The sequence below is a fragment of the Diceros bicornis genome, chromosome 14, assembly GCF_020826845.1.
Source record: "Diceros bicornis minor isolate mBicDic1 chromosome 14, mDicBic1.mat.cur, whole genome shotgun sequence".
Classification (NCBI taxonomy): Eukaryota; Metazoa; Chordata; class Mammalia; order Perissodactyla; family Rhinocerotidae; genus Diceros; species Diceros bicornis.
In genome coordinates this window covers 28,045,920-28,329,293 of record NC_080753.1, presented here as the reverse complement: position 1 = coordinate 28,329,293, position 283,374 = coordinate 28,045,920, and the positions used below count along the sequence as shown (strand labels likewise).

General features: G+C 49.8%; 7 protein-coding genes and 1 pseudogene across 16 annotated transcripts in view; 6 read left to right on the top strand and 2 right to left on the bottom strand.

Moving 5' to 3' along the window:
* Positions 1 to 4,763, top strand: part of SRSF3 (serine and arginine rich splicing factor 3) — a 6,772-nt gene extending 2,009 nt beyond the window's left edge. Inside the window, exons 2-6 of the mRNA XM_058554488.1 lie at positions 1 to 80; positions 1,390 to 1,524; positions 3,692 to 3,730; positions 3,967 to 4,053; positions 4,225 to 4,763. The exon at positions 1 to 80 is cut by the window's left edge and continues 128 nt beyond it. Of these exons, the coding sequence (XP_058410471.1) occupies positions 1 to 80; positions 1,390 to 1,524; positions 3,692 to 3,730; positions 3,967 to 4,053; positions 4,225 to 4,252 (369 nt within the window). The 3' untranslated portion in view covers positions 4,253 to 4,763. The remainder of the gene's footprint in view (positions 81 to 1,389; positions 1,525 to 3,691; positions 3,731 to 3,966; positions 4,054 to 4,224) is intronic.
* Positions 4,764 to 39,432: 34,669 nt separating this feature from the next.
* On the top strand, positions 39,433 to 39,615 carry LOC131413435 (metallothionein-1-like; annotated as a pseudogene).
* Positions 39,616 to 61,294: 21,679 nt separating this feature from the next.
* Positions 61,295 to 68,780, top strand: CDKN1A (cyclin dependent kinase inhibitor 1A). Of its 2 annotated transcripts, none has more exons than XM_058554485.1 (3): positions 61,295 to 61,388; positions 66,029 to 66,484; positions 67,280 to 68,780. In XM_058554485.1, exons 2-3 carry the CDS (start codon positions 66,040 to 66,042, stop codon positions 67,327 to 67,329), a joined length of 495 nt encoding a protein of 164 aa, XP_058410468.1. In that variant the 5' UTR covers positions 61,295 to 61,388; positions 66,029 to 66,039; the 3' UTR covers positions 67,330 to 68,780. The 2 variants fall into 2 exon arrangements, with proteins under 2 accessions (XP_058410468.1, XP_058410470.1); XM_058554487.1 differs by having other exon boundaries at positions 61,307 to 61,454.
* Positions 68,781 to 75,503: 6,723 nt separating this feature from the next.
* Positions 75,504 to 106,458, top strand: RAB44 (RAB44, member RAS oncogene family). Its single transcript, XM_058553964.1, has 14 exons — positions 75,504 to 75,790; positions 80,248 to 80,465; positions 88,507 to 88,618; positions 90,231 to 90,405; positions 91,705 to 91,851; positions 92,520 to 92,610; positions 92,943 to 93,038; positions 95,026 to 95,213; positions 95,776 to 97,223; positions 100,521 to 100,602; positions 101,682 to 101,796; positions 102,864 to 102,965; positions 104,705 to 104,781; positions 106,261 to 106,458. The coding sequence occupies exons 2-14, from the start codon at positions 80,259 to 80,261 to the stop codon at positions 106,349 to 106,351; spliced, it is 2,931 nt and encodes a 976-aa protein (XP_058409947.1). The 5' UTR covers positions 75,504 to 75,790; positions 80,248 to 80,258; the 3' UTR covers positions 106,352 to 106,458.
* A 4,073-nt stretch (positions 106,459 to 110,531) lies between these two features.
* Positions 110,532 to 111,569, top strand: LOC131414260 (allatostatin-A receptor-like). Its single transcript, XM_058555476.1, has one exon. It carries the CDS (start codon positions 110,532 to 110,534, stop codon positions 111,567 to 111,569), a length of 1,038 nt encoding a protein of 345 aa, XP_058411459.1.
* A 2,708-nt stretch (positions 111,570 to 114,277) lies between these two features.
* On the bottom strand, positions 114,278 to 205,617 carry CPNE5 (copine 5). 3 transcript variants are annotated; one of them, XM_058554482.1, is made up of 22 exons: positions 204,977 to 205,617; positions 189,165 to 189,205; positions 188,313 to 188,359; positions 165,575 to 165,678; positions 163,865 to 163,904; positions 163,589 to 163,665; positions 162,359 to 162,418; positions 160,255 to 160,305; positions 159,895 to 159,958; positions 149,039 to 149,142; positions 144,489 to 144,593; positions 136,485 to 136,526; positions 134,432 to 134,507; positions 128,778 to 128,831; positions 125,542 to 125,603; positions 121,611 to 121,657; positions 119,803 to 119,984; positions 118,844 to 118,971; positions 118,501 to 118,603; positions 117,673 to 117,730; positions 117,144 to 117,217; positions 114,278 to 115,946 (listed from the first exon to the last, which is right to left on the bottom strand). In XM_058554482.1, the coding sequence occupies exons 1-22, from the start codon at positions 205,069 to 205,071 to the stop codon at positions 115,728 to 115,730; spliced, it is 1,833 nt and encodes a 610-aa protein (XP_058410465.1). In that variant the 5' UTR covers positions 205,072 to 205,617; the 3' UTR covers positions 114,278 to 115,727. The 3 variants fall into 3 exon arrangements, with proteins under 3 accessions (XP_058410465.1, XP_058410466.1, XP_058410467.1); XM_058554483.1 differs by lacking the exon at positions 160,255 to 160,305; XM_058554484.1 differs by lacking the exons at positions 149,039 to 149,142; positions 159,895 to 159,958; positions 160,255 to 160,305; ... (5 more) ...; positions 189,165 to 189,205; positions 204,977 to 205,617 and adding an exon at positions 147,722 to 147,794.
* A 13,051-nt stretch (positions 205,618 to 218,668) lies between these two features.
* On the bottom strand, positions 218,669 to 236,304 carry PPIL1 (peptidylprolyl isomerase like 1). Of its 2 annotated transcripts, none has more exons than XM_058554479.1 (4): positions 236,033 to 236,304; positions 232,882 to 233,036; positions 220,442 to 220,510; positions 218,669 to 219,868 (listed from the first exon to the last, which is right to left on the bottom strand). In XM_058554479.1, exons 1-4 carry the CDS (start codon positions 236,086 to 236,088, stop codon positions 219,648 to 219,650), a joined length of 501 nt encoding a protein of 166 aa, XP_058410462.1. In that variant the 5' UTR covers positions 236,089 to 236,304; the 3' UTR covers positions 218,669 to 219,647. The 2 variants fall into 2 exon arrangements, with proteins under 2 accessions (XP_058410462.1, XP_058410463.1); XM_058554480.1 differs by lacking the exon at positions 236,033 to 236,304 and adding an exon at positions 235,513 to 235,863.
* A 6,817-nt stretch (positions 236,305 to 243,121) lies between these two features.
* Positions 243,122 to 282,132, top strand: C14H6orf89 (chromosome 14 C6orf89 homolog). Of its 6 annotated transcripts, XM_058554474.1 has the most exons (10): positions 243,160 to 243,236; positions 248,513 to 248,604; positions 249,606 to 249,713; positions 253,424 to 253,631; positions 254,090 to 254,303; positions 273,216 to 273,370; positions 273,496 to 273,635; positions 274,787 to 274,916; positions 277,770 to 277,893; positions 280,882 to 282,132. In XM_058554474.1, exons 4-10 carry the CDS (start codon positions 253,443 to 253,445, stop codon positions 280,974 to 280,976), a joined length of 1,047 nt encoding a protein of 348 aa, XP_058410457.1. In that variant the 5' UTR covers positions 243,160 to 243,236; positions 248,513 to 248,604; positions 249,606 to 249,713; positions 253,424 to 253,442; the 3' UTR covers positions 280,977 to 282,132. The 6 variants fall into 6 exon arrangements, with proteins under 6 accessions (XP_058410456.1, XP_058410458.1, XP_058410457.1 ...); XM_058554475.1 differs by lacking the exon at positions 248,513 to 248,604 and having other exon boundaries at positions 243,149 to 243,236; XM_058554477.1 differs by lacking the exon at positions 249,606 to 249,713.
* Positions 282,133 to 283,374: the final 1,242 nt, after the last annotated feature.

Sequence of the window (283,374 nt, the reverse complement as noted above, 5' to 3'; positions counted from 1 at the left end):
AGAAACCCTCCCGGCTTTGCTTTTGTTGAATTTGAAGATCCCCGAGATGCAGCCGATGCTGTCCGAGAGCTAGATGGGAGGTAATTTAACGATCAATTTATGCTAATAGTAAATATGTTGCTAGTGTTTTTAGTATTTAAAATATCTAGGATACATGGCTTTGAGATGGCTTCTTGGCTATCTGAAATTGATGTTACTGGAGATATATATACATAAACATTTTGTGCAATCAAAAAAGGACTTAAACAGTTTTAGTGGAAATACGCAGGAAAAGTTTCTTTTTAGTCAGTTGGCTGTTCAAGAAAATAGTTAAGTTTAATAGTTTATTCACAGTGGGTGGATAGCTGCATCCAAAATATGGTTGAAACATTTTAATCTAAATCCCTCACAAAGCATTGTCAGCTTTGGAATTGTTTCTAAAACCATTGTGGAATAAAATATCCTCTTTTAAGTAAGAATGGCCACCAACTGATAATTGTAGCTGGAGGATGGTTACATGGCGGTTTATTGTACCATTATCTTGGATGTGTTTTGAAATATTTCATCTAGGAAGTGTGGATCATGTGGTTATTTCCCTTTGTATTTACAGGGTCCTGTTAGCTAGCTGGTTAGTAACACCTGAGTCTTAGAGCGAAAATGTGTTGGCCTTCTCCCCCTCCTTCCTCGCATTTGAAAACCATTGGATTTCATGAAACCAAAAAATTAAAAGACCTGAGGGTTGGCTGTAAAGCTGTGTGAAAGGTCATTTATCCAAGCAGATTCGGGAAACAAATTTTTCCAGGGCACTACCTCTTCCCAGTCACTGTCCAAATATAGTGGCTTGTCTAAACTTAATGGTTGTGGACCGCTGAAGAGGTGGGCGATAAATAACTGTCTTTTTCTCATCCTCTCAGCTGCAATTTCATGTTTATCACCTATTGTTGATGATTGAGGGGAGAGGGTGATGTCAAATGCCAAAATGCTTCTTCCCTGTTTCCTGCTCTGTTTACTTGGAGAGGGATGGGGGGAGGAGGGAGACCAGTGTAGTAACATCAGTAAACGATTGCTGGGATCTCTACTGAAGAAGTCACAACAGGATGTACAGATGAATTAGTTCTGTGAGGATGATTGCAGGGGTTTTCAGACTTAAATTGCACCTGTTAACAGATTAACACTGAGCCCCATGATCAGACTGACTCGAGCAGTGCAATAAAATGTAAGGAAGTTGGTTTCCTTTATTGGAAAAAGTAAGGGAATTGAAGCTTGTTTTGGTGTTAAGGATTCTACAGACATTCAGATGTGTTCTTTGCAAAGAAGCTAATTAAGAACGGCTCTTTTTTTTGCTTTAAGACATGTCTCTTAGAAAATCAGTTGGGGTGCTTTAAATTTAATAATTTCTCTCCCACCCAGAACACTGTGTGGCTGCCGGGTAAGAGTGGAACTGTCGAATGGTGAAAAGAGAAGTAGAAATCGTGGCCCACCTCCCTCTTGGGGTCGCCGCCCTCGAGATGATTATCGGAGAAGGAGTCCTCCACCTCGACGCAGGTACTTGAGAGAGAGCGTGTTTAGAGGTATTGGTGTAATGGAGTAGCTAATAGGAGCAGGTATTTCTCTTAAAGTTTGTTGGTGGGTTTTAAACGTAATTGTGAAGAATCGGAGGTTTATTATGCAACATTGGCTGGGTGTAGTTTGGGGTATGTGAGTTGTGCTGAGTGTTGGCTTTTGTCTTTAGGTCATTGTTCATGTTGGTAGTCAGTAACTTCTATCTTGGATCTGTCTTCTAGTTCATCTTCTAGTTGCATCTTTCCAAGTCTTCCTTTATACTTCAGTTTAGGCCTTTTTCCATTTCTTGACTCCATAATGACAAACATTACATTCAACTCTAGCTCTTCACAAAAATGTGTTTTTTTAGTGTTAGCTCGATTGTAATATTTATCAAACAGGCAGCTGTTTTAATGTTACAACTGGTAAAGTAGAAATTCTGAAACTAACTTAAGTCACTGACCAATAAAGGGGGCTAAAAAAGTAATCCCAGTCATCTGTTCTTCAAACCCAAGTAGGAGAGAATTCAGTTTTTTTATAATTGACAATGGCGTCATTCTTGGACCAGGCAGTATTGTCTGGATGCTAACTCCACATCTCCTCAAACCTCCAGAATAGTTTCTATAGGACTGAATTTACCTCTTACAGGTGAGTGAAGTCCTTCTAGGAGATAGGAGTTCAAAATCTTGCCCCTTTTGCTATTTTGAAAAACAAACACACTGTTGCCCACATAATAAAGAGTATTTGTTAGCTAATAGATGGTTGTACTGATGGCTTGTTTTTCATTTTTTTTTGTGCTTTTTGGTCCATCTATTAATAAAAATGAACCCCGTTACAGAGTCACCATCATGTCTCTTCTCACCACCCTCTGAGTCTGCATTAGCCAGTCAACTAGCCCTTTCAGCGTCATGTGACCAGCGCGCCCCATTCAGCTTGGCTGGTGTCGTTTCACATGACCCAGGCATGGCCAGTCGTCAGGTTGCACCGCCCTTTGGTTCCCGAGCATGCTGTTTTCTCTCAGCCTTCTCTCCAACCTTAACCAAATCGGCAGCAGCCACCTCGACCGCCCACACATTCCTGGCCAATCAGCTCAGCTGTTTATTTACCAAATGTCTTCACAACAACTACAGCAGCAGCCTTCGGCTAACAAAAAAGCAGGAAAAATCCACAACACCCCCTTCGCCAACCAACTAAATCCAACGCAACATCTGGCAAAACCTTTTCAGCAAATTCTTCCTGGCCGTCAGTCCGGCAGCCTCACCTCACCATTTCTAGCTTGTTGAAACCCAAAACTAGTAAGTTTTTCCTGCTTATACAGTTTACTGCTGGTTAAAATAAGGAGTAAGCGGCTTAAAGTAATTCTTTTTTCTGGATCAAAGGCTGGCTGTGCATAATTGAATGGTAACGTACATATATATTGCTTGAATAAAACTTTTAAGGGTGATAGGGAACTCATAATGTAACTAGACCTTCAAGTGAAACTTATTTGCATGTGTGAGATGCCAAACTAAAAATTTTAATAACTCTAACAGATTTAGCTTTCCTTTCTAGCAAAAATTTGTTGAATCCTATCACCTTTAAATGGTTTTACTAACAGTTTTCAAAAATTTAAAATTTTGGGGGTGAAGTGGGCCAAGCTAAGGTAATTTTGATAAGCCTAAACACACTCTTAAATGTGACGATCACAAATGCAGTTCTAATGTAGCACTTAATGGCATCAGTATTTACACCTATCGCGTTTTCACAAAATTACACTATCCACCTGGTACCTAAGTCTTGTCATGGACTTAATAGGTTTGCATGGGTTCCAAATACTGGTTTATGGTACTGTTTTTGGAACTACTTGTGGGACTACATTTTGGTGTGGTGTTTGGGTAGTGAAGTTAGTTTGACATGAAGTTTTGCATTGGACAGATCTGCTGTGAAGCATTCTTTATTAAAGTGAATCCATGGTTGGAATACCTGCTTTTCACTTGAGCTTTTGGTTCCTTAATCCTTCTGTGCCTTTTTTTTTTCTTTTCTTTTTTTTTTTTTTTTTTTTTTTTGGACGATGGGTGCCAGTTCTTCGGCACATTCACTGGGCCCAACAGTGAGATTGAAAAGTTGGGAAATGCCTCACGCCATAAATACTAATTGACAATTAGCCTGATTTTCCTGTTTCTGCTTTTAGATCTCCAAGACGGAGAAGCTTCTCCCGCAGCCGGAGCAGGTAAAAAACTCTTGTGGCCACGTTCTCAGAAGTGGCAGTGTTTCTACTATTCCTAAGCTATTTTCCAAATGACTTAGTCAATAGTTAATAGACCTTGATTTTAGTAATGAATCAAGTTGTATATAGAGCCAGTGTTAAGTTGTAAGAATGAGTCAGCTTTTAGTTTTCAAAGACTTGTTAGTGATATTTGTTGTTTATAATCCTGGATGGCCCTCTTCTTTTCCTTCTGATTTTAGGTCCCTTTCGAGAGATAGGAGGAGAGAGAGATCACTGTCCCGGGAGAGAAATCATAAGCCGTCCCGATCCTTCTCTAGGTCCCGTAGGTAAGATCTTTGATGACTTGAGCCATTTAAGACCTTGCATGCATAATATAATAAAAACAGAAATAGGTCGTCTCCTATGCCATTTTGGTATAATTTTTTAGCATAAAAATCTTTGAATGTTTTGTCGCTGAGTGTCACCAAGTTACATAACTTTTGTTTTTCTGTTTTTAGCCGATCTAGGTCAAATGAAAGGAAATAGAAGACCAGTTTGCAAGAGGAGGGGTGTACAGGAAATAACTTCATTTGACAGGAGTATGTACAGAAAATTCAAGTTTTGTTTGAGACTTCATAAGCTTGGTGCATTTTTAAGATGTTTTAGCTGTTCATTTTTTGTCTTTTGGAACAGTGACACATACATGTGTAATTCTCTATGGTTTGAAATGAGACATATGAGGCATGTAATACTAATTGTTACTTTACAATGTTCCCTTAAGCAAGATTGAATTTGCTTTGAACTTTATTTAGTCTTGCATAGACTGATAATAAACCTCTAATGCCAGCCCAGCTAAAGTGTGATGTTGAATATGATGGAAACAAAACTGGCAAAAATTGAACTAAGACTGACTTTTTCTGTAGCTGGGATATAGGATGCAGCTGTGGTTGAAAAAGCAGTCTTTAAAAGCTGCTGTGAACACAAGCCAGCAGGTAAAAATTAAAGCTGCACCAATAAACTAAATTGGAGGGGGGTTTTTTTTGTTTTCTGTTTTTTTTCTTTTTTTAAAAGAACCCAACTAGTCTTCACACTGGGCAGAGGTTGTCTAGTTGGTGTAGAATCTAAGAAGTTTCAAGAAAGTTTACTTTTGCTTTAAGTCATAAGTTCCTTATGTGATTGCTGTATATGAATACATAGCTCTTTGTGACATTGTTTATTTGGAAATTTGAGACTATTCAATTGGAAATTTGAGACTATTCAAGATAGCAGTGTCCTGCCAGTTTAAGGGTACATTGTAGAGCTGAACTTTGAGTTAACTGTGCAAGAATTCTTTTCATGCTGTCATTTGTAATATGTTTTGTGAGAATCCTTGGGATTAAAGTTTTGGTTACAAATTGTTGTTTAACCTGAAAGCCTGTTTTTCCTTGCAAAACTAAAATCTGTGAGCTTGGTAACAAGTCCAGGTATAACATTCCTATTGGAAGCCATACTTATATTTTCTTGTAAAGTGCTTTTGAATTAATAAAATATTGGCATAATTGTGTAATAGTCAAACCCACTATTAACATAGTTCTTGTCCCATGGAAAGTACTTGGTTACACATATGTTACTTTATAAGAAACACAATTGAGGCTTTTAAAGTGAAGGGAATTTTTGGTTGTCACCTTAAGTGATTGTTAGTACTTACCATTTTTTAGGAATAGAAGCCAGTTCAAAGTCCATGATGCTCAGTGACTGACGTTGTAAAGTATAGCAGCCTGGTTACATTATAACCCAAAGTTGCCCATAAAAAAGGGCTTTTAATCGTTAGCATGAGAACTTTCCACAAAGCTTTAAAAGTTGCTTCCATTTTATGTAATTTGAGGTGTTGCATGGGAATTCTAAATTGATCCGTCATGATGTAAAATTCACTCTATGGTTCAAATGTAACAGTGCAGCATTGAATATGGAGGCATGCATAATCTTCCTCTTAGAAATTCAGAGGAGTTGTAATTTCAAATTTTTGTGCAATTAGATTAAATCATAATGCAACAGTCTTGTGGCTTAGTTTCCTTAAATGTGCTATTTCAAGATAGTTTTGGATTATGCTGTACTGACTTTCTTTAATATTAAAGATAAGTCATTGCATTAAGAGTTCAACCTATAAGGATATTTTATAAGATGTAGGTCCTAAACAGAATATTTCCAGTGGTCCTTCTTAACCTTTCATGTGAATATCAATGAGGGAGGAGAGTCCTTGGTGTCACAAGGGAGAATGGTTCAGTATGAGCCATATTGCAGAATACACTTAAGACTGGCTGTTGATGTAATGGGAGCTCCAGCTTTGGGCCTTTTGGCATTTCCTCATAGCCTAAAAACAAGGCAAAATAACTAAAGTTACAGAAGTGTAATACAATATGGCACATCAATAATTAAAACACTTTCCTTATAACTGGACATTTATATAGGCATTTTTGGCAGTACACAACTTGCAGAATCTTAAATTGGAAGGGTTTCTGTAAAAAGGATAATAGATTATGAGTAGTATAATGTGGCTAATACAGAATCTGACATGTAGTTGACCTTAAGGAGTTCGCCTGACTTAGGGTCCAGTTTTTGCCATCATTTTAACCAGAAGCTCTAGCACAATTTTATGGCTTGTAAAAAATATGGAAGATAGAAATTATTAAAACCTTAGATTGCACAGATTGTGGCTGTTGAAAGTTCTGAAGTTATTGTAATTTCTAAAATTGCAAGTCCCATTAGCCGGTTTTGCCATGACTTCTCTGAGTTGAAGGTGATAACTGAAAGCAGTCACAAAAACTTTTGACTTGCAGTGTAATGACTACAGGTGCTCACTAGAGGTCACTTAATAATACTTGGTGATAATTTAAGGAAACATCTAAGGATTATAATTAGTTTTTATGTTTTCAGGAATATTTGATGAGCTGTGGTTCTCTGTTCATTGTGGGTTACTTTTGACCTCCATATCTTAAGCAGAAGGGTGAAGACAGATCAGCCAGAGAAATATTAATTGCATGAGATGTAAATAGTTTTTATCTACTGTTGATATACTTTTTTACAGTTCTTTCAAAGATCATTTTATTAGAGATGGCCTGTCTGCCCGTTTAGTTGGGCTCACCTGTACCTGCATGGAAGTTCCTCATGTTTATCAGGAATGGTGTTGATCATAGAAGTTTTTGAAAATATCACAGCCTGATTCCAGGCCCATTGACTCAGTTTTTTAGGGTGATGTAGCCGTGTGTTATTTGGGAGAATTCTCCCAGGTGATAAACATCCCTGGTTATATAAGAACCACTGGTTTAGCACTTCTTCTTAATGTGCTTTTATTTTCAGAATTCTGAACATGATTTAGTTATCAGATCTAGTTGGTGATAATGTCTTCCAGTTGTATATTTTTGTACTAGACTGTTGCCTTCTGGTTTCCATTTTTTTGAGAACATGAAAGATTTTTATAATTAAAGTAGCTGAAGAAAAACTGGGTTGGAGTATATTTTTATCAAAACAATCTGATAGTGTTGAATTCGATTTTATATGTCCACACAAATTATCTTCATCCTATTAAAGACTCATTGGATACTTCAGAAGAATTCAGCTGTAGCACACTGGTAAGGTTCTGAGAAGAGAGCACTGAAAATTTGTCTTTTGATAAGCATGGTATAATTGCCTAATTTTGTTCATGCAACTTTTCCCTTATTGGGATTTCAGAAATTCATATGGTATTTAGACTTGTCATTTAGTATCCCAGTTCTTTCTATTATCTGGAACATGTGACAACAGCCGAAATGTTTCCCAGATTAATACGTGAAGTACATGTGTAGAACATTACTCTTCTCATCTTTAGTTTTTCCTCAGTTCTTACGTACATAAAACATTGTATTAAAGTCCTAGAATCTGGCCATATAGTGTCTTTACTATAAGTACATGTGTGTACTTAGTCTTGAGGAAGTGAAAATAAATCTCTGGGAACATTGATACTTCACTTGCTTGCTAGTCATCATTTGGAGAGGTCTTGAGATGGAGAATATTTCACTTTTATTTCCAGAGCAAAATAGCCCGTCTTAGAAAAATAGTCTGTGGATGACTTTCCCTCTCTTTAAAGTTCTGTTTACTTGTGAATGTGCACCTTTGTTTCGGTTGAGACCTCGTTCAGATTTCGATTTGAGGCAAGTTAGCATCCTTCGGTGGTTGGTTTTTGCTTGTTGACAAGCCCCCAAACTGCAAATCAGAGCCAAGGGGGGAAGTTGCTGAATGCTTCTATAATGCTGCCCTTTTGAGGAGGGCAGGTTGCTATTTGTCTGGATCATCTGGAAAAGTAAATGATCAGTATAAAAAACACTTCGAAGTTTTGAGAGGCAAAAGTTTTTTTGAAAGAATAACTCCCTCAGGAAACAACTTGTAAATATTTTTAAGCTTAGGCAGCTGGCTTAAAACTTTGTTTTGAACACATTCCAGCTGGCTTTCTGTCACCAGTTTCTCTATGATGAGGAAATTTATTTTTAGTTTAGATAAAACCATTTTCTTTCGAAAAGTGTTTTACAAAATTAATACAAATTAGGATGTTGATTTATCATTTAATTGTTTTTTGTGTAACACCTTACCCACATGGCAGTCCATGACACGGGCCTTACTGGGGAATAGGGTCCAGCAATAAGGTACAACACTAGTGTCTGGAAGGAAAATATGTAATATTTGTGTTTCGCCTCAGTTCAACTTTAGGATGTAGAGACCTTGGACTAAGCAATTTATGTTCATCTCTCTCGCAGATTAGGATAATTTAAGAGGTGTTGGTTGTAGGGCTTTAGATCCCTTGGGAAAAAGGCTTTTGGACCTGGAGTGAGGTGGCAAGTAATCTTCAGTTGAGGGCTTTTTGAAAAGCCCATTAGCAGAGGAAAACTAGGGGATTGAGTCAGATGGCAAGGTGCTGGGGGCGCTAAAGGCAGAGCTCTCAGATAAGGAGAGGCTATGTCAAGAATCTGAGGTGGTGGTGAAATGAGTGAGTGCCATAAAGAAGTTTAGAGGACAGGAGCAATTGAGGGCACAGATGTGTTAGGGTTTGAAAGTAAAACTGAAAGGGTTCTAAAACCATAAATTTGAAGTGGTTCCAGTCTGATGATTTTAATTGTCTTCAGCCTTACTGCCGGATAAGCAGGTGTGGGATAGCTTGTCCAGCTTTAGTACTGGCAGGAAGGCCAAGAAGTTGGGAGGGTTGGGCTGCACTAAGGAAGTGCCTGGCTCATGTACCCCAGCTGTCTGGGATTTAACTGTGACAAGAAGTTTACTGAATTGGCAGTCTCTGGGACTTAAGTTGGCAATGTATAGCAGTCCATTTGATGTGAAATTGGCTTCCAGGAGTGAGATTGGGAGGTCACCCACTTTAAGTAACAAGTTGTAGGTGAACACACTGATAAATTTGGAGAAGGCTAAGAACTGAATTTTTGAAAGTAGCCACTTTGGGGTGCTGGAAGCTTCAGTGAAGACAGTTGGAGTGGTCAGGAAAGGAAGAGTTTTTTTTTGTTTTCTATTTCTTTTTCTTGCTTCTCCCTTGCCGCCCATGTCCACTCTTGGGGCACAGGCCAGCTATGGCGTCCAGGAATGGACATTTTCTCTGAGTACCACACTGCCAAACATTGTGCAGGGCCTTTTATGTGATGTGTAAGCACTTGAGAGGTGAGTATCACTGTTAAAAAAAAAAGTTCCTCGAACATTTCATTACTCATCCTACTAAACAAGTAGTATATTTAGAACCCAGGCGAGCCTTGACCCCAAAGCCCTTATTTTCTGTTCCATGACGTTTTTACTTTCTCAACCCAATTGTTAACATGCCATTTTATTGCCATTCAGTGATTCTCAGGAGTTAGGACGTGTCTTTAATTGTAAAACGTGCTCATGGTAAAAAATGGTAAATTGTACGTACATTGGAAAAGACCTCCTCCAGTCTTTCTAGAGGTAACTTGTTAAAATTTTTGTTTTTTTGTGGAAAGTTAGGCATATGTGGTAAGTATTTATACAGCTAGAAATGCTACCCATGTGACCTTCAGCTTTTTCCTTTTTACACATCTGAAGCATGCACATGTGAGGTGTATATACTATATAAATCTACAATATATGCTGTCACTTGGGCAGGTACCACAATTGCTAAGCAGTTAAGGTATTTGGTAAAGGCCTACCTGTCTTTGTCCTGATGCTTAGTGATGCTCAGTATGACTAAAATGTTGTCACTGTCAAGGATAAAGCTGTGCTAAACGGGATGGATTGGCATTGATTCCGTCTGTCCATGTTCAGTATTAACCTTGTCATGGGCATGCTTCAAACCTATGACCAGTTGCCACGGCTATTCTAATCTTCTGGTCTTGACACCACCCCTGTGGTGTTAACCCTTTGAGGAATGTGAGCAACGTTGGTGAGTATTGCATTTTAGAAGAGGACTGGGAAACAGCAAACTTGGGGGGCTTTTTAATGAGCTTTTTCAACATTGTAAAGTGTACAATTATCTCCCTCACCTTTTTTTTTTAATGGAATCTTATGGGGAACACAGCAGAATTCCATGGCTAGGTAAGGCTGTTGCCAAGATCCATGAGAGCACTTTCTCTGGTTTCAAAACCGGGTGGCGCAAGTTATCTATTGTGTGGCATTTCTTAGTTGCCAGTAAAGAAAATACTGATGTGGTTTAAGCAGGCACATTTGAGTGATCACTTAAAATTTGACGGCGAACTTGGCGATTAAAGCTGTTCAATTGTCCACGAGCAGCTGCAGCCTATTGACCTGGAAGAACGTTCCATTCCTTTCCTCAAATGATTTTGATTAATTCTCAAAGGTGGATGGAAGGAGAGGTTTTTTAAGTACTTATCATGTGCATCATCCAAGACTGGTTCTTGAACCAGGGCCAATTTTTGGACTTGACGGCAGTTGACAGGAAGAAAATGATCCAAAAGGGTGTTAGTAATAAGGCAGATGTGGGGCTGGCCTGGTGGTAATAGCGGTTAAGTGCATGCACTCCGCTTAGGCAGCCTGGGGTTCGCAGGTTCGGATCCTGGGCACGGACTGATGCACCGCTTGTCAAGCCATGTTGTGGCGGCGTCCCATGTAGAGTAGAGGAAGATGGGCACAGATCTTAGCCCAGGGCCAATCTTGCTCAGCAAAAAAAAAAAAAAAAAAAAAAAATGCAGGTGTTATTATTCTACTTTACTGAGGAAGAGATTTAAGTACAGAGGAAGCCTGACAAGTTGTCCAAGGTCACAGCCCAGCAGTGATTGGGCTGCAGGGGTGTAACCCAGGTTACTGGAAGGAGCCTTGGAGTCCATAGTCCCAGTCTTATGTATACAGATGAGAAGGTGGATTTGAGCAAGGTCACACAGGGACACAAGGACTGCCCCAACAGCTAATCCAGTGCTAGTTCCAGGGAGCAGTATCATGTTAAGGCCTTCAGGTTTTGAAGCCAGTAGCCAGGGTTTGAATCCGGGCTTCCTCGCTTAGAGGTCAATGACTTTGGACCAGCTACATAATCTCTGGAGTTTCATTTTTTTCAGTTGTAAAATGGGGATAACAACAGGAAACTAGCTCATTCTGTTAATATCTTGGGAATGTAGTGATGTGACACATATACGGCACTCGGCATGACACTGATCAGTAAACAATAGCTTATGTAGCAGGCTCACACTGACTGGTATGCAGTAAGCACTCAAGGAATGGCTTTGAAGCAAAATGGACTCCTTTTGATGCTGGGCAGGCAAGAGTGCCCCCAATACATTTTTGCATTCCCCAGTGCATACTGGGAGTGTGTTTCCACTGACCCTGTCCTTACCCACTTTTGAGTCTTCAGTTTGAGGGGACATCAATTTGAGGGGTCCAGGGTCAAAGGGACATTTGTGATTAAAGGAGTCTGGGCAGATTTCAAGAAAGGGCTTCTCAAGCCACAGGGGTAGGCAGGTGGGAAAGGTAGGATGAAGGATTAGAACAGTATTAGGTGGCTCTTTAAAAATGAGTTTTCAAATTAGGCCAGCCTGGAATCGGATATCCAGCTTTTGGCTGTGAGCTTGGGGCAAGTCACTTATTTTCCTTAATTTCTTATTTATTTGTAAAGTTGGGGATAACAAAAACGTACTTAACAGGGTATTTGCCCATCCCTGTTGTTGCCTTTTAACCTCACTGGGAGAGGCAGCCCTGGTTCTGTGTCTGTAGAGACTGTGGAGCTGGATTGAAAACTCCCAGCATCCCTTGGGTGCCTGCCTTGGTGTCACTTAGCAGCTGGATGAGATTGTTGTCATCAGAAAATGCTGCTTTCTTTGCTCCTTCATTGAGCGCGTTCACCGTGCTGGTGTTGAGGATACCCCTTGAGCAAGGTGTGGGAGACCAAAGGTAGACAAGCAGATGGGAGGGGAACTAAAACTGAATTACCATATGTTGAGCACACGTATCGTGCTTTTTCTCATTATCAACTGTGATGTTGGGGTTATTATCTCCCATTTACTCAAGAAGCTCAGACGGAGAGTGGTCTCAACCCTTGGACCCCCTTTATGTAAAAAAAGTGTTTTGTAATGACTTCTGACTATTCTGAAGTGAAATCCATTTTCTACATTCGTTATTTTTTAAAAAATGAAGCCTTAACTAAAATATAAAACAAAAGGAAAGCAGTTTATGAAATAGTATGTATTTCTGTATGTAAGTGTTAGGTATGACTGTACCTAAGTCAGATGCTTGAGCCCACCTGAAGCCATTCCATACCTGCCCTACAGGAAAATGAAGAGGGAAGACACACAGAGACACCAGAATAAGAGCTAGAGCCAGGAAGTCATGATAGACCAGACTTATTTGAATATGATGAGAGAGGGGGAAATAAGCTTAATTGAAGTAAAGATAACACGCCAAGACAAATAACAGACTGCTGAATTGGAGAAATGAGGAAGTGCAATATTCTCACAAATGAGCTGGGCATTAACACTGTAATGTCAAAAATAACTCATGGGACAGAGGGAAGTAAATGATGAAGTACCTATCCCATGGAGTTATGAGAGTTGAAGTGAATTAATACATGAAATGTGCTCAAAACGGTTCCTGGAACTTAAGTACCGTGTAAGTATTAAATAGTATATATCCTTTGATAGAAGGGGAGTAACTGGTTTAGGAAAAATTGAGTAGTCTGAATGCACAGGGTAATTATTCAGTATTTCTAGACAATGTCTTTTTTCCATTTATTCACTCTATAACGGCTTTTTGCAAGCACTTATAATAATAATATATACTTGTAGTTGGTTCAGTCCCGTGGGCATGGGCAGTTCTTTGTGTGCCAGACATTTAATATTTCCAACTTCTTCTCCTAAAGCCAGTTATGCTCCCTGGCCAGTGTGACAACCATAAAAAGAAAAACAAAATCAGATTACCAACCACCCACTAGGAGGCAGTACTGCCCCATTGAGAATATTGGGCCAAATTCTTTGCCTGAGGTCACACCTTTATCTGTTTAGTAGAATTGAGTCCCCGTTGACTCCAAAGCCTTTTCCACTTTGACAGTAACAAAGACAGTAGTAATAATTAGCATTCCTTAAACTCCTGTGCCAGCATTTTGCTGTGTATATGCATTTTGCATATACATACTGCCAGCTCACTTAACATCTCACCAATTGAGGGAGGTTCTGTTACCTCATTTTGCAGGTGAAGAAACTGAGGCTTAGGTCCAAGCCTCTTGTCAGGTGTTTTGTGTGGAAGAGATTGTATGTGAGCTAAGTGTTGTAGAATGGAATTTGGATAGAAAGCTGGCTGTATAAAGGCGAGCAATGTGCGTAAAAGCAAAGGCAGGAGACTTCAAGGTTTTATGTGGACTGACAAGTTTAAGACCCTTTGAATTTGTTCAGGATTTAGAATTGAAGATTAGAAAGTCAGAGCTAGAGGAGAACTTAGAGGTCATTGGGGATGTTGATTTTCAAACTTGAAAACAAGCCAAACCTTTTTTTTGGAATGAAATTTATAAAATATGTAAAACAATTTAAATGGTATTATTATAAAAAGTACACGTTCTAGTAGATAATATTGGGTTATAAAGACAGGGGAAATAATGTTGTTTTGATGAATGCAGTCTTAGATAGACCTCAGAAACCAATTTTTCCTGTATTTTGGTTGTACAGAGAAGTAAATGCAAATGGTAACATTTTTCAGCACCTCATTTGGCAGTCCCAGAAGTGACAGGATAGGAAAGTCTAGCCCAAAACAACCTAAAGCACAGCTTCACTTCAGCATGTTAATATGCATATGGTTGAATAGGTTTTATGTTTAAAAAAATACTTAAAAAAATCGTTAGACATACGTGTTTATATTTTAAACCCAGTCACATGTCGGTGAGCCTCCTGCATCGCAGTATGAGAATTCCTCATGCCGCCCACACCTCCCCTGCAGATGGAGAGCCCGAGGTGAAGGAACGGCGAGTGAGGCGCTCAGACTCATGGAGCCCAGCTGGGGCCATCTCCTGGTGTTCAGCCTCCTGACTCGTGGCCCCGTGCTCTGAGTGACCAGTCATGACATCTGGTGTGGCAGCATGCCGCAGCCGGGCTGTTCAACCCCTCACCTGAGAGGGCCCTGGCCGCTTGCCCATCTCCCTGGCAGATAAAGCCTCAGACGGAGGGCAAACAGTACGAGGCTCCAGGAGTCAGGGCAGGTCTGATTCACCCGGTGGTTTGTGCCTGTGCCAGCCCCCAAGGCTGCCCCCTGATCCTCTGCTTTTTTTTATCACTTCCCTTGCTGTGGCCAGATTGGGACTCTTGAGCAACAGGAGACACCTGTGAGCATGAGACTGGTGCTGGCTCTTTTAAGGAGAGTTTTCCAGGCTGCAGAGGGATTTTTCTGCCCCATTCCTTTGGGCGGCTCAGAGCCTTGCCCCGTCAGCCTCGGTTTCTATCAGGGCAGGGCAGGGCAGCGTCGTCGGGTGGGGTGCTGTATTACCAGGGTGCAGACACGTTGGCGACAGGTGGTGGCTCTGGAACATGGGAGAACAGGTGGGCAACCTACTCCTAGGATTTCAGAAATACCATTTATCAGCCTTGGCCTTTTCAAAGAAGCAATCTGCTTACAAATGGCAGGATGTTTAGAAATTTAACTTGCTCTTTGTTTTCTTTTTTCAGAAAGCTTTCATATTGAAACATTTTTAGGAGATGTTTATCACATAATTAGCATTTTTGTTTAGAGAATGCCTTGTGTTGCTGCTGAAGAGGAGAATACCATGTGCAAGCAATTTTTCTATACAGGAGCAAATGTTTTAAAAGTAAGTTCATACACTGAAACCTTTGGCTGGACACAAGGCTGTTCTTTAATCATAAATTAACCTGATCTTGACCCAGAGCAGGTCTCCCAGAAGTGGTTTCCTGGAGTATCGCTCTGATGGGGAAGGGTTTTCTCAGAGTCTCTGTGGTCATGTCGCAGGAGAGGGAGAAGGTTCTGCTTTCCCCAGGGCTGACCTTGATAATACCGCCCTGCATTTGTATACCCGCTCCTGGCACGTCACCGTGGCCTCTCATAATATTGAAGCTTTGACTTCTCTGGGAACTCAGTCTCTGCAGCAGCCGAGAAGTGGGAGCCACACTGCTTCCCTTTCCAGGCTTGTTGGGACAAAAACCTGAGGGAAGGCATGTAATGCGTCAACAACTGTGCCTGGCACAGGAGAGGCCCCAGAAGCTGCCGAGCTCAGCGTTTTCCTTCACATCTTCTCTACTCCATCCTCTTTAATTATCCGTGTTTAATTCAAAGGTAATCCATGACTATGGTAGAAAAATTGGGAAACACATATAAACAAAAAAGGAAAAAGATGACCCAATAGCTGCTGGTTTTCATAAGTAGTTTTTTCCATCCTGTTCTCTTCATTCTTGTGCTTGGAGTGGGAAGTTTCTTCATTGGTGTTTAGAGAGTGTTAGAGAGGTGATATCATGGCCCCACTTTGCAAATGAGGAAACTGAATTGCACAAAGAGGAAGTGCCTTTCCCAAGGTCATGCAGATAGTAGGAAGGTTAAGCCAGGTTTCAAACCCACAGCTTCTGAGTCCAAGCCCAGCACTCATGTCAGGACCAGGAGGGGCATCAGAGGTGCCCTGCATTGAGGTGCCCACAGGTGGATCTGAGACACCTGTCCCTGAACTCCCATGTGTGCCAGGAGCCTGTGCCCATACCGTATTTCTCTCATGACAACTTGAGGTCCTTACCATTCCCCACTGAAGAAAAACTCCTATTTCATGACCGGCCCAGTCCTGGAGTCCTGGAAGTGGGTGGGTTGTGAATAAAGAACCCATTTAGGTGGAGGTTTTTGGCCCTCAGTTTTGCTTTCCTGGGGATACTGGGTTAGCACATAAGTGCTGTCCTTCTGGGCTTTTCCCTCATTTTAAAGGGTGCTCTTTTTTTTTTTTTTGGTGAGGAAGATTGGCCCTGAGCTAACATCTGTGGCCGTCTTTCTCTATTTTATATGTGGGACGCCGCCACAGCATGGCTTGATAAGCAGTGCATAGGTCTGCGCCCGGGATCTGAACTGCGAACCCTGGGCTGCTGAAGTGGAGCGTGCAAACTTAACTACTATGCCGCCGGGCCAGCCCCTTAAAGAGTCCTTTTTACTCTATGTTTGCTTTCTTCTGGCCTTTCCTGTTTTCTAACTGACTGTCTTGGCAAATATTTCCATTGTTTTCTAAAGGAAACAAGCATGCACTGTTTTAATGCCTAAAGTAACAAATATGCACTGTTTCAATGGTTAAAATTATGCACCGAAGTGGAGGTCAAGTGGATTGTGGGCAAATTGTTCCCTGAAATCTACCATTAGTATAAGTCTAAAGAATGCCAAAAAGATAAAGACATCGGCCTATGAACCCTAATTGTGTGATGATTGTAAGTAATCACGTGTGACATAGTCCCTGCCCTATGCTGGTCCAGGTGGCCCACAAATCTCTCTGCTGTGTCAACACGGCAGTAGATCTGGTAGCCCTGAGGGTCAGGTGAAGGAAGAGGAGGGATCTTCACTGAGTCAGTTTGCCCATCTGGAGGAGGGGGCAGTTGGGCTAGAGGTGGCACGTGGCTGCGCCCTCTCCACACTGCACCCTGGAGCACATGGACCACAGTGTCGTTGCAGCCTAGCTCTGACTGCTTCAGGTAGAGGCGGCCCTTGACAGGAGACAAGGCTGCCACACTGGGACCAGATGGCTGCAAGATCCTTTCCAGCACTGACATTCTAGGATTTGGCAACTCCAGAGAAAGAATAAGGTTGTTTCTTTGTGAGGATGGCAGATCCAGATGGTCATCTTCCTGGAGGGGAAAGGAAAAATGTTAAATGCATACAGTGGGTGATAATTTTGTTCTGCAGGGGTCAGGCAAGTGTTAGTATTTGATCAAGATTGGAATAGTCTCTTAAAACTTCATTCTCACACCGCTCTGTTAAAAGTTACTGCCCCCACTGTACAGTTGTGGGAACTGAAGCTTAGAGAAGGAAGATAACTTACCCGGAGGGAGGAAATGCCACAGCCAGGACTACAACCAAGGCCTGCCGCCTCAGGCCCCGCTCTTCCACACGGCACGGCCGTGTGTATATGCTAGCAAGGGCCTGGCACTGGGATTCACAGTGCTTCAGAGGCTGCTCGGTGAACACGGATACCCGGGAAAGCCCTGAAAGAAGCAGGTTCCTTCTCAGAAAGCCCAGTGGGTGAAGGATGCTCACGAGGACTGAAGACCGCTGGGGCTAGGAGTTGTCTGCACAATGGCCCCTGGGTTACTTCTTGTCACTCAGATCAGCATCAAGAGGTTTTGCACAACATCTCCAGGTTGTACATTGGGATTGAGGTCCTATGGCTGTCTCTGGTGGGAAGAGCACAGCATTCAGAGTCTGGAGACCTGGCTTGGCTCCTGATAAAACTATTATGCAAGCCTGGGCAAGTTACTTTGCTCCTTGAGCCTTCGTCTTGTCATCTGTAAAATGGAACTAATTATACTACTTCATAGGGCTATTATAAGGTTTAAATGAGAAAAGCAATCACCTTTACCAAATGCTTGGTAGGTGCCAGGCACTGTTCACCTGTATTAAGTCCTTTAATCTTCAGAGCATCCTCAGAGAGTTGGTGTTACTACTGTCTCCATTTTAGGAAACAGAGGCACAGAAAGGTTAAGTAGGTTGCCCAGTGTCACATAGCAGCAAGTGAGGAAGCTGGGATTGGAACCTAGACAGTCTGGCTTTGGGGTAGGTGTTCAGTAAGAATCTGTTTGATGAATAAATGAATTCGACAGCTGGTGAATCCTAGACACCAGCTTTCTGGATGTCAAAGACTATTCAAAGTAGACCTTAGAAGAGCCTTAGTTTAACCTGCCGTTTAATGGCTGAGGACCCAGGGGCCAGAGGGTGAAAGACCTGCTGGAGGCCTTGGTGAATCTGTGGCAGAGCTGAGGGGAGGACCCCGGCCTCCGGACAGCCGTGCCCATTCGGACACCCCTGGTCCACTATCGTGAGGTTGTGTTCTAGGAAACAACTCAGTGAGCAAGTGCAGTCACTTCCATAATCATTAATGCAGAGTCTCAGTGAACTTTTAAGGCACTACCACTCCCAGACGTGTATCCATTAACTCTGTCCCCAAACACGTGAAATAACACTGGTACAAAAATGGTAATGAAAGAATAAGGCACTGTGCAGTGCTATGTGGCAATACATGCCTATAAAACCCTGCACTTTAGAACACATACAAATAAAAGGATATACTAGAACGGCTGCCCACTGGGCAGGGGGATGGGAGTGACCCACAGGGTGAAGGGGAATACATAAAACTACAGGGGACTAGCCAGGACCAGTGAGGACTGTGAGCCATCCCCTCGGGAGTTGGGTTAACGCATCCCACTTCACTGTGGGACCAAAAACAAAACAGTGAAAATAAGAGTCAGGGTGAAATCCCTCTGCCTGAAACACATGGGCTCTGGGCTCAAGGAGGAAAGGTGGGGACACCTCCTGGGCTGCCTCACCAAAGGCAGAGGCCTGCAAAAGTGACCTGGGTGGGCAACTGAGGTTAGGGGAGAGGCAGTCTCACCTGTCTCTGTGAGCTCAAGCTCCAGGCCAGAGGCCCCAGGTAGACCTTCCAAGGCCTTAGGGAAGGCTGAAGAGCAGCCCCCCAGGGTTAGTGTCAGAGGGCACACAGTCGCCTGCTGTTGCCACATTCTCACCAAAGATTAGCCCAATCCACTATTAGGATGATTCTAAGGATGTTAAGAGGACACGTATATAGGCGAATAATCCTGTGATTGTATGACGATTGTAGGCTCGGTGGCCATAGGGTCCTGCCACACGCAGGTCCAAGTGGCACACCCGCTCATCTCCCATACCAACGGAGTGTGCCTGTGAGGAGCAGATGGAGGAAGAGGGCGTCTTCATTTACTCAGCTTGCCCATCTGTAGGTGGGGGACAGTTGGGTATAGACCTCCCCTAACAGCCCACCTGGCTGCTGAAACCTCCCTGGGAGGTGGTTATCCCCTGGGCACAGAACCCGCAGTTCTGGGCTCAGGTCACAAGGTGGCAGCATGGGGAGGAAAGCTGGTTCCCAACTCCGTGCAAAGGACATCCAGGTTTGCCTGCGAGCCTGGGAAGGAGGGACCATGGTCCTTCCAGAGCGGCTCATTTATCCAACATGAAAATGAGGACGAAGCCTGTAACCCCAGTGGCTGGGGAAGAGCAGTAAGGAGAGGCAGGCATGATTTTCTAGAAAGTAAATCTCCAAGCCTTCAGTCCTCACCCATTAACGACCACAGAGGTGGGTGACGTGCATGTGTGTGTGTGTGTGTGTGTGTGTGTGTGAGTGTATGAGTGCTTCTGTGTCTATATGTGAATATGTGATTATGTATGTGTGGTACTGAGGGTGACGGGGAGACTGTGTACATGAGTCTGAGAGTGTGACTGTAAGTTGAGGGTTGAGGGAAGGGGGAAGCAGCAGGCTCAGGTGTCGCCAGAGAGGCTGGGAGGAAACTATAAACCTGGGCGATGTCCTCTTTATCAGTGAGCCCTTCTCCTGGGTCAACAGGGCAGAGCACAAAGTTCACGCAGATAGTAGCGACTGGGAGGCAGGAAGCATGGCGGCAGTATTGGAGAGGAGGAAGTGGCGCTCTAATGGGAGAGGAAGGGCCCACACTCAATTCCACTTAGCCCCAGACTCAGAGAGTAGACTCTGGGCCCAGCAGAGCCAGTTTCCATGCAGCCCAGCCTTTTTCAAGTGGTGCAGGTGGGATAGTTAATCTCCCTGGGCTTCACTTTCTCCACCTGTAAAATGGCAGAAATAATGGGGCCTGCCTTCCTGGCCCTGTGTGAGGATTAAAAGAGAGCTACTTACGTAGCACACTTAGAAGAAGGCCTAGCATGTGATCAGAGCGCGTCTGTTGGTTGTGGAGAAAACATGAATTCACACTATTTGAGGGGGCCCATGTCCAGCCTGGTCCATACCTGCCACTGGTAAGGTCAGCCTCCTGTTCTCTGCCTGCCCCCAGCCTTCCAGAGAACACCTTCCTAGTGGTGGAATGGGCCTTCTCAGGAAGTGGTGAGTGCCCTGTCTCTGGGGACAGGAGTTTGTAGGGGACAGGCCTGCCTGGAGGGGCCTATTAGGCTGACACCTTCTAGATCCAGCTCCAGCTCTGACGCTGAACCCTCCAGGCGTTTTGGAGGGCTGACTCACACACAGTCCTGCTCAAGTTTGGCCCTTGCTTTCCCTCTTCTTTTCATTAAGGACTGGGTGGAGAGCATTTGGTGTCATCAGGGATTCTTTTGAAACTACCGCCTCACATCGGGAGCTGGCTTGAGTCAGCTGGTCACCATGGAATTTCTTTTTTTAGTGCGTAAACAGCCAAGTTACAGGCAGCTGTCGCCCGTCCAGGGCGGAAGGCAGCCTGTTGATGTGGGGCCGCCTGGCTTGTCTTTCTCGGGCCAACAGATGCCATGTCTCTCAACTCACCAAGGAGGAAGCCCAGAAACTGTGGTTTGGAGACCACAGGCCTAGTGTGTCTAGTTATTCAGGTGGCTTCACCTGGGAAGCCCTCTCTGAATGTCAAAGTCACAAGATAAAGGGCATGTATAGTAGCAGGGGTGCTCCGCTGCTTAGGGGCCACCCCAGGAGGCAGGGAGCACTAAGTGCCAATTCAGTGGGGAAAATCTGCTTTGGAGCCAAAGCATAAAAAAAACCCAGCCACAAACCACCGAGCCTATACTGAGCGCTTGTTTTGTGCAGGTTCTGAGCCAGGAAGGGCCTCCGAGGGGAGGGGAGGCTGGGGCTGGAAATTCGAAGTAGTAGGAAGAATTAGGTTGGACGGGGTATGGCCCTTCAAGAGGCGGGAATGGCATGAGCAAAGGCATGGAGGCAGGAGTGTATGAAGTATGTTACAGGGAAGAGTTTGGTCAGAACAGAGAGTTTACAACAATAAATAAATTCAACACACATTCCTTAAGCCTCTACTATGTGCTAGAAACTGTTCCAGTCACTCGGATGAAGTTGGTGAACAAAACAAGAATCCTTCCTTGGTGGACAGTCCAGTGAATAACAAAAATATAAATTATAATAGCTCACTACCTGCCTGGCACTGTTTTAAGTACTTTATATTTATTTACTGATTAATCCTCAAAACACCCACATAAAGTAGATGTGGTTATTACCTCTAGTTCCTGGATGAGGAAGCATAGGCACTGAGTGGTGGAGGCACAATCTGAACCCAGCGCCTGTGCTCTGACCCGACCGGGACACTCCGCTCCTCCACTACCCTCAGGAGGACAGGGAGAGGCCAGGTCACCAGGTCACGTGGGCTTGGCTGGAGGCTGGTGAATGCCGGGCGCGGGGCGCGGGGAGTGGGGAGCCAGTGCTTTCGGAAGATTAACCTAGGGTGTGTGTGGAGTCAACTGGGGCGGCAGGTGGATCAAGGGACTTGGGGGTTCAGAGGGCAGTGCAGCCCCCTGCCTCACTGAGGAGGGGGAGAGGAGTGAAGACAGAAGAGTCAGTAGATAGGGCTTGGAACATTTCTCAGGCCAAACCTTGCCTGGAATTAATGAACTTGGCAGAAATTGTTCCTTCCCCATCAGAGAGAACTGACTACTAGTTTACTGTGGATTCTTCTTTTTATTATCATAAATTGCAATTCATGAGGGGTGAAGAGGCCTTTCTGGTGGATCAAGCCCTAAGCCCACAACGAGAGGCTCAGAGGGCCTCCCAGGCTCGGCCAGATGCCTGATGATTTGTACAATGTCCGGCCTCGGTCCGTCTCTCCAAATTCCATCAGCCAATCCCCAAACTCGGTGTTCAGGTGGGTCGCAGACCCACTCCCATTCCCCTCTGTCCCGCGTCCCCTCCTGCCAGCCCTGCACTGCAGGCCCCTTCACACGTCTTCATCGGCAATCCCGGCGCCAGCCCCTGTTGGTGGCCAGCCTGCAGGTCCCTGTGCAGGGCTGGAGCCATGCTGCCCTGCGGGCTGGTGCCACTGCTCTGGCCTCCCTGCCTGCCGCCAGCTGCTGTGCCTGCTCCAGACGCCCAGAAGCACAAGCCAGATCCCTGTTTCACCCTCTTCCAGTTTCCATCCACGGTTCCTGAACGGATGTAGGATCTCACTCTGGCTTAGGGAAGAGCAGCCAACTTTATTTTTTGGCTGCTGCCAGCGCAGCCTCTCAGAGTGCCCCTCCCTGCACCTGCACGCACGCCCTCTTGGCCACACGGCTCTGCCAAGCTTTCTCCTTGCCGTGTTCTGCCTCAGGGAAGGGCCTGTGCCCTGGAATCCCAGAAGGGCCTGGACCCTCAGGCACAGTTTGGCCCACCTACCAGGGTCCATGCCCACTCCCAGTACCTCCTTTAGTCCTACCATCTCCTTCCCACCCTAGCTCTGCTCTGACCCTCAGAACAACTCCAACTTCGTGCACATACCCGCTCTGGGGCGGGGTGGGGGCCAGGGGTCAGGTGCTCCCATGAGCTGGCAGCAAGGTTAAGAACGAATTTCAAGATTGCCCTTTAAGAACGTCCTCAGCCTGGCACAGCTCTTGAGGGCTGGGGATTCCTGCCCGGGAATTTTTCCAATATTCTGCCAGCTGTTTCTTCTCTTTCAGTGGTTTTATTATTTTTCTTTCTGTTCCAACTCCTCCTTTCGCTTTCAGTATGTGAGCTCCGGCCAAATGGCGGTGGAGGGTGGGGACCTGGCATTTGCTGAAGTAGGAGCTGTGGCCATGGCCAGCTGTGCCAAGGGAGGGGATGGGATGGTGGAGGAAACGGGAGTGGAGCAGAGGAAGTGCGACCAGCAGCAGGGCGGCCTCTTGTTTTTCTGGTGAGCCTCACGTCATTCAGCTCTGGGCATACGGCCGTGTCTCCTGGCCCCATCAAAAACGCACATCTGCTACTTGGGAGGGTGACACATTAACCCAGTAACACCAATCCACTTGCCAGACGTCCTAGCTGTTGCCTAACAGAGCAGAGCCAAGGAGAAGGGCACACGGAGCAGAAAAGGTGTGAAGAAGAGCGCAGGAAGGGGTGGGGGGCATGGAGCACGTGTTGGAGCGGTGCCGTGGCACCTGAGCAGCAAGGAGGTGCCACACACCCGGGGATTTGGGCAAAAGGGATGAACCCCTACCTAGAAGGACTTTTTTCATTGCGTAATTAGGCTCCAAGAAGGTGGATAGGGTGAGTAGGTGAGATCATTTCCCTGGTGTGATGTTGACACCACAGCACCTGCCTGTGCCATTGGGTCTCCACGGTGGGTCCCTTGGACAACTTCCTGATGGGACAGCCACTGGCCTCCAGCTTCAGATAAGGATTAAATTCAGCTGCGTGTAACAGAAAAGCAAAATAAGTGGCTTAAACCAGAGAAAGCTTTATTTTTCTCTCAGGTAAAAGAATTTTGGAGGCGGACATTCCTGAGCATTTTAAAAGCAAGACTTAAAGGAATAGAGACACTGAGGTACCCTCACCTTCCTGACTCTACTTCCGGGCATTTTCCCAAGCAGGCAGCTCATTCCATGTGGAGCTTGATAAAGGCACGCTGCGTGGGCTTCCTTCCCTCCCTGTCTCACAGCCCCCCTGCCTCCCGGACTCATCCCCCCAAATCCTTGTCTTGGAGTCTGCATCTGGGGGAACCCCAACCAAGACACCAAGATCAGTGAGCACTTACTGCATGCAAGGCATTGTCTCACTTCTTCCTCAGCCCTGTGGTGGTATGTGATTATTAAGCCTCATTTTGGGGATCAGACCATAACTCCCAAGGTCACCCACCATTGGAGCCAAGACTCAAACCAGGCTGATCATTTTTTGTGTGTGTGTGAGGAAGATCAGCCCTGAGCTAACATCCATACTAATCCTCCTTTTTTTTTGCTGAGGAAGACTGGCTCTGAGCTAACATCTATCGCCAATCCTCCTCCTTTTTTTCCCCCCCAAAGCCTCAGTAGATAGTTGTATGTCATAGTTGCACACCCTTAGTTGCTGTATGTGGGACGCGGCCTCAGTATGGCCGGACAAGTGGTGTGTTGGTGAGCGCCCGGGATCCGAACCTGAGTCGCCAGCAGCGGAGCCCGCGCACTTAACCGCTAAGCCACGGGGCCGGCCCCAGGCTGATCATTTTGTGACATTTCCTTAGGATGGAATCCCCAGACCTGAATCCCCGGGTCAGAGTATGCCCATTTTCAGGCTTTTGACCTGTTCTGCCAAATTTCCCCTAAGTAAAATCAGGCCTGATTGCCCCTCCCGACCAGCAGTGTGGGGGCCGACTCATTTTTCATGTCCTCACTGCCAAGGGCTCCAGCTCTTTCTGAGTGCCAAGGGCACTCAGCCCCTGTGAGGCCATTCCTCCCAAATAGGTTTTTTTTTTTTTTTTTTAAATGTGGAAAGCATTAATATTAACTAGCCTGTTAGCCTTACACCAGCAGACGTGCACTATGTGTCTGTGAGTTGAACTAAAGAGGGATGGAACCAGGTGGACAAGTGAGTTCCTAGTCTGAGCAGAACAGCCATGTCCTCCCTGCCCTTTCGGCTTTCCCGGGGATGTAGCTTTTGCCCTTCTCCCCTCCCTGAAGCCAGGTGGGCGGAGGTGCGTGGGTGAGCAGATGGGGAAAAGGAGAGGGTGGGATCAGGGAGGAAGGGCCCCAAGATGGAAATTGTATGGTCAGGACTGGGGAGGGAAGCCTTTGATTGCATAACTTCGGTCTCTTCCACCACATTCCTTTTCTTAGCAGAAATACTGGTGGGATGGGGGTGGCTGAGCGCCAAAGCCCCCATCTCTTCCCCTTACGTGGTTGAGGAGCCAACCGCCCGTTCCCCCACGCAGGCGTGCCCATCACCTGAGGGTGGCAGGGAGGCATGCAGACAGCTGGAGATTCCTCTCTCCCCAGCGTGTGAAGCTGCTGTTTCAGATGTCTGCGTGAGCAGGAGCCCTACGCTATGGCTCCAGGACGGGGCTGTGCCTGCCTGACCCTTTCTAATAAAACTCCCCTACTGGGCTTCACAGTATCCAAAACACTTTCACATCGGGGAACTCCTTTGATCCTTCCACAATCTGTAACGTGGGCTGAGCCAGGGTATCATTATCCCATTTTACAGACGGGGAAGCTGAGGCTCTGATGAAAACCATGGTGCAGTCACATCCTGTAACTCAAGATTTCTGTCACCTTGCCTGCTAATCCTCACAATCACAGTGACAACAACGTTCATTGGACATGATTACATGCAGGGACTGTGTGAGGTTCTTTGTCCAAGTTATGTCTTTCGGTCCTCACAAAACCCTGTCAGGTGGATAGTCAGCTGCATCTGGCAGAGCTGGGATTTGAACCTGGGCTGTCCGACTTCATGGCCAGAGGTTCTCAAAGTGTGGTCCCCAGACCAGGAGCATCAGCCAGGAACTTGTAAGAAATGCACATTCTCGGGCCCTGCCCCAGAACTACTGAACTTGGGGTGAGGCTTGGCAGTCTGTGATTTAGCATGCCCTCCAGGTGATGCTGATGTACTTGCAAATTTGGGAACTGCAGTCCTAAGACGTTCTTTTAACTTGGTGGATTTCAATCCTGACTGTACAGTGGAATCACTTGGGAGTTTTAATAAATACCAATGCTGGGCCGGGCCAGACCAGAATCTGTGGGGTGGGGCCAAGACATCAGTAGTTTCAGAAACCCTCCAGAAGAATCTAATTTGCACTTCACTGTCTTTGACATTCAGTGGGTGAGGTAAGCCCTGGAAAGGTCCACATTTTACCAGAAGGTTCTAGAGTGGAAGAACAGCACAGCCTGTTCCAGAGAATCCTGGAAGGAATGAAGGGAGACTTGGAGTCCAGGAAGGAGAGTCTAGGGCTCAGCCCCTCCTTCGGGAGGGGCCTCCACGCGGGCCCGGGAATCCTGCAGCCCCGGTGGGGCCCCGGGCACCGCGGCTGTTTGTCTTGGCATCTGCCCCAGCAGGCGGTTCTATGTGGAGCTGCAGCTCTTTTGTTTGTGTGGTTTAACTGTTGGCCCAGTTTTCCAGGGCTGATTAGTTATCCCTGCGAGCAGCACATCTCTCTCGAGTCATAGGACTCCCGAAAAGGGGCCGGAGCAGCTGTTTCCCCTTAGAGTTGAGGCAGGGCGGCTGTGTGGGGACCCTGCTGCTGCTTCTAGCCAGATCACCACGAGCCTCAGGTGGAGGAGCTGTCAGCGTGTCAGCCAGGGTCCAGTCAGGAGACAGAAACCACAGTGGGCATTGTAACAGAGAGAATCCACGATGAAGAATTGTTAATTAGGTTCTGAAGAACTGAAAAGGCAAAGAGAGAATGCCAAGGTGTCATGGTATCATGGGGTCACAACCAGGAAGCTGTAGGGCCTCCCTGGGGCTGGAGGAACACAGGGGAAAGGTTGCAGTTGTCAGAACTTAGAATCTTGGAGGACGGCCATGGAGCTGAAACCCAGACGTTGGGGAGGGACTGCCAGCTGGTGGTGCTGGTGTCTCGGAGGGGAAACCATGAGGCTGCTTCTGCGAGTGCTGGAAACACATGCAGACTGGAATCAACTGCTGCTCCTGGAATGAACTACTGCCGGCAGTCAGGCGGAAAAAGCCCGGCTAGGGTAGGGGCTGCTGGGGCAGCTGGGTTTCTGGTTGTCCAACTTCTCTCTACCCATGGGAACCCTCCATCCTCACCTCCCGCACACACTCTCCCATCTCTCAGTTTTCTTCTTTCTAGGACCAATCTCAACGTTGCTGGTTCAATCAATAAGACTTTTAAGGAACATCTACTATGCCCAAAGGCCTTGGGGGCTGGGTGCCAGAGACACAGATATAGTAAGAGCACCCCCATTCATTGGCACACTCACCTGCCCAACCCTGCTCTCAGCATCTCACATGTATTAATCCATTTACTATTACCCTCATTTTATAGATGGGGAAACTGAGGCACAGAGACTTTAGTAACTTGCCTAAGGTTGTTATTTAGCCAGTAAGTGGCAGAGCCTGAATATGAATGGAATCCGTGTGGCTCCACTACCCAGTTTCTTCACAAAGTCACCTCACTGCCTCAAGTCCTAGAGAGACAGACATGTAAATAGCTGATTTCAGCATAAAGTGGAGAATGCCAGGTGGGGAGGGCCTCACAGAGGTGGTAGCTCATTCCATCCATTCATTCAATAAATCTTGAGACTGGGGTCTAACGATGAGCAAAAAAGACATTCTACCTGTTCTTGGGAAGCTTCTTGTGGAGACACAGACATTAATCAAATTTCCACCCCCCAAAATGTTAGCTCCAAAAACAGGTTCCCTTTGCTATGAAAACTGTAAGCACAGAGCTTTGTCATAAACATGGAGATGAGAGAAGGCTGCTGCCTGGAGGAAGTGATGGTTGGGCTGGGGCAGAAAGATGAGTGGGAGTTAATCAAATGAAGAAAAGTAAGAGGAGAGTTCCAGGCAGAGGGAAGAGCATGTGCAAATGCTCTGAGGTGGAGAGGCATGGTGAGTATGAGGCCTGCAAGTCCTACGCTGCACTCTGGCCTGCTGACCTCGGCCAGCCCTCCCTGTTGGGAGGGATGTAGCCCCCCTGTTGGGACCCCAGCTCTCCGGTCTGGAGCCCTATGGCCAACCCTGCCTGGATCATGCTGGACGCTGGCTATTACCTGCTACTGCGGGTCCCAGCCTCCCTCAGCTCTGAGTAACAGGCTGGCCTCAGGGGACTCCTGAAAAAGCCGCCACCTGGAAGCTCGTCTAGGGACCAACAGGGACAGTCCTGCGGGATGCAGAGTGGGGCAAGTCCCCATTGAGTCTTTGGAGAGTGAGCAAATGAGTGCACCATATAAATGACCTTTGTAAAAAGAAGACTCAGAGCAGCAGCTGGGGGCACAAATGGATGATGACTGCCCCTCCCCGCAACCACCAGAGCCTCCACTGGGAGTCTTGGAGCACTCAACACACACCAGTTAACCTCCACTCCTTGACTGGGTGGGAAGGCAATGATCAAGCCCATTTTGCAGGGCAGGGAAAGGGAAAGGCGAGGCTGGAGAGGACCGGTGCTGTTTGGGGCGGTTTCTTAGCCTGACCCTTTTGGGAGGCAGCTGGGCCTTGGGAGAACGAGATTCTGAGGAGCCATGTGGAGGTTTTGTGCGGATCCAGAAAGCCTCTGGGATGAGCGGGCAAGGCCCTAGCCTCCTAATGGATCAGGAGAGGGGGAGAGGCAGACTAGAGGGAAGAAAGGGAACCGCCTCTTCCCAGGTTCCCGGCTGCCTCCTCTCGGCCCTATTTACAGAAAACAAAGCGCCTTTGGCTGACTCTGGACCGGTTCCCCCGAAGCAATTAGCGCAACCACTGTTAATGCTCCCGGGAGGGCACCCCCCTCCCTCACCCAGGCACCCTCACAACGGCTGAAGGCCCAGTGGGGGGCCCCATGCTGGCATCTGTTGGGATCTGCATGCCTGGGGTCCCCAACCCCCACCTCCACCCTCAGCAGCACTGAGAGGGGCCCAAAGCTGTCCAAGTTTCCATGGGCCCAACCTAATCAGGCATTGAGGGCTGTGTCGTCCTGATTGCTGGGAACAGCTGATGAGGAGGAACATCAATAAATGGGCCCCTCTGGTTTCCAAAGGGAAAACAAGCCCCTCCCTTCGTGACCCCCCACGCCTGCCTGAGGTCGGCTTTTCAGCAGAACTACCGGACCAGAGGCACTGGAGAAAGACGATTTGAATTCTCTGAGCCTCCCTTCCAGGGCGGGGTGAGGGTGTGTGCACAAATCCCTCTTGTGCCCTGTTGGGTCAGGGGACCCTGCAGGATGCCGCCACCCATCTGCCACGCTGACTAGGCCCTGGCGCTGTTGGAGGACAGGGGAACCACCTGAGGGGATGACATGGCCAGGACTCAGGGTCTTGGTCAGGGACTCAGTGGCTGACAGAGGTGGCAGCCCCCATTGATTTGTGGGGGTCCAGAGACTCTCTTTGCCCCCTAACATCCCTCGCACGCCATCTTTCCTACCAACCTGGTGTACTGCTCGGGTGGCAGAGGGGGTTTGTCTCTCCCTCTCCCACTTCGTTCCCACCGCCTCACCCCGGGTAGGCAGGTCTGCGGGTGTGCGAAGCCGCCTCACACAGGCTTGCAAGAGCTAACTGCTAAATATTCAGGCATTTTGTGAGTTGCTTGTTAAACACAACCACCATTAGAAATTAAATTATGTGCACCAGTATTTCTCAATCTTTGTTCATTATTCCCTCTAAGGAGCCTTTTCAGACATTTTTTCCCTAATCTCCTACCATCCTCCCCATGAAATTTTAATAGCACAGACATGTCTGTTTATGTACCAGATGTAAGTCTGTGCTTTATACATACAAAGAGTAAGATTGGTTTGTCCCCCACCGAGAACCAATTTCACCCCTGTTGAGAATGCATGATATAAACTCACAATTAAATAAACTATATTAAAAACAAAAGTAATATATACGCAAAACTCATCACTTCCTAGTGACTTTACTACAATTCTATTATTATTGATTATTTCGAAGTTATTGATGTATCTATGTTTTTTTCCCCTGGAGAGCTGGTTGTTCAACACTTACCAGCACACCACTGGGCAAGTCTTTCAGCAAAATAACAGACACTTGGAGAGGTGATCGATTTCAGTCAAAGGAAGATCAGTTTGTCTAGCAAAAACCTCACCTGAAGAAACCTGGGAGGATCTGGAGAATTCCAGCAGATTCAGGGAGAAGAGGGAAGAGGAGACCGCAGAGAGAAGGACCCTCTGATGCTGACTCCATGTTGGCTGAAGGGTGTCTCTCTGTGTGGAAAGTTTAAAAAAGAGGAAAGAAGTGTGTGTGTATCTGTGTGTGTGTGCGTGTATATGTCTGTGTGTATATGTGTATGTGTGTGTGTGTGTGTGTGTGTGTGTATGTGTCTATGTCTATGTAATCCACATCCTCATGCTCTAGGAGTGTTTGTGATCAGCAATTTCTTGCTTTTTTCTCAGGTGTGGTGCACACATTTACACACTGTTAGAGGTGTGTAAAGTTGAGACCCCCCACTGTCCCATTTCCTCCCAGTGTCTACTGTCTAGAGTCTCCTGTCAACACCTGAGTCTCCACTCTGAAAGGCACGCTGGGCCCTACGGGGAGCACAGAGAAACCCACAAAGCCACTGGCTTTGAGGAGAGAAGACAAGACCCACATGCAGATACACCATGTGAAGCACTGCATCACTTCCTCCTCTCCGGGCCTCAGTTTCCTCACCAATGAAATGGGAGGGGCGGACTGAGTTCTCAGGAGGGCCTTCCAGCTCTCCTGCTCCTTGCCTGGAAAGCCGTCTCCTCTTCCTTCCATCTGGAGAAAGCAACGAGATCCTGCCCAGGCACTGCCTCCTCTCGCCCCTCCAGCCTCACTCATCCCCCATCCATCTGAAGGATGGCTTTTAAAACTCAGCCCAGCTCCCTCTGCTTCTCCCACAAAAGGCGACATGTGAGAGGGCAGAGTGTGAACCCAAATGCTGCGCCATTTTGCCAGCTGGCGGACCCTGAGCCATTGCCAGCCTGGCCCAACACCAGCCTACTGTCTTTAAAACAGGAATAAGGCGCACAGCACCCAGGCTGGGGTGAAGACGAGAAGCTAATGTGCTGCACACGTAGTAGGTCCTTGTTGTGGACTGAATTGTGTGCCCCTAAATTCATATGTTGAAGCTGTGATCCCCAGTACCTTAGAATGAGACTGTATTTGGAAACAGGGCCTTTAAAGAGGTATTTAAGCTAAAATGAGGCCGTTAGGATGGGCCCTAACCAATCTGACTGGTGTCCTCGTAAGAAGAGATTAAGACACCAGAGTGACACCAGGGGTGCGTGCACAGAGCGACGACCATGTCAAGAGGCAGCAAGAGGTCGGCCATCGGCACTCTAAGGAGAGAGGCCTCGGGAGAAATCAGGCTTCTGGCACCTTGATCTTGGACGTCCAGCCTCCAGAGCTGTGAGAAGGTAAATTTAGCACCCAGTCTGTGGTTTTTGTCATGGCAGCCCGAGCAGACTAATGCAGTCCTGAAGAGGCACCCATCCTTTCCACCTCGAACGCGTGTCAGCCTTGTTTTACCAGTGGGAAGTCTTGTTCCTCTGCTTATAAATGACGGGAGGGTGAGATCCAGGCAGGTGTCTCTTTTCCTCTGGCCCCGGAGGGCGCAGTTCAATGCCAGGCACAGAGTGCACAAACTCGGACCCCCATTCTCACTGCCCGCTTCGCCCACCTGCAGACAAAGGCGGGGGGACCCAGCTGCCATCCACCAAGGTGCCTTTCAAACTTCAGTCACGGAATCAATTTAATGAGTCACATGAGCACTTTTCAAAAATAATGACACAGAATAGCAGAGAATAGAAAATGTCCGAGTGCGTCTCAGGCAGTGAGGGGAAGCATTATTTCATGAAACTTGCGTTTGGTTTTACATATTTGTAAATAAACAAATAAAAAATAATGACAAATTATTCCAAATGCTATGAATTACCTTTGTGTATCTGGTTACTGCATTTCTTACTGAGTTACAATCCCAAAAGTCTGAAAAAACGATGACCAAATGTTTTTCAATTTCTCTTTGAGTGAGTTTATGATTGAAAAGCAGCCAGCTGTCCAGGGGAGGCCTGGGGTGGGGTGGGGGCTGGGCCCTCAGGGTGAGGGCCTGAAGTGGGCGGAGTCACTTTGTCCAGATCAATAGCTGTGGAGCCCTGGCCTTGGGTTCTTTCCTCTCTGTGTTCTGGAACAAGTGACACGACTTCCCTGAGCCTCAGTTTCCCTATCTGTAGAAGGGGACTTACAAAACCCACTCACAGGGGTGCTGTGAGGATTACCAGGAGCCAAGGAACCTGCAGGCACCCAGCCATTGATGTAAGAGGCAGTTTCGTTATTTCATCATTTTGTTATTTCATCATTGTATTCAGGTTTGTCTGCTCTAGAAGGTGAACTATTTTTGTCCTCTTCCACCTCAGGAGAAAGGAATGCACGTGCCCCTCACCCCTCAGGAATCCTAGGCTGGGGGTGGGCCAGGGGCTCAGGGGTATCTAGAAAGGTATTTTAGAGGCTAAATCCCAAGGTGAGACTCTCCTGAGGATTTTATGCAGATAAAATCAAGTTCTGGTAAACTCTCAAAGCAGCTTCCAAAGGTGAGTCAGTGTCTCAGGAGGCCAGGAGGGGTGGTCCCCCACCCTTTGTCCAGGAAACAGCGGGGTCTGGGCCTGCCGCCAACGCCCCCCCCCCCGACCCCCTGCCGCCGCACTCTGGCTAGGCTCCCAGGAACATTGCCCGCAAGCCCTGAGTCACTGCTAGAAGTCACCCTGGGCCCCTGGGAGGGGAGTGCAGGGCTGGGACAGCTCTCCCAAGGAGGTCCCTTGAACCTGGTGGCCCAGCAACCCCCTCCCTTAGCCAGGCCGTTTCTCTCCATGACATGCCTTTCTTCTCTGGGCCGAGGCCTCTCCGAAACCCATGCTGGCCAGCCTGCTTCCAAGCAGGGAACTTAGACATGAGTGGAATATCTGGAATTCCTGGAGGATTTATAACCCAGCAGCTGGGACAGGTGTAGGTAGCTGACCCCCACCCCTTCCCTGGCTCTGACCCTGCCTCCAGCCCCTGCACTGGTCTCCCCTCTCTGGCCCCAGAGCCACATCTAGGTCACCATCCTGACCTCCATCCCCTGGTTCAGAGCAGAGAACACTGGATACAGAGTCGGGAGCTCTGTTTCTAGACCTAGCGTTGCCTCTAATTCTCTGTGTGACCAGAGGCAGTCCATCTCCCCTCTCTGGGCCTCAGTTTCCTCATCTGTAAAATGGGTGGACTGGTAGTGGACAGGGTGGTACTTGATTTTCTGTAAGAGCCAGATCTTTAACAGTTTTGTCTTTCTAAAATTCTAGGAAATGAACTAGGGGAGCTGAAACCATGCTGGTTTCCTCCCCAAAGACAAATGGGCACCTGCCTTCCTGGAGATACAGCTGCAGCTTCTGAGCCATCGAACCCACTTTTGGAGTTTGGAATCTGGTTGATAAGCAGGGGGCGGGCATCCTCTGCACCCTCCCCCAGCAGGGTGTGGACTCTGGACTGTACAGGGTGTACCCGAGTCTGGGGTGGGGGAGGGAGAGGGGTCATTCCCCACGCAGCAGCTGCACTCTGCGCCAGAGTGGGGCCCGGGACACTTCTCTTTGGCAGTCCTCACTAGCCATCTCGCTTCTCCTCCTCGGTGTCAACTCAGAGACCTTCTGCCTTATTTTGGAGATGCTCAGTGTCCAGGGCTCATCAGAGGGATCCCCATACCCCACCCACTCAGATTTGCCCCCAGATCATTCCTGTCATCCCCCTCACGCAACTGTCCTTTGTGAGTCAGGAGGCCAACAAAAATTCAGCCCCTCAGGCCCAGAATTCCACTGGGTGAAATCAATCCTCCAAAAAGAGGCCCTCGAATGCTCTTCTCTGTGAAACCTGTCCTGACGGATGCCCCCGCCCTGGCACCTTTCTGCCTTCCTCCACACCAGACATTCAATTATTTAATCATTTATCCACTCAACGTATATTGAATGCTGCTACCTCCGCTGCGCTCTGCTGGCTGCTGGGACAAGGAGAGCAAAAACAGACCCAGCTGCTCCTCTGCAGGAGTTTAGGGCAGGTCGGCAGGTGCAGGGGCTCTTCTGACATATCCCCTCCTCCTCGCCCCCCGACCAGCCCCCACGAGCTCCCAGACCAGCCCCCAGGGCCAGTACCTGTGTCTCATGCCTGTCATCTAATAGGCCTTCAGTATAGTGCAGACTGCATTTGAGTGGCCACGAAGGGAAACTGGTTTTTGCCTGAAGCTGGTCCGAACTCTGTTATTTAGGGATAACAAAAGATGGGGAAAGGCTAGACACTGGGTTCCGTCGTCGTCTGCTGCTGCTGCTAGACTACAGAGAGCAATTGGGCCATATCGATCAAAATTATAAATGCATGCACTTCTTGACCCAGCAATTCCCCTTCTGGGAGTTTATTCGACAAATGGATGCTCACAATGATACATGTGCAATGTTAGTCAGTGTGGTATTGTTTGCAACAGATTGGAAACAAATGTTCATCTATGGGGCTTAGTTGAACCCTGGTTAGGCTACACCTATACAGAGTGGAATCCTATGTGGTATAAAAAAAAAAAAGAAAGATTGAGGAAGCTCTCTTTGAATAGAAATAGGAAGATCTCTAAGATATACTATTGAGTTAAAAAGGAAGGCAAGGCAGGGCCGGCCCCGTGGCTTAGCGGTTAAGTGCACGCGCTCCGCTGCTGGCGGCCCGGGTTCAGATCCCGGGCACGCACCAACACACCACTTCTCCAGCCATGCTGAGGGCGCGTCCCACATATAGCAACTAGAAGGATGTGCAGCTATGACATGCAACTATCTACTGGGGCTTTGGGGGAAAATAAATAAATAAAATTATAAAAAAAAAAAAAGGAAGGCAAGGAAGAGTGTGGTAGTTCACTATTCTTTGTGTAAAAAATAGGGCAATGGGGAAGGAATACATTTAAACACACACATATTTGTTTAGATATGCATAGAAGGGTCCTTCACAGAGGATTCACAAGAAACAGGTAACAGTGGGTCCTGTGGGAGGAAAAATGTGCAAATGGAGAACGAGATGGGAAGAAACCCTTCCACTGAATATCCTTTTATTTTTATTTTTTAAGGATTTTATTTATTTTTTCCCCCCAAAGCCCCAGTCGATAGTTGTATGTCATAGCTGCACATCCTTCTAGTTGCTGTACGTGGGACGTGGCCTCAGCATGGCGGGAGAAGCGGTGCGTCAGTGCGCGCCCAGGATCCGAACCCCGGGCCACCAGCGGCAGAGCGCGCGCACTTAACCGCTAAGCCACGGGGCCTGAATATCCTTTGAATCTTTTGAATACTGTACCATGTAAATGTGTTACCTATTAAAAATTAAAATAAAAAATAAAATTAATTATAAAGACTATGTGGCAACATGGGAAAATGCTTATAAGATAGGTAGGAAAAAAGATTAAAAACTATTTAGTGGTATTTTAACTATGTAAAATAAGTGCATGTTAAAATTTCTATCTGTGGAAGGAACATTCTAGGTAATTTTTATCTCCATCTTTTTTGGTAATTTTTTCCAGAAATTTCTATAATAGACACATATTGCTTTTATTATTAGAAAAAAAATTAGTGATATAAGAAAATACATATATACTAAGGGAATTGTATATTCTGTATTATCTCAATTATGAAAACAAGGTATTGAAAAAGACTGGAAGCAAATATGCAAAATGTTCACAATAGTTGTCTCTGGGTGTGAGATATTAGGTAGTTTTTAAAATATTACAATATTTTGTATTACTTTCATGACAGAGGAAGGAAGGAAGGAAGGGAAGAAGGAAGGAAGGAAAGGAGGGAGGGAATCTAGTGGAAGGGAGTTCTTCAAAATAACAGTTATGTTAGGGTAGTACGATTATGGGTCATTTTTGTTCCTTTGTTGAGTTTTCCAAACTCTTCATTATGTGGTTTGGTTGTTATTTTAGCAGGAATGAAACCCTCACTGCTGCAGAGTGGGATTCCACTCCCCAAAGTCCTGCTGATTGGTGCTAAAGAGCTAAAGCTTCCTAATTGCTTGTTATTCATTCCAAGTAACAAGGCCCAAGAGGTTGCTCTGGATGGCGGGAGATTGCTACTGGTGACTTGTTGCTGGGGAGAGAGAGCAAAACATCAGAGCACCCTCAGGCCCTTAAAAAGTCTTAGTTGGCAAACATTTATGGAGCCTCACTGCTAGGCTTGGTGCTGGGAGAGTGTAGGGGAACAAGACCCAGCGTCCACCCTCCCTGGCTCCAGCCTCCTATGGCGTCCTAAGGCGAGAGTGCTTCATGCAGAGGTGGAAGGGGAGTCCTCAAGGAGGTCTGAGAAGAGGCCTGGCAAGATCAGGCCTTGTAGGCAGTGACCAACTTCACCAATGGACAAAATTAGGCCTGTCTACAATTAGGCCTGTCCAAAGGCTGAACCCTCACTGGTCCTCACCTGCCTTGCCACAGTGAGCACATGTCCACTCAGAATCTTCTTGGTGGAAGGACACTGCTAGGGATTACAAAGCAAACTGCCCAACAAAGGTTTTGGTCCTCCAAACTCAAGAGACCTGGGTTCTGATTCTGGGTCTGCCATTAACCGGCTATGGGACCTTGAACAAGTAATTCCACCTTTAGGAGCCTCAGTCTCCTCATCTGTAAAATAGGTATTATTCTTTGTTTTTTTTTTTTGGTGAAGAAGAATGTCCCTGAGCTAACACCTGTGCCAATCTTCCTCTACTTTGTACGTGGGTGTGTAGGTCCGCACCCGGGATCCGAACCCTTGAACCCCAGGCCGCCAAAGCAGAGTGCGTGAACTTAACCACTACACCACTAGGCCAGCCCCTAAGTTTCTTTTCTTTTTTTTCCTTTTGGTGAGATAGATTGTCCCTGAGCTAACATCTGTAACAATCTTCCTCTGTTTTGTATGAGGGACGCTGCCATGGCATGGCTTGACAAGCAGTGTGTTGGCGAACGCCAGGGATCCAAACCCGCAAACCCTGGCCCACCAAAGTGGAGCATGTGAACTCAACCACTACACCACCAGGCTGGCGGTATTATTCATTAATAATAATGAATAGTACCTGCCCTGACTACCTCCCAGACTTTTTGTGGGGATCAGGTGACATAATGTATATGAAAGCACTTTAAAAATATAAAGGACGTCAGCTGATGAATGGATAAACAAAACGTGGCATATCAATATGATGGAATACTATTCAATCTCACAAAGGAATGAAGTACTGATACATGACAACATTGATGCACCTTGAAAACATTATGCTAAGTGCAAGAAGCCAGACACAGAAGGCCACATATTGTATGATTCCACTTACATGAAATATACAGAATAGGCAAATCCATAGAGACAAAAAGCAGATTAGCGGTTGCCAGTGGCTGGGGGGAGGGAGAAATGGAGAGTGACCACTTACTGGGTATGGGGTTTCCTTTTGAGATGATGGAAATGTTCAGGAACTAAACAGTGGTGATGGTTGCACAACATTGTGAATGTACTAAATGCCACTGAATTGTATACTTTAAAAAGGTAAATTTTGTTATATGTATTTTACCACAACTTTTTTTTTTTTTTTAAGATTTTCTTTATTTATTTTTTTCCCTCCAAAGCCCCAGTAGATAGCTGCATGCCATAGCTGCACACCCCTCCAGCTGCTGTATGTGGGATGCGTTCCAGCATGGCCGGAGAAGCGGCACGCGCCGGGACCCGAACCCGGGCCGCCAGCAGCGGAGCGCACGCACCCAACCGCCAAGCCACGGGGCCGGCCCTGTATTTTACCACAACTTTTTAAAATTTAAAAACTATATAAATGAGAATTCAAATTTGAGTTTATTATTATTATTAGTTCCACATTTAATAACCAAAGGATGTCCAGAATTTTAGAGTTTTTCATCTGCCCCAGGGCAGAGTGAGAAGTGACTAGAAAAAGAAGAAAAGGGCATCCCACTCAGAAAGCGTGCAGAGCCCAAGGGACACGAACCATTCAGCCCAGGAGCAGTGTGACCAGAGGGGCAACTCAGAAGGCCAAGGCCAGGGAAGCACACTGATCTGGGATTTCAAAATCCATCTACGTGGGCTCACCCTTTAATTTGGTGGCTGTGTGATCCCTTGGGGAAGATCTGATCCCCAGCCTCCTGCCCCCAAGCCATTTCCCAGCCAGACTGGTGCTTCTGGCTCCTGCCCCGAGGGTGAGGGCAGCTTCCTGGACATAAAGGGGCCCAAACCTGGCTTAGCTCTGGAGTGACCCAGACCTGTAGGCTTCAGAGCTGGAGAGACTCTTGGCTGAAGACTTCTTGATGACAACGGTATGACATTTTGATGACAATGATGTTGTGACGTAACAAGAGCAACGGTTCACTCACAGGACACACAGATGTGCAAAGAAGATGTTCTTTCTTTCTTATTTTTTCCTGTTTCTGATTTAACCTGTCTCATGAGCCCCACCTCAGGGAGTGGGAGCTAGGAAGGGAGGGGACAACTTGCCAAGCAGGCATCTTGGTCTGTTCCCATTCAAACTGCAGCTAAGAGATAAGTATTCAGTCATCTCTTTAATAGGGCCATTTCTCCCTTTCCTTCCCCTCCCTCCCCCCATGCCACCTTGGGGAAGGGTCAATTCTCACACATAGAACCTATTGCTTCCCCTCCCCCTCTCCTTCTCCTCCCCACAACGCACCAGGGCCTGAAGGGTGGGCACACCCTCTCTGCCAGGGTTTCCTAAACTTCCCTGACAAGAAGCAGTGGCTGGGGCAGTGGTTTAAAATGCCGGTTCCGGAGAGTCAGATCAAGTAGATGTGGGGTGGGACCCAGGAATCCATATTTAGTTCCCTCCCAGGGAAGTTAGAGAAACAGTGCTCTGTGCCATATACTGAGTTCTCTCTAGCCTGGCTTACAGTAACCTTAATGGTCAAGTCCTCCAGGCTGAAAACATTTATACAATCATTTCCTTCTCCCCAAAGCCTGACTTTCAAGATTACTGACTTGCAAGGAGCACCCCCACCACCCCGTCAAAAAAGGGAAACTTGTTAGTTGAAGGAGAGCAATGACTTTGTTGTACAAACTGGTATCTGCTTCTCTTTTGTTGTTGTTGTTGTTTTTTTTCTTTTTTTACTGAGGAAGAGTCACTCTGAGCTAACAGCTGTTGCGAATCTTCCTCTATTTTGTATGTGAGCTGCTGCCACAACATGGCCACTGATAGATGAGCGGTGTAGGTCTGCGCCCAAGAACTGAACCCAGGATGCCAAAGCGGAGTGTGTGCTGAACTTAACCACTAGGCCACCAGGGCTGGCCCTCTGCTCCTTTTTTTTTTTTTTTTTTTGAGAAAGATTGGCCCTGAGCTAACATCTGTTACCCATCTTCCTCTTTTTTTCTTTTTTGTCCCCAAAGCCCCAGGACATAGTTGTATATCATAGCTGTAGAGTTGTAGCTTTTCTATATGGGACGCCACCTCAGCGTGGCTTGATGAGTGGTGAGTAGGTCCATGCCCAGGATCTGAACCGGCGAACCCTGGGCTGCCAAAGTGGAATTCGTGAACTTAACTGCTATGCCACTTGGCTGGCCCCCAACCTCTGCTCCTCTTTTGATGCTCCAGAAACCCACTGATTCTGGCCTGGGGAGCCCCAGAGTTCAACATGATTAATGGAGCTATGCTTTCAAAAATATTTTTTTAAATCCCCATTCAACCACGCCTTCCAGCAGCCCCACTGCGTCTTCATCACCAGCTTTGGACCTCTGGCCTCCCCTTGGCTCCACATGGACCCCAAGTGCTCCTGTTCCACTGGCGGCTCCTGCACCTGTACCGGCTCCTGCAAATGCAAAGAGTGCAAACGTACCGCCTGCAAGAGCTGCTGCTAATGCTGCTCTGTGGGCTGCGCCACGTGTGCCCAGGGCTGTGTCTGCAAAAGGGCGTTGGGCAAGTGCAGCTGCTGCGCCTGACGTCGGGGAGAGCCTGCTCCCGATGGAAATAGAGCAACACACACACATACACACACAGACCTGCATTTTTTTTTTTTTATTGAAGTCATAATGGTTTGTAGCATTGTGAGATTTCGGTTGTACATTATTATTTGTCAGTCACCATATATATGTGCCCCTTTACCCCTTATGCCCACCCCCTAACCTCTTTCCCCTCTGGTAGCCACTAATCTGTTCTCTTTGTCCGTGTATTTGTTTATCTTCCACATATGGGTGAAATCATATGGCGAAAAAAATAAATCCCTGTTCACTGACAATAATATTTAACATTCATTGAGAACTTACTATGGGCAAGGCATTGTGTTACATGCACTCACGGATTGTCTTTTTTACTCTTCACAACACCTTTACACTATAACTATCCCCAGTTTACCAATGAGGAAACCGAGGTGTCTAGAGGTTAAACAACTTGCCCAGGGTCACACCACTAACAGTGGTAGAGACAGGATTTGAACTGATGTCTGGGTAACTCGAAGGGTTCTTTTCTTTTAATCACTAAGATACCCCTTCCCTACTTGAGTTTGAGGCCTCTTGGAAATCATCTGGTCCAACTTTCCTATTTTATAGGTGTGGAGACCCAGGCTTGGAGAGGGAAACGGGCTTGTCCAAGGACACAGAGCTAGTCAGCAGCGAGGACGGGATGGACCCCAGGCCTGGGGCTCCTGATCCAGCGCCCCTGCCCTCAGCCTAGGGGCCTCCATGCGGGCATTTAACGTGCGATGCTCGACACTCAGCGACTGCCGCTGCACAGCGCTGCGGAACTGCCTGAGCGAGAGTTTTCAGGGGACTGGGATCTGCCTGATGCTTTCATAATTTCACTTTCTTAAAACAAGTGGGACCATCCAAAAGCACGGCTTCAGTGTCGCTGCACCGTACATTTCTATTCATTGACTTCTAACGTGTATGTTTCTTGGTTATGACTCCAAACTATATGCAGTCTAATTTTTGTTTTCCAGATTTTTAGGAATCGAAACAGGGTGAGGCTGGTCACCCCATCATGGTGTTTCTGGACCCACGCAGGCTTGTCTCACTTTTGCAAAGCCCTGAGGCAGGGAACTCCTTTGAGGGTGTGAGTGATTGGGTGAGAAACCTTTTGACCTTCAGTCACAGGATCTGTGACCCAGCACATTGAAGGGGGAACTCCGACTCCCAAGTCGGAGAAGAAAGGAGTTCACGTTTAGTGAGCGGCAGTGATGAGCGAAACCCTGTTAAACATTTAACAGAGTCATTTCATTTAATTCCCACCCTCACCCTGCAAGGCTGGTGCTGTTATCCCCATTTTACAGATGAAGATATCAAGGCTCAGAGAGGGTAATTTGCCTGAGGTCTCAAGCTTTTAAATTAGCTGACCTGGAATTTGAACTCCGAGTCTGCTGGACTCCAGAGACTGTGTATGCAGGACACCATGCAGCTTCCAAAGGCGAAGTGCCACCTGCAAGCTTGACCAAGGCCTGCACGTCCCACCGCCTGCCACCAGACACGGTTCCTCTTCATCCTCCCGCATTCCTGACCCTCCCCTGGGCTGGCCGTTCCTGATTCTGTGCTGCTCTCATCAGGAGGTCACGCTTGTGCCCATGTCAGCTTTCATTTTCTGGCCAGGAGGAGACAACAGCCTTGATGAGGAGGTGTTCTGGAGATGTCAATCACTGCATGGCCCACCCACACCCCTTCCAGAGGACTCCTTACCTCAAAACCTGCCCTCCAGGGTTCCAGCTGACTGCCCCAGGATGGACACCTGCCCAAGCTCAGTTCGGATGTAAGGAGCCCAGCTACTTGTGCTTTGTGGGACCTCGCTGAGCAAAGAGGAGCTGTTTCCATCAGATGCCCTTCAGAGAACTGAAAACTGGGCACCCGATCAGAAGTGGCACTTGAATCATAAACGCTGTGATGTGGAGGGGGACTAGGAAGTGGGGAAAGGTGTGATGATCCACTTCCGAATTGATGAATCAAGAAACCAAGCCCATGTAATGAGAAAAGAGTCGAGTCTATGTGCAGAGAGTGGCAGAAAAGCTACAAACATATACAGATAAAAACAATCGCAGTTGCCACGAGGCCGTGCCGTGCAGCAGGTCCTGTTCTTGGATTCCTGCGAGCCCTCTGTATCCTTTCATTAAACCCCCTTTTCCTGAGGTAATTTGAATGAGTTTCTTCTCTTCTCTGAAACCAAAGAAGCTTTGTCTAGAGCAGGAGGAAACTTGAAATAATTTATAAGGTTGGAACTTCCTTACAATTGGCAAAGGACACCTTTGGCTTAACAGCTCCCAAAGGGCTCCAACCAAGTCACACGGAGCAGCTTTTAAGCAGTGAGCAAAAAGTAGTCACAGAGTCGTCCAGCTATCTATTGCTGTGAAGGATACCACCCCAACTCAGAGGCTTAAAACAACCATCACTTCTTTTGCTCAGAAATCTGTAATTTGGGCAGGGCTCTGCAGGGACAGCTCGTTTCTGCTCCACTTGGCATCAGCTGGGGTGGCTTGAAGGCTGGGGCTGGAATCACCTGCAGGCTCCCTCCCTCCCTCATTCATTCACTCATTCACTCACTCATTCATTCATTCACTCACTCATCACCTGGCTGGAGATTGGTGCTGGCTATTGAAAGTGGCCTCAGCTGGGGCTGTGTGCCAGACACCTACATGTGGCCTCTCCATGTGGTGTCACCCTTCCTTGTGGCATGGTGATTAGGTTCCAAGAACAAGCATTCCTAGAGGACTGAGTGGAAGCTGTTATCACCTTTTATGACCTTGGAAGTCACACAGCATCACAGACCCACTCAGATTCAAGGGGAGAAAGCACACATGATGGGTGGAGTGTCAACATTACCTTGTAAGGAGAGCATGTTGGATGGGATGTATCCTTTTTTAGAAAATATAATCTGCCACATATAACTAGGTGAGCTATAGACGTTAGGAAGATGGAGAAACCCTTGACCCATATTCAGACAAATGCATATTAAATGCAGCAATGGATTAAGAGGCTCAATAAAACTGCTGCTGCAGTGAGACAATTATAAAGAGCAGAGAGAAGTATAAAGCACAGCAGTGTGGGACCATTTAATGTGGGGGCACACAGCCCAGCAGGCCCCAGTAACCCCTGGGAGCCTCACTCTCTAAGAGCACACTAATGTTGAACCTGAACCCTCAGTTAAGAAGGGAAGGATGGGTGCTATATTTTGGAATGATATACATCAGAAAACAGTAAAATAATGTTTTTGCTTTTAAATGGATAACTTCAATAACAGATTAACATTCCCTCATGATGACAGATAAACATTACTAGAGTATCCTATAATTATTTTGTTTTACCTCACAGTAAGAAAGAGCAACTACTTCAGAATTCTCTTGGAGATATCATTCCATTATCTTCCGGCCTCCATTGCTGTTGAAGATAAGTCTGCTGTTACTCTATTTTAGTTCCTTTGTAGGTTATCTGTCTTATTTCCCTGCTTTTTTTTGAGATTTTGTGTGTTTTTTTTGTCTTTGGTGTACCGTATTCGCTCTTACATGTATGTCTACCTATGGAATTCAGAAAAGATTCTGCTCAGGGTTCAATACGATTCTTCAATCTGATGATACATGTTGTATAATAAAGAATTTGTCTGGTCTTTGTCCTGAGTTCTTGGAAGGGAGCTTCTAAACCCATCCCGATTTTTCCTGAGTGATAGGAGTGTCTTTGTTAATCATGGTGGGGCCCTCAGATCACACCTGAGTTTATGTTAATGAGTGACTCAGGATGGGGACTGGTCACACGAGGGAGACCAATGATGTGATTAGAGGGCTGGGGATTTCGGCCACATGGTATCAGCCCAACTTCCTCTGGGGAGGGAAGAGGGGCTGGACATTGAGTTCAATCAATCATGCATATAATGAAGCCCCAGTAAAAACTCTGGACACCCAAACCTCAGGTGAGCTTCCTAGTTGGTGAATGCATGGATGTTCAGAGAAGGTGATATGTCCTGATTCCACAGGGAGGGAGTGTGGAAAGTCCATGTTTGAGATCCTCCCAAACCTCACCCTATGTGTCTCTTCATTTGGCTGGTTCTGATTTGTATCCTTTATAGCAAAACTGTAATCATTAAGTATAGCACTTTCTTGAGATCTATAATTCATCCTAGCAAATTATAGAACCTGAGGGCATCATGTGAACTGCTGAATTTATAGCCAATTGGTCAGAAGTAAGGATGGCCTGGGGACCCTTAAACTTGCAGCTGGTGTCTGAATGGGGCAGTCTTATTGGGGATGTGCCCTTAACCTGTGGGGGCTATGCTAACTCTGGGTGATCACTGTCAGAACTGTATTGCAGTATGGCACACGTCCTTCTTTACTCTGGAAAGATTTCAGTGTTAGACACATGTGCACATCACACTGGGTTACTGAAAAACCTATAATGACTCCCCATTGCCTATTGTTCCAATAGGAGCAAACTGTGGGCCCTTTACCCAGCATCAAAGACATGCCATTAGCTATAGGAGAAACAATATCATACCTTTGATGTCGAAATAAGACAGCATAAAATAAAGGCAGTGTGGTAGATGGCATTAATGTTCCTTTAGTAGACATTACTGGTGCTCTGCCCAGATGTTCTCAGATCTCTTTTCAGGTTCTGTCCCTTCTCCCCACTTCAGTGTGACTTTGTTTCTAAGAGCCATGCACCTGTGACTTTTTCTGAAGGACTGCTCCAGGGCTACCAGAGCTGCTTCACCCAGGTTCAGAAAGCCAAAAGCGCTCAGTTGCTTATGTCCCCTTGGAGCTTAATCAATGATTAACCGATGATTGACAGCTGTGGAAATATGAAAGCCTAGCTCCCCTGCTGGAGTTGGGATAGACTCTGAGGTAAAATTTACACTCCACAACCCCCTGCAGGGTGAGGCTCAGCCCAGGACTTTGCCTGAAACTATACCCCATCTTAGCTTTGTCTCCTTCCCTGTTCTGCTCCCCCTCTCCTCTTCCAGATTCTCCTAGGAAAACTTCCTTACTAAACCACTTACCCACAAATCCTTGACTCAGGGTCTACTTCTGGGGAACCTAACCTAAAACAGTTCCCAATTATTCACTACCAAGCAGGTTGCCATGTGACTAATGCCTGGGGGAAGGGGAAACTATTTCTCAGCCCCCATTGAGTCAAGCTTGGCCATATGATGTGCTCTGACCAATGGAATGTCACAAAAAGTAATGTATGCTACACATTACTTGAATCTTAAGAATTATCACATGTTACTAGAATTGCTCTTTTCTCGGAGGAAAAGCCAAGACAGGGGCTGCTCCTTCAGTCTGAGTCCCAGAACAAGACATACAAAGCAGAACCACAGCTGAAACACAGCCAACATGTAATGTGAGTAAGAATAAACCTTTATTATTGTAAGATACTGAGATTTGGGGGTTGTTACTGCACCATAACCTAACAGATATAATATAGGCAATGTAGCATAGTAGTTAAGAGCATATGTCCTGGAGTTAGACAGCCTGGGGTCAAAGTCAAGTTCTACCACCCACTATCTGTATAACCTTGGCCAAGTTACTTAGCCTCTCTGAGCCTCAGTTTCTCCACTTGTAAAATGGGGATATTAACGATATCCACCTCATAAGGTCATTCTGGGGATAAAATGAGTTAACACATATAAAGTGCTTCAAACAGTGCCTGGCACATAGTAAATGGTTGAAAAATGCTAAATAAAATGAACTATAATTATGAACTGCAATAGCTCATCCCCAAGTTTTCAATGTTTCCTCCCAAAACCGCTGAGCTCGTTAGTTGCCTCCTCAACATCCATTCCACTCTTCCCACAGTCTCGATTTCTATTTGGGGATCTATGTGGTTCTGGGGAAACTGATTTCACTGTGACTTCACTTGGCCTAAGATGAGCCAACCAACCAGAAATGTGCTGGTGAACTGGATCCCAGGAGGGGGAGAGGGAAGCCAATTTCCATGGTGTAAATATTTCCTCCATGGCCAATTTCAAGCTACCAATGGTTTAACAACTGGCTGGCACAATTCTCAAATATTTCACCATCACCTGGTGAGCCAGTACTAGCTGGCTCCAGCACACCGTCGCCACCTCTTTAGCCAGAATACAAAAGTGCAAGCTTCTCCAATCAGTGAGAATCTCAGGACTTCTGCAACTCTAATCAAACATAAACCATTCCCCTGCACATTGTAAAATATAAAAGAACTTTGCAAAATGTATTAGGTTGAACATATGACATTGCCTGGTTTTTATCTTTATAAAGGACAATTACATATGATTCAACCTAACAGATCAAATACACAAGAAAATATGGTAGAAGAAAGAAAAAGAAAGGAATGAAGAAAGACGGAAGGAAGGAAGGAGGAGAAGGCGGAGAAGGAGGCAGACCCCACCAGAAAAAAATCTGAAATACGACTATGGGGGGTTTAAAAAGACATGTTAATCCTTCACTCCAAGATGGGTATTAAATATAATTTTGGACAATTAGCTTCTTTATTATTCAACTACATACCCTCTGGGAAGTATCATATTCTACCATACAAACTTATCTAACATCTTCATTCTTCCAACCTTGTTTTCGTGGCACTAAACCTAGATTCCCTTTGCATCACAGGCGAGAAATTCAGAAGGGTCTTAGAAGAGATTTTGGCAAGCACCTTTCGACAGGTTTTTGGGGAAACTCGGGGTCACGCTATCCAGGGAGTTCTGTTTTCCTGTGGCGTTTTTCTCGCCGTAAATTCACTTGCATCAAGTTGGGGCGTTAGGGAGCAGGTGGGGCGGGTTCCTTCACCTCTCGGAGCCTCAGGTAACTCACCTGTGAGGTGGGGCTGGCCGTGAGGATCAGACGGGGAAGGACACGCACGGGGAACGGCGCTCGAGCAGCAAGAGTCACTAAGTAAGACAATGTAGTCACCGAGTGGCTCTTAACGAGCCCAGCCCCAGCAGCTGAGGAGCGATGCGCCTGGGTACCCTTCCCTTTCCAGCGCCACCTCCCCGGCTCCCGGCGGCCCCCGCGGTGGGCGTGGCCCGCTTCCCAGAATGCCCCGCAGGTCGGGCCCGGTCCAGGCGGCAGTGAGCGGAGGTGCTGTCTCTGGGTGTCTTGGTGGGGGGACCCCAGCCCCAGCCCCACGGCGGAGGGCCCCCACCATGCCGCCAACCTCCTGCCACCTCCTACCGCGCATCCCACTCGAGCAGCATGCACACCTGCTCACCGCACACACCTGCACACACAACACACTCTGCTTTTGGCCCACAAATGACACTCCCTCACACTCAACAAACTCAACCATGGCACGCGCTCGGAGCATGCGCAAAGCACAACATGACTGCATCTGCACACAAACGCACGTCTCACGCCTAACATAGAACTCACAACATATGCACAGGGTTCAGTCTGCTGTCCAAAGAAGAGAATACCTCCCGCAACACGCCAAACACGGCACACACAACACACACACATTAGCGCACCCCACTTACACATGCACACACTAGAAACACTATGTATTTGCCAAGAGACTACACGAGTCACTCACACCCACACACGGAGTTAGACTTCGCACACACACAGCCCTACGCGCTGTTCCCTCCTCACACAAATGACATGCATACGTTCCACACTACACAAAATACAAAATATACACTTAAACCTCCGATGAGAAAATGCACATTCGTTGCACACAAACCGCATGTGTGCATTGCCTATACCATACTAAATCCAACACGCTATCCAAGCCCTACGCATATGCATGTTACAAACCCATGCACACATCATGTCTTCACACACTCAGCAACATACACCCAAGGTGCAAAACCCAAATGTACCAACGGATCCACACTACACCCACTGTGCACAAACACGAATAATCACACACATACCCACCCCTCGGCACACTGGACATATGTATAACCACACCAGACAAAACCACACCCATACCTGAACCACACAATGCCTAGGTACACCTACGGTGACCAGCCATCTTGGAAAGCCCAGAACTTGCTTGGTTTTAGCACGGACAGTCCTGTGCTCTGAGAAACCCCTCAATTCTGGGCCATCCAGGGCAGTAGTCACCCCCACACATGGTTCAGATGAATCAGACCTGGACCCCTAAGAGATACCACGGATAAAATCTGAGCTGCTCTGGGGGCAGTGAGATTAGGGGTAGAAGTAGCCCAGAGCTAAGGGGATCCAGGTGTGGCCCTCTGAGCACCAAGTCCTCTACCCCTCTTGTCTGTAGGGAGAAATGCAACTAGGGAGGAAACGCCTTAAAAACGAAGTTGTTGTCAGCACCCTCCAAAAAAACGGAAAAAGGCAGAGAGGCTCACACCTGACTTTGGGGTTTTACCCTTGGCAAAGCACTTTTACTGAACTTATCTGCTGCTTACAAAAACCTATGCGGTAGGTAGTGGAGGTGCTATTATGATAATGATGCCAGAGGAACACAGGCACCTGCTTGAGGTCACACAGCACAGTCAGCCAGAGCCAGTCTGGAAGAAGTCCTATCTCCCTGCTCACCACACCCAGGCTTCCCCCCTCCTGCCAGCTGTCTGCACAGCCCCCCTCGCTCCCCCATCCTGGCTGAGACACCGTGGCTAGAATCAAGAAACCACCTGTCTTGAGCCACCACCTTCAAAAGCTTTTCATTCCGTCCTAATGGAGCAAGGCGCCCTCAGGGTGGATTAGGCCTCCGCCTCCCTGTTGGGGTTTAAGGTACATCAAAAGAGCTCCCTGCACCAAAATCTCCCTCGCAGGCCCTGTCTGGTAGCTTGAAATCACACCAGGAGAGACTGATTTTAGGTAAAGCATTGTGCTTCGAAGGCCCCTGCTCAAAATGCACCTATATTCCTGGGAGGGACTCCCACGCTGCAGCCTCCAGCACCTTAGCTGGCATTGTCTCCCCGTCACTCTGTGCATTGCAACAGACATCGCCTAATGCCAGCTTGCTGATGCAGCAGGATTGTCTCTAGCAAGTCCTGAGGGAATGGGGCACAGAATGGGGAAGTTTGATCATGGCTGAGGGAGGGTATGAGAAGAGTGCAGAGTGACTTGGAGAGGGGAAAACAGGATAGTAGAGGTAGGAGCGTTGAGAAGGATGGGGACGCACCCTTGGCAAGAGTGGAAGAGACCCTGGGTCTAAGAAGGAAGGCAGAGGGAATGTTATGAACTTTCCAGAGATGCCAGGAAGTAGAAGACAGTCAGGTGTATAGGGTGGGCATGTGGGGGATGGAGCTGGTGGGAGGGGGCTTTTGTGGGGAGGCCCCTGGGAAGGGGACTGCTTATGGGGGACAGTCTGGTTCATTGCTTGGCAGCACCCTGAGCAGGACACTTGAGCAATCACAGATTATTCCTCTGGGGAAGTTGCAGAAGAAAGGGTACGGACATGGGAAAATGTTTGTGATGTATTGATAAGTGAGAAAAAGGAGGTTACAAAACAAGACAGAGAGTGGGATCCCTATTTTGTAACACCGGCTGGAAAGACACCAAGACGTTAGCCGTGGTTATCCCTGCTATGGTGAGGATGACTTGCATTTCTTCTTGGAGCCTTGCTGTATTTTCCAGACTTTCTACAATGAACTTGGAATATGATTTTTGTATGCACCAGGAAGGGTAATTTTAGAAGAAGATTAGTTGACTATTTATTGAGTGCTTATTAAATTCTACAGTGTTGGCACCTCACGTGATGCAGAGAAATGTAAGCCATGGCCACTGCTCTCAAATTACCCTTAAATCCAGCATGACACAGGGGTAGAGTTCTAGAATCAGACCCCCTAAATTCAAGTCCCTCTTCTGCAGCTTCCCAGCTGTGTGATCTGGGCAAGCGCCTTGACCTTTCTGTGCTTTGGCTGTCGAATCTGTAAAATGGGGATAATGGTGGTACCTGTGAGGATTAGTTGAGCTGATGCATGTGAACACAGAAGAGCAGCTGCCACAGGGTAATCAGGACCTGTGTGAGCTGTGACTGTTATTAGTGGTTAAGAGCTTTGCCTCTGGAGCCACCCTGTCTGGGTTCAAATCCTTCTTTGGTCTCTGTCTGGCTCTGGCACATGATTTAATCTCTATCTCTACCTCAGTTTCCTAATCTTTAAAACGGGGATGAAAGCAATGATGGAGTTGTCATAAAAAGTAACAGTAACTACGGGTAAAGTGCCTAGAACAGTGCCTGGCACATAGAAAGTGCTCAATAAATGTGAGCTGCCAGAATACTAATTATTACCGTTACTATTATTACTGTTATATGGGGGGGGCAGGAAATGGGGGTGAGGAACCACCCAAACACCCTGTGTAGAGCCAGCAGGGGGTCTGGGATGCATGAGCCAGGCTGAGCTGGGCACTGCGGGATGGCCCCAGCCTCTCTCTTGCCTCTCCTGCGTCCTCCTCCTGCCCAGGTGACTCTGGTCCTTTAGTTTTGGCCCCAGATGCCACTCCTTGCACGTACACAGCTCCCTGCCTGATCCTTATTTAGCCGCTCTCAGAGGTGGATATGTGGTGACGGTGATGAAGGGGGCTTCCACAATTCTCATTTGCCTGGGGAGTGTGCTGGCGATGTTATATTTATAATTGTGTCTCCTCTTTCTTATGGAAGATTTCCATCATTGCATAAATTTCTGCCCCACCTGGATCGTCCCTTGGTTTTAGGAAAGGGACTCCTTATTCAGATTTCCAAGGCCCCTCTGCTGATATCCAGCTCCTTTCTTTAACTGGGCCTGGTCCCCAGACACCTAGCTGGGTGGTATTTTTGTCCAGGTGAGCCTGTTTTCCTTTGTTCCCAGTGCATAGTATTTCATGTCTCCTCTTGCAGCCACAGCCTCTACTTGTCACCATTTGGGCTGGTAATATCATGAATGAATGAGTGAATGAATGAATGAATGAATGAATATACTCTGGGTCTGTTTTGATCTCAAGGAAACCCAGCAGGGAAATGGCTGTCTCCTGGGGTGGAGCAAAGTCCTTGGCAGACAGGGGAAGCTGGAAGGCCTTTTGAATCTAAGAAGCCTCTGAAATCCCAGTTGTTGGCAGCTTAGGCACGCAACTACAAGTCTAGTTGGGAAAATGTGTTAAGTCTGGGGAGTCAACCAGACACTGAAATGGATGAACAGTCACAGGTCAGGGAGAAGGGAGCCCTGTCCTACTGTGTTCTTGATTGACAGCTTGTGTTCCCCTTACATTTAGGCTTTATTAATGCTGCTCTGCTGGTCCACTTTATTGAAGACTTATGTTTTTATTTAAAAATGAGTGAAATCAACAGGAGAGGAAGGCTGCTTGTTGCAATGTTAGGCAGGAACTCCCAGTGTCCCTCTGGCTTTCTGGACTATATTTGGGAGGACTTTTCTAGGCTGTGCTCAGAACCTCGCAATTTATCCCACACTACACTCCTTCCTACTCTTTGCGATTGTTTCATGTGCCCCAACTTTGTCTCCTCTGCAAGTGTGAACTCTAGGAAGGTGGGGCCATCCACATCCCTGACAAACACTCAAAGCTGAAGAGTTGAGGTGTTAAGTAGGTGTGATGGTTAATTTGTGTCAACTTGGTACCCAGTTTTTGGTCAAACACAAGGCTAGGTGTTGCTACAACGGTATTTTTTAGGTGTGATTAACATTTAAATCAGTACACTTTGAGTAAAGCTGATTACTTTCCATAATGTAGGTGGGCCTCATCCAATCAGTTGAAGGCCTGAGAGAAAAGACTGAGGTTCCCACCACCCAAGAAGAAATTCTGCCTCCAGACTGCCTTCAGACTCAAGACTGCAACATCGACGCCTGCTGAAACCCCCAGCCTGCCAGCCTGCCCTACAGATTGTGGATTTGCCAGTCCCCGCAATTGCATGAACCAATTCCTTATAAGCAATCAATCTTTTTCTCTTTCTCCCCACTCTATTGGTTCTGTTTCTCTGGAGAACCCTAATACAGTGGGTCTGAATGTAAGTTGTTTTCTTGCTTGGAAAACTCATTCTTTTTTTTGTGTGTGTGTGAGGAAGATCAGCCCTGAGCTAACATCTATGCCAATCCTCCTCTTTTTGCTGAGGAAGACTGGCCCTGAGCTAACATCGGTGCCTATCTTCCTCCACTTTATGTGGGACGCGGCCACAGCACGGGCTAACAAGCGGTGAGTCAGTGCGCGCCCGGGATCTGAACCCCGGGCCGCTAGCAGCGGAGTGCGCGCACTTAATCGCTATGACACGGGGCCGGCCCGGAAAAATCATTCTTAATGTGAATGACTTTTCATGGTGTAAGTGGATGAGCAGGCACGGGTGGTCCGGGAGACCTCAGCAGGTCTTCTCGTCTCTCCCTCCGCTTCTGAGCAGGCTTGACTCAAACTCTCCGTCACAAAAAAGCATTAGGGATGAACATCTGATTCCTCCTCTGCCACCCGCCGTAATAGCAAAAGACTGGAGAGAGCCTAAACATTCATCCACACCGTGGAGTACTCTGCAGCAGTGACAAGGAACTGGGGGCGTTCTCTGTACCGATGTGGAACAGCTTGAAGACAAATTTAGTGAATAAAGCAAGGTGCCCAACACAGTGTTTCCCTCCGGGCGGGTGAAAAGAATACATACATATTTGCTTACAGGTCCACCATCCATCCTCCACAATTCCAAAATGCAGAAAACTCGGAAAAGCCAAAGGCTTTTCTTTGGTTTGTGGCAAAGGTATTTGGTAGCGAAACCAGAGCTGAAAGGCTGTGAAGCCATTTGTAGTTATTCTCTCTGTTGGTGTGAAAACCTTACACCTCAGACCTGGGTGACCCATCGTCCTGTTTGCCTAGGACTGAGGGGTTCCTTGGGCATGGAACTTTCGGTGCTAAAACCAGGGTGATGGGTCATCCTATACAGAGCCTATGGAGGTGGGGGTTGTTACAGAATGTATGTTATACACACCTATTGCCTGTCTAAATTCTGAAAAGTTCTGGATTCTAACACCCATCTATCCCCAAGGGTTTTGGATGAAAGACTGTGGACCTGGATGCTTACAGACTGTCCTGGAAGGAGACACAGCAACCAGGCACAGCCTCCAGGAAGGAAATGGATGGCTGGAGGGCAGGGGCGGGAGGGAGAGCTTTCACTGCATATCATTGTGCCTCTTTCGACTGTGAACCATTTGAATGTATTATCTCCTCAAAAAATAAATACAGGTAATTATGGAAAAACAGAACTCTGCACTTTGACTAAACTACAAATAGAATCTTACAGATTTTTGAAAAAATAAGTTACTGTGCTGCTGTTATTGATGCTGTCAAAGCAATATTGTTTTTCTGAGTCTGCTGATTCTACTGTGTCCTGTCCTCAGAGCCGCTTCATTTGTTGAGCCCGGGTTTGGGGGTCAAGAGATTTGGTTTTAGTTTTCTAGGCTGAGCGCCAGGTAGGTCTCTCCGGGAGCAGCAGGTAGACCCTGGCTCTGGTTTCAGCAGCATGCTCTACGGCCCCAGGCGATTTCTTCCTGGTTGTAGTTGTTATTATTATTTTGAAAAATCAATATCAATCATGCATAGCAAGCAGAAACAGGCTGGGTGAGCTGAAAAATGCCCCCATGCTCCCACCTTGGGTCTCTGGGTGATATAATTAGCTGGTTTTATCCAGCGGTGAGTGGGCGGCTTGCTCCCCTGGCACCCTTCGAGGCAGAGGCCAGGGGATGATGCAACAAAAGGCAAGCCCGGGCAAGGCCAAGCCTGAGCTGTGCAGGCCAGAGATGCTGATGCGATGCACTGGGGCGGGGAGAGGGCCGGAATGGATGGGGGCGAGTTTCAGGGCTGCAGGGGTGTGGGGGACCTGGCTGACCACGAGGCAAAGCTGGCCTTCTGCTCCCTCAGCCTTGAGCTCCCACCCTCCTCCCCCAAATCCTGGCTCCCTCCTCCCTTTCCCCTCTTAGTGACAGAATCTATTCTTAGTTCTCTCATTCTCACGGAGATGGAAGGGTCTGCTGAGAGGTGAGAAAGGGGGCCCAGTGGCTGGACAGAGTAAATCAGAGTTCCCAAAGCGTGAGGCAGGAGGGTGGGGAGATTTCCATCACCCGGGGAGGTTTTTCAAAATACCTGTACACTTGTGTTGCTGGCTGGCCCTCGCCCAATTTTGATGTGGTAGGTTCACATAGGGTCAGAAATTGGAATATGTTTTTTAATTCTGTTAATTATTATTTGAAATGGTATTAACTATTTAAAAAATATTTTATGAGGCCTCACAGCCTGAGAGGCAGACTGTACAGCACAACTCCAGGAGGCGCCGTCCACCCAGACTCAATGGTGCTAATGGTGCCCCTGGAGGTGGGCAACACAGTGGACCTGCTCCTCTCCCCAGAGACCACCACTGTCATTGTTTCTGTGTCTCCTTCCTGAGAGAGCCCATGTGTATGTTGGATCTGAGCATTTTTCAAAATGGGGTTCGCTTTCCTCCCCATCTCTCTGCTGAGAATCACTGAGCTAGAGAGAGGAAGGTCTAGCAGGGGGAGTTCAGGCATCTGCAAGGTGATACAGGAGGATTAGGCCTTCCCTGAAGTCTCACCAGAGCAAGCCCCCTATCCCCACCAGGTCCCAGCTGGGTGCCACATAGCCCATCAAGAACCTGTCAATCTCTGTACCTGCAATGTACATTGCATTTTGGGCAAAAAAAAAAAGGCCGCCTTTTCTTAGTAATCCTCTTGGGCCCCAAGGAGGTTTTCAGATGGATTTGCTGAGTAAGGGATTTTCCTGCATTTCAGTCCAGTGACTTCTCGGCAGACTTTGATGTTGACTAATAAAAACAAAACAAAAGAAAACCAAACAAACTTGTGTACCAGAAAGGGGAAGTTGGATCCTGCTATGTGACTTTAGACAAGTCACACTGTCTCTTTGTGTCCTGGTTTCCTTCTTTGGGAACATCACATCTACCTCGTTTTTTTTAACCTCTCAGGGAGGTCGTAAGATCACGGACATGAAAGTACCCATTTTATAGATGAAGACGTTGAGGTACAGGCTCACACAGCTCAGAGGTGGCGCTGTTCTTCTTCTTGTGGCCAGGTCCAGCGACTGGGCTGGAAAAGATTCTCTTGTGGGAAGAGTGGGGAGAGGAATCCACCTCATTCTCTTTCTGTGGCACAGACAGCTAGCAGGTCATCACAAATCTGTGCCCCATCTAGGGACTACATGGATGCTTTCGCATCCAGGTGGGCCATAGGACAGGTTCTCACCAATGGAAGGTGGGTGGGCAATGATGTGGGTCACCTCTGAGCCAGGTGTGAAGAAATGCACGTGCCTCCTTCACGCTCTTTCTCTTTCCTCCAGCTGGAAGCAGAGATCCGAGGGCCCTAGGATATGGGGAGCCACAGGATGCAAGGAGCCTGAGTCCCCGAATCAACACAGAGAGGTCTGCCCCTCGCCAACCAGAACCCCTCGACTGTACTCAAATGTGAGTGAGAAATAAACTGCTATTGGGCTATCACTGAGATTTGAGAGTATGTTTGTTGCAATGGCTAGCGTCATCCTAACACATACCCCCACTTTTCTCCCTAAGTCCAGCCCTGAGCTGCTCGCAGGCACCCAAGAGGAGACTCGGCAAGTTTCCCTCCCAGCAGGTGCAGGGTTGTTAGAAACCGCCAAGGGCGGGGGAGGGGCATCCTCTGCGCCCGGGCTCTGACTTTGGCTCCGCTGGGCCACCAGCCTTTCAGGCTTAGGAGTTGCAGCTGTTGCATTCCACAGTGTCTCTGGTGGCATTATGACCATGTGTGACACTCAGAGCCATCCTAGGGAAGCAGAGACAAGGACAAGCAGCTGATGGGGGGGGAGAGGAGTGGGTGGGGCTATAGCCAGAGCCTTGAGTCTGCCCTGACTCCCTGCCTATGTCACCTCAGCCAAGGCCCACACCTTCTGGAGCCTCCATTTCCCCATCTGTAATATGAGCCTAAAACACGTGTCCTGGATAGAGGAGGGAGGAGGTAGGGATGGTGAGGAGGGAGATAAGGCATCTGAAATCAGAGGATCCAAACCCAAGACCCTCAGAACTTTGATGTATGCTGGGGCTTTTTCTTGGGAGGGGCTTAAGACAATTTGTTAGAGAAGAAAAAAATGAAAGAATGCATAATTCCTACTCTTTGGGATCATCCAGAGGCTGTTCTGAGCCAAGGGGCCTGGGTAGAGAGGTATCTTGGGGGCTCCGAAGGCCAGCTCAGGGGACTGAACTCCGTGTCTGTGGGCAGTTCCCCTTGCCACCAAGTGTCTACTCTCAGGTGTCACGGTATCTGAAATTCCACCATTCATGCTTCATTCCTTTGGAGTCATTTTTGTTCCTCTACAAAAATGCAAGCAATGATAATCCCCAACATGTGTTCAGTGCTTTCTACTTGTTCCAATAACCCTGAGAGAGGCAGACAGACAGTCAGGCCCAGACACCTGGTGCGGGTGCTTCTCCATCCACTTCTCCCGTGACAGGAGGATTGTGGGCAGTTCTACTCCTCGGTGTGTATCCAAGAGAAACTCTCGTCCATGTGCCCCAGAGACCCGGGAAAGAATAATCACAGCAGCCCTATGCATAGGAACACAAAATCGGAAATAACCCCCATGCCCCTTGACAGGAGAAGGGATCACTGGACTTTAAATAACAATGAAAAGCATGGAGCCCGGTTTTAATTATGGATCGCTGCGTAACAAACCATTAAAACAGAGCGGCAACCCCAGTCATTTATTTGCTCACAATTCTGCAATTTAGGCAGGGCTCAGGGGATGGCTTGTCTCTACTCCATGAGGCTTCAACTGGGGAGGCTCAACTAGGGCTGAAAGATCAGCTTGCAGGATGGGCCCCTCATATGCTGGCTGTCAGCCAGATCAGCTGGAGCTATTGGGAGGGCAGGGCTCGGTTATCTCGGACCGCGTCTTCACATGACTGCTTACAGCACGGGGGTCTCAGAGTAATGCAGCTTCTCACAGGGGGCTCAAGGCCCCCAGGAATGGAAAAGCAGAACTTGCTAGACTTTCTCCAGGCTTAGGCCTGGAATGGGCACAGGGTTACTTCTGTCCCATTCTATTGGCTAAAAGTGTCACAAGCCAGATATATTTAAGGGGAGACAACTACAAAAGAGTGTGAATACCCAGAGACGTACTTCCCTGGGTGCCACAGACTTCCGCAAACCACAACCCCCCACAGCCACGTGGATAAATCTTAGCCACTGGATAACCTCCACATTTCAGTGACTTCACACAGCAAAGGGTGACTTCTTCCTCACGTATCTGTCCTACGCTCTCTGCTCCACACAGCCACTCAGGAACCCAGGCTGGTGGAGGGCCACCACGTTGAGGTGGTGCCATCTGGGACATGAGACTTCACTTCTGCCACAGCCGCGGAGGACAGAAATGCTGGAGAATTCACTTGGCCTCAGCCCTAAAGAGACCAATGTCACTTATGTTCATATTTCATTGGCTAGAACTAGTCACACGACCCTGTCTAAACTGCAGAGGGTGCTGGGAAATGTAGGAGGGCACAGAGAAAAACGGGTGAGCATTCCTGTCTTGGTCACATGTGACAAAACTACTGAAAACAAAGGAAAGTCCAACATAAAATTCAAGATACTGTCTACTTCGGGGTGGGGGAGGAAGGGATCAGGATAGTAGAGGAACTCACCGGAAGGTGTCGGTGATTTGTAATGTTCCAGTTTTTGGGTTGAGCAGTGAATGTTAATTATATACATATATATATATATATATATATATTTTAATGCATGAATGAGTGAACAGACAAATGAATAAATAAGAGAGAGGGCTCAGATGCAGCGGCACTAAAGCCTAACCTCAGAGTGCAAGTCAAAAATGGCCCTTCCATAAATATTGATTGAACTCCGGCTGAGGCTGCTAGGCCTTGAAGGTACAAAGATGAATAAAATATGGCTTATCCCCACCAGTTCCCAGCTCAGAGGATGCCACAGGCATGTAAACCCAGCAGGCCAGCGAAGCACAGTGAGTGGATTACTCACCAGGAGCTCTGGGAGCCAGAGGGAGCCCTGAGAAGGCCTCCCCACAAGGGGTCACGTAGGTTGGGTCATGAAGGATCAATAGGAGTTCAACACGTGAAGAAAGGAGTAGAGATGAGGTAGGTTGGTAAGAAACACTGATTCCAAGAAGAGTGAACAATATGTGCAAAGGTACAGAGAGCCCTTCACTCCTCAGGTGGCCTGTGTTCACAGCATTTCCTCACCACCTTCTAGTCCCTAAATGATCTGATCAACTCATTCACTCTGTGCTGTGCCACCCAGAAGCCTCTGCAGGAGCCAGGCACTCGTTCTCCCCACTGGCTGTTGCGAGTGTTGGCACTGATGCTTCAGCTGAGCCCTTCTTTAGGAATCAGCCTCAGATAAAGGAGCTCTCTTGCCCAAGTTCATGCACCCCTCTGCTCCAGGGACAGCCACATCCAAAAGACTGGTTGAAGCAGGGGTACAAAAGCCCAACCCCCTTGCTTCCATTCAGGGAACTCCTAGCTCAAGAGCTCCCTGTGGGCTCAACAGAGGCCTCTCTGGGGCCTCCAGCCTCCATCTCGGCCCAACTCCTCTCTCTGCCCAATCCTGTTTCCTTTATGGTCCCACAGATGCTGATTGCAAATGCAGTCCCAAGAAACCTCCTTCAAGCAAGTCTCTACTGCAGAGTGTGTTTTCTGGGAAACCTACCTAAGATACCCCAAAGTATAAATGATTACTCAATTCCAAGGGATGCCTTCCCCAGGGACATTTGTAGAGCAATAATAATAACTAGTATTCATGGAGTGATTTCTATGTGCCAGGCACTATGCTAAGCACTTTGCCTACATGATCTTATCTGATGAAGCAAGAATTCATGCCAAAGGAATGAATTTCTAACGGTGAAATTTCAGGCTTAGGCAAGGTGAAATTTCTAGCTTAGGGAGGCTAGAAGTGTTTATGTGGCACAAATTCTGTTACAAATTTCTCTGCCTAACTCTGTGGTCAGTCCTGATCTTTGTACTGGCTGGGTAAAGCCTCCAGAAGGTCAGGGTGGGGGTTCCCAATCTCCTTCTTCCTCAAAAAAAAAAAAAAAAGAAGTAAGCAAGGCTTCTTCTGCTCAGTAGTATAATAATATCTCTGTTCTCCCTCTTTTCTGGGGTCTCACTTCTTAGAAGGCCTGTGTGGAGGTAAATTCCTCTGAAAGCTGGCTGCCCGTTTGGGACTCCCCGGGCCTTTTCTGAGAAATGGTGACATTGTTCCCAGAACTTCCTCTCCCTTCCTGGGTACTCCTGCAGACACCTCTGAGCCCTCCTCACATCCTCCTTCTTCAGGCTCCAGCTTTCCACCTTTCCTTTCCGTCATCACCTGCCTCCTGGGTGGGGGCTGATCTGGACCCTCTCGCCCCCAGGCTGAGCCTCGCTCCGTCCCTAAGCTGCTTGCTTCCTGGGGAGCATGCCTGGGGAGCATGCCTGGGCAGCAGGCTGTGGTCCTGACTGGCTCTCTGGCCCTCAAGAACATGTCTCAACATGCTGAGCCCTGACATAGAAGAGGCCAGTGGCTGTTTTGTCCCTGGGGCTGCCTGCTTTGGGGGGAGAGGAGGGTGGTAGCAGACAGAAGACGCCCAGAGACCCCTGTGAGAGCTTGGTCTGAATTTCTCTGAACGGAATATGTGGTTTGCAGCAGATCCCTTGAGATTGGCCTGGGACCTGTTCTGTGCACACGTGTGTGTGTGTGTGTGTGTGTGTGTGTGTGTGTGTTTGGGGAGTGTGACTTCTAACAACCTTCTCCTTTGCTCTCTTCAGAGCGGAAGTCCTCCTTAAGGGCATGCCTAGCTACACGTTCAGGTGTAGGGTTGGACACTTTCTTTTGAGTACTGAAGCACTAGACACTTAGTAGGTGCCTAATAAATATTTGTTGAATTCTGTTGTGGTGGTGGTGTTGAGCTAGAAGTTATTAAAAAAAAAAAAAACCTCACTTCCCAACAACAACAACAAAAAGAATTATTTCATTGTGAAGCTCAGGACCACAAAACTTTAAGTAATTCAATACAAGCCTTCATTAAAAAATTTTTTTCCCCAGAGTAAACAGGCAGACAATGTCAAGTCTATTTGAAATGCCTGAGAGCCAAGGGGATTTAAGGCAGGAGGAGATGCTTGTCCCCTGCTGGACATTTGACAACCTAGGCTTCGGGTGGTGTGGGTGTGTGTGTTGGGGGTGTGGAGAAAGGAGCTGGGGAGCAGGGGGCTGGTCCTGGGGTCCTGGCCTGTTTGAGGCCCTCCTGAGGTCCGGCTACAACCCTGGCCTGACTCCAATACCAGGCAGGCCAGAGGGTCAGGTGCCACGCCCTCCCGCCCCTACCCTGGCTCCATCCCAGCAGTGAAGGAGGAGGCCTGTCCTCCCTGAGGTCAGCTGCATTAGAGGAAGAAAACTGGGCATGTCCGGGCAGAGATTTCCAGACGCCGAACAGCCCTAGGTGTCAGCAACTGCAGCTGCTCCAAGCGTGGATTCTATTTTTTAGTGGGAATTCTGTTCAGATTAACACTCTGTTCTCTGCAATTTTTTTAAAAGCAGAAACTGCAAATGTTTTAGGTGAAGGAAGGAGGCAAAGGTGAGGTGCAAGCAGGGCTGGGGGGTGCGGAGGTAGGAAGGAGCAGATGGGCACCTCACCTGCTTCTGTATCGGTCAAGAGTGCCAGTGGACATTTCCAGAACTGTCCTTCCTCAATGTCACCTCAGTAAGCTGCCTGGAAATGAGGGGTGCTGGTGTCTCCCCATTCTCGTGTTTCTAGAGCCACTGAAATAGAGGGGGCAACAGGCAGAGAGCTCTGGGTGAGACGCAAAAGGCCTATGTTCCAACCACAGCCATTTATTTGCTGTGTGACCTGAGCCAGGTCAATGAACTTCTCTGAGCCTCAGTTTACCCAGCAGTGAATGTGGGCTGTGTGAGGAATATCCAGGAGACAACTCACCAAATCCTTCTGCCCTTCCTGCCATCAAATCAGCTGCAGTCACAGAGGTTTCTTCTGTTGAGGTGAGAGAGAGGTGGGTGTGGGGAGCAGGAGGGGGTGGGGAGCTTAGTTCAATGTCAGATTTCCCCTGGAGAGACGTGGGCCCTTTCTGGGAAGTGTCTCCAATTCCCTCCTTCCCCGAGGCATTTGATGAGCAACAGCTTTGCATCCCTTTAGTTCTGTGGGCCTCAGTTTCTTCGTTTGTGAAATAAAGGGGATTGAATTCCGTTCTGGCCTCCCAGAGGCTCTGTTGGGGTGTCTGGGTGCCCCAGGTGCTCGGGGAGAGGCGGTGTAGTGAGGGATCCGCGGGAACAGCGCTGGTAGAGTGGGGCTTTTCTGGGGAGTGCAAAGTGAGACGCATCATTTTTATTATTTAAGGACTTTCATTTATTAACGTCACCCCTGGTCTTTTCAGCTGCTTTCGGTAAATCCTCGCCCAGAGTCGGCCCGCAGTGGGCCAGAAAGGGGCTCATCCTAACAACGCCATCCCCTTCTGGGGAGCGCCAACTCTCTCCCCAGCTAAAAATACCCAGATTTGTGGCTCAATTCGTGGGGAAATGTGTCAAGCGCACAACCCAGGCCGGGGGTGCGGGGAAGGGAGCGCGCTCGGGCAGCACGCGACGTCGGCCTCGGAGCTCCGCGGAGCTGGAGCGCGGCCAGGCCCGGGGAGCAGCCGCGGGTCCCGGGAGGCGGTCCAGGCGCGCTGGGGGTGGAGCCAGCGGTCCCGCCTCCAGGGCCGAGCCTTTTTACATGGGCTGCGCCCGGCGGCGCCAGCGGAGGTGTGAGCAGCTGCCCCGGTCGGTAGCTCGGAGACCCGGAGCCGGGCGCGGATTCACGGAGACCCCGAGACCCTCGGAGGAGGTGAGGGAGCCACGGCGGGCAAGAGCGGACCCAGGAGGCGGCTTGAGCTGAGCTGAGCGTGTCCGTGTGTGTATCCCTGCATGTCCGTGTGTTGTGTCCGCGGGGACGTGTGTATCCGGGGGTGTGTGCTGTGTTCACAAGTGAATGACGTGAGTGGGTCTGCGCGTGGGTCTCGGCGTTGCGCACACGGGTGTCTGTAAGCGCGCGTGTGACGGGGGTCGGGATGTGTTGGGGAGGGAGCACAGTATGAAGGTCCCCTGCCACGCTGCCGTCCCCTTGAAACACAGCTGGGGCGGGGGAAGGTGTGGACCCGCCGCCCCAGGAGCTCTCCGCCCGGCGGGTGCGCCCCGGGCCCCCCGCGCGGCTCGCTCGCGGCGTAAGGATGCACCCCTGTCCGCCGAGGGGCCCGGGAGGGGCGGGGAGCGCCGACCCGAGCAGGTTCCTCTGGGATCCGCTCCCGGGCGGCTCTCGGATCTGATCGGTGCCGCCCCGGCCCGAACCCCTGAGGTCTGGGTCCTCGACGCCGCCGTGTCCGCCACCCGGTGGCGCTGAGGTCAGCGCGAGCTGTGTCCCTGGCCCATGGGAACGTGTCAGGACACGTCCCTTAAGGGCAAGCGAGAGGGTGACTCACGGTGACAAGGAGACCCCGGGGAACGGGCCGAGTGAGATCAGAACCCCGCCCGGGCTGGGGGACAGTGGCGACGCAGAAGTCTCCTTCCCTACCCCTCCTCGGTTTGTCCCCCCCATAAACACAGTGACCTATTTGGCTGGCACAGAGTGTTCCCAGGGAAGCCCAGACACCGGGAGATCCAGGACCGGGTGTCCGGTCCCCGCCCCACGGCGCACTCTCGGGGACCCGGAGCCGCGGCCCCGCGCTGAGTGGGCTGGCGCACGCGGGTCAGTTCGGGAGGCGCAGGAGTCCTCCCCACCTCGCTCCCGCCGCCTGGAGCCCCCGGCCCAGCCTGCCCTTGGGGCGCGCCGATGGGCTCGGGGCGGGAGCGGTGTTCTGCGGCGCTGCGGGCCGCGCAGCCCCCGCCGGGGTGGGGTCGCGTCTTTGAGGGGTGGGGCTTCAGGGGGCGCGACGCTGCTCAGGGCCTCTGTCGCCTGCATCCGGGGGCCCGGGCGCCCCCAACCTAGTGGAGAATTCCCTCTCCGAGGGAGACTGGACTGGGCGGAGCAGGGGGGCGAGTGGTCCTTGGGACACAGCTGCCCAGCGCGGACCACAGCGCGTCCGCCCTGTCCCGGGCCCTCGGGGGACCCTTGCGCCCTCCTCGCGCGGAAAAGAATCTTGGAACTGGGTTTGGCGCTTTAGGGCGCCCGGGCGGCTCCCTCCCTCCGTCCCTCCCTCCACGTCGCGTTTCGGGGAGGCCTTTCGAGCGGTTTTGTTTTCCTTACTCCGGTCTATTTTTATTTTCCAGGGATCTGACTCATCCCGTGCTTTGGGTGTGGAGATAAGGTGGAGTGCGTGCGGTGTGTGTGCGCGCGTGTGTGCGTGTCACAGAGACGGCGCGAGAGCGCGCGGTTTCCTAACAGTGGCGGGGGTTTCGGAAGCCTGGCTGCCTCAGCGTGACGTGTTCGCGGCCCCTGGCCCCCTCCCGCTCTCCCCCTCCCCACCCGGGGTGACGCGCAGCCGGAGTGGAAGTGCAGTTTTGGCGGGCGGGGAGCGCCTTGCAGGAAACTGACTCATCACGACTCCCGGCCCCTGTCCCGGGCTCGGCCCACACCCCTCCCACCCTGCGCGTGATTTCCTGGGGGCCAGCGCCCCCTCGCGGCCCCGGCGCGAGTAGCAAACGCGCCTTCCCGCGGAGCGCGGCTTCGCCCGCCTCTCCTTCCCGCCGCTGCCCCTGGGCTGATCCCCGCACCCCCAACGCCGCTTAAAAAGAGCACCCCATTGGTTCAACAGTGTTTACCGAGTGCTCACTATTTACTTGGGGATTAAAATATGGTTGAAGTCTAAGGCACAAAGACCTACAAAGGAAGCTATTCTCAGTTACGTGTTTGTAAAACTAAGAGTGCCCGCTGAGCTGGGAGTTATGATAATGGGCGGCAGAGCAGATTTTGATGGGGAGCCTATGAGAGCCATAAGGGAAGAGGTGGTGGCAGCAGAGAGGGCCCCTGCCTGGACTCTGGTTCCATCTTCAGCTCCTAGAAGCCAGGGAATATCCAGCTCCCGGATAAAGACCCAAGCAGGCTTCTCCTGGTACCAATGGGGCACTGAGACCCAGAGTGTCCATTTCAGCCATCCTGTGTGTCCTCTCTTGGCGGGCACCCCAAGAGTGCCCATCTGGGCAACCGCCAAACACTTGTTTAAGTCTCCTCCTATTTGAGTTAAGTTGGTCTAGGGAGGGAGGGGCCTATCAATCTATATTTTGAAAAAGCTTCCCAAGTGGTTCTGCTGGGCCTCTCTGGTTAAGAAACCTCAAAATTAGGGAGGAAGTAGGGCTCAACACCAGAGCACAGAGCCCAGGGCAAGTAGGCCTGGCTTCAAATCCTGGCCGTGCCACTTGTGAGCTGTGTGACCTTGGGCAAGTTACTTAACTTCTCTGAGCCTTGGTTACCTCTTCTGTGAAAAAGAGCTAGTATACTCACTTTTTGGGAAAATTAATATTTGTAAACTTCTTAGAACAGCCCTTGGCACATAAAAATACATAAAAGAATACCAACCCTTGCCCTGAAGAGAGTGGGCAAAGGTTATTTTAGGGCACTGCCCCCTGTACTGTGTAACCCATCTATGGAGCAGTGGCCCTCGGCCTTTTTAGCTGTGTGGTGTGGGGACAAGTCTCATATCTGTTCGAACTCCTGCCCTTTAAAGTTGGTCTAAGTTCGCCTAGTGCCTCCCCTCCCCGTCAGCTGAGATGGTGGGCTCCACTCAGTGTGAGAGGTGGAGTGGGGAGGGGTAGATGTGGCACGGGGCCAGGGCTTCCTGCCCCAGGAGGTCACTCAGCAGAGCTTTCGCCCTCAGAGCCTGCAAATCAGGACTTGTCCCCAGGAAAACCCAGTCCCTGCTGAGGTTGTGCAGCCGCACACTCCTGGAGCCCAGCCAGAGCAGGGCAGGCGGGTGCCAGCCACCCTCATGGGCAAACTCACCCTCCTTCTCCTGAAGCGGAGGAGAGGAACCGGGTAGACCGGCTGCCTTTAATTTTCTTCGCCTGCAAAACGGGTTCCTTGGATGCTGGCAACACAGGGCAGGGGCTTTGAGGTCGTCTAGACTTCGGATCACCTGATGTGCCTGGCAGGATGTGGCTCAGCCTGCGAGAGATCAGCGCCCTGCCCTGCCCTGCCCAGCTCCTCCTCACCCCCAGGCCACCCGCCTGATGACATCCTTGGGAAAGGCCCTCAGCCCACAGCACCTGTCAGCTGCTGTCTGAGGGAGGTGGTGGCAGGGGCGTGAAGGGGAGGAGGCTCAGCCAGAAGGCAGAGGGAATTAATAAGACTTCTGTATACCAGGTTCCGCTCTGAGCACATCACCTCCATTCACTCAGTTAATCCTCTGAGTGTGCACTCTTCCTGTGCTCCATTTTACATTTGAGGAAAATAGAGCCCAGAGACAGTAAGCCCTTGCCAGCATCACCCAGCAGAGCCTGGATTCCAATCCAGGCAGTCTGGCTCCAGAGCCCTCACTCTCAACCACAGGACACGGCCTCTCGAGTCTTCCATCTGCCTTGCCTGGAGGGACTCCCCGACCAATGGTTTGAGCATGCTTCCACATCCGTGCCCTTGAAACTCTCACACAGCCCTACTTTACAGATGAGGAAACTGAGGCCCAGAGACATTAAGTGACTTTTTTTTTTTTTTTTTTTTTTGGTGAGGAGGACTGGCCCTGGGCTAACATCTGTTGCCAATCTTCCTCTTTTTTGCTGAGGAAGATTGGCCCTGAGCTAACGTCTATACCCATCGTCCTCTATTTTGTATATGGAACGCTGCCACAGCCTGGCTTGATAAGTGGTGTGTTGGTCCGCACCTGGGATCCGAACCTGCGAACCTCGGGTCGCTGAAGCGGAGCGCTTGAACTTAACCACTAAGCCATGAGGTCTGCCCCTTAAGTGGCTTTTTAAGTGGCAGAGCTAGGACTAGAACCCACGTGTTTTTTACCCCAAAGTCCAGGGTACTTTTAAGATCCAGAGCAGGGTTACCCACATGGGCATCTGGGCGGGAGATTCAGGATGCTGGCGGAGCTGTTGGCCTGTTTGTTCATTTGGGAACTGACCTCCTGGCCTGGCTGGGGTTGGGAAACTGCTGGACTCTGGCAATTCGCAAGTACGTACTCAGGGCATTCACACCCAGGAGGGACACCTCAGGGGGAAAGCAAATTGATTTTAGCTGATAACATGTGGTGGTAAACAGGACCCTGCTCCCTGCTGTTGCAGTCAACTTGCCTTTGTTGACTAGCTTGCCCTTCAGCTGCCCGCTGCCTCAGTGACACTGAGCTGCCAGGCTGGCGGAACTCTGCCCCCACCCAGTGTCTATGGGGGGGTTAGGGGGGCCTGTGGACAGAGGTGGTGGAAAATCAGCTGGAAGGATCCAGAGAGACCCTTTATCATGTTCTAGAAGGAAGACCTCCGCTGAGGTTGCACAGAGAAGCATGGCCTGGGAAGGGAGGGTCCAGTTTCCCGAGTGACCTGGGCCCCTTTGTGTCTCAGCCGCAGGCGCCATGTCGGAGCCACCCAGGGATGCTCAGCAGATCCCGCGGGCCAGCAGGGCCTGCCGCCGCCTCTTCGGCCCGGTGGACAGTGAGCAGCTGCGCCGAGACTGCGATGCACTGATGGCCAGCTGCGTGCAGGAGGCCCGAGAGCGATGGAACTTCGACTTTGTCACTGAGACGCCGCTGGAGGGCGACTTCGCCTGGGAGCGCGTGCGGGGCCTCGGCCTGCCCAAGATCTACCTGTCCCCCAGGCCCCGGGGCGGCCGGGACGACCTGGGAGGGGGCAAGCGGCCCAGCACCTCGCCTGCCCTGCTGCAGGGGACAGCTGAGGAGGACCACGTGGACCTGTCGCTGTCCTGCACCCTCCTGCCTCACTCCCCTGAGCAGCCAGAGGGGTCCCCAGGGGGGCCTGGCACCTCTCAGGGCCGAAAACGGCGGCAGACCAGCATGACAGGTGAGGCCAGGTGCAGGGAAGGACACTAGCGGACAAAGGCTCTCAGAGTTCGTGGTGCAAGGGCTAACCTGTCTGGTCCAGCTTGCCCATTAGGCGTAGGGGGAAACAGGCCCAGAGAGGGGAAGCGACTTGCCTAAGGCCACACAGCAAGTCTGCAGTCAAGACCAACTAGCATACATTTATCGGGAACATTCATTATATGCCAGGCCCTTTGCTAAGTTTCTAAGGCGGGTTTTGCTTAGTCCTTATAGCAATCCTATACCAAATAACATTCTTGCCACTCTTTTATAGGCAAGGAAACAGAGCTCAGAGAGGTAGAGTGATTTGCCTAAGGTCCCACAGCAAATTTGCAGTGGAGAGAAAACTAATGATAGTAATTTCCCGACTGCCCTGTCCCAACTTAACTCCCCTTCCCCATCACACACACACACACACGCACACACACACACGCTCCCTGTCCCCTTTCCCTGCCGATTTTGTTCTCTTCGGCACTTTTTCACCATCAACAGCTGCTTCCTTCTCTTAACATTGCCCGTCTCCCCCACCAAGATCTTATCTCCATGAGAGAGGGGTCTGTATCTCTCGTTCATTGCTGAGTCCCTGGCACCTAGGATGGTATCTGGCACACAGTAGGTGCTTGACAAATAATGAGCGAGTGATGCTGGGATTGGAGCACTTACTCTGCCGGCCCCTAGACCAGAGCCTTCATAGAGAGCGTTTCATGTATCCTTAGAGCACCGTGCCGCCGTTTCCCTCTTCCTCCCGGCCCGGCTGACTTCTCTTCTCTCTCCTCAGATTTCTACCACTCCAAACGCCGGCTGGTCTTCTCCAAGAGGAAGCCCTAACCTGCCTTCCTGGAAACGAGGGGCTGCCGCAGGCCCCTCCCACATCTGTTGCATCAGTCCTTCAGTTTGTGCGTCTTAATTATTATTTGTGTTTTAATTTAAACTCCTCCTCATGTACATACCCTGCTTGCCACCTGCCCCCAGCCTCTGGCATTATAACTATTTAAAAAAAAAAACATTAGCAGAATAATAGGCTTATTAGAGGGCTAGGTATTTTTATTATGCGAACTATTATTTAAAACCCTCTCATCCTCTGCTCTCCGTTTTGTCTCTCCCGGAGGTGAGGTGGGGCTGGTGTGACCCTCACCGATGGGGGGTACTCTCCGGAGGGGCCTCCCTCTGCTCACTGTCTCATGGGCCTTACAAAATCCCGCCCCTTTCCTGCATTCTTAGATCTGAATTCCTTACAATTTGAGAAGTAAACAGATAGCACTTTGAAGGGGGCCCAGCAGAGTGGGGGCATCATCTAAACTTTGGAGGCCCCTCGCCTCCTCTGAGGTTGGGCAGAGTTACCTCGAGGTGGGCACAGCCTAGGGCAGGGCTGGGGACTTGGCACCCTCCTGGCCCTTGATTCCCCCACTCTGTCCTGTGACACCTGGGGAAGGTAGGGTCCCGTAGCAAACCGCCCCGCCTCCCCTCCCGCCCCCCTGCTTCCCACAGGGTCCCAGCCTCAGTGTTTGGCCTCCACTCTGTCGGCCTTCCCTGCACTTTTCAAGGAGCCCAGATGCTACAGCCACAGCTGGGCTCTCCCCTCCCCCAGTCCTCCTCTCCCCTCCCCGATGTCCTTCTGTCTAGTACCCTCTCAGCCCTGGGTGGCAGCTCTGGGGCACCTGTCCCTCCCAACTCAGTGGACTGGAAGGGGAAGGGCCATGCTCGAAGTAGGGGTCTCCAGTTCTACCTCAGGCAGCTCAAGCAGTGACTGCCGCCTCCTCCTGGCTCTCGGGGTGGGGGACCTGGGTGGTCTGACAGGCCTCCTTGAGAGGGGAGCTCTCTGTCTTCGGGGTTTGTGTAGGGTGAGCGGATTTTTCTAGGAGGGAGAGAGTGACATCAGCCCCTGGAACTCATCCAAGGCCCTTCCCATCTGCGTCACCCTCCCCCATGTTGTCGCACTTTGAAAAGCAGCTGAATGAGGAGTCAGGTGTTTTAAGATGGTGGGAGTAGAGGCTGTGGATAGGGCACACTAATGGTCTGGTCTGGGCCTGGGAGTTGTTAAGTTGTTGTCTTTCCTGGCACTGAACATTGAGCCCCTGACTCCGAACTCCTTTCAGCTCCTGTCACATCCTGGCCTGGACTGTTTTCTCCCGGCTCCTATGTGTCCTGGTTCTCCTGTCTCCACCTAGACTGTAAGCCTCTCGAGGGCAGGGACCACGTCCTGTACTGCTCTGTGTCCTTCACAGCCCCTCCCACAGTGCTGCTATACAGCAGGTGCTCAATAAATCCTAATGACTTTACTTGTAATAGTGCTGTTGTGGTCAATATATCTTGACGTTTATAAGTAGGCAGAGGTTTTTTAAGTTGTTTTTATAACTTTAAAAATTAAGCATTTAAATTTAAAAAATGCAGAAATCTTTGCAAACAGAAAGACCATGAGGCAAAAAAGACAAATAACAGCAAAACAAAAACAATAAATCATCACACCTTTGCAAAAATTGCCAACGGTCGATATTTTGGCTTGTTGTGTGGTCTTTTTTAGTAAAGAACATATCATAGCTTGACATCATTACTCATCGAGTAAATGCAAATTAAAACCACAATAAGACACCACCAAATACCTACCAGAATGACTAAGATGAAAAAAACTGATGATGCCAAGTGTTGGCAAGATACAGACCAACTGGGCCTCTTATACCTTGTTGGTGGAAGTATAAAATATTTCAACCACTTTGGAAAACCATATCTTATAAAGATGCTTCCCCTCATGCTTACTCTATGACCCAGGAATTCTATTCCCAGGTTTGTTCTCAAGAGAAATGAGTACATAATTTCCACCAAAGGACATGTTCATAGCAGCATTATTCTTACCAGACCCAAACTGCAAACAACCTAACTGTCCATAACAGAAGAATAGATGTGTAAATGGTGATATATTTATATAGTGGAATAGTATACAGCCTTAAAAAGGAACAATACTGTTACATGTATGTTCTGATTATCTATTATAATTAACCACCCAAGACTTAGTGGTTTAAAACAGTAATCATTTATTTGCTCTTGATTCTGCAATTTGGCCAAGAGCTACAGTTCAAATGTTGAATAATTCTCTGCTGTTCAGGGCGTGGCTTTGCTCTAGAACCCTAGTGGTCTGAGATGAGACTCTCCCATTGGGGCTTTTCAGAGTCTCCACACTGTCTACTTATCTCCCATGGATATTTCTAGTACCATGGGATATGCTGGGTCGGATGTCCCAAGCGCTGTCCCATAGCATGGATCTGCTGCAGAGCCTCTTTTGCCCTGGACTCCACTCAAACATGGCAGCTTCCCAAGTCACCCAGTAAATGGGCTGGAGATGTATTTAGTATACTGCCTCCAAAACCCAAATTGGCCCACCAGCGCTATGCCTCTTTTTAGGGGTAGGATGTCCGCAGTATAATAACTTGTCCTTTCCCATAGAGAGACTACCCATCATGCCCCAGTTCATTTGACCACTGAAAACTTAACTAACGTGATAGGTTTCTGAACTTTTGAAGGGAATGTGAATGTGACCCACTTTTGATCCTCTTTCTTGATATGGATTGGAAAGAATGCATTGGCTATATTATTAGCTTCTTACAGTCAGACGCTGTGTAGACTATTCTAGTAACAACACCATATCTGCTATAATGGCTGCAGTTAGGGCCACGTGAATAACCATCAATGACCATGCTTCATTTCATTTTCACAGGAGCAATATGGGGTGGAAGGAATGGGGGTACGATGGGGATCACCCTGTATCCTTTAAGTCTTTGAGGGGAGCGCTGATCTCTGCAATTCTACCTGGGATGTGGAATTGCCTCTGATTTACTATCTTGGAATGATTTTAGAGACTTCTGGTTGGTCCTCTTTTCTATAGATTAGGGAACCAGTGTGAGGGTTCTGCCAACTGCTAAGTGTATCCATCCCAATTTGCACTCAGGGACTAGGAAATAGCCACAGACCCATTGGACCCTGAGATGAATCTGGCCAGGACTCCGTTCACCACTGGCCTCATATGTCCCCTACTCTAAAAGGAGGTTGTAATGGTATTCGGGGTCACCTGGTACCAGTGTAAATAGACTTTGCATCCAACAGACGTCAAAAGATCTGGTTATTCCCTTTTCCCCAGGTGGTTTACTTGGGAGGTGGTCCCTGGAAGCACAAGTGGGAGAGAGGAGAATGGGAGAAAGGAAAGGGAAAACCGACAGAGGTGTTGGTGAGCAGCTCTGCTGTGTGCATCTGGGACCTAGACCCGCTAGAGGTCTGAGGAGACCGTGCGGAACGAGCCCCAGAGTTGTCCCTCTGGGGTACTCGCCTAGGTACCTCTGGGTACTCCTGCCACCATCCATTGCTGATTGAGGGCGTCCTCCAGGGGCTAGCCCAGGTTGCTCCTCGCAGGTGGAACAAGTTCCTGTGATGCTGGAGAAATCCAGAAGGACACAAGCATTTGAGGTGAGAAGCTATATGCCTGCCAGGAACTATTTACCAAAGCTTCAGGTGAACACAGAGGTGGGCCTGGGGGACCCGGGTGGGGCATCAGCATGGCTGCCCTAACTACCCTTCAGCCAGCCTACCGCCCTGGTGAGCACATTGGCAAACATCACTGTGGCTTCCCCCTTCCACCATGGGGTAAGAAATGTGAGCTCCTTGGCTGGGGGTCTTTGCCTGTTTTGTCCCTGCTGTATCCCAGCACCTAGAAAGTGTTTGGCACATAGTAGGTGCTCAATAAATCTTTGTTGCATGAATGAATGATTCCCTGTGGCTTGAATTTCCTTCCTGATGGGAGCACTCCTCTCACAAACCCCACCCTAGCCCCCATCCTGGGCCCCGCCCGCCCATCCCGGCTCCCAGGTCACGCCCCTCGTCACTTGACAGGAGGTCTGGCATATGAACAAGGCCGTCTGCACATCGGTAGGAGGGAGAAGTTGGAGATTCTTTAACTCAGTTTCCTTCTTTTAACAATCACAGAAATAACAAAGGGTAACATCAATTATTACCTACTGAACGTTGTTCCAAATGCTTTATGTGGTTTATAGCATTTCATCCTTACAACAAACCTACGAGGCGGGCCCTAGCATGCCTCTGTTTACGGATGAGAAACTGAGGCAGCAAGCCCCTAAGCCACTGGCCTGAGGTCCCGCCCCTGGAAGTGGTGGGGAGCCAGGATACCCCGCTCACGACCCAGGCCAAACACCTGCTCCATAAAGCAGCAAGGGGAAGTGCCTCGCCCAGGCCCCCACGCCGCGACCGCTCTGCCAGGAGGCCTGCGGGACGGTCTCCTCAGTCTTGGATGTAACTTGGGTTTCTCAACCTTACGTGAAGTGAGCCGCGTAAACTCAGCCTCACAACAAGCTCCCTGCCCTGGCTCCCCGCGCGATTGCCAGCCCTCCTGAGCTCCACCTAGAGGTGGTTCCGAGCCGGCGGCTGGAGGCAGGGGACCCGGGCCTCCTAGTGGGCCCCGACTCTGGCCACTGCACCCCAGAACAGAGCATCTCGCTTCAGGGTCACTACACCGTGCAGGGAATGCAAGTCTTTAGGGAACTGGAAAGGAGCGAGTGTGAAAACTTTCCCATTCACAAAACGGCCTCACTGTCTTAGATCCTTGTTCAGTGTTGGTAAGGTTCACTTTCTGAGCTCAGTGTTTTCAAGTCCAGCGACGCTGCATTGCAAAATTAGCTCCACTGTTTCCAAAAAGGAAACTTTGTGGATCTAACTTTTTCCCTAGCACTGGTGGATGACCTCCTGCCAGTTGGCTCCTGGGCGGGTTCTCCCCCTGGGGCGGAGCAGAGGGCGGGCAGGGCTGGGCTCTCCCCACCCGCGGACTCGGCTCCCTGGAGCGCAGAGGGTTGTTCACCTCCTCCCCCGCCTTCTCCGAGCCTCTGCTACTTCCGTGGTCGGGAGGTGGGCTGCTGCGGTGGGGGCAAATGAACTGGGGAGGCCCTGAGATCCTGGGGCTGGGTCTTAAACATGCAACCTCACTCTGTTCCCCGAGAGAGGCCCGACCTGGAGAGAAACGGTCCTGGATTTGTTGGCGCTACTTTCAGAATAGATTCAGAGTCCAGTCACCTCTCGTCATCACGTCCACTGCTGCCCTCCTGTCGGAGCTGTCACTTCCCGTGTGGGTTGTTGGAACAGCCTCCTCACTGGTCCCCCTGCTCTGCCTCTGTCTAGTGCAGTCTATTCTCCACAATGAAAGCAGCCACGGGCATCATTGAAAACCTACGCTGGGTCATGTCACCCTCCAATGGCTTCCATCTCACTTACAGCAAAACCCCAGGTCCTTACGTGGCCTACAGGTCGGTCTGTCTGTTACCTCTGACCTCAGCTCCACTCTTGCCTCCATTCCCTGCTCCAGCCACCCTGGTCTCCTCACTGTTCCTCACATACACAAAGCCTGCTCCTGCCTCAGGGCCTTTGCACTCACTGTTCCTCCTCCCCGAGCACTCTCCTTCCTCATATACTCTATTCCAGTACCACCTTCTCAGACAGGCTTCCCCCGGACCACCCCATCTAAAATACACCTCCCCCCCGTTGTATCCCTTCACTCTGCTTTACTGTCTTCATAATATTTATTGCTACCAGACGTTGTATTACATATGGATTTTTTTCTTGTCCTTTTTTTTTTCACTTTTGTATCCTCAGTGCCTACCACAGTGTCTGGCGCATATTAGGTTCTCAATGAATAATTGTTGAATAAAAAAATTAATGCCTTATTTAGTTCAATAAAACCTTAGAAACTCTCTGAGTATTGATTTCTCAGTGGTAAAAAAGGGGTGAACGGATGGTTGGTTGTGAGAATGTATGTTTATTTAGAAATTAAATTTATTAATTTTGAAAAATTTCTAAACCTTTTGTTTTGAAATAACTTCAGACATACAGAAACGTTGCAAAAATAGTAAAATAATTCCCATATACCCTTCCCCAACAGTTTCTGAATATTAACATTGTACCATGTTTCCTTTGTCATTCTCTCTCTGAATATGTACAAATTATTCTTAAATTTATTTTTGAATGGGTAATGTACAAAGATGGCAAATCTTCTTCATCTCTCTCCACCCCAACACTTTTTCTCCTCAGCCCAACTGCTACCCGTTTCTTGTATCTTCTGTCAGAAATATTCTATACATCTATAAACAGATATGAACACGTGCATTTATGTAGCGTAAATTTCATCCACACACGCACAGTCTTTTCTTTATGCAAAGCATACTGTATTCACTGTTTCACACCTTACTTTTTCTGTTTAACGATGTATTTAGAAGGTCATTCCATACTGGTCCACTTGGATCTTTCTCGTTTTCTTCACAGCTGCGTAGTTGGCCATTAGGTAGACGTATTAGAGCTTTTTTAACCAGTTCCCTGTTGATGGAAATTTAGGTGGTTTCCAATCCTTTGCTACTCTAGACAATGCTGTAATGAATATCCTCTCATATCGTCATTTTTTACATCACCCGTGGGACAAATGACTAGAAGTGAAATTGCTGAGTAAAAAGCTTTTTGCGTTTTAAATGTTGATGGATATCACCACATTTCTTTTCGTGAACGGGGTAGCAGTTTCTGTTCTTACCAACAACGTGTGCAAGTGTCTTCCTACATCCTTTATAACATAGCGTGTTATTTTTTTTTTAAGTTTTATTGATTAGATAACTTAAAATGATATCTCATTGTAGTTTCATTTTTTATTTCTTTAATTATGAATGAAGATACACATTTTTTCATGTGTTTAAAAGCAATTGATATTTTTTCCAGTGAATTGTCTATTCACATATGGTGCCAATTTCTCCAATGCGTTATTGATTTTTCATTGATCTGTAGGAACTCATGATATAAGGAGGAAATTAGTTTATTTTCTGTGATATGGGAATATTTTTTCAGCTTGTTTGCCTTTTTTTTTTTTTTTTTTGCCGAGGAAGACTGGCCCTGGGCTAACATCCGTGCCCATCTTCCTCCACTTTATATGGGATGCTGTCACAGCATGGCCTGCCAAGCAGTGCGTCCGTGCGTGCCCGGGGTCCGACCTGGGGAAAGCAGGGCCGTGCAGCGGAGGGTGCGCACTTAGCCGCTTGCGCCGCTAGGCTGACCCCTTGTTTGCCCTTTGATTTGTCAATGGTGACTTTTTTTTTTTTTTTTTTGCTATTCAGTCTTTTTTTTTTCAATTTTAAAATTTCTATATAGTCAAATGTCTCAATCTTTTCTTTTATGGCTTCTAACGCTTTGTGTTATGCCTGGAAAGGCCTGGCCTGCTCCAAGATTATTTTAAAATTATCCCATGATCCCTTATGGCATTTGTTCAGACACACACGAAAGCAGAGAGAAGAGCAGAATGAGCCAGCGAGTTCCCCACCAACTTCAACAGTAATTAGAACAGAGCCAGGGCCTGTGTTATTGCATGAATGCCCCACCTGTTCTCCTCGTCCTTTGATTATTTTGAAGCAAATTCCAAACAGCATATAATTATATGATTTTTTAATGCTTAAATTTTGATCCATCTGGAATTACTTGCGAGTTAGGCCTCCAGCTTGATTTTTTGCAGATACCTCGCTCATTTTCCCAATGGTTCCTTGAATAAACCATCTTTTCTCGCCAATTTGAAATGCCACCTTTATCATACACTGAATTCCCATATATATTTGAGTCTATTTCTTTATTCTGTACCATTGATTTGTCCACTTATCTTCATGCCCCAGTACCACACCGTTCTGATAGTTGTAGCTCTATGACATATTTTGGTATTAGGTTAGACTATTCTCTAAAAGATGATTTGGACGTAAGCCCCCCTGGTGTTGCAAGACGCTGTCTGAGAGTGAGGACCTGCAGTGAGACATGGTGGGCACTTGCCCCAGCTCACTCCGTACACCCAGCTTGAGCCATAACTGTGCCCATCAACACTCCGGCTGCGATGAGGCATGGCATCACCCTGGCAACCGGAGAGTGGGATCCGAGTTCTGGCTTTGTCACTGAGGCCTGGGTGACCTTGAGCCGTCCACTTCACCCTTCGGAGCCTCTGCTTAGTAGGGCCTCCCTCCCACCACCAGCAGTTCCAAGATTCTAGGGCCAGGGGGCCTCGGAAGCACCAGGCAAGGTTGTGAAAGGCTAACCAGTGGTCACTTCTACAGGAAGTCCCAGAGATTAGCACAGGAGATTGGCTCGCTGGGGACGGAAAGAGTGATTAAGCAAGAGACACGACTGTTAACAGCTCCAGAGCGCGTGGGCTCCTCGGGGCAGTCGTTGCCTCATCGCCGGGTCCAGGAGGCACAGGGCTGCTCGCACAGCTGGGAGCCTTTGAGAGGTGGGAGCCACCCCAGAGTTGCAACGCTTCTTTTCTTTGGAGGGGCAAGGAGCGGGGAGGGAGCAGCGGTCCCCTTCTAGTTCCTGTGACAGGGGTGTGAATTTGGTCCAGTGCGTGGTCTGCATGGTCTAGTGGAGGGCACAGGGCAGGAGGCTGGGATACATTACTTAGCCTCAAATGGTCATGTGACCTTGGGCAAGTCACCGGGCTTCTCACAGCCTCAGTTTCTCTATCACGTTAGTGAGGGGAAGAGAGAGGGTGAGTAGACCAGAACGAGGCACTAGGCGGTCTCTCAGACCCACTAACTTGGGCAGTTTTGGTTCTGTGACTATTGTTATTATTCGTAGTTACTGAAGTAAGCGGAGTGGAGAGCAGACCCAGTTCCTCGCCCCTTTGGTGAGAGAAGGATGGAATTGGGGGAGGCCCTAAGGCACCTGCAGATGCTGTGTTGTAATTCTGCCACTGTCCCCTACCCTATCCTTCTGATATGCTCTCCAGTTCCTGACAGGAGGCCTGAGGTGCCTGCTCCCTCCGAATCCCACAGCAAGGAGCTGGTTCCTAGAGATGCCTGGGAGCGGGACTCATTTGCTCTCAAGTTTGGCTTCAAACTTTGTCCGATTTCTTGGGGGATGTGGGGCGAGGTAGCAGTGCTGGGGGGTGTGCATACGTGTGTCCTTGGTCACGAGGGGGCTTCTGACTGTTAAAGGTGTGACGTAGTGATGACCCGGTAAGGGGGATGTGACAGAGGAGGGGGCGTGACAGAGGGGTGCCCCTGCTGGCTGACTGTAGGGGTGTTGTTCTGAGTGACTCTGAGTGGCAGGGACCTTCATACACGCCAGTGGCCGTGAGAGATGTCATGTCCGACTGTGAGAGAGCTGACTGTGAGGGAGTGGTGGGTGATGGCTGACTGAGTGAAAGCTGGCTGAGGCGGGAGCATGTGTCTGTGTGTGTGTGTGGGCATGCGTGTGTGTGTGTGTGTGGGCACGCCTGGACAGGCATGTGAGGATTGACTGAAGAGTGTCCCCACTGTCTCTGAGTGGCCATGTCTGGCCATAAAGGGGGCACAGACTGCTTTTAGGGTGTGCTGTAAGGCTGTGGGGGGGGTACACTGCCCCTGACTGACGGTGACAGGTACTTTGAGGCAGGGCTGGTGGTAGGGCACCTGCTGCCTTTCTGCCCCAGGCCTCCTGACAGGCAAGGCAGGGGTGCTGAGTGACCCTCCAGGGAAGGAAGGGTTGACCGGCTCAGATCCTGAGGCCCTTGACAGAGTGGGGGCTGGCTGAGGTGTCCAGAAGGCGCTGCTTTCTTATAAAACACCAGGGGACTGCTGGAGACGGGCCGTGGAGGTGCAGCTCAACCAGAACCATCCTTGAAAGGGATGTCAAGAGCGTCCCATGTCCTGGGATAGGGCCACAGGGAATTTACTTTAGGATTCTAATTTCCTTTACTTGTGGGAGCCTGACAGGCTCAGCGATGTGGCACCCACGTCACAGCAGACTCTTCCCCTAGCGCTTCTGTTCTAGAAGCTTCTGCACTGGGAATCTTATCTTGCTGCCTCACGTGTGTTATCTCTATCAGCAGAAGTACATGTGAAACTTGTCCCAAGTCTCACAACCCCGAGCAAAGGCTGCCCGCTCTGCCCTGCTCCAGTGAAGCCCTTGTGCCAGCATGGCCGCTCCATTGGGCGTCTGTGATCTCAGAGGGGCCTTCCGCCCACTGAGGAGGCACCTCTCCAGGAAGTGGTCTTGGGGGAAGTCCACCCCATGACCAAGCAGGAGAGTTGATCTGGTGCCGGTGCTGCTCCCGACGTCATGGCTGGGACAGGTCAGAGCCTCGTCCCTCAGTTTCTTCATCTGTCAAGTGGGGATACATCGTGTCTGTACAGTACCTGGCTTTTATGAGGCTCCACTGGAATTTCACCCTCATCCATGTCGTCACCACCATTGTCATTGCTACCTTTCCCCAGCGGTCACTGCATGCTGGGCAGAGCCATGAGTGCTTTACGTGGATTATACAGTCAACAGTTGTCTGCAGAGTGCTGACTGCGTGGGAGGCCCTGTTCTAGGCATTTGGGAGGGAGCAGTGATCAGAAGAGTGAACCCCCCACTCACAGGAGACTTGTATTTCAGTAAGAGGAGATGGGAAATTGACAAAATAAACGAATAAAGTGACAAGTGCTAAGAGACAGTAAAGACAGAAGGGGAGGTGGGCTGTGCTGGGGAATGGGAGGTGGTGTTTCAACTTTAATTATCTCGTCTAATCCTCGCGGCAACCCTGTGTGGTCAATATTAGTCTCACATTCCAGTGAGGAAACTGAGGCACGGGGCCGTTAAGTGACTTGCCCAAGGTCACACAGCTAGCGAGTGGCAGGCCTGGGAGAGACAGAGGCCTGTCTGACTCCAGAGCACTGACTGGAAGCCCCTTCCTCTCCTGGGCCTCCTTTTCCACGTCTGTGGGTCAAGAGGGTAGGACGCATTGCCAGGAGGAAGGGGCGCCTTTTCCTAATTCGCCTAAGGGAACCATGTGCATCGTGGCAGGCCTGCTTACCACTCCGCCGGCATTCAGTCGGTGCTCACTAAACACTTGTAACTTAAGTGCATGCTAGATCTCGGGGAGAGTTTGGGCAGCAGGAAGTTTTCTCAGAAGAGGCATGTTGCTAACTGTTCTTTGGGGGGAAAAAGTCCTGATTTGCAGCATTAGCCACTTCTCGTGCTATATATACTCCCACAGTGCTGATTCCAAGCCACCAAGTTAGGAAGAGGGGAACACAGTTGGCTCCCGAGAGCCCCTAAGATCTGGCTCCAGAGCACCACTGCAGTGTTACGTCTACGATCTTAAAACTGCTTCTGAAATAGGCTTTGAAGGCCCCTAGAGAGAGAGAGAGACAAAGAGACAGAGAGAAACAGATAGAGAGACAAAACAGACAGGAAGAGAGAGAGAGAAAGACTGGTGGGGAGAGAGAGAGACTCTACTTTAAGGTTTGGGGACCTCCCCAGGGAGAGGACTTACTTCATTCAAGTCCTATGCAATCTGTGGGAGGGAACTTGCTCAAGGGGAGGCTGGACCAGTGGCTTCAGTCCCCTGCAACGAGCCCATCATCCCTGAAGCAGAGCTCCCAGACGCTTCTCCTCAGGCTGCCTGTGACCTTTGGCCCCAACAGAGAAAGCCCAGAGGGGGCGTCTTGTTCCTGCTGCCTCAGTTCCTTTGCACATGCTGTTCACTGCTTTTAAATGCTGCCCACCTCCTTAGAGCTTGGCTCAGGTCCCACGGCCCACAGGAAGCTGCCTGACTGTGTACACATCGAGCCCCTCCCATCCCATACAGTTTTATGTACCCCAGACTTATTCCCCCCAGGGCAGGCGCAGACTATCTACCCCTTTCAGGCTCCATCCTCCCTTTCTCCCGCCCCGGGGCCTCACCTGTACAAATCCTTATCCATCAAAATCCTTATCAATCGACTGACTGTCCTAAGACCTTCAGCGACAGATGAAGGGACCTCAATTAATGAATTGGACAACACTTACTTGGGCCCCTACTATGTGCTAAGGAGCTGGGAGCGATGTGGACTCAGGCGCACAGTGACATCCATAGGGGGAGCTCAGAACAACACGGGGCCACAGACAAGGGGGCATGAACCCTGCTTGAAGTGTAGGGGTGGCTGCAGAGAAGGCTTCTTGGAGGAGGAGGCCTCTAAGGTGAAAGCAGAAGAGGTATCAGCTGGGCAAGGAGGTGAGAGAATTGGGGATGTCTGGGGCACAGGGAGCAAGGATGGGAGGGAATCTGGAATTCCGGGAATGGCGCGTGGTTCAGAAGGGTTGACACAGACCGTTGGGGTGTGGGGGTGAGGGGGTGAAGGAGGGGCGCGTCGGGCAAGGCCATAGGAGCCGTGTGTGTGTGTGTGTGTGTGTGTGTGTGTGTGGCGGGGGGCGGGTGGCTACCGATTCCCTGGTGCACGTGTGCAAGGAGGAGAGCAATGGTGTGGAGGAGAAAAAAAGGTTGGAGGCGAGGCGAGACTGAGAGAGGGAGGAGGGAGCTCCCGGACGGCTACAGTGGGTCAGTGTGATGCAGCCACACGTGAGGAAAGGGGCTGCAGGAGCTGCAGGAGAGCCGGCTCAGCAAGCTGCTCCTGGTCCTTCAGACGGCAGCTCCCGGCCCGCGCTGTGTAACTGCCCCCAAGTCAAAAACAGACCCTGTCCTGCACGGGGGCTCTTTAGGTAATGGCCAGAGAAGGCTTTGGACAGCTGACGATTCCAGGTAGAAGGACGAAAGGGCGAAGGCCCTGAGCGGGATGTGCTGGAGGCCGGGAGGTGGGGTGGGCGTCAGGTCAGAGAGGCCCGCGGGGGTCTGATCAGGCAGGGCTGCGTCAGCCGTGCGGATGGGGGGCTATGGGAGGGTGTGGAGCACGGAGGGACTGTGTCCAGCAGCCCAGTGCCCCCTCGCCTCTCCTCTGTCCCCAGGCTAAAGCAGCATGGAGAGCGGACAGAGAGTGCCCCGAAAAGGCCGGAAGCTGGGCTCCAGCCGCTGGCGGCAGACTCCAGAGCTGGCTGATGGCCAGGATGCCCCCGTGACCCCAGAGCCGGAGTCCTGGTCCTCCCAGGCAGCTGCAGAGCTGCAGAGGTTCTTCCAGGACTGTGGCGCCAAGGAGAGGGGCTTTGTCACCCGCGAGGACCTGGCGGTGAGTCTAAGACCCCATCCCGCCCCCGAATCCCTTGTCTGCAGCCTCCTGAGACTCCCCATGGCAGGAAGTCAGGGCTTGCCTGCTCTTTCCCTTTTGTCTCATTTAAAATCTGCTTTCAGAAAAGGCCAGGCACTTGTTTATACTAACATGTAAATGACCGATAAGGCTTTATGTGTTACCCTCTTCCACAAATGTTACATTTTAACAAAGGAAAGGACTTTAAGCCAAAGCAATAACTTGCAAATGGTATAATTTTAGGTCCATTGAGCAGGGAAGTTTATCTTGGGGAGCAGTCAGAGCCTTGGAAATCAAGCCATGTTGATGACAGATTATTCTTTGGTTTTTCCTCATTCCCTGCAAAGGGGCCTACATGGGTTGCTAGAGTCTCCCTGGGCCTGCTGTGCCCTCCAGATACTGCTCCATGCACCAGACTTTGCCCTTCCCCCATCAAAACTGAGGCCGGCCCCGTGGCTTAGCGGTTAAGTGCGCAGGCCCCGATACTGTCGGCCCGGGTTCTGATCCCGGGTGAGCACCGTCTCACCGCTTCTCCGGCCATGCTGAGGCCGCATCCCACATACAGCAACTAGAAGGATGTGCAACTATGACATACAACTATCTACTGGGGCTTTGGGGGAAAATAAAGGAGGAGGATTGGCAATAGATGTTAGCTCAGAGCCCGTCTTCCTCAGCAAAAAGAGGAGGATTAGCATGGATGTTAGCTCAGGGCTGATCTTCCTCACAAAAATAAAAAATAAAAAAAATAAAAATAAACTGACCCTTCCTATATCCCACCCTCAGGGCCACAACAAGATACAAAGAGCTGATGTTAAAATCTAATTTTCAAAAGGGTAAAAAAAAAAAGACTTTTGAGTAAATATAAAATGAATGCTTATCAAAGATCTTATCTAATTAGTTACTGTTATTAATTAATGAGGGAACCAGTAACACGTTATGACGTGTTCAAAGAGCACTCGAGAAGCTCGGATATTTATGGGGTATTTGACAGGAGTGTTAAGATAAGATTGCTGAGTTCAATTTTTAAAATGGCTAATGTCCAACTGGCCATAAATCTTTGGGATTATCTGTTCTACTAGACAAAAATTATTTTCATCTCTTCTGGACAAAAATCTACAAGTTAACAAGTAACTACAGTAAGTCTGGGACTTTTAATTAAAGGTAAACAATGAAATGAACTAAGTGGATTCCTCCAGTCTAGACAATGCCTGGGAAGTCTTTACCCCATATGTTATTGAAAGGGTGTGCTGTCTACTTTTTTGCCTTATTTCTAAGTTTCAGATAATATTTCTGTGATCATAAATAACCTCCAAAGTTTATTCTTGATATAAAAAAGGCTAGTCTCATTGGGTTTGGTTTGATTATTTCCATAGGAGCAGTGAGGGTGTAAATGAAACAGGTGGGCCTCCGTGAGTTTGCTTTGCAAACCTCGACTTTCAGTATGGAGTCATTTCAGCTTCTGTCCAGAAGTTTTCATGTGGAATCTCAGGTTGGACTTTCAAAACCAGTTTGCCTGGGACTGGAGGGCACCTGGGACGTGGCACTGTCAGTGCTAAAACCTGGAAAGTCTTGGGCAAACTGGGATGGGTTGGCCACCCTCCTTCTATCCTGAGGTGAGGAAACCACGCCCAAGACTCTCTCCACCAGCTTCTACCCGCAGCACCTGTAAATGTGAGTGGCTTCCTCTCTTCCTGAGGTTCCCAATTTTTCTGAGGTCCCTCTCCTGCCCAGAAGGGGCCTTCCTTGTCACCTGGTTCCAGGCCAGCCTCCTGGGAGGGCCTTGCAGGCATTAGCTTCATGGGAGTTCCTTACAGTGGACATGTCACACCCGATTAAATGAGAATTATTCTCCAATATGATACTCCAGTTACACAATTGATTTATCCAATTATATCCCAGCAAAAGGGAGGACTGATTCTTACTGAGCCTGTGTAAAGAACTACATTGCCATGGAACCTGTGTAAATAACTATATTGTCATGGAACTTGTGTAAAGAACGCTATTGCCGTGTAACTATATTGCCAGTAAAATATATTGGCAGGAGAGGGTCAGTGAGCTTCAGATACCATTTAAAATGTTCAGTTTCAGTTTACAAAAGCAATAATCTACTAAACCGAAGGTTAGAGACAGCTCAAGAAGACAGAGAAAGAACTTCCTTATAGATCCATAAAAATAGAACAATAAAAAATAATGCCAACTGTATTCCCAACAAATAACCACAACTAGATTTCATTGAACCATTCTTTCAGGCCCATGTAATTAATTCCTGTTCCGCTGGATCTTGGGTGAGCTGGCTGTTTCTGGACTCAAAAGAGACCTAGAAATTGTCAGTCTGCTAGCTCAGTCTGAAAGTCGGCTAATGTCAGCTTAGAAGCCTGTACCTCAGTAAAGCGTCAATGGTTCATAGAACCTGGTCGAGTCTTTTTCCGCAGAGTTTTGAGTCTGTCCTTTGTGGAAGACACAGCTGCAGCCTGCAGCTTTTAACTGAGCCTTCAGGCAAGGGTAAGAATGCAGAAACTTATTTAGTAACAAGACTGAAAGGCTGTGGTTATTTATTACAGTAACTAATAATATCAGAGTGGAAGAGAGGAAAGTTCTCTACCGGGATACAGTAAATGACTAGTTCATCAGGGTTTGATCAGTGTTTTTCCTGAAGATAAGAACAAATTATGAATAACAAAGGCATTGAGAAATCTCTAGGGCTTTCCCATAAAGCATACAATTTCTTACATATTTATATTAATAGCATTTACCCATATAAACTTAGCCCAGGAAAGGTTGAAAATCTCTTCTGATGTGACAGTTCTTCCTCTAAAGCTCTTTTTTCTTTTAACTCAAGTCATATTTGATATTAGATTTTGGGTTACAGGTTAAAAGCTTCAGTTTTTATTTTCTTCTACATGTGGCAAATATTGCAAGATTTTTCTTTATTGATAATGATCAGTTTTTAGGAGCAGGTGTTAAACACAATTGTATTAATTAATCTTAATGAACTTTTAAAATACATTATAAGTTATCTATATTGTCCAAAAGAACTTCAGAAATATTTTAGCTTAAAGGCTTTGAAGTAAGAATTTCCTTATAATTTTCAAAAATGATTTTTTCACGTTTTTTTAACTGAGGTGTAATTGACATAACGTTATATTAGTTTCAGGTGTATAATATAATGATTTGATATTTTTATGTTGCAAAATGATCACCACAATAAGTCCAGTTAACGTCTGTCACCATACGTAGTTACCAAACTTTTTTCCTTGTGACTAGAACTTTCAAGAGTCACTCTCCCAGCTACTTTCAAATATGCAATATACTATTGTTAGCTATAGTCACCATGCTGCATATTACATCCCTGTGACTTATGCATTTCATAACTGGAAACTTCTACCTTTTGATCCCCTGTGCCCATTTTTGTCCACTCCCCACCCTCTGCCTCAGCCAACCACCAGTCTGTTCTCTATATCCCTGAGCTCAATTTTGTCTCTTTTTAGATTCCACATATAAGTGAGGTCATATGGAATTTTTATCTTTCTCTGTCTGACTTATTTTACCTAGCATAATGCTCTCAAGGGCCATCCATATTGTCGCAAATGGCAAGATTTCATTCTTTTTTATGGCTGTATAAGATTCCATCGTGTATATATATATACCACATTTTCTTTATCCATTCATCCAGCAATGGACATTTAGGTTGTTTCCATATCTTGGCTATTAAAAATAATGCTGCAGTGAACATGGAGGTGTATATATCTTTTCGAATTAGTGTTTTTATTTTCTTCAGATAAATACCCAGAAGTGTGATTGCTGGATCATATGGTAGTTCTATTTTTAATTTTTTGAGGCGTCTCCATATTGTTTTCCATAGTGGCTGCACCAATTTACATTCCCACCAACAGTGCACAAGGGTTCCCTTTTCTCCACATCCTCACCAACACTTGTTATTTCTTAATGCTCTTGTAATAGTGGTGAGGTATTTAATAAATGTAGAGAAAGATATTCTGAAATTTTTATTTTTTTCCCCCAATTTATGATCTGATATAGGGAAGGCAAAATCAAAAGAGCCATCAGAGAAGATTTGGGCACTAGATTAAGATAGGATCATGGGAGCCTCAGAAATAGTACTTGGATACCCATTTAATCAAAGTGACAATAAAATAAAATATTTTGAAACAAACATAGAAGAAAGTAACACAATTGCAAGGATATTTAGCTCTTTTATAAGAGAGACGCCTTAGATTTTTGTTTTTTAAAAAATTAGAACACGATAAAACCAAAACAAAGCAGAGAAAATCATCCTGCTGAGATATGGAATCAGTTATCTGAGCAACTTACACGGAAGATAAATAGTAACTTCTTTTTAACCTTTGCTAAGAACCCTAAAAGCAATTTATCATTTTAATAGTGATGGAGCCAAATTCTAGTTTTGCATCAACATAACATGTGGCAGTAAAAGTTTCACAAGTTTTTTAGAAATTTATTTTTAAACTTAGGAAAACTGAGCCAAATTTGGCAAGATGTTAACCTATTTCATAGCTTATTTTTAGACTCAGGTATTATAAATCAAGGCCAATAAGATACCCTTTCAGCAAACCCTCTACAACTCTCTGTATCCATTCAGGTTTTGCCCTTTTATCCTTTTTCGTGTTCTGGAGCAACCAGACATTTAAGACAAAAACCTCTCCCCTTCCCCTCGGAAAGCAAAACCACATCCCACTTCCCTTGCAGACACAGCTGTATTTCTCCGTCGCTGTTGTTCCTAGTATAGTCTCAAACATCTCTAGTGATTATAACGTTTAACCAAAGTAATTAACCTCTATTTCACAGAAAGAACTGGGGGGTCAGTAACCGAGAACTGTCTGTCTTACACAAGCCTTTTAGTAGACCAGCAAAGCTCACAAACACATATAACACAGCTTTCGACAGTCACACATATCCCATGCACAGCTTTAAAAAAAAAAATTGTGATAAAATATACATACCATAAAATTTAGGGGCCAGCCCCATGGCCTAGTGGTTGACTTCGGCGTGCTCTGCTTCAGCAGCCTGGGTTCGGTTCCTGGATGTGGACCTACACCACTCATCGGTGGCCATGCTGTGGTGGCGACCCACAAACAAAATAGAGGAAGACTGGCACAGATGTTAGCTCAGGGCCAATCTTCCTCAACAAAAAATAAAAATAAAAAAACCACATAACATAAAATTTACTATTTTAACCATTTTTATGTGTACAGTTCAGTGGCATTAAGTATATTCACATTGTTGTACAACTGTCACTACCATCCATCTCCAGAACTTTTTCTTCTCCTCCAACCGAAACTCTGTTAACACTAACTCCCATTCTCTTGTCTCCCCAGCCCCTGGTAACCTCAATTCTACTTTCTGTCTCTATGAATTTGATCACTCTAGGTACCTCATGTAAGTGGAATCATCCAGTATTTGTCTTTTTGCAACTGGCTTATTTCACTTACCATAACGTCCTCAAAGTTCATCCATGTTGTAGCAAACTTCAGAATTCCTTTCCTTTTTAAGAGTGAATGATATTCCCTTGTATGTATATAACACATTTTGTCTATCCATTCATCCCTTGATGGACATTTGAGTTGCTTCCATATTTTTGTTGTTGTGAATATTACTGCTATGAACATGGGTGTGCAAATATCTACTTGAGTCCTTGCTTTCTCTGGCACAACTATTTAAAGTGGCAAAAATGAATTCATGCATTAATGTGACCCGAAGACATAGCTGCTCTCTAGCATGTAAAAATAAGAAGTGAAAGGATGTAAACTTAAAACTATGCTTAGCAATCAATGTTTCAGTATTAAACACTTCTTAGAAATATCCAGATAGCCCCAAATTATTTATTAATTAACTTAATTTAATATTCACATTTTTCAAGTTACCTAAGGACCTTGGAAATTGTATTTCAGGTGACACACTACAAAATAGAAGTACTGTTGATGTAAAATTTGTTAGAATAATGCATTGATTTAGTTGAACATAAATTTACATTTTTATGATCTTAAACATTATGTACGGATAATGTTGGCTTATTTGATCAGTAAGAAAAAATGAGAAAAGTAGGAAATTCAGATTAACTATTTCCTTTATAAAAACAAATCGAGATTTTACAAAAAGTAGAATGTATAACTGTATCATACTTAATATAAGGCAGAGAAAGCACAAATGGCTATTATTTGTGTTTTATAAGCCAAAATCATTAAGCCAATCTAATTTGTCTAAAAATTCACCTTAATTATGTGAACATGGCTCCTTAAAAGTTTTTTGAGCTAGGAATTTCTTGTAAAGGGGATTAAAAAACAAAATTCTAGCACCTTTAAAGCATTAGATGTTCAGTTTATTTTCTGTGATTTGGGGGAATATTAGGTTTCTAGAAGAACTTATTTGTCTCAACAAACCAATCAACACAGAACTTCTTTGAGAGACGTAGTGCTCCTTATTAATACCCTCCGGGTAATATTTCACACTCTAAACGCCTTTCTGAATTACAGACGTATGTAGAGAGTGTCTGACTTCATTTCTACAACGCCAGCCACGGATCAAAAGTAAACACAGTAACACAAACTCACCAGCCCAGATCTCAGAGAACTGTTCTTCCCACTGGGTACAAAATTCTTAACTGATTTGAGGTCATACATAGAAAAACAAACACTACCAACCACCGACAAAAGATTAGCAAACCAGATTTTCTGTTGTCTCTCAACCAACAGACCTAGGTCTCCCTCATGCAGCCCACAGAGATCACCAAAGGTGAGGCCGTAAAATCAAATTCCCCATCATTGCTGCCACCAAAAACAAGCACACAAAATCAGCAAAAAAAAAGAAAAGAAAAGAAAGAAAGAAAAACTAGAGAAACAGAGAGCCAGCGAACTTAAAGTCCTACTGCACTTGGGCTTCCTTCCAAGTGCCAAGAAGTGCCCGGGCTCAGAGCCCATGAGGGGTTCTTCTCCAGCAATATGGTTGATTTGGTTCTGACAGCAGAGTCCACTGGGGCATCTCCACAGAACCTCCAAAACTGCTGAAGTATAATTGCCAAAATGGTAAAATCACAACCCTGAGACAAACGTAGAATGAACCTATGGGGCCAGCCCCTTGTGTAGTGGTTATATTCAATGAGCTCCGCTTTGGCAGCCCAGGTTCGCAGGTTCGAATCCTGGGCGTGGATATACGCCACTCATCAGCCATGCTGTGGCAGCAGCCCACATATAAAATGGAGGAAGATTGGCACAGATGTCAGCTCAAGATGAATCTTCGTCAACAACGACGACAAAAAATTTTTAAAAAAGACAAAAAAAGAATCTACATCAAAGATATTATTAAACTCATTAATTAATGAGAAATGTGATGAATGGTTGAAAGAGCATTTAAAAAGCCAGATAATTTAACAAAGACGTGTTAGCATCAGATTGCTGAGTTAGATTTTCAAAAGCTGGTTAATGTCCAACAGGCCACAAATCTTTGGGGCTATCTGTCCCATCAGACAAATGTTATTTACATCCCTCCTAGACAAAATCTACAAGTTCCCATGTGACTTCATTTAGTCTGGGACCTTTAATCAGTCCCGAGAGATGAAGTAAGTACATGCTTATAGTCTAGAAAATGCTTGGGTGGCCTTTGCCCCAGTAGAGTACTGAAAGGATGTGCTGTCCACGTTTTGGACTTATTTTCAAGTTCCAGATAATTTTTGGAGGCTGATAAACACATTCTGGGGAGGATTAGCTATTGTCCTTCATTAGGATCCTAAAGGGATGCAACTCAGGAGAGATAAGTTTTGATGTTGGATGAAGGAGGGGAAAAGAGTTGGAGGAAGTTCAAGGCTCTGCTGAGAGGCTGTCTTGGATGGTGTCCAGGAGCCTCAAGGGTAGGCCCAGGGTCAGGATGGGGGTGGGACTCCAAAACTGGGGAGAGGAGAGGTGGGGGTGGCTGGAGACAAATACCTCTCTTTTTTTGAGAGTGGCCCAGAGCTCTCCCAGTGGGAACGGCTGCTCAACTCACCCCTTCCTTCCAGGTAGCCAAGTTCAGCTTCCTGGGCGGCGAGGAGGAGCCGGGGATGATCTTCGACTGGGTGGACGTGGAGCGGAAGGGACGCCTCTCCCTCGAAGAATTCAGCTCTGGGCTCAGTATGTCTGTCCTGGGAGGGTGTCTGGGGACTTGCTACACCGCCAGGCATCCCCTGCAGTGCGCCCAGCACAGGGCGAGGCTGGGCTGACAGGAGAGTCAACACTGACACCTTACTAGCCGGAGGACCTGCAAAACACCCACCAGAGCAGTTCGGGGTGTGGATGCTATTACAGATTGCTGTGGAGACAGGACACCGAGCCTGGGTGGGGACGGCAGTTGGTTCAAAGCAGAGCTGAGCCTTAACACTCTAGCCCAGGAGACCTCTCACTTCCTTTCCCACCAGTGAGGGCAGGTCATTGGCTGGGGGCTCCCTTCAGCATCCTGCTCCTCCTCCAGAGAGAGGCCTCCAGGCTTGCTTTCTAAGTAAGGGAATTCCAGGCCCCAGGGAGCTGCAGAGGGTGCTATTTAGGGCGTGGGGGCTTCCCAGCCCCTGAGCCCCCACCAAGCAGGACCACACTCCAACACTTGCCTCCCAGATAGGTCCAAAAGAACCTAGAGAGACCAAGGCTGCAGGGCACAATTCTCCACTGATCTCCATGGGGAAGACCTTCCGGCCCGGGGAATGGAAGGTGTGGTGTCCTTGCAGAGACTCTGCAGAGCACAGTTCATCCTAAATGTCTGCAAAGCCATCCAGAGTTCTCAGGTCTGCTGAGCCTCCAAAATTTGAGGGACAATGGAGAGGGAGGCCAGGAATCTGCATTCACAGGTTAAGGCCGCCGCAGGAGGTGGTTGCTCCACTTCTGGTGATTGAGAAGCTGGGAGTGGGGAGGGAGAATCAGGGCCTGGAATCAGGGGGTCAGGGGTTGGTAGGGGAGGGGCAGAGGGAATAGTGTTGTCCGTGCAGCCCCAAGGGGCCATCTTCACACCTGTATCCAGTCAGGCCCACCATGCCAGGGACCTTCCAATGCCTGTGGAACAAAATCCAAACTCCTGCCCGGGCCTGCAGGGCAGCACCGTCCAGACTCGCCACCGCCTTGGGCTCCCTCAGGGCCAGTTACCTCTACCCGTCTGCCAGTCTGGCTCCTACCTCAGGGCCTTTGCATCTGCTGCCCTCTCTGCCTGGAATTCACTTCCCGAGAAATCCACATGGCTGGCTCCTTCTTGTTATTCACATCTCAGTTCCTGTCACCTCCTCAGGACACACCTGACCACCTCTTCTGAAGTAGACCCTGTCCAGTCCCTCAATGGAAATTACTCTGTTTATTCCTGTAGTTCACTTAGCAAATTTACTTTAAAAATGTGTCCCTTTCAGCTCTCGCTAGAATGTCAGCTCCTCCAGGGCAGGGATTTTGGCCACTTTTGTCCCCAGCACACAGTAGATGCTCCGTAAATATGCCTTGACTAAGTGAGAGAAGACTCTGTTGGCCACTGTGGAGCTGCTGTGTGACTTCCAGCAAGTCTTTTGGTCTCTCTGGGCCTGAGATGTTCATCTGTAAAATGGGCACAGTGTCCACCTTGAGTAGACTCCCAAGGTTGATATGAGGAACGCATGAACATGGCCCTGCATAAATGTGATTGACACGGATATAATTACTTCTTCAAGGACTGCAGCAGGGCGGGGGGCTGGGTCCAACCCCGCTCTGCTCCCTTCTGTCCCCCTCTGTCCCATAGAGAACATCTTTGGCTCCAGCCCGAGAACCCACAGGCTCCGCAGAAGGAGGCCACCGCCCTCCAAGCAAGGATCCTTGGCCACCAGCCTCCCAGGGCTGGAGGAGGCCAACGCAGAGGAGAAAGAGGCGTTCTTCGCCTTCATGAAGCAGCTGGAGGCCGGCCACTTACTTCCCGAGTAAGGCCAGCTCAGTGTGTGGTGGGGGCGAGGGTAGCCACCGCAGGGGGGTGGGGGTGAGGACTCGCCTGGACACGGTGCCAAGCTGGGAGGCCGCCAGGTAGAGCTGGGTGCAAATTCTGATTTTGCCACTTGTTAGCTGTGTGACCTGGGGCAAGTGGCCTGACCTCTGACCTCTGTGTCTCCGGCTGCAGAGCGAGCGTAAGAGCTGCTGTGGGGTTAAATGAAGCCCTGTGTGGAGAACGCCTGCTCACAAAGAGTCCTTCCCCCTCCCCCCCCACCCCGCCCTGTCCTGTCCTACAGGGTCACGCCCCAGAAGGATCAGTGAGTTGAGCTATCAGCCTCCAAGGGTACTCATGTTCCTAAAAACACAAGGCTCCCTGGGGGTGCCTTTCTTAACCCAAAGAGAGGGTCCCCAGTGGAGTGATTTCAGACCTGGTGATGCCCGGGGTTGGGTGGGTATGGAGACAGGAGGGCATTTCCTCCAGACTGTCTCAGTCTCTGGGCTCATGGGGTTCACTCACGCTCAGAGAACAGGGGCCCCGCCCGAAAATGCCCCTGTCCCACCCCCCGGCCCCGTGGGTCTGTTGGAGCTAGCGAGGGAACCACCTTCTCGCGTGCTCCCGGCTTCGCCCACCCCACAGGGCTGTGTGAGGACAGCCTCTCAGAGAGGAGGCCGGGGGTTGTGGGGCAAGCAGGGCGGGACTTGGGGTGCAGGCTGGCGGGGCAGGCGTGGTGGGGAGCCACTTACTCACTTGGAAGCTTGGCCTGGGCTCTGCCCTCTGGCATCTGTCTTCACAACAATTAAATCTGCGTGTAGCGTATGAAAGCCGCATTTATCCAGTGCCACCTGTGTGCCAGGCCCTAAGCTGGTGCTTTCGCTGGGCGTGTCTCTCACTCTCCAGCAACCTCGCTGAGCAGGTATCAGCCTCCCCATTTTACAAATAAGCCCAGAGAGGGCCTGAGACTTGCCAAAGGCCGCACAGCTACAGAGTGGGAGAAGAGAGAAGGCAGATGGAAGCCCCGGGTCGTCGAGTCCCCCAGGTCCCCACATGCCACAATTAATCACTAAACAATAGAGAGACAAAGTGCTGTGAGGATTCAACAGGGGAGAGGGCACATCTGGGAAAGTTTCCTGGAGGAGGTGGCACTTGAATTGCACCTTGTAGGGTGTAAATGGAGTTTTGTGGCCTAGGTTCCCAAGTTTCTTGGAGTGCTGTCATTAAAACTGAGGAGTGGGCTCCCTCTGCTTCCTGGTCCCACCTCGCATCTGGTCTCTGGCTCTCCTCCCCTCCCCAGGCAGGCGGAGATCTGGCAGCTGTGGGGGAAGCTGCGGCAGGAGGAGCCCCAGCTGGCGGGCAACCTGGAGGCCTTTCTGACCAAGATGACCAGCCGCCTGCAGGAGGCCTGGGCCGACAAGGAGGCTCTGGAGCTGAGCCTGAGGAAGTGAGTGGAGGCCGGCTGCCTCGCCCACCCGCTATCCGGCGCATAGTGGGGACTCTTCACATTTTAGTTGAATCTTCATTGAATCCTTTCAGCTCCAGAAGAATGGAGGCCAGGGGTCCCCAGCAGGGCCTGGGAGCTGGATGGGGCGGAACTGAGCTACAAGAAGGGGTGACTTAGGGGACCTGTTGGGGAGGACAGACTTGGGCCTTTAGCGGGAAGGGGAATGGCAAGTGTGCCTGGTGCAGGGCCACTGTGGCACCCACTCCAGGGGCCCTGCTCACGTAGACTACAATGCATGTGGTGACCCTGGGGTTGGCACGGGCGCAGCCCTGCTAGGGCCTCTGAGTTATGGGGGTAGGGGGATGGTGGCAGCAGGAAGTGGGGGCAGAGTGAAGGGGCGATGGGACCATGTGACAGGGCCGGGGAACCACTATTTTGGTGACGGTTACAGGGGTCAGTGTGAGGGGATCAGGGTGACCACGTCAAAGGCGCGTGGGTCAGGAAGCTGTTCCTGGGATGAGTGTTCTCCGGGTGACAAGGCTCAGTGACCTCTGGCAGAGCGAGGTGAGCAGTAGGGTGGATCCCAAACCCAGGCCCAGACCACCCCTGCCAGCTGCAGGGTCCCAGGATGCTGACGGGCTGCCTGCCCCACTGCCCACCCCTCGCAGGCGGGACTCTGAGCACCACCGCGAGGTCCAGCAGCTCTACGAGGAGATGGAGCAGCAGATCCGCCGGGAGAAGCAGCAGCTGCAGGCTGAGGTGGGCTCCCCGGGCAGCTTGGACTCCGCTGCTGGCTAAGGGGCTGCTGACCGGCCAGTGGGGGAGCCGGAGGTGGGCGCTGAGCCTGGGCCCCCTGCGCATCTCTGCCGGGTCTCGCCGTGTCCCCCGGAGCCAGTCCTTCCACTCCCTGGGCCTCAGTATCCTTGTTGCCACAGTCCAGCCCCTAGCCAGGGAAGCTGTCCTGAGACCCCTCCTTGCTGGGACGTCCTGGACCCTGCACCTCAGGCCTGGGTGAAGTGTGGGGAGGGCTGCCTGGCCCGGCTGGGTCTTAGATTCTGCGGTTCAGGGGCTGAGACCTCTCTGCTCCCCAGAGCGACTCCCGGGACCTGGCCCTCAGCTCCCAGATGCAGGAGCTCCTGGAGGCCAAGGAGCATGAGGTACAGCGGCTGACTGAGGGCCAGAGGGAGGTGAGTGACATGCCTTCCCCGGGGGCCCAGTTTCTGAGGATTTCCAGACTCTCACCCCCATCTCCATGGACCTGCCGTGAATGCTCTCTGATTCTGACTGGATAAGTCATCCTGAAGCCACCAGCCCAGCCCTGAGGATTCACTGGGCTGGCTGGGCTTCCAGATGAGAGTAGCCCCCTGGGAATGAGGTGTCTTGGGCCCCTGTCTGCGACCGGGCCAGGTAGTACAGTGGGAGCACTGGCACTTGGGTCAGAAAGTCCCTGCTGTTCCTTAAGAGCCATGCAAATCTGAGGACATAACTTTGCTTGTCTCAGCCTCAGTTTCTCCACCTGTAAAATGGGTCTAGCCACATCTACTGCATCTCATGGGCTAGTTGTATGAAATGAGAGAGTAAATGGGGAAGCACCTTGAAACAGGCGAGCACTGGGCAAGCACAAGGTCTCAGTGTTGGAGAGGCTTGGTGATAGGGTGGTTCAGCTCTGGTCTCCACTGTCAGCTGAGTGACCTCGGGCAGGTTTTTAACCTCTCTGAGCCTTGGTTTCCTCATCAGAGAAACAGAGATCAGAACTCTTGCCTTAGAAGGCTGTCGTGATGACTGGGATACTATATTTGAGGGCATAAGATGGTGCCTGGCACGTAGTAGGTTCTTTATACATCACAGTTGTCACTGTCTCTGAAGCTGACCTAGTCTCCCTGTCACATTACCTGCTGCCCTGACGCCCCAGGTCTCGTGGCCTATGGTCACTTCCAGTTGGCGTTGTGGCTAAGTCTTTGGGTCTGAGGCCCTGCCCGACTGTCTCTTCCTCCCTCAGCTTCAGGCACTGACCATAGTAAGTCCCCATCTGCTGTAACCCAGGCCACCAGCACCCCTGCGCACTGGACGAGGTTCCCGGAGCTTCCCCACCACGGCCTCGGCTGGCCCTGCCTCCTGGCCTCACCCTCCTGATACGGGTTGATTTCCCAGGCGTCTCTGCACAGCTGCTCCTGGGAAATGGAGGCCGGCCCCTTCTGCCAAGGGAGGAGGTTGGACTTTCCACATGGGGCCATTTTGTCCCACAGGCGATGTGAAGCCTCTCCCCTCAGGCCATTCATTCCTTCACCCAACAACTATTTCTGGCACACCTACCATGTGCCAGGCACTGTTCTAGGTTCTGAGGGACCTGATACGCACAAACCCTTGCCCATGGAGTTATTGTCTAGTCATGGAGGCGGATGATAAAACAAGCAAGTAAAATCTATAACACATCAGATAGTGGAAGTGCTAAGGAGAATAAAGTAAAGCAGGGCAGGGAGATGGGAGGGCTTTGATAGGAGAGTCAAGAAGGCTCACTGAGATGATGACCTGGTGTAGAGACCTGAAAAGGGTGAGGGGTGGGCCGTGTGGTGTGTGGAGGCAGAGCTGTCCAGGCAGAGGGAACAGCGAGTGCAAAGGCCCTGAGGTAGGCATACACTGTCAATATTCAAGGAACAGCAAGGGGACCTGGGGGCTGGAGCACACTGAGGAGTAGTGAGAGAGGAGGTCAGGGATGTCACAGGGGTGGGGTGGGGGAGACTGTGCAGGGCCCTGGAGGCCCTTGTGAGGGCTTTGTCTCCCACTCCGCGGGGTCAAGCAGCTCTTCATCCCCGAGTTATGTGACTTGCTGCTGGATCGGGAGCTCCCTGCAGACCATGTGGGCTCAGAGAGGAGCAGCCATCACAGAGTTTTGAGCAGAGGAGAGTGTGCTCCTGTTTACATCTGGGCCCTGGCGGCGCTGGCAGTTGTGTTTCTTACACAGTTGCCTCTCCTCCCTACCCCGACAATTCCAATGTCTCCCCTCGGTGGGAGGGAATGGGGCTAATTAGGCCAATGAGGGGTAACCCCACTCCCAATCCTGTTTTAAACTTGGTCTCCGGGAGCCTGGAGTCTATGCCCACAGTGGTCTCGGGAGGCTGCTGGTTGCCCTGGAGGGCAACTGGGCCTCTCTCCTCTTCACCCTCCACCCTGCAGCTGGAGGCCCAGCTCCACCGCCTCAGTGGCTCACACCAGGAGGCCAGCGCCGAGAACCAGCAGCTTCGGGAGGCCGAGCGTGACCTGGCTGGGCGGCTGGAGGAGGTGCGGGGGCAGCTGCAGGTGACCAGAGGGCACCTGAACGCCGCCAGGAGCCGCGTATCCTGGCAGATGGAGGAGGAAGCAAGGCAAGCAGCTGCTGTGCCTGGGCTGAGGGGGAGACAGGGGCTTCCTGGAAGAGGGGAGGGAGGTTCTGTTCTCTGAGGCTCGGTCAGCCCCAGAACACACGGTCTCCCTCCTTAAACCTCATGACAACCCTGCCAGGCTGCGATCATCATGCCCATTTCTCAGACGAGGAAACTGAGGCATGGAGAGGGGAAAGTCATGTGCCCAAGATCACACAAGTGGGATTCAAACACACACGCACACACCAACACTGGGTCTAGTGCAGTGCTGGGTCCCTGGCAGGCACTCACTCTGCTTGTTTAGCTTAGAGGAGTGGGATGGGCCAGAATGCTCAAGGAAGGCTTCCTGGAGGAGGTGAGGCTTCATATAGGCCTGGAAGGATAAGCATGATTGGATGAGGGGGAGGAGTGGGGGGCGCAGGCCAGGTAAGCAGGACTGTCTGCCCAAAGACTGGGTGGGAGGGCCGGCCGCGAGGTGTAAGGCTGATGGTGAGGGATGTAGGCGGGATTGGTGTGACATCTACCTGCCCCTCCCCTGATCTTAGCTTCCCCGTACCCTTTCCAGTGTCCCCGGAGCAGGTGAAGAGAAGGCTCCAGACCCTCAGGCGGTCTCCTCTGAGGAGGCTCCCCTGCCAGAACTGTTTGGGGACAATGATGACTGGGACCTTCTCCTGAGCAACTTCAGTAGCCCCCAGCAGAAATTTCTGCAGCTCTCCTGGAGCCCGCCCCAGACCCCAAGGTCCCCTTCAGACCCCTCGACACCCCGAGTGGTCAGGCAGATCTCCATCTCAGAACCTGCTGGGCTGTTTGAACAGAATTCATCTTCAGATCCGGATGGGGCTCCAAGGAGCCCCCCTGGGGTGCCTTCCAGGGCCGAGGAAGGCAGAGACGTGGACCCGGATGGGCAGGACATCCGTTCAGAGCGGCCTGTCGAGCCTCACAGCCTGGAACCTGAGGAGGAAGCAGCACCCGGCCCCGAGGACCACTTCCCCTGGGGTCTGCCAGAGACCCCAACTGGGGAGTCCGGGGCCGTGGGGGCAGGCGCACTCAAAGTGCTCGTTCCTTTGGAGGATGGACCCCCTCCCCATGTGAACTCTCCCCCTCCCCAGGCTCCAGCTGGGCCCAGCGAACAGTTCCAGGCCTCAAACCCAGATGACGAAGGCCCCGGGCCTGGGCCTGTCCCTGTCCCAGCCACGCCGCCCAGGCAGAGAGAGGCCCTCTGTCACGACCTGTACACCGCTGGCCCTGAGTCAGGCCGGGGGTCCCCGCGAGCCGGAGCCCTCACACCGGGGCTGGCTGAGCCCTCCCAGGGTCTGGAGCCTGTGGGCCAGGCTCCCACAGAGGAACTGGAGCAGGGCAAGCCGGGCCCAGACGTGCAGGAGGGCTGTCTTGGGGGGCTCAGAGAAGCTCACGGCCAGGCCCTCGGGCCAGACGGGCTGCCTGCCCTCCCTCGCCAGAGTCTGGAAGAGGAGCCCGGGGCTGAGGAAAGGAAAGAAGCGGACCAAGGAGGGCAGGATGGCAGTTCAGAGCAGCCAGTTGAGGCTCACGGCCTGAAAACTGGGCGTTCAGAACTCCCCCAGCAAGGTTCTCCGCCTGGTCCTCTCCCATATGACACACCACAGGCTCAGGCTCCTGGAAAACCGTCACCCCCAGGGGACTCTCCCTCCATGGGGGTTCAGCCTGGGGATGCAGCAGGGCCCCGGGAGCCCACACACACCCTCCCCACCACGGCTGAGCTGGAAGCCCCACCCACAGTTGCTCATGCAGAAGTAGAACAAGGCCCCTCTCCATCCAGGGAGCCGAGGGCAGAGCACAGGCCTGAAGACCCAGGAATGGACTCCGGGGAGGCTGGGCTGCCCCCAGCCCCAGGGGACCACACGGCCAGTGAGCCTTCAGCCAACCCTGACTACGTCTTCCACGTCATCTTCCTGGGAGACTCGAACGTGGGCAAAACCTCCTTCCTGTACCTACTGCACCAGAACTCCTTCGCCACTGGGCTGACGGCCACCGTGGGTAAGGGCCCGCCGGGGAGGGCATGGCGGGGAGGGGAGACCCGGGGGCCTCGACCAGTGAGCCGGAGCAGGCCCAGAGCGAGCCATCCCTGAAGGAGCTGCAGGTTCTGTTCTGGCCACAGGCCCTGCATTAGACAATATTTTATATGGGCCTAATCTTGCTATTTTACTAATCATCTCTAACTACAGGTAATTTGCTTTTTCTGTATTGACCTGATTAGCTTTTAACGTGCCCCATCCACAAAGCACCCCGCAATTTAGGTGCCAGCGCTGGTTGAGGGTGAAAACAAGTCCCCACCCACGTGGCCCATGAGCAGGCCACTGCAGGGGCCCTACTGAGCGGATTTGTCCGTGACCAGGGCCGGATTTGTCCGTGACCAGCCCCAGGCCCGTCAGTCAGGCTCTGGCAGGAAGCCGCCTTGGGCAGGTTGAGTATTTTATAGAGAATGTAGTTGCAGAGTGTGGTAAGTTAGGAACCCAGGTGCCTGAGTTCAAATTCCAGCTCGGCCACTTACAAGCAGTATGAACTTGGGCAAATTATTTAACTGCTCTGAGCCCCCAAACTCTCATCTGCGTAATGGGGACAATAATCGTGCTGACTTCCTAGAGCAGGTGTAAGGATGAGTTCAGTTAATACATGTCAAGCTCTTAGGATAGTATCTGGCATGTAATATCGATAAATACTATTTTTATTGTTATCATTATAAGAAACTTTTGATAATGTCTAATTCAGTGGCTCCTGCAAACGACATGCCCCAAAGCACAAAGCCTCCTCTCCCTGAAAATATCGGGCTATATGCCCACCGTATAGAGCCACAGAAAATGAGCTCGTGGGGTTGAAAGGGAGATCCGCTTAGGGACAGAGATGGAGCGATCCACGTCTGTGTGTCAGCCGGGGCACGTGCTGCCTGGGGACCAGGGCCAGGTTAGTGGGTAAATGACACCCCTCACGCCAAAGAGGCCCCATGACGAGTTCTCAGACTTTTCTCTGCCTAAGAATCCTCAGCTGGGGAGCCAGTTAAAAACACAGTGTCTTTGGGAAGGGGGACTCCGCAGCAGGCCTGGCCTGATGTACAGCAGGGTCACAGGGTCTGCAAGGCCACTCATTAATTATCGAAACTCCTGGTTGCTGACCACCTGCAGTGCACCAGGCATCTTCCATACGCGTCTTGTTGCTTACAACAACTCTGCTATAATTGAGCCTCCCTCGTTATTATGTGGTGAGAAGGTTCCATAAAATTCAATCAAGAAAAGCACAGGTTGCATAATTGTCAAAAGACAGGGCAAGGCTGCAGGCACTCCTGGCCTGCCGGGGGTACCTGAGAGCCAGGTGCAGATCCAGGTCTGTCCCAGTCCCAGCTGTGGGTTGGTGCCCCTTGGTGGCTGTCATCCATCTGGCGTAATTATCACTGAGGACTATTCTGGCTTCCTCATCATGAACTTTTCCCCCTCAGCATCACCCTCCTGCATTCCCGCCTCCCTCCCTCAGAAGATGGGAACAACGGCCTGCCTGCATTCGAGAACAGGGCTGGGTGGAGGCCCACAGCCAGAGCCAATTGAGTTATATCTGAATGTGCATTTTTGCCAGGCTTTCCCATATCTATCCCCATTTTACAGATGAGGAAAACAGAATTGGAGACCTGATTAAGTTTCTTGCCCTAGCTGGGCCCCACAGTTCACACCCAGGGCCACCTGCCTTCCTAGCACATGCCCGACCCCAGGAGTTCCACCCGCCCTTGGTTCAGCCTGGCCGTCTCCCTGGGGCTGCTCGTGTAAAACCGCAGATTCCTGGGGAAGGAGAAAACGTTATATTCCTAACAGTTTACGTGGTTAAGCTGTAATGTGCTTTGGGGAGAGTGTAGGACACATGGGTGGGTTGAGGAGGGTGTGGGCAGGGAGGTGGAAAAGTAGAAGTAAATGAGGAGTTATTAAATGCAAAGAATAATCATTAGAGTTGTTCAATAGATTACACGGTGAGTATTTAAGCAGAGGCTGGATTTTATCACGGGGGGTGGGGGTCGCGATTTAGAGACGTCAGAGGTTCCCGCAGACCCTGGGCTTCCTGAGGCCTTCGGGAAAGAGGGCAATAAAGAGAAGTGGATGCTGCAGACAAGCTGCCGCTTCAGCACTTTGCTGAGGTCAGGCCTCCTGGGCAGCCGCTTCTCCCAGCTTCTCCCAGCGTCCAGAGCTTGGGGCGGGGAGGGGGTTACGGTTTCAATCACCACCGGGGGGGCAGCAGCTGGTGCCTATGGGGGTCAGCGTCAGAGACCTTGAGAAAGCCCCCTACCAGCTCAGGGCTGATAGAAGGAACAGCCCCTTTCTTGAGCTGACCCGGGGCGGGCAGTGGGCTCTGCAGCCTCAGGGCTCCATTAGGAAAGGAGGGGGGGTGACGGAGACAACGAAGCCCCTCTCCATCACCCCCCACCCCACCTGCTTTCCTCAGGAAGTGGGGGTTGGCAGGAAGGTGCACCCCAAAGATTCCAAACCTCCCTGGGATTTCACTATTCCCTCCATATTTCCAGGGACAGAAAGAATTTCCAGGGTCATGCGGAATCATGACCACAGGGAGGGGTGGAGCTGTGAAATTTGAGGGGCTGGGGTTCAGCGAGATAAGAATTAATAATGATAATAAAAATTATCTCCTGTCAAGCACCCACCCCTCAGAAACTGGGCTGAACCTTGGACAGGAGTCATTTAATCCTCCCAACCACCCTGCAATGTGGGTCTTTCTGAATTGCCACCTTGCAGAAGAGGAAGGCGGGCTCAGAGAGGTGAAGTGACTTGCCTGAGGTCACACAGCCGGTACAGTGGCAGAGGGTGGACAACTCACAGCCTGGTCAGTCTTCCCTGAAGCCAGTGCTCCTCCTACCCTCTGGCTGCCTGTCTGCCCTGCTGTCTGGTTGAAGGGGGAAGATGCGTGCAATAATTAGGGAGCGAAACAAGGAGTAGTATAAAAATCAAACAATGAAACTGATTTTCCTGCGTGGCCTGAGGGATAAACATTGCTGTGCAGTCGGGAAGACAGCTATGTTCGTGGAGGTCAGAACAACGCATGGTGCCTCGCGTTGGCACCTACATCAGGGTGCGGGAGTGAACCCCGTGGGCTAGGTGGTCAGGGAAGGCTTCTTGGAGGAGAGGGGCTCTGGAGGATGGATGGGCTTTGGAGAGCAGAGGGCAGCCCAGCAGCGGAAGGTTCCCATCCCACTGGTTGTCCCCTACTGGTGTTGGGGACAGGCCTTGGCTAGAAGTCCTGGATGGTAACTTGGAAGTAGGCCTAACCCGCCTCTGTGTGTCCTAGGAGTGGATTTTCGGGTCAAAACCCTGCTGGTGGACAACGAGTGCTTTGCGCTGCAGCTCTGGGACACGGCTGGCCAGGAGAGGTGATGACACTGTCTACACTAGTAATATTGGGACCCGGGCTGAGCCCGGGGTGCGGGCAGTGGAGGGTAGCCCCAACCTTGAGGAGCCAACGTGGGCAAGAGGCAACCGAGGGAACAAGAGGCATCCGCCCCCTAAGATTCAGGGGGTCGGGGAAGGAGACATGCGTCGAGCCCCATGGGGGAGACCGGGCAGCAGACCCAGAGGCCCCCTCGGCCTGGCAGGGCATCTGTGACGGTCATCCCAACATGGCCCTCAGGGGACGGCCACCCAATCGCCTGTCCTGAAAACGCTGGCCTTCCACTTTCCAGTTAGGCGGTAGTGAACAAACGTAAAATGTGAAAGGCACATCTTCTGTGACCCAGCAGTTCCACTTCCAGAAACTCATTCTACTGACAAACTCACACGTGACTATAATGTCAAAGGGCCAAGACCGTCCTCAGCAACATCGTTTATATTACGAAACCTTGGGAACAACCTAAACGGCATCAGTAGTGGAGCGGTTAAGTAAGTTGGGCTCTGTCCACACAGTAGAATATTATGAAGCCACAAAAAAGATGCAAGACCCTCTTTATGGACCAATAGGGAAATACTTCCCAGACATTTTATTAATGGGAAAAAACAAAATACAGATTACTGAACATTAGCGAGTATAGTAAGTGTTTTACACTGTATTTGTGTTAATTGGGACAAAGGGTATGTGTGTGTATTATATGTATGCGTGTGCATGCACATATAAGTTTATGTATAGTCATAAAATACCTCTGGAAAAATATTTAAGAAACTGGAAACCCTGGTCACCTCTGGGGAAGGGGAGTGGGTGGCTGCAGGTTGGGGGTAGGGTCGGGGGGGACAGACTTTTCACTGGGTGCCTTTGGTACCTTTTGAAATTTGAGCCCTGAGAACCATTACCTATTCAACAATAACTATGCTGTCTGAAGGGGAGCAATTGGAAGTGGGAACGGTTGATTGTCCCACTTTGCAGATGGAGAGGCTGACGCCTAGAGAGGCCGACGCCTAGAGAGGCCAGGACCTGGGGTCAGCCCACCAGGCCTGGCCTCACACAAACTCTGGGCCCCAGGTACCACAGCATGACTCGGCAGCTGCTCCGCAAGGCCGACGGAGTGGTGCTCATGTACGACGTGACCTCCCAGGAGAGCTTTGCCCACGTGCGCTACTGGCTGGACTGTCTCCAGGTGAGCTGATGGCTGCTGGGGTTCGCCCCAGTTTTTGGAGTCAAGAGGGAGCTGGTATCCTGCCCACTCCCCCTATTCTCCTAGGATTATAAATGACGTAACAGACATGTGGGTGACATGACTCACTGAGGGCGTGTGGCTGGATGGGCTGGGAGCATAGTAGCATAAAGAAACCACAACCACGTACTATGGCCTCCAAAACAAACTACTTCCTTTATCACATGAACATTTCTTTCCTACATACAGCAGCTCTGTGATGTCTTGTTAACACCTGGTAATAATGCAATTCTAGTACCACTCTAGGTGATAACGCCTCTAGAGATGTCCACACATCTCTAGTTCTTTCCCCATGTACTTAACTGATACATATATACCGAAATTCTGCAGTAGGGGTATGAAGTAAGACATATTGTCTTCTCTCTAGAAGTTTCTAGTCTAGTTAAAGAGTTGCAAAAGAAGTAGGGTAAGGTAATGTATGAGGGGAGCAGGGCTCTGGGGTCTGACAGGACCTAGGTTTGGATCCCAACTACCCCACCCCAACTCTGTGACCTTGGACAAGTGACTTAACCTCTCTGAGCTAGAAATTTCCAACTTCTCTCATAGAGGAGTTGTGGGGATTAACTGATATAATTGCTTTCAGCACAGCACCTGGTATACAGTAAGCACTCAGTAAACAGAGCTGTTATTATTATTGTCCATGAAACGATTAGGAAACGAGCCAAGGCAGCCTGTGTAATCAAGTGCTGGGCTGTTCAGCACAGACAGGAAGAGAGGGGCATGGGCAGGAGCAAAGCAGGAGGGCTTCCTGGGGGAGGTGCCTTTGAGGTTGGCCTTGGAAAGTAGGTGACATGTTTGCAGGCAAAGAGGAGGGGGAGACTCACTGCAGATGGAAGGGGAAGCATCAAGGCGGAAGGGTATGGAGTGAATGTGACATGGAAAGGTGTGTGTGTATGTGCAGGGAGGAGGCACACGGTCAGTGTCCTGGAGGGCAGGGCCAAATCCACCCAGGGCCTGGCACACAGCAGGCGCTCAGCGTGTGTGGCTGAGGGAGCGTGTTCTGTGTGCAGGAGGCGGGGCCCGACGACGTGGTCATCCTTCTCCTGGGAAACAAGACGGACTGCGAGGAGGAGCGGCAGGTGCCCACAGAGGCTGGGCAGCAACTGGCCCAGGTGAGCATCCAGGCGTCGGACCCTCCCCCTGTCTGGACTGGGCAGACTCCTCCCTGGAGGGTAGTGAATAGGTCTTCCTGGCCTGGGCACCCGAGAAGGACCCATGGCCCATTCTCGCCCCTGTCCTGCCAAATGCCAGGTGAGTGGACATTAGCCTGGCCACGTCTACCTCCACACACCCCGGCCTTAGACCCAAACACGAGGCTATAATGGGGGGCATGACACTGAACCTCAATGTTGAATTAGCAGATCCCACACAATGTCCTGACTGCGTAAAAAAATCCTTAGAGTCAAAAGGTTTTAAAAGCTTCACTTAAAATTCCCAATCAAATCTCAACTTCGTCTCTGGTCTCTAATTAACATAACACTCCTTCTAATTTATTCTATCTTAAGACCCAAATTCTTTCCTGGGAAGATGGCATCAAAAACCCCACCCCCAGACGGTGGATGCTACTTATTTACGAATAGAATTTGACCACATCCCAGAAAATCTGGAAAATAACAAAGAAGGAAAAAAGAATCACTCCCCGCCCGCCTCCGACCCCCCCCTCCTGGCCTTTCCATGCTGTATTTCCTTCCTGTCTCCTCTCACTTCTCATGATCCTGAGTCATCACTGCGGCTCCTGGTTGGTGGGAATTTTTCCCTCTTAAAAGTAGTGGCTCATCTCTTTGACATAGCAATTCCTCCTCCAGGAACTTATCCTAAGAGAGAATCAGAAATAATAATCCCTAAGAGAATAACGTTAACGGATACCCGGGTATAATGTATAATCAAACATGTTTCTATGAGGATGTTCTTTACAGTATGATTTATCAGAACAAACATTTGGCAGCCGTTGGTGGTTAAATTGTAGAGGTTCCTGGGAGAGGCTAGCATGTGCCTTTAAGAATCCTGCTCCAGGGCCGGCCCCGTGGCTTGGCCGTTAAGTGCGTGCGCTCCGATGCGGGCTGCCTGGGTTCGGATCCTGGGCGCGCACAGACGCGCTGCTTCTCCGGCCATGCTGGGGCCGCGTCCCGCATACAGCAACTGGAAGAATGTGCAACTATGACATACAACTATCGCCTGGGGCTTTAGGGGAAAAATAAATAAATAAAAAATTAAAAAAAAAAAAAAAAAGAATCCTGCTCTGGAAAAATATTTAAAGGTGTGGAGTGAATGCTTATAAATAAGGTGAAGTCGGGAAAGCAGGTGCCAATCTGGGCACAGGTTAGGTTGACCACTGTGAGATGGCAGCGAGGGGACTGTTTGGGGCGCACCGAAACAGCGATTTCATAGGCTCTACCCCAACAGTCTAATGACATGTAGCCTATGCCCCCCAATAAAAGATTATATAAAACCGAATGGCAATATATACCCGAATAGCAGTTTATATTTTGTACTTATTCTTTTTTATGCTGTATTTTCTAATATTTCTCCCAATTAAATATTTTTTAAATCAAAAAAACATAACTAATGGTTTAAAAATGTCCCCAAGGGCATTTCTCCAAGTCGGGACACAGGCTTCCCTCTGTCACTCTGAGGGCTGTGGAATGTTTCCGGGGCGACGTCTCTGACACCTTGGCCAGCCAGGGTGGAGGGGCAGTGGGCAGCAGGGTGAGGCTGGGGACTGTGGCTGCCTCGCCTGCTGGGGTTGGCCTAGGGACGTAGTGGGTGTGACTGTCTGACTGCCAGGCCTTTGGTGGTGGGGGCTGCGCCTAGACTCTCCCAGGCACCCACACCCCGTCTGTCTGGCCTGCAGGAGCTGGGGGTCTCCTTCGGAGAGTGCAGTGCTGCCTGGGGTCACAACATCCTGGAGCCCATGGTGACCCTGGCCCGGTGAGTGTGCCCCGCGCTCCCCACCCAGAATCCTCCCTGTGGGACAGGAGGCCACTCTGAGGAACACCTGTGACATCGTGGGGCTCACCAGTCTGGGGACGGAGGGAGAGCACCATGCAGAGAGCCTTCTGCCTCCAGTCCTACCAGTCCCATTAGCTGCATCACGTCCCAGAAGTCTCATGGCCCCTCTTTGAGCCTCAGTCTTCCCATCTGTAAAGCGCAGCCAGAGTCACTTTCCGGCTCCCAACCTTCTAGTAACTTCCAATGAATTTAGAATAAAATCCAAATGCCTCACAATGGGCTGCATCATCTCCAGTGCCATCACCCTGTCCCTGTGTGCACCTGCACACACACACACTCTCTCTCTCTCTCTCTCTCTGGCTAAGCTTCAGCCACTCAGAGGGGCCTTCCCCGCTCCCCCCCCCCCCCACTGTTCTGGATCATCATCCTCTGTTGTGTCCTTCACAGCCCTTCTTGACACACTGTAATTGCACAGGCCTTTGTCTGTTTCCTTGTCTGTTTCCTTGTTGCTGTCAGCCTCCCGCTCGGGAAGGTAGCTCCTAGCTCTGGGAGGACAGAGCCATGTCTGCTTGGTTCAGCCCCTCCCCCCATTCCCTGGCCTGGCACAGACTAGGTGCTCAATAAGTGATTGAAATGAGTCGGGGAAGGGGTATTAGACCGGAGGGTCTCTGAGTCCCCGCTCTGACGAAGCCGCTAGAGTGAGCTTGCTGAACTGTAAACCTGATCCCCCCACGATGCCCTCTGGCAGACAACTGCTCAGTAGCTTCCCTTTGCTTTAGGATAAAAGCCCCAGTTCCTGACTGTGGCTTCCAGGCCCACGGAGCCCTGAACCCCTGCTGTCTCCACGGCTTCTCTCTGGCCATTCAGTCCTTAGGCTTTATGGTTTAGCACAGTGCCTGGCACACAGTAAACACGTTGTGAGTGAATGAATGAATGAGTGAATGAATGAACTTTTTACTTTTACTTCCCCAACCCCCAGGCCCTCTCTTGACCCTGAGCCATTCCCGCCGCCTGGAATGCACCCCCCTTTTCTACTAGTGAACCCTTGTCCGCTGCTCCGTCTCAGCTCCGACGCTGCCTCCTTCATCCCGGAATCCAGGACTTGGTGTGAAGGCCCCCTGTGTGCTTCCCCACTCCTGGGTCCTGATCACTCTTCCCCTCTGTGTCTCCCTCACCACTCAAGGCAGGGACACGTTGGCTTCATTGTCGTCATCAGAGTCCCTTGCACAGGGCCTGGCACACAGTAGGCTGGAAAGAATGCCAGAAAAGAGACAGAAGGCCCAAGTCTCCCTGGCCCTATTTTCCTGGTGCCGTGTGGAACGCAGGGCAGGGGCAGAGCAGGTGGGAGAGGAAGCTCAGGGAGTGCAGCCCGCCAGCCCCCCAGCTGCACCCACGGGCCCTTCCCTGCTGCCCCCCGGGAGGTGAGAGAGAGGACTGACGCCTGGGGTCGTCACGCAGGTCACTCAAGATGCAGGAAGAGCGCCTGAAGAGCTCGCTGGTGGAGGTGGCCCCGGAGAGGCCACGGAAGAGAGCCGTCTGCTGCTTCTGACCCCCTGGCCCGGCCGGGTAGGACGGCCAGCCCCCTGGGCTTCCTGCTCCTCAGCGCCTGTCCCACTGCCTGGACACAGCAACGACAGAGAGGGCCAGCTCGACAGTTCAGGAAAATCCTCCCCAGGTCAGGACTCGGATCCCAGGGCAGGGGCGACGCTAACCTGCCCTTCGCACTCCAGATGAGGCCTGTGATGGGTAAATAAGGCTGGGGCCGGGGCGGAGTTTAAAACTTTTTAAAGAAAGGAAAAGTCTAGAAAAACAACTTAAGGAAAATACACCACAGTATTGGCCACATATCTCTGGGTGGTAAAATTATAGGGTGAATGTGCGGGGGTGTTATTTTCCTTTTTATATGTATTTGTATTTTCAGATCTACAGTGACTGGGTATTCCTTATATAATCAGAAATAAAAATAAATGCTGAGAGAAGGGAAAGAAACTTTTCAAGCGGCTTGCTTTGGTGCTGATTACGAATCGGTCTAGCCTGTTAATGACAAAGTACTCTGTTCATTAAAGCAGCCCCACTGTCCGGGCCGGGCACAGCTGGCGAACCCGGTCTCACTCACCGTATCTGTTTGCTAGTGTGGGGCGTCTTCCGAGCAGAATCCGATTCCTGGGGAAGAGCAGTGTTCTGATAGCCCCTGATATGCCCCCTTCCCCCTCCCCCGTCTCCCTGAGCCCCAACCCCACTCCCTTTCCCCAAGATCTGCCTCTAAGTGGTCACATTCGGGGATCCGGCCCCCTACCCCAAGGCCATGGTGTCCCCTGGGGCAGCCCCCTGCCCTGAGGTGTCACTCTGGATGCCCTCGAGGTGCAGCTGGGGTGTGGCTGATGGTGCCTGGGGAGCAGCCAGGGAAACTGGATTCAGATCACTCATGGGCTCCTCTTTGGAACTTTCGTGGGAGTTCCCAGAATTGCACAACATTTGCCTCGTGAAAGATGGCTGCACATGGTAACCGGGGCTGGGTTTTCAGTGCCCTTGGGGATCCTGCTTTAAGAGCCTGAGAGAGATGGCCTCTCAGTGTTGGACTATCTCCTGTCATCTGTGTTTGCTGCAAAGTTGTCTGTCTCCTCTTACCGTTAACCACAATAATGCTCACCGTGTTCGAGCCCAGTGTGTGCAGGGTGCTGAGTTTGGAACCTTGTAATCATTGGGGTACCAGTGAATTCTGCAGCTGAATCAGAGGAAACCCCAGTGTCACAGAGAGACAAGCAAAGACAGCTCAGGAGACAGACGTGCAGAGAGAGAATGAAGGAGAAAGAGGGAGAGCAGGAGATAGGGGACAGGGCCTTCCTGCTTGTTTAATCAAAGTCTCCACTCTTGGCCCCTATCCGTCTGCTCAATTCTAAAAGGGACGCTTCAGCAGCAGTGAGCTCTCTGTCACTAGAGGCATACAAAGCAGAAGCCAGGTGACGCTTGGCAAGAGGTGAGGTGGAGAAGATTCAGGCATCAGAAGCTACCAAAGGTTGGATCCGATGTCCTTAATGGACCCCATTCAACCTTTAGACTATCTGCGGGGTGATTCCTGTGATCCAGCCAGTTCTCTCACTGGACCGCCTCACTGATTCTTTCTTACCCCCAATGTCTTCTCTTTCCACGGATCCTCTCCATCAGCCCACAAGCCTCTCCCTGATCCGAGCAATTTTTAGGCTGTAGTATACTCGGAGAAAGACAGAGAGAAAGACAGAGAGACGGGGAGATGGAGAGGTGGGCTGCAGTGAGTGATGCCCGGCCCTGGGCGAGGGTAGGGACAGGTCCTGCTGTTGCTAACGGCCTTCTCTCTGGGGTCTGGGGCCCTGGCAGGCACCAACACCTCTGTCCTGTGGGCCCGTGAGCTAATGAGGCAGGCAGGCAGGCTGTGATTCCTGGGAGAGCTGGCAGAGTGGATAGAGCCCCTGTCCTTTGGGGGACCCAGTACAGAAGTGGCCCCCGGGCCTGCCCCTCCCATCTCAGCTCTGCCCCGGCCTCAGGCAGCTGGCTCAGGTTCCCTAGAGGTGGGTGCTAGAAGGGACTGCACACCTGCCCAGAGCCCTCTCTTGGCTTTGTCAGGCTAGATCCAGCTTCTGTGCAGAGTACAGCCGTGGAGGGGCTGCCAGTCTTTCCCGGTGTCAAAGGGCTCCAAGTCAGCAAGCAGGGCCCAGGAACCTCAGAGCAGCACGAAGCTGGTGAGGAGAGCAGCAGGAGGGACTCAAGGTAGACGTCAGAGTGAACTTCCAGGCAAATGGTGAGTTCTCAGGCCATGTCAGCCAAGGGGGCTCTGGTCACAACTTAGCTTGAGGCTGATTAAGAAAAGGAGGGTGGGACTGGGCTGATGGAGCTCAGGGTGAGGAGTGAGAAGGGGAAGGCAGGAGGATAAAACAGAGCCTGGGCAGGGGTGTTAGGGAAGAGAGCTTTGGGAACTGAGGGTGGACAGGAGCAGAACAACAGCCGTCATTTGCCAAGCACCTACTACGTGCCAGGCACTTAACTTGTATTACCTCATTTAATCCTCACATCAACCCTATGAGACTGGGCTTGTTATTCCATTTTACACATGAGGAAAGTGAGGCATAGAGGACTGAGTATCTTGTCCACAGTCACACAGCCAGCAAGTGGTGGTGGGGGCGTTTTGAACCCAGGCTCCAGCGCCCACATGCTTACCCGTGAAGTTATGGAGTGTCTCATAGGCAGGTAAGGACACTTGGGTGGAGCAGGGGCCAGGTCCTCGAGCCTGTCTTTTCCTCTCCCCATCCCTCTCCTCTTCCCTCTCTCTTTCCCTCCTCACCCTCCAGTCAGGTCACTGCAGGCAGGCCTGGGCCAGGTGGAAGAAACAAACAAGCAGTGACAAATGCTGCGAGAGGGGCTCAAATACAGCTTTCATCCAGGGCAGTCAGGGTGTTGGGGCTGGTGCCTCATTCCTCCTTCCCCTGCAGGCCCTGGAACTGAGACCCGGGAGGGGTGTAGGCGGCAGAATTTGCAGAGGCCCCCTCTCCAGTCTCTTCTCGGCTGCCCTCAGGCAGGTTGCTGCCATGGCGCCCAGAGACCAAGCAAGTCCCCTAGGCAGGGCTCTGCAGGAGGGGCTCGGGGGACCCCAGCCCTGGCTCTGAGCCGGATAGAGAGGAGTCTCTCCAGCCCCTACCCCCGGTGCAGGAGAAAAGGGGATGGGGACTAGAATCAGGACTCCAGTGTCTTGTTTGCTGCTGGATCCCAGAACCTGGCTCAGGGTAAGCGCTCAGGAAATATTTATTTATTGAGTTAATGGGCAAGTCTCTCCTCACTAAAGCTGGGGGTCCCGGCCTGGTCTGCGGGGTGGCAGGCGGAGACATCGGCCCCTGGGACGACTCTGGGATGCCTAGACCCCATCTCCCGGCCTGAGTCCTCTCAGTCGGGGGCTCCCCATGTCTTCAGCGTGGGAAGAAGGGGGAGTGAGGAGAAAGATCTGACAGCTGGGGTGCAGCGCTCTCCCTCCTACCCGCCCTGCCTGCCCCCCCGCCAGGCACCAGCACCGCACAAGCGTAGAGGGCACGGCTCCCGAACTGGTCTGCCCCTTACAGTCATCTGCGATCTTTCAAAGCCCAGACCAATCAAATCACATCTCTGGGGGTGGGACCCTGCATTAGTATTTTTGAAACTCCTCAGATGACTCCAATGTGCAGGGAACCACTGGTAGGGGCGTTACGCCTTCTCAAAGCCCTTGCATATCGACCTTCGTACTTGAACTTCAAATAAAAATCTGCCTGTTTCACAGGCAGGGCAAGGTTTTGTTTAAAAAACATCATATACATATATATGATATTCATTTATCAGATTTAATTTGTACTCCCTGCAGAAATTTTAGAAATAGAAATTAAAAAGAAGAAAATGAAAATTACCTGAATCTCGCCCTTTAGCGACAGTTCCTGTTGACATCTGTTTTATTCTCTTTATTTCCTCACTTCTTTATGGTTGAGGAAACTGAGGTAGAGAAACATTAGGTAATTTTCCCAAGGTCATGGAGCTACCAAGGAGAAGGGTCGGGATTTGAACCCAGGGCGTTGACGAGCCTGTCCCATCAGGTTGTTGTGAGGTCTAAAGGGGCTAATGCATGCCAGGGCACCCACTGGACACAGGGTCTGGGAGAGGAGGGGGGCTCAACAGGGAAGGAGGAGTGCGGCCTCGGGCTGGTTTCTACGCTGTCCTTGTGTGTCCAGAGCAGCAGGATGGAGCCCAACACCACGGTCACCGCGGGGCTCACAGCCACACCCGAGCCACTGCTCCGACTCGTCTTCGCCGGGGTCTGCGGCCTCATCCTGCTGGTGGGGCTGCTGGCCAACGGGCTCATGCTGCTGGTGGTGGGCCGGGGCCCTGGCGCCCCCTGCCCGCTCCTTGCCCTGACGGACAGCCTCATGGTGAACATCACGCTGTCCGACCTGCTCTTCCTGGCCTGCGTGGTGCCGGTGCTTCTGCTGAGCTTCCTGAGGCGCGACTGGTGGCTGGGCCCAGCGGTCTGCACCATCAGCCAGGCCACCAACAATGCCACCATGTTCTGCACCTTCTACAGCATGGTGGCCACGGCTCTTCTGCGCCATGTGGCAGTGGCCCGGCCTGATGCGGCCCTCCCGTCCAGCCGGGGTGCCTGCCTGCTTCTCTGTGGGGCCATGTGGGTCCTGGGCCTCACTGCGTCGTTGCCCAACTGGCTGTTCCAGCGAGTCGTGCTGGAGGAGGAGGCAGTGGGCGCGCGGGCCTGCCTCCTGCTCCTGAGCCCCACTCGGACCTCCTGCTACTTCACGCTCCTGGGAGCCCTGGCCTTCCTGCCATGCATGCTGGGGCTGGGCTGCTCTTTCAGCCACGTGGGCTGGCTCCTGTGGACACAGCCCCGTGGCCCCATGGGGGAGAGCATCCGGGAGCACCAGGAGAACACGGGGCTCATCCTTATAGTGCTGGTGGTCTTCGTGCTGATGTGGGGGCCCTGCTCCGTGCTGGGCTATGTAGCAGCCGTGAGGGGCCTGCCTGCCACAACGACGGCTTTCGTGGCATCCAGCCTCTGCACCATCCTGGCCTACTCCAATTGTACCGTCAGCCCCATCCTCTGCTTCTACCTCTCCCGCCCCTTCCGGGCAGGGCTCAGGGACCTCTTCTGCAGGCAGATGGCAGCCAGGCACCCCAGGGGCATGGGAGGGGCTGGTATGGTGATGGAGAGCATCCAGCCAGGCCATGATAGGGCCCGGGGAGACGGGTGGGGTCTGGCAGGGGTCTGAGAGGAAAGGCTGATGGGAGGCTGAGATTCAAGAGAGACGGGAAGACCCTTAGTGACATTAGAGCCCATCCCCTCCGTTTTACTGGTGGGGAGACAGATGCAGAGAGGGCAGGTGGCCCAGCAAAGGTGACACGGCAACTAAATGGCAACCAGGTCGATGTTCCCATTCCACCTCGGGACTCAGATACCTATAGGCTCTACTACTTTCTAGTTGTATGACCTTGAACAAGTCCCTTAACAGCTCTGTGCCTCGGTTTTCTCATCTGGAAAATGGGATAATGCTAGTACCTTCTTCACAGGGCTGTTATGAAGATAAACTTACTTAACACATGTAAAGTGCCTAGAAGACGCCTGGTGCTTAGTAAGTGCGTATGAGTGTTGGTCATTACTGTTCTTGTTATCATTTTTTTATTAATTCAGGGGCATCTGAGTGGACAAGAGGGTGGTAAAGGGACTTCCAAAGGCAGAGAAGTTGGGTAGAGGAATGATCTGGGGGCTGACAGCCTGGGGTCCTTAATCCTGAAGGCCTGGGGATTGAGTGGGGGTGAGGGGAGGGGCCAGCCACAGCCTGGGTGGAGGCTCACAGCCGAGGAGAGCCTTTCAGCCGCCTCTCCCTTCTCTGCCTGCCCTCCCCCAGCTCTGTCACACCCACCTCTCAGCCCAGGAAGGGAACACAAAGTCAACCACGCGGCAAGAGTCTGGTCCTGTGAGTTTCTGAACGCCCTCCTTTCCTCCCCGTAGTTTCTCTTCCCAACATGGCTGGAGCAGGGGCTCCTTTTGAGGCCCCTTCTTTCTCTCCAGAGCCAACTGGAGGTCTCCATTCTTCCCATCTCCTCTGAGAAATCCCCAAACTCCATGCCCTCCCTCTGGCCCCCTGTGAGCAGGCCTCAGGCTTCTCTACTGGCCTGGGAACCAGGGAGATCTTCTCTACTGAAATTCCCAAGACAACACATTCTGCTTGGTAATAGTGTTACAGCTAAACACACACGCACACTGACTCTGTGGTCAAAAAGTTTGGGAAACATTGGGTTGAACCAAGTCAAACTGGTCTCTGTGCTATAGGACTTATCAGAGCCTTGAATACCCTAAAGGGCAGTGGGACTCTCTGAGAGGGGCTCCAAGCAGGCAGCTCCCCAAAATCCATGCCAGGGAACCAGTGTTCCATGGAACACACCTTGGGAAAGAACCCAGGAGAGAAGCTACAGTGTAGAGCAGTAAAAATCCTCTCGGTGCCCCAGGGCAGTGGCTCTGAGCCTCATTCCTCTGCCAGGTGGCATCTCCTCCAGACCCTTTCCCACAACGCCCAAAGTGAGGTTAAAAGGGCCGCTGGTTACGAGAACTTCCCTCTTCCTGAGTTGTGACCCCACCCGGTGCCCACTCAAAACGTATTGGAAAGCCAGTCAGAGGGGCATCTAATTACAGGGACGGCATGAATCAGCTCTAATTTACTATCAAATCATAAGAAGTAAACAAGTCCCAAACTTTAGTGTAATTAGTACCAAGTTTCTTGTGATGTGCAGATTGAGAATGGCTGCCTGGAGGGCGGATCTGAGAGCAAACTTGCCAGACAAGGGAGCAGGCCCCTTCCCTGTGATCCTGGTCCCTGAGGGCCACAGGGATTTACATGTGAAGAGGGACAAGGAGGAAAACGGTGTTAATGTGCACGTAAAGTGCAGCAGGTCCCCTGCACATCACACACTTCACGTGTGCATACCTACATGCCACTCCAATGGCCGCATAATAATCCTGCAAGGGAGGAGTGATGGTCCCATCGGACAGAGGAGCGGGAACTCATCCTGGGGACATGGCCTGTGAGTTGTCCAGGCTGCGCCAGAAGGCCCCCTTGGGTGCCCACAGGCCCTGGGCCCTCCCGCTGGCTTGGCATCACTACCCCAGGGTTGTGGGATTTCCTTGCTCTTTGCTCCAGAGCTGCGGGGTAGCCCCCTGCGGGTGCAACTGTATGTGTCCGTGTCTCCAGACCTGAGCCGGGCCTGGCAGTAACACTCAGTAAATACTTGTGGAGATGAGTGACTGGGGGATCAAACGCAATGAAGGGACCCACTTATTTCAGAGAATAATCTGATCACGTTACTCCTCTCTCTCACCTCCTCACCATGGCCTACAAGGCCCTATGCATTCTGGATTCTTCACTTCCCTGACCCCATCTCCTGCACTCTCCCCTCCTTAATGCAGCTCCAACCACATTGGCCTCCTTGCTGTCCTTCAAACACACTAAGCATGCTCCCACCTCAGGGCCTTTGCACTTGCTGTTCCCTCTATGTGGGGCCCTCTGGCCTCAGATATCAGCCTGCCTCCCTCTCTCATTGAGGGCTCATCTTAACTGTCACCTCCTCAGAGAGGCCCTCCCTGACCACCTCATCTAAAATATCACCCTGTCACTATCTTCTTATTCTTGTTTGTAACTCTTATCACCACCTGCAAATACGGTATTTACCTATTTATGTGCTTACTGTGTGTTCTCCCGTCTTATTTGTGTGTTTGCTGCGAGCTCTATGCGGAGGCAGGCCTGTGTTTTGTTCACTGCTGCATCCCCAGTGCCTAGCATAGACCCGGGCACATTGTAGCTGCTCAGTAAATCCAGCTGAAAAGAATTGAAGAAAGAGAGAGAGAAGAACCCGGACTCTGTCACACAGCACTATCTGTGCTATTTTTCACAGGAGAAAGGAAAACAGGGAAGCTTAGTAAAAGAACCAAATTTACTTCAGTTTAAGGCAAATTCCACACAGAGACTGTCTCAGAGACGGGCACGGGACCAGACAGTGTAGAAACACCACCATCATGCATGACAGGAAGGGAGCGGTGTGGGGCAGCAGATGGGGGCGGGGGGGCTGGTCTCTGTCCAGGCACGGGAGGCTCAGAGGGCCGAGGAGCCCCATGCGGCAGGAGAGACTGGCATGCATGACCTGCTCCCCACGTGGGTAAAGGCTGGGCGGCTGGGAGGGCCCACCTTTCCCACAGCAGGGGCAGGGACCCTGGCTCAGACGGCAAAGCCCAAGCTGAAGGACTAGGGTGGATCTGGGGTGACAGCTTGGAACAGGGTGGACCTAGAGCCAAGACGGCCTGGGGGAGGGGGCTGCACTGGTGAGGAGTGGGATGGGGGAGCTGGCCACGGGATGAATGGACTCTCAGGACATCAGAGCTGAAGGTAAACCCGGGACCACCTGGTGAACCCTCTTGCCTCACAGACGTGGAAACCGAGACCCAGAAGGCAGAAGGGCCTGGCTTGGGTTCCCACAGCAGGCAGGGCCGGAGGCAGGGCTTGAACTCAGGACTCCCGTCTCCTATCCCCGTGGGATAGAGGGGCAGTGTGGGAGTACAGAGGCTGGGCTGCTCCTTGCCCAGGCCTCCAGGTGGACAGCAGGGAGTGGGCACCAAGGACCCTGAGCAGCCTCTGGGGGGAGGAGGGGAGTCAACTGTGGAGGCGTCCGTGAGCCCATACCAAGGAGAAGCCTGTGGATCTGTGTGTCTGGAACCAGTGTCATCCTGGGCTTGAGACGCACCAGAAAGGACTCTGTGCCTGAAAAGCCCCCATTCCTGGCCCATCATGGGGCCTACGGTCCACCCTCACAGCCTCTCCTCCACAGTCTGCAAGGCTCCCACTGCACGCAAGCGTCCCCGGGAAGGTCACATGCTCAGGCATTCCTGCAAACCCATCAGCCTCACGGGGCTCACTGGAACTAGGGACACGACAGATACTGTGGGGGTGGGGGGGGGGTTAGGGGCCAGGTGTAGGAGTAGACACCACAGGAGGGGGCAGGACGGGGCCTGGAGGAGGGGGGCCCAGCCCAGACTTCAGGGTGATACAGGAGCACAAGGGATTGCCCAGGTGGGCTGAGGGGGACCCCAAATTCCTGATTGTTAACAACTTCCTGGCTGGGCTAGAACGAGGTGTCAGGGAGAGAAAAGAAGAGCAGGGGCCCAGAACCCCACCTCCACCACCAGTACTCCCCAACTCCCTAGATTTGGAGCGTCAGCGAAGCCAGGAAATTGGGGAGGAGTCTCCAGAGGCCCCGCCCCCTGCCGGCCTCCCAGGCATACGCGTTCCAAAGGCTGGGCGGGGCGGACTGTAGTGGGGTGTGGGGCTCCCGCGCAGCCTTCTGCCGGCCTCCCCAGGCCCCAGCCCTGCCACAGTCCAGGCTCAGATGTGCGTGTGCAGGGGGGAGGCAGGGGGCGTGCGGACCGGGGACTGCGGGGGCGAGTGCGCGGGGGCGGCGGGCGGGGGGCGCGGGCGGATGCCCTGCGCCTTCATGTAGGACACCAGCTGGTCGGGGATCTCCGCCAGCACGTCGCGGGCCAGGCGCGCCATGCTCAGCACGTGGTTGCCCGTGCGGTCCACGTAGTCCCTGAAGGGCACGAACTGGCCAGGGGGGACGGCAGGGTCAGGCGAGCTCTCCCGCCGGACGCTAGCCCGCCAAACTCCAGGCCTGGGATCCTGTCCCCCTCCTCCCCAGCCTCTGCCCACATCACTCAACCCCTGCCCCTCGTGGTGAATTCTCGTAGCCACTGCTGTTTCACTCACTCAAGGAACACTTATGAGCCCCTAGTCCATGCCGGGAGGCAACCCTGAACAAGAGTCCTTAACCTCCCGAGTCCTGGCACCAAGCATAGGCGCTCAGCCGGCACTCAGGAAAGGCTGAAGGAACCCCCTGGCTTCCGGAAATGGGCTCTCCCATCTTCCCCGCTCTCAGGCAGAGCCCTCTCTGCCTCTGGCCCTGCTTCTCAAAACCCTTTCCTCTCTGGGCCAACGCCTGAAGTCAGGCCCCTCCGGCTTCCCCCAGGGGTGCCCCCCACCCCTGAGAGCCTCAGGCTCCCTCCTGACTCCAGGGCCTTGCACAGCCGGCTCCCGCCTCCCAGGCTGCCCTGGCTCTGGTTTCTAGCCCCCTTTGTTGGTCTCCACATCTGAAATGGCCCCTCCCCCACTCCGGGTTTTTTAATCCAGGGGGTATGGAAAATGTTAGTTTTTTATTCCAAATCGCCTAAGCACCAGGGACTCAGTCTGCGGCAGGTTCAAGGAGGGACGTGCTTACTGAGGTACACTGTGAGGCTTGACTGGGCAGGGACTCCCTGAGGACAAAGGCCTGTCTGCTCATTACATTTGCCCTCCTACTTGGAGATATTAAGCCACCGACTCCACGGACCGAGCGCCGCCCATTCTTGGAGAGGGCTGCAGCAACACTAAGGGCACCGCCTCCGCCACTGGGGGGTTTGCCATCTCTGGCAAGGCAGCCCAGCAGAAGGTGCAAGCACTCAGGGTCTGTGCTCTGCAGGAGACCGTAGGGCCCGGGGCGCAGGGAGGGTACAGCAGAGCATTCTGGTCGGGGCTTCAACAATGTCAGGAGTGAGTCCCAGACATGGCAGAGAGGGGACCAGCCCACAGAGAAGTGTGACCCAAGGACTGACTCCTGTGCCCTTCTGTGGTGGCCAGGCCACTCTGGGGCTCCCAGGGCCCCCTCCAGGGCCCCTTTCCAGAGAAGCCTTCAGAAGGGGGTGTGAGGTCAGCCTGGCTAGAGGGGCTCTAGAATTTGCCACGGGGCAGGCAGGGTCTGGGCTTCACCTGGACGATGTCCCGCTCGGCCAGCTTCCCCCGGGAGGAGATCCGTACGTCATCACCATCCAGCTCCACCATGGCTGTGTGGGGAGGAAGGGCATGGGGGTGGGGGAAGTTAATGGTGGGCACCTGGGCCTGGCAGGACAGAGGACTTGTCCTCCAATCCCAGGCCAATTCAGGGCAGAGACTGTTGGACCAGACTCCCATGTTAGAGATGAGGAAACTGAGGCCAGGAGACAGGAGGAGCCCAACGAGGTGAGTCTCAGACTTCCAGCCCAGCGGTCCAGCTCCCCCAGCCTGCCCAGGATCCCAGGGTTGGAGGAAAGGGGAGTGACTCAGGGCCGCCTCCTCACAGCCTTGGGTTGTGGGCGTGGGGTGCACACCCTGACACTCCCCTCCCTGTGCAAACAAACGCACCCTCACTCCCTGCCTGCTTACCCAGTCACCCACCAGGCGTGCTCTCTCACTATTTTGGGAAGGGTCATTCCCAAGGGCCTGAGTCTCTGGGGAAACATCTAGGGGGATGGGGACTCACCATCGAACTCCGCCTGGCCCACGCCGATGATGATGATGGACATGGGGAGTTTGGCAGCCTGGGAGAGAGCATGGAGGAGGGTGAACCCCACCAAGGGGCCAATTAAAAGAAAGGGTAGATCGTGGATAGGGACAGAAAGGGGTGGGTCAAAAGAAGAAAGGGAGGATGACAGGGAAGAAATGGAAGAGAGAAGGATGGAGACACAGAGAAACACAGAAAAAGGAGTTGGGGGGGTGGGGGGTAGGCAGCCAGGAACACAGACCAAGGGAAACAGAGGTGGGGAACCAGCGAGGAAGAGGGGGTCGAGAGGGAGGGAGGCAGAGGGGGAAATGGGTCACAGGTCTGCTTCTGCCAGACACCCCCTTTCCCTCTTCTGCCACTGGGCCTCCATCATGTGGGGCATCTTTTATGTGGGCCCGAAGGGAAACCCAGCTGTGGCTGGGGCCCCTTATACAGGGAGACCAGTCGGTAGAGAGAGCCATGTTCCTGGGCCTCCCACCTCCTCTACCTGGCCAGGCGAGGCTGGGGTCCAGGGCACCAGTCCCAGAGATGGGTTAATGAGGGAGCCATGGGCCTCTGGAGGGAGCGGACCACCCAGAGTGACTAAGAGGTGGGTACAGAGCTCACCAGCCGGTGCGCCCTCCACCCCCCAAACCCCACTGCCCGGCCCTCCAGCCTCTGCGTGAGAAGCCAGGAGTGGTCCAAAGAGGGCGGGGAGAGGAGAAGCCATGCCCCAAGCCTGTCACTAAAGGAGTGGAAAGGCACGCCCCCTGGGTTCCCCTAAGCGGCGGCAGAGACCCCTCCCCTCCCCATCCCGACCCTGCTCACGTTGACGATGGCCTCCTTGGTCTGCGCCATGTCCGAGATGACCCCGTCGGTGATGATGAGCAGCACCGAGTACTGGGAACCGTCCTGTACCGCGGCCGCGTTCCTGGGGCGGGGCGGGGGCTGAGGTCTGTCTGGAGGGGCTCTGGGCATGTCGTCCCCCCCCAAGACCCTTAACACTTTAGTGGGGACAGCTCTTTGATGGGGGGGTCTCTTTAGGGTCAGGGCTCCCTGAAAGGCGAGTCAATGGGCAGAGACACTCCCTCCAGCCTTCCTGAGAGGACAGGTGTGGAAACAAACACCTTGTGAGCCGTTGGGCCAGGGGTCTAGTGACCCGAGCACTTACCTGGCCACGTGGGTGACCACGGGCGCGAAGTTGGTAGGGCCATAGAGCTGCACGGTGCGCAGGCTGTGGTGGTAGGCCTCCAGGATGCCGTCGATGCCACAGCACGAGGGGTTCTCCTGGTTGCCGTTCTGGGGGCACAGATGATGGGGAGGCTGAGCCCAGGAAGGAGGGGTGGGAGGGAAGGCAGCCCGGTGATCTGTGGGGGCAGAGCCGGGGTGGGGAGGCCAGCAGGCCTGGGCTCTCCTAGATGCTTCTCTGGTGAGGGGGTGGGCAAGGGCGGGAGCCCCCAGGGCACCCCACTGAAGGGCAGTGCATGCTTGGGAGGTCTTTACCTGCTCTTTGCCCCCCTCCCTGTACCTACTCAGATAGGCCCCCAAGGGCCCTGGCTGCTTCCCTCAGGGAACCCCGGGCAGCACTACACCCTAAAATGACTGCTGGCAGCTGACCCATCCTCCTGTGTCCTGTGCCCAGCACAGTGCCTGGACTCCAAAGGCACATGAGGGACGCCTTCTGTGAGCTATCCAGTGACTGACTGAGTGTCCCAGTTCATGGGAGGGAGGGAGAGGAGGGGGCCTGAGGGGTCATCTCCAGAGGGCCCCATCTCAGGGGGTTCCTGGAATTACCTGCAGTTGCCCATGCCCGACCACACCCCTTTATCCTCATTTCGGGGGCCTTGGGGGACAGTGCAGCCACGTCTCCACTCCACCTTGGTCTTGTGGGGAACAGGAGGCCAGCCCACTGTGGGTGGCTCCGATGTGATGGGGAGGTGTTGGTGAGCAGGGTGGGGAGTGGGTTCCTGGATGCCCTGACACAAACCCCCCTACAGACACAGGCAGCCCCCGCCCCAAAGGATGCACCTTAAGTCCCTAGGCGGGGAGGATGGGAAATGCCCTCACCCCACGCTCAGCACCACACCCCCAGCCTGCTCAGCCCTCAGCCCTTTCTCCCCGGACTCCTACCAGCGGGAACTCGTGGGACACCCTGCCGTCAGGGGGCAGCTTGGCCCCGAAGCCGAGGGCGGGGAACATCTTGTCGCTGTCATAGTGCTGGATGATCTCCCCGACGGCAGTCAGTGCCAGCGCGTAGGCGTTCAGCTGGTAGGGGCTCATGTAGTGCAGGGACGTGGACTGCGAGGGGTTCCCTGCGGCACAGGACGTGGGGACAAGCCACCCCGGCTGAGAATGTAGAAGAGGGTGTCCAAGGGCCCCCCGAACTTTGTTTATTCTTGACTCCCTTCCTTCTCTCTTACCACACATTCAATCCTTTAGCAAATCCTGGTTCAAAACCTTCCAAATATATCCTGAATCCCACCTACTTCCCTCTCCTCCAGGACACCACCTTCCTCTTGTATATAGGATTACAGCAGGCTTCTAACTGGTCACCCTTCTCCGCCCTGGTGCCCACAGTGAGCCTGTCAAACCTCAGCAGCTAGATCACGCCTCTTCTCTGCCCAGAATGTTCCAACGCTCCCATCTCACCTGGAATTAAACCCAACGTCTTTACAAGGCTCCACAAGGCTCTACAGGACCTGGCCTCCAGTTCCCTCTCCTCATCTCCTCCCATCCTCCCTGTCACTCACTCAGTCCCAGCCTCTCACCATTCTCACCTTAGGGTCTTGGCAATGGCTGTTCCCTCTCCTCTGGGACACTTTTCCGCAGATTTACACATGGCTTGCTCCCTTGCCTCTTTGGGTCTCTACTCAAGTGTCACCTTCTCAGCGTGGTCTTCCCTGAATAGGCTATTCAAAGTTACAGCCTCCCCCAAAACTCCCTATCCTTCTTCCTGGCTTGAATTTTCTCCATAGCCCTTGTCAGTACTAATATTGTTCATATTTTACTTATTTATTAATGAGAGGCAGTACAGCACAGACTGCCAAGGGACCAATCCTGTCTCTGCCTCCTACTAGCTGTGTGATTTTGGATAAGTTCCTTAACCTCTCAGCCTCAGTCTCCTCACCTGTAGAATGGGGTTAATAATAGTCTCCACCTCATAGGATTGTTGTGAGGATTAAACAGGTGTTACTATTACAACTCTCCTCACTGTTATTATTACTAAGGCCCCTCCCAGCTGACATCCTTCCACTCCATGATGCTCGGGCCCACAGCCCTAAGAGGGGTTTCTGACACACCTGGGGAATACAAGACCTGGGCATCTTCTGATTGGCACAAAAATGAGCACTGAGCATCGCTAATAAGGGTCCAGAATCCAAGGAAGGTTGTGCTGTTTCTAACCGTGTAAGTTTGGCATTGATTGCTCCTGGCGACTCGGTCACAGCCTGATACTGGAGAAGGTCAGGGTCGGGAAGGAAGCTGGGGCAGCCCCAGCAAGGGTGAGGATGGGGGTTCCTGGGCTGCATCCCTGCCCCCACTGAGGCCCACAGAGCTCAGTCTTGACCCCAGTTCTCCCTCCAGCCTGTGAGTTGGACTGCACAGAGGATGTGGGATTTGATCCCGTGAGGTAATACCTCCGCTCCAGGGCTCTCTGTGGGCCCAGGTAGTACTGTCCTGTTCCTCCAGGGAGGCTGGGTGTCCTCAAGGGCAAGGCTTGGTATGTAGGCCCAGAGCCCAGATTTGTTAGCGACCATGGTCCAACCTGGGGATACCTTCCCCACCTTGGTTGTATCTTTGGTTCTCCTAAGAACCTCCTCTTCGGTGAGGATGAGGCCAGAGGGTATCCAGAGCTAGGACCAACTACCACAGCCCTGAAAAGCCCTCCCCTGTCCAGCCCCCCCCTCCCCATCCCACTCCTCTGCCCACCCCTCACTCACCATTGGAGGCCGTGAAGTCGATGGCCACTGTGAAGTTGATCTGGGTCCTGGAAGAGGGAGAACAGCAGAGGAGTTACCTGGACAGAGGCAGGGCTGTGGAGGGTGAACAGTGCTCGATGGGGAGTGAGAAACTGGCTTCCACCCCAGGCCCGCTGCTCGCCAGGTATGTGGCCTTGGTGAAGTCACTCATCTCCTTCCAGTTCTGGAAAACTGGGATAGTAACGCCAGCCATGCCCTCCCTCAAAGGACTGTCATGAGCATCAGAAGAGTCAGGCAGTGTGACAGCTCTCTGAAGATGATTATGTTCTGTGTGGGCACATGGTTAGGGTTATTTATTTCCTCCCCAAACCCTGCCCCTGGGCCCACCTGAGGCCAGTGAAGTAGGGTCTCGTTGTATTTCTGGCTCAAATTGGGAGTCAGATTCAGGGTTAAAACTTATTTGACAAAAAAGAGAGACAAATAGACATTGTGCATCTTCTGAGGGAAGAACAAAACACCACCCATGAAGTTGTCTTGCCAGAAAATTGAACCTGACTCCTGTTGAGCTTCCAGAGCTATCTACCAGTTGTTTACAGGAAATGCAGGGGACAGAGGAATGTGTTAAATGACACCACGGGGGATGCAGCCAGTGAAAGCTAGTCTGTGGGAAATTCTGTCAGAGCACTACTGGAAGAGTGGCCCACTGACCAGCAGCGGCGAGGTCACCCGGGAACCTGTGAGGAGTCTCAGGCCCCCTGTGGACCTACTGAATCAGAATCCCTTGGTGAGCTGCAGGAATTTGTGTTAGCAAATCCTTCAGCTGCTTGGGGGAACCAACAGATGAAAAGAGAATAAAGAGACAAATCAACCAATCACCATATATGGATCTTGTCTGGATTTCTGGTTCAAATAAGCCCATTAAAAAACTTTATAAGACAATTGGGGGAATTTGAACACTGACTAGATATTTTGTATTAAGGAACTGGTCAATTTTTAGGTGTGATTATGGTATTGTGGTTATATTTTACAAAGAGAGAGTCCTTATATTTTAGAGATACATCCTGAAGTATTTGGGGGATGAAATATGATGTCTAGGATTTGCTTCAAAATAACTGGATGAAAGGGAGAGTACATGGATCAAGATCAGCCATGAGTTGGTAATTGTTGAATCTGGGTGAAGGAGACTTGGGGGTTCATTATACCTTCTCTCCACTTTTGCATGTGTTTGGAATTTCTCCACAATAAAAAGTTAGGTTTTGAGGACTCAGATTCAGGGTTGAAACGTTCTGAGGGTTTGGCTGTTCTGGGTTCTGTGCTAGACGCTGACAGAACAAAGCTGACAAGGCCTGAGCCCCTGATACAGTCTAGTCTTGTGGTTCTCACATGGTAGTGAGCATAGAGCCAACAGGGGAGATTGTTTAAAAAGGAGACCCCAGCACCCCACTCCCAGGGATGCCAATTCAGTTGGTCTGAGGTGGGGCCCCAGAATCTGCTTCTGCAACAAACATCCCCTGCCCTCATCAAGGGATTCTGAGCAGGGGGTTCTGGGATCACACTTGGGGAAACTGCTCTGCTGGTTCCAAGTTGGGGCTAGGGATGATGTAAGATGAGACACGGCTCACCTCACCTGCGTTTAGCAAATGGTCCCTCTCTCCACCTGATCACAGCTGAGCTGCTGGAACCTTCATGAAGGTTCACCAGGAAGGGTGAAGGACATAGCAGGAGACCCAAGGCAGGGTCTGCAGGCCAGAGACAGTCCTCCCCACACTCTTTCTCCCTCGTCTGCTGCCTGGGGACAGAGCATCCAGTAGCCTCCAACCTCTGAGGGAGAAGGAGCCACAAGATGGCAAGAGCCTGGGTCCCTGAATGACTGTGTGGAGCATCTCCCCACCCATCCCTGCCACCCCATGAATGAACAATAAGCTTTTATTTGTATTAAGCCTTGAGGTGGGGGGATTATTTGTCATAGCAGTTGACCTACTCTATTCATCTGCTGTTTGTCGTGATCTCTCAGTGTGGAATGAGATGGTGTCTTTGTTAGAGGAAGGGAGACATTTGGAGGGTAAGAGCCCTGCTCCCGGGGCCACCCTTGGGAGGGTGGTTGTGGCCTGCAGGACTACAGCTGAGGGACACTGTCCACCTGGCTCTTCCAAATAAAGGGTGAGGGCAGAGGCAGGCTTTACTCCTTAACTGACTAACTTAACTAGTCTTCCCCTGCTGTGGGTTCTGAAACGACACAGGGAAGGAAGGGACTGGAAAGCAGGGACTTTTGTGGGAAAATTACTCCCTGCAGGCCTGCCTCTCCTGCCTAAGGGCAGAACGCAGGCTGCTGAGCAACCAGCTCCATCTCTGAGTGAGGGCAGAGGTGCCCATACCTTTCCTCCCGGCCCAGGTGGACGGGGAGGGAGGCCAAGGAGGAGAGGATCCCCAGACAAATGCCTCCATTGGCTGCCTGCCCGGACACGCAGCGGGCTGGGCTCTGGCTCCCTGGAGCCAGCTCTGTCACTGGGGTTCTCCAGAGAGGGGGAAGAGAGGTGTGGGGGAGGGCTGGGCGGGCTCCAGCATTCTAACTTGCCCCGAACTCGTGGCGGCAGCTGAGGGCTCCTTCTCGATGAGATGATGAGACGTCACAGCACCCAGCCCTTTAACTCCAGTCTCCAGCTGCATCACACCCCACCTGGGAGCTGTCAGGCAGGCAGGGCCAGGATTATCCATTACCATGGAAGAAATGCAGCCTGTGGTGACAGAGGGAACTCTGCCACTGGCTGGGCCTGTGGCCCTGTGTTCTGTAATTTGGGGTCACTATGCAAACGAGAAGGACAAATAGGATGAGGATGGTTTGAAAATTACCAGGTTCTATGAAATGTAAGGGGTGGTTGCTTAATAGGCTAGAGAACAGAGCAGTTTTGATGGGGGAAGGGAGCGAAGGCAGGGTCTGGAGTAGGCTCAGAGGAAGGTGCTTGCTCAGTGGGCAGAAGCAGAGCTCGCCACTTTGAGACTGCGGGTTCAAGGCAGCAGGGAGTGGTGTCATGGGAGAGTGAGTGTGGCTTCCCAGGGCCAGGCTCTTCCCTCTGCCCTGGAGAACCAGGCAGCCAGGTGCCCGCTTGGCTGGGATGAGCCTTTGGCAGCTGTCCTGCCTGTCTCCTCTCCAGACAGGTGTAGTCACTCACCTGCCTGCACCTGTGGGCTCTCGGCTACCCACACCCTGACCTGGTACCTGTCCTAGCAGGGAGCATGCTGGGCAGAACCTCACCTCAGAGTCAGGCTCTCTTTCCATGGGCTGCCGGCTAGAGCCTCGAGGCTTCCCTGCTTGCCTTGGCCTGGATGCTGACCCCTCGGGTGCTTTCTGCTCCTTAAACTCGTGTTTGACCACCTGCTGGTCCTGGGACCATCCCCTGGCTCATCCCCCAATCCCTTCTGCCCCTTATAGGTCCCTGATGACACTGGGCAGGTTAATTACTGCCCCCAAGACAGACCAGAGGCAACAGAAGCTCAGAGCAGGAAGGAACCTTAGAACTCACCCAACTCCAATCTCTGTGTGTACAGAGGAGAAAACTGATGCCCAGGGAGGGAAAGTGACCTGCCCAAAGTAACCCAGCAAACTCATGGCAAAGAGGGGTCTGGAAACTGTGTCTCCTGACTCCCTCGTCCAGGGCTCTTTCCTCCTCCCAAAGCCCTTGGTTCTCTTTGTCATGGAGTCCCTACCACCTCCAGGTCCCATCTCTGCACGGGGACCTGATGTGACCCAGGCAGGCCTCCGTGGCTCAGGAGCGCCCTCTGCAGCCACTCAGGATCCAGGGGCAGGGCTCTGGGCGTCTGCTCAGAGCCCAAGATCACAGGCTTCCGCCAGGGCCTCAAAGAGGTCAGAGTGGGGCCAGAGCTGCTCCTGTCGATGTGTGGGGCTCCCTCCCTCGCCCTGATGCCAAAGAGACCGGGCTGCATCTCTTCTCACCCTCCTTTGATGTAGTCGAGAAATGTGCACTCTGACTCCACAGCAAAGGAAAGCAGCGTGACCTTGAAAACAAAAGGGAGCTTGGTCAGCGAGGAGCTGGTTTCTGACAGTTATGGAGCACTCAGCAGGTGCCGGTTTTGCAAACATCATTGCATACAGTGCCCACAACAACCCGAGGAAGCATTACTATTAACCCATTTTATAGCCAAGGAAACTGAGGCTCTAAGAGGTGATGCAGTGTGCCCAAGGACACTGCGACAATGTGGCCGAGTGAGATGGGAACCGGGTCTGTCATACTCCAGAGCCTGCACTCTTGACCTGATGCCAACGGCCTCCCAGAAGGGCCCTGTCTCTGTCACTGGGGCTCAGGGGCTCAAGCCAAGGGCACAAGTTTCCCCTAAGTGGACACCGGTGTGGAGTGTGGCGAGCGAGGGGGTCTTCCTGGCACAGGCCTAAACCTGCCAATGCCGACAAGCTCCATGCTTCCATGTCCTGCTGTTAATCCAGAAACGTGCCTCTGGTCTGCGCTTATCTTCAGCCTTACTTGTCCCACCTCATGCATCTGGCATCTCTCGATCTCCACCCTCTCAGACCCAAGACCCTCATGAGCAGTCTGTCCTTTCCCTGGGGGTAACTGACCAGCTGGGCCCCCTCTCCCAAGCAGAGGCCTCTTGACTTATGCCTCCTGGCACTTTGGCATCAGTTTTGCCAAGACAGGTAGCTACCTGGCAGCTCATTATGATGATTTAGGATCGTGGAGAGAAGTGAAAGCCTGGCACCAAAATCAATCAAACGAGGCAAGACTGGGGCTGAGGAACTTTGACCTGTGTCAGAGAACTCCACTCTAGGATTTGGAGAGCCTCCTACAGGGGCAGGTTTATTGACTCACCTTTATTGACTCACTGGGCAGGGTCAGTGAAGACTTCTGCTCAACAAAGCCAACGAGCTATTAGCTCAAACGCAATGGGAGGGTCTGTGAGTGCTGACTGAGCTTCAGAGACCCCCGCCCTCTGTGGACAAAGCCTCCTTCCACTAGGAATGGACTATGGCGGTGACCTCTACCCTGACTAATGATCATTAGACTCCCTGGGGAGCTTTTAAAACATCAGGTGAGAACCCTAAACAGTTACATCAGAGTTTCTGGGGTGGGGCTTTCATCTTTTTTTTAGCTCCTCACAAGAGTCTAACCCCACTCCAGGCCCTGGGATGAAGCAATTCCCTAAACTGCCTGACTGTAGGGATTCATGCAGGGACTTCCCACTCAAAGTGTGGTCCCTGGACCAGCAGCACCAGCATCACCTTGACGCTGGTTAGAAATGCAGATTCTTGGTATTTTAACAAGACCCCAGGAGATTCTGCACATAGTAAGTAAGGTATGAGAAGCACTAGACACAGATTCGTGGGCCCAGCCTGGGCCTCCTAAAATGGAACCCCAGGGAACTGGCCTGGGCATCTGTATTTTCATAAGCATCCTGGACCCTGAGGGATTTTTGTATGGTGCAGACTGGGAAATGCTGGAGCAAAGGAAAGTCAGGAGCCCTGGGCCTAGTCCTGCTCTGTCCCTAACTCACTGCGTGACCTGGGACAAATCACGTATCCTCTCTGGGCCTCCATTTCTTTATCTCTAAAGTAAGAAAGCTGGATGGCATCAGTGCTTTTCAAACCCTTTTTATTTTTAGCTGCACATCCAAGATTTCTCAGCTGGGAAAGGTGCTGCCTTCCCAAGGGGCATTTGGGAATGTGGGGGAGAGTTCTGGGGGTCTCACAATGACTGGGACTCTACTGGTAGCTATGGGCTGAGGCCAGGGGTGCTAAGCATCCCACAGTGTATGGGGAAGTCCTGTGAGATGAAGAATTCTCCTGCCCCAAATGCTGACAGCATGCCCACTGAGAAACACTGCAGCTTGGGACAAAGGAAATAATACTCCAGGCCTGTCTGTGAAACAGTGACAATCAGAGAAGCGGTGGCCAGCCTGCTCTGAATGAGCAGAGTTTACAGGCCTGCGTCTTCCTGCACCTCCCGTGTGTCTGTCACAGCCACCCTGTGCAGTAAGCAGAGTAGGGATAATTTATCCACCCCATTTTACAGAGGGAGAAAATAAGATTCCTCAGAGGAACCCCAGAGCTCCCTGACTGAGACCTCTTCTGGGTCTGGAGTTGCAGTCTGCCTGACTCGAATGACTAAGTTTGGCTGCAACAGCTGATGGGGCTATGGACCTCTAGAGGGGGAGGGACAGGAAAAGTACAAACAGGTGTGTTTGCACTGCAAAGACATTAGCTTGTTCTATAAATGCATTGTGGGTTCCGCCTCAGGGCCTTTGCACATGCTGATCCCTACAGCTAGAATTCTCTTTCCCCAGTATCCTTAGTACTTGCTCCCTCACCTTCTGTGACTCTCTGCTCACGTCACCTTCTCAGAGCATCTTTCCTTGACCACTTTATATAAAATAGTAGTTTTGTCCCTGGCATTCCCTATCCCTTTATCTTATTATACTTCTTCCCACAGCACTCATCACCACCTGACACACATGGGGATATGTGTGTATATGTATTTGTCCTCTGTCTCCCCTCACTAGAATATAAGCACCAGGAGGGCAGGGGTTGGGGTCTGCCTTGTTCCCAGCTGTACCCCAGAACGGCGCCTGGCACACGGTGGCCCTCAGTAAATATTTATTAAATAAATGCACAAATGTCCTAAAGATCAGCCCTGAGAAGCCTCTGGGCCAGTGTGACCCCAGGATGGTCACGGTTAAGGGGGCAGTGCCCGCAGCAGCTGCTAGCTCTGAATCTAACTATAGTGCTGACAACCATCTCTCTCAATTTTTGCTCTGTGACCCTGGGTGAGTCACTTCCCTGCCAGCCGCCGGGAGGTTTCCTCTTTGATGACCAGGACATGATAATGTCTGCCTCTCAAGAAAACAACCTGTGAAAAGCACCTCATGGGGGAATTTCCCAGGGCAAGGCCCAGTAAATACTGCTGCTTTTCCTCTCCTTCCTGCAGGAAGTGCCTGTGGGAGCTTCTCTCGGGATTTCTCATTCTGATCAGTCTGTTGTGTCGCCTACACACCGTCTACCCCCTGGGCTGTTGCTCCATCGGCCCCACCCCTCCCCACCCCCAGCCCTCCAGGTGTGGTTCCCACACTCTGCACACACAGACGTGCATGACTCCTGACACCAGACCTAGCTCAGGGCTCAGAATGTCTACACCCGGCGGCAGAGAGCGGGCGGCTACTCACCGTGCCAGAATTCACATATTTCTTTTTCTTCATTTTCTTTTTCGGGTTTATCACCTGCAGAAACAACAGATAAGAAGGAGTCTTTCCAAGCAGGGCTGAGCCCCGGGGCTTCCACTGACCCCAGGCTGTGGCCCCAGCCCCAGCAAGCAGAGTGTGGGGTGTGAAAACCGGGGGTTCCGGGGAGGAGGGTTCAGGGAGGTTTGTGAGAGACTTGACACTTAGATTTACACAACTGGGCTCCCCAGTTAGACCCAGTGTCCCACAAGCAAACACACCTGGAACAATATTTATTTAACCTCCTTTCCCACGCCCTCCACACCTTGCAGCCAGAGGAGGCCAATGTTGCAAAGGGGCCCTGCCCACGCCTGCCCCTGTGTGTTGGCTCAGGCTGCTCCCCTTACCCCAAATGCCCTCCCCTCCTCCCTCAGCCAATTCCAATCCTCCCTGTTCCTCCTGCGAGACCCTGCCCTGGGGTTGCCCTGGGCCTATGGGGTTCCCCGCTAAACCACCATGACTGCCGCCCTTACCCTGCAGTTAGAACCTCCTTAACCGTTCTCCATGTGCAAGCTTTAATTCCAAGCCAGACCTGTCGTCAGAGACTACATCACAGGCCTGAGTATACAGTAGGTGTGGGTGGGCTAACGCAGTGGGCTCAACTGAGGGCAATCTGTGCCCCCCAGGAGACATTTGGCAATGTCTGGAGACATTTTTGGTTGTCACAACTGGGAGGTAGGTAGAGGCAAGGGATGCTGTAAACGTCACACACAACGCACAGGACGGCCCCCCACAACAGAGGATCATCCTGTCCAAGATGCCACCAGCGCCGAGGCTGAGAAGCCCTGGGCTGGCTCAGGGGGCCACCTTGCCCTGTGGCCCCCCATGGTCTTGCACAGGTACTACGTTTGTACTCTAATGTGAGCCTCACCAGCCCTTTTGTTTTTCACATGGGAAGTCTAAGTCCAACCTTTCCCTAATCTCCCATCAAACAAAGCTAGGCGGTTTTCACACCCGCTCTGCTCCGTGGTCTGTAGGTTTCTGGTGAACTCATTTCCCCTCGCTCTCCCCCATCTCCTGTTCTGCCTGCAGGGGCAGCGTCTTTAGCAGGGTCTCTTCTGTCTGGATGAGTACTGATATCCGCTTCTGGAGATACGGAAAGGAAGGCACAGAGACACCAAGTGATTTGCCTAAGGTCACACAGCTGGTCTGGGTAGTCACAGAATTAGAAACCAGGTTCCTGCCCTCAGGCCAGCGCTGCATACGTGGGTGCCACCTTGATGGCAAATACAGACACATTCCTTCACAAATATTCATAGGGTGGGGATGAGAGGTACCAGTTTCTTTCCTCTAGAATCTTCACTCCAATTGGAGAAAGAAGATATGTCCTGGGGCGATGGGTGACAAGAGCCAGCAATAGAGGGGAGTCAGAAACGTGAAGGGAATTGGAGGAACGAAGGGCCATTCCAGGTGGGAGCATCAATGGAGGCTCCCTGGAGCAGGCGGTGTCGAAGGCAGACATCGAGGGACAGGAAGGATTTGGGCATGGAGAGATGGAGGGAGGGCATGGGGGCGGTGGACAGAACTGGGGTCTAGTTTGATTGCAGAACCATGGGGTAGAAGAGTAAATTGGATGGAAGAGAGCCTAGAATGCCAAGTTAAATGTCTGAACATCACCCAGCAGCCAGCGGGGAACGCTGATCGGGGACAAGATCACAGCAGGCTCCAGGATGCTGGGACCTGGTGGAAGTGAGTACAAGGGGAGAAGGAGGGACATCCAGAGAGATGTTTGCCTGGTTCTGCCACCTAATAGCTGTGTGACCTTAGGCAAGTTACTTAACCTCCCTTTGCCTCAGTCTCCTTAGCACCTACGTCATAGAAAGGGGAATTACTGGGTCAACACAAGTAGAGTGCTCAGGACAGGGTCTGCAGCGTAGTAAGCACCATGTAGGTGTTAGCTGCTATTATTTTTTATTACTACCACCGCCACCACTAGTCCAGGTGAGAGGTGAGGAGGGCCTGGGGGTGTTGGAACAGGTACTAAGCTGTGGCAAAACAGTGTTGTCAAGAAGAGACCACAGATCTTGGGCCCTGGGCGTGGCTGTGGGGCAGGAGAGAGGGAGGATCGGGGTGAGCAGATAGAGAAGGAAGGAAGGAAGAGCTGGATTTGGGGCACAGGTGGGAGGTTCAGGTGGGAGAGCTGGCCAGCTGTGCAGGTGGAAACTGAGAGCCTGGGAAGAAAGGCCCAGAACAACCTCGGGGCCTCCACAGGCACAAAGGCACCCAGATGGCGCGGTGCTCACAGACACGTTCATGGGAAAACAGCTTACTAGGCGTTCTAGTATCCTGTTGAGATGGGGGCACAGTTGCAGCCGAACGCTGCACTGTGCCTCAGTTTCCCAATCTGTCCCATGAGGGTGTGGAACTTTTAGAACTGAGTGCCTCTCAAACTCTTACTCCAAAATAGCCCTCCCAGCTGAGGAGAACAAACACGGACTCCGGGGAGGCTGGGCGTCACCCAGAGAACTGGCCACAAGCACATTTCTTTGAAGTCTTCTGTGTTATCTTTAAATTAGTCCGTATTCCTCATTTCCGCTCTCTAATTATAACTGTTTTAATATTAAAGCAATGTTTTGTTCTCAGATCTTTATGTGAAGTGGGCACTGAAGAAGCGCCCTGTTTATTCTGAGGTTTCATGCGCTCCGGAGCACACTCCCCACCTCCACTACCAGCCTCTCCAGCCCTAAGGGGCTGCGTTCTGAAGATCCATACAGTGGACCAGCGCCCCCTAGGGGCCAGGCCAGGAACCTCCCGACTCCTGGGCTGGAGTTGTAAGCCTTCTCCTCTCCCTCTCTCACATCCCCAGGGTCCCTACAGCCCCAGGGCAGGTCTGGGGTCTGCCATCCTGTGCAAGCGGGCACTGAGGGGCTCCCAGGGGCCAGGAGCTGCGCTGGCTCTGGGGATACAACAGTGAGTGAGACACCAGCCCCACCCTTGAGGACTTCATGGTTTTTGGTGGGGGAAGTATGATAAACAGGTAATAGCCACAGGGGGCCACAGGAGCACTGAGGAGGAGGTATCTACTTCAGACTGTGGGGTGGGGTGGAGTGGGTGTGCAGGCGGAGAAGGCTTCCTCGAGGAGGAACATGCAAAAGGAGTCTCCAAGGATCAGCAGACCCAACCAGGGGAAGAAGAGCGAGAGGGGCCCCAGAGGAGGCACCAGCGTGAATGAAGCCATGGAGGCTGAGCCAGCATGGCAGTTCGGAGAGCCTCAGATGGCGTGATGGGGCTGGAAGTGGGGGTGGGCAGAGGGAAGGGCCCAGGGCCAGTCCCTAGGGGCCTCCTAGGGGTGGGTGTACGCGTCTACTTCCACACGCCCAACGGCTGCACTGCAGGTAGCCAGGGCATGGTGCCCATGTGAAGGAGCTTGGACTGTACCCCATAGGTAGGTAGGATCTTAGCTGGGGTGGGGGCTCTTTCTGAATCTCCTCCCCACTCCCCCGTGTGAACCAGGCTGAGGCAGTGGGTGGGATGCACAGCCAGGTTTTAGGCGGGGCAGTGATGTGGTCAGATTCCCATTTACTGAGCGGAGGACAGAAGGAGGCGGAAAGGCCGTCAGGGGGCTGTTGCACAGCCCCACACAGGGGAGATGGTGACAGTGGGTGTGGATGGGAGTGAAGGCAACAAAGGTCAGAATGTTTAGGTGGTAGAAGGAGTAGGGTGCAGGTGTGGACTGGCTGTGGGGCGAGGGGCAGGAGGCGTCAAGGATGACTCCCCAGGGGCTGTAGCCCCGGATGACAGCAGAGGGATGAAGCCAGCTGGCCAGGGGGAGGGGAGGGCTGGGGGAGACTTCAGCCAGTCCATTCAGCTGGGAAGGCTGAGTCTGAGGAGAAGCCAGCAGACAGACATTGAGTCCGACACCCAGGGGACGCCAGGCCCGAGATGAGGGTCTTTCATGGCAGAAGCCTGTTCTCTCTTCAGGCAGTTCAGACTCTAGAAAGGCCTTCCTGAGCCCAAGCCGGCCTCCCAGTGACACCCCCCACAGGGCAAGGCCTGCCCCGGGGGGGGGGGGGGGCGCCAGAATTTAATTCCTTTTCTACCTGATAGCATTTCTTGTGTGTGAAGACAGCACTTCTGCTTCCCAGCACTGCGGTTTCTCTGGTTGATTGCAAGGGAGCAGGGATCAACGACCAAGAAAACCAGTCAGTCAACCTTTCCTGCTTTTAGCCTGAGAGATCACAGCCTCTTCTGAGCCTGTCAAGCACCCTTAGAAGCCAAACTCCAGGAGATGTGACCTCTTCCCTTCATTTCCCTAAAAATCTCCTTCAAGGAGGCCAGAGAAAGACAGAGCCCGCTCCTCTCTGCCTGGGTGGGGGGACAAAGACAGCCCTTCCCTTTGTCGATGCGGAAAACAAAGCAATTAACTCTGAGGATCAGAGCCCTTTCAAAGAAATTCGCCCACGCTCCATCTTCACGGCAGCCTCGTTCAGCTGAATTCCATGTGTGGATGTATAATAAGCACCTACTGTGTGCCCAGCACTGCCCAGGCCAACGTGAAGGGAGGCAACAGAACGGGTTGTCACCTTGCCTGCCCTTGGGGAGCTTCAGTCTAGCTGGATGACAAGACCTGCCCACTGGGAACAGAGATGCAGGGTGAGGGAGCAGAATTATGGAGGGCTTTAGATTCAGTGATGGAGTCAAAGCCAGCTCTTCACCTGCCCTCGCTGAGTGCTGCTCATGTGAGCATAGAGCCACTTTGTAGGACGGTTGTGAAATGTAAATCTCCTAGCACACGGGTGCTCAACAGATGATACTAGAAGACAGCACTGACGTAATGCTCACTAGGGGCCGGGCATTGTTCTAGTAACTTATTTAATTCTCAGGGTGCACGGCACAGAGTGGTTCAGGAACTTAGCCAAGGTCACACGGCTAGGACGTGGTAGTCAGGCTATGAACCCAGGCAGTTATAAGGGTTGTGAGTATCTGCAGTTAAGCGGGTCTGGCATGAACTGTGCTGTCCAGCAAGTTCAGAGGAGGGAGAAAGCACAGGAGGCCGGCGTGGCTGGGAAGGCCCCCAGAGGAGAAGGACCTAAGCCAGATCTGGAAGGTGGGAGGACCTCCCAGGAGGGAGAGCACACACAAGAAGCGGCTCAGCGGCAGAAACTATCCTTTGAGGGCCAACGCTTTCTCTCCACAGAGACTAGATGCCTTGTCCAAGGTTCTCCAGGTCTAGACTGAGGTATCCTGACTCCTGTTCCTCTGACTCTTTCCTTCCGGAAAAGATAAGATATTCAGCAGGCTCTGAAACTGTTCTGATTGAAGGCAGAGGGCCACCATGAACTCAGGACCTCAGGCCCAGAACTTTGTGATACTGTCCCCCACCTTCTGCCCTACCACCACTTCTATCCCCCACCCCGTTGTAAGTGCTCTTTCGGGGGGAACTATAACTCAGTGATTTGGAATCAGACAAGCCTAGGTTTTGTCTTTGGGCAAGTCCCCTAACTTCTCTGAGACTCAGTCTCCTCAATTGCGGAATGGGACAGTGACAGCCCCCTCACAGGAGAACATGCAAACACCCCAGTCGTGGCTCGTGGTAGTCCTCCACGACTGGGAGCTAGGTATCATCAGAGCAAACCCCAGACTTTGGGCGTCCACCTCACCTCATAGATGTTGAATTGGCTCTGCCCTCGGGCCAGCTCCCGGTAGCTGGTGGTAAACTCTCCAATGAAGTCATGGCTGCAAGGGAAGGCTGCTGCTGCGACCACAAGGCCCAGGCTTCGTGCCACCTCTGCCCATCCCCCCACCTCTCACATCCCTTCCTCTGGCTCCCAATTCTGCCCTGGCCACTGCTCCAGGGGCACACGCCAGCAGAGAGGCTGGGTCCCTGGGAAGAGTCCAGTGTCACCCATGGAGCAAGAAACCCAACGGTTATTTAGCAAAGAGTAGGGCCCTGGAGAATGAGACCCACTTCCACTTCGATTCTTGTTTGAACAAACCAGCAATAAAAGGTATTTTGGGGACAAGTGGGGAAATTTGAATATGAAATGATATTCAAGAATTATTGTTCAATGTGTCAGGTGTGATAATGGCATTCGTAGTTATGTAGGAAAATGCCCTTATTTTTTAGACATTCCCAATGAGATATTTAGAGGTCAAAAAGCCATGATGTCTGTAACTTAAATTACGTCAGCAAAACATAGATAAAGCAAATATGGCAACACGTAACACTTGTTAAATTCAGGCGCTAGGCTTAAAAGTGTTCGTTAAACTCTTCTCTCTACTTTTCCATGTATTTGACGTTTTTCCAATAACATTTTGGAAAAAACAATTAGCACTATGTCCATCCAGGCAGCTGGAGGAGTCCGCACCTTCTGGGGCTCTGCCCCGACAAGCGTGTGTTTATGTTAAGTGCAGCAAAACCTCATACAGAGCAGAACTCCCATCTCCCCTGTGGTTGGCTGCATTTCACCCTCACTGTCCCTGCTAGAGGACCATGGGCAATGTGCTGGTCTGGGGTGCCTGCTGAGGAGGTGTCCCTGGGGCCTTGCCCCTCCTTGAGCCCACACTGCATGTTGACTACATATTTACAGCTCTCAGCATTCAGACACATGAGCTCCTTGATGGCAGGACCCAATGGCATCTGGTGGCTGTCCCCAGCTTTCCCTGGTAAAGGAGAAGTATGGGGAACTCCAGGGTAAGATGAGGCAACTCATGGGTGGAAACCTGAAGTGGGTTAACAGAGGTAGTGCTGGCACTGGAGTGTCTCTACAGGAAGGTCTCAGGCTGGAAGGGCCTTGGGCCTAACTTAGAGCTGTGTGTGCACATTATGATATCCCCTGTGCACATCACAGACTTGAGAGGTACCAATGGAGATTATGGGCTTAAAGCCCCTGTATGACATTCCCTGGTAGTGCCTCAGAATGGAGGGGTCACACAAGTCAGGATGACATATTTGGATTTCGTTCAACAGACTGGTAGGAGCCAAGGCTCGTTCTGGACTAACGCTGTGAGAGGTCTGTTCTTGTCCTCGTCTGTGAATTCCCAGCGACACTGGCTCCTTGGGGGCACTTCAATCTGCAGAAGGGGAAGGCACTGGCCTCTCAAAGACCCCGAGCGGGAACCACCCTCCCACTGGCCAGGCTCGGCCCTGCCTCATGGCTCCTGAGTCCATTCGTGTGTGTCAAAGCTTACCCTTCTCATAGTCCATTCCCTCAGGCCCTGCTCCCTGCAAACAGCTCCTCTCATGGGCTGAGGGCCTCCCCGCTAGTTTGTGGGGAGTCTCTGGGGGCTGAGCTCATCTTCTGCATCTTGGTCACCCCACAATGCTTAGCCTCACACAGAGAATGTGTCCATGAATGCCCAGCAGGTCACTATTATCTGTACCTTAGAACGTGCGCATTTCAGAAAATCCTAAATTCTCCAAAATGTGGGGAGATTTTAGGCACTGGCTGGCCACTAGGCAGCTGTTTGAGGAAAAGAGGCCTCTTATGCCCCTCGCACCACGTCCTGCAGGACAGAAGTCCTCTGGCTTTTCAGTGGAGCTGGGCAGGGACAAGCCACTGGGGCAGTGGACCTCCCACAGGAACAACCAGGCCCCCTCATCCCCAGAGCTGCCATGGGTGGGGGCCTGGGCACAGCTCTCCCCATGTGGGGGCAGGGCCCAACCTTCCCGTGGTGGCTGCCCCCATCCCTGCTCACCTTCTGCTGGCTTACCTGCCATCTCGATCCCAGTCGTACACCTCCACTTTGATGGTCCTGTAAGGCAAAGGGCCCGTGGTGGGATGGGCTTGACCCAGCACCCACGTGGCTTGAGGACAGGGCCTTCTCATACTCCTGGGCCAGAAGGGGATGCAGGGACACCCACCAGGCTCCACAGCCCTTGGTGGGGAGGCAGCAGCCCAAGGGACAAAGGCACTAGACAAGGAACTTGAGGCCTTTTAGCAAAGGTCTTAGGGACAGAGGCAGACCCAGAGCTGTGTAGGGACTTCCCCAAATTTCAGGGAGGATGTGGAAAAACAGCCTCAGACTTCAGTTCACCCCACTTTCTCCTTGGCCACCCCAGCTGGGGCACAGGTCCCAGCATGAAGCCAGACTGTGAATTTATCAGGGGTGGGGCCATGGCAGTGGGAGTGGCACCCCCGGATCTCAAGCCTAAGCAGGGTGGGCTCTCCTGGGGAGGGGTAACAAGACTGCGTGGTGGGAGGCCAGGCTCCGAGGAGTCTGAGTGGTGTGGAGCCAGCACCCCACATCAGGGATGGGCCCGGGGATGGCCTGCCGAGCTTTTCCACCCCATGACTGGCTCCTGAGTGAGGGTGTAATTATCTTCACATTTTAGCCTGGCTGCTTTAATTAGTTTGTTTTGACTCCTGTGTATAGGGCTGGGCTTTGGGAGCCCGGTTTATTTTTAGCCCGTTTCCATGGCAATGGGCTAGCGGACCAGAGGCGGAGGAAGGAGGTGGAGGGTTGTGGGTTAACCCTTGGTGCCAGTGGTCCTCCAGTGATGCCCAGGGTCGGGCAGCTGCCAGGGTCCCACTGCAGGGTCCAGGTCTGGGGAGGTGGGAGAGGCAAGGGGAACTGGGGTCTCCAGCCTTCAGTTCTAAATGGGGTACACAGAGGCGGCTGCTTGGGCCTGTCTTCTATTAACATCTCATTGTCTCGCCCATGGCCGCGGCCCACCTCCTCCGGTCTGCGAGGAATTGGCCCTGGGGTTCCAGAGCCCCAGAAGGAGGCGCTGTTTCCCTTCCGATGAGCCTCCACGGGGCATGGGCGCAGGGTGCAGAAACCGTTCTGGAATGAAGGAATGCCCAGTAGGCTGTGCACCAACTGGATTTTTCTTACCAAAATGTAAAATGGGGCGGGTGTAGAAGCCCACCATTTAAAGGATTCCTTTAAATTGTTGAAAAAAAAACTATGTCTCTCTGAGGTGAATTACTGTGGAAAGAAAAAACAACTAGGCCCCTAAATGTGGGCTGGTGAGCTAGAAAGAGGCTGGGGTGTGGACTCGGACGCTAGGCCCTTAGCTGTGGGACCTGGAGATGTCACTTAATCTCTCTGAGCCACAAACCATCATTTTAAAGTAGGGATAATGACGGTCTTGCAGAATAGCTGCAAAGACAAGTTGATAAAATCCCCCAGCATGCTGGTGGGTCTCTATAAAAGTGCCTTCTTCTCTCCACATTAGCATCTGGCCACACTGGATAGTTTTTCATATGAAATTTACTTAAATCAGGGACACCGAGCCTGAGTACCTGGGCTGTGCAATTTCCTATTTTTGGAATGATAAGGTTGGAAGTGACCGTAGTGGCATCCGAGCTTGGACACCTGGCACATCACCAGGGAGATTTTCAGACACACAGACCCCCAGGCCCAGTTCTCAGCATCTCTGGGCAGGGCCCAAGAATCTAATTTAAAGGCTTCCCAAGTGGTTCTGTTTGAATGTTCTGGAGTGATGACCTCCAGCCCCCTTATTTTCGGATGGGGAAACTGACTGAGCCCTAAGGGCGCCCAGTATCTTGCTCAGGTGGAGAGGGTCTGAGCCAGGACCCTGCTCACAATGCTGAAGTCTCCCAGTCCTTCCCCAGAGCCCTCCAGCTCTGCGGGGGACTTTCAGCGACCCCAGCAGAGTGCCTCTCCTCGGATCACCACCACCAGCCCCTCAGGCAACTAGGACAGTGAGGGCCACACATTCAGAGGCTGTAGGAGGACCCCAGTCACAGCCACAGCCTTGGACACCCAAAAAAATCACTGGGGAGATTTTTTAAAAATCCCACGGCCAGAGGGCCTGATTTAATGGGTCTGTGTAGGACTCGGGCACAGTTAGTTTCAAAAGGTCCCCTGGCTGATTCTAACGTGCAGCCAGAGCCGCTGACCTCTTCCGACAAGAGCACTGGTTTTGTTTTTTTTTCTTTAATACATATATATTTTTAAGCTTCTTTTTTTCTTTTCCTCTCTCTTTTTTTTTTTTTTTTTGTGAGGAAGATCAGCCCTGAGCTAACATCCGTGCCAATCCTCCTCTTTTTGCTGAGAAAGACCGGCTCTGAGCTAACATCTATTGCCAATCCTCCTCCTTTTTTTCCCCAAAGCCCCAGTAGATAGTTGTATGTCATAGTTGCACATCCTTCTAGTTGCTGTATGTGGGACGCGGCCTCGGCATGGCCGGAGAAGCGGTGTGTAGGCGTGCGCCCGGGATCCAAACCTGGGCCGCCAGTATCGGAGCGCACGCACTTAACCGCTAAGCCACGGGGCTGGCCCAGAGCACTGGTTTTTAAACTCGGTTGCACACTGGATCCCCTGGGGAGCGTTAGCAATCCTGATGCCTATGCCTCACCTCAGAAATTCAGAATCCATTGGTCTGGGGTGCAGCCTGGGCAGGGGAATTGTTAAAAGCTCCTCAAGGGACTTGAACCTGCAGCTGAAGTTGAGACCACTGAGTGTGAGATTCCTGTGCAAACTCAGTCCAGCCGTAATCACAATTGAGGCTCCAGGGATGGCTGCAGCCTGGGGGTCAGATTAGCTTGGAGGCTGCAACCTCTAGCCTTGGGGGAGCAGGAGGTGAGAGAAACAGTGCCCAGAGACAGAGGAAGGCAGTGGCAGAAGCCAGAGACAGCTCTGACTACTCTGTTGACAGTTCTGTGGCTGTCCAGCCCTGGCTGGGCTGCCCCAGGTCACCTCACGTGCCATGTGGGCTGCAGACCCGGCTTCCAACCCCTGAGCACAGGCACAACAAAGGCTCGTGTCAGACTGACTGTGACTTCTGGGGCAGCACCCATGAGAAGGGGCTCCTGGGGGTGAGTCAATGAAATGGGCCTCTGCTCTCCACAAAATGAGCATCTTATTTGGCATACAAAGGCTCAGAACATGGAGGCCCTAATCTGGGAGGCAGTGAGATGGAGAAGGACGATGGCAGGCTCCAGGGCAGGCACCCTGGGTGGCAATCCCAGCTCCTCCAGGTTCTGGCTGTGTGGCCCTGTGCAACTGTCTTAACCCTCAGAGGCTCTGTTTACTCCTCTGTGAAATGGGACAATCACACCCACTCTGGAGTGGCTGTGAGAGGTCAACCACATCATTCACAGTCAGCGTTGGACATGTGTCATTCTCTTCCGTCTAAAACACTCAAGCCTTTTTGCAAGCTCCTGTCCCCTCAAACAATTCCCATTCACCACGAAAATGTCAACTCCACGAGGCCAGGGAATTTTGTTTTGTTCCCTTCTGTATCTTCGGCTTCTAGAACAGTACCTAGCATATATTCAGTACTATAAATATTATTATTAAACGTCTGTTGGCTGACTAAGAACTCCTAACAACTTTGTGAAGTGGGCCACACAATAACAATACCCTCCTCCTTCCACAAAATCACAAAGAGGCCCAGAGTGTGTGGCTTTCCCCAAATCGCACAGCTGGTCAGTAGCGATACCAGGCCTCAAGGCTGGGAGCCAGTGTCCTGTGGGTCTCTGGACGCCTGGGGCCAGAGTGACAGAGCCGGGTGTGTGTGAGCCTCAGCAGGCCAGCAGGGATGAGGAGCACTGGCAGAGACGCCAGGCTTCCCTCCCAGCACACCAAGCAGCTCCATCTAGTCTCCTCCAGGCCGAGCTGCAGGTCGCCTCCTAATGACCCTCTCCTGGGCAGGAGAAGGCACATCTCCCTGCTGCTTACAAGTCCCGAGGGCTGACAGGCCCCGAGGGGTTCGCCCTAAACTGACTGAGTCAGTCCAACACTCCGGGAGGCTAGAGGAGGAAGAGGAGTGTCTGGGCCTCCCTGGGGCAAGCGGCGAGCCTGGACGGTGGGGCACCATGCAACCCTGGGTGGCGACTTCACCTCCTCTCTCTGAGTTCAGCGTCTGCATGTGTGAGGTGTCAGTGATGTGAGAGCCCCCACCTCCGGGAATCTGCTCCCCTCTCTGGGTGAGGACCCAGTGCCCTCACCACCCTCTTCAAATCCACTCAGTCAGCACTGAGGGGTGAGTGAGTGAGTGACAGCAGCCCGACCCAGGGGCATCTGGCTTAACGGGATGTTCAAGGAGAGAATAGGGGGACTTCAGAAAAGGCAGGGGAAGTGCTTCCTATCGTAACCCCACTTCACTCCCCTGGAGGGCTGACTGGCTCTGTCCCTGATCCATCTCCTCTGACTCCAGCTCTGCTCAGCTGGGTCCCTTGGATTTGGCCTCATGTGGACTGGAGACATAGCAAAGGCAGGGGGCCAGCCCAGATGTGACCTCCAGAGAAGGGAAATATACCTTCTCCTTGCCCTCACAAGTTACATAATCTCCAGTCCTCCGGTTCCCCATCTGTGAAATGGGCATGTCACTAGTACCTACCTTCTAGGATTACCGTGAAATTTAAATTCACAAAATAAGATAATGTATTTAAACCAATTAGGACACAATTAGGCCCAGGTCCTAAAAACTCAGTAATCTTTAACTGGTTTCCACCCATCATTCTTAGAAAACTGTTCTTTCTCAGCAGATCCCTGGTTCTCCCCCTCTGGCCCTCTTTTTCACAACAGCAGACGATGCTTCTATTTGAATCCTCCTCTCTCAGCTCCCTGACCACAGACGCCCCCCTCTTGCTCCCAGCCTCTCTCTCTGACCGTCTCCTCTTCTTTCTCCTGCTCCTGACCCGTGGCATCCCCCACGGGGCCTCGGGCACCTGCCCTCTGCCAGCCCCTGTCCTGGGGACTCCCAGACCTCTGTCCTCCTCTCCCCTCAGCCGAGCACTGCCATGCCTGTCCCACAGCCACCTACTCTGGCTCTGTATCACACTTCCCATCTCTGTTGGTGACACCATCTCCTCTTGTCCCCAAGCTCCAAACCCTAACGCTCTGCGTCTCTTTCACGCCCACATCCAGGCAGATGTAACGGCCCTTTGAGTCTTCCCTGCTCCTCCAGTCCTAAAGCAGACCTGCCCCAAGCCCCTGAGTGAGGCTCACAGACCCTTCCTCTGAACGCATCCCACTCACACCACATCTTGGCCATGTCGCAGCAGAGCGATGGGTTAAGAACACAGATTCTAGAACCAGCCTGCCTGGGTTCAAGTCCTGATTCTGCCATTGACTGGCAGCCAGATCCCAGGTGAGTTACTTAACCTCTCTGGGCCTCAGTTTCCTGACCTGTAAAATGTGGATAGTATTAGTCCCGTTTTCCAGAGGCGGTATTAATTGTTGGGAGGATTAACTAGTTCGTATACATAAATTACCATGGAAGTGTTACCAGAGCCTTTGCTATCACTATTATTACCTGTCTGTCTCCCACCCTGGCCTGGGGGAAACCTAACAGGGAGGCTTGGATCTGATAGCTCAGTACCGCCATAGTACCCAACACGCGCCCAGTGCCTGGCTGGCTGGGAAGACATGGCTGCCAGATTTAACCAAATGAGTTCTATGAGGCTTCAGGAGGTGCCTTGGAAGGAGAGGAACAGTGGCCTTGTTTCCCTGCCCAAGGCCCTCCCTCTCCTGCCCTGAGAGGGCCTCCCAGACTCTGGCACCTCCAAGTGGCTATTGGGTATGTGGGTTACCCTAGGGCTCGGCGGGGGGGGGGCAGGCCTGCTTGATTACCAGGCCAGCGTGACATGCCTGGCCCCCTCCATTAACACCGCTGTCAGTCACGTCACGGTCAATCTGTTCCTGGCTGTGGAGAAGAGCCTGAGCTGCCCAATCATCCTGGAGGGACACCGGGCTGGGGCTCAGACTGGGAGTGGGAGACGGGGTCCTCTGGGCTTTCCCCACAACCAGCACCCTCCCACCACACCCTCACCTCCTCCAGTGGCTGAACAGTGAGCCCAGGCCTCTGAGCCCAGCTGCCCTCCTCACTGTCCCTGACAAGGCTAGGTTCTGAGGCCCTGGGAGCCCCTCCCTAGGGATGAGGGTTGTGGGGGGTCAGTTTGATCCCCAACAACCTCTGGACAGTGGGGCTGGAGATTCCAATTCCTTCCACCCCGTGCGACTTGAACTGCCATGCTCTCCCATCCCCCAACCTTGAATTTCCCCTCCCTTCCTCTGCATGTCTCTCCATCTCAATCATTCTTCCCACCCCTCTGTCCCCAGCAACCACCCCCCCCCGACATCTTCCAGCCTTCCCTGAGCCCCCTTTAGACCCTACTGCTCCCACCAGACTGTCCCCCTCTTCCCCACCACTCCAGAAGCCCCAGGACCCGGTCAGACACGTAACAGGTTCAGGAATGCCTATTTTTGTCTCCAGTCTCACCTCGCACAATTATTTATCTATCTAAAGTACATGTGTGCACATCTGAGCTCCCTGCGGTCAGACTACAAGCTCACTGACGATGGAAATGCGCTACATTCCCTTGATGCCACACAGCTGGAGGCGCGGGGCTGCGCACACAATAGGTGTTTGGTGACCACCTGTGGGACAGACTGTGGCTTTTCCGTCTGGCCAAGAGGCAGGAAGAGGAGCCACCTCGTCTCCTGGATCAGCAGCCTAATAGGGAGGGAGCCAGGGGTGCCTGGAGGCTGTTCATCTGCTCCTTCCTCCCCCTCACCCCACCACACCACTGTCAGTAGCCACTGTGAGCAGGGTCCCACAGGGCCGATGCCAGTGCCACGAGCCAGGATGCCCTGAGCTGTCTGTTCTGACGTCCCAGTGTTCCCATCGGAGTGGCCAGCAGAGGCCCAGCTTCCTCAAGCCTGCCTGGGCAGCCCTGCCCATGGACCCCCGGCCAGCACGCCCACCAGCTACAGCAATCAGCAGGAAACCAAGCTGGTTCTCATGACTTAACACAGACCAATCCCATCTTGCGTGCCCCACTCCCCCGGCACTTACCACAATCTGTAATTATGTGTTTCTTTGTGTGATTATTGGATTAGTGTCTGCCTCCCCCACTAGCACATAAACTCCAGGAGGCTGGGTGAAGGGTGAAGACTGTGCGTTTTGTTCCCCGCTGACTTCCCAGCATCCAGCGCAGTGCCTGGTGCACGGTAGGGAGTCAATAAACATTTGGGGACAAAATGCTGAATTTGGTATTTTATGCACACCAGAGCCTTCCTGTGTAGGTTGTGTCATGTGAGCTTCAAAGCAGCCCTATAAGGTGGGTAGACATTTAAATACCCATTTTACAGAGAAGGAAACTGAGGCTCCGAAAGGTCAAAGTTTGCCCAGGTTGAAGTGCTTTTTAGTCACAGAGGCAGGATTAGAAATCAGGTATCCGGTGTCTACGCTCCACAGTCTCCACTCAAACAATGATGACAATAGCTACAGTGTAATAAGAGCAGCCTTTGTAGCATCAGGAAACTCCACGAGCTCTTTGCGCTCCACCCGTCACCCCCATTGATGGCAATTTGGCTGGCAGAGAGTATCCTGGGATCCTGACTCCCCAGAGTCCCTCAGCCAGGAGTTGGAGCTGGCGGGGACGAGGCCACCTCTGCCTGCATGTACAGCCACCGTCCCACCCCCTCCTGCCCATCCACTGGGAACAATGAAGAGACAGGCTGCTGAGCTCCAGGCCAGGGCACCCCAACACCCATCGGGGCGTCCCTAGAGTCCCAGCCACCTCTCATCCCCTGAGCCCGGGGAGGTTCCCACCAATGGGGGTGTCAGACTGGGAGGCAAGAGGGGGGACAGGAGGAGGGGAGGTCTGTGAGGAGATGAAAGGTGGACGCTGCCCAGGGAGGTGCCGGGCACCCGCACACAGCTCCGGGAGGCTCCGCCCACAGTGACGGGACTGCCCACATCACCTGTGCTTGGGGAGGGACACTTTCTCATCTCACCGGTCATAGTCCCCATTGCAGAGGGCTCTCACAGGAATGGAGAAAGTTTGCCAGACTGGGTTTAGGGTGTTCTTCATGACCTCGGTCTTGTGGCAGATGGTGAACCTGGCAAAGAAGAGAGGGAGGGCTGTCAGTCCTGAACCCAAAGGAGGCAGAATCCAGGTCAACAGAGGGGCCAGCGGGTCAATCTCTGCAGCTGCCAGACATGGAAGCTACGGCTTCATGCGGTGATGAGCTGCCCGTCACTAGTAGCATCCAGGCAGAAACTAGACGGCCGTTTCCTGGAGAGGCTGCAGAGAGGATTCCTGCACCAGGTGGGGAGTGTCAGGAGATGCGGGTCCTGGGCCCTGCTCTCCGTGTGACCTTGAGCAAGCCTGTCCCCCTCTGGGCCTCTATTTCCTCCCCCATTAACCCAGGGAGTTGGCTGCTATCAGACGTTCTTCATCTGAGATCCATGGAAGGATCCATGGATGGGCTTTAGGGGTCTGTGAACCCCTGAAGTCATCAGAGAAACTGGGTGTCTGAGTTTCGAATGCTTGCTGTCCCCGGCCTGGAGCATCTATCCCTAGATTTCCACGTTCATGGCTCACCTCCTCACTTCCCTCAGGTCTTTACTCTGTGACATGACTCCCTGCCCTGAGCACCGTATCTAACATTTACAACCCCCTGGTCCCCTGACTCTGACATCCCCTAGTCCCCTGCCATACTTTTTCTTCCATTTCACCTGTTACCATTTGACATTCGATAGCCTATTTTTCTCCTTATTTATTTTATGGTCTGTCACTCAAATGTGAGCTCTGTGGGGCAAGGGTCCTGTTTTCTTTGATCACTGGTCTATCTCTAGTGCCCAGAACAGTGCCTGGCATTTGGTGAGTGTTCATTAAATATGTTTTTGGAATGAACTAATGAATAAATGTATTTCTCAAAGGAGAGTTTCCATAGGTTTCGCTGGCATTTCAAGCCAGTGAAATGAAAGCCCCCGGCTTAGATGATCTCTAACCCTTTCAGCTCTTCCAGTCTGAATCCATGAGCTTGCTTTGCAAACTATAAGTGCAGAGTTGGCTTATCCCAGTGGCCCCCACCCAGAGTCCCTGCCCGCTCCCCACACCATGCCTGCCTGGCCTCAACCCTGAAGCCCATCCTGCCACATGGAGGGGCAGCCAGGATCCGAGTGAGCTGGGGGCCAGGCCGTCCCCTGAGATTTCCCAGCAACCACCCAGCTCCCTCCCAGCTTGGAAAGGTCACCCAGGAAAGTGCCTGGGCTCTGCCCGTGCCCACACAGGCTGTGCCATTTCTTCTCCGGCAATTTTCAAGTCAAAATGTCATTCCTGTCACCGCGGCTCAGCGTCTCTCTTCTCTGCTCCTTCTCGCCCACCCACTGGAGTGTGGAGATACATGTGGGAGACCTCCCCACACACCCAGAGCTGGTGACGAGGGCAGGAATGGGGATGGGGAGAAGAGGAGCCGAAGCTGCCCATTGATGGGTCAGGCAGGTAGGGCAGGAAGAGGAGGCTAGGGGAGGGCAGGAGGGAGAATCATGAGCAGCAAGGCGGAAGGGAGGGAGAGAAGTTCGCCCTGTGCAGAAGCCCTAACTGGGCTCCAGAGCCCTCCCACCTGGCACAGTCACATAGAGCTGCTGTGGACCCTCCCATCTCCCGATCTCTTTGGAACCACTGACTTCTGTCTCCCTCCTTTGCCAGTCAGACTTCTTGACCTGCTCTTCTAAGCCATTAGCCCGATTTCCTCCCTCCTTGTTTCTTCCTGAACCCCGTGCAGTCTGCTTTCTCCTTCACACTCTTGCTTGGAATTGTTTTCTTTAAGCTCCCCAAGCCGCAGCACCCCGCCCCCCCGAATCCACAGGCCCCTCTACTCCCTGCTGCACTTGCCGTGGGGGACCAGGCCCTAGTGTGGAAATGGTCCCTGTGGTCATCTGTCACCACTCAGCTCAATTCCTTCCGACAAACACACACACCCAGGGCCCCGTGTGGGAGAGCGCTAAGCAAAGCAGCGGGGTCAGACTGATGGGGCTCCAGCCCCAGGGCCACTGCTCACCAGCTGTGCCGCCCAGGGCAAGTGACTTTCTCTCTCTGAGCTCCCTTTCATTGTAAAGCGGCAGCATGAACAGTAATGCTGCTGCCAGGCCCTGTTCTAACTCCACGTATTAACTCATTAATCCTCACGGCGCCCCTGTGAGAGGGCGTGATGATATCCCCACCGTGCACACCAAGAAACCGAGCTGCAGGGCTTAGAGCCTCGCCATCCAGAATGGGAGCCACTAGCCACATATGGCTATTTACACTTAAATCAACTAAAACAAAATGAAATTTAAAATTCAGTTCCTTGGTCGCACTAGCCCCATTTCAAGTGTTCAACAGCTACATGTGGCTAATGGTGAGATAGAGAACATTTCCATCATTCCAGAAAGCTCCACTGGGCTCGAGACTTGCCTCAAGTTACACAGCTAATAATTGGCAGGCAGCCCCGCTGTCCATCATCACATCCTTACTCCCAGACGAGTGATCGGGATTGAAGAAGACAAGGCAGGTGCAGTGCCAGGAGCTCTGTGGATGCTCCCTTCCCATCCCTCCTGGTGGGACAAGCGTGATATCTCTCTCCCCCGGGCCCCTCACTGACCCTCCTCCCGTCCTCCTCCTAACTGGGGGTGACTCTCAAACCTTCCACTCTCCCCTCTTCAAACCCTGGGTGACCACCCTGCTGTCACCAGTTCAGCCTCTGACCTGTCACCTGCCCCTTTGCAGGTGCCCGCATACTGGCCCACCTCTTGGGGGGGCGTCTGGATCGGTTTCTCCAGCTGCCCTGGGTGTCCCTGCTGGAGAGATCCAGCCCCCAAATAAACTCCCACCGCCTCCCCCATCTGACCAGCTCCTTTGCCATTTTCAACACTCCGGTTCCCCGCAGCTCCACCACCAGGAGGGGGCTGTGACTTCGGTCCCCACCCAAGGTCTGCGGAGTGAGGTCTCCACACTGCTCTTTTGCCCGGTCCTCCCCTCCCCACCTCCTTCCCTGCATTCCCACAGCACCGCTCTCCTGGGCGCTCAGCACCTCCCACCTGTTCCCCGTGTCAGTCACGAGTCTCTCCCTCTTCCCCGCCCCCTTCCCATCCATCCTACACATCTCTCTGCTAGAACAATCATTGGCAAACACTCTGCAACACGCCCCTCTCCCGCTCCAAAGCCAAAATCCCTCCCTGCTCCTGGCCAGCCGGCCCTCACCTCCTGGTGCGACCCCGCACTGCCTCTCTGGAAGGGACCTGTGTGGACATTTCCGTGGGCACCCAGAACATCACTCAGGCCTTTTCCTCCCTCCCTCAAGTCAAGTCAAAGTCAACAAGAATTATTTAAAGAAATCCTGCTGGGAGTCCTTTGGTGAGACAAAGAATCCTTTTGTTATGCAAATAATCACACTTAATTTCCCTTGTTTTGTACCTTCAGGTTTAAAAATCAGTTTTCCCTTGAACTGAAACACATCTCCTCCCTGCCGCTCCCCTGCCCCCCCCCCACAGCATTTCAGAATCAAGGGGAACTTGGCAGGGGCCTTCTGTCCTCTGCTCAGGACCCACTTGCTCGGCACATGCCTTTTCTCGAGCCCATTATGCCTCCCTGCCCCTCCTCCCACGGACCCATTTCCATCTTCTCCTTCAAAACCTACTTCGGAGTTCTTCTCCAGCAGTGTTTCTCTAATTAACCTCTCTGGCCCCATCGCTTCCTCGTTCTGCAGAATCCCGGGCGGTAAGTGGCCGCCGCCTCCCAAAGCTGTGGTGCTTAGAGACCGCAGAGAACACCTAATCCAACTGGTTCATTTCACTGATGAGAAAACAGGCCTAGAGAGGGGGCATAACTTGCCCGGGGTCACACAGCAGGTTGGTGGGGAGGACCTAGGTCCCCAGACCCTCAACCTAGAATCTGTCCCTCTGTGTACATCGCTGACCTACACTTGCCAACGTGTTGTGTGTTTCCGTTGTGGGTGGCTTCTAGATCAGGGAGAGGAGAGGAGAGGAGAGGAGTAAATGGGGGCTTCAAAGACATTCAAAGTTTTGAATGAAGCCTATGGGAGAGCACGGGGCCAGGCGGGGAAGAGGGTCCAGATCTGCTACGCTGAGTGTGCAGTAGTTGGGGGACATGTAGCAGTGGGGTGTCGGAGGGCTGTGGGTGGAGGAGGGCTGGGCTTGGAGAAATGGACTGATTTGTGTGGAAGAAGGAAGGGGCTATCAGAGGGGCCGCTCATTCCTGCCCTTGCCCTGTTTTTGCCCAGTCCCCTCATCTCCAACATACCTAGCACCCACCATTGCCAAGACGCTCAGAATGGCACTGCTGGCTTGGAGGCCGCCCCCACCCCCCGCCGCCCCATCCTTGGGGCCAGGGCACTACGCTGGAGCCCTTGACTCCACCTGAGCCCCTGCCCTCTCTAGAGCAGGAGCCCTAGGGCGGCGCCTGGAGGAGGTGGGCCCAAGCCATCCCGCCTGGCAAGTCACCACAACCCTGCCCAGCCCCGACCCCAGACAGGGGGTGAAGTGTGACTGGAGAACTCACGTCCCATCCTCGTTGCTCCTGTAGAACACCAGGAAGGGGTCGGACTTCCCAAAGAAATCTTTCTTGTCCAGCTTGTTGGCACAGAATTGCATTGTGGCGACATCCTGGTGGGAGGGAGGCAGAACACGGCTGTGAGGCGGGAGAAGGCTGGGGGCGCCGCAGTCCCTGTGGAAACACAGCCCCCTGGAAAACACGAGGCTTCCGGGCACCAGGCTGTTAGAAAGGACAGCAGCTTACGTTGGCCCCACACCGACTAGGGGTCAGGCCCTGGGCAGACACTTTGGAGGGTCTCATTTCATCTTCACACACCCCACCCGGCAGGTCTAGTGGGGTAGTCAGGAGGGGCAATTCTGGAGCCGGCTGCCCCAGTTTGAAGCCTGGATCTGCCACTTTCTAGCTGTGTGACCTCGGGCAAGGGAGGTAACCTCTCAGAGCCTCAGTTTCCCCTCTGTAAAATGGGGCTGATTACAGTACACACCTCAAAGGGTGTTGTGAGGGCTACGTGAGACCAAGTGTGCACAGTGCTTAGCGGAGTGCAGGCACGTCGCACCCACTCGGTCACGTTAACGCACGTGATTTCATCACTGTTTTCCCAGTGGCTTAGAGAGGTGAGATGACTAACCCAAGGCCACTCTGAGCTGAGTCTGCCAACCCCAAAGCGCTGGCTCTGTCCACATGGCCTCACTGCCTCACATATTTGTGCGATTCCTAGAGGACGTTCAAGGTTAGGCACCACTGTCACACCCAGTAACTCCCAAGAGGCCCACCCAACTCTCTGAGGCAGATGTAGCTGGACCATGACCCGTGTCACAGCTGAGGAGCCTAATGCTCAGGGCAGGGAGCCACTCCCTCACGTTCACCAGGCAGAGCCTGTGTTTCTGACTCCCCTGACCAGCTCACGGCTCCCGCTGACCCAACACTCAGGCCAAGAGCACACAGAAGGTACCCAGGCCCTGGCAAGGATGGCTGGACTCCTCCCCTCCCAAGGCCCTAGCCCCTCAGCTCCCCAAGGCTGACAGGGCACTGGGCAGAGATGTCCCCACATCCTCCCCTCCACCCAGCCCCGTGTGGCCTCTTCAACCTGAAAACCCTGCATCCTGACAAATCAGCTGCCAAGTGGCCAGAGCTCAGTGCTCTGTCCTACAGTCCCTGCGGCCTGGCCTGTCAAGGACCGGGGCCTGTCGGGAAGTGACCCGGCTCTCTCACACTGCCCTCTTCCTCTCAGTAGGGAAGAGAGTCTATTGAGATCGGTGTCTTACAGCCCAGTGAGGACCAAAATGGTGGCGAAGATGAAGATGCAATCTCCCACAGGCTTGAAGGACATGGTTAAAGGTTGGGGGGGGGGCGCGGTATAATAGTTAGGAATATGGTCACTGGAGCCAGGCTGCCTGCTTCCCCTCCATCCTTTACTAGCTGTGTGACCCCAGGCAAGTTACTCACCCTCCCTGTGCTCAGTTTCCTCATCTATAAAATGGGGGTACTGGCAGCACCTACCTCATAGGCTTGTTGTAAGGATGAAAAGAGTTAATACGAGTACAGTGCTGAGAACAGTGTCTGGTGCACAGTAAGTGCTGTGTGTGTGCAAGCTATTATGATTATTTGACACTTCTCCCCTCCCCCCATATACAGTGGAGGGGACCTCTGTCCCTGCCCCACCCCCACCCCCACCACCTCACATGCCTTCCCTCAAGGACCTCTAACAACAGCAAACACAGAGCATCCCTCCATTCACTCATTCATTCAACAAACGTTTATTAGATACCATCCGCGCGGGCCGGTCACTGAGCTCATTGCTTTACATCCTTATCATATCTGGCCCTCAAAATAACCCTTTGTCGCTTTTCACAAATAAGTAAGCTGGGGGTCAGAGAAGCTAGGTAACCCGCCCAAGATCACCAGCTGGTAACTGGTCAAGCAAAAATTCGACACGTGTGGACTGATTTCAAAGTCACGCCTCCTCCAGCACACCGCCTGGCTCCCTGAGAGAGCGCATCACAGTTCACGAGGCCAGGCGGCTTCCTGATTTCTTCAGGCTCTGGGCGAGTATGGGCAGGGAGGGCTGGGCTCCGGCTGACCTCGGACGGAAGTGCCTACTGCAGGGAGGCTCTGAGGGGGCAGTGCTGAGGCACGGCAGCCAGGACACCAGGTGCCCAGGTAAGGACAGCTTTTATCATGTCCCTCATCAGCGCCCACCCAGGAGGGAGAAGGAGGCTGCAGTGGGGGCTTCCGAGGCATAGAAGGCCCAGGAATCCTCCTGTGAAACCTAGGACTTCAGACCTGGAATAAGAGGATGGCTGACTTACTGAGCACTTACTAGACGCGGGGCTCTACGTTAAGCCTTCTCTTTACAGACACTGTTTCATTGAATCCTCATAACAACCATATGGAGTAATTCCTGTACTCTCCCCATTTGTCAGCTGAGGAAACTGAGGCTGTTAGACGTTGTCACACGCCCAAGGTCCCACAGTGGGTAACCAGGCAGTTAGACTTCAGGGTTTTCCCTCTCACCCTCCCAGAAAGATCGCAGCCTTCTAAGTCCGTCCCCAGCAGTCACTGTCTCTCCCCAGGAGAAAGTTCCTATCCGTCCCATGCTGGATGGAGGGAGTGCTTTAAACGCCTCCGTGGGGAGCCCCATCCCATGGCCTAGAAAAAGGAGGAGGCCGAGGACCTGGTGGGCTCCTCCCAGAACTGGCTATTTAATTTGTGGGGCCCAGTAGAAAGGGAAAATGTGGGGTCCTTAGTTAAAAAGTAGTGAGAAATTTCAAGACAGTGACAGCAGAGCAGTAAACCAAGCGCAGGCCCTATGTGCCTGCACAGGTCGCAGGCCCATGAAGCCAGCCCTGGCTCCTCCCCACAGAGGCAGCAGGCAGTGGCATCAGAAAACGCTGAGGGGACCAGACTCTGCTGAGGAGAGCAGTGGGGACAGCCCCAGCAAGGGACCAGAGCTCTGAGTTCCAGTTAGTCCCAGCGGCCTCTCAAGCTCTCTGAGCCTCAGTGTCCTCATCTGTAAAGTGACGTGCTGGCCAGGACGACCACCACTGTCCTTTTAAGCCAGGGAAGTTTAGGCTTCGGTGCCGGTGCCACAGGGAGCAAGCATACTGGGACAGGGCGGCAGCTGGGGAAGGCTGGCACTCAGGGGACAGTGTGGGAACCCAGGGCCCCTCCAGCTTCCCCAGAACACGGCTTGGTTGTGTCTCCAGATGTGGTCCCACACATCTGGAGGTCACCTGTGTGACACGTGCACGTGAACGAACACAGGCGAGCCGCGCATCACAACCTGCACTAGTTGACTAGACATCCATATATTTGCCACAACCAAAACAGATGCCTCAAAATCCAGGGGCAGAAGCTCTTATTTTTGCTTCCTAGGAGAACCTCTTGGGGCTCTGCAAGACCAGGAAGGGGAGTAGGGACATCAGAAAAAAGTTAATGCAGAACTTAATGAACCACGACTTCCAGGACCATTCAGTGCTCCACTGGGAGGGCCACCGTCCCAGCACAGCACTGACAGGGAGACGAGGACAAAGGAGCCAAGGCCACCTGGTCGGACCCCTCCTCTGCCACCTGCCAGCTGAGCAGCCTGGGGCAAGCAACTTAACCTAAGTCTTGGTGTTCTCCTCTGGAAAAATGGAGTCATAATGCCCCCTGTGAGCCTGTTGGGAAGACCAAAGGAGATGTGTGGCATATGATAAGTGCCAGTCCACGGTGCCAGGCACAGAGCAGCTGTAAGAATAGAAGCCAACATCTGCAGAGTGCCATCTACTACTGGGCTGAACCATATGAAATTGCCAACATTCAACACTTGTTTACCTACCAATATGGCAATGTAATACACTTCTACCCAATATGACTCAGGCACTATTTTTACATCTATAAATTCATTTAATTCTTTCAACAACCCCACAAGGTAGGTACTATTATTATTCCCATTTTAAAGATGAGAAAACTGAGGCACAGAGAGGTTAACACCCTTGCCCAAAGCCACACAGCTAGTAAGAGGAGAAGGTGGGATGGGAACAAGACAACCTGGCTCCAAAGATTAATGACTGAGATTCCAAATGATGACCCAAATCACCAAGATAAGTTTAATTATGTTCTGTAGCCTCATTTTGAGAAGTCAGAGAAGTGTGAAATCCATAATACAAAGGCCTCCTAGGTACAAACTAGGTAAAATTTAAAAAAAAAAAAGACTCGTTCTGAAATTCAGCTAACTGGAAAAATCCACTAGTGAGCCAACCTTATTCCCACTGATGGCAAATACCTGAGGCCTTGCTGGGGGCTGATTTTGTTGCTCAACTTGATCTGCCCTCCCTAACACAATCTAGACCCTGAACGTTTTCCAAACCCCATTAGGATAATCTGTATTGTTGTGCCATTGTCAAATCCACGGGAATAAGACAGAGCTTCAGAGAGGTCTCTAGGCTGTAACCAAGGCAAGCTTCCTCCCTAATGAGTGCACCTAGTTGTCTGGGGACTGTGTTTTGAAGGTGGCTCTGAGTTATGTCAACAGTCATATGAACAGGGCTTCAACTGCTCCCCTTAAATGAGGGTTAGAGAATGGATCAACCCTTGATACACGTGTGAGCCCTGGAAGAGGGTGGAGAAGCAGCAGTAAGATGGACTGGGCTAGCAGGATGTGGGAGCAGCAAATCCTGGCTGCGGGTCAGAGGTCCTGCTGTTTGACAGCCTCAGCCTGAGGGTGGGGCCCTCTGAGCACATGAAATGCTATTGCCAAACCAGAAGCATCTCTGAAAGCAACTGTGAAGAAGATAAAGCAGCTCCTGCAATATATAATTTCCTGCAATTTCTGCCTTTTCACCCTATCTTTTAAAAAAACATATTAAGCTCTTCTAAAGCAGCAGGATTGCCTCAATTTGCATCTTTCCGCATGTTAATCAGGCTGCTTGGGAGACCACAGCAAACAGCCTTCCAATCCATGGGGGCCTGGCCCACTCTAGCACGTTAGCCCTCCCTGACCCAGAAGAGGGCCGTGGAGGTCAGAGGTCAGGCCCAGAGGTCAGCCGGTGGGCTGAAGGCTAGGAGAGGGTGGCAATGCCCAGGAGGGGAGAATGGAAGGCTGCTCTGGCTTGCGTCTTGCTGGCAGCCCCCAGGGTCAGAACAAGAATAAGGCGAGTGAAAAACTTAAGGGGTGCCCAAAATCTCAGTAATCAAAATAAAAATTTTAATGTGATATTTTAAAATTTCAAAATTGGGCCAGCCCCGTGGCTTAGTGGTTAAGTGGCATACTCCACTTCAGTGGCCCCAGTTCAGTTCCCAGGCAAGGACCTACGCTACTCGTCTGTCAGTGGCCATGCTGTGATGGCGGCTCACATACACAAAAAAAGGAAGATCGGCAACAGATGTTAGCTCAGGGCGAATCTTCCTCAGCAAAAAAAAAAAAAAAAAAATTCAAAATCAATGCCAATTTCCATTATAAATAAAATATCAAAAATTTAAATGAAGCCATTTTACAAATGAAGAAACTAAGGCACAGAAAGGTCAAGTAACGTGTGCAGGGTCTCGGAGCTGGTAAGCAATGGCATTTGGTCTGGATCTGGAGCCCAAGTTCTTAAACACTTTGCCCTGCTGCTCACAAGCTCACGCTGAGGTGGAGCTGGTTTTTCTCTGCCATCTTAATGACCAACTTCTCCACCGATCCAATCAGCTGTGCATCTGTTGATTTGGTCATTCAGAGGCTGAAAACTCCAGATTGACCATTTCCCCACCCACTCATTAAGCCTGTGTGTCTGGGATACTAACCAAAATCCACCAACTAAAGTTCAAAAGAAAAATGGACCCATTCGGCTATGCAGATGTTCACTGCAGTATTAATTATATTGTTTCCTATTAGAAAATAGATTCAATAAATTATGGCCCATCCATATGATAGAGGAATAATATGCAGCTATTGAATACATGTTTTCCAAGAATGTCGATGACACGGGCAAATAAATCTGGATACTCTATTCTACTAATAAATAAAATAAATCTGGATACTATATTCTACTAATTACAAGAAAAAACTATATACATGTACACCCAGAAAAAAGCCTTGGAGGAAATGCATCAAAATGTCAACAATGATTATCTCTGGGTGATTTTTCTATTCTTTGTATTTTCCAACTTGTTCATAATGAACACGTTATTGTTTTAGCATCAGGAGAAAATGTTATTGTTTTGTTTTGTTTTAGCCAGAGAAATTATTTCTAAGATCAAAAAATTACAACTAACTTAAAAAAAAAAAATTACAACTAACTTTTAAAAGGGTGATATTCGCGTGCTGGTTATTCACCATGCAGGACACTTACATCTGTGCAGCCACAACGTGCATCTTCCCTAAACATCACCCTGCATCCCTCGAGTCTCAGAAAACCTTCACCACTTCCCCCCACTGCATCTTACCTCTTTCTTCTTATCTTTTTCCCTTCCTCCCAGGACTGTTCCCCAGCGTCCCACATGGAGACACTGGGCTCTCCCTCAAGTTTGTCTTTAGAACCATGAGCGTTCTGACTTTGTCAGGATTCAAGGCTGCTAAGCTCCCCTCTTACAAGGTTCTGTACAATCTCGTCCCTACTCCCACCTACACCCTCACCTCTCTGACATCACTCACCACTCTCCCCCTGCCCCAGGGCCTTTGCATGGGCTATTCTCTCTGCCTAGACCCATCTTCCCCCAGTTAGCTGCAAGGGCTCATTCTCTCGCCTGTACTTTTTTTGGCATATTATATAGTATTATTCACGAATTTTCCTTCAGGATAGTAAAGAGTGCTATAAAATATTTGATATAAAAACAGGGTTGAGAACCACTGCTGTACTGTGATTGCTGATTGGCATTTCTGTCTCTCACCATAAATTGGAAACTCTGGGAAGGCAATAACTAAGTCAAAGCATATTTGCTGAAATGAAATGAATACATGAGCAGGCTGGGGTACCTAAGGGATTGGGGGATGGCTGCAGTGTGAAGCTTGACTCCCTTGGCTGGTGAGAGGTGATGGACACTCTTGCTGGTGTGTGCAGGGACCTGACTGACATGCTATCCTGAGCCAGGAAGTCCTGATTCCAGAGAGAGGCAGGTCTGGGCGCCTGGCAGGCCTAGGGGAAGCCAAGGGTCTGGGAAGGGAAGGGCAGGAAGCTGCCTATTACCTGCATTGGCAACACCCCCCTGCGCCCCCCCCCCCCACCGCCTCTCTCTAGAAGCCCAGCCTGCTCAAGGCTATTGGTCCACAAAGACCACAAGGCCCATGGCTGCTCCATGTACCACAAAGGCTGATGGCTTCTTGGGTGTAGGAAAGACTCCCTAAGGATTAGGAGTCCAAGAATCCCAGCAAATTCAGGCCACTTCAACCCATCAACCTCTCTGCATCTCTAAACCGAGGTCACTCACACCTCCCCAGCCCCCAGCCCTGGGGTGAGAACCAAACAGACTGTAAATATGCGAGTCTCGTCAACTATGAGGACTATGCAAATGGTGGTCAGCGTCACACAGAATAACAATAGTTTACTGCTGAGCATAATTGTCTGGTGATTCAGAGGCCCTTCAGAAGCCACCATTGTCAACATCAAGTACCACTGAATAGTATTTTGGATCAAATTCTGATGTTTGGACCTTTCTTGGTATTTCTTTTTTTTTTTTTTTTAAAGATTTTATTTATTTATTTTTTTCCCCCAAAGCCCCAGCAGATAGCTGCATGTCATAGCTGCACATCCTTCTAGTTGCTGCATGTGGGACGCGGCCCCAGCACGGCCGGAGAAGCGGTGCGTCGGTGCGTGCCTGGGATCCGAACCCAGGCCGCCAGCAGCGGAGCGCGTGCACTCAACCGCTAAGCCACCGGGCCGGCCCTCTTTCTTGGTATTTCAATTCCAGATGAGCGAGGCTTTTCTACAACCTCTCACAGCCTGCCGGTGACCCGCTGGGGTCCACTCATGCTTGGCTGGGCCCAGCGGCCCGCCCGTGCCCTCCCCAAGGATGAAGGGAGGGTTTGTCTACCTCGGCAGAATGTATGCCTTTGAGCAGGATGCCCTGCTCCGGTGAAAAGCTGTCTCTCAGACTGCACCCTCTTCCTTTGATCCTCCCACTGAATGCTGAGCCGCGATGACAGAAGCTAAGCCGTTCAGAGGTAATTATTTTAATTCAGCCAGATGCTGGGGATTAGTCTCTTTTCCTTGCAAGTGTTCTAGGGAAAGTTAGGACTCAGCCAAAGATGCCCCAAAAGAGAAGGGGCTGACAGTCTCAGGAGGAAGGAAGGGAGCCCCGCTCCCCCAACAGCTTAAATGAAGGAAACTGCTGCCCTCCCTGGATGAAGGAGAGGAGGGCGGGGTGGGAAGGAGGAAGAGGGAGGGGCCTGATAGGTATTAAACACCGACTGTTTACCAATCCCCGGAAACTAGGCCAATAACAGCACCCAGCACTGTCTAGAGCTTTAGGATTTCCAAAGCACTTTCACTTACATTACCTTATTTAATTATAAACTCGGGAGGAAGTCACCTGCTGAGCTAGAAGCTTGGAGGAAACTGAATTTATGCTCCAAGGAACACAGATTCAACCTTTCCCGGGCACCCACTAGGAGCCAGGCACCTGTTGGGCATGTCGCCTCATGATCTCCTTTAATCTTCACAGCAACCCTATCGGCCCGGAAATACAGGTGGAGAAACTGAGGCTCAGGGAGCTTAAAGAGAAGCCCTGTTCTACACTGCAGCTGCGTTCTCTCCCTTGTCTGAATTCCAGCAGCGTCCGGATCCTCAGCACACACAGGAGTTTTCATAATCATCTGCTACAAAACATTTGGTCTGTACATCGGGGGAGGTTTATTCCTGCCGTCAAGTTCCTCTAGACCCACTGAGCTAAACAGGCAAGTAGAGAAACCAGAACGAGCAGTGGCTTATGAGTTAATCTGATCATTGCTATACTGTCCTATCGATTCTGTGTCTTATCCTCCAACTGGAAGCCCCTGAAAGCAGAGTTGAGATACCACAGCCTAGTGGTTAAAGACTCTAGCTCAAGAACCAGACTGCCTGGGTTCAAATCGCTTCTACTCAGTGGCTGTGTGCCCTTGGGCAGGTCACTTAACCTCTCTGTAAAATGAGGACCGTAATACATCACATATTATAACAGGCCATACTACATATTACATTATATATTATAATACATCAGATAAATAGGTCGACACATGTGAAGATAAGTTGATACTTAGCACAGTGTGTGGCTCAGAATAATTGCTCAATTAATGTTGGCTAACACTACTATACCTCTATACTAGCAGTGCTCAAAGTATGGACCAGGAACCCTGGGGGTTCCAGGAGACCAAAGCTATTTTCATAATAATGCTAATAAGACATGGAGTTTTCTAGAGGTTACCGGACAGTGATATCACAACAGACTGACTGCAGAAGCAGATGTGAGAATCCAGCTCTCTTCTGTTGAGCCAGACATTAAAGAGATTTACAAAAATGTAAAACAAGGCCGTTCTTCTCACTAAATGATTTTTGTTTTGGAAAATATAGTTATTTTTCAAAAAAGATGTTATTTATGTTAACCTGTAATGGGTTAAACTATTGTTATTTTTTTAAAAATTAACACAAAATTTTTTTCTCAGTTTTAATATCTAAGATGGCAAATATTGATAGCTAGTGGGTACAATAGTTGCACTGACTCCCCAAGAAGGTCAGAAAGTCTTGTTTCTCCTCTTCCCTCCCTCCGCTGAGCTGGACCCGGCCCCAGTGAAGTGGGCAACCACGACATGAGGTCAGCCCACCTAGAGAATCCCCTCCAGGAGGGCAAGTTCCCAGGGTGCGGCTCCACCCAGGCGACCTGCACCTCTTCCCTGGGTCAGGAGGAACCCCTGAAGCTGGGTGCCCAGGTTACCCCAGGCTTGGTCTTGTGCTCATACTCTGTCGCTGCTTCCCTCTCTTCTCCCTAGGACCCACTGCGTTCCCACCCGTGGCTCCTAATTAACCTGAGAGGCATGCAAGCCCGGATGGTTTGGGGGAATGAGCCCAGGATTTAGGATCAGGCTGACCTGGATTGGAACCCTGACTCTGCCACTTATTGTCCTGGAACAGATGATCAGCCTCTCTGAGCCTCATTTTCCTCATCCATGAAATGGGAATAACAATAGTACCGGCCTCTTAGGACTGTCGTCAGGAGCAGTGATAACTTACGTAAAATGCCCATCACTTGACAAATAATAACCACCATCGTTACTATATTTTATCATTATTATTAGCCATGGGGTCCCCTGAGCCCCTTCTTGGTGTGCTCAGCTACCCCTTCAGCTGTCCCCATCTCCTGCTTCTCCAAAGTCCCACAGAAGAAGCAAAACCAAGGGCTGCCTGGGATTGCAGACTCTGGCTTCCCAACACACACACATACCCACACTCACACTCACACACACACACACACACACACACACACTAACCACACTCTCTCAACCCCATGCAGGCTGTCACCTTACTCCAGAGCTAAAAGTGAAAAATGACAACTAAATGCCAAGTGCCCAGGCTCCAAGGCTGACAAGGCCCCGCTGCTGCCAGCACTGGTGCCAAGGTCATCTTGGCTCAAGGACATGTGAGCGGTGGCCGTGATGGGAGTGGAAGGAGCCCTGGCGTGGGAGCCAGGGGGCCAGGGCTCCCAGCCCAGCTCTGCTGACTATGGGCAAGTTCCTTCCCCTCTCTGGGCCTCAGTCTGTTCAGCTGTAAAAATGGAAGACGCCTTCTAGCTCTGACCTTATAGAATTCTGTGACAGCCAGGTCAGACTGAGGAGCCGTGTCTTCATGGTCCTGGGGTCACAGGGAGGCCAGCCTGCCCTCCATCAGTGCCCCAACCCTGCCCCCACCAGGTCCTGTCCCTCTGCCACTCACCCTACAGTTGCTGAGCTCCTCAGCAGACAGGATGATGGTGCCACATTTCTTCCCTGGGACGCCACTGGGAGAGGAGAAGATGAAAGAATGGAGAGTCAGACAAAGACAGAGACACAGGCCTGAACACTCCCTGCATCAGCCCCTCCCCATCCTCCCCCCACCCCCACCATCCTGCAGATCTGCCCAAAGCCCCTGAGAAGACAGAGTCTCCTGAAACACTTGAGGCAGTGTGGCCTAGTGACTGCTTCCTGGGCCAGGCCCTCAAGCCTGCAGCTATCCCGCCCCCTGCTCCCAAGAGCCTGCCAGGAAGGGCAGTGTCTACAGTGAAAGTCCTAGAATTGGAAAAGCATCCAGACTCACCCGGAGGCTTCCAGACCAGTGGTTCTCAAACTTTCCATCCAAAGACCACTTCTGTGGGCAAAAGACCTCATGGGCTAGCCACCCCACCCTGCACCCAGCTGACCCCCAGAGTCCCAGAACATTCCAGCTCTGAGCTGCTCTGATTCATGGTGGGAGGGAGAGCAGCAAGAGGGAGCAAGGCAGGAAGGCTGACATCCTCTCGGTGGCAGCTTGCCTAGGCTCTCTCCCATGGCCACCTCCCCTTGAAATCCTTGGCTGGGGTCTCTCTGGGAGAGAGAGATCCCGGCCAACCAGGAGGCTCCTCAATGAGGTGGGCAACCACGACATGAGGTCAGCCCACCCAGAGAATCCCCTCCAGAAGGGCAAGTTCCCAGGGTGGGGCTCCACCCAGGGGACCTGCACCTCTTCCCTGGGTCAGGAGGAACCCCTCCCTAGACACCAGCCCATCCCACTCTGATGTTTGGGACTAACCCAGGGGGGTCCCAGTGCAGCCAGGGGCCACTGGGAGGGAGAAGAAAATGTCAGGTTGTCCAGCAGCCGCGTGACTTGGGGCTCATTACTGCACCTCTCTGAGCCTCAGTTTCCTCGCCCATAGATTGGGTGTGATTGCAGCATCCATTTTACTAATGTACACACACAGTGCCTGGCAGAGAGAAGGCTCTCAAGGAGTATCGTTTTCTCCCTGCCCTTTTTGCTTCACAAATGTGCAAAGCCGATAAAATCCAGCCCCACCTCAAGCCAGCCTCGGGGCCACCAGCATGCTGTCTGTGGAACACACTTTGAGAACCACTGATGGAGCTCTTCCCAGCGCCAGCTCTTGGAGGGAGAGGCTCCCAAACAGAGGAGGCAAGGGAGGAAGGGGAGCCGGCACCCCGGGGGCTGATGAGACAGCCCAGATCTCTCCAAATCAGGTGAGCAGACAGGGGCCATATCTGGAGGTTCCCCTGCCACAGTCAGGTGGCAGTGCCTGCCAGCTTGTCCCCCTAGACATAAGCAGCTGAGCTGAGTGCCCCAAAGCCCCTCCCACCGCTGGTCTGGCCCTCCCTGGTAGTAAAGATATGAGTTGTTTGACCGGGGAGATAGAATCCTAGCACCAGCCTCCTCCGCCCAGTGTTTCTGCATCTGTTCCTCCCTTTGCCTCTGAGCCCCTCTTCTATTTCTGATCTTTCCTTCCCTCCTCTCCAGCCCAACCTGCTAGGCCTTCCTTTCTCTCCCTCTGCCTCCCTCCCTCTGGACTTTCTCGCCCTCCCTCTTGGCTGCTCTCTCTGACTTCTGCTCCCTCTCCCATTGCTGCTTATCTACTCCCATTGTAAATTAGCATCCACACCCTTCCTGGGCTGTGAGCATCCCTGGGTCCCATGGAGGCCCCATCCCACATCTAGCTGATCTGGGGGCCAGTCCAGCTGCTGGGACCCTGACTCCCGGGAGCCCTCAGCAAAGGCCAGTGGAGCTCTGCTTACCCAGCCAAAATGCTCATCTGCAGGGGGCACCTCTGGGCTGGTCCCCCAAGGTGTTGACTACCCTGCCCCCCGCCAGGGTGAGTCCAACCAGGAAAGAAGGAGAGGGAAGGAGTGGGGAGGGTCTGTGTTGCCCACGTTTGCATGAGGCCAGCCAAAAGCAGATGGTCAGGGTTGGGTCCGGGGGAGCAAGGCTGGCCCAGCGCAGCTGGTGAGCAAATGCAACAAGTGAGGATTTAGCTGAGTCTATCTTGTGAGGAGGAGGCTGAAATCCAGCAGTGGAAACAGTGGGGGGAAGGGGGATGAGGGGATAAAGAGAAGGGCAGGAAAGAGGGAGAGAGGTGGGAGGTGGAGGAAACCTTCCTGGAAAGGGCCCCTAACTCAAAGCCCCACTCTGCTCCCTAAAGTCCCATGAGTCACTGGGGCTGGGGATGCCTGAGCTCTAGCCTGGATGGGGGAGGGGCCAGCTGCAGAGTGGCCCAAAGTGCCTGGGCCCTTGAGGAGGGACCCAGGACCCTCTCTATCCCCCTGACGAGAGCTGAATGCACAGTGGCGGAAGCAGGGACCAGGCCCAGACTCTTAGGCCCCCTCTGCAGAGCTGGCTGGGTGTCTGAGGACTCCAGGGCCAGAGATGTCTGGTGACCTACCCGTTAGAAACAGCTGGCATGGGTTTGCCTGTCCTGGAATTCAGGCTAAATGCTCCTATCCTGTGGAGAGAAGAGAGAGCATGCCATGAGCTGAGTACCCCTGTCCTGAGAGGCCAGAGCACTTGGCATCCAGATTCTTGGAGACAGGCTTCTATTCTGGATCAAACATCAAAATAGGACCGAAAGCCACAGGCCAGAGGAAAGAGAAGTCTTCTTCCCAAACCTCAGTGGTTCTCAAAGTGTGGTCCCTGGACCCACAGTATCAGCATCCCCTAGGAATGTGTTAGAAATGTACATTTTCAGGGCCCAGCCTGGACCTACTGGATCAGAACCTGGGGAGTGGAGCCCAAAAATTCCGTGCTTTAACAAGCCAGCCTCCAGATGACACCGATGCCTGCAGGAGTTCGAGAACCTCTGCTCTCCTTCTTTGAGCCTCGGTGTGTGGGCTGTGAAATGGGGGAACTGCTGAGAGAATCACATGGGATCACGGAAGCAAAACACTGTCTGGCCCAGAATAGATGCCCAGTAAAAGGGAGCTGTTCATAGGTCCAGCCAGGGACACAACTAGACTTAGACACATGAAACCTTCAGTGGGGGAAAGGTCCCCCTCCTTCACCAACACCCAACATCTCCTAGATCCCGCCTGCCCTTTAAGGCTCAGCTCACTAGCCATCTCCTACCCGAAGTCTCCCTCAATCCCCCCAGAAGGTGTTCCCCTCCACCAAAGGTGGACCAGGGACACACACTCACTCTGGGGGCCCCAAATTCTACAAGCTTCAGAGTCCCTCTCTAACCTGGGTTTGCTCCCTGTTGTCAATAAATGAGAGTTATTATCATTATTTTCTGTGAACCCAGAGGAGGAGATCTTCTGGGGGGCAGGGAGGCCTTTCTGGGGTCCCTGAAGTTACCACACAGTTACTAGGGGTCAGAGACAAAGGCCTGGGAGAGAGACCCCCGCAACAATAACACATTCTGCAGTTATCGATCATGGGGAGGGGACAGCATCCAGTGTAGACTTGGCAGAAGCAAGTGAGGGGTTGATGCCCAGCCCAGCCTGATGCCCCTTTCCTGCCCACCCTGCCCTGTGGGGTCTCCTTATCCCTCATCATCCATCATGACTGGCCGACTGCTTTGCCCCTACCCTGGGCCAGCCCTCAGCAGGGGTGGGTGAGAAGTTGGCCCGTCACTGGGGAAGCAACCCAGGCAGGCCCCACTCCCCTCTACACTTACATGAGGGGCTTCTCCAGGCGGCTCCCGGGGGACCCCACAATCTCTCCAAGGGTGCAGAAGGCCTGGCCCAGGAAATCCTGCATCAGGGTACAGAAAAGACCAGTGTCACCCACTCTGCTCTCAGCCATCCCACCACCCCCATCACCCCCCCGGAAGTGCGAGAGCTCTGAAATAACAGCATGCAGCATCAGACTGCCACACTCGGTGTCACAGAGACTCAGAGTTTGGTATTTAAGAGACTTTCAGAATCTCTGGGTGGTCATGGGCGGGACTCACGTGTTTGGATAAATCAGGACTCTTCGAGTCAACGTCGTACCTGCAGGGAACACAGAGAGATAGGGAAGGCAGCCGAGGCGGCCTGCCCAACCCTATCTGGGCTCTTGAGCCAAGTCAGGACCCCTGCTCCCCAAAAAACAGGCTCTGACACACTGGATATTTCTGAGAGTAATGGCTGGGAGGCGCAAATAGGAGCCTCCTGAGTGCTGGACATGCTCTGTGTCCTGATCTGGGTGGTGATTACACGGGTGTACACAGACGTAAAAATGCATCACGGAGTTTGCGCACTTCACTACATATATGTTATACCTCATTAAGAATTGAAAAAATAGGGGCCGGCCTGTGGCGTAGCGGTTAGGTGTGCGCACTCCGCTGCTGGAGGCCCGGGTTCGGATCTGGGCACGCACTGATGCACCGCTTGTCAGGCCATGCTGTGGCGGCGTCCCATATAAAGCGGAGCAAGATGGGCACGGACGTTAGCTCAGGGCCAGTCTTCCTCAGCAAAAAGAGGAGGATTGGCGTGGATGTTAGCTCAGGGCTCATCTTCCTCACAAAAAAAAAGAGAAAGAAAAAAAAAAAATCCAAAAATAAAACTTACTCTGACACTGGCTGGTTCACAAGTGGCTGAGCCACCTTGCCCTTCACTGCCTGTTTTCGCATCTTCCCAGCTAAGACTCAGCTGCCCGTGATACTCAATACTTTGCCTTTGAGCTTCCCTGATTGTTCCACCTTTCCCAGCCTGCCCTTGGCCTGGTCACTCAAGAAGGAGGTAGGCATTAACACCGTCACCTCGGCCAGCTGCAGACAGGCTGATCCCGCAGCTGGTCACCTCCCTTCACCTGGAGCCCACTCACCTGGAGCCCTTCCTCCAGCATCCTCCCCACTCACCCCGCCATTCTAGGCCAGGATGACTCCAGCTGAGGGGCAGTCATTCTCGTACCAGCCCCCTACCCTGCGGACTTCTCTCTCCAAAACGTCACTAGACGCCTTCTCTACAACAGGCTGTGCTGACTGCCCTCAGCCTCAAGTCCTCCCGTGACTCCCTCTAAAGTCATTTCCTTCCACTGCATTTTTTCCTTTGCTCCCCCAGGCCCCAGACTCCCTTTTTCCCCACTCTGTCCACAATTCTCCGGGACACAGTCCTTTCTAGCCACCCCACATCCCGTAAAAAAAAACACAACACTGCCCCACCTGTTCAGTAGACTGAAATCCACCATCATCCTTACCCTCAGGAGAGGGGCCCTCTGCATCTCTGTGATGAACACGCAGATGCCTTGAGCCCCATCAGCCTGGATACCTCTGTGGGAGGGGAGAGTGGAGGGGACCCTCTCCCAAACAAGCTTGGACAGAGGGAGAGGTCAATGGGGATCCCCCGGTTACCTGCGGAGAAAAGGGCTCCCCAGAGGTAGAGCTAGAGTTGCCCCCAAGATCTTTCCTCAACCACCCCCCCAGGGCCAGGTAGCTTGCTCAGTGCTGCCCACACATAACTGAGACAATGGGGGGGTGGGGGGGCAGCTTTGTTGCCTCTCCCTACCTCCTTTCCATCTCCTGATGAGGGTGGGGCTGGACTTCAGTTAATTGTCACTTTTATCCCAGGCCAGCCCTGGGCTTCCTCTAGTATCACAGCTCCCCCACCCTCCCTGGTAAGGGGATCTCCTGTATCCCCACCTCCCACCAGTGGTTCCTCCCCCAGCTCCATCTTCCACTTACAGGTCAAAACGGAGGTTCTGCTTCTCTTCAAAGAAGTAATCCACAATGAATTTGCGTACAAAGTCAGGATTGAGCGTATTGTCGATGACTTCAGTGCGTCCAAACTGCAAGAGGAGATGGGGTGTAGACCTCGGGGCCAGGCTGGTGGGGCAGGGGAGCACTGGGCTGGGAGCCCCTCAGTCCTGGCCCCGGTAGTAATAGAAGCCATGCCTCTCCCAGCTCCTGGCCCCCATCCCCTATCCCCAGTCAAGGCGAGAGCGCCTACATCTAACAATGGAAACCATTCGTGTTGCGGCTCCAATCACCATCATCAGCTTTATTCTCCCTGTCTCTCTCTAGGCTCCACCCAAGTTGGATGGTTTTGATACCTGGACCCCTGAGCAGGCCCTTTACTTTCCCACCTCACTGCCTTTGCCTATGCTATGTCCTCCACCTGGCCTCCCCTCCTCAGCCAGTGGCATGTCCTCCATTCCCTCAAGGTCTATTATTAACGCCGCCTCCTCCAGGAAGCCTTCCAGATTCCTCCAGCCAGAGTGTTTTACTTCTCTGTAAACAGCCATTGAACTTGTGCCTGCCCCTATGCACCGTCCTCTGACTGATTCCACAGTTAGGTGTGTACTTATTTGATGCTCCAATTATAAATGCAAGGGCAGAGACAGGAACTGTGGGATCTTTTAAGATTCCCACTTCTGATATTCATGCCCTTGTATAATCCCTCCCCTTGAAGGTGGGCTGGATCTAGTGACTCATCTCTAATGAATAGAATAGAGCACAAGGTTGTTATAAACCACTATGACTTGTGTCTTGGGCACCCTCTCTTACTCTCTCTTGCTTGCTCACTTTGAGGAAGCCAGCTGCCGTGTTGTGAGCTGCCCTGGGGAGAGGCCCATGTGACAAGGAACTGAGGGTGGCCTTGGGCCAATAGCCAGCAAGAAACCACGGCTGTCAGTCAGCCATCCCGAAGGATCTTAATCCTACCAACCACCACTGAGTGAACTGAGAGGGGGATCCTGCCCAGCTGAACCTTGAGATGACTGAGGCCCTGGCCAACACGCTGACTGCAGCCTTGTGAGGGACCCTGACACAGAGGACCCCACGAGCCTGCAGCCAGATTCATGGCCCTGTTCTTTAAGTGGCTACACTCTGGGCTAAGGTGTTACTCAGCAATAGATAACTAATACAGAGACTTAACCTTCTTGGTACCCCCTGCAGCTCATACTCTAGGATTTTGCACACATTAGACCCTCAATAACTGAATTCCATTAAAGTTCCCAAATGACTTAAGGCGAGTCACTCCCCATTTCTGGGCATCGGAATTGATTGAAGGGTTTGTTAAAACACAGACTACAGGCCTCATTCCCAGAGGTTCTGATTCAGCAGGTGTAGGGTGAGACCTGGGACTCTGCATTTCTAAAAGGGCAGGTGATGGCCACACTGCTGGTGCAGGGAGCTCCCTTTGAGAACCACTGGGCCAGACTGTGGTATAGGGCTCTGGGAGTCTTCTGGTGCCATGCAGGAGGGCGGGGTGGGCACGGTTCCCGGCCATCAGTTCCATCAAAGCAGCTCATTTACATCTGTTCAACACACTGGGCATTTTCAGTGAGATTTTGTTTCAAAAAGGGGCATGAAGCTAAAAGCTAAAGCATAAAAGCACTGTACTGTGCTCCCTGAAGGTAGAGAGCGAGGTTCCCCAAAGTCGACAAGACAGGCAGATGCACAATAAATATTTTAAATAAGTTGTTAATCTTTCCTAATATATAAACATGTTTTTTTGACCTGGGCAGTAATTGCCAAAATAAAAAATTAATCCTGAGTACTAGTCCTCCTTGATGGGGCTCTGCAGCCCAGAAAAACGCCCGCGCGTGGGCCCCTCTCAGGTGTGGTGGGCAAAGCCCAGGTTGTCCAGGGCATATCCTCGTGTCCCCTTCCACCCTGAATTAAGTTAGAAACCTACAAAGAGAACTCCTGCCCAAGGCAGCGTGGGGTCATCTGAGGAGCGTGAGATTTGGCGCCTTCTTGCCCTCATCGCCTCCTCTGATCAACATCTCGTTCCTGTCAGTTCCACCAGCTAACTCTCTCTCCCATCCCCGCCTCCTCTGCTGTGGCCTTGCTGGGGCCTCATCATCTTCTCGCCTCAACCACTGCAGCAGCCTCCTAATGGGCCCCCCATGTGGGCCAATTGCTAACGCTTGAAGACTCAGCTCCCCAGGAGTCCTGCTCTCCAGCTCCCCCTCCCATCCGCTGTGCTCCCATGTTCCTCCTCACATCCCTATCACGGCCCTTAGCACATCCCCTGATGACAATCTATTGAGGCTCTTGCCACCCACTAGACTGAGTTTCGCAAGCAATGGGAGGATCCAAGTTTCCCTCATCTCTGCAGCCCAGGACCCGACACAGTGTTTAACAGAGTCACAGGCTCACAGTTGCGGATGATTACTGGGCCAGGAACTGTGCTAAACATCTTACACCGTATTACCTTATTTAATCCTTTCATGGTAGGCTTCCCCATTTTACAGATGAGAATACGAAAACACAGAAAAGTGAAGTAATTTGTCCAGAGTCACACAGCTAATAATTGCTGACTTCAAGGCACAACCCAGGCAACCTCGCCCACGTTCTCTAAGCCGTGTTGCTCTGCTTGTAAGGTCCCGAGGGCAAGGACGGCAGAAGCTCACTGCTCCCAGGGCCTGGTACACGGCAGGTACTCAGGAATTGCTGAATGAAGTAAGGTTGGATGAGTGGGTGAGTCCCAACTTCATCACAGCTAATCGTGTGAGCCTTTCCAAGCGTCAGTTTCCTCATCAGAAGAGGAGAATAACACCACTCATCCTGCTTACTTCTTAGAGTTATCATCCAATTCAATTGCACTATTAATTCAACAGTTTTCAAGCCCCTACTGTAGGCCAGGCAGTGTGCTGGGTGCCGAGTTACCAACATAACCAGAACATGAATCCTGTACTTAAGGACTTCTCTGTCACAGGTGGGACAACTCACAAATAGCTACAATACAGTGTGATAACAGTGCTAACAGAGCTTTATACGAAGGTCTACTGCAGGGTCCTCCCCCTGGCTGCACATTATAATCATTGGGGAAATGTGAAAGATATTGAAATGTACGGCCCAAGGGCAGGCTGGCCAGGCCTGGGCAAGGTGAAACAATCAGGGAAGGTCAAAGGCAAAGTATTGAGTATCATGGGCGGCCGAGCCTTAGCTGGGAAGATGGGAGAACAGGCAGTGAAGGGCAAGGTGGCTCAGCCACTAATGAACCAGTCAGGGTGTCAGAGCAAGTTTATTTTATTTTTTCAACGGATTTTGTTCGGTGGGATGCAATTGATGATTTGATTACTACCCTGTGGATATTGACCAATTTTGCATCTATTTGTAAATTCATTTCAGCATCTTGGTTGCCTGTATGTGTGTGTGTTGTTTGAATTATTTGTTTTTTGTTTTTTGTTTTATAATTTTATTTATTTTTTTTCCCAAAGCCCCAGTAGATAGTTGTATGTCATAGTTGCACATCCTGCTAGTTGCTGTATGTGGGACGCGGCCTCAGCATGGCCAGAGAAGCGGTGCATCGGTGCACACCTGGGATCCGAACCCGGGCCGCCAGCAGCGGAGCGCCGGCACTTAACCACTAAGCCACAGGGCCGGCCCTGTTTGAATTATTTGAACCAGTTGTAACATCTTACTAGTTCCCTCATTAATTAACAAGTTAAATAAATCTTTGCCATGTGTTCATTTTATGTTTCTCTGGGAGTCATGATTTTATGTTTTTAAAAAATGTATCCTTTAAGAGGAGCTTTTCAAAAATACCCATGCTGAGGCCCCACCACGGGCCAATTCAATCAGAACCTCAAAGGGTGGGGCCTGAACGACTGTTTTTAAAAAGTTCCCTAGGTGATTCTAATGTGCAGATGGAGTTGAGAACCACTGACGAATAAGAACACAGCAGGAGGAAGGAAGAAAACTAATATTTACTGAGCCCCTACTGAATACCCAATAGATCAAGTGGATCATTAAGTTATCTTAATGGATTCTCACCAAAACCCTGTGAGTTATTACCCATTTTACAAATGAGAAAACTGAGAATCAGAGACGTTAAGTAACTTTCCCAAGGTCACACAGCTAGGCAGAGCTGGGATCTAAACTCAGATGTCTAACTCCAAAGCCCATTATATTTTTACTTTCATCTAACTGCCAGGAGTCCTCGAGCACTATGAAAATCAAATAAAGATGAAGTTTACTTCCCAAGCATTTATGGAAGCCCCACTGTGTGCAAGGCAATGGTGAGGCCATCGAGTTGAATAAGACTGGGTTCCTGCTCCATCCCCTAAATTCAGGTTTATAACCCTTATAACGTATAACCCTTGTTTCAAAAGAGTTCCTAAATTTTCCACTCCTGCTCTTTCTAATTCTTAACGCCTCCTGTCTTCAGACAAAAGGAAAATTTCTCCTAATGGCTATCTTGCAGAATATTCCAAGTAAATACCCGGGTTCAAGAGAATCCTCCCTTAAGGAAGGGCCTCCTCCTCAATGCACTGTTTAAGGAAGGGCCTCCTCCTCAATGTACTGCCCTCCTCCCTCGAACACCTTAAAAAATCCCTCTGGCAGAATTTTATCCAAACCCCAGCCCAGAGGGACCACACATTCCTTTGTGCGGTCTCCCTCCTCACCCCACTCCCAGCAGAGACTCCAAGGAAAGCACCCATTAGGGAAGATGACAGCGCTGCTTTTAAAATGGCACTTGAAGCTTCAATAGAGGGGAATTCCCTAGAGGTTGATCTCTGCCAGGGAAGAAAATGGAGTTCCCCTGGAAACAGGACAGGGAGGGGGACGCCGAGGGCCCCGCCTGAATATCCTAGAGCAGGAAGGGGGGCAAGTGAGCCAGGCTGGGCAGTGATGAATGACCAGGACTCGGGGTAATTAACATATGCACGGCACAAACAAATGCGAAATCTACAACCCAGGGACTCACTAAAGATGTTTTATAGCCTTCATTACTTGGGCTAACAACAAAGAAAAAAAATGTGAAAACTTAGATTTAAAAATCCAAGAAGCCACCAGGTCCCTGTCAGGCCCGATATACACCCCTATTAATGATGGTAGGAACACAACCAAACTGATGTTTAAAAAAAAAAAATCAGTTTGGCTGTATTTCCTTCTACATAGAATTACAGAGTTTTCAAGCCAGAAGGGACTTGGAGAGATGAGGTATGAGCACGGAGCAGTGGGAACACACGGAGGCCTACGATTTGACTGCTGTGCGGCAAATCCTGCTTAGGGAAGAAGGGGAGGGTGGGTTAACCCCTTGCCACCAGTAATCCAGAACAAAACCAGCCCTAGAAATGCCTGTCCCTCCTTCTGGTCCATTCTGAACCCCTTTGTCCACACTCCAAGCTCTGAGGATGGGAGGGGGGCCTCACATTGCTCACAGTCTGGGGTACAGGCCATCAAATAGCGGTGGGCACAGGAATTCTCTGATTAACAAAGCTGAAGGGAAGCCCTGAACTCTTTGTGTTACCAAGAGATTCTGATGCAGAGAGCCCTAGAGAATTGTTGGGAAGGTGGGCAAGTGTGGACTGGGTGGGCTGTGGTGTGAAACTGGGGAAGGGGCTGAGTCATCAGGGAGGTGATGCCTGACCCCAGGGACTGGGATAGCTTCCCAGCGGGGAAAAAGAGAAAGTACAAATCAGAAAGAAGCCTGGAAATTAGGGTATTCACCCTCTGAAAAGCTCACTCCTTGTTCCTGGCAACGAAACCCAGTGGGAAAGGCTCCTGACATGCCACAAAAGATGCTCCCAAGGGCTCCTAAAACCTCTATGACTAAGCCCCAAGAATATCAATTAAGCAGCATTAATTACACATCATCAGTTCCAGTGAGACCCTCAAAGGGGAGACAGACTTGAAAGTTCTTTGATGACTAAATTAAGTGGCTCCCAGGGGCTCTGCTACACACAGAAGTTGGGATTTATGGGGGCGGGTGGGCAGCTGTCCTGCCACTGCCCTGGGACAAGGGCCAGCCAAGGCTGGGATTCAGAACCCTGGTCAGGCAAGCAAAGTCCTCCAGCCCCACGTCCAACTACAAGGCCGGGAGGGCAAGCCTCTCTTAAGACATGGGCCTCCCACCTGCAGGGGGCACAGGGCTGGTCATCAGGCCTGGACTGAGTTGGTATCTTGCCCTCTGTGCTGGAGAGTCTGCTGCTGCTGCCCCCACCCCGCCCAGCTCCTTCTCTGTCTTGCTCTACACTCCAGGAGGTGGCTTCCCTTCAAACTCCATCACCCTGGTTCCCTGGCCCTGTGGGTTCCAGTTGGGTTTGGCCAATGGACGGAACATGGGAGGAGAGAGGAGGGGGTATTTCCTCCTGCTCTGGCCCAGCCTCAGCACCATAGTTCTGGGAGGGGTTGTTCCCTCCCACCTCCAGGACCACACTCTTCCTCTCACTCACAGACAGAGCACTGTCTCCTCCCACTGCCCCTTCAAGTCTGGGTAGGAACAGCTCCCTGCTGGCGCTAGGCCCTGGGTGCTGCACCATCCCCTGTGGGTTTCCTCAACCTCACCCACACCTTTGAAAGAAATGCATTAAATCTCTTGAGTTAAACCAACTGAGTAGATTTCTCTTTTCTGCTGGGACTCTGACTGATATATTTTCTCTTTCACAAACACATTCACACAATTTCCAACTCAATTGAACATAAACCAAGAACAGTCCTCCCTACTCTTCCCAGACACTGTGTAACATTGATGTGTCAACCTGCAAAAACAGAAACCAGTTTAACAGGCAAAGTGTTTATTTGGGATCAAAGAATTGCAATTCAGAGAGTATAGATTCAGGCAGAAACCCAAATAGTGTCCCGCTAGGGAGTAAAAGTGAGGAGCTTTTAAAGGCAGAGAAGGGAGGTTGTATTACCAAAAATTTTCATTGGAGTTGGAGGCAAAGAGCTAGTCTTCACTAAACATTGATTGACTATTGATTCTATCTTCAGAAAGTCCACAATCATCAGTCTTTGCGACCAGGATGTCTATTGCCCTGCTGACTTCTCAAACAACTGCTTGTAAAGCAATTGCTGTTTTGGCTCTGTCCAAAGGTTTGGCCCAGTCCAAGGGTCAAGACAGCAATTGAGCACGTGACTCCCGCCCACGCAGCCAAGAAACCCAGTGTCCCGAGACAGCCCTCTGTGATGCAGGGGCCCAGCACCGCTGTCCCACCTGAGGGCCTCCGTGGAGACTCTCAGGGACCAGGGCTCCCACCCCAGCCTCCTCCCATCCACACAGGTGCCACAGTGAGGGCCAGGTAGGGAAGGACGATGCGAGACCAGAGTGAGGGTTTGAGGCTCTGAACCTGGGTTCGAAGTGGGTTTGTGACACCCTGAAATTGAATGCAAATATCTGTCTGTACATGTCTACATTTTCTGGGGAGAGGAGCCATGGTTTTTATCAGTTTCTCAAAGGGAAGCATGTCTTCAGAAAGCTTTACGAATCACTGATTGTAGCTTTGAAGGCAGGCTTAGGGTTTCCCGCATAAAGCAGTAAAGTGAAGTTGTTAACAGAGCAGTCTGGCGCCACGCTTCCTGGGTTCAAATCCTGGCTCTGCTACTCACTGGCTGTGTAACCTTAGGCAAATCCCTTCACCTCTCTGTGCCTCAGTTTCCTCTTCTGTAAAATGGGAATGACCATTTATCTACATGTTGTAGGGTTGTTAGAGGCTTAAATGATTTGATTTATGTAACATACTTGTTCTCTAAGATGCTCCTGGCCCTAACCGCTAACATTTCCTGCTCACCTTCCATGCCTGAGAAGGTTTCTGTCCTCCATCTAAAGCGGTCCTCTGTGCCTGAGTCCTCTGGAGGCCCCAGCTCTGAGTGGTTTCTCTCCAGAGGTCTTTCACACACAGGGTAAGAAGGAGGGGAGAATGCAGGGCTGGCCCTTTGCCCTTACAAATCAGCTGCTCTGTTAAGATCCAGGCTCTGCCCTCCCCATGGGCTCCTCACAATGCCTAGGTCAGCAATGCCCCAGGCCTCGGTTAGAAAAAAGGCCGGTAGAATGTGTAAGGCTTGCTTAGAGACCCAGGTCTGGAGGAGAAAATGCACTCTGGCCACTGGCAGGAGAGGGAAGGCAGGAGGGGCCCTTGGGCAAGGAGGCTGCTGAGGGGGAATGGGGAGGGAGGACCCTTGGCCGGCTCAGCCGCTGCTCAGACACACTGACTCTGGCTAGGGGCTGCAGAGCAAGGCAGACTGGGAAGAGGCTCTTCCTAATGCTTCCAGATTTCTAAAATCTGGGCCCCTCCTTCCTCCTCACCACACACTTGCGGGGGCCAGCGACAGCAAGCAGCTCAGGAATGTCTCCCAACATCTGGGTCAACTCCCCGCAAATGCCCAGGGCTGGGGGCGTTGGGGCCGGGGGCCAGGGTGGTGTGGAGGGGTAGCCAGGCCATAGGCCCAGGACCCCCACTGGCCAGGGTCCTGTTGCTTATTATCTACAGGAGACAATCTGGATCACCCCTCAGAGGGTGCATTTCCCCATCGCTACAACAGAACAAATCATTCCTTCTCCAGGGGAAGGATGGAAAGCAACGTGTGTGAAGTGCTGCATGAGCTGTAGAGTTGGTCTTCAATACTGATAATAACCCTGACATAGCCCTACTGCATGCCAGGCACCAAGTGTTTTCCATATATTAACTCATTTAATCTTCATAACAACTGTATGAGGCAGTACTATTATTATTCTCATTTTACAGATAAGTAAACTGACATCAGGCTCAGAGAGATTGAGTGACTTGCCCGAGGTCACAGAGCTAATGGGTGGTAGGAACAGGATTTAAACCCAGGGAGTCTGGCTCCAAATCAACAAGGAGTTGACCTAGTCACTAACCAATAAGAGGTTAATACTGTGAATGAGGCTGGGACTATGTCTTATCCAGTCTTTCCTCCTGTAGTTCTCCTGCCCCCAGCCCAGCCTCTGAACTGCTGCAGTGCCTCCTGTCCCTTCCACCTTGTTAACTCTTCCTGTGGGGCTGGGTGGTTCCCCAGGTCGGGTGGTACACTCCACCCCCACTCCCAACCCCTAGACATACACACACACACACACACACACACACACACACACACAGTCCTGGTCCTTCCTGTGATTTCCGTAAACATTCCTTGATTAACAAGTTGACCTAGAACCTAAAGATTCCAGAGCTGGAAGGAACCAGATCCTCTCAACCAACGAGAGAAGAGAGGCAGAGAAGGGGGTTGGGTGTTCACACAGCAGAGTAGGAGAAGGGCCGTGACAAGAGCCCAGGGCAGGTGGGCTCTGGCCCTGAGCAGTGCCCTGCTCTCCCAGGAGCATGTCGACGCCCCCTCTCTCAGGTTTCTTCCTTCCATCAAACCCTCCTCCTCCTCCTCCTCCTGTTTTGTATCGTGACTTCTCATCTTCAAAACACTTCCACACATCCATGATCTCATTTAGCCCCCCGCTGACCTCGTGGAGATATTATTATCATCCTGGTCTTACGAATGAAGGAACGGAGCTCCAGGAGCCAGTGGTACCCTCCCAGAGGCACCCAGCGGTGAGGGAGGGAGGACCAGGGCTCCCAGGAATGATGGAGGCACCGTGCCCCCCGTGGTGTTCCTCGAGGTCCCCTGCCTCACTAATGAGTGGGTGGCTCTGGAAGCCTGAACAATCTTACCGGTCCCTGATTTATGCAGCTCTTGCCTTTTTACAAATTATAGCTGGATGAAGCTTCGGAGACCTCCCCCCAGCTGCAAAGCCCCCAGTGGCTGTGCTAGCCGGGACAGAAGGAGGCCGGAGCTGACAGACTACTCTCTACCTTGAAGCTGCCCCCCTTCCCCAGCTGGAGCTCCCCTGTAATTTTCATATATTATTGATGGCTCCTTACTTGGGGATTCTAGAAGCCTTGTTGCAGAGCCCAGCCCTGGCCCCTCATGAATCCTGTTCACCAGGATTAAAATTAGAGGCCAGAAAGCTACCTGACTCAAATAGAAACAGGAAAAGAGAATGTGCTTTCTAAGGTTGGCTCTGGGAACAGGGGGCCAAGTGGGCCCCCAGGGCTGGGGAGGAGAATGGCCTGAGGTCTGGGCACCGGGAAGGAGGGCCTGGGTTGCGGGGAAGGGCACAGAGGACCTGGTTTCATGCCAGGCCCACCACCATCTTGGGTCTGCCAAGTTCTCTCACTGGAGGGGTCCAGGATTCTGTGGCCACCCACTCCTTGTAGATTGAGGAAAACTAGGCCCAGAGAGAGGAAGCGTCTTGCCTAAAGTCACACGGAGCAAACCATGATTTCTGTGGCCTAGTGGCCTCCCAGACCACTTCCTGTTTGTTAAGCCCTCTAGGTGAGGAAGGGCAGAGGTGGAGATGGGGGACCTGAGTGAGGAGACCTGAGGCTCCAAAGGCTTTCCCGGTGCTCACGCCTGGACAGACAAGGTTCCCTCTCTGCCCCCAGACGCCAGCAGCAGCCTGTGAAATTTTACCAAGCTTATAATAAAAGACTTCCTGCCAAAAAGATTAGTTCCTAATTAGCCATGGTTCCAGATAATCTGTTAAATCCTCCCAGCTTCTGGGGGAACGGCCCTTTTACCAATGAGCCTGGCTGCCAACCTGCTGGCAAATACTCTCCACCAGCCTGTCCCCTTGCCCCTGCCTGGAGAGCTGGGCCTGAGGTCCGGCTGCAGCTCGTGGGGGAAGGGGGCTGAGCAAGCCTCGCCCTAAAGACATGTGTCCCCCAGTGCACCCCAAAAAGTCTATAGTTCCTACCGAATGGCATTAGGATGTATGAAATGATACCATCAGTGGTTTCTTCCTCTGGGTGAAGCAATATTTTCCCACTTAGGGCTTCTTATAAGAAGAGCCATTACCGAGCATTTTCCACGTCCGTCCCAGGCACTTTACATGAATGAGCTCGTCTGATCCTCACAGCAGGCTTGGGAGCCAAAGCACTTGCCCAAGAGCCCAGCTGGGGAGGTGGTGGCCTGGGTTTGGACCAGTCACCTTGACTTCAGGGCCCCCACTCTCCACAGCTCAGCCACAGCTGCCAAGTGCAGCTGGACAGTGACACCGAAGGGTAAACAGCTTTATCAGCCACCAAGGGACCTGGCCTAAAACCTCGGGGTCTCCTAGAAAAGCAAACTCCTTTCTTCAAATGAAATCTTGGGCTCCCGTCCAACGTCTCACACAGAATTAACAACCACCTCTGCTTGAGTGGGGGAAGGGGCGCAGGAGCCACACACAAATTCACAGGCAGCCCCTGAGGCACCACATCAAACCCTGGAGCTAGCAAAGCCCACTGGGGAAGTCAGCGGCCTCGGCAGCGGGAGGAGCAGGGATCCGACTCAGAAGAGCACGTCACACCCAGCTCGGCCACTTTCTAGCTGAGCTGCTGGGTGAAGCAAGGACCCCTCCATGCCTCTGCTTCCTCATCTAGGGTGTGATGAGGGCCAAGGGGGATAACGGGCTGCTGCTGACGTGGAGACGGCACAGGGCAGTAGGAATGTCAGTCGTCCTCCTGACGGAGCAGCGAGACAGGGGACACAGCCCCTCCCAGCTTTGTCTGACCGTATTGCGTAAGAATAATATCTACAAGTATTAGCACAGCCAGGCACTGTGCGAGTGATTCTGTCCTTTAGTCCCCACCACAGCCCAAGGAGCAGGCGTCGGGATCCCATTTCACTGATGAAAAAACTAAGGTTCAGAGGGGTTAAGAAAAGTGGCAGAGTCAGGATTTGAAGGGACATTGTGACAGCGCCTCACTGTGCCAAAGCAGGTTTAAAGCCCTAACCCTAAGACTGTGAGCAGGTGCCCGTGACCCACCTGGTCCCCAGTGCCAGGCCTCGGTCCTGGACTGCCTGCTTCTGATGATGGGGAGTCAGGCCCCTGAAAATTCAGCTGTGTGACAAGAGCAAAGACCATTACAGACTGCCCAAGGGACCCGAGGCTCAGGAGGGATCTTTCTCTGCAGAGGCAGACTCCTCTCTGCAAAAGGGGGAGAGTCCAGAAAGCCCACCCCACGCTCGCCTTGGAGCCCACCTCCTAGAGAGGCTTGTCTCTGCTTTGAGGTTTAGCAATAACAACGGTCAATTCATTACTTCAAATCTTTTGATAAAGATCTATGTTGCTTGACTGGGGCCAGGTCCTGTGTTGGTCATCAGGGATCCCAAATTGGGCTCACAGCCTGCTAGGCAGCGGGTCATTTCATTTCACACTTAAATTCTTGGCTACGGGACAAACTGGATCCCCACTGCCCTTGCCCACCACTGTCTCATCCGAAGAGCTCCACAAGACTGCAAACCGTCTTCCTCCTTCTGCCCTTTCCCCTGCAATCCGCGCTGCACACAGCGGCCAGAGCTATCTTTTTGGAACATAAACCAGGCCGCATTACTCCCCTGTTCAAAACCATCAGATAGCTTCCCATCACACTTAGAGCACTGTGTGAACTCCTACACGGCCTGTGAAGCCCTACTGGATCTGCCCCTGCCAACCTCCATGACCATATCGCCCACTGTCTTCATTGTTCACACCTCTGAAACTACACCGGCCTTCTTTTTGGTCTTTGAGTGCAGTGAGTTTGTTCCCACCTCGGAGCCTTTCTACTTGCTGTTCCCTCCACCCGGAATACCCCCCTCCCTGACTTATGCATGGCACCACTCAGGACTCAACTCCAGGGTCACGAGCCCCTCATCAGGCCCCCCTCCACACCCCCTAACCAAAGCAGCCCCCTTCTCCCTGGTCACAGTCTCACTACACTGTTTTTGCTTTTTCACCATACTTATTAATCAGTACCTGAAACTATCCAATTTCTATGCTAACTACACAAAGTCTCTCCAGGCAGGGACTCTGCCTGTCTTGTTCTCCACTCTGTGCCTGGATCAGTGTATGGCATAGAATAGGTTCTCAATAAATGCTTGTTCACTGACTGCTGACTCTTTGGAAACCATGGTTAAACCTAAGACCTTGTACTCCCAACAGGACATCCACGGGGCGCCGCCCTCCCTTCCCGAGCTGATTGCTCACGTCTCTCCGACACCCCCTGGGCCGCAGTCAGACTGAGTCACTGCCATCTCACGGACACGCAGGGCAGTTGCACCTGCAGGCTCGGCTCATGTCAGACCCCACTCCTGAAATGCCCTTTCTTCCTCCCACCATCCTTCAAGTCCCAGGTCTGGTGCCACCTCCCCATGGAAGCCCTCCAGCACTCCCAGATCTCTCCCTGCTCCAAAGTACTGAGATTTCATGTCTAAACTAGTTGGGTGGCTCTTGGTCCAGTTGTGGTCTGGAACTTGGGGCCTCTGAGAGGATCTCTTCCAACAGCCTCATCAAGATGAAGAAAACGAGGCTTGTAAATCCTTCTGTGTCTTTGTCTGGTCTCCCCAGCTCCCCGTAAGGTCTCTGAGGGCAGGGACCTCCCTGCTACAGCTTTGCACCCTGGAGGAGAGCACAGTGTCTTCCTCAAGTTACTCCCTCCTCTTGGCCTCCATGCTGCTATCTATAGAATGGGTTACCTGAGACAAAGCGCATACACTGTCTGGTACATTGCCCGGCACCCAGAGCCCATCAATGATACTATTTTTACCAAGTGCCTACCTGGCTCCTCCAACTTATCCTATGTTATTTCTAATCCTTAGACAATCCAGCAGGTAAGTATTGTTAGTTGCCCATTTTACATGTGAGGAAACTGAGGCTCAAAGAGGGTAAGTGTCTAGTACAAGGCCATACAGCTCCAAGTACCAGGGTCCTGACACAAACCCAGATCTGTGTGACTCCCACGAACTGAGCATGACACCACCCCGCTCTGTGGTTCAATGGGGAGAGAACCCTGGTTTCCTAGCCATGCCACCTGGGGTAAGCTTCGTCGCCTCTCTGAGATCTGGAGACAATCTGTCCCTGCCTGCAGAGCTGTTATAAGGATTAGGGACGATGAGCATGAGATGCTGGGCAGACGGCAGGCACTCAGTAAAGGATGCCTACTGTTACACAGCAGATTTTCTGTACATCTTCGTTGATTCTTTGAGCAGCTTGAACAATCAGAGTTATCCAGAAACAATCTTGGCTGCTGGATAGGAGTGTCTGGGGAGCTCAGAGAGAGCTAGAGGGGGATCAGAGTTGGATAAAGGCCTGGGCTTGGCTGGAGGCTTTCCTCTGGAGGAACAGAACGAGGGTGGGAAGTGCATCGGTCTAGGGGCTCAGAATGTTTGGAAGCTAGGGGAAGGACAGAGCTAGGGAAGAAGGCAGATAACAGGCCATGAGGTAGGCTGAGAAAAGCTTGGAGTCAGACAGCTTGGGTTGTGTTCTATTGTCTATAATATACGACTTCAAATTACTTTTTTTTTTTTGTGACGAAGATCAGCCCTGAGCTAACATCCATGCTAATCTTTCTCTTTTTGCTGAGGAAGACCGGCTCTGAGCTAACATCTATTGCCAATCCTCCTCCTTCATTTTTTTCCCCAAAGCCCCAGTAGATAGTTGTATGTCATAGTTGCACATCCTTCTAGTTGCTGAATGTGGGATGCGGCCTCAGCATGGCTGGAGAAGCGGTGTGTTGGTGCGCGCCGGGGATCCGAACCCGGGCCGGCAGTAGCGGAGCGCACGCACTTAACCGCTAAGCCACGGGGCCGGCCCGAAATTACTTTTGTAAATGAGTTTCATCCATCCTAGGACTGGGAGTTACATTTGAAAGGCCTCACCTCAAATACATGGAGAAGCTTATCAACAGGGATGTTAGCAACGATTTTTCACAGCCAACAGGAAGGTGTGGAGAGACACACGGATGGTTAGAAGTGTCACACAAGCACATAAGCACTGGCACTAGCAGCGTGTGAGCATCTGCAGGGACCAGCGACCTCACGCCATAGGAGTGGGCCTGGGCTTCTGATACCCCCGGGGCTCTCCCACAAATAGTAGCCGCTGTGGCCTGATCCTCCCAATGCCGGAACATAGTCCCTTGCCCTGCCTCCAGCGAGCCTTTCAGGCAAGAGGCAGGCCCTGGGACCTCAATGAGCTTGTAAGGACAGAGGTGTGATGGGGGGCCATTTGCTAATATTAGGCAGAGTCCAACCTTAAATGTCAGACCATATGAAACTGCCGACATTTTCAAACTGCAAATCCACACGGTTCAACCTAACACACAGGTGCATGGGACAGATATCAGCCCAAGTCCTGCTTTCACGGTTGTGTAGGCCCTGGTGTCAAGGTTGAGCGGAAGCAGAGATACGCCTGCACCCACCCCTGACTGTGGGAGGCCTGACAAAAGGCCCGACAGCTGTGGACAGCCAACCGCGGTTAGGTGGCTTCATAACAGATTCAAATTCCAACCCTGCACCAGTTAACCGCATGGCTTTGCAGGAGCTGCTCCAACTTGCCCTGCCTTGGTTCCTATCTGTGATGTGAGCCAACTACATCCCCTCCCAGGTCAGTGCAGCATTAGGGACGAGCCAGCAGAGCACACGGCAGGGTGAATCAGTGGTAGTTCCTTTCTTGTGGCCATTTTTAGGGTAGTCCGGGTGGGAGAGGCTCTAACACCAGGCTAAGAAGTTTTGTCTCAGAGGCTTGGGCAACAGGTGAATTCCTGAGCTGTGATTTTGAGAGCCACTGGAACCAGGGAAAAGCCCTTTTTTGTTCAGGAGCAGCTAAGGGGAAGAGAAGGGACGCTGGCTGCCAGGGGTGTGCGTGGGGGTGACCTTCAGGGCAGAGCCAGAGAGAAAGATCGGGGGCAGGAGCCAGACAGGCCACCACCCAGAGAAGCAGGGTTTGGTGGGCAGCCTGAGAGGCAGATAAACATCGTGGGCAGAGAAACACCAGGAGGAACAAAGGCACGAGAGAGACAGGGAGCCGGGGTCCCACACTGTCAGCGGCCACCATCCTGGCGGCCAGCGTGCCACCCTGCAACGCTCTGTTTGGGCACGACACAGCAATGATGGCATCCTTGCTCCTGATCCATCCTCCTGGTGAGGAACTCTTCCCACAAGGGGTTGGGATGCTTCCCTTCAAGCCCCTCTCCTCCTGGAAGCCCTCCCTCCTTGGAGCCAGTCGGGTCCTGGAGCCCCAGGCTGAGGAGGGGTCTCGGGTTTCACAGGAAGCCTGAGTGTTCAAGAACATTGGCTGTCTCCTGGTGCGGGCAGGTTGGTTTAGTTCACAGGGTCTCCAAGTGTGGCCGTTCCCAGTGTGGCAGAGCGCCCAGGTGCCCAAGCTGGGCAATGGCACCTCACAGTTGATATTTCCGAGCATTTTCACAAGCATTATCTTAGTCTTCCCAAGAAGGTGTCCTAACCCAATTTCACAGATAAGTAATAAGCTGGCACTTGGAGAAGATAAACACCTCACCCAAGTCACATAGTTAGTAAATACCAGAGCTGGGATGGGAACCCACGGTTTTAGACGTCAAGTTCAGGGCCTCATCTGACAAGGCATTTGACTGTATTCATACTGTCCTTAAGGACCAAATCGAGACATACTGGACAGGTTATAACGAAGTTATGTAGACCCTAGGTGGCTGAACAGTATACCCCAAAGGTCAACTAGAGAACTGAGGTCAAACTGGGAAAAGGTCTCTAGTGGAGGACCACAGCACTCCATCCCATTCACCCCCTTATCACTAATGTGGAGGACGACTGCAGCTGACCCAGCACCAGGAGGCATAACCAAGATGATGCACAAGCGTAACTCAACATGATCTGCAGACTATAACAACAGACCGAATCTACCAAACGACACACCACAGAGATAAACGTAAAATCTCACCTTTAGGGTCAAACGCTCAATTGCCAAATCTGAGCTAGAGGAATTCTGTTTGGACAGCAGCTCACGTGAGAAAGACACAGGAACCCTCAAACTCAATATGAGGTAAGTCGAAGACACTTGCCAAAAAGGCTAGTGGTCTACTAGACAGTGTCTGTAGATGTCTAACCCTCAGAGACAGACACACAGTGCAGAGACCCGAGGGAGAAGGGTGATCGTTCAGTTCAAGCCCCTGCGATGAGGGCGCCAGCCCGTGACGCTCTGGGCTGGAGAAGTGGACGGCGCAGGACACACACTCCGGAAAGAACATTAACAAAGGACACGTGTTGCGGAGGTGTGACCACATTGGTAAAGGGACAAGAGACGGTGATACAAACAGGAACTACCGTTAGAAATGGTCACATTCTAAGTCTGCCCAAAAGCAGACTAACAGGGCCCCGGGAGCTGTCCTCAAATATTGAGGGAAAGAGCATGTGGAAGAGAAAACCAACTTAGTTTGTACATGTAAGGAGGGCAGAACTAGGAATAAGCGGAATTTTGCCCTTTATATATAACTCTACTATGGTTCTTACAACATCAGGTTCTAGCAACCACTTTCACATGAACCTCTCTGTGCTTCAGTTTCCTCCTCTGTGAACTGGGGCCAATGATGATGATGATGATGATGATGACGACGATGATGACGACTATGATGATGATACCTCCTTCACAGAGCTGTTGTGAGGATTAAATGAAGCATGTAAATGCTTAGGACAGTGCCTGGCACATTACTGATACGTAAGTTTTTGCTATTAGCATTATTATTGCAGTTATTGTTACCTCCCTGAATTGAGAGTGAGCTCCTCTGGCGGTAGACAGTGTCTGGGCCCCCTTTGTGTCCCCAGCATTTTCCCCCGGCACACAGTAGGTGCACAACACATGCTTGTTGAGTCAGAGTTATGTGGAGGCACATATCAAGGTGCTCCGAGGAAGACCATCCTGAATATTTAGAGATGAACTGTCATTCCCACCCAGCTGGTGTTAAAATGTTCAGCGGGCTGAGGTTGCTCAAAAATAGACTGAGCATTCTGGAGGGATGTGTGGGCGTGGTGGCTGGGGCTACACGCCCTGCAGGTGGTGTGGTCATCCTAAGATTCTGTGATACGCATCTCCCTCTTTCCAAGGGGCCCTCGGCCAGGGCAGCCAGCTGGCGAGGGAGGGGGAGGGATCACCCTTGCCCCCTTTTCAAATGGGGAACCAAGAGGCACTCCCTATTATGTTCCTCTTCCCAGCCAGAGTGTTTCTGGGACTCTTTCTACCCGGCCAGGCCAGTCTGCCTTTCCTGGGACATGCAGAAGGCTCTGGCAAAACTTGATGCAAATAGTGCTCGATTTCCTGGGCTAAAATTACATCTTGAGTCAATTTTCATAAAATGCGGTGACAGATTTAGGTGCCAGGAAGACGGAGCTTTCTCAGAAGGCATTAAAATGACCCAAACGGTTAAAATCAGCTGAAATCCAGCAGCCAGGGGCTGCGAGAACAGCTTTCATCCTTCTGAGGCCTCATGCACACCGGGGGTCTGGGCCCTGCCTGGAGAAACTGCTGTGCCTGCACTTGACTCCCTCCGGTCACAGGATGATTAGCACTCGGCCAGGATGCAGCTAACAGACGTTTTGCAATGAACTAACAGGGGGAGTGGTGAGAAGGGGTTCCTGTTTACTCGCGAAGGCAGTCGACCATCCCAGGGGCAGTTCCACAGAGATAGATCTGGATTTTTCTTTAAATTCTCCACCCCTGATACTTTTCTCTGGGGGTCACCCAGAGAATCAGGCAAAGAAGTAGGCCCTTGATATGGCTGAATGCATCTTCCCTTCTCCAGAAACAGCTTGAAGCCTATGTCCTAGGAGTACCCATGTGGCTGAGCCCTGCCAGTTGCCCCTGAAGGCTGGGCATGGTGCTGATTGTCTCTCGTAAATGGTATCAGTCTCCTTGATCTCTAGGGAGCCTCCTGCTCTGACATTCTGACCCCCTGATCCCAGCTGTCCTCAGCCTGATAGCCATGAGCTCCCTTCAGTTGCCTCTTCCTGTATCTTGCCAGCCTCACACCCTGAACGCCAGTATCGCTCATCTGCTCACTGTCTGTTCTGGATGGTCTCTGTTTGCCCCTCTGAATCCACTCCCGGCCCTTCTCCACCCTACTCTGTGCCCGGGAGGCTGACATCTGTGGACTGCATCAACGGTCCCCCGCTTTAGGTCTTCTAGTGGGATTCCACCAGTGGGAGGCGCTGGCAAGGGAGCAGAGGGTGGGAAGAGGGTGAGGTTGCCTGAGCTGACCGTGTCCTCCACTGAGGGCCCCTGCTCCTGTCAGGAAGCGTCCTTGCAGTTCCAGGAACCACCCTCTCCCCCTTCCTCCTCAGGCCTGGAGTAGCAACAGCTTCCCATTGATGCCAGCCCGTGATTCATCACCCCTCACTGGTTTCCCTAAACGCTGTCCACTTCTTTACAAACAGCCCTTTTTTACATCCAACTACCCAGGACCTGGACTGACCTCATCCCAGCCTCCCTCTGGGCCTTTGCTTACACCACCATCTTTGCTGCTGGGCCCTCGTGCCATGTCCCCCAGCTTCACTGAAACCCAGCTCGGCTCAGCTCCTCCGAGTGGATGCTCCCACTGCTCTGGGGTCCAGTGCCCTGATCCTGCCACCTGATTCCAGTCCTGGCCCTCTCTATAGAATGCGGAGGTTGAACCAGATGACCCCGGAAATTCCTTCTGACCCACATTCTCCTCTGCTCCACATCATGCACCCCTTAACCAGATGGCTTGGGTTTAGGTTCAAATTCTATTTTTTAAAAATCCAATGAGCTATCAAAGCGCTTTAGCCAAACATGGCATTCTGGCTTAACTTTCTCTCCTCTGAACTCCCATTTTATTCTCATCGATACTTCTCACCAATTCCTCTGTTAGGATTATGCATGCACGTGACTCTCCCCTTCCAGGCTGCAAACTCCCAGCTCATGTTTCTGGTGAAGCTCTGTTCTTTCCACCACCTCCCTCTTTCCCCGGGCACCTCATAAATGCTTATTGTCACAAATATTGACTGAAATGGGGTGGGGGGATGACTGGCAAGGCTCCCAACACTCTGGGTGATGCTACACAATGATATTTACCAAGCAATGACTACGCACCAGGCATGTTACATCCATCATCTTGTTTCACCCTCACCACAGACCTAAAAGGTAGGTGTTATCCACAAACTATACATGTAGAAACTGAGGCACAGAGAGGTTAAGCAACTTGCTCCAGGTGCCAGCTCCAGAAAGGGCTGGAGCCGGGAGCAAAGCACAGATGTATCTGACACCAAGGCCTCCCACCTTTCCTCTGCTCCACCCTGCGGGTGCGTGTGGTAACAAGATGCAACGCGGACGATCGGACCCTGACACAAAGGGAGACAAGTCTCAATTACAGAACGTAATTAATGGCCAGCGGAGCAGTGCCCTTCTGAAGAGGCCCTTCTAGACTTTTCTGAATGAATCACTAAGACATTAGCACATTCCTGCTTTCTGTGAAGCTCGGCCAAAAGGCCTTAAAAGTAATTAGTTCACTGAAGTAGGCTAAACGTTTCCCCAGCAATCTGGTTTACACTTTAATTGGAGTCTTGGAGAGGGCAAAAAAGTCAACTTTAGTCCAGCCGCTGTGGAAATATTTCCCATATATTTTATGGATAAAATTCATCCTTTGGCCACTTGCTTCTGCCAAGCCTGGGGAGGGAGGAGCAGGGAGCAGGGCCAATCTTCCTCAGTAAAAAGAGGAGGATTGGCAACAGGTGTTAGCTCAGGGCTAATCTTCCTCACAAAAACAAACAAACAAAAAGAAATGTTAGATTGGGTAGCCAAGGAAGGCCTTGATAGGGTGACGTCTTAGTCAAGATCTGAGGGAAGCATGAAGAGGCCACATGGACTTCTGGGAAAAGAGCATTCCAGGAAGGAGGAATAGCAAGGGCAAAGGCCCTGAGGCAGGAAGAGGCGGGTGTGGCTGGAGCAGAGCAACGGAAAGGATGAGCAGTAGGAGATAAGGTCAGCCAGGTGAAGGAAGTCAATGGAAGGAAGTGGAGGGCCTGGTAGACCATCATAGAGACTATGGTTTTTCAAGATGGGAGGCACTGGAGGGCTCTGAGCAGAGGAGGGACAGAATTTGACTTGGGTTTTAACAGGATCCCTCTGGCTGCTGGGCCGGGAATAGACTGAAGGTCTAGGAGACCCGCAACCACCCACTAAAAGTCTGTGATTCTTGAGAGTGAGCCTTTCCAGTCAGCCCTCTTCTTATACACACTATCACAGGGGCAAAAGGCACACAGAGTGGGGTGAGGGCGATGCAATTGAGACAAGGCTGGAAAGGTGGGTTGTCCTGGGTTGTGGCCGAGCTTGGGAGCCAGGCTAAAGGGTTGGGACTTGATTCAAAGCAAAGGGGAGTCACTAACGGTTTCTGGGCAGGAAATCACCCAACTGAAGCCATGCTCACCTTAGTCAGAAACCATGGGAAGGCTGCTGTGGATTACACATGGTGCTAGATGCTGTACCATGTCTCAGGCCACCAGACAAAGAGATCTTGGTGGGCCTGGACTCCCTCTGTCTCCCTCTCAGACTCCCTGAGGACGGGGCTGTGTCTCCCCTCAGACTAGGGCTCCCTGAGGGCAGGGCTGTGTCTCCCCTCAGACTAGGGCTCCCTGAGGGCAGGGCTGTGTCTCCCCCTCAGACTGGGGCTCCCTGAGGACAGGGCTGTGTCTCCCCTCAGACTAGGGCTCCCTGAGGACAGGGCTGTGTCTCCCCTCAGACTAGGGCTCCCTGAGGGCAGGGCTGTGTCTCCCCTCAGACTGGGGCTCCCTGGGGGCAGGGCTGTGTCTCCCCTCAGACTAGGGCTCCCTGAGGGCAGGGCTGTGTCTCCCCTCAGACTAGGGCTCCCTGAGGACAGGGCTGTGTCTCCCCTCAGACTGGAGCTCCCTGAGGGCAGGGCTGTGTCTCCCCTCAGACTGGGGCTCCCTGGGGGCAGAACTGTGTCTCCCCTCAGACTGGGGCTCCCTAAGGGCAGGGCTGTGTCACCCCTCAGACTGGGGCTCCCTGAGGGCAGGGCTGTATCACCCCTCAGACTGGGGCTCCCTGAGGGCAGGGCTGTGTCTCCCCTCAGACTAGGGCTCCTGACGGCGGGGCAGTGTCTCCCCTCAGACTGGGGCTCCCTGAGGGCAGGGGCTGTGTCTCCCCTCAGACTGGGGCTCCCTGAGGGCGGGGCTGTGTCTCCCCTCTGACTGGGGCTCCCTGAGGGCGGGGCTGTGTCTCCCCTCAGACTGGGGCTCCCTGGGGGCGGGGCTGTGTCTCCCCCTCAGACTGGGGCTCCCTGAGGGCAGGGCTGTGTCACCCCTCAGACTGGGGCTCCCTGAGGGCAGGGCTGTATCACCCCTCAGACTGGGGCTCCCTGAGGGCAGGGCTGTGTCTCCCCTCAGACTAGGGCTCCTGAGGGCGGGGCAGTGTCTCCCCTCAGACTGGGGCTCCCTGAGGGCAGGGGCTGTGTCTCCCCTCAGACTGGGGCTCCCTGAGGGCGGGGCTGTGTCTCCCCTCTGACTGGGGCTCCCTGAGGGCGGGGCTGTGTCTCCCCTCAGACTGGGGCTCCCTGGGGGCGGGGCTGTGTCTCCCCCTCAGACTGGGGCTCCCTGAGGACAGGACTGTGTCTCCCCTCAGACTAGGGCTCCTGAGGGCGGGGCTGTGTCTCCCCTCAGACTAGGGCTCCTGAGGGCGGGGCTGTGTCTCTCCTCAGACTGGGGCTCAGACAGGCACTTTCCCTCTGCCTTCAGTCTCTTCCTGCACCAGCAGGGACAAGACTCCACCACTGCATGTCTTACTCTCCTTCCTAGGGACTTAAATGGTCCCCTGCAGTTAGAAACATCAGGTGAGAGGACTCCAGAGTCAGAGGACAAGACAGACAGACAGACAATCAGGGACAGGCTGGAGTTTCCAGGGTGGGAAAGGGGCTTTACCTACCTCCCTCCACTGCTTGTTCTCCATCCCTTGAGTGTACATGACACATACTGTGGGGAGAGGAGAAAAAAACTGTTAACACCCCACGCCAAGAGGAAGGTAGGGGCCCCAGATGGGGAGGGCCCTGGAGGGCAGGCACCTCAGGAGACTCTGGCCTGGGCAGCACCGTTGGGTGTTGGTGGGGTGGTGTCTGGAGAAGCAGGCCTAGAACACTGGTGTGTCTGGGAGGGGCACTCTTTGGGAGGGGGGTCCGGGGCCATTCGCATCTAGGCCAGAGCAAGTGTGAAGTGTGAGGCAGGTAGACACGTTGGCATGATGGAGGACTGGGTGGCAGAGGTGTGGTGGGAGAGAGCATCTGAAACTGCCTTGTCCCATTAGAGCCCAAGGCAGCTTCATGAGGCCCATTATTATCATCAGCGCCACTTCACTGAAGGAAAACTGAGGCTCAGAGAAGGCCAATGACCTGTCTGAGGTCATATACTTGAGCAGCATTGCCCAGGACTAGAAGCCTAGGCTCCAAAATCAGTGCTCGTCCCCTTGGATCACAACCAGTTGGGGCTCTTAAATGCACTGGTTTCCCTGGAACTGAGACCTGCTGGCCCAGACACCCTGACCCCTCCCCCGCCAGCTCGGCTGTGCTGAGGCTTCACAAGAACGGGGAATGGGAAGGGTCAGACCTCCCGGCTCTCTTTCTCTGGACAGTATCTTCTACGAAACATTAAATAGCCTTGATGCACCTTAGAGGGTGCCTGGCACATAGTTAGCACTCAGTAAGGGCGCTGGTGTCGGCTGCTGCAATCAGTCATGATGCTGAGCTATTCCTGTTACTGTTATTATTGTCAGAGCAGGACTTACGTGGGTCAGACTTGGAAAACATGTCTTTGTCCAAAAGGTTCCTGAAAGAGGGGGAGAGAGCAGGAGTTAGCACAGCTCGGGAGAGGAGGTGATCTCGGGGGATTCAGACTCTTACTGAGACCCAGAGGCTGCCGAGGGGCTGGCCTCGGCAAAACAGGAAGGGCAGGCGGCTCCTTCAGCACGCGTTTATTAGGCGCTCATTAAAGCCTGGCCGACCTTGGAGGTTCCTCAGCACCGCCTTCCTAGGGAGTGTGGCGCTTCCTACCCTCCATGCCCACCATCGCCACACACACACACACACACACACACACACACACACGCACACAAGCGCGCGCGCGCGCCCCTGTGTACCCAGGTGCCCTGCATCCCACAACCCCTCGCACTAGGACCAAATCCCAATTTGCTCAATGTCTTAGCCTGTTCTAGAAATTCTCCTCTTACCACTTCTCTGTCTCTCAAAAAAACAAAATAAAATCAAGCAATCAGGGGCCGGCCTGGTGGCACAGCGGTTAAGTGCGCGTGCTCCGCTTCGGTGGTCCAGGGTTTGCAGGTTCGGATTCCAGGCGCACACTGACTCACTGCTTGTCAAGCCATGTTGTGGCGGCATCCCATATAAAGTAGAGGAATAAGGGCACGGATGTTAGCCCAGAGCCAGTCCTTCTCAGTAAAAAAGAGGAGGATTGGCATCAGATGTTAGCTCAGGGCTGATCTTCCTCATAAAACACACACACACACACACACACACACACAAAAACAAATAAACAAAAATCAAGCAATCAAAACTTATCCATCCAGTGTCCCATCTCTCAGGGTTCTACTTACAGCCAGTTTATTCCATCGTCTCATCTGTGCTGATGGATTAATGAATTACACGTCCCAGGGGATGCAGACCCATTTGAACAGGGTCTTTCTGTGGTCAAGGCCAGAGCTAAGACATGGCCCTAATAATCAGACTTGAAGGCACTGCAGCAAGACACAGCATTTGGGGATGGAGCGGTCTTTGAACAGGTAAGTGCTGGGCCCCTCCTGCCCTGCCTCCGTGCAGTCACAGCTCCCACGCATTGAACCCCCGTGATGGGTCAGGCTCTGCCCTAAGTGTTCTGCAAATATCCTCACACTGCCCTGCAAGGTCAGCATTGGGCAGGCATCATCCCATCTTCCAGATGTGAAAGTGGAGACGGAGAGAGATCAGGCAAGGGGATGTCCCGCACATCTGATGTCCCTCATTCTACAGTGACCTGTTGCTGGCAGGAAGCAACACAGACACTGGAAACTTGGTTTCTGGCTGAGAAGCGACTCAACCTCTCTGAGCCTCTGTTTCCTCATCTGTACAATGGAGAAAATAGTGCCAGGCTTGAAGGTTGTTGATGCCCTCCCCTGTCTCCTCAGCCCTCCTAGTTCCTGTACGTGCTCGCCCACCGTTTCCTCCTGGCCTGCTTCTCTCCCAAGGGCTTTCTCTGGCAGGCCAGGCTGCAAATCCCAGGAAGTTTAGGCTCCCCAGGGCAGCCCTCAACCAATGATGGGCAGGTGTTGGCGGATAAATACCCGCTTCCTCACCGCCCCACCCCAGGAGACAGCTTTGAGGCATGTCCCACAGTCTCCCAGAGGGGCCCAGTGGGACCGAGCCCCAGTGGCCCACCAGGAGACCTGCTCATGGAAGACCCTTGTTGACTTGGGCAAGGGCCCGCTTATGCTCCACCCCTGAAGGAGCTTCCTGCCAGCCTTCCTGCCTGTGCAAGCTACTGACTCCCTCCTACTGCCCTAAAGTTAAGCTCTGCCCTTGCCAGCCATCTCAGCCTTGTCCCACCTCCCTCCCAGATGTCCCCAGGGGTCTTCTCACCTCCCCCCTCCACTCCCACACTCCCCCATGGACCCCTCTGCTCCCTGAACCCCTTTCCCAAAGAGGAGAAACAATGGACTCTGGTCTGCGTGGCTTCCTGACAGCCAACCCCCAATGTCAGAGCTGGATGGAACCCTTAGGATCATCTGTTCTACCTTCTCCTTGAGGAGGGGGAGACTGAGGCCCAGGGAGGGGCAAGGAGTGGCCACACCCCATAGCAAGCAGTGGCAGAGTCAGAAAGATCTAGAAGGAGGCTTTACCTTGGGTCACCATCACCAAAGCCATCAGGAGTGACAGCCTGTCTGGGCAACTTGACCCCACAGTCAATCCCACTGCCCATGCCCCCATGCGGAGGTGAGAGCCAAAGACCAACTGACAGACAGACAGATGGATGCAGCAGCAACCTGGTGCCAGCACATGGCATCTCCTGCTGCCTGGGGAGGCCCCAGATGGTGTTCATGAATCACCCCAGCTCTGGGCCCTGAGCAGATTCCCAGAGATGTCTCCGAGAGAGGGATCCCCAGATCCCCATCCTCCGTTCCAGTCTCTTCATTCAGGGGCCTCTCCCCAAAGGCAGCCACCCCCAGCTAGCCCTCCATGACCCCACAGGCACACAACCCCTCTGCTGGCCCCCACCACACCTCCACCAGACCTGCTCCCAGCCAGCGGTCACTTTGGAAACTATCTGATAAACCTCCCAGCCCACTGCAGTGAGCGTCAGATGAAATGATACACAAGGCGGCTCTGAAAAGTAGACAGCAGGGGCTACAGGTAAGATACCACTTTTATATATGCTCGTCCACACCGAGGTGGGCTGATCTATAGCTGAGCTGACCTTCTCCTCCATGTGCTAGGTTTAGGGGCAGGAGCGTCTGTCTTGACTTAAAGAAAGGACAAAATGCCTTAACACCAAAGATGACTCTACAGTGGTGGAACTTGAGGCACGGTAAGGAGCTGGAAAGTAATGAAGAGGGTTGGGGGGGTGGGGGGGTTGGACTACTCTACTAAAGCAAGTGCTGGGGGTTATCTTTGAATTCTATAATGAAATTCTATAATTACATAAAATCCTAGAATGTTCAAGCTGGAAGGGACCTCAGAGGTCACCTTTTCCAATTCCTTCATAAATCAGGAATGTGAGACTCAGAGAGAGGTCAATTGACTTCTCAAAGGTCTGGGTCTCCTCCAAGTTTGGGTCTGGAACTCAGGTTTAGTCATATCTAGGCTATTGAGAAATAGAGTGAGACCGTGAATTTTAGCCTAGATATGTGTGTGTGTGTGTGTGTGTGTGTGTGTGTGTGTGTGTGTGTGTGTGAGAGAGAGAGGAAGAGATGGGTTCTTACCTTCAAAGAGAAGCAGAAGAGGCTTTTCTTGGCCCCACTTGCCCTCCCAGCTGGGTGAGAGGCACACAGCTGGACTAAGAAATAGAATCCAGCCATCTTGCTTCAGTGGCTCCCTGCCCAGTGACCTCAGGACTCTCACTGAGCCCTGGGGCATGGGTCATCCTGGCCACAGCACCCGAGGGTAATACAAACCCTCTTCCCTCCACTCTGCTGAGACGACCTTCCAGACCCATTCCTATCCTTCCTCTTTCATTTTGCCTTCCCTGGACAGACACTGACGAACCACCACCTCCTCTCCCCTCCCCTGAGCTCTCTCTGGCCTGTTCTGTGCAACCCTCTGACTTGTAGGACCCCATAACTGTACTTAGCACACCCTGGGCTGCAAAAGCAGGGGTGCATCTGTCTTTCACACCGGCTGTGCACTCCTTGAGGGCAGGGACCCCACCTCTGACGCCAGCCAGCCCAGCACCTGACTCAGAGCAGGCGCCTGGCAAATTGGATGGAGGAAGGAAGACCAAAAGGAATGGCCAGACAGGTGAGTGAGGCTCTGGTCTCCCCTCCAGCATGGTGCCTGGTCACGCTCAGGGCCAGCCCCTATACTTCCTCATAGCTGTAGAGCCTAATGGTTAAGTGCATGGGTTCACATCCCAGGTCTGGACAAGTTACTTGCCTTCCCTGTGCCTCAGTTTCCCCATCTGTAAAGTGAGGCTAAAAACAGTTCCTCTCTTAGGACTGCTGTGGAGCACTTGGACATAGTGGGGCTCGTCACATGGGTCAGTCATCATCAGCCTGGTGCTGAGCAGAGCAGTGAGTCTCCTAGTGGATGCTCAGGCTCACTTGGTGACAAAGGGGAGATGGGATGGGATGGGTGACACAAGCCACCTCCACTCTCACTGGTCTGAGGAAGCCCATCCTCAACACATACATTCCCAGCGCCCCATTGTGAAGTGCGTGTTGAGTCCCCCCACTGGCTGACAGCAGCCCCACCTCACCCCAGCCTCAGGGTCCTCCTTGGCCTCCCTTCCTCTCTCCTCTCAGCCTTGAGGACCCTCTGCCCCTTTGCCTAGGTCCCTGTACCCTACGCCCCTCTCTGCTCCCTACCCCAACCACACTCGTCCCCAACCATGCCTCACCCCACCTGCCTCTCCTGACAGAAGCCTCAGGGACGCTGAGCCTGCCCTCTTGGTCTTGAGATGGTGCCTTCACCCATGAGCAATAGGCCTCTCAGTTCCTGGGACTCGCCCCTGCCCTCACTTGTAAAAAGGCAGATTCTTGGGCCCCATTCCCGGAGTCCGGTTTTGTAGGTCTGGACAAGGCCCCGGAAGCCATGTTTAAACAAACTCCACCCCCCCCACACACATTGTGTTTCTACACTCTGTGCTGTCCAAATACCACATACACGTGCGCAGTACTTGAAGGCTCTTACATGATCCTCACCCTGATCCACTGAGGACTCCAGGCTCAGAGACGGTGAGTGACTTGCCCACAGGCACACAGCCAATAAGAGACCAAGGGGGAGGGAATCAGGTCTTCCACCCCAAAGCAGGGCCCGAACCACAAGGGCACAGAGAGACCAGACCATAAGTGCTTTTTCTCCACTTTCCATCTTTGGAGAGCTCAAAGAGAAACCTTTTCCAACAGGCAAAATATATTTTTTCTCCAAGAGAGCACAAAACCCTTCAGCTGTCCATGTGGCAGCCTGGAGCTTGGCTTGTTTTTTTCCTTAAATCAAGGCTGGGGAAGCAGAGCCGAGGGCCCCTTCCCCCCCCCCCCCCCCCCCCGCTCTCCCTCAAGGAACCACTTCCAATCCAGTGGCAGCGAGAGAATGACCATGCACTGCACGGTGAGCTCAGAAGTCTCCAAGGCCCCAGCAAAGGAAGAAAGCACTAGAAAGCCGAAATGAGAGCTCCTTGCTGGTGCTAAAGGAGGGGACCTGAAGATGACACTCTCCCAGCTGGGAGGCTTAAGAGAGTCGGGAGAAGAAGCAGGGGCTCTCTAGTCAGAGAGAGGAAGAGACACAGCCCCGCCCACAGGGAGCCCCAGTCTGAGGGGAGACACAGTCCCACCCCCAGGGAGCCCCAGTCTGAGGGGGAGATACAGCCCTGCCCTCAGGGAGCCCCAGTCTGAGGGGAGACACAGCCCTGCCCTCAGGGAGCCCCAGTCTGAGGTGGAGACACAGCCCTGCCCTCAGGGAGCCCCAGTCTGAGGGGAGACACAGCCCAGCCTCAGGGAGCCCCAGTCTGAGGGGAGACACAGCCCTGCCCTCAGGGAGCCCCAGTCTGAGGGGAGACACAGCCCTGCCCTCAGGGAGCCCCAGTCTGAGGGGAGACATAGCCCAGCCTCAGGGAGCCCCAGTCTGAGGGGAGACACAGCCCTGCCCTCAGGGAGCCCCAGTCTGAGGGGAGACACAGCCCTGCCCTCAGGGAGCCCCAGTCTGAGGGGAGACACAGCCCTGCCCTCAGGGAGCCCCAGTCTGAGGGGAGACATAGCCCAGCCTCAGGGAGCCCCAGTCTGAGGGGAGACACAGCCCTGCCCTCAGGGAGCCCCAGTCTGAGGGGAGACACAGCCCTGCCCTCAGGGAGCCCCAGTCTGAGGGGAGACACAGCCCTGCCCTCAGGGAGCCCCAGTCTGAGAGGAGACACAGCCCTGCCCTCAGGGAGCCCCAGTCTGAGGGGAGACACAGCCCTGCCCTCAGGGAGCCCCAGTCTGAGGGGAGACACAGCCCTGCCCTCAGGGAGCCCCAGTCTGAGGGGAGACACAGCCCTGTCCTCAGGGAGTCCTAGTCTGAGGGGAGACACAGCCCTGCCCTCAGGGAGCCCCAGTCTGAGGGGGGAGACACGTTTGCTCCTGAGCTGAGTTGCTGGTGCAGTGACCATCACACATCCCTGGCTGTCTCTAAACAAAGCCCATGAACGCTGCCTGGATGCACTAAGCAATGACTGCCTACAGCATAGAAGGAAACACATTAAGAATGCTGGCCTTCAGCTTTCCCTGAACCAGGGGTCCTTAACAGGGGTCCATGGACCCCCTGAAACTGTAAGCAAATTGTGGCATATTGGTACATATGGATGCATTCCTTCTGGAGAGCTTTCATCAGATTCCCAAAGGCGCTCATGAGGCTACAAAGGTTAAGAAAAGATATTTTATCTTCTTCCTAACAACACTCCCTCAGCATCCCTCCCCCCTCTAGCAAAAGGTGAAAAGTGTGGAGAGCACAGACTTGGGGTTTCCTTGCTGGGCCCAAAACCCAGCCCTGCCGCTTACTAGCTGTATGACCTCTCTTAGCCTCTCTGTGCCTCAGTATCCCCATCTGTAAAATGGGGGTAACAACAGTCCCTCTCTCCTAGGGTTTTTTTTTTGTGTGTGTGTGTGAGGAAGATCAGCCCTGAGGTAACATCCATGCTAATCCTCCTCTTTTTGCTGAGGAAGACTGGCTCTGAGCTAACATCTATTGCCAATCCTCCTTTTTTTCCCCAAAGCCCCAGTAGATAGTTGTATGTCATAGTTGCACATCCTTCTAGTTGCCATACGTGGGACGCGGCCTCAGCATGGCCAGAGAAGCGGTGTGTCGGTGCGTGCCCGGGATCCGAACCCGGGCCGCCAGTAGCGGAGCGCGCGCACTTAACCGCTAAGCACAGGGCCGGCCCTCTCCTAGGGGTTTTCAGAGAATTAACAGAGTTCATATATGCAGAGCAGTTAGAACATGTCTGGCACATGGTAAGTTGCAATTCAGTGCCTGCATACAGTAAGTGCTCAGTAAAGGCCTGTGGAGAATGAAGTGGTTTCTAGGGATACTCCATGTTCTCCCCTCCCTGCCCCCAGTGCTGGGCTGCAGCAGGACCTGGAGCGCCCACGCGCAAACAGGGGACAGGTGAGCCACCGTCAGGGAGGAACAGGAATCCTGAAGAGGCCCACAGAGGGGCCCGCCAGCAACACCCCATTTCTCTACGGAGCAATTCAACACCAAACATCTGGCCAACCCCTCAGGCAGGCAAAGAGGGTGGGAGAGGGATGACATTAATCACGCATAGAATCTGCACCCAATCCTTTGTTGGGTGCTTAACCTGTGTCGCCCTATTCACCATACATACCAATGCTGGGAGGCACACATCGCCCACGCTACAGGCCAGGCAGCTGGGCTGAGCGGTGTGCGCAGTGTCACCCAGCTCGCCAGGGAGCGCCCTGAGGCTGCACCCTGAAGCCCAAGCCATCTGGAGGTGCCACGGGGAGCATCTCCGTTACCCAAACCCAGGGGCTTCCAAAGCCCCATCCTGGCCAGCAGTGCCCCCTCACATTCTCCTTCCTCCATTTCCTGCCCCCGGCCTCATGAGGGCTGCTCTCAAAGGCATAACTGAAGAGAAGAACAGAGGGCTTTCCACGTCCTCCTGCCCTGCGCCCAGTCCTAACAGGCAGAAGGAATCCCAGGGAAGGCGAGGAGGGAGCCGCGGAGGAGAGGGACGGTGGCACTCAGCCCTGGCACTCGCCCATCTCCCCTTTCAGATCCCGTTCCTCACCCGCAGGCACTGTCTCCCTGCCAAGCCACCTCGCCAAGGTCTAAAAAACAATTTCATAGGGCTTAAAGAGCGCTCCTTCTTGGAGCTATTTGCATTTTTATTATCACTAATTATTGTAATAATCGTCCCTCCCATGCTGCGAGGCCAAGGGAAGAGAGCGTGAGCTCTGGCCTCAGAGTCTTCCAAGCTAGAATCTCCACGGGGCCACATGGTAATTCGGTGACCCTGGACAAGCTATTTAACCTCAGTTTCCTCATCTGTGCATGGGGTCACATACCCGCCTTGTACAGTTGTGAAGGCAATAGCCTAAAATAGAAATGGAGGAAGCATGCTCCATTCTTCTGTCCCTTGTGCCCCTTCCTGGCCCATTCATCAAGTCTTCAAGGTTTCCATTCTAAAAACACATCTCAAATCTGTCCACTCTTCCCCACACCACTATCACCATTGTCTCTCACTTGGATACTGAAGTGGCCTCCTCCCTAGCAATGTGCTCAACTCCTGGCTCTCCCCATCCCCCACCTGTCCATTCTCTTCACAGTAACCAGAGAAATTCTTTTAGAAGGCCAAACAGATCACTCCTGTTTAACACACCCCCTCCCCAACTGCTGTTAGAATAATAAATCAAACTCCTTAGCATGGGTCACAAGGCTATGATCTGCAGCCCCCATTGCCTCTCTGACCTCATCCTCCTCCACTCCCCCATCTCAAACACTGCTCCAGCTACACTAGGCTCCTTGCAGTTTTGCAAGCATACAAAGGGCTTTTCTGCCACAGGGCCTTTGCACTTGCTGTTCTCCCTATCTGAATCACCCTCCCTCCAGACCCTCCCTTAGCTGGCTTTCTCATCCTTTGGATCTCAGCTCAATGTCGTCTGCCCCTCCTGTCTAAAGCATCGTCAACAACCACAAACTTACTTGCAGGACACTTATCTCTACCCAGACATTATTGGGTTAATAAAAAAATGTGTATATTTGTTTATACACCCCACCCCCACCCCTGCCAATGTGAGTTCTATGAGAGGAGGGAATTTGTCTATCTTGTTCACCACTATATCCTCAGCACTTCGCAATGTGTTTGGCACAGAGAAGACTCTCAATAGCAAATGACAATCAATATCAGTTATCAAATAAATGAATGTGTCAGTAGTGTTCAGTTATTGGTACCTATTATCATTATTAAGTTTATTTAGCACATTCCAATTTATATAGAACTTCACAAACATAATCTCTTCTGTCTTCACAACAATCCTATAGGAGGTGGACAGGACCAGTATCTCCCCCCATTTTACAGATGGAGAGACTGAGTTTGGAGAACTTAAATGACCCAGCCAAGGTTTCAGAGAAGGTAAGCTAGGAATTGCATTGACTTTCAGTGTCCTGCCCAAGATTCTTCAAGACCCGAAGGCATAAAGCTCTCCTCTTGGGACTTTCAGGCACTATGCTAGGACAGCAGAGGTGAGTGATATTAGGGATCAGAGGCTCTTGGTAATGTTTGAAATCACACTAAGTCTTTTTTCTTGCCCAGGAAACTGGCAGGAAGAGAAGTAGTCAGGGGTCCAGCCAAGCTGTGCTCAGAAAATCAGTCCCCAGTCACCTAACACTGGCTGTCCACTGACTGCAGGAAAATCTGAAGAGCCAGTCCTCAGAGACGCCAAACTCTAGGCTGCTTGTAGCCCCAGGGAGCTCAGGCAGCCCATGGGTCACTTGCAAAGCCTCCTTGTGGCAGAGACCATAGCTGTCCATCCAGAAAGCGTTCCTCACTCTCTTCCTGCTAACAGGATCCACGTTGGTCCAGGTACCTGATGGAGACCCCTGAAGTCAGAGAAGGTAGGCTCCTGTCCCTTGTTGCTACTGGCTGAATTGTGTACCCCCCCAAAGTTATACATTGAAACACTACCCCCAAGGTGATGGTATCCGGAGATGAGGCCTTTGGGAGGTAATTAGGGTTATTTCAGGTCATGAGGGTAGGGCCCTCATGATGGGATTAGAGCCCTTCTAAGAAGAGACACCAGAGAGCTTGATCTCTCTTTCTTTCTCTGCCATGTGAGAACGCAGCAAGAATGTGGCCATCTGAAGCCAGGAAGACAGTCCTCACCAGAACTTGACCATGCTGGCCCCCTGATCTCAGACTTTCATCATCAACAACTGTGAGAAATAAATTTCTCTTGTTTAAGCCACCCAGTCTATGGTATTTTGTTTTGGCAGCCCAAGCTGACTAATATACTAGTCTAGGGGTAGACATGAGTCCTGGCTTTGGCCATTGAAATAGAAGGGGAAGCCTGCTGAGAGATTTTGGAAGGGATTATGCTTTCCAGATAAAAAGAACTTTTCAAAGAAAGGCCTTTGGCCCTCTATCTTGCTTCTTGTCTTTGGATGTGGTTGTGATAACTGGAATAAAGGCAGCCATTTTGTAACAATGAGGCCCAGCACTTGGATGATGGCAGAGTAGAAAGATAGCTTGGACCTTGATGGCAAAGTGAGCTGACAAACCAGCACGGAGATAACTTACCTCCAGATTCATTGTGATCTGTGAAAAATAAATGTATTTTGAGTTTGATACACTATCAGATTTTCTGTTACCTTCAGCCAAAGCATTCCTAATTGAACCTGATTCCTCTGTGCCCCAAAGTTTCCCAGCCTTATTCCCCTCATCTCCTCCTCACCCTTTCTTCCCAATGGTAGCTCATCTCCAGCCATGGCCTTGGGTCTGAGCAGGGGGAACTATGGGCTGGGAAAGGAGGGATGGTAAGCTACCACCATATGGTCTGGATGCCATGAAAGGTTGGCTGCCATCCCATGACTCTCTCTGGTCTCTGCTCCCTGGGGACTCCTCTGGGTTTGTCTCCCAGAGCCAGAGGCATCCCTGAGCAAGGATGGCCTCTCCCATCCCTGGAAAGAGAGCGCCTACTTCTTGGTCACATCTACCACGGCTAGTAGTCAGGCCCCTGCCGTGATTCTCATGGGGACCCCAATCCTCAACCTCAAGAAGCCCTCAAGGCTTTGAAGTCTGAGGAAATTGGATTTGGATCCCCCTCTCCAAAACAGACTAACTGTGTAACCTTGGGCAGGTCCCTTAATCTCTCCAAGCCCTGATTTCCTAATCAGCAAAAAAGGAAAATACACTATCTAACTCATAGGATTGTTGTAAGGTGAAAAAGATACAGTAATTGTGGTAGGCAGAAATCTAAGACGGTCCCCAACATCCCTACCCACTGGTGTAAAAGCCTGCACACTCCTCTCCCTCTGAGTGTGGGTGGGACCTGGGAAATACGATGGCATCCTCACTCCTGTTACTTTATATAAGACTGTGCGGTAGCAGACTAGGGAGAGAGTCTCCTGCCGGCTTTGAGGAAGTCGGCTGCCATGCTGTGAGAGGCCCACGTGGCTAGGACCTGAGGGTGGCCTCGAGAAGCTAAGGGCCACCTCAATCTGACAACTGGCAAGAAAACAGAACTTTAATCTTACAGCTGCAAGGAACCAAATTCTGCCAAAAACCTAAACGAGCTGGCTTGGACTCCAAGCCTCACATGAGATCAGAGCCCCTGCAGACACCTCAATTCCAGCCTGGAGAAAGCCTGAGCAGAGAAGCCAGGTCCGCTGCGCCTGGGCTTCTGACCTCCAGAAACTGTGACATAATACATGGCCGTTGTTTTAAGCCGCTAGGTTTGTGGTAATGTGTTACGCAGCAATTGGAAACTAATATAATAATCCTAGTTTGAACCAAATTGCTATTTGAGTAGGTCAAAATCAGTTGAGGAGAGGCAATGGCATATGGTTCAGCCGAATACAGATGTAAGTGCCTAGCACGTAGTAAGCACTCAATAAATCCCACTGTTATTATTCCCCTGGCTCCGCTAAAGAGTGCCTTGGCATATTCAATGGCTGAATGGACTCTTTTTCCCAGCACTGGCTCTGACAGCAGCCACGCTGCCCCAGGCCCTCTTCCCCAGAGCCGCCCTCCCCCTGCCTGTCAGAGTCCATTCACACCCCTTTCTGAGCTAGGCTGCCTCTCAGGCCCCAGGGCAGCGAAAGGCCAACCTGAACAGACAGCAGAAACAACATCTCGGGGGCAGAGGCAACAGCTGCCCACCAGCCCCACACCAGCTGGCAAGAGAGGGCAGCTGCTCGAGCGATTCCAACAGGGCTGAGCAACCGCCTGCCCCTGGCCTCCACGCTCCTTGCCTTCCTCATGGGTCTCTGGAGCCCCACCACGTGGAATCATGCACCGCTTCTTCCAGCAGGACCCTGAGGAAGGGCAAAGGTTTCCTGTTACATAAAAAATGCAAATTACTCTTTCTAACCAAGACGCTGGTCCAGATTCCTGCATCAGACGACACGCAGAGACCTGGAAAACCGTGGAGCCTGAGGAATGCGACAGGGACAGATGAGTTTTGATTGGGTCTGCGGGAGGCTAATAAAGGTCTGGAACAGACTATCAGAGGAAGGAGAAGCTCGTGGCTCACACTTGCTACAATGTCTGCTGGTCTCTGGCTCCATAAACCATCTACCCTACGCACCCCCAAAACAACCCCTCAGAATCCCTAAACGTACACAATATGTCAAATATATCTCAATAAAGCTAAGGGAAAAATAAAAATCTCTAGATGGATCAGATCTCCAGGACCCACACGAACCCTGAACCCAGCTACAGAGACAAATTTTTAATTACTTTCAGGTGTCAAATAATAGGTACCATAAATTACTACTCATGGATGAACCCACTTCATGCTTCTAACTGTGATAAGGATTCTTATGTTTCCTTTACAGATGAGGAAACTGAGGTATGGGTTAAGTAGTTTACCCAAGGTCACAAAGACAGAGCTCAGATTTGAGCCCAGGTAGACAGATCCCACAGCTCATGTTCTTAACCACTGAGCCAAACAACAGGCGCAGAGGCTGTAGATTGAAATTATAAGATTACAGAGGCTCTGTAATCTTCATCCCCGAGTTTGCCAAAGTTGGTAAAAACAATTGTTTGGGAGTAGACCATAGACAAGCCCAAGAGATACCCTACCTGAAGCAGGAGCCTGAACATGTCCATCCCACAGTGTCATTTGCCTTCAGCGGAGGCTTGGCTGGGCCTCCGCTGTGCCCCTGTGCTGGGGCTGACATGCCCCTGTGCCAGGCAGCTTTGCTCAGCTGGGAGTGTACTAGTATAGACATGGTGGGGGGTCAGGTCCTCCCCTGGCAAGAGCAGAGAGCTCCTAGGGCTGCAGCAGACGGCAAGGACCTTCCTTAGGAGCAGGGAAGAAAGGGAACTGGCCCCCAGGAATGCTGGTTTCCAGTTCACTGAAACATTGGCCCCCTCAACCCGAGCCACCCATTCTGAAGCCCCCTCGAGTTCTCACCCCACCAATCCCCTCTGCCTGCCCTACTGTTCCCTACCCACCAGCAGGAGTCACCTAGATGCTCAGGGCAGGGGCACCCATAGCCTCCTCTCCTGGGTCCCAGTCAGTGCTGACCACGGGATGCAGGGGAGCAGGACCTGACTCTCATTAACTGGTGACCATGGAGCGTAGAATATGCTGGAGAAAGCTATTCTGTGCAGCTCTCCCTTGTCCCCATCCTCCTCCCCCTCCTCTCCTCCTCCTCTCTTTCTCTCTATTCTAGAAACTAGAGTGTTGGACCTGGTTGAGGCACAGAGACGGATTTACAATTTCAAGCCCATCCAGATTGTTCTCTCGCCTCCCCTCCATTCCAGGTGACTCCTCCTCCCTCTTTCCTTTCTACCCACTTCCCCACCCTCTGGCTTTCAGGAGAGCAGGAGCAGAGGTCAGGCCCTCCTCGGGGTGATGGATCACGTCCCCTGAGAGGGAATGCACACCAGGGTCGATCCCAGAACCACATCCCACAAGAACTCAGATTGCCTAGGTACATCTTCAGCAAAAGGTTTGAGTCCTTTGGACACCTCCACTTCTAGAGAGCAGACAGAAGGGGACAAGCGCCACTGCCTTACAGGAATCATCGTAGCTATTTATTGAGCACCTACTGTGTGCCAAGCAAGTGCAAAGTGCTATGCTGGGTGCTTCACAACCCTCTACTCTCTAAGTTAATTCCTCCTACGCTATTTGTCGAGTACCTGCTGCACGCCACTCTTCCAAGCACGTGCGCTACCTCGGCGAGTAAGGTTTCTCAATGAATACAGGTTCATCATTCTCACTTGACAAATGAGAGAAACCGAGGCTAAAATTTGTCCCAAGTGGTGCAGCAGATTCCATTTCAAGGCGTCTGACTCCAAGGCCACAATGCATGTGCCCTCCCTCCTCTCCTCTCCACTGGAGGAGAGGGTTCGTGGGTCTGAGTCAGGGTGGGGATCCCTGCCCTCCAATGCTTATGGAGTTGCTTTGGGGGAAGAGGGATGAAGTCTACACACCTGAGATGTCTTCTGAGGTTGAGTGCTCAGTGTGTGAGTGACCCTGTGGCCCAAGCTGAGTACTCAGGACCCAGGGGACAGAGAAGACAGTGATTCAGGCTGGGTGTCTCATGGTGAGAAGGATGCCTGGAAGTGGGGAGCACGAGGCCAGACTTTTCAGGATGGAGGGACATGAACTGGCAGAGATGAAGGAGGGGGGAAATCTGGTTGGGGAATGGGCCGTTCAGAGGCTTGGAGGTGGGAAGGATCCACAGACAGTTCTGACACAGGCGTGATTGAAGGCTGGGAGGGAGCGGCAGGCAGGCGCTGGGACGTGGGCCCCGCAGGAGAAGGGAGGGCCGGCTGTGGCAGCTGTTGATGGCTGAGGAGGTGAGCCTGGAGCTAATGGGCCATCAGGAACCTCCCAGCAGAGTACCGGCAAGATGCAAATGGCGCTGGGAGATAATTCTGACAGCACTGTGTGTGGGACCACTGGGGAGATGTGGGAGTTGTCACAGAAGCCCCCGGAAGGGCCTGGAGCACTGGGGCAGCTACATTCCACCTCATCAGCGCTCACTCCCACTCACTGTCAAATCCCCCCGAACTCCTCCCTCTCTCAAGGCCCAGCCCAGCTCCTCTGGCTCTCTCTACACCTCCCAAATGCCACACCTTTGGAATACAGGGTTGGGGGCCATGGGGGTGGGCGAAGGGTCTGACCAAAGAGGGGCCTGGAAGAGGATGGGTGGGCAATTAGGAACAAGGGCACAGCCAGAACTCCGGAAATGCTGTTGGTCATTTGGGGCAGGGAGAATGACATCTCAGAGGAACCTCAAGGTGGGCTATGCCTGGGTCACAGTGCCCCTCACAGTCCCAGCAAGGCAGTGACCCTGGGCCAGCCACAGGGTGACTGCACTAGGGAAAAACCCCCTTCTCCACCTGGACCTCCTTACTGCCTGGGGCAGCTTTCCCCTCAGATAGGAGAACCTGGGCCAGACCCAGCTCTTAGATGGAGAAGTTACCCCCAAAGCCTGTGTGGCCTGACTGAGGATTTGGGGGTGGTAGCCCGTAAAAACACTCTCCCTCTCCCATGCTGGACTCTCAAAGTCCACACTCAGTGTTCTGGCCCTTCAGCTTAAGATTTTGTACCCAAGTTACTGTTTTAATGTGCCACTTCAAGTTGTTATCAGTTATCTGCACCTCGCTAGGAATGGGTCAGTCTGATCCTTTTTCAAGAGTCAGTTTTGTTGTTGGAGGTAAAAGAAGGCTTTAGAATCCTGGGGTCGAGGACGGTGGCTGCGTGGGGGAGGGGAGGATGAGGGTGTCGGGGCAAAGGAGGGGGAGGAGAGAGGAAAGGAGGGCGCAGGAGGCAGAGGCCGGGCACGCGTGGGAGGGATGGGGCAAATCACTCCTTTCTCGATTTGGGGAGGGGCTCATGAGAAATAGCCTGTGCGAGGACCCTGGTACAGCCTTTCACTACCCCACTCTCCCCACTCGGGCGCCTGGACCCCTGTTCCTGTGTCTTCATAGCTCCTCGCAGCAACAGCCCAGAGTGCAAACTTTCTGGGATACGACCCCAAGCCTGGCTTCCCATTCCGCCGTCGCCACCAGCGGCTAGGCAGGGGCTCTTGCCGGACAGGCCCGGGGGTCGTCCTGGAAGCGAGGACCCTCTGGAATGGGGCGCGCGGATGTGCAGGGTCGAAGCGGCAGGGGCCGCGGTGCCCCGGCTTCAGGGGCGGGGCAGGGGGACCCGGCCAGCGGGCGGCTCACCTGCAGGACACGGTGATCTCCACCTTGGTGGCGGGGATGCTGCCCGCCAAGGAGTCGAACTCGCTCAGCGACGCCATGTCCTCGGGCTGTTCCATCGCCCGCCGCGCCCCCCACCCCAAATTAGTCAATCCCTGCGCGATTCACGCCTCCTCCGGAGCAACGGAAACCCTGGGCTCTCCCCCAACTCCGGAGCCGGGGCTGGGCGGCAAAGGGAGGAGAGAGGAGCGCGAAGAGGGGGCGTGGGAAGTGAGAGAGGGAAGGGGGGTGGAGGGCGCGGGGGCCGCGGATAGAGCAGGGGGTGTGGGTGACGCGACGAGGAGGCTGGGGGCCCAGCGGAGAGGGGCGAGGTGCCCAGGGAGCTGGGGCGCAGCGAGGAGAGGCGGTGGGGCGCGAGGAGAGGGCACAAGGAGGGACGCGCGGAGTCGTGGAGAGGGACGCGGGGAGAGGGGCGTGCAGCTACGGGCGGGGGCAGAAGGGGTGCAGGGGAGGGAGAGGGGCGTGGGGAGCCGGATGGGCGCGGGAGGGCGGGGGTGGCCGGAGCGCCGGGGCTGCGCCGCCTCTCGCTGGGTCTCGGCGCGGGCGGCGGCGGGGCTGGGGACGCGGCTGCGAGCGCCACCTTCTCGGCTCGGGCTCCGGCTCCGGGGCGCCCGGGCTGCGGGAAAATCAAATCTGCCCGAAGCGTTCGCCTCCCGCCACCCGGGGCGGGCTTCTTGACCCGCCCGCGAGCGCCGGAGGGGGCGCCCGCAGGGGCCGGGGCGGGGCCGCGGGCGGGGTCTGCGCGCGGGTGTGTGTGTCTGTGAGAGCGTGTGTGTCTCTGTGTGTGTGTGTGTGTGTGCGCGCGCGTGCGTGGCGGGCGTGGGGACGCGGCTCCAGATGCTGGGAACCTCTGGGAGTGACAGCCAGAGATGGTCCCGGCCGTGGCGTCTCCATTTGTGCCCGCCCCCGACTCCCCACCCTCCTCAAGGGTCTCCATACTGGAGGAGGGAGAGGATTCTGTGAACCAAGGGGCATCCGTTTGAGAAGGGTCTATGCGGGGCGGGGGTGGGGAGGGACAAGTGCAAAAAAGACACCACCGCCCCCCTAGAGGCTTGCAAGAGGTCTCAGTCCAGAAACAGACTCCACATCTCCTGGGGAGCCGTGTGGGGGCGACCCCAGTGCCCGGAGGGGCCGCCTCCGTTTCCCAGTGAGGGCCGTTAGGCCTAGGCAGGGTCGGTGCACGGGCCCTCTCCCACCCTCCTCTGGCTCCCGCCGGGCCTGGCCACGGCGAGTCAGCCACCTAAGCCACGCGCCAGCGCCCTCCCCATCCCTAGCCCGTCGTGACCACACGGCTGAGCCAGACCCGAGTCTAGAAGCCTCCTCCACCACACTGAGAGGGCGGCCCGAGCTCCTCGGGCTTCTATGCCACCGGCACTGAGTAGGCGCCTGCTGTGTGCGGGGCTCTGTTCCCTGCCCTGGGAGCGAGCGGCGAGTTGAGGCACCTCTCAGGCGGCCGCCCTCCCCGCCAGGCCCCACCCTGCCCCAGCCTGGCCCTTCCGGGCCTGGGTCGCAGCGCTGTGGCGTCTCCCAGGCCTGCGCGCGTAGACACGTCTCCAGAAAATGCCCCGCAGCCCCTCCTCAGCCTCAGTCTAAGGTTGGCCGTGATGGAGCCTCCTCTTCCGCGCCCACCAGGACCCGCCTCTGTGCCGGGGGAGGGGCCGGGGGAGGCCAAGAGCCTGAGGCTGGACCCGGAAAGCCTCGCCCTCTGGGCCTTGACTTTGGCAGCCAGGCCTTGACCTGCGCCTCGAGATTCTGTTTGAAGTCAGTTCCCGGAACATCAGATACAGCTAGAGTCAAAGATAAATATAAGAACATATTCCTCGGCCTGGATTAAGTGTTTTCCACTACTCACGGCTCGGATCAGCTGGACCCGGTTCTGCCACCTGGGATGGACAGCAAGAGGCAGAGGCGCTGGGATTCCCAGAGCAGTGGGGCGCGGCTGGGTCGGAAGGCCCCACTCGCCGGTGTGGGCCTGAGGCCTTCTCTCCACAGAGAACAATTTCAGGCCTCCTTTCCTGAAGGATGCAAAACTGGACTAGGAATCTCTATGCCTGCCACCCGCCAGCTCTCGCATACCTGTCCTAGACAATGCCATTCATTCCACCAGTATTTACTGAGTGCCTGCTGTGTGCCTGGCCTGGGGCTAGGGCCACTTGGGAAACTTCTCTGATAACGATGATAACCACAATTCTATTTTTCAAAAACACCATGCTTAATTTTTTTTTGAGATATTATTCACATACCACAAGAGTCACCATTTTAAAGTGTACAATTCATTGGTTTTTAGTATATTCACAAGGACCATGCATGATTTTTAAATTCTCAAAATAATTATAGGTGTGAGGTATTATTATCCACATTTAATAAATAAGGAAGCTAGTGCCCGGACAGCCTAAGTAACTTACCCATGATCACCCAGCTGGGAACTGGCAGAGTAAGAATTTGAACCCAGGCCATTGAGACCAAAGCCTAACTCTGAACAAGAGGCTTGACTGCCTCTTGGGATGGAGCCAGATGATGGAGGGTCTTAAAAGCCATCTAAGAAATTAGGCCCAGTGGGTAGAACAACAGTAGGGAGCCATTGCAGGTTGCTGAGCAGGTGAGTGGTGAGACTGATGTTCTACCATGTAACCTTGTAATGTGACAGCTTCTGGAGTAGCAGCCCTGGGTCTCTTTCTAGAAAGATTCTAGACTTGTCTGTTTCTCGCCATTCCCTCTTAGTCATTGCATTTCCACTGCTGGCTCTTTGGCAAAAAATTGTATTGGGCACCAACTCTGCACTATCCTAGGCTCAGAGAATAAAGAGATCAAAAAGACATAGTATCTGTCCCCAAAGAGTTCCCAGGCTAGTGGGGACCCAGGACATGCAGACAGATAAGCCACAGTGCAGCATGAGCAGTGCTGTTGAAGCAGGTATGAAGGGCCCTGGGAATAGAGAAGAGTGACCAACAGTTCTGCCCCCGGAGTGGCAACAAGGGAGGGTCAGGGGAAACTGCAAAAAAGGAGGCGATATGGGACGGACATTACAGATGATGTCTGTTTGGTTCCCCCAGCAGCAGACCGTGAGAGGAAGATTTGAATGTGAGTGGTAGTTTATTTGGAAGATTAAGGAAACGCTATATGTGGGGAGTGTGGGGGTGAGACAGGGAAGGCAGCCAAGGGCGGTTTATCAAGCCAGTCGTCACCGTGGGCAACTAGGCTCCTTCCCACTGAGGAGCTCTGGGAGACCGTGTAGAACACGCCTCAAAGGCAGCCCGTGGAGGGGTGAGGGAGCAGGGGTGTGTATATGGCAGCTTGCGTCAGCCAGTGGCTTAGTGGCTGAGGGCGGCTTCTGAGAGTGGTAATTCCCTGGCCCTCTGGCCTGACCAGCACAGAACGGCAATACAGGTTCCAGAAGCCAGAAAAAGCTTCCGGCGAAGAAATGCAGGTGCCGGCAGTTGGATGTGGAGCAGGAGCACACTGAAGCCTTCAAGGTGAGGGCATTGATGATCAACTTCTGCCTGGAGGACAAGGCTGCACAGCACTCTCGGCAGGGAACCAGCATGAGTAAGGGCCGGAGAGCTGTGTTTGGGGACCCTGGTATGGCTGGAGCACAGGGTGAAGGTGGCGGATGGAGAATATGAGGCCAGGAGGTGAGGGGCCGTGATGCAAGGCCACAGGCCTTGGCCTCCTCTGGCCACAGAGGCTTTTCAGAAGGAGACACTGACGGAGGGGTGGTCTGAAAGATACCCCTCGGCTGCATGGGCAACCAGTGAGCCCCAGAACACAAAACTTGCTGCTCAGGCCCAGGGCAAAACGCTCAGAGTCCTTGCTCAAATGAATTGCTGATGGTTCAAAAACAGCCCAAGGGCACTGCCATCAGATGGGTCATTTCTCCTTTGAGGGATATGACAGTGCCGAGCAACTGAGGTCACCTGTGATGTCCAGGCAAGCCAGCGGGCAGGCCAGCAGGTGCTACAGACGTGCTGCAGACACACTGCCGACGTGCTGTCTGGGCCTGGCAGCCAGATGAGAACCAACCGTAGCCTGGCCCACCCGACCACATAGCCAGCAACCGTCCTTCTGATTAAGAACTGTGAGCACGGAATGGGCCATGCCCGGAAGATCTGGAATGATCAGCTCAGCGTTTTGCCTTTGCCATCCAAGACTGCAAACACGCTCTCATCTGACCTAATCCGCAGTGTTAATGACGGCAGAGCAATTTCGAGAGGCAACTTGCAGCATTGATAAGGAGAGGAAAAGCACAACGGGGCTTAGGAGGCAGACCTCCTCACAGAGGAGGCAGCTGCCGCCCTCCCTCCCTCCCCCAGATCTGCCCTCAGATCTGCCCTGTTTGAGGCTGGGGATGGTAGGAGAAAAGGGACACAGAAGAGCAGACGAAGGAGTGTGCATGGGACAGGGAAGTGGGGGCTGCCCATATTGCACCTTAGAACAAACTAGAAAAAGATGTTCTTTACTTTGGGTAAATACAGCCCTGAGCCAGCCAGAGCACATGGCATGAGGAGCAGAGTGTGGGCTGGATTTGAGCCTCCACTTACTTCCTTGGCTGGGTGCCCTTGTGCAGTGCACACCCTGCACCACCGTACAGGGCAGCCCTGGGGAGAGAAGGAAAGACAGAGGGCATGACAGGAACCTGAAACCAGCATGGCAGTAAGGAGGTGGGAGAGATGCAGCGCCTGATTCCACCCATTAATAGAAATGCTAGAAGGGGCTTGGTTGGAGACCATCTAGATTAAACCCATTCTTTTACTCAAAAGCTTAGAGAGGGGCAGTAATGCACTCAAGGTCACCTGACTCTTCACTTGATAAGAAACTCCACTAATAACAGTGAGGTCAGGTACCCAAGAGCAGTGAGGATGTGCCTGAGAAGGTGTGGCGAGAAGCCATGCTCTGTTGGGGTAGAGGAAGAGGCAAACGCCGGCACAGGCTCTGCGCACCTCCAGTCCCCATCCCTCCCGGAGGGTGGTGATCTCCCTGCCAAGTGCCCTACCACCCCAACCAGAACCCCACACTGCCCCTCCCGTCTGCCTCTCCCCAGATCATGGCACCAGCTAGCTGGGTCCATGCTTCCTCTGGGCAAAGGGAAGACTGCCTGTCCGGCAGTGTTTCTTGCCCCTAGGACCCACGCCTCCCACCCTGCCCCGCCCTGGCATCTGTCTGCAGCCCAGTGGGCACTGGCTTCCTCTCCCACTTCCCGTCCGTCTTCTTCCTTCCAGCCACTCATGCTTTTCCAAGTGAGGAAGGCTCCCTGACCCTTACAGTCGAGCTCCTGGAATCTTCACACCAGCCAGGGCATCCTCTTGAAGCCAACGTCAGGCTGTGGCACTCCTCTGCTTGAGGCCCTCCCCTGGCTCCCACCTCACTCCGCGGTAAAAGGACTGGCTGAGCTACAGGCTGTCCCCACCCGTCCTGGTGACCTCTGCCCCCACTCCAGTCACACTGACCTCCTTATAGGCCCTGCAGGCTCCTGTCTCAGGGCCTCTGTACCTGCTCTTCCCTCAGCCTGGAACACTCACCCCTGGGTCCCTCAGGTTGCTCAGGTCCCTCAGGTTTCTGCCCACATGCCCCCTCTGCATGGAGGCTTTTCTGGCCACACTACCTAACATAGCGCCTCGTTCCTCTTGTCCCCCTGACCCTGCTTTATTTTTCCTCATAGCACTATCCTGTCTGTCTCCCCACTAGAATACAAGTTTTATGCAGGCAAAGACCTTGTCTTGTTCACGGTTGCGTTCCCAGCCCTTAAGACAGTGCCTGGCTCATAGCAGGGCTCAGTTTGTCAAATGACCGAATGAAGAGTCCACCCCACCTCTGAAACATCGACTCCTTCGTGAGGACCCTTGGTTTCCACCTACCAATCCCCACCACACACATCTCCTCTGGCCTTCCGTCCAGCAAACGTTTATTGAGCACCTACTATGAATTCAGCTGTTCAGCTGTTGAATTGTTGTTTGACACCTGTCAGACTGAGAATCTCGGGCCCCTCGGCCAGTACTACAGAGAAGGGAAGGGAGTCGTCTTCTGTATTAAGGACCTCCCATGCAATAGGCACAGCAGTGAGAACTGAACATCCATCACACAGTTAATCCTCACAGTAACTCCAGGATGCTGTTGTCCCGTGGGGCGAACCTTTACTCCTCTGTGCCGTGAGCTGTGCTAGGTCATCACCAGGGATGTAGAGATGAGAGGGACCCAGACTCCTCAGAAGCTCCATCCAGGGGAGTTGGAGCACTCATTTTCACTTCATGTTCTAGGAATCTGTAGAATAATGGGCATTATCTTCTCCATTTTAAGGATAAGGAACTAAAGTCTGAAGTAGTTCAGTACCTTAACTTGCCCAAGCTCACACAGGTGAGTGGCAGAGACAGGATGCTGCCCCAGGACTGTGTGGGTCCAAAGCCCGTGTCTTGGCCTGGCACCACACTGCCTCCTTCCCGTCTTCACTCAGCACCTGTCCAGGAGCCTCAGTGTCTGCCAACAAGGCCCGGGCCCCAGCCCCTCACAGGTCCACAGGGCCTGGTCCAGCACCATGAGACCTGTGCTCAGGGCTTGACCCTTCGGCTTTTCACTATGTCCAGTATAGACATCATAGCCTGGCACTAACCACCCCCGCCCCCAACATTTAACCCAGTGTTTAGCCTGGTACTGTTAGTTGTGGTATTAGAAACCTCAGTGCTGCGAAAGACTTTAAAGATAATGCAACTCACCTACATTTTATGGATCTGGAAACTGAGTCCTAGAAAGGGAAAGAAACTGGCCCAAGGTGGTTTTCCAATAAGCAGCAACTAGAGATAAAAACTCACAGGGGCTCTGGTTAGAATCAGTCTCCTGGATCTTTTCTTGTCTCGCCTCGGCTCCTTTAAGAATGGATGGGTCCCCTTGATGTTCTATTGATTGAGAAACACAATGTGCCATCTCTAGCCTTACACAATAAGGGCCAAGGTGACCGTCCATCTCCCCACACCCACCACTGGGCTTTTGCACCCAACCAGAGCCTGCCCCGCTTGGTTGCCCCTGGCCGTTCCTCCTGCCCTTTCCTTTCCACCAAATCTTACCCATCTTTCAGGTACCATCTCTTCCAAGAAGCTAGCCTGGATTCTCCCAACCTGATCCAGTTTCTCCTTTCACTGAACCTCCAAAACACTCCTCTCGGTAGATTATTTTCTCCTCTCCCCGCTGGCAGGGGGTGTGCCCTGAAGGCATTGGTCCTTAGACTTTGGTCCTCCACAGCCTGGCCTCTCCCAGGCTTCAGCCGCCCTCTTGCTTTTCACTGGATGTAATTGCATTTGAATACATTACCCCCTAGTCAGCCAGTCTGCTCTTGGGCCTCCTGAACTCGCTCTCTCCACTTGATATAAGCCCATTTCCTCTTGTTGGAGCAGCTTGGGAAATGGAGAGTGAGTCCTCACATTTCTTCATAAGCTTAAAAGCAAACTATGTCCCTCTCTAGTCCCAGCCTCCCACCAACACTCGACGCTTTCCTGATGGGCACGCTTGGGCCTGCGGGAGGGTCAGAACAGCTGGATTTTCACCTGGGAGGCCTCGATCCATTCTATTCCCAGAAGCCCCTCTCATTTCTCCCCTGCCACAGTTGCTGTGAGGGTCTGCCTAGGCCTCAGGATTCTCTGCCCCTCCCCACATTAGGCTGATGAGTGGGGTTGGGGCTATCATTTCACCCCAACCCTCAGATTCTCTGTCACCATCACCATCACCACTGCGCCTTAGCATCTCTCCTGGCTGTACCTGCCATGGGGTGGCCTGAAAAGCCACCAAAGGTGAAATGCTTTTTTTTTTTTTAGCTCTAAATTCATTTTCATGCCAAGCTGCCTGTACTTGCCTGCCTGGCCGCCCAAGAAAACTGGAATATGCACAAAATGCCACAAGCCTGGCTTTGCGTGGAAGCTAAAGTCCTGGTGGCCCTGCCCCTGGAGGTCACCTGCCTGTATCTCCAGCTGCTGGCTGTGATTTGCCTGGGTTTTATTAACTCTGGGCCCTGCACTGCAAGAGGAGCTCATCAGACACACTTCAAATCTTGCCTCCTCCACCCCTGAACTAAGAAAAGTTGCCCTGATTACGGGAAGTACGTGTTCCCCAGTTCTCTGATAATTCTATCAGGAGCCAGGGTGAGGCTCAGGTGTCAGGCTGTGGGAGCTGCTGCTGACAGCCTCTCAGAGGCTGCCTGCTGCCTGCCTGGAGGCAAGAGGCAGAGTGCAGGTTCTCTCCACTCATGTGACCTCAGTGTATCCCTGCTTCTCAGGTTCCCCCAGCTTAAAAAGCTGGCCTCATGGCGTAGTGGTTAAGTTCGGTGCGCTCCACTTCAGCAACCCAGGTTCACAGGTTCGGATCCCAAGTGAGGACCTACACCACTCGTCAGCCAAGCCATGGTGGTGACCCACGTAAAAAACAGAGGAAGACCGGCACAGATGTTAGCTCAGGGCTAGTCTTCCTCAAGCAAAAAAGGAAGATTGGCAACAGACGTTAGCTCAAGGTGAATCTTCCTCAGCAAAAAAAAAAGGGGGGGGGATAATAATACCCATACCACCATACCCTCCAAGTTGGTATGAGATTCCAATTAGATGAGGATAGGCTGGAAGCTACCTAGAAGAAAAATGGCATCATACAATTGTTAAAGTTTAGACCAGAGCGGGGTTAGGAACCAAGTCTGGGCCTCTCATTCTACAGATGGATAAACTAAGGCTGGGGGAAGGAAGTTGTCAAGGTCACACAGTGACCTGGCTTGAAAACCAGTTTCCATGTTTTTTGAGCTGGAGGAAGGAGGGGGCAAAGAATGGTAAGAAAACTTTCCCTGTGGGAGTTCAGTATATGAAGGAGGGTGAGAGCAGACCCCAGGCTTGAAGCTCAGCCCTGCCAAGGCCCAGCCAACTGACATGGCGCCTCCATTCATGAAATGGACTCATCTATGAAGTGGACATGCGATGCCTTGTTCCCAGGCCTTCAGAGAGGAGTAAATGGAGTAATATGTGTTAAGCACCTGGTGCCTTTAAGTTCCCCAAACACGAGTTCCTTCCCTTCTCGTTTTAGCTTAAACAGCATCACAAATGCTTTCAAAAATGGAGGCACAAAGGGAACATTTTCTCTTAGAGCTGAATGTTGCCAAAAAGACAGTTTGTGAACCTTGGATTCCCTTTCCTTTGGGGGCTTTTCTTATACAAGGAATGCAAAATGGCCCTTTTCCCCGTCAGCATAATGAGGAAGTAGAAATACTGCTGCTCCCTCCTCCCGCACCGCTTCTGCTGTACAAAATCTTCCTCACAGGTACGCAGGGCAGCAGCTTTCTTAATGGGGCTGTAGCCACAGCCTCATGGAGAGGAAAGTGATTTCTACAAGATGAGCTGAGTGGTGAAGATAATGCAGTTATGATCCAGTAAACACACTGATTAGGGTCATTTGTGCTCCCTCCCTCTCTCCCTCCCACTGTGCCTTGGCAGGCCTGGTGCAGCCTCTACTTGGACGGAGCTTGGAGACAGCTCCGCCTGGGGCCGCTCTAAGATGGAGCAGCAGGATTTGACAGCCCAGCCCATAAGGCAGGAGGATTCCGGTTCTAACCCCTGTCCTGCCACCAGATCATTCTTCTGCACCTCATTTTCCTCCTCTGTATGTCAAAGGTGGAGATAAAAGGGCTGAACTTGGGATCTGAAGTTCCCAAGTTCAAATCCTGGACCCGCCTTTTACTAGCCACGCAACCCTGGGCCCATTACTCCATCCATTCATTCACTCTGTACAGGTTTTGTGCTACTTTCTTTTGGTCCTCAGTTTGCTCATATGCAAAGGGAAATAATGCCAACCTCAGAGATTAGTTTGGAGGATTAAGAGAAAAATACACATAAGCTTCCACAGATCATGGAACAGAGAAAGGACAACAATAACTTTTCATTTTCTTCTAAGGTTTCTTCTGGTTGACTTTCTCTGATTATATAATATTTCCTGTCGTTGGGTATACAAGAGGGGCTCCACAATTACCTGTGGAATGAATGACTTCAACTGTGAGGTGGAATATTAAGCAGCTAAGAGGGAACTGGCTTTTATGAGGCATGTGGTAGAATCAGGCCCCAGTCACGAGGGCTCATCCAACCTCACCAGGCACGGAGCACTACTCCTCCATCTAGTCCAGCAGACAGGAAAGAGGTCTGGTTGGCGTGTACCGACAGACAGCCTTTCTAGCCTGTTCAGAGCCAGGCTGACATCTCAATTCTGGCCCCTCGCAGTCTGAGCAGTTGCTGGCTGTCCACATCCAAGGGGTGGCAGGCCTGGCTTAGAATCATGAAAAGGCATTGGTAGGTTCCTGCCTTTTGAAGCAGCCGCAAGGCTAAACTGTATTCACAGTGGCCTCTAGCGGCGAATTTCTAAAATAGCGTGCTAAGTGGAAACTTGGCAGCTGAAGGAATCTTCTCAGAATGACCTAAATTCAGAAAATGAGGACTAAAAGGGGCCTAGTTTTGATCTTCGCTTGATGAATGAGGAAACCGAGTTCCAGAGGTAAAGTGATTCACCCAAGGTCACACAAAAGCCTCACATCTCCCTCCACAAACCTTGCCCCAAACTGGCCATCTGTGGTTTCAGATGCAGTTAGGGATCATGAATTACTCACTTGGAAGAACAGAGGATCCAATTTCTAAATCAGACCAAGCCAACCTCAGAGTGAGACTCGAGCGTGATTTCTTTCCCTGCACTTTGCTTCTGTCTTATCTGTAAAAGAATGTTGCTGCGAGGTCCCCCATCCTGGTACTTACCCGAAGAGCAGTAACCTTCTCTACAGGCACCAGGGCTCTGAGGCCGTGAAGTGCTTTGGAGGCAGTAAACTCCACCATTTAAACAAATGTGCTTTTCAATGTTTCCTTCTCCCCACGTAGCAAGAACGTAGTGCCAGAAGGGGCCACGGTGACGGCTCAGATTGGCTTGAGGATCTGGGGGTAGGAATCATTTCCCTTGCACAGAGAAAGCTATTTTGACATATTCTGGAGACACAATCCAAAAATAAATCAAGCTGAGGACTTCCAGAGGGCTTAGTGGAAAGGCTTTGCTGCCAATACCAGCTGAAGCCTGGGTTTGGAGGCTTGGGGTAAAGTTATTTCTACAAATGGATCTCAATCTTTTCCTGACAGAGAACAAATTTTTATTTATTCATTCAGCAGTAACCTCAAAGAATTGCATAGGGTGCTGAGGGGACTCCCAGAGGAGAATAAGACACAGTCTTTGCTCTCAGAGGTTAACCCAGTGGGAAGAAGAGGTGTGCAAGGTCAGGCTGCTGGTGCGCTGGGATGAAGAGGCGGGAGAGGTACGTGGTGGCTTCAAGGGCCCCTGGGAATAACGAGAGCTGTTTTTTAATTTTATTTATTTTTTCCCCCAAAGCCCCAGTAGATAGTTGCATGTCATAGCTGCACATTCCTCCAATCGCTGCATGTGGGACGCGGCCCCAGCATGGCTGGAGAAGCAGTGCGTTGGTGCGCGCCCGGGATCCGAACCCGGGCTGCCAGTAGCGGAGTGCATGCACTTAACCGCTAAGCCACGGGGCCGGCCCAAGAGCTGTTTTTTAAATGCTGGTCCCTGTTTTAAATACCTATTCTAGCTCATTTAATCATCACAATAGCCTTATGAGGTTAGGATCATTATCCCCATTTTATAGCTGAGGAAACTGACAGAGAAATTAAGAAACTTAATTCATCACGCTGCTGGTAAGTGGTGAAGCTGGGATCTGAACTCTAGCCATCTGGTTCTGGAGCCTTTTTCCTTCAACGTCATCATTGCTGATGACATCTCCCCTGCATTTTCTGTGATGTCTACTAACTGTACAATCTCACGCACCCTGGTGCCCACAGGATCTCAGCGCCACATTCCACGGTCTGATGTCCACGGTGTACTAAAATAGGAATGGAAGACGAAGAGCACTATTTGTGAAGCTCAATCTTAGCAGGCAAAGTCAGGAGCTGTTCAAGAGCTGTTAAAGATCTTCACTCTCCCAAGATCACCGCTGGTCTAGGAGGCAGAAGATCTGGTTATGGTCCTGACTGCCCCATGCTCTGAGGAACCCCTGCCCCCAATTCCATGTCGGAGAAAATTGACCTCTAGGATCTCACTACTCAAAGTGTGCTGTCCGGACCAACAGTCACCATCTCCTCGGAGCTGGTTAGAAATGCAGAATCTCTGGCCAGATGCTGAAACCAGATCTGCTTTCTAGTAGACTCCTCCACCGATTCTTGTGTGTGGTAAAGTGTGAGAAGCCCGGGGTCAGGGCCCTTGGGAGCCATGCACTTTATAGTCTGGGTGCCAAACTTCTTACCCATCCCAGGGACACTTGTTTGAAGGCTTCTGTCATTGGCTTGTCTATTCTCAACTTTAAGCCTCCTCCAAAACGTCTAGAATCTCCTACTCTTCCCACCAAAGCTCTCTCTCTCCCATCCCTTGGTTAGCTCTGGCAGTCCCACAACCTATCTTCATTAATCTCCATCTAAGTGATAAACTCATCCTCGCCTTCTCCTCGTAAGCTACCCGGTATCACCTCAGTCTACTGAGAAGTGACTGAAATGAGCCATCTGTGCCCTAGCACACCCGATAATTTTATGAGTCTTGTCCTACCTGTACTTATCCTGAGAGGGTGTGGACACTCACATGACAAAAGGATTAACCAGGATTCCTTTTAAACAGACTCTCTTTACATGGAAACAGGAATTTCCACATCTTTGGCTAACTGGCAGAATCACTAGAAACTGTGAAACAATTCGAGTTTCACTCTGTGAAGTCATACCTTTATGAAAACTGGCACATGACTGCCTGTGTGATCACCTTGGCATGTTTGGTGAGCTTTTCCAGAAACAAGGAACTGCCTGTGCTGCTCTCCTCCCAAGTGTACTCACAACCTTCTTTACTTCTCAAAGGAGTGATAACATGTTTCCACCACTCCCCTGACCTAGGTGAAAGTGGGGATTTTCAGGATTATAATTCTGGGAGGTAAGTGGATGAGTGTCTTATTCCTTGCTCCCAGAGGTGGATCCAATTATGTCCACCCAGTCCAGGCTGAAAGAAATGGATTCCTACTTTCCCAGAACAGTACCTTGAACCTCAAAACCATCTCTGGGAAATTACAAAGTTATTTACATAGTTTGGTGTTGAGTTTGCTTTTTTGTTGTTGAGAGAAAAGAGAGAGAAGGATGGAGAAAGAGGTTGAACTTGGGGAAGGCTTGGGGAATAGAACCTTGTCTGGCCAGTCCATAAAAGAAATCACCATTTCCAAAATATATAGAGTGATAAGGAGGAACATTTAAGGTACAATCCCCTCTTCGACCAAGGAGTGACCAGTTTAAGAAAGCAAACGCCACAACACATATTGCCTCTGGGCCCACAGCGACATGCAGGTGTATCTCTTCCAAGTTTGAGGGATGGTTCAGGTCTCTCAGCACATTCCCCTGGTTAATCTACAGGTGATTCCCCCTCATTCAGAAATGCTAATCGATATCACTTAACTTCTTTCTTTAGTACTGCCTTTTTAAAGTCACACCTGCTCTCGAATGAGAGCAATCCACTGGAGATCCACAAATCTAATCTAAAACGCTGTAAAATCTTGAAGATGAGCCCTGCAATACTACTTGACAGATTAAAATGGCTGCTAGAACCTCATACAATACTTGAAATCAGACCACAGCAGCAATTTTAACCATCAATGGCATTTTATTTTGGAAGTTTCTATGTATTACATAGGTATTAACTTCCTTTCTCTCATCATGCCCCCCCTAAAAAATCAGAATGATTAAAAAAAACAATGTATAAAAACTCTTTTCTAGTTTCTCTAAAGTCTTAGCTTAAAAACTTAAGTGATGCTTGTCCTTTACAAGAATACTGCTTTGTAAGGAGAATTCAGTCTGTTCTTATGCTCACTACAGACTTCTACTCCTTCCTGGGGAAAAAATGGTCAATGCTTCTGCTTCCTTTTAATAAATTCATTTCTCGATTACCACACATTATCATTCCCCACTTGACACCTTCTTAGAATATTGATTGTTGGACACATTTTTTATTTGGCAAAAATTCAATGTGGTTTTGCGTGGGATGTCTAAGTGTCAGAAACAGCAGTGTTGGTGTTCTTCTGGTTTTGAGAGGGAAAATATACAGAGATGCATACATTCCCGGGAACAACAAATGTAGGAGACTGAAATAAGGTATGCACAGAGTTAAGAAGGCTGATAGACATTACTTGATTTTGAATTCTGTGGCTGTCAGCCACCAAAGACTGCAGTGTAGGCCAGAATATAAATCCCCGCAGGAGGAGGTTTGGTTAGGCACTGCAAAATGACAGAGTTGGCTTCACTTTTTTCCAAGTGTATCAGAGCAGATGCACACTAGAAGGAGCAGTATGGGTCATCTACAGTGAGCAGTAACCTGTGAACGATCATGTATGGGCATTTCTGCAAATGCTCTGTCAACCTAGGCACTGGGGGAAGAAAAAAGAAGCATCTTATTAAAATACACTTCCATCTCTAACTCACCCAAGACCCCAGGCCTCCTTAGTACTGCAATTTGCAAGGCCAAAATGAAGTTTAGAGTCACGTGTCATTCTAGACCATCTGGAAGCTGGTTCGCTGGGGCCATCTCAGAGGACCCGTGTGTGCCCAAGGGAGCAGCAAGTCTACCCAGAAGGGTATGCCTTAATGATCTTCACATCGTCCACAGGGCGGTCCTGAGAGTTTGTTTCCACCATTCCCACTCGATTCACCATTCCTATACCCTGGCACACACGGCCAAAAATGGTGTGTTTGCCGTCAAGCCACTGAGTGGGAGCTAGGGTCACAAAGAACTGGCTGCCGTTGGTATCAGGCCCTGCATTGGCCATTGCGAGAATTCCAGCCCCTGGTGGGAAAAAGGAAAAGAGGAAAGAGTATGAATAACCCCCACGGCTCCAGCCTGGAGCTGCTACACCATCCTAGGGACAAAACGAAGCCAGTGTTTGTTCTGGCCTCTATCATCAACCACAGACCTAGATAACCTTTCCCCCAGGGAAGACTCTCTGCCCTTGCACAAACTCCATCGACTGCACACCCTGATGACCTCATCTTCCTTGCCTTCACCTACTCCTCAGCCTCTATCCATATGATCCCCACTAACTGCTGGACCATGTTCCCAATTCCCCTCAAAAATCCACCAAGGTCTCCTGCTTTTTTGAGGAAGCTTTTGTTTTCCTATAGTTTACAACGGCAACATTGAACAAGGAGGTAGAGTCTAGAACACTCAGACCAGCACTCTGAACTGCCCAGGACTCCGAGGGAGGCGCCGCTCTCTCTAATCCGCCAGGGCTCTTCGTGGCACCGCAGCTGGGCAGCTACATGGCACCATGCCACAGTGTCAGGCATTCACCTTGAATCATAGCCAAAAGAGTGAGCTTTTAAAATCCATTCCCCCTTCCCACCCAGATTACACACTTACCCGTGAATTTCAAGTCCGGATGAAGTTCATCTTCAAACTGTTTGCCATAGATAGATGCACCACCTCGACCTGCCAGATCAGAAGACGAGAAACCAATCAGCCAGTCCCACATTCCACCTCCTAGCAAGAACCATGGCCCAGGATTTTTTAGAGTACAGGAAAGGAAAAGGCAGTGAGCACACCTAGCCTCCTGCTAGGTATACTGCAACTACACAGCCCAGCAGCAAAGTCAGGCACTGACACAGCACATTCAAATCACTGGTTTCATTCAAGTCAGACATTTCTTTTCAAAATAACACTGAGTGTTTTTTCCTGCTTATTAAAGTAATACATGTTCACTGCCAAAAATGTAGAAAACATAGAACATTTTATCAAGAGAACATTAAAGTCCCCTGTAATCTAACCATTTATAGATAACTACCATTTGTAGTTTGATGTGTTAAGAGGTTTCTTAATTTTTAACATTTTCATGAGTATTTTAGACAGGAGTGCCCCAAGCCCTACTCCTGTGCCTATCACTGACATTCTTCCCTGCTGAGCTTAGACTTGCCTCTGAATCCTTACCAACTCAGAACTCCAGGCAGATATTTTTAATGGATCAGAGATGGCGTAAGAATTGAAACCTATTTGCTACCCTTAACCTAGATCAAGGAAAATAAGTCATTTAAGTCAAAGATATCCAGCTTAAGGAGAAATAGGGACAGTGATAAGTGGCCAAGTGGCAGAGAGAAATAATATCACAGTAGGCAGAGCCCATTGAGAGGAGAGGTAGCATATCATAAGGAGAATATGAAGAACTATGGAATTAGGAATGATTTGTCAGCAACATCACTAACATATGTCATTTATATTATGTCCAGAAGAGTGGCATGTTGTGTGGGGCACTCAGGTTTTGTTCTTAGAGCAAAATGATATGTTAAATATGGTTCTTCCCCTAGGCAAAAATGTCCTAATAGGAGGTAACTCTCCTAATCAATTATTTAGTCAACCATATGCCTTGTTGAACTACTTTGGTTTCTCCAAGTTGACCAGCCAAGATAAAACAGTCTGGTACGTGGTGAATATTGGATTTACCAGCTTACTCTGCTTGCCTGGCAGCCAGAAAAGAGCCCAGACGCAGGGAGCGCACCTCCTTCTACAGCCTGCTGTGCAAGTAGCATGTTAAAGCACCATGTCCACCCCCAGGTCCCTGGGCCCAGCCAAGGTGTTTCCATGGTAAAAATCCTTTGCTTTACCTTTTAGGATGCTCCACCACAGGGAACCTGTCACAGCCCCCGGTTCCGGAAGAAAACACTGTTCTCACGCAGAGAGGAACGGGGGTGAATCCTAACAGACTTGGGGAAACCTCCCACCTGGCCCAGGCTACCTATGCTTCTGGAAAATTACTGAACTACCAAACTATGTAAAAATTCATTTCCAAAATTCCAATCTGCCAGTATACTTCCAAACAGTAATTATATAACCAACATGTTCCCTCTGACTACAGAGTCAAGGCTCCTGCCTGACGTTGTGGGGAGGGGGTGGTTAGTGGAAGTGCTAGGGCTCAAGACAAGAGAGGAGAAAGAGAGCTGTGGGGGAAAACTGAGGTCAAGCCCTCCTTCCAGGGCTTGAGCGAGCAAGCTGAGGATGAAGTTCAGTAGTGCACTGTCAATCCTCAGGCTGAGCCTTGGAAGCGTGATCCTGCAAGCTGAGGGCTGCCAGAATGAAACCTCAAGGCCTCTACCTTACAGGAACTGAAAGCCATCACATAAATGGCAACACGAACAAGAAGACAGCTACAGAATAGGCCAGTCAAGAGTCACAGACGAAGCCTGGGGTTTTAAGTGATCAGAAGGAGATGCGAGCAAAAGAGCATGGATGCCCCTTTTTACTCACCAGGCATAGTGTGACCAATTGCAACTAGTTTGGCTCTCTACAGCACCATTTACTCGTAATATGCTATCTTTTCATAACCTAATTCAACTCAGTAGGGTTTGCAGCAAAATGTCAGAAAGACAAATAATTCTAATCAAAACATTCCTTTGGGCATGTGGAGTAGGGGAGAGATGGTAGGAGGACAGGAGGTGATTAGAGTTCTCTGGTGCAGAGCAGGCTACACAGATGTCAATGATCACTTACAAAGCCGACAATTTGGAAGCTTTGCAGTCAAAAACTTGCTGTGTGCCTGGTCTAGTACAGATACACCAGAGATTGGCACAGACCTGTTTCCTTTTTTTTTTTTGTGAGGAAGATCAGCCCTGAGCTAACATCCATGCCAATCCTCCTCTCTTCTTTTTGCTGAGGAAGACTGGCCCTGGGCTAACATCTGTGCCTATTTTCCTCCACTTTATATGGGGTGCCGCCACAGCATGGCCTGACAAGCGGTGCACTGCGGAGCGCGCGCACTTAACTGCTACACCACAGGGCCAGCCCAGACCTGTTTTCTAAATTCTGTACTCTCAAAGTTCTTTTACTCTGCTGTCCTCACTTTTAAACATTTATTCAATGTATTTAATATTTCAGACGTACAAAAGATACAAAGAACAATATGACAAACAACTGTGCACCCTCCCCTCAAGAAATAAAGTGTGGCAAATCCAGCGAAGACCCCATGAACACACCCCCTGCGTCCCTCCCCTCCTCCACACTCTCCCACTAGCTAACAACTGCTTCCAAGAATCACATTTTCCTCCCAGGTAACCACTATTTTGACCAGAAGTTTGTCATTTCCATGCATTTCCTTTTTTACTATATATGTATGCATGCCTAAAAAAAGCATTGTTGTTTTGCATGTTTTTAGGTTTATATAAATGGTATTACACTCTAGAGATTCTTCTGCAATTAGGTGGTTTTGGTTCACCATTGCAAGTGATAGTCATCCATTTTGTTCCATGCAGCCCTCTGTAGGATTCTTTCCACTGTATGATTACAAACCAATCTTATCTTTTCTCATGTTGATGGGTACTCAGGATCTTTCCAATGTTTTTGCTAATATAAACCATGCTGCAATAACCATTCTTTTTTCTTTTCTTTTTTTTTGTGAGGAAGATCAGTTCTGAGCTAACATCCGATGCCAATCCTCCTCTTTTTGCTGAGGAAGACTGGCTCTGGGCTAACATCCGTGCCCATCTTCCTCTACTTTATATGGGACGCCGCCACAGCATGGCTTGACAAGCGGTGCGTTGGTGCGTGCCCGGGATCCGAACCTGCGAACCCCGGGCCACCGCAGTGGAGCGCCTGCACTTAACCGCTATGCCACTGGGCCGGCCCCTGCAATAACCATTCTTATACTGTCTCCCAAACACAGTGCAGCAGCTCTCAGGGACTACACCTCTTGGGGGACATGCAGGGTCACAGCTTATGAGTATTTCACTATCACTAGATTTTTCTGATTATCTTGCCAGAGGTGGCGCCAATGTGCACCCACCCAGTGCTAGCTCTCTCTTACTCTTCCTGCTCTAGGTCCTTCCGCCAGACTTCCTAACATTTGTCAGTCTGAGAGGTGTCAGATCTCTTGTAGTGTTTTCACTCACGTTTCCCTTAAGTGCTACTTGTCCCCACGGCTCCCATACCACAGCTGATGGGACCGTGGATTAACATCCAGCCCCAAAGCAGCCACAGGTGGGCCAGTGACTCATAAGGAGGCCCCATGAAAGCTCTGCCTGGGGCATTTGACACCAGAAGGCAACTGACCAAACCAATCAAAGCCTCTCTTCTGGCCAGAGAGCCTCCAACAGACACCGCAGGCTAGCTGTCCTCTGCACATTTCCAGCCCCTCTCCACAGCCTGCCTCAACCTCAAAGGCAAGGAAGCCAGGTACTGACCAATCCCTTCTGCAGCTAAGGGTAGCCAGATGACCCAGTTCTGACACACTGACATAACAGAAAGCTACAGCTTTCCTGATAAAAAGGGACAAACACACTCCTTTGTCTTTTACCCACAGCTCTTTCCCCATCTTCCTTCTTTGAAAGCAGAGGTGATGTCAGGAGCAGCAGCAGCAGCCATCTTGCAACCATAAGACAAGTTTGAGATCAAAGACCAACACATGAAGAATGGGAGTAGAAAGGCAGCAAGCCTGGGTCCCTGACAGCTCTGCTGGGCAGCTGAACCAATGCCTGCAACTGCTTCCCTCCAGACATTTTGTTACGTGAGAAAAACAAAAGCTCTTTGTTTAAGTCATTGTGGTTGAGTTTTCTGTTACTTGTAGCCAAAAGCATCCCAAATTGATATAATCACTTTGCTACTAACAGAGTCGAAAGGGGGAACTGACTAGTGGAGCTGCTGGACTACCAGGGCAAATGCCAGATACTAGATCTAATGTGGGAAACAAGGCTACAGTTCTCTAAGAAGCTTTGCAGTTCTTAAGATGGAGTCTTCTCTTTCTCACTTGCCTCAGGGGTCAAAGAGGATCTGGATTTCAGTTCTGACTCCACCACTTACTAGCTGAGTAACGTTAAGCAAGATACTTACCCTCTCTAAGCCTCAGCTTCCTTGTCTATAAAATAGGAATAGTAGTAGTACTTAAGCCTCATAGGATTGTTATGAGAATTAAATGAGATAATGCATGGAAACCACGTAGTGTATAACATGAAGCAACAGTGAAAGCTTCCAATTGGTCTCCTTGCTTCCAGCCTTGCCTCCCCCTTTCCACACCGGTCCATTCTCCACCTGGAAGCCAGGAGGGTCCTTTTAAAACAAATCTCATCATGGCAGTCCTCTGTTCAAAATCCTCCAGCGACATTTCACCACCCTTAGGACAAAATCCAGTCTTCACAATTTACAAGACTCTCCATGACCTAGTGCTCTGCTCCCCTCCAGAGTTATCTCCTCCCCTCACTCACCTGCTCTGGTACACTGGCCTCCGTGCTGTTTCCTGCCAACACACTCGTCTAAAGCCTCCAACTGCTGTTCCCTCTGGAGCGTCCTTGCCCCTGCAGTCTCATGGCTCACTACTTCACTTTATTCAGAGGCCTGTTCAAATGCCACCTTACCAGAGAGGTCTTCCCTAATCATACTATCCAAAATAGCATGCCCTCACTCTGTATTCCAGCAGTCTCAACCAGGAATGCCTTTGCTCACTGGGAACACTGGACAATGTGTGGAGACATTTTTTGGTTGTCACACTGAGGGGTTCTACTGGCATCTAGCAGGTAGAGGTCAGGGATATAGCTAAACATCCTACAATGCACAGGACAGCGCTCTCACAACAAAAAAATATTCAGCCCCAAATGTCCATAGTGCCAAGATGGAGAATCCTTGCTCTATCCCCTTACACTACATTATTTTCTCCATATCATTTGTCATGACTTGCAGTGTATTATGTACTTATTGTTCACTGTCTGTCTCTCCCATCAGAATGAGAGCTCCACGAGGGCTTTCTTACTCATTATTATATCCCCAGCTCTTAGAACAATGCCTGGACCATGGCAGGAGTCCAACAGACATTTGTTAAATGAATTAACAACTTTTTTGAGGTTCTATTTTGTGTCAAGCCAATGCTAACCATTTTACCAACACCAGCTCATTTACTACTCACAATAAAGCCATGAGGTGCATATAACCACACTCCCCATTTATAGATAAGGCTCAGCAGGGTTACATAACTTGTCTACATTTAATAAGTGTTTATGTGAAGCCAAGATTCAACCCCAAGCCCACCAAGCTCCACAAACCCTGCTCTTCACTCCCACACTATACTACTTTGCAATATACCATGGCTGGATTAAATTTCCTCTCATATTTTTCTTATCCAAGTCCCTGGTATAAGGGATTTCTTATCCCTGAATGATGTTAGATCAAATCTGAACTCCTGTCTGGGAGGCTCCATGACCTGGCCCGATCTTACCACCATGCTATCTCCTTCTACTCTGCGCACTCTGCCCTAAACTGCTCCTTTCCTGTCCCCTAAACATGCAGTTCAGGGGCCTAGAAATCACATCTTGTGCACTTGTCCTGGGCATGGAGAGATGCCTAGGTTACGTCACAGAGCCAGTCCAGCATGTGAGACGAGACAGCTGTGGTGGTGAGGTCTCCTTCATACTCTCTGTTTACTCATGCCTCTGCTCTGTACTTATTCTTCTTACTAAATCTAATATGCCCTTCCCTGTACCTCCCAAGAATTAAAATTCTACATTTCCTTCAAGGCTCACCTCAAAATATGCCTCCTTCCCATTCTAATCCCACTCCACTGTACTTGTTCTCTTATTATGAATTATTCCAACCCATGTTATATACATAATCCACAGCATACCACATATAACTGCACATTTATTATATTGTTACTTTCTAGATATTTCTTATAATGAATATCTTGTCTTCCTGGCAGGGCAGGGAGCACTGCAAGGAAAAGAAAAATGTCTTGGCTTCTAGTACTTGGCTTAAGTAATCCTCACAGGCCTAAGAATAGCACAAGATGCCCAGGAGACTCTTAGCAAATATTCACCAAATGAATAAAATGAACAATGAGCTTGCTGTTGAATACGTTAACTTTCAGGTGTTCCTGGGGCTACCAAGAGGAGAGAAGAAATCAGAGTGAGGGTGATGCACAGCGTAATCAGCATGTAATTAATCACTGCAATCACGGCAGCCGATGAGCACTGTGAGGTTAAGTGCAGAACAAGAGTGAAAGGAAGAGCTTGATAGAATGCCAGGTCTTATAAGGAGGAGAGGAAGAGAAGTTAGTAGAACCAGATAAAAGACATTCAGAGGGCTAAGGAAAGAGCCAGCATAGTGTTATTACAATAGGGAAATTTAAAAGAAGAAAAATGGTTTAAAATGAAGCAAGAAGTCAACGGGTATTTGAGTTGAGAAAACATCCGGCAAAGACATATCAGAAAGACTGTGGAAAGAATAGTTCCAGAGCTGTCGGACTGAAGGAAGGGACAGTCAGGGATGGAAACGGAACACTGACTGGCTGAAGAGCCCAGGATACCACATGCTGCTTATCTGAGGTATTTAGCAAAAAAGTGTTACCTAATCAGCTAGTAGTTCATACCACTGACCTAAGGAGGGCCTAACTCCTGTTTGCCTTCCACCATAGACCTGCCAGCAAGCTTAGCTCAATCCTTAATTATACTTGAGGCTGGGTGCAATTATTTGGAAATCTTTTGAGTGATTCAATTTCATTAAAATTACATCATGGAAATGTGACATTATGAAGGATTGTGAACCAATTACAGAAATATAGGGAAGCTCTGACATGAGCAACTCACATCTCAGTCACCCCCAATTCTTGTCTACTTATGGATTCTCTCAGTTCACTGCTGTTCCAAATTAAAATTTTATCTCATAACAAGGACAGAGGGTCAGCCCCATGGCTTAGCAGTTAAGTGCACACGCTCCGCTACTGGCGGCCCAGGTTTGGATCCCGGGCGCACACCGACGCACCGCTTCTCCGGCCATGCTGAGGCCGCGTCCCACATACAGCAACTAGAAAGATGTGCAACTATGACATACAACTATCTACTGGGGCTTTGGGGAAAAAAAAAAGGAGGAGGATTGGCAATAGATGTTAGCTCAGAGCCGGTCTTCCTCAGCAAAAAGAGGAGGATTGGCATGGATGTTAGCTCAGGGCTGATCTTCCTCACAGAAAAAACAAAACAAACAAACAAAAAAACAACAACAGAGAGGAAGAAGACAGGAAGGAAATACATCAAAGTGCTGACAGGACATTTTCAGATAAAGAAAGAGGAGTGAAACAGGATTAGACTCTGGCTCCCCTAATACCTGATGAAGCAAACACAAAAAATTCAAATTTTTTCAAAGCCAAAAATTCACCAGCATCAACCAAATAATAAAAAGGAAATAAACTTCTTCCCAAAATTCTGAAAAGAGTCAGCCAAGGAAAGAAATAGGAGATTCTGGGGCCAGCCTGGTGGCGGCAAGCGGTTAAGTGCGCTCGCTCCGCTGCAGCGGCCCGGGGTTCACCGGTTCAGATCCCGGGCGCGCACCAACGCACTGCTTGGCAAGCAGTGCTGTGGTGGCGTCCCATATAAAGAAGAGGAAGATGGGCACGGATGTTAGCCCAGGGCCAGTCTTCCTCAGCAAAAAAAAAAGGAAGATTGGCAGATGTTACCACAGGGCTGATCTCCTCACAAAAAAAAAAAAAAAAGAAATAGGAGATTCTTCTGCCTGTCCTCCCTAAAAGTAGTAATCAGGAATGTAGGAAGTGTCACCCAGAATTTTCTCACAAACACCTTCCAATTTTGACAAGCCAACAAAGGGAGTGGGTGAGCAACCCTGAGAAAGTTCAGGAGAAGCCCTTGTGGGCAGAAGCCTGCACTCACCAGGAGCGCTGAGAAGTGGCAGGGCAAGCTACCAGCGCTGGCCATCTTGGAAGTGGGGGAGCACTGGGCCACGACAGGGTTCAGTACACACTACCCCAAAATACAACACCTTGGCATACTGGATATTTCAAGCTGAAGAAATCTGAGAAATGGCAGGTGTAGGAAGGACTTTCTGACCTTCCCTTGAAGCAGGTCCTAAGACCCTCATGTGAGAGATGCCTTCCCCAGACCTGGAGGAAAAGAACATCCTTGTCTCCAAGACAGAGGGACACCAAGAGGAATCGGAAGAACGGGGCTGCTAAGTTGCCCCTAGTTTACCACACTTAGCTCATGTCCCTTTTGTCCTATCACATTTCCCCACAACTGTCCACTCTTCATCAAACCTAGCATAAAGACACTCAGGCGTAACTGCTTCTTCAGGACTTCATTTCCGTAGAAAGGCTCCAGGGTCATGTAAAACTTAAATAAATTTGTATGCTTTTCTCCCATTAATCTGTCTTTATAAGAGACCCAGCTGAGAAAGAAAAGGTTTGAAGGATCCTTTTCCTCTACCACAGCTATACTCAGGGGACCACCCAGAGCCGAGGGTGGGGGTAGAGGAACACCACTGGCTGGTGGAGGGGGCCCTGGGACAGGGCTTTAATGGAGTCTGGGGAGACAGAACAGAGACTAGCCCTCCCACAAAGGGCTTACTCAGCATGAGCTGAGCTTGTGTTCTATCCCACACCCTCTTAGGCTAGAATAAAATGGAGAGAAAGCAATCTAGCATTTGGAGTGGGAAAGACAACTGGTCCCACATAGTGGGGGAAAGAGACAAAGTGAATCCACTCACACTGTATCTGAGCAAAGAAAAGGGGAGCACAACATAGATGCCGACATTAAGCCTAGATAAGATGAAAAGAAATGGCACAGAAACTATGCAAACATAATACAACAAATAGAAAGAGAGAAAGAAAGGAGGGATGGAAGAAAAAAACACCTCAGGAATTCAGTCTGGGAGAAAACATAATCCGAGAAGGCGTCTCCATGGCTGTCTCAAGCTATAGATGATTCAAAAGAAATAAGAATCCAATAAAACAAGAGCTCAAAGACAGAAAGTAAATCAACAGAATAAGGTGAAAAGATTGCAGAGCTAAGGAAACAGATTGAGAGCCAAATGACACCAATACAGTGTTAATAAATGAATTAGAGCAGTAAAGAACAGAACAGAATGACTAAAAATTGAATAAGGCACAGGGTAAAGACCTGAGATCATTTCAGTGGATACAGGAAAAAATGGAAAAACATCATCTCACACACTCAAAAGAAATGTGACAGATATGAAGGCAAGGTGATGAGACAAAGAATAACTAGTTTCCCAAAACAGAAAGTCCAATAAGCATAACAGAGAAAATATTCAGAAACACAAATCAAAAAATTTTCCCTGGGGCCGGCCTGGTGGTGCAAGCGGTTAAGTGCGCGCGCTCCGCTGCGGCAGCCCAGGGTTCGCCGGTTCGGATCCCAGACGCACACCAACGCACCGCTTGTTAAGCCATGCTGTGGCGGCATCCCACATAAAGTAGAGGAAGATGGGCACAGATGTTAGCCCAGGGCCACTCTTCCTCAGCAAAAAGAGGAGGATTGGCATCGGATGTTAGCTCAGGGCTGGTCTTCCTCACAAAAAAAAAAAAAAAAAAAATTTTCCCTGAATTGAAGGAAGGAGTAAATCTAGCCTCAGTATTCTCCAAAGCCATGTTCAAAACCAGAAGGTGATGGAGCAAAAAAGATCTGAGGGAATGAGTGTGGCCCAAGAACAGCACACCCCGTCACCATCTTTTTTAAGTATAAAGGCAACAGGCAGAAATTCTTCAACATGAATGAGTTCAAAAATATAACACCCTCCAGCCCTTGCAATAAAAACCACTCAACAAGAAATTCTGCCCTCTAGCACTTGGGAAGCAGTGGTAAGCACTGAACCCTCTGAAATGTAGATCCCATGCTGTAGCTGAGGGAATCAAGGAGGCAGAATGGAAAATGTTATAAACTCTGACACGGGAAAAATAGAACAACAAAAACTGGGAGTGAGGGAAGGGAAGATAGGAATGGGTAGAAATATAAGTACTAACTGTCACATCTTTCATAGCAGGAAGTCAATTTTTCTGTCAAATAAATACAAAATTAAATATAAGACTTTTTGTTTTAACAATAATAGTATGCATGACATAGCCTATTCTTTTGAAATTATTTCCATTTAGCCAGTTATCCATTGATTCATCCTTTTAAATAGATATCTGAGAAGAAAGATGTCTAGAATAATGGCCACCAAAAGTTAGTATTAATCATTTCCGAGAAGTGGGATATTGGGGGAATAGTTAATGGTGGTTAGGAATCTTTAGAAGATATGCTTATGGGTGTTTTTTTGTTCTTTTTTCTACTTTCCTATATATTCTGTATTTTGAAATGTGTCCATATACATTGAAAAAATGGAATGTCTCTGGTTATAAAGGAAAAAGGACAGTTGAGAATGACAAAAAAAAAAACAAGATGAGAAAAGACTGCCACAGAGAGAACCAAGTTTATTTAAAGGCAAAAGAGCAGAAGCAGGAATTAGCAGAGAGAAAATGCAGACTGAGAAGCAAGGGCCCTTGTAACTAATAAGTGTTAGCATCCACCAATTTCACTAATAAACCCTGTCTAAATAATGACAACTCCCAAATTCATACCTCCATCTCAGACCTTTCCTTGAACTCCACACTCACGTCAACATCTCTACTTGAAGGTCTGACAAGTATTTCAAACGTAATGCGCCCAAACCAAAACCAAATTCTTGATCTTCCCCATTTCAGTAAATTCAAGTCAAAAACCTTCGAGTCATCCTTGACCATCTCTTTCTCTCACACACCCACCCAGCCGCCCAATCCAAACTCAGCAAATCCCATTGGCTTCATTTCTATCAAAACATCACCTGAATCCAGTCTCTTCTTACCACCTTCTTTACTATCAGCCTGGCCCAACCACGTATTTCCAGACTGGGCGACTACAGCAGCCTCCTAACTAGCTCCCGGCTCCCGCTCTTTCCCCGACATCTACTCTCCAAACAGCAGCCAGTGATCCTTCTAAGCGTAGGTCAGATCACGTCACTCTTTTGCTCAAAACTCTCTGATGCCTCCCATCTTATTCAGAATAGAACCCAAGGTCTCCACCATGCCCTACAAGGTCCCACCTGAACTCCCACACAGGCTCCTATCTCAGGGCCTCTGGGCCTACTCTTCCCTCCACCCGGAATGCTCTTCTCCCAGTCACAAGGTTCATCCCCTCATTTCATTCAGATCTCTGCTCCAATAACACCTTCTCAGAGAGGACTTCCTTGATCTTTCTAGTAAACTCGCACCCCACATCCTTTTCCTGCCTTAGTGAGAGCAAGAATTTTTTTTCTTTGTTCACAGCTATATTCCTAGAGCTTACAAGAGTTATCTGACACAAAGCAGGTGCTCAAAATTTCTTAAATGAATGAATCTAATATTTTTTCTCAAAACATTGCATTATAAACCAATATTACCTCAATTAAAAAAAAAAAGAAAGTGGGTGTGCCCAGACAACTTGGCAGGGCCAGGAATAACCTGGTCCTCTAGTTCGTCTGCCTCGGAAGCAGGTTGAGGGCAGTGCCTCTCTCCTGGCCTGGACCCTCAGGACATTCCCACACCTGCATCCCTACAGGCCAGTAAAGGCCTCAGCTGTAGAGGGCTGCAGCCCTCCACAGGGGAAGTGCTACGGTATTGTCTGCCTAAGACGTTATGTGACTTATACACAGTAAAACACTCATTTATTTATTTTGCATCTTCATTCTAAAAAAAAAACCCAAAACATTGCAAATGATGTCTTTCTTTTCTGCTGATTATCAGACTACTCTATGCATTAATATAATTCATGCAAAAATTATTTGCTCTTAATAAGTAACACATGGAAGTTATGAGAAACTCTATGGAGCCCAAGAATCAAGGCTGGTTTCTGGCCAATTCCATTTCTGGCCAATTCCCACATGTGTATTTGGGGGAGGGTGGGTGGTGGGGAGGGTTTGTGGTAGGGAGGGCAGAAATCAACCAACTCAGTCCCTGGTATGTGGATGAGAGGTCTGGCTGCCTTATACCCAGTTAGGACAGAATGAGACTTCAGAAACTAACGTCAGCTTAACTGTACCTGTCCCCGTTGGGTCACCTCCCTGGATCATGAAGTCTTTGATGATCCTGTGGAATTTGGTGCCATTGTAGTAACCTCGACGAGCCAACTCAGCAAAGTTCTTACAGGTCTTTGGAGCATGCTTCCAGTACAGCTCCAGCACAATGATCCCCATGCTGCAGGGGGAGAGGACAGTAGAGCTTCAGTCAAGAACAAGGTCACAGCAAACAGGAATATCAGGGGACTGCTCCACGACTCTTCGTTTTCAAGCTTATAAGTCATGAAATTGTGATCACGCTCAGCAAAGGAAAACAACACAATGCAAATAACACAGCCACAGATATCTCCTCTGAGTAACACATGCAGGGGCTCCCGGCACTTCTTTTAAGCAAAATAACAACCATAGACAACTCAAAATTCTAATATCTTACATATAAAAAATCACCAATTATCTGGAACCCATATAATCAACACCTAAATTAGGAAAAACAAATTTACACTTAATTTGTAAATTTTTTAAAAAGGAGGACATTAAAATATCGAGAGTCATATTTATTTATACATGCCTAAGTTTCTGGGTGGGGATGGGAACTGGGTAAATGGGAGACAGGAAGATTCTCAATGAATTTATTTTTTAAACCGTTGTATTTTTGAACCACGTAAACGTATTACCTATTTGTAAAAATTTTTAATGAAAAAAGGTAGTTTGTGGGGCCAGCCCGGTGGCGCAAGTGGTTAAGTGCGCGCGCTCCGCTGTGGCAGCACGGGGTTTGTCAGTTGGGATCCTGGGCGCGCACCGACGCACCGCTTGTCAAGCCATGCTGTGGCAGCGTCCCATATAAAGTGGAGGAAGATGGGCACAGATGTTAGCCCAGGGCCAGTCTTCCTTAGCAAAAAAAAAAGAGGAGGATTGGCAGATGTCAGCACAGGGCTGATCTCCTCACACACACAAAAAAAAGGTAGTTTGTGTGTGTCTAGGAGGAGTGCAACAAAGGCAAACCTGATGACTTCACACCTTTGTGAAGTCATCCAATGTGATGAGCACCCCCACTCCACACTGCTAAGAAAAAGGAAGAAGTAAAAGCCTTAGGACAGGTGCCTTCCCCTCCACTCCATCACTCACCTACATTTTATGCTCCAAGGATGTGAGAATTGAGTCAACTCTGTATAGCCTAAATACCAACTGCCTAGCACAGTGTAAGCATTCTATAAATATACGTGGTATGTGTTAGAACGTAGCTTTCTAAAAGCCCATCTACTGGTAATTTATCCTTCACGCTACTAAGATTCAACACAGATTAACAATTACTCTGATAGGCACAGTTCTAGGTGCTTTTCCCCTTACGAATCTGACATTCTGGTGGATATTTTTAAAACACAGGGAATAAATTTCTGGATTGACAATCAGGAAGTATCTATACAATTCTGAAATGTGCATACCTTTTGATTCAGCAATTTCAACTCCTATCTATTCTATAGAAAACTAACAAAAGCGCTTAAGGATACAGTATGTGCAAGGATGTTCATTCCAGTATTTGTCATACAAAAAACAAGAAGCAATTTAAATGTCCTTCAAAGAGGGAATGACTAAAATATGAAATATCTATACTACAGGGGAGTTCATGTGTTAGTGAATAAAAGAAAAGCAAATTACAGGAAAAACTTATATACGGTATGATCATATGATCCTATTTTTGTTAAAAAATAGAACACAAAAGAGACATTTTATATGTACATAGAAAAAGATCTAGAAGGTGATCCAACAAACTATTAATAGAGTTTCTGGGGTCCGCCCGGTGGCACAAGTGGTTAGGTGCACGCACTCCGCTACAGCGGCCTGGGGTTCGCTGGTTCGGATCCCGGCACGCACTGATGCACTGCTTGTCAGGCCATGCTGTGGCAGTGTCCCATATAAGGTGGAGGAAGATGGGCACGGATGTTAGCCCAGGGCCAGTCTTCCTCAGTAAAAAAAGAGGAGGATTGGCACGAATGTTAGCTCAGGGCCGATCTTCTTCACAAAAAATAAAAAAAAAATTGTGTTTTTACAGGGAGGAGTGGCTTTCACTTCTTATTCTATCCACTTCTACACTGCTTGGATTTCAATTTCAACTGACTTTATAATTCAAAAAAATGTTAACAGGTGAGTTCAGAAATTAATTTCAGGTTGGGGCCTGAAGAAATAGAATTTTGCCATATAAGAAGCTCGGGAAGAAGACGGCCAGGGAGCAAAAGCAGCATCTGAGAGAACTCTGTGCTCTGGCGGGAAGTACCATGGACAAGAACAGAAAGGGACGTGGCGGCTGGACCCTGGCTGCTGATGCGGGAACGGCAGAAGACGTAGCCAGAGAGGTAGACAAAGGCCAGACGAAAGAAATCACCCTGAACGTCAGACTGCGGAGTTTTAATTTTATAGTGTTGTAGCAGCAAGAAGCTACTTAGGGTTACTTGTCCTACACTGGAAAGATGGCTTTGAACTTTTTCCAAAGAGGCAATGGAATGAATGGGGCTACAGAACCCATCACGTGAGGTGGACAGATCAGGCTCCAATGGGGTTCCCCCACTCACTAGCTGTGCGGCTTTGGTCACACCATTTAATGTCAATTTTGGCATTTCCCCCCGCTAAAATTGGAAAAAAACTGGAATAATACCTACATGACCTGAGTTGCTAGGAGGATTCAACTAAACGGGATGCTACACATCAGGGGCACGGCACTAGCTGTTTGGCGCTCAAGTCTATGGGGGAACATGTGCTTCTTCCCGTGTTGTCCCAATAATTCGTTTATGCGCCTGCAATACTCATCACGTGAAGACCCGTGTCCGTCTCCCTCACGGTCCTGCCAGCTCCGAAGGCCAGGCCGTGTGCATCTTATCCACCCCCGTCTCCTCAGATGCCGGATCCCAGTCCCTGGCCGGTGGACTCACACACGCTTGTTGAATGAATGAACCGGGAGGGAGGACGACAATCAGGCGGCTGTCGCTCAGGGCTCGGCGCGGAGCTCGGACGCGGGCGGCGGCCTCCCCTCAGCCCGCGGGCGGCCCTCACGGCCGCCTCTCCACGCCTCTCCGCAGCAGGCCGGCCTCCCGGGGAGCGCGCCGGAACCGAGCCCCGCGGCGAAGCCCGCGCTCCGCGTCGCCTCCGCCAGCCCAGCCCCAGAGGCCCGACCCCCTTCACCTAGTCTCCAAGAATACGTTGGGCGGCTGCCAGGAGTCGGGGGGGATCGCCGCCATGGCGAAGCCCGCGGAATCCTTCTCTGGCAACAGCTACTTCCGGCGTGGATGTGCCGGGGACCCGCCGCTGCTGCGCACACTTCCGGTCTCCCGGTCTCCCCAGTTCTACCGTTTAGATGCCAGGATTTGGGTGGCTGGGACAAGCGAGAGGAAGGAATCATCCTCCAAGGCCAGGAAGCTGGCGTGCGAGGCGAGAAAAAGGCCGGCTGCCAGGACGGAGAAAAGTGCAAGCTCCATTAGACGTTGTCTGCAAGGGGAGATACCGCGCCTCTCTCCGGGCGATCTGATTGGTTCATTTGGGCGTGGAAGGCGGGAACAACCAGCAAATCTGAACTCCGATTGGAGTTATGCCGTAACTTTCAACTCGAAGAATTTCTTAGTCCCACAAAAGGGCAGGGACCGAAAGCGGGGAGAAGGGTGAAAGAAAATAGAGATGGGAGGTACCGGTAACTAACTTTTGTCAGGCGCTATACAACTTACATAGCGCTTACACTTTATTATCTTATCTACTCCACAAAGCAATCCTGTAAAGTAGATATTATTATTATTCCCATTTTTCACTTGTGAAAACTGAGACTCCGCAGTTAAATGACTTATTTGTCCATAGCCATACCGCAAAGCTGAGCCTCCAGACTCCAAAGACAAGGAGTCTGGGGAGAGAGGAGAGGGAAGGGCCGGGAAGAAAATGAGAGATAAGAAAAGGGCGAGACAGGAGAATGAAGATCAAAGGGATCAGGGCTAGAGCAAGGCTTAGAGCGACTGGCTGAGATAGATGGTGCTTCAGGGTTGTTAGGACGGTTTGCTCAGGGTCAAAGGAGGAGAAAAGTAGAGGCACTGCGAGGAGGTTTGGAGGGAGGGCAGGAAAGAAAGAAACTCATATTGTAAATGCTTTGCACACCACTTAATAAGGACGTCTAATGAATGCTTACTTTGTGCCAGGCATCGAGCTAAGCACTATTGTGTACTTTCACACTCTTAAAATCAAACACAAATGGAGACCAGACTTGAAAATTCCCTGAGTAGACAAACCAGTTTAGCCACACAAGCAAAATTAATTTCGCTTATTCTGTAAAACACACAAAACTTAATTTGGGCCGCTTCTTGTTAATGCCTCTGAAAGTCATAAACGAAACTTAAATTGTTCCCCAAAATTGATATGAGGTAACCACTTTTAACCCATCCCCTATCACTGGGAAAACTCTAATTTTACAACCAATCACGATGAAGAATGAACAGCACTGCTGCCTCACTATATAAGCTGCTTTGTAACAATATGCCTCTGAGCCTCCTGCCGTGCTGGGTTTGAGTGCTCCCAGTTCGCAAACTGTTTTTGTGCACAATAAACTTTTACTAATGACTATTTCAGTGTTCCCAGTGGTTTTACATTCACTATTTCTGAACTTTTGACAACACTTAATCTTCAAAGCCCCACGAGGTAGGTATTACTATTCCCTTTTTACTTTGAGGAAACTCAGCCTTACAGAGATTAAATAACTTGCTCAAAATACCCACAGCTGTGAGCCTGTGCTCTTAACCACAGTTCAATCCTACTTACCTTAATCGTCAATGGGAATAAAGGTATCGAAGATTGTAAAGCTCAAGCCAGCAGTGAGCTCCTTGAGAGAGGAACTGGGCTTCCTCCATCTCTGTGCCCTCCTCTCAGAGTACTGAGAGCATAGGGTGCTCAGGTTTCATTGAATGAATAAAGGACAGAAAACTACATTTTAAACTGATGTGTGCTGTGCTAATGTAAGGTACAATTAATTTTATACCTCCTGCAGTCTCAAGTTTGTGCTCTCTTTGTGACCCTTGAGCTGGATGGACAAGTCTTCTTCATCAGTGCATTCTGTTGTTATTTGAGTTGACTTTCTCTGGACCATATGTTAGTTCCTTACTATATAACTTGGTAGGCTTAGTGAGAATGCATTGGGGTTTTACACAAGAATAAGAGAGTGACTTGCTGTCTCATTCCAAAATCCTTCCTCAAGAGGCTCAGTATTTGTTGGCCTTTTCGTCCCCAAGAGAACATTGGGTGTTAGTGACTTCAGGAAGGAGTTGACAAAGAGACATGGAGTCCTTTTCTGAGTTATAACTGATAGTTCACATTAAATATCAGAGAAGCTTGTATTTACTTCATTTATTCTGTATCTAAGCTTCCTGTGTCTTCTGAATAAATGTCCTTCGTTAAAAACAAAATTTTGAACTTTTACAGAAACATCATTTTTCAAGCTGGAAACCTGAAGATCATCTTCTTTCTCTCTGCTCCCTGTGACACATCATCAAGACCTGTCAATTCTTTTTCCAAAGATCCCCAAATTGTATCCCTTCCTTCCCATTCCCACTGCTGTTGCAGACAGTGGGAATAATAATCCTTAACCCCAGGATTATTTAGAAGTCCCCCGGGCTGGGTTCCCCGCCTTCTGGCTTTCCTCCACGAATCCATCCTACACACACAGCAGCCAAAGCTTTCTCCCCAAAATATCTTGTAGTATGTCACTTCTTTGCTCAGAAATGTTAAATGATTCCCTTTGCCTATTCAAGTCCTGAACCATTTGGCCGGCCTTGAAGTTCCTTCACCATTGGCCCCTCACCGATTTTTCCAGCCTGATTTCCTACTATTTTATCCATGCCTTAAATGTGCCACCAACATTCCCACTTCCAGGCCTTTGCCCAGGCTGTTCTCTTTCCTTGCAATACTGTCCAAACCTCACCCAAGCCCTTGTCCCAGCTCCTCCCGAAAAGCTCTCTACTCTTCCTGTCTACAGGAGACTCTCTCCCCTTCTCTCTTCTTGGTCTTGAATTCTGTGCCGCCTTCCATTGTTTTCTAACTGCTTGTGTCAGATTCTCTTCTCTCCAAGTAGATTGTTAAGAGCCCAAGTTAGGGACCATGTCCTGGTTCAGTTCAGTTCAGCATTCAAACAGGGCCTGTTCCAGACCAGAACCTGAACAGAGGGAGCCTCCAGTGGCTGAGCAGAGCTAAGGCACCAACCCACAAACAAGAAATTCTGTTACACAGGGTGCCATTACCTGGGAACTTTGTCAAGGGTTTTTCTAAATCTCAACAGAGAGAAACCAACACTAATGAAATAAGTGGATTTACCCATCATTTCCCTCCCTATCCTCTCCCTGAAACAGTTCCTCCTCCTGTCCCGAATCACTATTGACCTAGTCACCGGACAAAACTGTGACTCCTCACACTCCCTTAGCTACGTCCCCACACACATTACAGGTTACCATGAACTTCCACACTCATGATTTTTGTCTCAGTCTCCCACTGGCCAGATTTTAGAGTGAAGGGCTCTGAGTGACTGACAGGAGGAAGCAACCAGCTCCGAGGCCCACCAGGGTTTCATGTGACCTGGAACCCAAGCCTTTCCCCCGCACCGTTCTACTACCTGGTAGCCTTTCTGATCTGTTATACCTGGGAAATGTTTCTTGAGTGGATTCTCGTTCTTCCATTCCTTTACCTAGACTATCAAAGTTGTTTTACCCTTGAACTTTCCAAAGTTAATTTTTCCTCTTCCAGTCTAGCCCTCATCCTCCCACCGAATGTATATGGCCATAGCAGAACTCTGATCATGTCATACTGCTGCTCAAAAACCTTCAGTGGGGGCCGGCCCCATGGCTTAGCGGTTGAGTGCATGCGCTCCCCTACTGGCGGCCCAGGTTCGGATCCCGGGCGTGCACCGACGCACCACTTGTCTGGCCATGCTGAGGCCGCATCCCACATCTAGCAACTAGAAGGATGTGCAACTATGACATACAACTATCTGCTGGGGCTTTGGGGGAAAAAAAAGGAGGAGAGTTGGCAATAGATGTTAGCTCAGAGCTGGTCTTCCTCAGCAAAAAGAGGAGGATTAGCATGGATGTTAGCTCAGAGCTGATCTTCCTCACACACACACAAAAAAAACCTTCAGTGGCTCCCCACTACCCACAGATTAAAGTCCTAGAATTCAAGGCCTTTCTGGCTATGACTAACTGATCTTTACAGATTGTTTTTTCTTCTAAAAGGAGCCTTGGCCTCAGCCAGATCGACATTCCAGGTTCCCAGAATGTGCTCATACCTTCCTTCCTTCTGAATCTTCTCACTCCTCTGCCTTGTGCCTGAAATGTCTATTCTCAGGCTCCAATGTCTGAATCCTTACAGGCCACCTCCAAGTTCACTTCTTCCCTAAATCTTTTCCTGGAGCACCTACCAGCCACTAGGCACTGAGGAAGATACAGATGGGTCACATACACTGTGCCCAGCCCCAAAGGAACTCCTATTCTAGGAGACACAGATAATTAAACACACAGCTACAGGAGAGTGGGGTGAGGGCTGTACTAAGGAAGCATGCCACGCTTCTTGAGTGCTGTTGTTCCAGAGCTGGCTTTGGGTAGTCAGAGGTTTCCCAGAGAGTGATAACCTGAGCTGAGATCTGGAACATGTTGGAGTTAGCCAGAAGCCAGGAGAGGTTTCCTCTCTTTGTAGATCTGGAGCATTGTAAGAGCTCAGGCAGTCAGAGCGTGTTTCTTGGGCTGTGCTGGAGCTGAGTGTGAGGGAATCATGAAGGATCTTGGGACTTGATTCTTAGGGCACCTGTGAAGTGGCAGAATCAGATTTTGTACATTGGAAGTGTCACTCAGACTGTGGTACGGAGGCAGGCAAGAAGGGCCAAGAAGACATGGACTTTTTAGGACCTCTGGACTCCTCAGAGCACTTTTTTTTTTTAAGTATAAATTTAAATTGAAGTATAATATACATCCAGAAAACTGGACAGATCCTAAGTGTAATAGTTTAATTAGTTATTACAAAGCAAACCCACCTATGTGACTACCATCAAATCAAGAAAAAGAATGTTTCCAACTCCACAGAGGCCCCCACTACCAATCATTACCCCTCCCCCTCCCCAAAGGTAACCACTTTCTGACTTCTGAATTCATAGACTTGTTTTCCCTGTTTTTGAAATTTATATAAATGGAGTCATAAGGTATTTCTTTGTGTCTGGCTTCTTTTGCTTAACATTATGTTTGTGAGATATACCCAAATTGTTGTATGTAGTGACCATTATTTCATTTTTCAGTGTGGTATAGCATTGTTACATGACTCTACTACAATGTATTTATATATTCTATTGTTAATGGGCATTTGGGGTGTATCTAGATTATGGCTATTACAAATAATGCTGCTAGGAATATTCTTGTATGTATCTTGGTGTACTTGTGCACGAATTTCGGGGGGTATGTACCTGAAGCAGAATTGCTGGGTCATAGGTTATGCGTGAATTATAATTTAATAGTTAACACCAGGCTATTTTCCAAAGTGGCTTTAGCAATTTACATTCCTACCAGCAGTGCTTGAGTTGCTATTGCTCCACTTCCTCACCAGCACTTAGTATTGTCAGTCTTTTTCATTTAAGCAATTCTGGAGCCTGTATAATATCTCAGTAGTCATTTCCCTAACTACTAATGATTAATGAAGTTGAATACTTTTTCATATGTGTATTTGCCATTTAGATATCCTCTTTTTTGATAACATCTTTTTGTGTTCAAATCTTCTGCCCATTTTTCTACTTGGCTGTTTGTCTTTTTCTTATTTGTGGAGTTCTTTATATATCCTGGACACAAGCTCTTTGTCAGTTTCTCTCACTCTACAGGTTGTCTTTTTGTTCTCTTAATCTTGCCTTTTGATGATCAGAGTTTTCTAATTTTATTGTAGTCCAATGTATCAATTTGATTTCTTACAGAACATCTCAATTTTGACTAGCCACATTTCAAGTACTCAATAGTCACTTGCATGGCAATGGTATTGGATACAGCAGCTCTAAAGTTTTTTTTTTCTGGGAAAGATTTGCCCTGAGCTAACATCTGTTGCCAATCTTCCTCTTTCTTTCTTTTTTCCTCCCCAAAGTCCCAGTACATAGTTGTATATTCTAGTTATAAGTCCTTCTAGTTCTTCTGTGAGCCACCGCCACAGCATGGCTACAGACAAATGAGTGGCATGCTTTCACGCCCAGGAACTGAACCCGAGCTGCCAAAGGGGAGCAGGGAACTTTAACCACTAAGCCATCAGGGCTGGCCCCGCTGTAAAGTTTCATTGTTTTGTTTTTCTTATATAGATCTGCAATGCACATAGAATTTACTTTGGTGTATGGTGTGAGGTAGGAGTCAAGTTTCATTTTTTCCTATATGGATATGCAACTGACCCAGCACCATTTATTGAAAGCATTATCCTTTCCTCACTCCTCTGTTGTACCTCTATGTTATAAAGCAACTGTCTATATACGTGTGGTTCTGTTTTTGATCTTTATTCTGTTTAATTGGTTTGCCTACCTCTGCATCAATATCACACTGCCTTTGCAGCTGTAATAAAAGTCTGAACCCAGTGGCATTTTGTTTGTAGATCTCTTGTAGAAGGCAGTTAAGATCTTTGGCACTAAAGACAAGGAAAGATAAGGGGCCTGGGTTCAAATCGTGACTCCACCACTCTATCGGTGTAATCGTGAGCAAGTTAAGCTTTCCACAAACTTCAGCTTGGTTGGTATGAGGATAAATGTTGTGGGGCTATTTATAACTTAGGGTTGTTGAACCAGTTTCACAAATATCAAGTGCTTAGTGATGTCTGGCACAGAGTAAGCTCTGAATAAATATTAAAGAATGGGCCATGTATAAATCAGAGCGATTTGTTTGCTTGTCTTTCTCTCTCTCTGACTAGGACCTCCCAGAGGTAAGGGCCTGCCCGCCATTTACGTTTCCCTCCCACTCCCACCCCCCAATGCCTAACACGCTGCCTGGCACGCAGTAGGGCGGTCAATAAAAGCTTGTTGCATGAATCAGTTCAGCTATGAAGTCTGCGCTGGCGCAGCAAGGACACCCCGGCAATGACTGAAGGGGACTAAGGAGGAAGAACCAGACGCCAGGGAAACAAGAACCCGCGCTCTCCTTATCCCGCGAGAGTTCCGCCGCGCGCCGCGACCTCGCGCGTTCTATTTCGGGCGGAAGCGCGAGGCGGAGGAGAAGGAGCTACCATACGGCGCGCGGCGTCGCGGGTGGGCGGGAGCAGCTTCCGGGTTGCGCGCCCGGAAGCAGGAAGTTGTCGGCCTCTCCTCCCCGCCCGGCGGCGGCTGTCCCCGAGGCGGGAGGAGCCCGAGGGGGCGCGGGCCCCGCATGTGAGTGATTGGGGCCCGAGGCCGGGAGGGGGGAGGCCGGTCTGTGACAGCCTCGCCGCCGCGCCCGTCTGTGACATCCTCGCGCAGCCCCTCCCTCGCCGCCACTGCCACCTCTTGCCCCTGCGCTGACCCCTTTTCTGAGCCTCTGGCGTTTTGCAGACTGACAGCATCCTCCGGCGACTCCCCGGGGGTCGACTCTTTTGAGACATCTCCGTTTCTTTCTCGGCTCTGCTGAGGAGAGCGAAGCAGGGTCGACCCCGCTTGAACTTGTCTTGCGGGCGTCACAGCAGTGTCCAAAACATGAGCGGTGCTAGCGAAGTGTAGATTTCAGTGCCCTTTTGACAGATGTCTAATTTTTTTGTATATTCAGAGTAGATTCCTCTCCTCGCTCCAAAACATCTTTTTCTAATAATTGTTAAGGAGGGAAATATTTTTTTTTAAGTGTGTACTTGGTATGTGATAAACATGGCATCTCGGATTTCAGAAAGGAATATGATTTGGTTTATTGACCCGAGTAAATGAGCTGTTTGTAATCGCCTGTTAGTACAAGGGAATTCGCCTGCTTCCTGTTTCGTTGTATTTTAAGGCCATTAACCCTGCAGGCCAGACTTTTTCTGGTCTAAGAGCCCACATAGTCTTGATATTTGCCAGTATATTTCTTTTAAAGTACTTAGTCATCACCTTATAATAGAAACTACTCACAGATACTTATTATTCTGACTTTTTCTGGTTGCTCATTTGGTTGTTCCCGTGGTGGAATCTTCTATGGGCATCTCTCCCTTAATAAATTTGTTTGAGTTTGAGTTATCACCATTTCCCTGTGAGGAACAGCATGGCTTAACCTAAATTCAACTTTGGTACATTAAAGTTTTGACTGACGTTAACATGGCCCAATTTGTATACCAGAAAGAGGCCCTGTTTGCCCTGTTAGGCCCTTTCTGCTTTGGACCAAAGCAATTTCCAAGACCCAGTTTTAATCCTTGTGCCTATACAGCTCCCTGCAACACCACAGAGAATGTGCAAGTGTGAGGTTCGTAATCTGCTCAGCTAAACACTCATTAGCCTGATGTATTAAAAAAAAAAAAGAAAAGTAAAATGAATAAACCATTAATTACATTAAATTAGTTTGGGAACAGAATGATCACTTTAGTTCCTTTCTATAAATTTGTTCAACAGAGATTGATTCGATTCCATGTCTCTGAGATGAATTTCCATGTCTGTTCTTAGTTTCTTTTATTTTCTCCACTTATCTCTGCTTTCAAGAAACAATTTATTGTGAGAGGGAGACAGGAAATAGATGTAATACAGAGTGATAGAGTTGTGTTTAAGGTGCAGAGGGCAAAAATCAAGGTTGGCATAAAGAGTTCACTCACTGGACGAAGCCCTGGATACTCAGCTTTGTAGGAAGAGGAAATTATGTGTACAAAAGCAAAAAGATGTGAAACGGTTTGGCAGTGAAGATTGTGAGGAAGGAAGAAATGAGACTGAACTAGTAGGCAGTGACCAGATCATAGAAGGCCATGCTACGTAATTTGGGCTTCATCTTTTGTTTTTTTCCCCAAAGCCCCAGTAGATAGTTGTATGTCATAGTTGCACATCCTTCTAGTTGCTGTATGTGGGATGCGGCTTCAGCATGGCCGGACAAGTGGTGTGTCGGTGCGCACCCGGGATCCAAACCCAGGCCGCCAGTAGCTGAACGCGCGCGCTTAACCACTAAGCCACGGGCTGGCCCCTGGACTTCATCTTATAACAATTATTGAGTATTTAATTTGGGTACTGGGACAAACGTTTTACATACCTCATCTTATAATCCCTTAACAACGTTGTTGGAAAGATACGATTATCCCCATTTTATGAGTGAAAACTGAGGCTTAGAAAGGTTAAGTAGTGTCTCATGAGCACACAGTAGATGGAGAATCTAGTATTTGCATCCAGCTTTTTCCAACTCCACTGCCTGTGTTCTTAACCACCATGCTAAATTGTTCCCCACTAGGGCATGGGGAGTCAAGGAAGGTGCTTTAAATAGATGAGTAATGTGAACCAATTTGTCTTTCAGAAAAGTAACTTGTGAAGAGGGTAGAGGATGGATCAGAGAGGAGAAGGAGGACTGAAAGTATAGAGATTACATATATGTTTATATGGTCCATGGGAGAGATGTGGATGGCTTTGCCATTAATATAGAGCTAAAGAGGAAGTGATGAATGTGAGAACTATACAGGAGGTAGAATCGAGGATTTAGTGATTGGTTCATTGGTGGGGATGAGGAAGGAGGAGGAGAGGTTTTAAATTTGGAGAATCCATTAATTAAGAAAAAAATATAGTAGGAGAAATGGGTTGCAGGGGGAAAATAATGTCAGTTAGGGACATTGCATATGGGGGACTATAGGAAATTTGGGCCACGGTGTCTGGTAGGTAGGTAGATAGATGGTGTCTTGAGTTCTGGAGACAGAACTTCTCCTAGACTGGAGAAGAGATTTGTGAATCACTAACAGCTGGTGGTTAAAGCCTTGAAGGGAATAAGAAGATCAAGGACAACTGTGATGAATCGCAACGTTCAGGGATGTAGACTCTGAGAAGAGAACCAGAGAATTATGCCAAAGTTTGAGAGCAGTTGAGGGAGATGATGGGTAGCAACGGCAGCTGCTGCAGAGAGGTCAGGTAAGGTGGTAACTGAAAAAACGTCCTTTGGTCTTGGCATGTAGAAAGCCATTGGTAACCTTAGTGAGAGCAGTATCAGTGGGTGAGGGGAGCAGAAATATGATTTCTACAGGTTCATAAACAAATGGAGACCTGAGAAACAAGAAGGTGAAGTGAGGCCCTTTTTTTGTTTTTTTAAAGGAGCTTGTCTCTGAAGGGAGGGAGAGTACGAGCACTGGAAATCTAGAGAGGAAGAAATTTTTTTTAATAGTAGAAACTAGAAAAGGATAGGAGCAGGTAGAGATAAGTTTAAAAATGTGGGGGCTCCTGCTTCAAATATGTCGGTGTCGTAAAAGACAAAAGAAAAAAGAAAAAGCTAGGATCTGTTCCAGATTTAAGTAGACCAAGGAGACATGACAGTTAACTGCAATGTGTGATTGTTGGTTAGATCCTGGATTTCTAAAAAGGTATATGGCCTTTTTTTGGACAGTTAAGGAAATTTGACATGGACTGGATATTACATACTGTTGAAGAATTATTAATTTTAATAGGTATGATAATGATGCTTGTGGTTATATAGAATAATGTCCTTATTAGGAGATGCATGCTGAAACATTTAGAAGTGATTTCATGATGTATAGCAAGTAACTTTCAAATGGTTCTGGTAAAAACAGAGAGACAGACAGACAGACAGAAAGCAAATATGGCCAAATGTTACCAGTTGATTAATCTAAGTGAAGGATATACAGATGTTCATTGTACTATTTCAGTTTTTCTGAAATTTTTCCAAATAAAAAGTTGAGAGAAAAATGGAAGAGGCGTATTTTCAGAGAGTGAAGAAAGTACCAGACTCTTCAAGTCTCACTGGGCAGAGATGTCCAGAAAGACTGTTAGATTCAAGTGATGATAAAAGTGCAAAAAAGCAGGGCCGGCCCAGTGGCGCAAGCGGTTGAGTGCATGCGCTCCGCTGCGGCGGCCCAGGGTTTGCTGGTTTGGATCCCGGGCGTGCAGGCCCAGGGTTTGCTGGTTTGGATCCCGGGCGCACACCGATGCACTGCTTCTCCGGCCATGCTGAGGCCACGTCCCACATACAGCAACTAGAAGGAAGTGCAGCTATGACATACAACTATCTACTGGGGCTTTGGGGGAAAAAATAAATAAAATTATAAAACAAAGAAAACCTTTAAAAAAAAAGTGCAAAAAAGTAGAATTCCTTCAACTGCAAGTTTTAAGCACTTATTATAGTTTCAAATTGCTACTCTTTTAAATCATATTGTTTTAATGTTTTATCAATTATTTTTTCTTTAAATATGATGTTTGTTTTTTCTTAGTGATTTTTACTATAATCCAAAAATCATATTTTTTACCCTTTAGTCAAACATGTCTTCAATTAATGGGAATCATTGGATAAAATAGGATGGAATATATTCATAACACTAAAGAATGGATTATCATACTACATAGCTAGCAGAATACTAAAAAACCTAGTAGGGGAAAAAGAAAATTTAGTATTACTCTGGATGTTGCTCCCATTCTTGAAGATTGGAACATATTTAGATGAGTCTTAGAAGCTTTCTTTCTGAACTATAGCGTTTCTTGTTTTGTGTTTTAACTAGGTGAATCAGTACTGCGTCTTAGAGTTGCCTAGCGGGCATAGCTGTTTAGTTTGGAAAACTGAGAACCTCCAAGGTGATGTCACATCAGTGTTTAGGACATATTTATATCAGTAGAGGAATTAATTCTTTATTAAACAGGGGAAAGGAGAGGTTTACATGTAATCTGACCTTTTAACCTGTTTTCTGCTTTAAACAAACATTTTTATTGATAAGTTCTGTCGGAGTCATTCTATCAGCTGTGCCTCTGTCCTGTTTTTTCCTAGACTGAGACTCAGAAGGAATTGTGGAGAACATCTCATCAGAGCTGTCAGTTGCTTCCTCCTATTCCTGAAGTGCTCCTTCAGAAGTGAACAGCCCCTGGCCTACCTCCCCCAGACCTCTCTTGAAAGCAGGATTTCTTTCTTTCTTTTTTTTTTTTATGTGAGGAAGATCAGCCCTGAGCTAACATCTATGCCAATCCTCCTTTTTTGCTGAGAAAGACTGGCCCTGGGCTAACATCCGTGCCAGTCTTCCTCCACTTTACATGGGACACCGCCACAGCATGGCTTGACAAGCGTGTGTCGGTGCGCACCCGGGGTCCGAACCATGGGCCGCAGCAGCGGAGCGGGTGCACTTAACCGCTGCGCCACCGGGCCAGCCCCGAAAGCAGGATTTTTTAACCTTAGCATTCCTAACAGTTTGAGCAGGACAGTTCTTTGTCTTGGGGGGCTGTCCTGTGTGTTGTAGGATGTTTAGTCTCTACCCACTAGATGCCAGTAGTACCCCTCCAGTTTTGACAATCAAACATGTCTCCAGATATCGCCAAATGTCCCCTGGGGAGCAGAATCACCCCTAGAAGAGAACTGCTGTTCTAAAGCAGTGTCTCCTCGTTGGGGGTGTGCCTCTACTCAGCAGGAAAGAGGTTTGAAAACTTTTGCACCTGGGTCTCACTTCCAGAGGTTCTGGCAATTCAGTATGTCCAGGGTGGTGTATGATACCTTGATTTTTGTAACTGTCTTAGTGATCCTGCCTGTGCCCTTGCAGGTATAAGCCACCGTTAAGAATCAAGCTCACTCTTTGGAACTTTCTTCTGTGGCAAAGCTCATTTCTGCCAGAGTTGGACCTTCTTTCTGGAGGTAAAGGGATTGCCATCAAGCCTCAGCTGATTTCACTCAGTCTGCTCATACTTAATGGTTAGCCATGACTTGTGTTTGATTTCTTTTTTAAAGGGACAGGATTTTTTTTATACAAACCTTTGTGTTGAGAGCGAACTTTCATTGGATCGCAGTGAGGGAACTGCTCTGCTAGTATGAAACCCCGACCTAAAGGGACAAAATTTTTGTTGTTGTTTAATTAACATCATATCCACTAGATGCTAGTAGTACTTCTCAAGTGTGACAATCAAAAATGTCTCCAGATTTTCCAAATGTCCGCTGGGGGGCAGAATAACCCCCAGTTGAGAACCACTGATCTAACCAAAGGCAAAAGGAGGACATATCATAAGATTCCCATGTGCTCTTAGAAACTTCGCTAAATGGTTGGTAGCTACCTTCCCAATAACTTGGGAAATGTGTCAGAATCTCAGGGAAAAAGGATGTACAGCTTGCAAAAATATATTCAGTATCGTAAGATCATTGTATACTTGAATTACAAAAAAAAAAGTTTTTGCAGTACAAACTGGGAGTTTAATGGGATTTTTATGTGTATCAGAAGGGGGCAGAGGTTTACAAAGATTGCGAAACAGTCATCAAAAATGATGATAGTTGGTCCTCCTTTTGTCCTCACCTACACTTCTGTCCTGTCCGCAGTTCTCCTAAGGGCATACCAACGTGACCTTCTTTTCTGCCTGAGGGAGACCTACAGGTACCCTACCTCCCAACACTTTATAAGTTTTTACTAGGATCTTTTCTAGAATTCCCACCTCTTTCCTTTCTGATCCTCTACTGAGTTTTAATGGATTTCGACTGGGTATTGTTGGATAATTTATTGCGTTTGCTTAAATGAACATCCCTGCTTGCTTGCTTGCTCAGAATATCTTTGTTAATTTAAATAGGAAAATGCCATCTCTGGAATCACTAGTCACAAAATCAAGATGTAAAAAGTATTGTAATAAGTTATCACTTTATTCTTTTTCCAGGAATCATTGTAGTCGATCACTTTCCAGTTCTCAGCCACTCAGTTGTGATAATCGAGGGACACGGTGTTGTGGTTTCGGAACTGCCAGCTCAGAATAGGAAAATACTTGGTAAGGGAGGCAGCATGCATAAAGGTTAAAGGCACCAACCCTGAAGTCAGGCACACTGGGGTTTACATTCTGGCAAGTTATGAAAACTTTCTGAGCCTTAGTTTCAACATCTGTGAAATGAGATTAATTACACCTATCTTTATGGGATTGCTGTGATGATTTACTGAGATAATCTTTCTAGAGTGCTTAGCACAATGCCTGGCCTATAGGAATGCATAACAGGAAATGATAATATAGGAATGCAATTGAACATAAGTCTTTCGTTTCAAATGAATTGAATTTTTTCTACTTCCTGAAGTGTTCATACGCTTAAAATTTTAGAGCCAGAGGGGACTTTAAAAATCTTCTGGATCAATCCTCTTATTTTTTGGATGAAGAAATAGACCAAGTGACTTAGCCAAAATCATAACAGTGTAGTGTAATAAATGCCACAACAAGAGTAGGTTCAAATTTTATAAATATTTTAAAAACATCTTTTAAATATTTTATATGCTGTAAAATTCACCATTTAAAATGTACAGTTCAGTGGTTTTCTGTATATTCACAAAGTTGTGCAACCATCACCACAATTTAAGTTTAGAACATTTTTGTACTCCAGAAAGAAACTCTTATTAACAGTCGCTCTTCATTCCTCCCCACCCCCTCCCCTAGAGAACCACTAATTAATCTACTTGCTGTCTCTACAGATTTGCCTATTCTTGACTTTTCATATAAATAGAGTCATATAATATGTGGTCTTTTGTGACTGTCTTTTTTTCACTTAGCATAATGTTTTCAAGGTTCATCTATGTTATAGCATGTATCAGTACTTCATTCCTTTTTATTGTCCAATGATATTCCATTGTATGGATATACCACATTTTCTCCATCCCTTTAGCAGTTCGCGATATTTGGATTACTTCTATTTTTGAGCTAGTATGAATAATGCTGCTTGAACATTCAGGTACAAGTTTTTGTGTGGATATATGTTTTAAATTCTCTTGGGTTCATACTTAGAAGTGGAACTGCTGGGTCATGTGGTGATTCTATGTTTACATTTTTGAGGAAATGCCAAACTGTTTTCCAAAGCAGCTGCACCATTTTACACTCCCATCAGTGGCGTATAAGGATTCCAATTGCTCAACATCTTTACCAACACTTGTTATTATCTGCCTTTTTGATTATAGCCATCCCAGTGGGTATGAAGTGGTTTTGATTTGTATTTCCCCAATGGCTAACGATATTGAACATCTTTTCATGAGTTTATTGGCCATTTGTATATCTTCTCTGGAGAATTGTCTATTCAAATCCTTTGCCCATTTTCTAATAGGGTTGTCTTTTTATTATTGAGTTGTAAGAATTCTTTATGTACTCTGAAGACCAGTCCCTTATTAGATATATGATTTGCAAATATTTTCCCCCATTCTTTGGGTTGTAATTTCACTTTCTTGATGGTATCATTTGCAGCACAAAAATAGTTAATTTTTGATGTAGTCCAATTTATTTCTTCTTTTGCTGCTCATGCTTTTGGTGCCATATCTAAGAAACCATTGCTTAATCCAGTGTCATGAAGATTTTCCCTTTTGTTTTCTTCTAAGAAAAGAAGTAGTTTTATAGTTTTAGCTCTTAAGTATAGATCTTTGATCCATTTTGAGTCAATTTTTGTGTATAGTAGAAAGAAGGGTCCAACTTCATTGTTCTGCATGTGGATATCCAGTTGTCCCAGCACTGTTGTTGAAAATACACATTTTTTTAATTGATGTTTTAATAGTTTATAACATTGTGAAATTTTGGGTTGTACATTTTTGTTTGTCCATCACCATATACATGTTTCCCTTCACCCCTTGTGCCCACCCCCTACCCCCATTGCCCCTGGTAACCACAATACAGTTTTCTCTGTCCATGTGTTGGTTTATATTCCACATATGAGTGAGATCATACGGTGTTTGTCTTTCTCTTTCTGGCTTACTTCACTTAACATAATACCCTCCAGGCCCATCCATGTTGTTGCAAATGGAACAATTTTGTCTTTTTTTATGGCTGAGTAGTATTCCATTGTATATATATACCACATTTTCTTGATCCAATCATCAGTCGAGGGACACTTAGGTTGCTTCCACTTCTTGGCTATAGTGAATAATGCTGCAATGAACATAGGGGTGCATAAGCCTCTTTGGATTGTTGATTTCAGGTTTGTTGGATAGATTCCCGTAGTGGGATAGCTGGATCATAGGGGAAAATACACATTTTTAAATAGGGTTCACACCTTCTTTGATCTGAACCTTAAAATGAAGGCCTGTATGGCCTTAAAACAACATTTTTAGCAAGAGCAGAAAGTTTGGGGAAACAATGTATCCCCTTTAGCGTGTGGGGTTCCTCCTTCCAGTTCCTCTCCCAATTCCTCAAAGTCTGGATTACCTGCCTGTTAATCCACCATTAGAAATCTGATTCTGATTTAATTGGTCTGGCTTGGGGCCCTAGTATGAGCACTGATTAAAAGCTCTCTAGGTGGCTCTACTGTGCAGGCACAATTGAGAACTAGTGCAGTAAAAGGTTAATAGTCATAAAGAGGACCAAGCGGAGGGAGTCATTTGGAGACGCTGCTGGAAGAGGAGATAAGCTGAGGTGTGTGCTGGCTGTGGCATCTCAGGCCTCCTTTTCTCTGCTGGAGCTACATGACTGTTGTCCTCTGCTCTACAGGTGGCAGCATCTCCTTACTGAAATAGGGTTCTGCAGTCTCAGTGCTCTTTGAGATTAGAAGCACTTTGGAGATGAAGTATGTGAAATAAAAGGACCCTCTGCCTTAAAAAACAAGCCCAATATCAGAGGAAAACATAAATCCCAAGCACTGTTTTTCATCCCATAAAGGAAGAAAAATATTATTGTTCCATAACACAAGCACTTTTAAAAAAAAACACTATTTAATTTTATTTTACAAATAATACAGAGAGAATTCTAGTCTGCCACTTTGTTTTTCGCCTTTTCTTCTGTGGCCACTGTGAAACAATTTGGCTTTAAAATAACTAGGAGAACAAGTTGAATTTTGAAATAGTTATAGATCTTAGGTCTTTTAAGTATATAAAATACAAATAAAATGCCCTTTATTATCTAAAATTGTATTTGTGGAAAAGCATAAGGACTGCAACCTGCAAGGTCTGGAGAGCCCCCGTGTCGTGGTCTTCGTGTTGTCTGAGATCCTTGCTCTGCCAGGAACAAAGTATGTCAGCACGTTCCTCACAGCCAATCTTGCCTTCAGTGATCACTTCCTCCTCTTGTGTTGCTGAAAGTTCTGTCTGATGTAAATGGAAATAAAGAATTGATCAACAACACTCTCCATATTTCATTTCTTTTTATTTTAGTCAGTTACCAGTATTAGATCTCCTGTGGTTGGTTTCAGAAGTCATTTTGGCTGGCACTAGTGTTTCAGAGCCCCATTAGGGGTTTATTATGCTCTAGACCAGTTCTCCTTAAAGTGTTTGGGAACCAGTGCTGGTCTGTAAACTGTTAGTAGCCCACAATTAAGTAACACTTAACTTGTGTGGCAACTTGACATTGTCTAGACATATTCATTGTGTTTTGTGGAAGTGTTGGCCTGCAGTGGATTGGGAAAAACACAAAACTAGTCCTTCCCCACAGATGGTCAAGAAGCACTGTACTAAAGGAAGTAGCTTTGAGGAGGAAGTACCTTAAAGAAACCATTGTTCTTTTTACATTTATTTTCTTTCTCCCAGGGATTTTGTATGGGAAGACATGGATCTTGCTGCCAACGAGCTCAGCATTTATGACAAACTTGCAGAGACTGTTGATTTGGTGAGACAGACAGGCCATCAATGTGGCATGTCAGAGAAGGCAATTGAAAAATTTATCAGACAGCTGCTGGAAAAGAGTGAACCTCAGAGGGGGCCACCCCAGTATCCTCTCCTCATAGCTGTGTATAAGGTAAAAATGTGTTCTGACTTGGAAATAGCTTAGATGGAGCACAAACTCTTCAACTTTCTCCCCAAATATTGCTGTTGACTGATTCTACCATTGAACCTTGGTTTTTCTATGAATAAATTGGCCTTTGCTCTTGTTACCATGTGTTACTAGGAAATTTGCCAATGTCGTTAAATGTCCTAGATGAAAGCTGTGTATTTATAATTAAACTGTATTTGTGTGTATTTTTTAATGGTGGACATAGCCCCTGGTCATATGAGAGGAGCTTGGTGAGCCTTGTAATCCTCATAGTTTTTAAACCTTAAATGCTTTCGAAAGCGAATGTAAATGGCTTGTTTATGAAAATGGATTAGTTCTTAAGGGACATTGGGCATAGTAGAAGAGGCCTGTTTTTTTTCTTGGCATTAAAGTATTTTGTTTGCTGGGACAGTTATTAATCCTTTTCCTGTCTTTCCTTGTAGGTCCTCATAACCCTGGGATTAATCTTGCTCACTGCCTACTTTGTGATTCAACCTTTCAGCCCCTTACCACCTGAACCGGTGCTTTCTGGAGCTCACACCTGGCGCTCGCTCGTCCATCACATCCGGCTGATGTCCTTGCCCATTACCAAGAAGTATATGCCAGAAAATAAGGGAGTTCCTCTGCATGGGACTGATGAAGACAGACCCTTTCCAGGTAGAACACTGCATTTACTCCTTATGAGATACAGCTTTCTCGACAGTATATAATGGGAAAGGAAATAACATTTATTGACATCTAATGAGAGATACTTTCCCTATACTGTCTCATTTAATTCAATCCCCACTAAAACTCTATGGGATGGGTTTTATGATCCCCATTTTTGCAGATTGAGAAACTGAGGCTCAGAGAGATTAAGAAACTTGCCAGAGAAACACATCTGGTGGAGCCAAATTCAAACCCCCTGATTCCAAAACACACTTGGTGGGGGTGAGTGTTTTTGTTCATAGGAAGGATTTGAATGTATCTTATTCTGCCCTTTTCTCTCCTGTGATCCCTATCCATAAGAGATATTTTAATAAGTAGCTATTGATTTATTGAAAGCATCTGGGTCCAGCTTGCTTTTAACCAGATCCTCTAATGTTGGGCTGGGTTTTTGTCTAGCTATATCCCACTCTTCCTATTTAGTCTTTTCTCTCTGTCTCACAGTGCACTTATTTAGTGCTCCTAAGTGTATAATTTTGCCAATAAGTTAAATTTAAGAAACATTTAAATTTAGTAACAGTGCATCAGTGGCAGCTTAGGAATTCCTAGTCTGACAGACCATTTGAGAAGTTTCCTTTTGAGAATAGTGTAGCATGTAGTAAGACTTGAAGTTTACTTTTTGAGAAAGAATAGAGGAATATTATTTGGGGATTTAATTTTTTTGGTGGTATTAATCTTATTTGCCCATACGAAGAAATATGTAAATTAATATCACAAATGGATTGTACATATTTGTGTAACTGTATTCTGACACCATTAGGATCCGGCATAATTGTTTAGGAAGTTTGTTTTCTCTTTGGTGTTGTTTTCAGAAAAAATTTACTAGTTGAAGCTAAGCTTTATAATCATAATGTCATTCTTTAAGTCAAGACCTAATCGGTTATAAAAATCATCACTTGGATTGGGTCTCCTTTGAAAGCTATTTTTGTACGCTTGAGGAAATCATGGAAAGATTTCCAAAATTATGTCAAAATCAAAGGAAGGGAACATTGTAAAACAGAAACTTAGCCTCGTAAGTTTTTTTAAAAATTAGCCCATATATTTGGAATTTTTAATTCCGGATATAACTTCCTTGTATTTATTGGGAAGATTGTTTTTTGAATTGTCATCAACAAAGCTCAAAAGAAATGAAGTTTCCAACTCCTATCAGGAAGGTCCAGAGCCTGTGGGGGAAAGTATTAGTCAGGCCAGCCTGTGCTGCTTCCTCAGATGCACCGTCTCCTTTCCTTCCTCCCCTCACTGCCTCCCTAAAGGCATCTTATGCTCTTTGGCATGTGAGATGAAGTCAGCAGTTTTTAGGATCAGGTTGATGGCAGTTACTTTGTTTCTCCCCATCCTGTAAAGTAAATCTCCATAAACTATTGAGTTAAGAAGTGATAGTCAGTGGACAATGATTGCTCATTCTCTAAATCAGAGTTTAAAAATTCAAGAAATGTTAGCATCTTGTCAACAAGCCAGGTTGTTTGGTCCACTCCAAGTGAACATTTTGCCTTGCAGATGGAAATAAAACGAGTCCTTGGAGCTCGGTTGTAGAGAGCATTGGAAGAGTGTGGTTTTAGCTCTTTAATGTTGATTCTATTCAAGTGCTGCTTTTACTTGTAAAAGTGGATATTGATGCACCATATTTTCCTACGCATGATAATTCTGGGAGGCTATAAATGTAAAACTAACAGCGTTTTGCATAGCATTTGGAAGGAAACAAGAATGCATAATGATATAAGGGATAAATAGAAACACATGGGGGGAAGTAGGTACAAGAAGTGGGAACTGCTGGGCCTATAAGAGGGCCAGAAAAGTAAAAAAATATACGTTATCATTCCTAATGTCATGGTACCAAAAACAACTGCCTTTCAGTTAGGATTACTTAGCAATACCTTTAAAGTAAAGGTAGAGGGAGGATGGTGTGGCAGATTCCACTCCTGAAAGGAAAGCCCTGGAGTGTATTGTTTCCTAAGGGCTGGCCTGTCTAATGTTCCCTGGGCTCCTCTGACACCCCTTGCAGAGGTGCCTTGGGAGTGGTGGAGAGGAACAGGAGCAGTAGTGGTGTACCAGAGGCACCATCACCAATGGTGGTAGGTTTCCTCCTGATCACTGGTAGTTTTTGCTCTTTCCTCCACCCCGGGAACAGAAGGTAACGAAGTGGGGTTCTTTTTCTAGGTTTCAGCCTTGGGTAGGAAATCCTGCCCCTAAATCCTCTTGATGAGGAGAATGAAGTGACTCTGTAGTGAGTCATGTAAACATCCCACTCTGCGACAGAAAGTAAATAAGCTGACCCTTATTTCGTACTTACCAGATGCCAGGCCCTGTTCAAAGGGCTTTCCATATATTGGCTCATTTCATCTTTATAATATCCTTATGAGGTAGGTTCTGGTTTTATGCCTATTTTACAGATGAAGACACTGAGGTACAGTGAGATTAGGTCATTTGCCCAAGGTCCCAAGGCTAGTAAGTCACAGAGCCATGATTTGAACCCAGGCAGCCCGTCTTCAGAGTCTGAGCTCTTAACCTCTCATGTGAATAGTTTGTAGCTATGCAGTATACCCGAAGAGACTAGCTTTACGTTTGATTTTGGAGTTCTACATTCTTTCTCTCAGGTCACCAGATGTTTTCTCTCTCAGCTTCCTAGTCCCTGAAGAAACAAGGTTTTTTCCAGATGGTACTGCAAGTCCAAAGATAAATGGCCCTCCAAGCTATTGGCCCATTAGAATTTTCCTGAACTAGTCTTTTCCTAGGCATTCAGCCCAGCTCGTCCTCCCAGTCTGCACCCTTATAGGTAATGTTTGACCTATTGTTTGACTTACTCTTTTCTCTTATTAAACCATAGTTTTCCCTTCACATTCACATTCTTATGCCCTCCCCTCCCCCCACTGGCCTCATATCTTTGTATCCACTTTGACCCTGTCAGTCATCCTCTTGGCTTTCACCCTTCCATGGAATCACTGAGTCTTAGAGCTAAAAAGGAACTTTAGAGTTGATCTAGTACATACCCCCATTTTATAACGAGGAAATTGAGGTCAGGAGAGGTGAAGTGATTTGCTTACCCAGCTGTAAGTGGGAAACTAGCAGTTGAACCTTGGTTTCTTTTTTTTTTTTTTTTTTTTTTTTGATTTTTATTGATATTTTAATGGTTTCTAACATTGTGAAATTTTGGGTTGTACATTTTTGTTTGTCCATCACCCCATATATGACTCCCTTCACCCCTTGTGCCCACCCCCCACCCCCACTTCCCGGGTAACCACAGTCCAGTTTTCTCTGTCCATGTGTTGGTTTATATTCCACATATGAGTGAGATCATACAGTGTTTGTCTTTCTCTTTCTGGCTTATTTCACTTAACATAATACGCTCCAGGCCCATCCATGTTGTTGCAAATGGGACGATTTTGTCTTTTTTTATGGCTGAGTAGTATTCCATTGTATATATATACCACATTTTCTTAATCCAATCATCAGTCGAGGGACACTTAGGTTGCTTCCACTTCTTGGCTATGGTGAATAATGCTGCAATGAACATAGGGGTGCATAAGCCTCTTTGGATTGTTGATTTCAGGTGCGTTGGATAGATTCCCAGTAGTGGGATGGCTGGATCATAGGGCATCTCTATTTTTAATTCTTTGAGGAATCTCCATACCGTTTTCCATAGAGGCTGCACCAATTTGCATTCCCACCAGCTGTGTATGAGGGTTCCTGTTTCTCCACATCCTCTCCAACATTTGTTGTTTTTTGTCTTGGCTATTATAGCCATTCTAACGGGCGTGAGGTGGTATCTTAGTGTTGTTTTGATTTGCATTTCCCTGATGATTAGTGATGTTGAGCATCTTTTCATGTGCCTATTGGCCATCTGTATATCTTCCTTGGAGAAGTGTCTGTTCATTTCCTCTGCCCATTTTTTGATCGGGTTGTTTGTTTTTTTGTTGTTCAATTGTGTGAGTTCTTTATATATTATGGAGATCAACCCCTTGTCAGATGTATGTTTTGCAAATATTCTCTCCCAGCTGGTTGGTTGTTTGTTCATCTTGATTCTGATTTCATTTGTCTTATAAAAGCTCTTTAGTCTGATAAAGTCCCACTTGTTTATTTTTTCTTTAGTTTCCCTAGTCTGGGTAGGCATGTCATCCAAAAAGATTCCTTTAAACCCAATGTCAAATAGTGTGTTGCCTATATTTTCTTCTATGAGTTTTATAGTTTCAGGTCTCACCTTCAGGTCTTTGATCCATTTTGAGTTAATTTTTGTGAATGGCGATAGCACATGGTCCACTTTCATTCTTTTGCATGTGGATGTCCAGTTTTCCCAACACCATTTATTGAAGAGACTTTCCTTTCTCCATTGCATGTCCTTAGCACCTTTGTCGAAAATTAGCTGTCCGTATATGGGTGGTTTTATTTCTGGGCTTTCAATTCTGTTCCATTGATCTGTGTGTCTGTTTTTGTACCAGTACCATGCTGTTTTGATTACTATTGCTTTGTAGTATGTTTTGAAGTCAGGAATTGTGATGCCTCCTGCTTTGTTCTTTTTCTTTAGGATTTCTTTAGCTATTCGGGGTCTTTTGTTGCCCCATATAAATTTTAGTATTCTTTTTTCTATTTCTGTGAAGAATGTCATTGGGATTCTGATTGGGATTGCATTGAATCTGTAGATTGCTTTAGGTAATATAGACATTTTAACTATGTTTATTCTTCCAATCCGCGTGCATGGGATATCTTTCCATTTCTTTATGTCATCGTAGATTTCCCTCAATAATGTCTTGTAGTTCTCATTGTATAGGTCCTTCACCTCCTTGGTAAGATTTATTCCTAGGTATTTTATTCTTTTTGATGCAATTGTAAATGGTATTATCTTTTTGAGCTCTCTTTCTGTTAGTTCATTATTAGCATATAGAAATGCAACTGATTTTTGTAGATTGATTTTGTACCCTGCAACTTTGCTGTAGTTGTTGATTGTTTCTAACAGTTTTCCAACAGATTCTTTAGGGTTTTCTATATATACAATCATGTCATCTGCAAATAGTGAGAGTTTCACTTCTTCGTTACCTATTTGGATTCCTTTTATTCCTTTTTCTTGCCTAATTGCTCTGGCCAAAACCTCCAGTACTATGTTGAACAGGAGTGGTGAGAGTGGGCAGCCCTGCCTCGTTCCTGTTCTCAGAGGAATGGCTTTCAGTCTTTCCCCGTTGAGTATGATGTTAGCTGTGGGTTTGTCATATATGGCCTTTATTATGTTGAGGTACTTTCCTTCTATTCCCATTTTATTGAGAGTTTTTATCATAAATGGATGTTGTATCTTGTCAAATGCCTTCTCTGCGTCTATTGAGACGATCATGTGGTTTTTATTCTTTGTTTTGTTGATGTGATGTATCACGTTGATTGATTTGCGGATGTTGAACCATCCCTGCGTCTCTGGTATAAATCCCACTTGATCATGGTGTATGATCTTTTTAATATATTGTTGTATTCGGTTTGCCAATATTTTGTTGAGGATTTTTGCATCAATGTTCATCAGCGATATTGGCCTGTAATTTTCTTTCTTTGTATTGTCTTTGTCTGGTTTTGGTATCAGGGTGATGTTGGCCTCATAGAATGATTCAGGAAGTGTTCCATCTTCCTCTATTTTTTGGAATAGTTTGAGGAGGATGGGTATTAAATCTTCTTTGAATGTTTGGTAAAATTCACTGGAGAAGCCATCTGGTCCTGGACTTTTATTTTTTGGGAGGTTTTTGATTACTGTTTCAATCTCTTTACTTGTGATTGGTCTATTCAGATTCTCCATTTCTTCTTGGTTCAATTTTGGGAGGTTGTATAAGTCTAAGAATTTATCCATTTCTTCTAGGTTGTCCAATTTGTTGGCATATAATTTCTCATAGTATTCTCTTATAATCCTCTGTATTTCCATGGTATCCGTTGTAATTTCTCCTCTTTCATTTCTAATTTTATTTACTTGAGCCTTTTCTCTTTTTTTCTTAGTTAGCCTGGCTAAGGGTTTGTCTATTTTGTTTATCTTCTCGAAGAACCAACTCTTTGTTTCATTAATCCTTTCTACTGTTTTTTTGGTCTCAATATCATTTATTTCTGCTCTGATTTTTATTATTTCTCTCCTTCTGCTGGCTTTGGGCTTTGTTTGTTCTTCTTTTTCTAGTTCTGTTAGGTGTAATTTAAGGTTGCCTATTAGGGCTTTTTCTTGTTTGTTAAGGTGGGCTTGTATCGCTATGAGTTTCCCTCTCAGGACCGCTTTTGCTGCATCCCATATGGTTTGATATGGCATGTTATCATTTTCGTTTGTTTCCAGATAGTTTTTGATTTCTCCTTTAATTTCATCAATGATCCATTGGTTGTTCAGTAGCATGTTGTTTAATCTCCACATTTTTGTCACTTTCCCAGTTTTTTTTTCCTGGTTCATTTCCAGTTTCATAGCCTTATGGTCTGAAAAGATGCTTGTTATGATTTCAATCTTCTTAAATTTATTGAGGCTTGCTTTGTTTCCCAACATATGGTCTATCCTAGAGAATGTTCCATGCGCGCTTGAGAAGAATGTGTAGTCAGCTGTTTTTGGGTGGAGTGCTCTGTATATGTCTACTAGGTCCATCTCGTCCAGTTTTTCATTTAAGTCTAATATTTCTTTATTAACTTTTTGTCTGGATGATCTATCCATTGCTGTAAGTGGGGTGTTAAGATCCCCTACTATTATTGTGTTGTTGTTGATTTCTCCTTTTAGGTTTGTTAATAGTTGTTTTATGTACATTGGTGCTCCTATGTTGGGTGCATATATATTTATAAGTGATATGTCTTCTTGATGGAGTGTCCCTTTTATCATTATATATTTCCCTTCTTTGTCTTTCTTAACCTGTTTTATCTTGAAGTCTACTTTGTCTGATATGAGTATGGCAACACCTGCTTTCTTTTGTTTGCCATTAGCTTGGAGTATTGTCTTCCATCCTTTCACTCTGAGCCTGTGCTTGTCTTTAGTGCTAAGATGTGTTTCCTGAAGGCAGCATATTGTTGGGTCTTGCTTTTTAATCCATCCTGCCACTCTGTATCTTTTGATTGGAGAGTTCAATCCATTTACATTTAGGGTAATTATTGAAATATGAGGGTTGAATGTTGCTGTTTTGTCACTTATTTTCTGGTTCTTTTGCATTTCCTTTGTTTCTTGTCCCATTTGTTTTGGACTGCCAATTCAGTTTGGTTGTTCTGTCTTATGATTCTTCTAGTTTTCTCTTTGTTTATCATATGTGGTTTTAATTTGATTATTTGTTTAGTGGTTACCTTGAGGTTTGGGCGAAAAATCTTCTGTATGAGATAGTCCATTATCTGATAGCCTCCTATTTCCTTATACTAAGTCAATTCAGTCACTTTCCTCTTCCCCTTCTAAGTTGCTCTTGTTATACCTTATTCTATCTTGTGTTGTGGCTGTGTGTTTACAGTGATGAGGTTAAATTTATTTTTGGTGAATTTCTTCCTTTGATCTTTGAGTTTAGTATTTAAGTGGTTGCTAACCTATTCCGGTAAAGATCTACTATTTCTCTGATTTTGTCTACCTACTTTTCTCCTTACTCCAAGCTTTGTGTTCCCTTTCTCTTCTTGTTTTCAGGCCTGAGGGCCTTCTTGAGTATTTCTTGTAGTGGCAGTCTCGTGGCCATGAACTCCCTTAGCTTTTGTTTATCTGGGAGAGTTACTATTTCTCCATCATATTTGAAGGATATTTTTGCTGGATAGAGTATTCTTGGCTGAAAGTTTTTGTCTTTTAGTATTTTGAATATATCATTCCAGTCTCTTCTAGCCTGAAAAGTTTCTGTTGAGAAATCCGCTGAGAGCCTGATGGGAGTTCCTTTGTACGTTATTTTTTGTTTTTGTCTAGCTGCCCTTAATATTGTTTCTTTGTCGTTGACCCTGGCTAGCCTTACCACTAGGTGTCGTGGTGAAGGCCTTTGTCTGTTAATATATATAGGAGTCCTGTTGGCTTCGCTTACTGGTATTTCCTGCTCCTTCCCCAGATTTGGGAAATTTTCAGCTATTATTTCCTTGAATAGGCTCTCTGTTCCTCTTTCCCTCTCCTCTCCCTCAGGAATACCTATAATTCTTATGTTACATTTTCTAATAGAGTCCGATATTTCTCGGAGTCTTTCTTCATTTCTTTTTAGTCTTAGTTCTCTCTCTTCTTCCATCTGGAGTATATCTGTATTCCTATCCTCTAAAGTACTAATTCTTTCCTCCATATTGTCAGCTCTGTTCTTTAAAGATTCCAGATTCTCCTTTATCTCCTCCATTGTGTTCTTCATCTCCATCAGCCCTGATAGGTTTTTCTTTATGATTTCAATCTCTTTTGTGAAGAAACTCCTAATCTCATTTAATTGTTTGTCTGTGTTGTCTCGTATTTCGTTGAGTGTTTTTATGATAGCTATTTTGAAATCTCTGTCATTTAGTTTATGGATTTCTGTGTCTTCGGGGTTGATTTCTGGGTGCTTGTCATTTTGTTTCTGGTCTGGTGATTTCATATATTTTTGCATTGTGGTTCCTGTGTTGGTTTTGATTTTCCTCATCCTGGAAGTCTCTGGTTGCAATTTCCACCTGCCGCCACTGTGTGGTGGTAAAGGGCTGTGTAGTCTAAGCCCCCTGCGCTCTGCCCCAGTTTTTCTGCTGCGATCCGCAGTTTTGTTTTGTTTTGTTTTGTTTCTTTTCCCCACTGCGATCCACGGGTCCAGTCCAGTTTATTCAGGTCTGCCTCGGACCGCTAGATCTGGTTGAGCTGCAGACTCCGGGTTGTGGGGAGGGGGGAGCTCTCTCTTTTGCCCTCTGGGTCCCTGACGTGGGAGGCTTCTCGTTTGCCCCTCTTTATCCGCTCTCTGGGTTGCTCAGATGTTGATGGTAGCCCTGTGGCTCCTCTGAGCCCTCTGTGCGGGAGTTTCCCACTGGCTGAGAGCGCCCGAAGAGCTACAGTTTCCCGCCGAGGGCCGCCCCTCCCCCCTCTCTGGGAGCCGGCGGACCGGATCGCTGATCTGATGGGGAGGGAGCGGAGTTCTCCTTACCTCTCCCCACTTCCTCCGGGGGCCCAGCACGTTCCGCTCTCAGATGTGCGGCAGTGTGGATCCCTCCGCTCCAGCTTTTGACTGTCTGGGATTCCGTTGTTGGTCTGTGGCTGTTACTTTTGTTGTATTTTGTGGCGGAAGAATTCACGGGAAAGCTCACTCCGCCATGATGCTGACGTCACTCTGAACCTTGGTTTCTTAATTCTAGTCTGCATTCTTTCCATCACGCCACACTTACTGCCTGCTGTCTCTGCCTCCAGCCAAGCCAGGTTCCAGCATGTTAGGCTCAATTACTTTGTTTATTTTGGGCATTTATAATTTTTAATTATCACCCCCATTTACACTGAGGAGGCCTGGGTTGTTCTCGCAGACAGTGAGAAGGTGCATCTCTGTATCTGTACTGCATAATTAGGACTTGATGTATCCATGAACTGTCAACGGAAGGTTGATGTGGATCTAGCAACACCAAGGAGTTTTGGGAAGAGCAGATCACTCATTGACTTAGCACTGAGCACCTAATCCAACCTAGAGTCCAGGCCAGTGCCCAAAGATGAAATGCTCAGACGTCAGGGAATGCCTTACTCTTTAATTTGCAAATAAAAGGTGATAATAGCAGCTCTGTCAAGCACTTGCTGTATACCAGGCACCGTGCCATGTATTTTCTCAGTCTTTACAGCAATCACATAAGGTGGTTACCGTTTTTATCTCCATTTCAAAGATGAGGAAACTGATGTGCAAGGGGATCGACTAACTTACCTAAGGTCTCACATTTAGAGACAAATTTTAATACAAGGAGAACTCATAAAAATAGGTGGACTCTATGGTTTAGAGTGGTTCAAATGCATTGCTTCCTGAAGACCAGGCTATTGTTGAAATGATTTCTTGGGTTTCTTTTCTCCCTATGGTATGTGAAAATGGCCCTTGGCATGCTACCACCCTGGCCAAGGATGCCTTCACCATCAAGACTTCACCCTTGCCTCATGCCCAGGATGCTAGAAGAGGTGCTAAGCAAAACGAGCTGATAGAGAGTAGCCTGATTAAATCCTAAGCCCGTATCAGTGAAAGTCATGGAAACTGTCATGGGCTTTGCAGGCTTTTTGTGGGTGCATTTCTAATATAAGAAATCTAATATAAGAAACCATGAGGTTATATTTATTTAATCTTTACTTTGAGGTTTCTCCAAATTCAGACTGCTGGTTTGATTTTTCTCCCCATAACAATAGGACTTAATCTTATTGTTCAAGTTTCTGAAAAGTCAAGGTTTCATTCATTCAGTCATTCAGTGAATGTGTATCGAGACCCTACTGTATGCCACGCACTGTCCTCAACAGCACGCTGAACACAACAGTCCTGTGCTCTTATGGAGCGAGGCTTGGCTTTGTGCCTTTCTTCTGCCCTATCCTTTTCACCAGGAGAGAGTCTTTTGTCCTGGAAAGAAATCTTTTTTTTTGCTTTTTGCCAGGTTAGTAATCTGCATAAAAGGACTCTCTCCGCTCAGAATTCCAGGGCGTGTTATGGTTGTCCACAGTGAGCCAGCCGAAGTGCATTTTTTTTTGTAAACAACTCTCAGGCACCAGGAAGCCTCCTGACAGGCCTTGGCCTCCACTTTTCTGCAGAGTGCCCAACTTGCAGAGAAGGCTGGAAGGTTACAGTTTCTGCCTTTCTTAACTTCACGGCTATGTTTTGTCTGAGAGACTGTTTTTGACATCTCAAGCGAAATGAGTCCGTATCATGGTGAGAATTTGGAATTCAGGTCATGGGTTTTATTGAACTCTTACATGTGGAATTTCACTTCTCTGTCACACTTTTTTTAAGTATATAAAATAGCTAGTGTGAGGAGGATATCTGGAGTAAAGAAGCCTTGGAAATTAAAAGAAAGTTAGAAGTTGCTATCCAACTTCCACTGCCCTTTCTGTCTGGTGCTGCAGAGAGTGGATAGAAACAAAGGAGGCCTGGAAAGACGTGAGGTACAGCATGTTAGGTAGTTGAAGAAAAGCTATGGACTGGGCTGGTACGGGATGGTCTGCTGTGTGCTATTGGCTATTTTCCACGATGGAATTTTGCTCACTCCGTGGTATGATGGTTCCAGCCAGTTGCGTAGAGAACACATCAGATAAAACCTTTTCAGATAGATGGAGGCCAAGTTGGAGGGAAGGAGAGGGAAATTCTGTGGGAAGGAGAGGAAGAGCCCCAACTGTATACTGCCCCCTACACCCAGACACTTCACTGCCTGGCCGTTCCTCAGTCCCTTCCCCTCAGATATAAGCGCATTCTTTATCCCCCGTGGTGATCTCAAGGCTGCGGAGAAATCAAAAGTAGCTCTTCCTCTTGGAGTGTGGGCTCCCCTCGTTCATATGGATGGCATAGCTACCCTCTTCCAGTGATCCTTTTTCCTCACCACTTCCCCTCTTCCTTTGCTGGCCACCAGCCTGGCCACCGTGCCTCTGCTCCTGTCAGGTCCCTCTGCAGGGACTTGCCTTCTGAGATGACCGAACTCGACAGTTCAGAGTTTCATATTCTTGGCTGAAGTTGTCGTGGTCTCCAAAGACATTTTTATTTGGAAAATACATAAAGGACTTACAGACAGAGACAATAAAGAAGTGTAAGATTTTGATTTTTAAAAATATACTTTTAATAAAGTAACATTTCTCACCTCTATCCCTCTAACTCCTCCACCCAAACAACCACTGGTAATAATTTGATATATATCCGTCTGAATTTTTCCATGGCTGTACAGATAGTTATACTTAATATATATAAATAGAAAATGCTTTTCAGTTCACACACACAAAAAAGGGCTTACGTACATATTTTTGGCTAGACACATTATGTTAGTTTCTAAGGCTGCTGTTAACAAAGTACTACAGGCTCAGTGGCTTAAAACAACAGAAATTCATTCTCTCACAGTGCTGGAGACTATAAGTCCAAAATCAAGATGTCTGTAGGGCTGTGCTCCCTGTCGAAGGCTCTAGAGAAGAAACCTTCTTTGCCTCTTCCACCTTCTGGTGGTTGCTAATAATCCTTGGCATTTCTTAGCTGTGGTAGCGTAACTCCAATCCCTGCCTCCATCTTTATATGGCCGTCTTCCCTCTGTGTGGCCTCTCCTCTTCTTATAAGGACACGATTTAGATTGGATTTAGGGCCTATTTCACTTCAGTATGACCTCATCTTATTTAATTACGTCTATAAAGACCCTGTTTCTAACTATGGTCACATTCTGAGGTTCCAGAAGGACTTGAGTTTTGAGGGAACACTATTCAGCCCAGTATATTAGGTTGAATATGTATACATTTATTGAGTACGCGTATATACTTCAGTTGAGTGTGTGTGTATATACCCACTTAACTGGGTATGTATATAAACCAGTACCTTTTTCAGGATTTTATATTATTCCATAGTTTAACAGTTTCTAGTTTTTTTGCTATTATAAAAAATGCGTCTGGGATATTCATATACACGTATATTTATATACACGTACCGTTATTTCTGTAAGATAGATTCTTGGAAGCAGATAGCTGGGTCAAAGGGCATATATGCATGTTAAATTTTAATAAATACTACCAAATTGTCTTCATAAACTTATACCAGTGTATACTTTCATTAACAGCATAGATTGATCATCAACACTGGATGTTGTCATTGTTTGGCCAGTTAGAAAACTAAAGAATGATATCTCATTTTAAGTTGCATTTCTTTGATTATTAGTGGAGTTGAATGTCTTTTCATATGTTTTATAGGCCATTTATATTTATTTTTCTGTGAGTTGCTTTTTCATATTCTTTGCCCATTTGAAATTTCTTATCAAAGAGGAGTTCATTTTTATGTATTAGAGATATTACTTCTTTGCCTCTTACAGGCAAATACTGGTTGAATCTGTCACTTTTTTGTTTATAGTGTCTTGATTTGTATCTTGCTTAGGAAGCCTTTCTTGCTCCCAAAATTATAAAAATCATCTCATGTTTTCCTCTAATTATTTTTAAAATTTTGTTTTATCCATTTATATCTTTAATTTATCTAGAATTTATTTCAGTGTATAGTGAAAGATAGGGATCACACTTTATTTTCTTCCAAATAGATGGCCACTTGTCCCAATATCATTTACCAAATCCATCCTTTCTTCTCTGAATTAAGATTGACCTTTATCATGAATTAAATGTTATCATATATGTATACTGGATCTGCTGACACATCTTTATTCTGTTTTGTTAAGCTTTTTATTTGTTCCTTTATAAGAACATGCCATCGATTCTCATCATTTGCTGTAGTTATGTTTTATGAAGTCTCTGCAAATATTGAGTTAGTGAATACTGACACTTTGCCCCAAGGGGAGTACAGAGTTAGGTTCTTGAGAGTCTCTGGCCACATTTTCATCAACTGATCAATGCATCACCTTGTTTTATGTGTGTTTCTGTTTAAAGACACCTTATTTAATATATATTGTTGATTCATTAACATTGAGCTCACAGTCAACAGCACTATAACTCATGCCTGAACAAAGCTGATCTAACACCTACATTTTCTCTGTAAGGCACAACACATCCTTCTTGCATTTAGAAACACTAGCTAGTACTTTAGCACTATGCTTGGGGGCCTTTTTTAAATTAATAAACTATTTTTAGAGCAGTTTTAGGTTCACAGCAAAATTGAGCAGAAAATATGGAGTTCCCATATACCCGTCGTCCCCACAAACACACAGCTCTCTTGGGGGCCAGTTTAAACAGCAAAATTTCCAACAAAAATGCAGAAAATGTGGCACTAAATAGACAGTGAAAAGGACACTTGTTTACAGTATGAGGTGAAACAAAAAGGCAGAGCATCGCCTTGTTCCACCTAAGCTGGGATTTGCTGTCCTGCACGTCTGTGGATGACTGCGAAAGCACCACAGATATTAATTTGGGGGTTACAAGTAAGTTTTAGAGAGTAGGTAAATTCATAGTTAGAAATCTGTGAATAATGAGGATTGACTGTACTATTTTAATTATAGTAGCTTTATAGAATGCTACTATATTTTTACATCTGGTAAAGCAAGTCCCTCATTATTTTTTCTTTTTCAAGAATTTATTGTCATACAATTCAATAATAGAAAGACAAATAACCCAATTAAAAATGGGCAAGAGATGTGAATAGACATGTCTCCAAAAATGACTTACAGATAACCAATATGCACATTAAAACACGCTCAGCATCGTTAGCCATCAAGGAAATGCAAATCAAAAGCACAGTGAGAAGCCACTTCATACCCACAAGGATGGCTATAATAAAAAAGATAGACAATAAGAAGTATTGGCAAGGATGTGGAGAAATTGGAACCCTCATCCATTGCTGATGGGAATGTAAAATAGTGCAGCTGCTTTGGAAAACAGTTTGGTAGTTCCTCAAAAATTTAAACGTAGAGTTACCAGATGACCTAGTAATTCCATGCCTAGGTGTGTACGCAAGAGAACTGAAAACATATGCCCACACAAAAACTTGTACGCAAATGTTCATGGGAACATTATTCATAATAGCCCCAAAGTGGAAACAACCCAAATGTCCAACAACTTATGAATGAATAAACAAAATGTAGTATATCCACATAATGGAATATTACTCAGCAAGAGAAGGGAATGAGGAACTGATAGTGCTATAATATGGATGAACCTTGAAAACATTATGCTAAATTAAAGAAGCCAGACACAAAAGACCATATATTATATGAAATTCCATTTATATGAAATATCAGAATAGGCAAATCCATAGTGACTAAAAGATGAGTGGTTGCTTAGGGCTGGTGAAAGAGGGATTGGAATGGGAGGTGACTGCTAATAGGTACAGGGTTTATTGTTAGGGTGATAAAATGTTTTAAAGTTAGATAATGGTGATGGTAACATAAGTCTGTGAATATACTAAAAACCACTGAATTGTACAGTTAAATGGATGAATTTTATAGTATGTGATTTAAATAAAGCTGTTTTTTTTAAAAAAAAAGTATTCTCTACACAGAGAAAGCAAAATAATGCCCTTTCCCTCCACTCCTGCCCTCCTCCTGCCCAGCTGGAGAGAGGCCTGAGTCCTCCAGTGACCCATAAGCAGTCAGAGGTGAGGATCCTCAGGTCCACCATCTGCCCAGTGTCCATCATGTAAGGTTCTTTTTTTTGTGTGTGTGAGGAAGATCAGCCCTGAGCTAACATCCATGCCAATCCTCCTCTTTTTCCTGAGGAAGACTGGCCCTGAGCTAACATCCGTGCCCATCTTCTTCCACTTTATGTGGGACGCTGCCACAGCGTGGCCTGACAAGCGGTGCGTCAGTGCACGCCAGGGACCACCAGCAGCGGAGCGTGCGCACTTAACCGCTACGCCACGGGGCCAGCCCCCGCATAAGGTTCTTAATATATTCTCTGACTGTATCTGTGCTGAGGGGAGTGCCCTCTGTAGATTTTAAGCAGTGACCATACTTCATGATTCATTTGTATTACCCAAGATGCCTTCTAGCACTTAAATATTTCCAGAGTTAATTTGGGCAATGGGTGGGTTATTGCCTGTTGCTATTCTCACATAGTTACTCTTCTAGATGAACTTTAGAATGCAGTTGTCACAGCCCCACCCCACCCTCACCGTCACCAGTAAGAAACTCTGATGAGATTCTATCCAAGTTGTATTAAATTTATATATATGTTTTTCGGTACACTTGACATCTTTATGATATTTAGTCTTCCCATCTAGGGTCATGGTATGATATGTTTATTCAGGTCTTATTTTATATCCTTCAGTAAAATTTTAAAATTTATTGCTAGTTGTTATGAATGAGGTCATTTTCCATTTCAGGTTTTTTTTTTTTTTTTTTTTTGGTGAGAAAGATTACCCCTAAGCTAACATCTGTTGCCAATCTTCCTCTTTTTGTTGAGGAAGATTGCCCCTGAGCTAATATCTGTGCCAAGCTTCCTCCATTTTGTATGTGGGACGCTACCACAGCATGGCTTTATGAATGGTATATAGGTCCACACCCAGGATCTGAACCCATGAACCCTGGGCCACCAAAGCAGAGTGCGTGAACTTAACCACTGTGCCAGCAGGCCGGCCCCCTCCATTTCAGTTTTTAAATGATTATGGCTAGTAGAGTAAGAACACTATTGATGTTTACTTGTCTAGATATCTATATCTTGTATTCTGCCACCTTATTAAATTCTCTTTTTAGTACTCTATTCTTGCTTTCTTTTTCTTTCTTGGTTTCTCTTCACTGGGTATTCTTCCTCCACCTGCTTTTCAAGGCATCTCTATGTGGAAATCTCAAGAATATCTAAAGCTCAGAATAAAACTAAGTTACAGTTAAAATAATCTCTCCTTACTCTTAGGTTCAGAACTGCTTGCTGCTAGCCCACGAAGCACCTTTGTATAAATTAGAAGAAGGTACCCCTTTCTCCTGAGACTTTACTCTTATCTCCTGGGAAGATTGTCCTAGTTAACTGATTCGGTTGGAATGTGACACCTTACTGCAGAAAAATGTCATAATAAATCTGCAGATCTCTGATGTCTCCCCTGTCAGTGCCCCCTTAGATGAGGAGCTCTTGGGTGGTCTCAACCCGCACAAACGTTCTCGGTAGTGCTGCTGAGATCTCTGGGTTGTGTCATCACTGCCTCTGGAGTCACCCCTTTCTTCCCAAGCCCACAGCCTCAGTTTAGACTCTCATTATATTTCATCTCTCATTGCAGTACACCTGCCCCTCCCCCAAAAAGATCAAAACAAAGTACAACCAGATCTTCCTCTTCCCGGTCTCTCTTTTCTGGGACACACTAGTCACCACCCAGAGTAACCGTCCTAAAGCATCAGAGGCGTTTGATGGTTCCTTGTTTTGCTCCCAGTAGAGTCACAAGCCCTAGAAGCCCTCGTCACCATCTTCCTAGGCAGCCACTACTCTCTTATCTCCCCTCCCCACCCCGGCCCCCACCTCGCCTCCTCTGTGCTCTTTTCACCACACTCTGGGGCCCTGGTAATAACTACTGCCTCTCGCTCTCAGTTTGTTCATCTGTGACAAGTAAATGATACAGCTTGCAGAAATGACTAGCACAGGGCTTGGCACTTAGCAGGTTAGTTTCCTTCCCCTTCCCTCACAAGTACTTTGGAAACTGAAATGCTATATAACTGTAACATGTTGTGATTATTTATGCTTCGTTGTATGTCCATTACCCAGAGTTCTTGTATTTTGGCAAGAATTCGTCATATTTGACCTCTAATAAGGAACATTTGAAAATATTCCAGAAGAAGAAAAAGGTGTAACTTTGCAGCCTCGGTGTGCCACTGAAACAGGTGCCACTGAAGAGTTTTCAGCTGTGCCTGGAGACTCCTGGTGAGCACCGCTCAGGATAGAGGTGCAGCAGGAGTCTTCTGGTGGGTAATCTGCCCACGGGCCCAGACAGGTGAGAAGGGTAGGTGGCAGCGGCCTCGAGGAAACATGGGTTCTATCTGCAAGAGACGGAGGGTGCTCAGGGGACGTGCTGAAATAAACATAGCCATTCCCTGATGAGGATTTCCTATGCTCCACTACTGCTGCCTTAAAAAAAGGAAAAGGAAAAGGTACTTGCTGCCGACCACAGAAAATGTGTTGTGGTTAAGAGTCAGTTTCCAAGTGTTTATTGGTTTAAAGAATTGACTTCATTTCAACCACATTTGGTTGTTTTCTTTTGTTCTAGACTCTCCTGATTTGGTTTCCATTGGGTTTTAATGAGAAACCACCTGGTGAAACATTTTGGATTCAAATTAGAGTTTATCACAAACACATAGAGAACACAGTGGGATGGTGTTAGAGAAACTGAGAAGGGGTTATGTAGAAACAGAGCCAACCTCTCAGCGAAGGACCAACCAGGGCAAGATGTCGGGAGCCGGCCAGCACTCCAGCAGGGGCTGGGTGGGATGTTTCATTTCTTTTTTTTTTTTTTTTAATATTTTTTATTTATTTATTTTTTTCCCCCCAAAGCCCCAGTAGATAGTTGCATGTCATAGTTGCACATTCTTCTAGTTGCTGTTATGTGGGACACGGTCCCAGCATGGCCGGAGAAGTGGTGCGTCGGTGCGAACCCGGGATCCGAACCCGGGCCGCCAGCAGTGGAGCGCATGTACCCAACCGCTAAGCCATGGGGCCGGCCCGGATGTTCCGTTTCTGACCAACCTGCAGTCCTTGGGGGTGGAAACCACGGATATAGTCCCTACCTCTTTCTGAGCTGTGGTAGAGCACTGTCTAATGGGCAGGTGCAATTACCTTTACTCCAGAGGTGGGCCCCTGGAAAGTCCTGTCTCTCCTCTCTGTCCCTTCTCTCTGCGCCTTTTCCTCACTTCCTTCACAGAGTCATCCTAGCCTCTACTTGTACTTGTGAACCGGGGGTCTAGGCACACACCCAGAGTGTTGGAGAAGACCCACAGTAGGCTCATCACTGATGGTGGGACCTCCCTTTTTGCCTGCCCCTCCCCCATGTGCTGCAGCTGTTTCAGACGTGGGGTCACAGGTCAGAAAACCATGAGAGAACTACATCTCCTCCCCCACGTCACTGAATGTCTTCTCCAACTGTTTGACTTGATTTGTTGATTTGACTTAGGAGATACATGTACATGTTAAAAAAGTATTTTCCATAAAGTACAGAAGAGTGTGCAGAGAAAAGTACCTCCCCTTCCCACCCCTGTCCCCTGGGCCCTCTGCTACCTCCTCAGAGGTTGCTTATTTCATATGTACCTTTTCAGAGGGCACCAGTGCTTATCACTGTTAGCTTTTAACAAGTGTTATACTGTCTTTCCTTTCTGTTTTCATTGCTGGGGCTTCCAGATTTACCCGCTGTGTTCTTCATACATCCACTCTCTCCATATCCCTTCCTCTCTCAGACTTTGACCCCTGGGGAACAAACGACTGTGAGCAGAATGAGTCGGACCCCATCCCTGCCAACTGCACTGGCTGTGCCCAGAAATTAGCCCTCAAGGTAATGCTCCTGGAAGATACCCCGAGGAGATTTGAGAGACTCCATCCGCTGGTGATTAAGGTGAGTAAGGAGCCTGATTCTCCCACTGATGGGTTACCTGTGTAATGGCTAGAAAACATCAAGCTCTGACATTTCTGATAAGTAACTCTGTGTTCTGCTTTGCTTTTGTTTTCTGCCTTGCTAAGACGGGACAGCCCCTGTTGTCTGAGGAGCTTCAGCATTTTCTCTGCCAGTACCCTGAGGTGACAGAAGGCTTCACCGAAGGGTTTTTCACCAAGTGGTGGCGCTGCTTTCCTGAACGATGGTTCCCATTTCATTACCCATGGTGAGTGTGAAGAGGGGCAGTTAGCCTGCGTGTAGAGAGGGGGCAGACCAAATGTCAGAACAGTAGGAGCTGCCACTGAGACCCTACCGTGTGGCCAGTGCTGCATGAGCACTTTACAGTACACCTGTCCAGTCAGGTGATTCTCAGGAGCTCGCTGTTGAAAACCAGTGATGAGAGAGAACGGGGGTGAGTGGAAGCAGTGTGACAAAAGGAGCACCCCCGCGGGCGGGCACCAACACTGCCTAATAGGATTGTTGTCTATTTCTAAGTATGGATTCAGCATTTGTGTTTATGCAGATTGGGTCTTTAGTGTTGAGGGCTGGAGAGAGAGCATGAAGAACAGAAAGGAAACTTCATTTCTTTTGGTGCCTTGGTGCTTGTGCCTGTTGCTCATTGGTGATGCTCATCGTAGCTCTGGGAAGTAGGAATTATCACTGTCATTTTTCAGATCAGAGAAGTGGGAATTAGGGAGGTTAAGTACCTTGCTTAAGGTCACCCAGGCAGGATTGAAACCAGATCTATCTCCCTCTTCCTTCCTGTGTCCTATAGAAGACATGGTCCATTTCTTGGGGTGAAGGTTGCTCTCTAGAAAGAAAAGGAAAGCCAGTTTCCATCTAGAACCATTCCAAAAGAGAAAGTTGCTTTTTCAGACTTTTTGTTGGATAATTTCTTGATACTTCTGCCTTTTTGTAAATTTGCCGTTTACTTGCGTGATTGAATACTCAGTTTAAGAAGCTAATCAGGCTTCGTGCCGCATACCACTCCACCTCAGAGAAGATTCACCGTTTTCACCCCTCCTCCTCCCTTCTTCCCGTCTCCCGCCTGGCCTGCTATTATTTCAGTCTCTTTTCCAAGACAGAATAAATGGATTGTTTCTTTCCTTCCTCTGGGTTGTTTTAGCTGGATTTTATAAACACTCCACCCACGTGTACAGATCATGGCGGTAGAGTTTGTGTGTGTGCGTGTACATGTTACAATTAATTGATCTGTCATGACTGTTCTTCATGGAGCTCATACATAAGATACTGTCCTGATATTTTTCCCTCTTCACCCCTGCCCACGGTTTTCCCACCCTCGCTAGCTCTCCATTAGTCATGGAGGTAGGCTGCCTTGCCAGTTTAGTTACTTTTTTCTCTTTGCTACTTTTACAGGAGAAGACCTCTGAATAGATCCCACATTTTACGTGAGCTTTTTCCTGTTTTCACCTCCCTGCCATTTCCAAAAGATGCCTCCTTGAAAAAGTGCTTTCTTCTTCAGCCGGAACCTATTGTGGGGAGTAAGGTAGGGAATCTTGAGAGGACTTGGATCTAGAATTTTGAAACCTCATTTGGGACCTGGGCTCATGTCATAATCAAGGGCTTCCCTGCATGTCAACTTAGAGGGTGAAATGAGGGGACACCCACATAATCTAAACTCTCCCTCCTGTTACTAGCCAGGAGACCTGCATTGGCCTGCCGTTTTATGAAGACATGCTTCCAGAAAGTCTAGTTACCTTGCAAATCTGTTTCCTGCACTTAACACCTGGGAGCAAGCTACTTTTCTACATTAAAGGAAATGGAATCCTAGAATTTGAAGGAACGTGGGCATGCGGTTCATCTGACTTTCCTACCTCAAAGTAGAAAGCATGCAAAATATAAATGAATAGTATGTAAATGAATCGTCCAGTTCACTCATTTTGTAAGTAAGGAACCTGAGCCCCAGAGAGATTAAATGATTTGCCCAAAGGCACAGCAGGTTAATAGAAGGACTGTCTCCTCCCGCTACTCCCAGATTGGCTTTCCCCAGAAATGAACAATTGAGAGACTTCAGGTAGAGAACTGGGAGAGCAAAAAGCACTTGGGAGCCTGGAGAGGATTTGGGACAAAAAGGTTGATAGACATGTGCCCAAGGCAGGCAGCCCAGTTTGGATAGAAACCCTTCCACCACCAACTTCTGACCTTGGTCCACGGCCACATCCCCAGAGCCCGCGTTTACCTCTCTTGGGCCTGCGGACTGGGCAGAGCTGTTCTGTGTTTGCATCTGTTTACTTTTCTCTGAATTGCTGTTTTGTTGAGCCTCATTCCTGAAGAAGGTTTTTGAGCCTGGATTGGTTTAGAAGAATTAAAAGGATGAATTTTCCTTTGTAAAAAAATTAAATTTCCCAAACTGTGATGTCTACCAATTCTGGGTTGTCTCTTCAACCTCCTGATACTATTATTTGGCTCCAATTTTGCTGAATCGTGTTAAAGGAATTTCAAAGCCTATAAAAACAATAATTTTGTCTAGAAGTAAGAACTTCTGTCTGCCAGAGCAGGGTGGAGGTGCTGGGCTCTTGCCTCAGATTTTAAAGAAGTTTATCCTGCTGTCGCTGGCTAAAACTCGGGGCCCTCGTGTGATTTCATCTTCATAATTGTGATAGAATTCTGGGCGAGGGCCATTATCTTTATCTTGGTTTTCCCACTTGAATCTGAAGTTAATTTCACCAGCCTGCTTAGCAGGGACATCAAGGAGCACAGCCAAAGGGTAAATACAAAGTTACTCAGACACCAATCAGAATCATCTTGTGGTTCTCGAGGATGTGTGGGGAAGGGGAGTGGCTCAAATAGGCAAAAATCCTGAGAGTCTGGTTTCTTAGAGCATCTGTTCCCCACCCTGGCCCAAGCTCTCCTTTCTTCACAGCCTTGTTACTCCACCCTGTTGTCCACGTCCCTGGGCCCTGACCCCTGTACAGTCACATGTCTGTGCGCCCAGAATCCAAGAGGCAGCCTTGGGATAGAAGATAAGAAGTGGGGATCCGATTGTTAAGAGGCTCTGGAGGAAGAGGTGAGGGGCTCCAAGGCCCACTTCACCTACTCCACAGTGTTGCCTAGGGCTGGCCCACTCCATCCTGTTGTCTGTTTCTTCCCATCCTGGGCATGGAGGAACATAGTCCTGCCCCCTCTCAGGCCTGTGTGAAAGAGAGATACATCCACTGGTTTTTGGTCTTCTAGGATTTTTTCAAGACTGCAGATGTCAGAAGCAGTGTTAGTACCAGTCCATCGCAGGCCAGCTCGAGACACCAGTCCTCCTCCTGTCACTACAGCAGCAGTGGAAATGGCTCTGGTGTTGCTCTGGAAACAGTCATGGCCAAGGCCTGTGGGAGCAACAGAGAAACCAGGGTTGGGGACAGGAGAGGATGGGGCCAAAACTCAAGGCTCTGGAGTGGTGAAGAGAAAACCAGACTTCTGACCCCTGCCTTATATGGGCATATATATAAAGGGTCTCTCTGAAAGGCAGGAGCTAGGAGAAGAGGAGAGGGGAGGCCCTGGGGCCTTCTCTTAGCATCTAGGTAGGAAGAGAAACCTGAGCAAGACCAGCCTTTCCCTTTATCCCTACTCCTGCCCCGCCCCAACCCCAGGGTTCACAGCTCTGCCTGGCACAAAGGTTGCACTGGATGCCTGTTGGTGGCAGTAGTATGCCTTCAGAAGTGCGTTAGGTACCTGTGCATGTGCATATCCTGGTTATCTCCTTAGTTTTCAAAATCAGAGGCCAATCTTACTGTCGTCAGTTTTAATCAGTAGCATGACATATCTCCTCACCTGGGTCCTGCCAGAAAGTGTAAACTTGAACTTACTGCTGTTCAATTCTTATCAAAACCCTGGTAGTAAGAAATAATATTCCATGGAACGTTGCCCAAAGGTTATGCAGGCTATTTCTCTAAAAAGTCTGGATCAAATCAGACCCTCCAAAGACTGCATACTTAGACCACCACATGTTGGCCTCTGCTAGACTTTTGTAAAATTGCAATTAGATATTTTGCCTTCAGCCTACTTTGAAGCTGTAGCTAGGAATAGTTGTGAATTATGAAGCTCATGCCATATCTGCGATAGGGCTGTTGTTGAGGATGTTGCCCACTAAATCACACAGTGTCTCTTTAGGAGAACCCATAGAAGAAATTTTACCCTGATCTCAGTACTGGGAGATGCTATACTTATTTTTGTCTTTTGGACATAATTGTGAATTGTGGTATTGGTTCTATTTTCCTCTTTGCTTAGGCTGCTGGGAAACTCAGAGCTATAAGTGTCAGGGCTTTTGTGTACTCATCTCCCAACTGCCCCTTGGATTTTATTTTGTTTTCTTTTCCTTCCATTTCTTCCCGCTTGCTTTTTGTTCCAGATGCACAGGATGCATGACCTGTTTACCATCGGCAGCGGCGAGGCCATGCTGCAGCTCATCCCTCCCTTCCAGTGCCGAAGACACTGCCAGTCCGTAGCGATGCCTCTGGAGCCGGGGGATATTGGTAGGTGGGGCCCGTGGAGGGCAAGGTCTGCCACAGGATCTTTTTAGTTTTTAACACAAAAAATATTCTAAGAATTAAATATGGGCTTCACCAAGGTTCAATTAAGTAGAGTCAAAATTAGCATTGTTTTATTAGCAGAGTCAATATTCATGCTTAGATGGAACACTAATGAGAAAATGTAGCAGAGAGAAATGTCTTGTTATATATGCATTTAGAATACATGTGTCCATTGGTCTTAGAAATTTCAAGTTAGGAGGATTCTGGAAAATATTTAGGGCAATCCCTTATTTTACAGATGAGGAGATTGGGACCCAGAGAGGAGAGGTGACCATCCCAAGGCCCCACCGTCAGTTAGGCAGATCATTCAGTCTTAAGCCTCTCCTTTAACAGAGTGAAGTCACGGGAGGTACCATTCCAGATTCGAGGAAACCCTTTCTCTGCCCATTTTGCTAATAAGACATTGCAAACAGTATGTGGGAGCACCAGCCACACAAGGAAATATAACCTTCCACGTGGGCCCCACAGTCAGGTCACAGCCGCACAGTCATGACTCACCCTTGGCTCCATGATTTCCCAACTGTGACTTGTTTTGTGCCTTATATTCTAAAAATCCATTCCAGAGAAACAAGTTGGAGTCAATTGCTGTCAGTAGCAATCAGTTTGACAGTAGAGTTTTTGTGGCAGAAGCAAATAAATCAGCAAGTGTCACCATTGTCCTTGTTTTTCCTGCCCCCCAAAACCTAGGGGAAGCCCGGAGTCCCTGGCTGAGCCCACTCGGGTTTTCCAATTGATTTCTTTTAGTTTTACCCATTTAGAAGACCTCAATCCCTAGAAACTTCTCACTTCATTTGGAGGTATGGTGCAGACTGTGAACCATGCCAAGCTTTAATCCAAGTTACATAACTTTTATTTCAGTTTAGAAATGAAAATATAAAAATAATGCACAAATGAAGCATTAATGATAATGAAGCACATCTGGCCTGGCGTTTGTGAAAAAGAGGATTCTTGAGTGGATATTGTTCTGAACCCGTGTTCCTGTAGTGGAGTGACCCTTCCATGAGGGATCACTACTGCACAAGTCTGTGTGGCATTTGGGGTCGGGAGTGTGCAGTTGTGCTTGAAAAAGTTTTTGTTTTATGTTCTGCAAATGCCTGACAGTTCAGACAACTGCAGAAACACTTTAGTTATCCAAATCCCAGGTTTCCAGCTCCCACAAGCATCCAGAACGCCAATTACAGAATGAGGGGAAAAGAAAAAATGGGTGACTGGCAGTGATCAAAGAGGCTTTGAGCATCAAAGCCTGGTAGGGACAGTCCAGAATAGCCTAAAATCCAGAGCGTGGTACCTGCCGTGCCGTGACTGGCCAGTTTGCCAACCAGAAGGAAAGGAGCCCTGTGGTTGGCAGTGTGCATGAAAGGCCAGCCACATGACAGGAATGTGGAGAAGGGGTGGGAGACCGAATAGAGCAAGAGGAAGAGGGCAAATCTGGGAGAAGAACAGGGGTGGGGAGGGGTGGGGAGAACAGTAGGCACCTGAAGCTGAGGCGGAAACAGAAGCTATGGCTGTAGCCACCACAGTTAAAAATGAGGACGGGCTGGGGCCGGCCCGGTGGCGCAAGCGGTTGGGTGCGCGCGCTCCGCTGCGGCGGCCCGGGGTTCGCTGGTTCGGATCCCGGGCGCGCACCAACGCACTGCTTTGGCAAGCCATGCTGTGGCGGCGTCCCATATAAAGTGGAGGAAGATGGGCACGGATGTTAGCCCAGGGCCGTCTTCCTCGGCAAAAAAAGAGGAGGATTGGCGGGTGTTAGCACAGGGCTGATCTCCTCACCAAAAAAAAAAAAAAAAAATGAGGACGGGAAAGCAGACCCTGACAGTGGAGGAGAATAATTCAGTGGTTGTAGGACAGAGGGCAGCTCCAGCACCTCAGGGACCCTTAAGAATGGCCCTGTGACAAGCAAGTCTGTGTTTTTTGACAAAATAAGCATTGTCCTGTGAAGGTTGAGGGGAAGGGGATAGGGTTACAGATCACCAGAAAACCAGTGATGGGAGGCATTTTCAAGAATGATGTAGGGGTCAGGTGTCAGAGGCTGACACTGGTGAGCCCACGCATCTGCTCGCAGTGACCTTTCTTGAGTTACCAAGTAGAGGTTAAATGCTGTTCAGTGGTCTCAGTTTAAAGATGGGTAGGGTTCATCATACCCCAGAACATTTTCCATCAGGAGATTATTGAAGTGTTAAGAGTTTTTAAGTTTACCTTCCTGCTCACTCAAATGATAGAGGCCAGTGTTTCCTAAACAATTCTTCAGATTGTTCATGACCCGGGGGGTGGGAACAGGAGCCTCTTGGAAAGGCCCTTGGCAAATAGGGCTCCTTGGGTCAGCTGACTTTGGGAAATGCCTGTCTGGTCAATACACAGTGCACATTCTTGTATAAAAGGCTCCGAAAAGCCTTGGAGGAACCTAGTGTTTCTCAAACTTACTTGACCATGGAACCCATTTTCCTTGGACTGTCTTATGGGATGCTGCTGTTTACAGAATACGGTTAGGAAATGCTGGTTTCAGTTAATCTGGATGTTCTGTAATGAGACCATATTATAGATAACCTCAGGAGAATTATATAGGCAGTCCCACTGCCCCTCAGAACTCATCCTGTCTTCTTGATAAAGATGAGGTCAGTCTGAGAATTGATGCCCAATGCCAGCCTTATCTAGAGCATCCTGCCTTTGTAAACCTGTGGAATTGTGATTCACAGTTACCCAGATGAGGGGTGGTGGTGAAGTGCTCTGGTTCACAGTGGCTCCTTTTGATGTCACGTTACAGAGAGGAGTGATAATAACTGGGAGTATTTATGCCAGGAAGAGCTAAAAGACCTTCAGAGCAAGATTTGCCTCTGACTCTGTGGGCGTGCCCTGAGGGCGGCTGCGGCCCACCTGCCTTGCTTGCCCAGTCCCTGACATTCATGTGCTTTCCTGTTGCTGTTTCCCTTCAAGGCTATGCCGGTGCCACCCACTGGAAGGTCTACATTATAGCCAGAGGGGCCCAGCCTTTGGTCATCTGCGATGGAACCACCCTGTCAGAACTATAGGAAACAGAACTGTATAGAGGAACAGATTTGAGAGCTGAAGTCGAGATTGAAAGGGGAGAAATAAAAACAAAAACAATGAAACCATTTTCCAGGGGTTGGTTACTTAGTTACCTGCCCTATGCATGTGTGTGAGCCAGCTATGTGCTGGAGGCAGTGGCCAGAGCCCAGCCCTCCTGACTTTTCCAGCCCAGCTGCTTGGCCAGGACTTTGCCAATACCCGTCTGTCAGAGACTGGGCTCTTCCAGGCCTTTTGGCACCTCAGCCTTGAGGCTGCCCCTCAGGCAGGGAGCAGGATTGGTGCCTGCCCTCACTTGCATGGCCTGATCCCCTCTGCTGGCCCCTGGCCACAGAGAGGCAGTCAGCATGGCCTGACTTCAGAGCCATCCTTTACCAGGTGGGCCTGCTTGTCCTGTCTTCCTGGCCACACCACGCTGTACTTTTTTGGAAAGCAATGGCTGATTAAAGAAGTCGTTGCAGTTTCCCAAGCAGAACAGAATCTAGAACCAGTAAAAAAAGATGGGATAACCTCAAATTGCACTCAAGAAGTGCACTTCTTTCCCGGAGTCCAGGCTCTTGGACTCTCAGTGATGCTAGATTGGAGTCTGATTATAATTGAAATGGTAATTCCTACGGTCCTACGTTTCTCCATTTTATCAGATTCGTATGCCTCCCCCAACTCCCCTCCCTTCTCCCTTGCTGGTCTGGATGGTTTCTCAGAAGTCAGGCTCCTGGTCCCCCTCCCTTGGCTAGGCCAGAGCCCTTTCCTGCTGAGGCAGCACTGCTCCTGTCAACTGCGTTGCTTTTCCCAAGTGTCCTCAGAGGGAATGAGTTAGAGTGCTGGCTGGGCAGAGGGTGCCTCCCTGGGTTTGATCTTTAGGCTCCGACTTTCTGCAGGAAAGATGTTTTACAGATGTGTCAAGCTGATGTTGTAATGTAGTCGGGGAAGGAACTTCAGACCCGAAGTGTTTGCCAGCTGGGTGTGCAGCTCTGTGATCCTCTGTCTTAAAATGAGTTCTCTCTTTGTACTGCGAAACAAGGTGAGGTATTTTTATTTTTTGTAATAATATAAAGCTGTGTTCTTTTGATTGGATGATTCAGTATGTTCAGTATTTTCCCCAAGTCCTTTTAGTATGTATTAATCAAATAGTGTAAATGAGGACACTCTTTTCTTGTTTCCTTTTTTTCCTTTATTACTCCTTTATCAACACTGTTAAATATCTGGCCTCTGGTCATGCCATCACCACCATGAAGAAAAAACAGACTCCACTATGGTTCTGAATTGCAGAAACCAAATGGATGCAGGAGGTGTTTATGTCAGAGCTATGGCCCAGAGGCAGACAGTGGTGCGGGAAGATGGTGTGACTCCTTGGGGGTCCTCTTCATCCTTGGAGGCACCCCTGCGCCTTGTCCCCAGGCCCTCTCTCTGCACATCTCATGAGCAGCAGTGGGGATCATCGGGTGCTCGAACTGCAGCAGTGGGGATCATCGGGTGCTCGAACTGCCCGTTCGTGGGCTTGTAAAGGCCAAGGAGGGTTCACAGAGCTCAGGGTGGAAACGCTCAGCCTCCTCCGCGGGCTCGAATGAAACTAGGATGAACTGTACCTGAGGGAATTTCTCCTTAAAAGAATCAGCGGAAAAACAAAACTTTTTGTACGTGTAAAAGTCATGCTTGCTAAGCAGTTATGATTTAAGAGGTTTTAAATCACAGAGATCATTTCAAGGCCAGCTTTGTGCAAGCTTTTAGAGCCTTTGCAGTGTCCTTATCCATGCTGCACATGGGAAAGGATTCTATGTAAACAAGTTCTTTAGAGGCGTCTCGGAGTTTTCTTCAGTGAGGCCCTTTGGGTTAAGAAGAGAGAGGGTTCCTTAGAAGCAAAGCAACTGTTTTAATGATTAAGATTTTATGAATTACTCTGTGTTTTTTACCCATTTCACTCCTGCTCTTCATACCTTAAATGTTCATAAAATACCCATTTCACCTCAAAACTTTGAAAACAAAGAAGCCCTTGCACATGTTGGTGTTCTGAGGCATCCGCTGGGAAGTCCCCTAAGCCCCTGACCTGTCTGCAATTCAACAACGAGTGGTATGGCGGTAGATAAGCGGAGACTTCTGTGTGTATACTACCCATTTTTCTTAAAGTCTATCCAGTTCAGAATTGAATATAGATTTATGTTAGGGGAGGAATTCTCCAAAGAGCGTTTTCTGCTCTTAATTACTGGGTATGTAAGAAGTAATTTGCCTTCTTCTCAAGGTAATTCTGGTAAGCAGAATCTACAACTGACCAGTCCTACATGAATGGCTTGGGGTTGCCAGCCAGTCCCTTTCTAGTTATCCAAGGCTTTGAGTGAGGGTGCTGTGGGATTTCCCCTGCTCACTTAGCTCTCAGGTCCTCCATGG

Bases quoted from the DNA above. Each gene is read 5' to 3' on its own strand.
- CDKN1A (XM_058554485.1), top strand. From the start codon at position 66,040: ATGTCGGAGCCACCCAGGGATGCTCAGCAGATCCCGCGGGCCAGCAGG. The intron at 66,485-67,279 runs GTGAGGCCAGGT...CTCTCTCCTCAG, and splicing joins GCGGCAGACCAGCATGACAG to ATTTCTACCACTCCAAACGC.
- RAB44 (XM_058553964.1), top strand. From the start codon at position 80,259: ATGGAGAGCGGACAGAGAGTGCCCCGAAAAGGCCGGAAGCTGGGCTCC. The intron at 93,039-95,025 runs GTGAGTGACATG...TCCACCCTGCAG, and splicing joins TGACTGAGGGCCAGAGGGAG to CTGGAGGCCCAGCTCCACCG. The intron at 100,603-101,681 runs GTGATGACACTG...TCTGGGCCCCAG, and splicing joins GACACGGCTGGCCAGGAGAG to GTACCACAGCATGACTCGGC.
- LOC131414260 (XM_058555476.1), top strand. From the start codon at position 110,532: ATGGAGCCCAACACCACGGTCACCGCGGGGCTCACAGCCACACCCGAG.
- CPNE5 (XM_058554482.1), bottom strand. From the start codon at position 205,071: ATGGAACAGCCCGAGGACATGGCGTCGCTGAGCGAGTTCGACTCCTTG. The intron at 159,959-160,254 runs GTGAGTCTGGAT...CTCCTCTCCCAG, and splicing joins ACTGGTCTGGAAGCCTCCGG to TGGCGTCCCAGGGAAGAAAT. The intron at 136,527-144,488 runs GTGAGATGAGAA...TTTGCCTTACAG, and splicing joins TGCAATGGGGACTATGACCG to GACCATCAAAGTGGAGGTGT.
- PPIL1 (XM_058554479.1), bottom strand. From the start codon at position 236,088: ATGGCGGCGATCCCCCCCGACTCCTGGCAGCCGCCCAACGTATTCTTG. The intron at 220,511-232,881 runs GTACAGTTAAGC...CTGATCTGGCAG, and splicing joins AGGTGACCCAACGGGGACAG to GTCGAGGTGGTGCATCTATC. The intron at 219,869-220,441 runs GTAAGTGTGTAA...TTTTCCCACCAG, and splicing joins TCCGGACTTGAAATTCACGG to GGGCTGGAATTCTCGCAATG.
- C14H6orf89 (XM_058554473.1), top strand. The intron at 273,371-273,495 runs GTGAGTAAGGAG...TGCCTTGCTAAG, and splicing joins TCCATCCGCTGGTGATTAAG to ACGGGACAGCCCCTGTTGTC. The intron at 277,894-280,881 runs GTAGGTGGGGCC...TTTCCCTTCAAG, and splicing joins TCTGGAGCCGGGGGATATTG to GCTATGCCGGTGCCACCCAC.